The sequence below is a fragment of the Lissotriton helveticus genome, chromosome 4_1, assembly GCF_964261635.1.
Source record: "Lissotriton helveticus chromosome 4_1, aLisHel1.1, whole genome shotgun sequence".
Classification (NCBI taxonomy): Eukaryota; Metazoa; Chordata; class Amphibia; order Caudata; family Salamandridae; genus Lissotriton; species Lissotriton helveticus.
In genome coordinates, this window is record NC_136063.1 from 297336252 (window position 1) to 297624609 (window position 288358).

Sequence of the window (288358 nt, forward strand, 5' to 3'; positions counted from 1 at the left end):
CCCCTGGTGGTGTCATCTGGATCGTAATAGTCGGAAAATGGGTCTATGCATTGTGGCCTGTGCGTGTGTCATCTTTCTGTGCTGTGTAACTTCTGTGCAAAACAACCCGCTAAACTCGCTCAAAAACTGTGAACTGTCCCCCCCATCTCCAACAACTTTAGAAGGTGTCGCCCCTCCCCCGCCCATTACCCACCCACGCCAGCCCAACCCCAACTAGGCCCCGGTCTACCCCCATCCCAGCAGTTCCCCATTGACATCCAACCCCATACCTCAGAACCAAAAACAACAAAAAAATTGAAATGAAACCCTCCTTAGGGAAGTGGAATTCACGCGGGGCGTAGGTAGCCAGCAGAAAAGGAAAAATCAGCTCGTCAAACTATATCATGCGGCTACTCAATACCCCCATCCCCTGAACAAAGATAGGAAGCGTGTAGCCCCAACTCGCACCCAGCCACCCTCATATATCAGTGGCGCTATTTACCCTCCCAGGTGGCCTCACAATCTGCCAACTTAGTCATAACTTAAAGGGCCATGTTTCTCCACTCGAGGAGGCTCCCCAGTGACAGACAAGTGTCACAAGGCAATGCGCTGCTCAACAATGCATCCTGATTATAGCATCAGAGACACCAGGATCGCACCTCAGCAGGTATCATATTACTGAGAAGCCCCTCAATTTGCTCTACAGCCCTCCCCTGCAGCCTGTAGTAAATCTAGGAAGGTCATAGCAAGAAATATCCCCCAAAAGGCAGTCACAGGGCACACCATATTGGCCAGCTCTTAAGGCTCCCCACCCTAACTCCCAACAGTAGTAGTCCGCATTAAATTTCACTGCACTTGGTGCATCACTTTAGTCCTGATCATCAAGGGAGCCTTCCGTTGCTTCCACGCGCAGCTCCCTAACCGGGGATTGTCGTGTTTCTCTGCGCCATTCTTTGAGAGCCTTCTGGAGAGCCCGGGGGTCAGTGAAGATCAGGGATTTCCCTCGTCTGTTGACCCGTAACTTTGCGGAGTACAGCATCACATAGTCCGTGCCCATCTCACAAAGCTGACGTTTCATTGGCACAAACAGTCTCCGCGCTTCCTGCACTTTAGCAGTAAAATCCAGGAAGAGTGAGAGCACCGACCCTTCATAGTGCAGTGGCTGCTTCTCCCTTGCGAGCCTCAGTGCTGTGTCGCGATCCCTATAATTAAGCAGTTTAGCAATTATTGGACGCGGGGGCGCCCCTGGTTTTGGCCTAGGGCCCAGAGATCGATGTGCTCTCTCAATCACAAACATCCCTGAGAAGGCCGTATTGCCGAGGAGTTTCTTTAGTAGATTTTCCACAAACACCTCCATATTCCTGGTCTGTGGTCTCCAGTAGACCCGTAATGCGGAGGTTACATCTCCGGGAACGGGCCTCTAAATCCTCAGTCTTGTCTTGCAATATCTGGATAACTCTGCCCAGTTGTTTGTGCTTCGAGTCCAGGGAAGTTTGCGCCTCCTCCACCTCAGTGAGGTGGCGTTCAGACATGTCTATCCGTTCCGCTTGTTTATCCAACCTCTCCGCCATCCGGTCCATCACCACCGCCCCGTGGACACACGGGGCCCCTGGCGCCAGCCGCGCTGTCGGCAGCCTCAGATGTCACCGCGGCTCAGACTGCTCGCCCCACACCGGGCACTCAGCGCGCCTCGTCCTCCGCTGCACGCCCTGCAGAAGGGCAGGGGCCCCGCAGCAATCGGGCAGCAATCTCTGCCGGTCCCGCCGACCGCCAGGACCACCCCCTACAGGGCGCAGCGGGCCCGTTCCTCGTCTCCGACCGCACCAGTAGACTCCTCCTCTCTGCCGCAGCCGACCTCGCTAGGCCTCGCAGCCCGTTCTCAACAAAACAGGGGGGGCAGGGTCCGAAACCACACTGGCCACAGGCTGTGTCCGTCGAGGGGCTCAAATAAACCAAGCAGGGCTGTCAAGGGCATAACACCACGCAGGATAAATGTCGGATAGCTTCAGAGACGGTGGAGCTCTCGGCTCAAGCAGCCATCTCGGTTGCGAGCTAGCTCTGCCCCCCCGCAGAAAGACTATCTTCTCACTAGAACAGGTATAAGAGCAGATACGACAGGATGAAGGGTGTGAAAGATGCTACCTTCTATAAAGGAGATTGAGTTTGTTTTAACTTGCCCAAAGGGAAAAGGGTGAGTGAAAGTAGATTCTCTTCACGTATGAAAATTGACCACGTAGTTAGAAATGTAGTAAAACTACAAAATGGTCAAGTGTGGGAAATAGACAAGATTGTCATGTGTAATCCCAGTAAGGGGTATTCCCAATTACAGAATAATCCTAGTCCCAATATTGGAAAGCAAAAATGTTCCTGTAACCCTAAAAGGAAATGTTTGGCACCAAAGTGGCATAGGGAAGTCATTATGAATTGAAACCCTAGGGGTGTATGATTTGTTCATACTATCCTAGTGGTCCAGCAAAGGGGGGGGGGGACACTGAATGGAATTTGGGCCCTACACAATACTTTTTTTTGCTGCACCACACACCCACAATATCCAGTCCAGCAGAGAGCTCTTTAAGATGGCACTCGGACATAACTTGACAAAATTAGCAATCGTCCTGGTTCCAAGAGAGGGGCATGGATTGCTGCTCCATCATCTTCTATGTGCAAAAGCGGTTCTGTGAGTTCTAACTAGTGCTAGGTCTAAGAATGTAAACAAGTGCGTTCCCTGCCAGAAATTCAAGATGTTAACATGGCCATACTATCACTTGTAACGAGGGAGGACTTTCTCAGATCAATATATTTGAGAGATGCTTATTTGAATGTACCAATTCACAGGAGCTCCCAAAAGGTACATATGTTTCTGCATGGAAAACAAATCATATTTTCAGGTTTATATATTTATATGCAGGGTTTTATATAGCGCTAGCTTCACCCGGGGGTATCAGAGCGCTTTACATCAACGGCAATAAACAAGAAAACCAACATAGATGTAGAAGAAACAAGTTAAACAAATGTTCATACATAAATAAAAGGAATAATTAAGATAACATATTGAGCAGAGTGCATATAAGATAAACAGGAAACCAACTGAAAGAACCAGAAAAGTTGTACCTAGTATTTTTACAGTATGCCAAGGAGGACTTTGTGGACATAGTAGGGAGAGGCAGGGTATTGTGGGGGGGGGGGGAAGGGTGTCGGGAGGGGGGTGAGAGGGGTAGGCGGGGCTGTCTAAAGAAGGGGGGTGTATTCAGAGAGGAGAACAGGGTTTTAATTGTCCCAAAATGTGGAGAGAAGGTGAATTTTACGGTTACTTTTGAAGCTGTCATAGGAGGGGTTGCATCGAAGGTCTTTGGGGAGGGCGTTCCAGATGGTTGGGGCCTTGCCAGAGAAGGAGCGGATTTCGATTTTTTTTTTTTTTAGAAGGGGGGTATGAGAAGAAGAGTGTTGGTGCTTCTCAGCGTTCTGGCACAGCCCGCTTTTTTGAGTTTAGTTGTGAGGTAGGTTGGAGTGTTCTGACAGAGGGCTTTGTGAGTAATACATGCAATTTTAATAGGAGGATCTGCCTTTGATGGGGAGCCATTTGAGGGTCTTGAGGGCAGGGGAGATGCGCTCAAAGCGTTTACAGTTTGTAGTTAGTCTAGCTGCGAGGTTGAGGACGGATTTGATGGGGGCACCAGAGAGAAGGGCATTTCCGTAGTCAATTTTGGAAAGGACCAGCGATTGGATAATTATTTTGAAATCATCAGCTGGGATAAAAGGTTTGATTTATTTGAGATGCCGGAGTGTGAAAAGTGCACTTTTTGCTGAGTTTTTTACATGGGAGTCGAGTGTGAGTTTATTGGTGATGGTGATGCCGAGTGATTTGACAGATTCGGCGAGGAAAAGAGAGCAGTTTAGGGAATTAAGGTCATCGATACATTTTTTTTTTTTGCAGAGTTTTATATAGCGCAAACTAGAACCGAACCGAATCAGTTATCAGAGCGCTTTACATAGCACCAGTTACGTTACATGAGGACACACTATGTTTGAATGGGGAGAGTAGAGGATGATCTCACTTTTGTTAGGGTTTAATTGAAGATGGTTGTTTTGGAACCAGGTTTGGATCTTGGTTAGTGCAGTGTTAAGGTGCAGGATATCGGTATGGGATTTTATAGTACAGTTGGGTGTCGTCAGCGTACAAGTGATAGCTGATTTCAGCTTGTTTAAGTATAAGGGTAAGGGGTTCCATAAAGAGGTTGAAAAGGGCAGGAGAGAGGATGGATCCTTGAGGGACACCTAGGGAGACAGGAGTGGGTCTAGAGAGGGTGTTTTGAATTTTAATTTGTTGGAAGTAGGATGTGAACCAGTTAAGGACAGTGCCATTAATGCTGAAGCGATCTTAGAGTGCATTGAGTAAGGATGGCTGGTAGACTGTGTCAAAAGCATCGGAGAGGTCGAGGAGGTAGGTAGGTAGGTAGGTCTCACCCTTATCCATGGCTAAGTGGATATCGTCAACTATGTTAAGCATTGCAGTTTCAGTGCTGCAACCTTTGCGGAAGCCAGATTGAAGGGGGTCTAGAAGGTTGAATGGGTCAATGTGTTTGTCCAATTGTTGTTGTGGTGCTGTATTTGAAGCTCTGGTAGCATTTGGGTTTCTGATAAATACAGAGAACTCCAACCACATTCTTTCACAGTACCAACAATTAATCAGAGGCAAGCTCGACACCTCTGTGGGGGAAAGTATTTTTGACGGAGCACAGGAGATATATGAATCTGAGTAATCAAGAATACTGGATGTGACATGAATCATTCAAGAGAACATACTATTACTTAAGCTTACCAGACTCCCCCAACACTTTGACATCACACTGCCTACCTGCGTATTACCGCAACTGTGCTAACCTACACCTCTCAAAGCTAAGAAACAATACAAGATCAATCAACCTAACGCAAGATACCCTGCCTCACACTCCCTGTGTACGGTACATTACACTGCACAACCTAGTTCCAGACGCTAAGGTTAGGAATTTAGGAGTGATTTTTGATAGCAAGTTATCCTTTGGATATCATGTTAACAAGGTGGTCTCTGCGGCGTTCTTCATGCTGAAAAAGATAAAAAAACTTCTGCCGTATTTACCAGCATCAGCAGGAAAAACACTGATTACTACCTTAGTGTTTTCCAAGCTTGATTATGGAAATGCTCTCTTTTTCAACACGCATAAATGCATCCTGAACAAGCTTCAATCTGTCCAAAATATGGCAGCACGGATACTGCTCAACATACCCAGACGCCACTCCACTTCGGCAGCCATACGTCAGCTCCATTGGCTAAGAGTGGAGAGCAGGATCAAATTCAAAGCTTTGTGCATTGCCTATAAGGCCATCCATCAGACTGGACCGAAGTTCCTAAAGGAGGCATTTCAGGTGTACATTCCTAAAAAGAACCTACGATCAGCAGCAAGCTATCAACTGTCTGTACCCCGCACAAGAACGGCAACATGGGGTGACAGACGATTTTTGGTAGCAACTCCAATATTGTGGAACTCACTCCCCTTAGACATTAAAACTGCGCCAACCCTGATTAGCTTCCGCAAGGCTCTGAAGACCTGGCTCTTCAATCAATAATATTATTAATATTAACCATCTGCCAAAAAGAGCCTATAGCCTCTTTCTTATAATATCGTGTCCTGACCTCTGTATCTTGGAGTATCTCATTGCGCCTAGACACCTCAGGGTAGTAGTGCGCATTAAAAATTCCATAAATAAATAAATAAATAAATAGTTCACTTTAGGATCACTGGTCATTAAAGATCAACACTTAATCTTGAATCTCAGTCAGTGCCAACTTTGCGTAGGAATTGGTTAACGTTCTAACAAACAAACATGTATCAAAACATAAAGAAGCTAGGAGGAGACCGTTCTGTAAACCTTGGGCACAAATATGCTTTTTTTATTGAGGCTTTATTGATCTCATACCTTAAAATAACATTAGTAAACAATGCTAACATGAAGCACATCTCACCTAACGTACTAGCCAATTAAGATGCTCTAAGCACAGGCACGTTCTAGCTCAGAATTTAAAACGTTTACTGTTCACACTGGTCTGGTGCTTGCCATTCCGGCACAAATTAGATTGTTCGTGCTACTGTGTGAATTTGCGGCGCTGCACCCTTTCCCCCTAAGGTACAGCAGCGGTCGGGGAATATTCAGTCCATCCTCTCTTCAGTCTCGAGCATTGCACATGGTGCATTCGTCCACTATAACCAATGAAACAGGCTTGCGGCTGTCCACTTAGTCACCTTTGTTCAGCCCAGTTGAGTCTCGTTGAACTGTTTCATATAATAACCGGCAATTTATCAACAGAGAGTTAATGTGCTGTCGCCGCCCCGCTAGGATTCAGCGCCTTCGGCAGCTTCGGTGTCCTCCTCGGGATCCCCCGGCAGCAGGGTGCTGGCGGTCTCGATGAGTTGCTCAATCTGCTCCTCCGTCAGCCGCTCCTCGCTCTCTTCCACCATCAGCTGGATCTCCACCGCGGTGCGCGGCCGGTGGTTGAGCAGCTGCAGTTTCTCGGCCTTGGTGAGCCGGTGCGGCCGCAAGGCCCCCAGGAAGTCTCTCACCACGGCCGGGCTCTGCAGCCGGCAGGTAGTCCCGGACAGATACTTGAGCGTCTCGTACATGACGGTATTGAGGTTCTGCTGCCCAGCCCGGGGCTTGTGTTTGCCGCTCTCCTGGCGCTGCTCTTTCAGGTCCGTCAGCAGCTGGAATACCTCGTAGTTACTCAGCATTGCTGCGTTCGCGTCTTTCACCTCCATGGTTGCTAGAGCTCTGCTTCTGTGCCTTCCGGTTCCTGCCGTTGGTCCTTTTTTGATGCCAACTACCACGACGCAGATACTAGAATATTATCAAATTCGCACAAAAAAGCAAGACCTATGTCCTCTAAAAATACGTCGAAACAAGTCCAACACCACACAACAATAATAGTAGTTAGCAAAAAATGCAAATCCCATTCATTTAAAACACTAGCCATGCCTTTAAACACCTTTACCGAGTAACCGTTGAGAGGCAGCTGATGACCCTACAATATATTTATTGAATGATGAAGTAGGCGTTTGTAGTTTCTTTAATCCGTCATTTCTTTGTTTTATTTAAAAAGTGAATGTCGTCCATTTCATAACGATGTCGACGTCGTTTTGAAGCTGTTCGGATATTTTTTACAACAGCTTTGCCTTATATTTGTGGCAGGATCCGAGCACGCTGCGCAATGGAGATCTTGGGTGGGGAGTTTGAAGACTCTGTATTCATTCAAAGCAGGGACCGGAATGCTACCAAGTCCGAGCCGTACAGCGCCAAACAGTGCGAACCCCAGGTACCACCCGCTAGGGTGTCCATTCGCATGCAGATGAGAAACTCTTAATTTTTAGAGGGGGGCGAGCCACCAAAAACATAATGAGAACTGAGACAGAGCCGAGCCAAGGCACTGGGTTGGTTGTAAGAACGAGTGCATAAGCCAAGTATTAACATTTTGGTACGCACATCTTGCAGGTAACCACGTAAAATATGATAACATAGGACATAATGATCTATCTTTGACTCTTGGAGCATGCATGCCGTTAGAGCTTTGGTAAAAGACACGCAATTGATGGAGGGAATGCAGAACAAATCAAAACATTCACCCCCAGTCAAGAGATCTGGGTTAAATCCATCATTCTTTTGATCACCATCTCACCCCAGTTTAGACCTTGCTATATGCAAATCAGTCTTGACCCTGTGCCTCATAGGAACAGTCCAGCCTGAACTGCCAAGCCCTGTCCTCCCTGGACCAGAAACAAGCATTCTAGGACCAGTTTAGGAGTTTCACGGCCATCAGCCAGAATAGCTTGAATCCAGTGGCACAGTGAGCCTGGGACCCACGTCTGGGCATACCCGGTGCACTTGGGGCGAGAAAGCAAAAGACACACAGTTGATGGACAGAATGGAGAACAAATGAAAACATTCACCCTCAGTCAAGGGATCTGGGTTAAATCTATAATTCTTTTTCTCACCATGCCGCCCCTGTTTAGACCTGGCCATATGCAAATCAGTCCTGACCATGTGCCGCATGGGAACAGTCCAGCCCGAACTGCCAAGCCAGGTCCTCCCTGGACCGGAAACAAGCATCCTGACCGGTTTCGGGGTTTCACCCCTCACTAGCCAGGATAGCTTGAGCTTTGGTGGTAGGTAGAAACCATAGTGTTCAAGGCCCCAAACGACATCAAGATGAGCCACAGCCAGGCATCTGGCTCGAGCCTTCAGTGGCTCGCTCACCTCTGCTAATTGCGCAGACCTTTCTCGCTGAAGAGAGACAGCACATATTTAAGGAAAACATGAATTCGAATTACTTGTTTAAAATCAGTTAAGTTTGTATTTAATAAAGTTGAAATTGGAATGTAATATTAAAGTTAAAAGTCTTTTTTCTTTAAGCCGTGCTACACTGATTTTCAGATTGACATATTGGCGTCCATTGCTTGCATGCTATTAGGCAGGATTTTTTATTTAACCTATATAGCGAAGGCCTCAATCAAACACAATAGTTGCTTGCTTCACAAACAGAAGATGGGCACATATATCTACAAGTTATATGTCACAATGAGCAGGGCCACTGGAATTATGTGATTGTGCGGCTGTGGCAAATTTCACATAATCCGTCATCTGCCACATAATCTGCAGATTTTAACAACACATTTTTTTGTTTGAAACTCAAACGGTTCAGCAGTTACTAAAAATGCAGCAACATGTGTTGCTGCTCCGTGGCAGGCCGTTTGCAAAGATGGGCTGGTTAACTTAGTACTGCTTATTGCCATATTTGAGTGTTAAACTGGTACTAATGAGGTGCAACCAATGTCCAGACAGTGTTACCAAGTTTAAAAATGCCAAATAATGAAGTACAACTGTTACAAAATGTGCTGTATTATGCCACATCATTTAATCAACCTGGACACATAATTTAGCCCTCTGCTGCTGCATAATTCTAGTGGCCCTAGCAATGAGCTACAGTCCCTCTATACTAACAATCTGCTTAATACTTATGGTCGTTCTGTACTAACAATCTGCTAATACTTTGAACATAATATTGTTTATATTGGTATTTCATAACAATAAAGTAGATTAATATCATAATGATTTTCATAAATATAGACATAAACATTGTAGTATCTTTTCTATATCCCCTGTTGAGAGTGGCTTAAAAGCAACAAAACAAAAGAATGAAATCAGATATAACATATCTAACATATTTGATAGTTGATCATCTAAATAGATGCATTATTGTATTCTTCATGTTGGAAAGGAGGTTCAGTCGTTGAATGTAGTGTACAGTAAAACCTCTTTAGTCCCCTTCTGAAGGGCCCTGTATAGTGTTGGTGTTCGTAGCGCTAGTGGGATGGTGTTCCATAGTTTTGGTTCAGCTTCCAGGAAGGACTGGTTAAAGTTTTTTTTTTTTTTAAATTAAGGTACATTAGAAAGCATTTCTTTGTTCTAGAGTTTCAGTTTTGCCCAAGATTTTTTAATTTCTGAGTTGCATGGACATGTTGTGATGGGGGCTGGGGCTATGATACAAGCTGTGCTGTTTTTAGGTCCCACCTACCAGACAGCTTGTGACTGTCTGGTTGCAAAAGACCTATTGTGGGTTTACCAAAACCATGCAGTGGACTTAAAGGTCACCCGTTGCTTACCATTGCTTGGCTTTATTGTTCGTTTCATTTGCTTGTTTCTTATGTGATGGCTTGTCCATTGTGTGTTTGTCCCTCCCCTGGAGCATAGACTCTGCCCCATTTTTTTGGATCGACTGACTTGTATTCTTCCTCTACCCACTTATAGGAAACTACATAATTACTTTGTTCTTTCTGCACTCCATTTTTTTTAAAACAAATTTTATTGGGTTTTATACAATCCGCATTACATAGGCACAGCCTTCATCAATCATCCCAAAAAACCATTCCCCTTAGATGTTGGCAACCTCCGATCCCTAACATGCTCTGCCATACATTCCCTGTGATGTAATATGCGGTCAATGTCAATAGCTATATCCCAATGGTACGTATATCCCCAACTCCCCCCCAACAAGTGGTGCGTCCCCCTCCCCCCCACCGGTGTGTGTTCCGCTATGGTCTGTTTCGTCTTGTGGGTACAGGAGTCACGTCCTCTGTAGTCAGTCAGTGTTCGGGGCCGGCTACTGCTTCTGCAGCCTCCTCCCTGTCGCCCTCCGTCTGATAATCTCTCAATGCTTGCACTAATGTTTCCCACGCCTTCGCTGCCTCTAACGCTCTCTCATTATTTAGTCGTCTAGCCTGCTGGTATCTAAGTGTGCTTTCGCTGCTTGCCCATTTCACAAACTCAGCCCTCCATCTTCTGCCGCTAGGCCCTACCGTCACCTTCCAATGCCTCGTGATTTCCCGCTTTGCTTCTTTCTGCACTCCATGAGTGCATATTTTATCTAGCTCTGTTATTCATGTGCTGCTTTCCTGCCCCAAACACCAAACCTACATGCAATCCTATTGTGGGAAGGGGTAAGGCGCAGGACCTTGAAGGTGCTGGAAATAACAGGAGATTCCACACCGCAGTTGGTGGCCCTGAGAAACTGGGAGGAGCAAACATTGGTCAGATAAACACAATGATTTTCTGTACTGCTGCTCTCTTGGTAGCTCGCCAAGATTTGATCCACAAGTGGAGTAGCGATACACTCCGACAGCCCAGGAATGGGAATCCAATATGGATTGGTGCATGAGAGCTGAATGATTAGTGTGTAAAACCAGAAATTGTCCCAAAAAATTGACCAAGTGTGCGGCCCCTGGAGGGTGACTGCGGAAGCAGACTGGTAATGCAAGACAAGAGCAGCTGATCACTATCGGGGGAGATGTTGGGGGGAGAGACGCAGGAAGGGAAGTGTTAAACTAATTCTGATAGTTTGATAATGTGTTCATGATAATGCAAACATGTGATGTATTGACAATGGGATCATTGTGTCTGAAGTTTTTTGTTTCTAGTTCTGAGGTTATGTGGGATTTGATGTATTAAAATCTACAATAAAAGTATGTATTAAAAAAATACACGCAATCCATGTTTTTCTCGCTTGTGTATGTTTCTCTCTCTCTCTCTCTTGTGTGCTCTCCACACATCTCCTGTACACTCTGTGTTGCTTTCACTCGTGTATGCTGCTCTCTCTCTCTCACACGTGTGCATCTCCCCCATGCTCTATATTCCTCTCCCTTTTTTCTGCCCATCCATCACTTTGATCACTTTTTTGATCACTTTTTTTTTGACACATCTAAATGGCACCTGCTATCTTTGATCAGTCAATTAAAGAAAGCCCCCAAAAAACCCAACATGGTGCCCATAGCATCCTGTAGACATGCACATGCGTTGTGAGGCATGTGCACGACTACAGAATGTTGCAACCACGACTGCATCATTGCACTTCTTTTTTTTGTCTGACTTATATTTTGAGTTTTCAAAACAGCACTGGCAAAGCAAATAAGCAAACAATGCGAGACTTATTGATTTCAACATTTGTCTCCATTGGGAGCCAGTTCAGAGCTATTAGAACTTTATATATATGCTCTTGGGAGAGTATATATCAAGATATGCATTCCAACATATATCTTTCCGTTGGCAAAGAAAACAAATGCTTCCATTGCAATACGTGGAGTTCGACATTCAGTCAATGTAACGGAGTGTGTGTTGATGCACTTTTTGCATCAGAAGTGATGAGCTGAGTAGCACACTGCTGAATAGGTGCCTGCTGTCTCATCTGTCCTCTCTATCCCACTCCATTTACTAAATACTTTGGGCACCTCCCCTCTAAGCCTTTGTCAAGATGGGTCAAACTACCTTTCCTATTGCGTCCCAGCTTCCCTTTCTGTGTCTCATTCGGCATTCCGTACCTCTGCTCCACTCGGCCTGTCTCTTGTGTCATTTCTGTAAGCCCCATTTCTTTCGACAGGCCCATTTCCTCGCCACTTTTGTCTCGCTGGCACTATGCCCCTCCTCATGTCGGGCGTTCACATTAGCCTTCCCTGACCAGACTCTGTACTGCCCAGCATTTCTTCCTCCTCCTGTACTGCTTGCTTTATTTCGCACCTTATTTGAAGTCCTCTGTCTTCTTCTTTTTTTGACGGTTTTAAAAGCCCCACTCTCCTGCATCATCTGTCTCATTCAGCAGTCTCTTAACTCTCAGGCCAACCCATTGCCTCACTTGGCTCTCATTCTGTACCTTACTATAAGGTCCAAACCTTCTTCCTGCTTGTGTCCAGTTAGCCCTCCCTGACCACGCCCTCCTCTATTCTGTTCTCTCTGGAGACATTCACCCTACCCCCAGCACAGTGCTGCTCTCAACCCACCTGCAGATTGCAAATTGAGGAACCTCTACAGGACTTCTCGGTTGTCCTTTTCTTAGAGGGCAACAGAGAAAAAGTGCTATCAGTAGTTCAATCCATCAATCAGGGAATTGTAAGTGCACTACTCACCCATGAGGGTCTCAAGGCGTGGGGTTGGGGGGCCAGGGTGGGGGGACAGCAGTTCCATTCAGTCGAATAGCCTGGTCTTGAGCTCCTTGTTAAGTTAAGCTTGCTGTCTGCCGTGGAAACATGGTTAGAATATTTGCTCCCCTTCTACTCTGATTTTATGATCATAAGCAAACTATGTTGCTTATTAGCCCTTCTAGTTCCGTTAACTGTCAAAAATAGACACTGCTCTGAAAAGAGCCAACCCCTTTGAGTGCAGTATAAAAACAGCTTTTTATATTTAGTATGTTTATTTTATGAAAAGTGTGTCTATATTTATTCTTATTAGTTTCTTTTTCTTATTGGTACTTACCCATATTTATTTGTGAAAATATTTAGTTGAAACTATTTTATTTCAATATTTATTTAACCGATGATAACTGATTAGATTTCAGTCTGCTAAGTAGCTACATTCACCATGAAATATATGCCTTGTAGAGCTAGCACATGTGCCTATCTGCAGCTTGTGCATCTTATGCCCTGAAGAAGAAACTATTTAGTCTTTTTCTTGTTTTAGAAATAAAGACTGTAAAACAGATTGTTTGCCATCTAGATTTGTATGTAAATGTCAGTAAACATGGAAACTGAAAGACCTATTTATACTAAACCCAATGTATTTGATCTTCCTGGCCTGAATTGTTCACCGTTTGATTTCTCTTTTTTTTTTTTTTTACATTTGTTCAGTAAATTATAAGAGTGTAGAGATATGCACAAAAGAGTGTACACAAAAGAGTGTACATATAAGAGTGTACAGATATGCAAATATCCAGGCAAAATCAAATTTTCTCCATCATGTACAGAGTGGCATTACAACGCAGGGCAGGCCTAGCCTTCAGCAAGATTAGTTAAATCATTCAGCTTTAGATTTTTGTCTCTCCCATGATTCTTCAATTTTAACCCACTTACTAACTTCGATTTTAGGGAATAAGTTTCTCTGGTACTTTTCTATAGAAATAGCTTCTTCTACACTTTGCAAAGATACATGCACATTTTTTTAGAGGCTAAATTACAAGGAAAAAATCTATTCCACAATAAATGGAATATATTTTCTTCTATAATTTATCCAGGATAAATAAAAGTGCACATATACCCATGTAAAGTGAAAACCAAGCCATTTCTGTAGAAAATCATCAGCAAAGTTCCTTCATTAAAACCCAAGTTAGTAATTGGGATAATACAAATAATATGAGAAATAAAATAAAAATAGCTAGCAGAAATCCCTCAGTCAGTCATTCATTCAAGGATGCAATATTTCTTAAAAAGGTTTTTAGGTCTTGCCAAGTCAGCGCTTGCTCTGTCTCCACGAGACATGCAGTATTCAGAATATGGGCTTTATGCTCTGTCCATGATTTTAATTGGCCTCTTTGTCTATCTTTTGGAAATACTTAGTTTTCTTTGCTTAATGTGTTTAGTAGTCCATGCTTTTCTGCTATTGTAACCTCCCATGAGCACTGCCCCTGTTACATGTGACCTTACTCTGTACGTTTTATTTGCAGTTTCAAGTGCTCTTTAGTTAATACATTTTTTGTCGCAGGAACGACAGTTAGCACTTCCCGACCCGGACTCATCAGATGCTTCCGAGGACGTCTGTTCCGTGTACTTCCCCCTTCCGCTTGTTTTTATTTGCTCCAGGATGGTTTGTTCAGCAATCGTGTAACTATACATATTCAACCATTGTTTAATTATATTTATTATGGCTTACATTTTTTTTTTTACCATTGGCATGTTTTTGTGCAGTTTACGCCGAGACTCGAACCCAGCTCCCCAGGCCCAAAGTCAACAACTCTGTTTGTTACGCCACATCGCTAAGGGTCTCCTGTCTATCAGGTGCATTAGGCCACGGCCAGTGCCCTGGCAAAGCACCTGCTTCATGGACACCATGCTTGCATTTCTTTTTTACAATCCGTTCGACTGCCGCCGCGCTTTATCTTTAAGTTCCAGTCCACATGTAGATCCTTTCCAAACTCACTGGTCTACCCATGATATATGTCTTTACGTTTAAATAAAATCACTGTGTGCGGCGTGACTGTGTGCTCTTTAAGCTTTAATAAAACCATTGTGTGCAGCATGACTGTTTTCTTCCCCTCTCTTTTCCTTCACTCATTCCCTGGGGGTTCCTAGCTCCTCTTCCTCTCCTGATTACCTACTGTCTAGCTCTTGACTGTCGGGTCACACCACTTAACTTCCAGGTTTGTTCCCCAGCCCGCAAGCGTGAGTCATAACGCTTTCGGCAGTGACTCCCTACATGCCCGATGACCAGCCAAATGTGCCCTCTACTCGAAGATTGGTTTCCTTCAACCTAGTAAGCCCTTCCCCACACAATTGCACTCCTCCTGCTCTCCCCCTTGTAACCTCCTTACATGACTGCACTACTATAGACCTCCCTGGAAAAACTCCCATCTTCCAAGAGCCCTGGCATGAATTCTTCATGCCTCTCAGACTGTAGGCACTGCGCACATCATCATCATCATCAGCGCCCCACAGGACTGCACCCGCACCGGTCAGATTATGGTGCTGCAGCCTTCAGGTACCTTGCTCGCTCTCCCAGGGTCCGTGAGCCCCTGGCATTGGATCTTGGTGCTAGGTACCAGATGGAATAATAGTGCCCGACGCAAATACACATGCACCGGTTGGATTATGGTGCCACTACCATGAAATACCTTGTTCACTCACCAGGGATTTACTTCTCCCCTCACTTGGACCCTGAATTTTTTAACACATTTCTACGGTTCCTTCTCCAGCACTTTGGGTCTCCAGACCTGTGTTTCTCCTACCCCTCTTATCTTTCCTACAGCCTTCCAAGGGCCATTCCTCACTCAATTTCCTTCCTCATTTTCCTTCATTTTCGAAATAAGGATACAGTTGGAATAGGGCAGATTTAGCTCCAATGTCCTCCTTCCACACCCCAAATTGCATATATTGTACAGGACACCAAAGTTCGACAGAGCTCGCTTGAATTGTCCTACTTGCCTTCCTCTCTAAACATGTAAGCTGGCGTCTTGATAGGTGACCCTGGGCTTTCTCCCAGTGATTTTTGCTTGTAATCTTTTCTCCCTGGTTTGAATAGCCTCAATTTATGGCATGACTTTTCCCCCTTGGACAAATATTCAGCACCCCCTACGCGGAAGGTCTTTGGAGACGAAAGGGTTACAGTTCCTGGAGATCTTTTGGTTTGTTTTAATGTCTCATCAGGGATGCAGGGCCCACTAGTATCACTTTTTTCATCTTTTTACCTGCTTACTGCTCCAAGGGACCCCCGAAGCTTGCAGCTTTCAGCCCCCCCCCTTCTAAGAGAAGCAATGTCAGGCAAACAGTCACTGATTTCTGAATAATACGTATAAAAGTGTTATGGTAACCATATTGTTCATGCTTACATTTCACATGGTATACTTAACTTTGCATTACCTATGAGTGTTTGATTTTTCCAGGATGGTGTTAATTTTTTTATCCGGCAGCATTTTACCGTTGTCTCCCCTACTTCATAACTTATTATCCATTTTCTAGCTATCCAGCTCCACAAGGTCATATGAATCGCAATAGCATAATGCAAATATGATCACTCCACTGCAAATAAAAAAAGCAAAACTAAAAAAATTGTAATTTTCAACGCCAAGAGCTCTGACTTTCACAAATGCGAGACTGATTGCTTTGCAAATGCTTGTTCTTCTGTGTTAATAGGACAGTACAATCCAAAATTCGTAGCAGATTATGCTAACAATAGATTTTTTTCCAGAGTATTCTAATTGTAAGACAAGAAAGGTGAGGCTGGGAAGAATCCAGTATACTGCGGAAACTGGAAGCAGGCCCCTTCCCCCTCAATAGGTAGTGGGTGAGCTCAAATTTTTACCGTACAACAATGTATTGATAACTGTTCTGTGTGTGTTGTGTATGTGAGAAAAGGTAATGGAAACTGCACAGCTGCCGCTTGTGCCGCACATGTTGTGTAAGGGGCATTTGTGCTGCTGTTGCCTGTGAAGGAACAGCTTTGTGCATGTGAGAGAAACATGTATTGCTGCAGTGTAGTCGCTTTCTGTGACATCACACGTAACAACAAACATCTCAAATCACATTAAAAAGTACCTTTATATTACGACAGCCAGATGTAATCATTGTATGGTATCACACACAAACTTCCATTTTAGCTTCAAATGGGGTATTCCCAGCACTCCTGTCCGCACCTAATCTCTCTCTTTCTCAGTGTGGTGGAGCTGCCACATATGGAACTGCAGAGCAGTGGGAACCATTTGTTGATACTTCATACCCCAAGTCCACTGTCCATTACGCCCACCAGTAACAGGCATTGGCAAAGACAACAGGATATAACTATGCAAAAGCTTTTGGCTTTGCCAATATGTTTTAGTTATGTTGTGCACCAGCGTGGCTGCTGTTCACTATGGCTAAAAGTTAGTGGGTAACGGTGAGTGGTGTGTAGTGTCGTGGAGGGAGTAGAGTGTCAAAGAGTGAAGTGGCAAAGAGCAGACTGGAGTGTGGCAGAGGGTGTTGTGTAAAATGTTGTGGAGTGGAGTGTTGTAGAGGGGAGTGGCATATAGTGTCAGAGTGGAGAATAGTGTAGAGTGGGGTAGAGCGGGGTGGACTAGTGTGTAGTAGAATAGAGTGGAGTAAAGTGGCATTGAGTGGATAAAGGAAGTTATGTTGAGTGTTGTAGCGTGAAGTAGTGGCATAGAGTGGAGTGGAGTTTATTGGAGTAGAGCATCATAGAGTGGAGTATTGTGGAGTGGAGTGTCGGAGAGCGAAGTGTCATAGAGTGGCCTAGAGTGAAGTGGCATAAAGTAGATTGGTGTAGAGTGCATTGGTTTTGAGTAGAGTGGTGTGAAGTAGTGCACAGTAGAGTGGAGTGGTGCAGCATATAGTGCAATGGCCTAGAATGGAGTGGCGCAGTGTGGAGTGGACAGAGTGAAGTAGATTGCAGTGGCACAGGCTAGATTGTTGTAGAGTAGAGTGAAGTAGCTTGGAGTGGTGCAGGGTAAAGTTGAGTAGTGCAGATGTGTAGAGAGGAGTGGCATCAAGAGCAGTGGCGCGGAGTGCCATAGAATGTAGTGGAGAAGAGTGCATTGGTGTAGAGGTGAGTGGCGCAGAGTAGAGTGCAGCAGCATAGAGTGCAATGGTGCAGATACGAGTGGCATAGAGTTCAAAGGTGGAGAGTGCAGTCTTGCAGAGAAGAGTATCATAGAGTGTAGTGGTGTGTAGTGCATTGGCTCAGAGTGCAGTGGTGTAGAGTGGTGTAGAGAGCAGTGGTGCAGAGTAAAATAGAGTGGCATAGAGGGCAGTGACCTAGAGCACAATGGTGTCAAGAAGCATAGAGTGCAGTGACGTAGAGTGTTGCAGAATAGAGTATAGTGCCGTAGAGTGCAGAGGTGCAGAGTAGTTGGCGTAGAGTGCATTGGTTTTGAATAAAGTGGTGTAGAGTGTATAGGCGTAGAGCGCAGTGGTGCAGAGTAGAGTGGCACAGCATAGATTGCAGTGGCATAGATTGTAGTGGCATGGCGCAGAGTAGAGTATGGTGGCATAGAGTCCAGTGGCATAGAGTCCAGTGGCATAGAATGCAGTGGCATAGAATAAATGGTTACAAGTAGAGTGACGTGGCATTAAGTGGTGTGATGCAGAGTAGAGTGCAGCGGCATAAAGTGGTGTAGAGTGCATTGGTGTAGAGTGGAGTAGTGCAGAGTCATAGATTACAGTTATGCAGAGTAGATGAGAGTGGCATAGAGTGTAGTGGTGTAGAATGCAGTGGCATAGAGTGCAGTGATGCAGAGTATCGGGCCGGAGGGTACAGTGTTGCAGAGTAGCATATCATAGAATGCAGTGGTGTAGAATGCATAGGTTACAGAGAAGTGCCATAGAGTGAAGTGGTGCAGAATAGAGTGACGTAGAGAGCAATGGTGTAGAGTGCAGTGGCGGAGAGTGTTGCAGAGTATAGTATAGTGGCATACAGTGCAATGGTGCAGAGTAGATTGTCAGAGAGTGCAGTGGTTTACAGTGTGTTGGTTTTGAGTAAAGGGGCACACAGTGCATTGGCATAGAGTGCATTGGCGTAGAGTGCTGTGGTGTAGAGTGGTGCAGAGTAGAGTAGAGTGGCACAGGGTAGATAGTAGTGGCGTAGAGTAGATCGTTTCAGAGTAGTGTGAAGTGGCCTAGAGTGCAGTGGCATAGAGTGCAGTAATGCAGAGTAGATTTAAGTAGCTTAGAGTGGATTGGTGTAGAGGGCAGTGACACAGAGTGGAGCAAGGCAGAGTAGAGTGTCATAAAGGGTAGTCACACAGAATGCATGGGAGTAGAGTGCATTGGTGTAGAGTACAGTGGTTATAGGAGAGTGCAGTGATGTAGAGTGGTGAAGAGTAAAGTGCAGTGGCACTGAACGCAGTGGCATTAGGTAGAGTGTTTCAGAGTATAGTGGCGTCGAGAGGAGTGGTGCAGGGTAACGTGGACTGGTGCAGAGTAGATTAGAGTGGCGTAAAGTGGATTGGTACAGAGTAGAGTGCATTGATGTAGAGTGTAGTGGTGCACAGTAGAGTGGAGTGATAAGACTGGAGTGGTGTAGAGTGCACTGGCATAGAGTAGAGTAGAGAGGCATAGAGTAGACTGGTGCAGAGTAGAGTGCAGTGACACAGTGTGGAGTGGTGTAGAGTTGAGTGGCGTAGTATGGAGTGGTGCAGAGTAGAGTGTAGCAGCGTGGAGTCATGCAGAGTAGAGTAGAGTGGAGTGGGGTAAAGTAGAGTATGCATAGTGTGGTAGCACATTGCAGACAACATGTCTTCAATTGAAACAACCATTACATTTGCACAGACATTCAGTTTTACTGATAAAAGTATAACGTACAAACAATAACGTGTGGAAATGCCATCACCTAGTGAACTGATTTGATTTGATCATATTACAATATGGGTTTCCACTGCTCCTCAGAAAAACCAAAAAATGTACCTAATTTCTGCTTTTCTAATTCTGATATATTCTGAAATATCTGCACAGTTCATTTGCAGGCATTTAAAATTTGTTGTGTGCTGAAAAAACCAAATGGGGGGGGCGTGGCCAAGGCGGCAATGCAGTGAGACATGCTCCGGAGGAGCTCCCGCTGCACGCCGCTATTTTAGTCGATTTACGCGGAGCCAGGGCACCTACCTGCCACCCGGGAGGTGTGGAAGACCTGCTGACCTCGGCACTGCGGAGAACGGGGAGCCTGTGACCCCGGAGGGCTCCGGGAGATGCTTAGCGGCGACAGCGCAGCCGACCAGCCGGAGTAGCCGCCATTGTGCGCCCTGTGCCCTGGGGCTTGGACTGCGGCGTAGGTGGCGAGTGGGCGATCCCCCGGACATCAGAGCACTCTCCCGGCGGGAGACTGTACGCGGCGACGACCTGACTGCGGGGTGCGAGGGGACCTGGCCCCTCCTGCACGGCGGTGGCTGCCTGGCCGAGGTTACCTGCGGTCCTGAGCGGAGCCCGCCATTTTCCCCCGCCTGCGGCTTGCACTGCCTTCTGGCTGCCAGTGAGGTCGGGTGAGTCCGCATCTCCTGGTGGGTGTCGAGCCCGGGGTTCCAGTGCCGGTGGGGCGCTTGTGCTGAAGGGGGCCTCTGCCGGAGTCCCCGCGAGGACTTGCTGCTCCCTGCCCCCTGCCCCCTGCCCCGTGGTGCTGGTGCCTGGCGGCGGCTGACGGCTGCGGCCTTGGGGGCACTGGCCGACGGAGCCCTCCGAGTGGCGTGGAGCAGAGCAGCGGCCCTTTACCTCTCTCACAGTGGGCAGTGGAGGCGGCGAGACAGTGCTGGTGGGGCCGTCCAGGCAGCTGCACCAGAGAAGAGACTCCCCCGCGCTGAGAGGTCGACGGACGAGGGACGCAGCGGAACTGTGGTCCGCCATTTTGACCGCCTGGGGCCTAGCGGTGCGGCCTGGTGGCGGCGGTTTGGCGGTCTGTGGGCCCCCGGAGTACCTGCGCGCCGGTTCCCCTGTTGGCCGCTGGGGATTCTGGTGGGCGGCACCGGGGATCGCTGGTTGAAGGGGTGGTGAATGACCCCGCTGCCCCAGCGCCAGTGACCCACGCTAGTGAGGAGTCGACCGCCGGGGTGCGAAGTGAGCGCTGTGCCCCGCCATCTTGAGGTGTGGATCTGAGCGCCGGAGGCCTCCGGTGAGGCCCATCCTTCGACTGGCGAGAAGATCTGTTGTGAGGAGTGGAATGCGGCCTGAGGGGGAATCGGCGGGGGAGCTGCCCGGGGGTTCGAGGAGCTGGGTCTCTGCGAGTGGTGACCTGAGCTGGACTACTCCCCCTGCGGCGGACGATCGATGGCCCACGGGCTCTTCAGCGGCCTGCGATGAGTGCGGCTCCTTGGAGGGCCCACTCGGTGGTGGAGAGGCCGGAACTGGCGGGCACCTGCTGCTGCAGAAGCTGGACTTCTGAGGCGCCACCAGCCTAAGGCGCGAACAGGTACTGTGCCGGCCCCTTCGGGTGGGAAGAGTGGCCCCTGGGAGCTAAGGGGTGGTAGACAATGCAAGCCGCCCTCCTCCATTGACTGTGTGGGGCTCAATACGGCGACCTGGTGGTTGGAACGCGGGCCTCAGGGCTGAGTGAACTCTAGATTGTAGTCTGTGCCTAACCTTACTTTTGCACCACCATGACTCTCTTGGCGGGCGGCAGGACGGTAGGGGGCTGAGGAAGCCCCAGGAGAGGTCCCCTGGGCGTAGCTGTGGGCCCATTGTGAACAGACACGGGAGGGGGCCGGCCTTGACTCGGCTGCCCTTGTGAGGGGTACGGCTGGTGCTCTCTCCTCTGAGGTGGCCACTGACCGGATCTCCTCCTCTGGCCTCATGCCCTCCGGGCTCTGATAGTCCCGCTAGTGTGCCTGTGATGTAGGCTGGGGCTCTGCGGGTGGAGAGGAGGAATTACTGGACTGGTGTGTGGTAGGAGGCGTGGGGGCTGAGCTAGACCCTAGCTTAGACCTAAACACGGCCCTCTCAACCCCGGTTTGGCTTCTACGACACAGCGAGGAGTGCCTGTGACCCTAGACTTCAGGCGGTGGTCCTTCGCAATGACGCGCTCCAACAAAGACAACAAGGCTGAATCGTCAGCGGCCCCCAAGGACAACACTGTTGTAGCGATGTGGGGAAAGACTGGGGCGACTGCAGGCAGGGACGGGTCGTCGCGAGCTCTTGAGGAGTCCCCGCCGGTCACTCAGGCGTTTATGTCCACCTTCATGTCCGAATTGAAAACGGAGATTGGGTCACTGCGGTCTGAAGTGCACACGTGTGTGAAGGAGATGCGGAAGGAGGTCACGGAGCTTGGAGACCGTGTGGACGGGTTGGAGTGGACGATGGATGCGCGCACGGAGGATCAGGAACACCTCTGGCAACGCCTGGCGGCCCTTGAAGAGCAAAACATTGAGCTTCAAGTGAAGCAGGAGGACCTTGAGAACAGGAGCCGCCGCAACAACCTCCGTATCCGGGGAATTCCTCTCGGGGAAGAGGGGGAAGACGCCATGGGATACGTGACGCAGCTCCTCCATGAGATCTGGGTGGACGAGAAGGCTTCTTCACCGGCACTGGATCGGGCGCACCGAGTGTCCGCCCTGCCGGGCAGATCGGGTCTCCTACCAGACATACTAACGCAGGTCCATTTCTTCACCGAGAAAGAGGCAATCTGGAAGGCCGCACGAGATAAACTGGACCTACAATACAGAGGCCACAAAATTCAGATCTTTCAAGACCTGGCGCCCAACACTCTGAAGAGGAGGCGAGCGTTCCGACTAGTGACTGAGAAGTTGCGCAGTATGGGCATTGCGTACCAATGGGGTCACCCGTTCGCTCTGATATTCCAGTGGGAATCCAAGCGGAGAGTCATACGGACCTACACAGAAGCGGCGCAACTCATACGACTGCAGGCGACTCCGCCAGCGAGCCCGTCACCGTCTCATAGGCGGGAGAGGAAGGCCACGGCACCCTCATGGACTACTGTGCGCCGACAGCATCGCCCGCCGTCCGACGGTGAGAAATCGCCCTCACAGGCCAAGCAAGATAGCATTACTCATATCCGGTCCCTTGAAGGGGACAAAGAGGGGCATGGTGGGCGCTCCCCGACACCTTGACTGGCGACATGCTAGCGCTCCACTTTTTCTAGTACTGGGGCTCCACTCCTGGGCCTCGTGCCGTCTCACATTACACCCTGGCTCCTGAGATGCGGGGCGGGGTGCATGTGGGAGCTCCTCGAATACAGGATTTCTAAGACTGTCACAACCCCCCCTCTTCGACTGTCCTTCAGGGAGTTACATCCCAGAGAGCATCCAAACCTGTGGGTGTAGGATGCTCTGTACCAGGGACAGCACAGTGAGGCCCTGTTGGCTGCCATTGTTATTTCTAGCTGAGTGGCCTTTCTGGCTGCTCTTTGCTCTCTCTCCTTTTCTCTATTTTTCCTATATCCTACTATCCTATGCTCTCTCTTCTCTCTCTTTACTGGAGGGTGCGGGGTGGAAACGTCGGTTGTTGGGCTGGGGTGGGGTGCTGCGGATGCATGGCTATTGGGCGCGTGAGATGCGCGGGATGTGTGCTGTGCGATTGTGGCCGGGTGACGCCCAGAATCAGATATGGTGGTGAATGCTCCTAGTCCTTTGAAGGTCCTAACGCTTAATGTAAAGGGCCTTAACTCGCCTAATAAGCGTAAGCAGGTTTGGCACTATCTTTTAAGGCAACACCCTGACAATATTTTTCTTCAAGAAACGCACCTCATGCAGGCTGATACTGCGCGCATGGCTCACCCTAAATATCCCCTTCAGTTTTGGGCTACAGCTGACACCAAGACAGCGGGAGTGGCAATTTTGTGCAGGGCTGGTATCAGGCAGGGGGGCGGCAGGCCCTTCCGGGGTGGCGATGGACGATTTCTTCGTGTGGAGGTGGAAGTTGGGCGCAGTCACATCACGCTGTACAATATCTATGCCCCTAATCAGCCGCAGGACCGTTACCTTCGAGACCTCCTAGGGGGGCAGATACTGCAGACCGGCACATCCCTTATTGTGGGCGGGGACCTCAATTTGGTATGGAATCCCAAGGTAGACAGGAGTGAGAACTCCTCCAGTGGCGCAGGAGCAATGTCCGCGACTCTGCGCAAGCAGCTGACAGACCTTGGGCTGTTTGACGCCTGGCGGTACTTTTCCCCGGATAAGCGAGGGTACTCATACTTATTCGCATGTCCATAGATCCTACTCTCGCATCGACTACCTGTTTGTTACTAGGGATCTCCTCTGCGACACGCTGGAGGTCGACATTTCCGATATCTCCCTCTCTGATCACGCCCATGTTGAGCTATTGCTACAGGATCCGGCGGCGCGCCCTGCCCGGGAACCGAGGTGGTACCTCCCGCCGAGCATTCTGAGGGACGCGGAGGCTGTGGAGGACATTAGGGGAGCCATTGTCGCCTACTTTGAGAACAACGACCTTCCTGAAACACCCTTCCCGGTGGTTTGGGACGCCTTCAAAGCTACCATACGGGGCCATATCACCTCCCTCGCGATTGCGAGGGCGCGTGACGCTCGCGCACTGGAAGATAAACTTGTGGGAGACTTTAGGACGGCGGAAACACAGGATCAGTGCCACTCCACCCGGCACACGAGGCGGAATTTAGCTAATCTTAGGGGCCAGCTCAGGCTGATGCGCACAAATAGGGCTGAGACCTCCCTCCTGGCACTGAAACAGAGGTATTTTGAGGGAGGGGACAAAGTGGGGAAGCTCCTGGCGCCGAGGCTGAGGGCCCGAGCCGCGAAGGAACATATAGCAAATGTCCAACTGCCCAATGGGACCAGGGTGGTGGCGGCGGGGGATAAGTGTCGAGCTTTCCGGGACTACTATACGGCATTGTACACAGAAGAGCAGCCCCCTTTGGAGCTGGTGGAGGAAGTACTGGGGCACTACGGGGGTGCGACACTGCATCCGCAGCATGCTGAGGAACTAGAGGGGCAGATCCTGCTGGAGGCGATAGCTGCGGCGATCCGCGAGCTCCCCTTGGGGAAATCACCAGGGCCTGACGGGCTTCCAATATCCTTCTATCGCATGTATCAGGCACAGCTAGGCCCCTACCTCCTACGCCTGTTTAACTCCTTCACCGACGAGCTGGGTCCGTCCCTTGACATGGGACTGGCAGAAATTGTCCTGATACCGAAACCTGGGAAAGACCCCTCCCTGTGTGCGTCGTACAGGCCGATTGCTCTTCTTAACTCGGATTTTAGGATTTACACCAAGCTGTTAGCGAAGCGCATGGGCCCACACATGCCGAGCTTGATCGATCCTGATCAGGTGGGCTTCATTCACGGGCGTCAGGGAGCGGACAACGTCCGCAGGGTCGCTCACCTGGTAGGGAAGGCTCATCACTAGAAGATCCCTGCCTGCCTTCTCTCGTTGGACGCAGAGAAGGCGTTTGATCGGGTAGACTGGTCCTTCCTCAGAGCGGTGCTGCGCCGGGTGGGGCTCGGTCCGAAGATGATTGCCAGGATCATGGCCCCATATATTGCGCCGCGGGCTAGGATATGGTCAACGGGCAGCTCTCGGAGCTGATCCACATTGGAAGGGGTACCAGGCAAGGCTGTCCGCTCTCGCCCCTTTTATTCGCCCTCGCAGCTGAGCCCCTGGCGGATATGATACGGAGGGACCCTAATATTCACGGTGTTCCTCTAGGCGGTCAAGACAATAAGGCAGCGCTCTTCGCAGACGACCTTATCCTTGCGCTGACACAGCCCCGAGAATCCCTACCGGCAGTGCATGCTGCGCTGTGCCTCTTTGAGAGAGCTTCTGGCTTGAAAATCAATCATAGCAAGTCCTGGGTGCTCAGCCTCACTATCCCGAAATCGGACATCCCCTCTTTAGAGCAATTAGCCCCTTATAGATGGTCGACCCAGCACATCAGGTATCTGGGCCTGACGTTGACCCCCTCGTTGGACGGCTGGATGTCAGCCAACTGGAAAGATCTTCGACGCGCGATCCTGGATGATCTGAGGCGGTGGAGACCGCTTGTACCATCCTGGCTGGGCAGAATCAATGCCATCAAGATGTCCATACTGCCCAAAATCCTGTATCTATTTCAATGTCTGCCTACTCCTATCACGCTACATAGCATCAGAGGCCTTCAGCGAGATCTAACAAACTTCATCTGGGGGAGGGGGAAGAAACCCCGCTTCTCTCAAGCTCTCCTGCTAGCGCCCAGGGACCGGGGAGGATTGGCCTGCCCAAACCTGGTGGAATATTACTGGGCCGCTCAACTTAGGTATGTAGTGGAGTGGGGTGTAACGGAAAGCGTAAAAGGGTGGCTCCATATGGATAGGGCCATGACTGGGCGCACCATATGGGACCTGGCATGGAAACCTAGGGCAGGGCGATCTCCGAGCGCATACCTAGCGGTGCCCACGAAAACAGTGCTGGAGATTTGGGACAGGATAGCAGTCCGTAAGGGCCTTACAACCTTCCCCTCGCCCCATACCCCCATCGAAGGGAACCCAAGTTTCCCCCCGGCAGATCTGTTTGATGGGGGCTCCCTCAAGACTTTTGCGGACTGCAGGGAGGAATTTAGGGTGCCGCTTGCAGCCGGACTGCAATATGCTCAACTGGAACACTGGGTGCTAACAGACGATACCTACCACGCGGCCACACGCGCCTTTACTCCGTTTGAGCAATTAGCTCGCTCCTTTACAGAGACGAAGGGGCTGATCTCCAAAATCTATCGGATCCTGCAGCACCCGCGCACTCCGCCTTCCCTGCCATATCAACAACGCTGGCACTCCCTGTCGGGCGTAGACGTCACCCGGCACAGTGGTCCAGATTGTGGCGTGACATACCCCGGATTTATCGTAGTATTTCACAACAGGAGAATGCCTACAAAATGATGACCCAGTGGTACTACACGCCGCAGCGGCTACATAGAATGTTTCCAAACTCTTCCCCTGTGTGTTGGAGGTGAAGGTCTGCGACTGGGGATTTTCTGCACATATGGTGGACCTGTCCCTTGCTGACCCTCTTTTGGAAGGAGGTCTTGAGTCACATTAGGAGGGTGCTGGGGTTTCCTCTGCCTGAAGCCACTTGTACGATACTACTGGGTATCAAACCTGCAGGATTGAAGGCCCTCATGCGGAGCGACTGGGCGCTGGCGCTTCAAATGCTGGGAGCGGCTCGGCAGCTCATTGCTCTGTACTGGAAGAAGGTAGTAGCCCCGCCCATTGCTGCGTGGTTTGTACGTCTCTGGCATGTCATGACAATTGAGCTTCTCACAGCCCGGCTACAGGCCCGAGATGTGCGCTACAAAGCGGTGTGGCAACCCCTGGTGAAATATCTATGCACCACAGAACAGGCGCGTCACATGCCCCCTAAGCTGCGGGCGCTGCGATTAGTGGAGGATGCTGTAGTTCCTCCTGACCCCGGTAGACTGCTGGCATGAGTTTTGGATATGTGAGGCTTTGAGCATTAGTAGTGACGTCGATGGCCCTGACGACTGACACAGTACCCCTTCATCCCCCTTCTCGGCCCTCACCCCGGGCACCCAGTGGCTCTTTTCTCCCTTCGTCTACACCTTTCCTCTACTCCTACTGTCTTCTCTATCTTGCTGTCCCCTTTTTTGTCGTTCTACTGAAGTTTTGACCATCTTGGTCTTATAGTTCTACCTCTTGGGTTTAATGGTTACAGATGTTCCGAAGTTTGAACTATCTTGTGCAGTGATTTCACAGGCTCTGTTGACTGAATGTGACGCGACCGGCCCTTGTGGGTTGTAGGTAAACCGCTGTGTATATCTTTGAGCTTGAGTACTGGCAACGGTTTTCCATTTTTCATGATGTAACGCGGCCGGCCCTATTGGGTTGTAGGCTTAACGCTGTGTACAACTCACTTCACTGCAACCCCCTGTTATGGGGACGAAATAAAAAGATTTGACAACCAAAAAAAACCCAAATAACACCGTACAGCCTTCTTCTAGCTCACCCCCAGTAGCCAGAATGATTGTCCCATAAATCCTCTCTTTAAAGTCAAAGAAAGAAAAGTAAACACAGCATATGTAACAAGATAAGAACAAGATTGTAATGCCTGTTTACCGAAAGCCAATATTGGTAGAAGAAAACAGTAAATAGGGTATTAGCCACAGAAGGGACAAACTCAAGCTAGACAGCCTAAAACAGATAAAACAAGCTAATAGAAAGCAAACAAGTGTGAGTTACAAACCCCAAAGCCAATGGTAAGCAATGGGTAGAAAGCTTTCTGAATGTCCCCAAGATGTTGGTAGGCCTCGACCTAATAAAAAAAAATGGCCATTGTGTCATCATTATACATTACTCTGTTTTTACAGTTAAAACCATAAAAGTTAAACAAACATCAATAAAAAACACCCACAAATATGAAAAAAAACATATACAATAAGACCATTATGGACCGTAAATACAGAGTTAACAAGCATTGGCATAGCCAATAGGTCTCGCCTTTGGGACCTTATAAGTGCTTAGCCATGCAACAGTTGATGTTGCACCACGGATATTGTGCTGGATAACTAAACACTTTTAAGGTCCCAAAGGCAAGACCTATCAGCTACGCTAATGCTTGTTCTTCTAGTACTGAACAGCCTCAGGCCCACTTCCGTTTTCTTCAAAGGCCTCTGTAAAGTGGCCAAGAGTGTCTGGATACCTTAATGACATGTGGTGGCCATGAAAATGAGGGAAATTCTGCATTTCTCTGGCAGCCTATTTCAGACCAAAATGTAGAAAAACTCAGAAATAAAAAAATTACTTTAGTGGTGTAAAAATGTTTCATAGGCTGCACAGAATAAACACCATGACCTTTAACCCACAGAGGTTGGAAATGACTCGAATACAGTCCAACTAAGACCACATACGACCCCTTCCCAGATTACATTCACAAAGAAAAGCATAGGCATCCTATATTAAAATGGAACTACTGAACAGAGTATGTTAAAATTATGCCTGCCGCCCCCCCCCCCCATTACTCCCCCCCTGCCCCGGAAATAAATTCTGCTGGCTGAGCCCAGAGGGAACCGGGCCTGATTATTCGGTCGTTGTGAGGTGGGGGAAGCAGCATGTCCCTGTAATGGCAAAGTCGACATAAAAACGTTAGACTAGCATGCAACCCAGAGGCAAATAGATAATGTTGGCGAGAAGTGTCAAGCACCAATGGGCCCCAGAGAAGATTACTATGGCTTTCACAAGGAAGGCAGCAGAGATTGAGCAAATTCATTAGACCTGAGAAGTGAGTCGCAAGCTCGAGAATGTTCTCCTGTGGAGAGAAGTGTGACTGAACGTACAACAGTGTACGCATGTAAGCGGCAAAGCGTGGGAAAAGGACAGTCTACACAGCGTGCCCCACCACAGCATAGTCACTCTGAGGCTCTCAAAACCAACAAAGGATAATATTAAATCAGCACAGCTCACCGAGAGAAGTGAATACATCAAAACATCTCTGCAGTCCAGAGTAAACCCCATAGCGAAGCCACATAAAAACAACAAGCTTCTCGGCATTGCTGGTTGGGGGAGTGGGGGGGGGGGGGGTGGGCGGGGGAGCAGCAGGCAGATGCGAGTGGAGCGCGCGCTGGAGAGGGAGGGGGTAATGCCTCCATTCCAGTAATGCCGAGCGGCGGTATTGGTGAGTGGCCGGAGCTGTGTTGAAGATGTGTTAACTAAACTGATGCGGAGAAGAGACAAAAGAAGCAAAAACACGTATTTAAAAAAAAATAAAATAAAATATGATTGATGCACTTTTGGGAAGCGGGGCGGAGCCCCTACGACCTCGGGGAGAAACCGCCGCTGTCTGCTCATTATCTGCCTATATTTTTTTCAGTATTGGAACGATTTGCGTTCATTAAGGTTGGGCTCGAAGCAGTTGCTTGCCGGAAGGGAAAGGTGTGGTCACACCGAAAGCGGAGGGTCATCCGGCTGGGATGGAACATGGAAGCAGAAGTGGACATACTCTAAGTTTGTGGGATCCGGGAGGGCGACTGGGTGGGGGGCGCCTCCGCTAAACCACGTCATAAATGACCACGAGCCTAGCAGCCCTACATCGCCCCTGATAAACTCCTTCACTTTCTGTGGGGGTCACAAGTAACCGTCCGCCCCGCCTACCTTTTCTGAGGGTATTGGAAGAAGATAATAAAGTCCCGCCCTCCACGATGAAAGTTGGGCTTTTCGCTAAGCAAGTCAGCGGGTGTAGTTCTTTTCAAGGTGGGTGACGGGAAATGTAGTTTATTACGGACAATGGCGCCAGTCGTGGTCCTTTTTTCACGGGCATGCCGTTGTTTGATTACTGGCCGTTGCTAGGATCCCCGCCCCTTCCTGCTCCCGCTGCCCGGCCCGGGAGACTCAAACTGCGGTTGAAGGAAGGGGAGGCGGAGGCAAAGAGGAAAGGGTAACGGACAAAAAGAGCTTAGGAGCAGACGCTGAACCAGCTAGTCCCAGGCAAGAGTGGACGGGGCTCTGTAGAAGAAGACCTACAGCGTTAATGGCGACCCGATAGTCTGGCGGCAGAAACGTAATACTGTCAGAGAGTGCATAATCATCACGAGTGTTGCACTTAAATGATGGTCGCTGAGGTCTGGCAACAACTAAACGTGTTTAATCGAAAGGCATACGGCAGATAGCGACCGCATTTAAGCTTCCACCAGAGAGCGCCACCCAGCTATTGAGACAGCACAACAGCGGTAAATCCATCAGACTGCCACCAACAATTCAGACTGCTAGTCAACGGCTACCAATAAACCGTGCAACGAATCGGAAGGTTAACCGCACACTGGAGAGTTTGAAACAGCGCTAAAAGGGCATCTATCAAATCACTGGGGAGTACGTCCCATCAACCGATGCAGCACAAGCAGTAATCTCAACAAGAGAGGCTCTCAGTATAAGGAACCACAGAACGAAAAAAGAAAACAAGTGAGCATGTTACAAAAGCAAACGTTACGTTACATGAGACAATAGTGACAGTTGTGCAAGTATCAAGAGCAACAAAATACAAGAGGTAGCAAACGATATGCAATAGCATATCTGAGGGAACACGGCCTGGGGGAAGCTGGCTGGGGAGGGGGAGGAGAAATGAAAGGAAGGCTGTGTTTGCGGGGAGAGAGAGGGGAGGTGCTGGTGTGGGAGGGGGAGGTGCTGGTGTGGGAGGAGTGCTGCTACGGCAAGGCTGTGTTTGCGGGGAGAGAGAGGGGAGGTGCTGGTGTGGGAGGGGGGAGTTGCTGGTGTGGGAGGAGTGCTGCTAGGGGAGGAGAAGCCCTGGCCGTGAATGCTCGTGCATGTTCACGTGAACTGCAAGAAAACGCCGGGCTGAAACCCCTTAGTTTGAAGAGGATTTTGCCGACATGAATTCGATCCTATCCATTCCTGCGGAATGGGACAGGCTCGACCTAAAAAGGTAGACCCCACTTTCACGGTTAATCACAACTGGACCTAAGCCTGATAACGGCCCTTAGAAAACTAAGCTTGTACAGTACGGAATCACTTGAAAGAAGTTGTAAAAAAATAAAAGCAGGTATTACCCTCTAAAAACATGCTTTTTTAATATTAAGAATAATAAAAGACTTCCTGGGAACCTCGTAAAAACTACAAAACAATAAAAAGTGCATCATCATGTCTTGTAGAGGCTGACCCTCGCAGCCACAGGACATGAGACACTGCCCTCTGTGAGCGCCGTGTGGTTGGGCCAAAAGATAATGAAAGAGATCAAGCCAAAATCTAGTCAGTAAAAAGCGATCATGATTGCTTTTAACCCATAAAAGATGGGGCCATATGTATCATTGAAATTCGCATTCGCAAAGGCCGAAATTCGCAAAATTTCGGCCTTTGCGAATGCGAATTCGTAAAATGATAAGTATGAAGGAAATCCTGATGCAAAATAAGGAATTGCAAAATTTGCGATTCCTTATTTCGCGATTGCATTTAAGGAATCGCAAAATTTGCGATTCCTTAAATGCAATGTAAGAAGGCAAAAAAATTTGCTAAATGGCCTTAAGGAATCGCAAATTACCACCAACTTCTAGTTGGTGGTATGTTGCGAATTCCTTGAAAAATGCAAATTTTTGCATGTTTCAAAGTGCCATGTGACGCACATACATGCCCCTAGGGCATGTATGTGCACCACATGAGCATCTATGCTTATTTCAGGGGTGCAACAGGGTTTCCTTTGGACACCCCTGCACCCTTGAAATTATTCTCAATTTGCAATTAGCAAATTGCGAATCGCACATTGAGAGAAAATTCCCATTCCTTCCTATGGGCCTCCTGGCCCATGGAAATGAATGGGAAAGTATTCCTTAATTGCGAATTCGCAATTTGCGAATTCGCAATGAAGGAATATCAAGAAATCGCTAAACAATTGCATTTTTCTTGATACATACCATTTTGAGATTCTGAAATAGCGATTTCTTAAAAATCGCTATTACAGAATCGCAAAATGGTTCCTTGATACATATGGCCCATGGTTCCGTAGTTGGCATTGTTTTCAGAGCAATGTACCTGTGCACTCTAGGCTTTCTCAACTCAACTTCCTCTCTACCCCAAGTATGCCTTTTAAAGAAACACTCTTTCTGCCAAGTTAAATCCCTCCCACAGATCACTTGCGGATTGTCAAATAGGTCTGCTCTTCCTAAGCTGCGAACACAATCTCTAACATACTTTATCCAACAAATCTGATCAACTTAGTCATCGGAAAGACAATCCCTTAGAATGTCTTTGCTAAGGGCATTATCTTTCTGAATCCAAATCTTCATCCACAAAGCTAAGGGGTGGAAAGTCAATTAGTCTGAAAGAAAGACCATCCCCAATTCTTCGTGCACTAAATTCGACACCAGTCTCACAATTTGCAGTGCCTCCAGCCCAGTATAACCCCATGTCTCGATCTCGTGGATGACCTTCGAGATACATTTGGCTCTAGATCTGCAGTGGAGCCCCAATCGGTTTGCTGCCCAATCTAGAAGCTAAATTAAAACTGCAGCGGTTGCTCTAGCCAGGTCCCCTTTCTTACGACTGATCAAGGGGCGTCAGCTCAGGTTGTCATCAAACACGACTCCCAGATATGAAAAGACATTTGCTTTCGGAATTGACGTGATTCCTACCTTAAAAGTATACGACTTGGCTGTACGAGGTCTGAACTGCATTACAAGCGATTTGCTGTGGTTGACCAACAAGTCCAGGTCCTCCATAAAATCGAACGATCAAACGCTGAGGGTGACAAATGCAAAAAGAACAATTGATGGACAGAATGCAGAACAATATAATTCATTCACCCAGTAAAGAGATCTGGGCCTAAATCCATCATTTTTTTGCTCCCCATGTCATTTCAGTTTGGACCCAGCCATATGCAAATCAGGCTTGACCCTGCACCCAATGGGAACAGTCCAGCCCGAACTGCCAGACCAGGTCCTTCCTGGACTGGAAACAAGCATCCTAGGATCGGTTTCGGGCTTTCAGCCCTCATCAGCCAGGATAGCTTGGTTCCAGTGGCATGGAGAGCACGGGACTCCCGTCTGGGCATACACGTCCCACTCGGGGTGACAAATGCAAAAAGAACAATTGATGGACAAAATGCAGAGCAATGTCATACATTCACCCCAGTGCAGAGATCTGGGCCTAAATCCATAATTTCTTTGCTCACCATGCCATTCCAGTTTGGACCCAGCCATATGCAAAACAGTCCAGCCCGAACTGCCAGACCGCACCCCTCTCCTGATGGGAAACTTGCGGGTAACTTTAAGATCTTTCAAGTAATGGAGAACCGCATTTGAGTCTCTGTGGAGGTCCATTAAAAACAGAACAATGTCCCTGTCAATACCAATGGAAAGCATCATCTGCCAAATCTTCGATCTATTAACACGATCAGATGCTGAGGACAGATCCATAAATGCTAGGTGGATAGAGCCAGTGCGAGTCACGGTATACTTGTTCAGGACCATACATTGATTTAAACATTGGTCCACTATTGTACCTCCGCTAGGATGTTATTTTCATCCACCAAAGTTACAGGCCTGTCTAGGACCATGCGACCACCTTTATCCCAGAATCCAAAAGGGAGATGGGTCTATAGCAATGAGTGCTATCCCCATCACCCTTTTTGTAAACAGGGACAATAGTGAATGAGGCCCGTGAATCCGGGCAGCCAACCTTGACCGCCGCATTTATGATTGCTGTAAGTACTGGCACACATGTGTCCACGTTCATAATGTAAAGGTCTGGCGGGATCCCATCAGGGCCTGGGACCTTGTTTTTGGACAGTCCCATAATGCCTGCTCTTACCTTTTGCGCTGTAAATGTAACCTCTGATTTACCATCCACAATTTCCTTCCCTTCCCTAGTGGTTAGATCAGACTGGAACATGCCCTCGAAAGGGCTTACCCAATCATCCTCTGAAATATGGGCATCCATTAAATTGACAGTGTCACCTGCTAAAAAGGGACTATTAATGATGCTCCAAAACTTGGAACTATTGCCCCAGTTACTGGACTCCACAAGTTCTGAGCAGGCTTCTACCTTCAGGGCAGACTAGCGCTTTGCCAGGAAGGCCTTATAGGCTCTTCGATGACTCTTAACAGCCATGGGATCGCGAGGTATCACTCCCAAAACCTCTTTCAATCTCCTAGAGGCACGGGAGCACTAAGAATCATGCTATCTTGGTCCTGAGTGCAATAAACGCCTGCCCAGACCCCGCAATAGGTTCACTATAGCCCCAGACATATGGCCGAAAGCCTCCATAATAGCCAATGGATTGGCCTCACTATCTAAACAGATAGGAAGCTCCCTATTACACTGGGTTAAAAGGAACTCATGGAGCTGCTCCGGAACAATCTGACCCCACTTTAGTCTCCTCCCCCCTTCCACAGCTTTCAGGGGGACCCCAGATCCTCCTTAATTTTCTTAGCTACCCAAGGCCATCCTGTTGAAACACACACAGGATTAAGATCAGTGTGTGCGCTCACCTTGATGGAAAAGTCCACAATATAAAGATCAAACGATATAGAGACAAAGATAACATCAATAAAGGTCTCACCCTCTCCCAGTACAAGTGGGGACGATATCCGTCTTCGCCGGAGACTGCTTGTTCATGGCAGATGTTAAGTCAAATTCGCGCAGAATGGCATAAAGTGTGGATCCCTGAAGGGTATGTTCCATGTGCAAGCCGGCATGGCGCACACAACCCATATTTCTAACTTGGATAATCAAACAAAAGAAAAAAAAGTGCAGAAGCATCATGGGCAGGGGTTTGAAGAAATTTGGAGGGTATGGGAGGGGGAAGCAACACGGAGGGCACCGGGGAGCAAATGGTCGAGAGTGGGAGCAACGTGGTGCTGGGAGCGGATGGAAGTACATAGGTGAGAAAGCAAACAAGGGTAAGGTCATAAGAGGAGCAGAGGAGAAGCACATTGTCAAGAGAGAGCAGCGTGGAGAGGGAAAGAGACAGCTGGAAGACACATGCGCTCCCATGAGGGACTTAAACAGAAAGAAAAAAAATATTTGCCAGAAAAGGTAGCAGTAGAACGACGCTTAAATGCATCCATGCTCCAGTGGTAGGGCAACACAAGAAGAGGAAGCTAAAAAAATAAGTCAAAAGCAAATTAAAGTGAGCAGGGCAACATCCATAACATCACCACGCTGTATTTTGGTGTGTTGTGGAGGAACAGCAGGAGGAAGGGAGAGGACAGACAGGGTGATTGAGGGTGGAGAAAGGTGCTAGGACACTTTTCCCTAGGTGGGCACAAAGACCACATGAAGACAGCATTCCGTTTAGCAGTTAGCAACTGCAAGCTGGTCATGCACCATTTTATGTAGAAAAAGCAAGCATAAGCTTTTAATGCATTATTTCATCTAGAAAAAGCAACTGAAACCTAGTAATGCACTATTTCATATGGTATCTACAGTAGCCGCGGGCTTGTAATTCACTCTCCCAAGTGGTAACCACATACTTTCCCCTCACTATGACCTAAACCTGCAGTTAAGAAGCACTTTTAAAGTCAGCTTGTAAAACGAACAGGTTCACTGAAGGTCTGCGTGGCTGCCACATGTGAAAGAGGAGCTCCGCAGACAGGCCATGTTTTGATCAGCTTGGCAAAATAAAATGCTCCATATGGAAGTGCCCTCCAATCTTGGTAGACAGAGACCATGTAAGAGAGAGAGACAGTGTAGTGTAGTTCCTATATTCCCAATAGGTTCTGCGCATTGGGAATATAGCAGCAGCAGTGTAGACGTAGGACTGAGGTCGACTAGGTCTCTACTGACTATATTAGACTTAAGTTTTTGCCAGCTAGCTCAGAGGTCACTAGAAACTTTCTCGACTAAACGAGGAGGAGTTTAACCTCCCTGGATAGACAAGAAGGGATTAGCTTCTGACAACCATATAACATGACAACTTTGCTCCCTCAGAATAAGAGTGTATCTCTAGAGTCGTGTGAAAACAATAGACCGCTATTTCACTCAGTCAAGTGTGCATACTTAGTTTCACCAGAGTGCAGAGAAAAGAGAGACGGGTGTTTTCAATAAAAGGATGTTATTTATTGAGCAGTCTTCTTTCTCATACAAGAGAAATGAATTGCCACAATTGCAATACTCATAGTAAAGTAAAGTGTGTACAGTAAAAGGAGGATTAAGAAATAATACTGTAAAAGCATTGATATGGTTTCTTAGCCATAAGATACTTAAAAATAGATACAATATATACATACTTATATACATTGACTAACGTACTCAACTGGTGCTTCTAAATACGCCTACCCCGGTGTACCTGACATAAGCCTAATACGTGGGAAGGAGAAAGTAAGTAGCAGTTTAAGTTAAGTTGGTTTTGCCAAGAATCTGACTCAAGAATTCTCTTTAAGGGTTTAGTCAGCTTTGTACCTGGGTATTAGAAAGCAGGAGGTCTTGTATCTCTCTCTCAGGACTCGATATCCCAGTAACCCGCGAAGGTATCTGGAAACACCGGAGCTGGATTTCTCGGCAGGAGAAAAGACAGCGTCTCTCTCAGTGCATCAAAGAGGAGGAGCAGCGTCCGTGGGCTCTCGCATCAGCTGGGCTCTCGGGCAAGTAGATAGCTGCTCTGCTCCAAAACCACCACCATGTGTTTGCTTAAGGCAACGTTGGTATATTTATACCTGAAAGGTGCCGGGTTTGACGTAAGGTTGGACATAAGACGTCAATGAAGATGTCACGAAGAACTGGTCGTTCTTAGAGTGCTCACAGGAGTTCTAGGACGAAATCAAAACAAAAGCAATGGTTGCTGGAGGTTTGGTTTGTTTACAGAACTCGTTGTACTTGCTAGGAGCCTGGGGAAGTAGCCTTGCTTAATTTGGACAGCATGGGCTATGACTAATTATGGATATGATTCTTATGCCTTTATAAGGATATTATTCATTATAACCACATAAGGGCATAAATCAGGACTATCGAATTTAATGTCCTAGATAGAACTACAACACCCACTCCACGATCTAATGTCCCTCATTACTTAAAAATAAGCAATAGTAAACATATAATGATGCATGTGTTTTCCAACCCACCCCAAAATACATAAAGTTGCATATTGAAATGGTATAAGGTATTACACGAAAATGAGTAATGGTACTGTACGTTTTTAAAGCAGTGGTATCATTCAGTTAAAAAATGCATATATATATCAGCTGAATGAATTGCGAAAATTTACACATGAAATGGCTCTTAATACAGAAAAGAAGGTTGAGACCATTCCATCACATAATAATACAAATTCTGTACATATGCTAGAGGCTGAGGTAATCTATTGTCTCTAGGGTTGCTAAAATAGAAGCTCTGTTCTCTAAGAATAGTTCTACTTTAAGCAGAGTACATGTGCCGGAAAAAGGTAAATATTTTGGAAGTGGAAAAAAATAATAATTTCGCTTCAGGGGAAAAAATAGTTCCAAATATTTTCAGTAGCTTTTGTTTATCAAAGCTGAAGGCCGAATTCAGAGTTCAGGGAACGCTGTGTGCTCGTTGCTTAAAAAGTTATTCTTTCTGTTCAGGGGAGAACATCATTTCAGACAGACTCGCAAAAAATTGGTCTACGGCTTCAGGTGAAAGTTCGACCAAGTTTGAAAATGCCGCAACAGTGCAGTCGTGAGAATGATTGCTATCATCGATGTCAGGATCAGCAATGCTCACAGAAGGTCGTACCTGGGTGATGCTGCTCTCATCTCGTACTTCACTACCCCCTAATCGTAGTGGTGAAGTCTCAACGAATGCCGTCATCAGAATGGGTAGCCGCTGGGGACAACACGATGCATGGGCCGTTACAGGACTTAGCAAAGTATCTGTATCCAATGGTACTGCTGATGGTAGTGTAAGACAGATGTCCAACACGCATTCTTCTCCGCACAGCATACATCTCAACACAGGTAAGATACAGTTCTGCCAGATGGGTCTGAATGAAAGAAACCAGGTCATATTCAGATCTCTTAGCCGGGCTAATCCAAGGACTTTAGTTATGCGGTCCCGATAGCGTATAGCTAGGATAGTTTCTTCCATTGTTGCTGGAGTCTTGTCTGCGACTTGGCTTGCCATATTGGAGCAGAAGGATCAAAAATAAAATGCCTGCTACGAGTCCCAACAGAAGTGGTAGGCCGCCAAAGACAGAATGGACAAAATTAGGAAAAATGCCCAGAACTGTTTCGAAGGGTGTTAACAGTCCCGAAAAAATTGTCTTAAATATATGTGGGATACCACTGGTATCTGACATATTTAGAATTTGGCTTAGCATTTCTACGAAATGCACGGGGCAATTTGTTGATAAAAGGGTATGTATCTCTGCCGTTGTCCTTGCAACTTGCAGATCATACGTTTCTTTTGAAGACGTTAAGGGCACAGTTGTCTGTAACAGAACAGACTTTATTCTGCTTAAAGTATCAATTCGAATAGAAGAGATATTCAAAGAAGGCCAAACTTTTGCCTCCATATCTAGAGTGCTGTTTGGATACAATACTTGCATAAAGCAAGTGACCATGGAACTAACACTCACAAGATAAGCTTTTCCTGGCACCATGCCACAACAGCTGTGGTCCGCTATTAAAATGTAACTCCCGTTAGAAAGTCGTCTAAAGAATGGCTCTATTTGTGTTGCAGGTGTGCCATGCTGGTGACATGAGAGGTTATTTGAAGTCCCCTCACAGGCCCCATGCAGGTTAATACCTTGACACAGAAGTATACCGCTTAGTGATTGTTTACAATTTTTTCCACTAAGAAATACATTCTCTTTCTTTTCACTGTAACGTGTGTGTATAAGGTAATTTCCATGATGACTTAATGTACCCTTTACCCAACCTTTCATACTGGCCCGCTGGTATATACTCTTGGCAGTATTTAATTTGGAAAGTTGTTATCGGAATTGTGATTATTCCGTGTATTATCCATTCAATGACAGGTCTTTCTGACATTGTCAATGGTAATCTCTCAAGTTTTTCAATGCTCAGAATCGTATAGTCTGCTCCTTTTTGTGCCAAACTGATTTGTGTATCAGTAAGGTTAAAGATAGAGAATAATGAAATTGTGTTGATGAAACGCCAGGGCACGTAGCCTGAACGCAGATTTCGCAACGTCCAGCCAAGCTGTACAATAGAACGTAATTGGGACTGACCGTGTTGTAACATTAGTAAGTCCTGCTCTATTATATCAATAGCAGAGGATACAATACTGTCCAGTGAATATGTTCTGGAGGACAGAGTCATTAACCCATTGTCCACAACAGAAAATGATTTTTCCAAATTAATACGATCAATTTCTCGTATTATTCTGCTGTTTTAATTTGCATCACTTTCCAAGCTTCGTTGTAAGTAGCGTATATACCGGCCGCTATGAAACGTTTTTGATACTTTTTGCCTGGTCCCATTATGAAATCACGCAAGTCAGCACGTCTTTAAGTAAAGTCAAGTATTGCTTAATTTCAGCCAGTGTGGATTTCTGTAGCCATTCGAGGCAGAGTTTCCCTACACTGTATGTTGTGACTATCCCTGGATGTTGTCTCTGGGAGTATCTTGGGTCTCGCCTGGTCATTTTTAACCCCTGTGTTTTGTTCAGGAATCTATCTTGACAGTTATTTGTGTCTGTGGGCCAGATCAACCATTTTTTCCAATCAGGATGTGTTCTGTTTTGGTTAAAAATATGGGATATGTCTATCTCAACATCTGTAGTGCTATTACTGTCAGGTGTTGGCTTTGGAATAGACGGTTTATTTAAGTCTTTAATTTTGGCTAGGCCAAGACAGGTTGTCTGTTGAATGGTGTCATTCAAGAATATAATTTGTTCTGGGATCATGCAGGCTCTAAATAATGCTTCTAAACCTTGTACCTGCCAATCTTTGGTACCCCAGATGGTTTTTGTTTCAATGTTGTTTTTCCAAAAATCAAAACCAAATGTGTTCATTTTTTCATAAAATGTTTCCGAATAGATCAATTTAGTATTTGTCATCATTGTTTTCATTCCTGTCTTATTTAACATTTTGAAATAAAACGTTTCTGCATCACTTGTGTTAAATCCTAAGAAGTATGGGAATTTCCCATAAAATGTTTTTGAACTACCTTTCGGTGGAGTTGCACAATGTTCCCATTGATTATAATTAAAAACATTTCTAGGTTGAGCAGATTTATGCAAATAGTGATGTGCAAAGTGGTTGTAGCAATACATTTCTTCATAATTTGATGAACCCTGTAAATAATCATGTTCTGTAAATTTTGCTGACATTACTAAATCTGACATCATATCATTAATGCTTTCAAAGTCCCAATCATCAGAGAATGTACTCGGTTTTACAAAGTCACTTAATGAAACTTTGAACTGGTGTGGATATTTCAAGAGCTCGACCGGGCCATAGATTTCGTAATTCGTTTTGTCCCATGCTACCCCGCCGGGTATTGGATTGGCTGTGACATTCACTGATGACAGTTTTCTTTTCTCGATGTGAGATGACTTCTGTGGCTTTAGGACCAAGTTGATGTTCTGACTTGCTGTGTCCATTGTACTGTATTTTCCCTCAATGAATTTTCCCAAACAAAGAACCATGATGAGCCAAAGCAGGAGGAAAAGTACACCTAGCACAATCCAAAATTCATTCCATGGAGAAATCAGATAGGTTTATTTGAGTTGATGAAAGAGTTCTGTTACTTTGTCTTTAAAACTTTTTGTTTTTGGCTGATCTTCAGGCTCTCTTGGATCTTCAGAAAAGTCATCGAAATTGATGAAGTAGCCAGATGCAGTTCTGTCAATTGTTGGAATTGCTTCCGGATTCTTCCGGAATTTTGTTTCATTAGCATAGTCTGAGGCTACATCGTTGTAGACTGGTGTTTCTTGACGAACTGTTGCAATTTGGGTTTCAAGAGGCACAAGTTCCATGGCATTGTTGCATAGTCCTTTTTTATTCACTGCAGGTTTATCAAATGTGATTAGTCTCTCAGTTTGAACCTCTTGTATTGTAGCAAGTTTTGATACTCTGCTACTTCTTGGGAGTCCACTGGGCCTACTACTTATTATTGGCCACATGATTGTGGTTTTACCAGGTCGATGGATACAACTCGGTTCTCCTTTTTACCAGCAAGGGGCAGTAGTACAACTGATCTTGTTCCGCTGACAGCTAAGACAGGTACTGCTTTTCTGTAAGAAGGCCCAAATTTCTTCTTCACCACGATCTTTTCTCTGACCAGATCCCAAATCTTTGGAATGCAGGCAGGCCTTGCTGGGACAGGTGGTTTATCTTCAGTGGCTGTTGGCTGCTGTTTTAACTTTACGTTGCTCAGGTCTTTTCTTGTTTCATTTAAGTCCTGTAAAATAGCCAAACGATCTTTGATATCAAAGGATTTTTCTTCTACCACTGAAGTCTGACTATCGAGGTCCTGAATATGCATTCTAGGCCCGAACAATAGTTCGTACGGACTGAAACCTTTCAGAGAATTTCTTGGCAGATTATTAAGACTACGTTGGACACTTGTTAAATGTTGGACCCACCCATCACCCGAACCTAATACCCTCGCCGTTATAGTTTGCTTTATGTCCCGTTTTTTGTTTTCCACAATCCCATTTCCCTCAGGATGGAAGGGACAAGAGTACAGCAATGCAATGCCCATGCTGGTCATGGCCTCCTTATAAGCTCGAGAGCTACAAGCAGGACCCTGGTCAGAATGTAGCATGCCAATTGCGTATGTGCCTATAAAGACTCGCAAATCTTTTATAACAGTTCTGGCGTCAGCCGAGCGCTGGGGCCACAACCAAATGAATCTCGTGCAGGAATCCACTGCGACCATGATATATTTATAGTTGCCATCCCTTTGTAAGGGACCACAGTGGTCCAGGTAAACACACGCTAATGGTTTATCTGAGATTAGAAGGGGCGTCTGTGCTGGTCGTTTCACTGTTGATACTTTCATTCTTTGGCATATTTCACATTCTAGAACATAGTTCCTAGTTTGTTTTCTCATGCGCGGCCACCAATATCTCTGTTTTAATAACGATATTGTGGCGGAAACACCAGCCTGTGCAGAAGCCAGCCCTTTGTGTGCCGCTGTAATTAGTCCTAACCTGTGTTCCATGTTTGGAATTGCCCTATCCCCCACTCCAGAGATTCGAGCAAATGGAACATTATTCGCATCAGTTATGTATGAGTACTTTACTGGAAAGCCTTTCGGGAGTGATTTTATATCATATTTTACCGTAGCACTGACAGCTTGCATTATATCGCTGTCTATTTTTGTGTTTGACCGGGTGATAGCTGCTACGGAAGCCGTTTGCACAGCTGCCTTCGCGGCCTCATCAGCCAATGAATTCCCCGCAACGTGAACGCCATCACGCTGATGACTCGGTGTATGTATCACGTGAGTCTTTTGTAGTTCTTTCTGTAAAAGAACTACTTGTTCCCAAAGCGTTTTATGCTTGATTGTAGCACCTGTGTCATCTTTGTAATCGTTTTGAACCCAGTTCTGCAAGTCATTATTGTAAGATTTGACGCAGTAATGCGAATTGCACACTATCAGTGTGGGGAATTCGCGATCGGCATTTTCAAGCGCCATCTTTAAAGATCATATTTCAGCTCGCTGAGTTGAACACTTTCTGAGTGATTCAGTTTTGGTAATTAACGGTCTGAATTTACCCAGGTACCAGCGACCTTTAACAATTGCGCACGCTGCGTTGTAGGATTTTTTCTCTACATCGTAATGTTGTGCAAATCTGTCCATGTAGATTACACATTTATATTGTTTGAGAGGCAGAATTTCGATTGGCAGAGGATATTCTTTTTCATATGTTAAATTTTTTAGTTTTTTCATGTTCGGGTCAAAATAGTATTTCACGTCTTCTGCAGCAAGAGAATTTTCCCATTCGATCCATTTTGGATCTAATGCCACGGTAGTCAAATTGCGTTGGCTTGTTAATGCCTCAAAGGCTGATTCTGCTGTTAAACAGTTATCCTTTTGCCTTGTGCTGGGCTCTTTCTTTTGCTACAGCAGTTTGAACCGCATCTACAATGTTTTCTGTAAGACTGAATGTTTTTTCAGCTTGTGTGTACAAGTGTGATTTGTAAGCTATTGGTACCGTTTCTCCCTCATTAGAGGTCAGGTACGTGAATCCGCATCTTCCTGGGATGACTCTGATTACAAGGTTGCGTGTGTTTTCACGTGTTTGCAATTTTGTTTTAGCTAACATGTCTGTTTGTAATGATCTCAAAATTTTTGTGTGTTTCTGAGTCCAATTGATTGGTTTACAATCAGGTTTTATTAATTCATAGAGAGGTTTAACCCTCTCTGCATAATTAAGAATGTATGTTCTTCCGAAATTCAGGAAACCTAGTATTGATTGTAAGTTCTTCAGCGTTTTTGGTGCTTGGAGTACAGCGCATTTCTCTAAGAAATTGTCTGCTAGGCTTTTGCCTTCACTTGATAATTCATATCCTAAAAACAGGACAGTTAGATGGGCAATTCGTGACTTTTTAAAGTTGAATTTGTAACCCTCTGCTGCAAACCCAAGTATTATGGTGTTCACTCTTTTCAAGTGAGTATCCAAGTCATCATCTGTTAGATAGATGTCATCGACATATGATAACGCTTCATCATCATATATTTGTAGTAACTCTGTTACTCTTGCTGAGAATAATTCTGGGCTATTCTTGAATCCCTGTGGGAGTCGACAGAAATTTTACTGTGACCCCATTATTGAGAAAGCGGTCAAATACCTGCTTTCAGGTGCAATGTTTTGACAAAAGAATTCATTAGAGATGTCTAATGTCCTTTTGTATTTTTTGCGCACGATGATATTCATTAGTGTTGCACTGTGTGAGTTTTGTACTGCAAATGTCTTGCAACATGAGTTATGGTGTCTGTAGTCCAATACTAGACGATATGAATTATCTGGCTTGGAGAAAGGAAACAAAGGATTGTTCATTTGAGAGGTGCATGTTTCAATCACCCCCTGGTATTCAAGTTGATCTAAGATCTCCCTGACTTGCTTTTTAGCTTCTTGCTTAATTGGGTACTGCCTCTGTGCAGTTGGTTGACATTTTAACTGGATTTTGTGAGGAGGAGAGTCCTCATCCCATCCTACATGATTTTTATATAATGCAGGAGCTTGGGCTACTGCCCATTTTCTTGCATATGTATATTTTTTATGAATTGGAATATGATTTGAGAAGGCAGGCATAATCATTTCTTCACCACAAGGGCACTCCCTGACAAACTCTGGTGGCCAGTCTTTCTCAGCTAAAAGGATGTCATAGCCTTTGGAAAGGTTATCCCAAAATAGACCTCTTGCTTTCCTAGTCTTATCTCCCTCTATACGCAGTGTTATTTCGTATATTTTATGAGGTTTGCTAACTCTGGTATCTGCAGTTTCCACTTGAATGTATTCATTCGTGTCCACTGTCTCCAGAAGATTCATCAAGATCTTGCGAGCTATGGTCACTTCTGCTGCGCTGTCTAGCATTGTCTGGGCCCACTGTCCGTTTTTGAGTTGTGTCCTCAGTATCCTCGCCATGTTTAATTATTTTAATACTGGCTACCTTCTTTCTTGGAAATTGTATTTTTTTACTTTGATGAGCAGGTTCTTTGTCTTTAAACTTGACGTGCTCTTCCCTGTGTTCTGACCGCCCTCTTCTTTCCGATTTCTGCGAGGAAGTCTGAAAAGATCGAGAGGGACATGTATCAATATCTTGATATCTATCAGGTTTCTTTAGATTATCCCTATTTCCAAGGTTGTATCTTTTCTCAGAGGGCTCCCTCTGGGGAGACTTGTGTCCTTGGTCCGGAGATCTTTCTCTCCGCCGAGGAGACCTTCCTCTGGACTGGAATCTTTTTTCTTTGGGAGTGGATTGTTTATTTCCATCCCAGCTCTTTTTTGGAGTGTTTAGATAATTTTTAATAAATATCTTTTCAGGATTTTCAGTTAGTTGGGGTTTTACTGGTTTCCCACCCAAACTATCTCTTCCTAGTTCTTCATAGGATTTTTCTATGATTCTGGCAAGTTCAAATGGTTGTTCTGCTATATCTGTTTCTTTCAATTTCTGGAGGTATGTTATGTCCTCCGTCGCCAATTGAACTAATTCTCTATATGCCTTTGTTAATTCTTTTATTTTAACTAAAAGTTCTTCACTTGACATTTTTTCAATGTCGGGATGTGGTGTGTAGCTGGCTAGAACCGGCCACGTTGCTCCTGGTCTACCTAGTGGAACCGAGCCTGGTGATGTGATTGTTATGTTTTAGGGCGCCATTAAACCAGAGCAGGTGCTCTTGCTAATTTAGTGGGATTTCCACCTCCTCGAAAGGGTGTACTCTTCCGGAGGTTCCTCTATTTTGTAATAGTGGAACTCGTGTGTGACAGCGTTTGCTGCTGGAAAGTTTATCCATGAATAGAATACCTCTGTCTGCCGATATTCATGGGCCTCTATCACAAATATGACTATACCACCTCGTGATGTCAGTCCGTTTTCTATAAGTTTAAGAGTTATAGTTTTTCTTATGTTGACCGGAATGAGTATAACATTCGGGTCATTGTCTCGGAGACTTGTGTCATCCGCTAGGAGTTGAGCTGCTATTCTAGCTGCCTCCCTCTCTTCTTCACTTTCTGACATTTTTACTGACAGAAAGGTTTTTGTTGCAGATCAAGTTTCAAGGAAACAAAGATTAGGTGCACAATATTTTGGAACACTGTATCCTTCAACGTTGACTAAACCAAAAACTTTACATAGGAATCTCTTCCTACTAAGTTCCGGCGGATTTTAACCTTTTACCCACTCCAGACGTCTTTTGGAGTATTTACGGGAAAAGGGGTCTGTGTGAAAAAGCACGACTGAGTTACTCTAACGTCTTGCGTTAGATTTATCGCCTTACCAAACGTTGGGCGCCATGTAGTGTAGTTCCTATATTCCCAATAGGCTCTGCGCATTGGAATAATATGTTCAGCAGTGTAGACGTAGGACTGAGGTCGACTAGGTCTCTACTGACTATATTAGACTTAAGTTTTTGCCAGCTAGCTCAGAGGTCACTAGAAACTTTCTCGACTAAACGAGGAGGAGTTTAACCTCCCTGGATAGACAAGAAGGGATTAGCTTCTGACAACCATATAACATGACAACTTTGCTCCCTCAGAATAAGAGTGTATCTCTAGAGTCGTGTGAAAACAATAGACAGCTATTTCACTCAGTCAAGTGTGCATACTTAGTTTCACCAGAGTGCAGAGAAAAGAGAGACGGGCGTTTTCAATAAAAGGTTGTTATTTATTGAGCAGTCTTCTTTCTCATACAAGAGAAATGAATTGCCACAATTGCAATACTCATAGTAAAGTAAAGTGCGTACAGTAAAAGGAGGATTAAGAAATAATACTGTAAAAGCATTGATATGGTTTCTTACCCATAAGATACTTTAAAATAGATAAAATATATACATACTTATATACATTGACTAACGTACTCAACTGGTGCTTCTAAATACGCCTACCGCGGTGTACCTGACCTAAGCCTAATACGTGGGAAGGAGTAAGTAAGTAGCAGTTTAAGTTAAGTTGGTTTTGCCAAGAATCTGACTCAAGAATTCTCTTTAAGGGTTTAGTCCGCTTCGTACCTGGGTATTAGAAAGCAGGAGGTCTTGTATCTCTCTCTCAGGACTCGATATCCCAGTAACCCGCGAAGGTATCTGGAAACACCGGAGCTGGATTTCTCGGCAGGAGAAAAGACAGCGTCTCTCTCAGTGCGTCAAAGAGGAGGGGCAGCGTCCGTGGGCTCTCGCATCAGCTGGGCTCTCGGGCAAGTAGATAGCTGCTCTGCTCCCCCAGGTTGCTGGAGGTTTGGTTTGTTTACAGAACTCGTTGTACTTGCTAGGAGCCTGGGGAAGTAGCCTTGCTTAATTTGGACAGCATGGGCTATGACTAAATATGGATATGATTCTTATGCCTTTATAATGATATTATTCATTATAACCACATAAGGGCATAAATCAGGACTATCGAATTTAGGGTCCTAGATAGAACTACAACAACAGCTGAGTGAGGAGTGGGAGAAGGCAGGAAAGTGACAGGTGCTTAAAAGAAGAAAGGCTCATGAGCAGGGTCTATCTGAGGATGACTGGGTTGGGGGAAGGAGTAGAGTCCCTTCACCTCCTACAAAAACAGGCAAGCCAGAGGCACTGCGTGACTGCCATCAGGGTCAGACTGGTACGCAAAGTAATTGTGGGCATTAAAATATAAGTGGCCCACATTAGTGGTTATATTGGGGAAATCAACAGTAAAACATCGAACCAGCAACTCTGGCAACGCGACGTACACCGGACACGGCTCCTAGGCTCCTGCTCGGACCGGGCAACTGGCAGGTCCTTGTATTTTCCTCAACGAGATTTCGCCCTTACATGGGACACTCTCTACTCGGGACCAGATTGAATTTACATCGCGCGTCTTTGACACTTTTCTCTACAAATGCCTTCTCTACAACCTTTACTGCCCTGAAGAAGCCCGCTCTATGGGCAAAACGCGTTGGCTGTTGTTGATCCTGTGCATACTGAACACATCTGGCAAATAAAAGAAAACTGTCAACACAAGAATATTCTCATCAACTTAATATGCACATTTGATTTGTTTTTTGTATGTTGCCTCTCATCCACAAATTGTTCAGACTGGTACACAAAGTAATCGTGGGCATTAAAATAAAAGTGGCCCACATTAGTGAAGCAGGTTGCTATAAAGTGGTTATATTGGGGAAATCAACAGTAAAAACCGGACCACAACTGCTAAAATACCGGCCCACACATTGATTTGTCAGGCAAGCCCATCAGGCACTGCCTGATTCCCTTATAGGCCAGTCCTACCCTGACTGGCACCAGGTGTAACATTACATAATATTATTGGCTCTCTGTCACCCGTTATCACAAGCATTGGTAAATTCAGGGGATGCAGTCTGTTAAATATACACACTGTGCTCCTGTTTATTAATGTAGCTTGCTGAAAAATAATCGTAAAACGCTTTTTCATGTTCTTACCTGAATTTTCTCTGCATAACAATTACTCAGTGATGTGTGTGCAATACCAACTCCTCTGTGAGCAGCAATAGAGCACCAGACGTCCTATTGAAATCATTATTTTCAAGAACGCCTTTCCATGTAACATTTATTTCAGATTTTACGGTGCTCAGTTTTTTCTTAATGGTATATGCACTGCTGATGAAAAGTGTACTGTTAGCTTTTCAAAATGCATACAAACAATGCACTACAACACAAAGTACTTACGAAATGAGAATCTTGCAGCCGCAACAGTACTGGGGTGAACGCATACTTGTTTGGGTGCGTGAAGTAAACCTTAAATTAAGTGAATAAGAGAGGGATGTGGAACACAGAGGCACGGGATAAAGTAAGTCTAGGGCAGGCAGCAAGACACAGAGGTGAGGCAGGAAAAGAGGGCTGGATGGGGAAATAGAGAGATTCAGGAGAATGTAAGGAGGAGGGGAAGAAAGAGAAGCCAACAGGGCAATGCAAATACCAGGGAAAACGATGTGAGCAGAGGCTAAGCATCAAGTCACACAGAGGCGCGAGGCAGGAAAAAAGGGCTGGGCAGGGAGAGAGCAATTTTTAGTAGAAAGTGAACAGGCGCAAAGAGCAATTGGGAAGAAAGACATTTACAGGCCCAGGTGAGAAAGAAAGTGGGGACGCACAAGAGGCCGAACACAACATAGAAGGTGGCGAAGGTGAAGCGAGAGCAGAACAAAACCATGTGGGACACAGTGGGGCACATCACAATAGGGACACAGCTGGGGGAAAAAATACACTGTTGCGGAGTGCATAAGTCAAAAAGAAAAAAGTAGTGCTGGAAAATGTAGCCGTGGAATGACCCCCGTAATGAGTCCATGCTCCAGGGGAGGGACAAACCCAGACTAGGAGAGAATTCTACTACAGCTGAGCAACAGTAAACAAACAAATCAAAAGTAAGCCAACTAATGGTAGGTAATGGGCCCCTCTAAGCCCACTGTAAGTTAACAATATGTGTTGAATAGGCAGGGCGGGCTCTCTAGTCAAGACCTAAAAAGAAAGCTGTTTTTGCAAAATGCCTGAAGTGCTGTAGTTTTCTACATCTTTGTATTGCAAAAACACTGCTTGCTGCTTCTTGTAAAAGCCAAGTTACCACTAACCTATAAATCCAAATATTGCTGCACTCACCAGTCTCCTTACCAGTAACAGTGCTGAACATGTCCAAGAATGTGCTTGAAACTGATGGCAAAGAGGGGCTAAAGGCAATAGGGATGTGAGAGGAGGCACAAAAAAAGCATTGCTTGATTGTAAACACTCAGCTCGTCTTATCAAATGGAGACTCTGTCACATGTTCTGCAGTCTCTCACGAGTGACTGCTCTTTCATGGTAAACAAAACACAAGACTTCAGTTACTCTGCTATTACATCAATTTCAATTGTATGCAGATCTTTCTTTTACATGGATTTCACAGAACAGTAACATTGTACAGAAACTGAAAAAATACCAAAGAAAGTCTAGCAACAGGTGTATTATTCAAATACTGAAGATATCAGTGGCACAGTACCTTTATCTTACTAGAGCCAAGGGGATCATTGTGATACTGCTACTTTTCTGATGTCCTTGAGACAGTTGTCATGACTGGAGGCACCGAACAGAAACAAAGGTTTATTCAGGATTTGTAAATAACTCTGTGACGGTTGATGAGAGAATTGTTACAATACCACGTACAAGGGAAGGCCGAGGTCCACTATATAGTCTCATGGTACAGTTAAAGAATCCAACTGTAGTTTCACAATCCAAACACATGTAACTCTGACTAGGTAATCAGTGCTGAAAGAGGTCGAAGAATCCCAAGAATACGAGGAAATTCTCGAAAGAATTCCAAGGATGCTAGGAAGTTCTTTAACGTGATACTGTACAAGAAGGTCCAAGGCTTAGAAGATGAACTTATTGTCCAGCTTTAAGATCGTCTCAGCGAGAGAACCAGGAACACATGTGAAAAAAAGCTGAAGCAGATGCTTCCTTTCAGCAACAGGGAGGAAAGCCAGGCACTTGACCACATCCTGGGTATGGCTTTTATGGACTGCAAGGTCCTTGAGTCCTGGAATATATTGTCAAATCCCGGGTTCCTTGAAACCTGCGGTGGATCCTCGAATCCCACTGATGCCTGCCACCTATGTGGGTTATATTCTCAGAGCTTTTCGGGTACCAACAGGATTGGTAGTGCTGCGGATTTGGGGAAAAGGAGGTATAGCAGCTGGGCAGCACAAATGTGGCAGTCTCTATTCTGGGAGGCTTGACTTCTGGCTCACCAGCATGGTTCACATCATGACTGACACAGTCCTGAGCATGGGGTGGAAAGGGTGGCCAATAAAGCTCAGGACTTGAGGTGTATGGGAGTGGGTGGAGCATCTTTTGGCATGCCATTCCACTTGTAGTTTAGACACTTGAATACTAGATTGGCCCAATAAAAGAGGGGGCAAACTAGATCCCTGGGTACCGTAAAGACCCTGGGGAATGTGATCAGATCCTGAGAACAATCTCTATGAATTGAGATCACCAGTCCAGGAAGGAAGAAAACTTCCAGAATTCGATCTTACTGGATAAGATTTCAGTGCCCCCCCCATATCAACAATAACAAAAGTAGCAAATAAATCCAAAGGAACTTGGAGATAAACCCCTTTCACCTATTAGTGTCTTGGTGTTTAAACTCGATCGGAACCCACATAGATAGGAGCTTGCTTAGTGGGAGATGGGTTAGAACCTTTCCGTTTCATATTAGGGCACGAGTTTGCAAGATCAAGTAGGTAAAGAGCATACTATTTCAGAATTGGTTAAATGATGCAGTCTGAAACACAATACAACTATTTCAATCACTAATTGTATAGGCAATCAATAGACTGTTGGGTGGTTTACCAGCTGTCTGACTGACGATCATCCGAACTATCGAGATCGCTGTATGTTTTACCTAAAACGTTAGTTGCTAGAGCAGTGTTTCCAAAACTGTGGGAAAGCAAGGAATAACGATGCCTTTATTTACTGCATTTCAGAGACCGAGGTCAAACATCATGCAATGTCTTCCTACAAATTGCTGCTTATTTTTTCAACATGAGGATTGGTGTTTACAAACTCCTCTCACTTTGCAGTCAGAGAAAGAAAATTAAAGTGATTTATAGTTTAAATCTGTTTAATTACTTTTCAGTAGCACAAACAAGAAGATACCACACAACTAGAAGTGAGAAATCGCTCAAAAATAGTTCCAAACTAAAACACAAAGAGAGGAACAACCAACCCCCTCCCACCTAAACCCTTCCCTTGGGTACTCACTCCAGAAGTCTACGCCTAAGAAAACATAGCGCCCCCCCCTAAGCCTTGGGTCTGCTCCCCGTTCCTCTGTGAGGTGTCAGGCGCTGTCATGCACAGTAAGCGGAGGTACCGAGGGCAGGGCAGTTCGTGGAATTCGGTAGCGAGAAGAGCAATGTATGTGTGCCAAAGCTCCCGGTATAAGTCCATATGGTTAGTCAGTGTAAGCGTTAAGCGCTCCATCCCTAAGATATACCAAAGTCTGTGCAACCATTCAGTGTGGGACGGGAGTTTCTCCGTGCCCCAGTTGGAGAGGATGGTGTTGAGGGCCGCTTCTAGCGCTAGACCAGCCTGTCACCCCTTGCAAGATTCAAGCAGAAATGTGTGGATATTCGGTAAGACCAGGATAACGTATGCCTGAAAGCGCGGTAGCTGCGTGTCAAAGTGGGTGTCAATGTCCAACAGGATTGTGTCCCAGTAGCGTGTACGCTTTGGACAGTCCCACAGGAGATGAAGTAGAGTCCCAGGGGTTCCACAGCCTCTCCAGCAGTCAGTACAACGCAAAAGATTTCCCCGATGAAGTCGTGCAGGGGGAGGTACCAATAGGTAGCTATTTTAGTAGCGGTTTCAGTGCTCGCAGTGTTGTACACCATATGTTTTGCTCTGTATCAAACCTCTTCCCGTTCTCTTTGGGACAATGTCTGCCCCAGTTCAAGCTCCCATCTTTTCTGTCCTGCTGTTTAACCGCTGGTTTGGCCACTGTAGGATAGCGTATAGATTTGTTATAAAGCAGTGGTCATTACTTTTGGCTGCAACTAATTGTTCAAAGGGTGTAAGTGGCCGATGTGGGATGTATGACGTTACAACTCATACTTTTACAACGCATGCCATTACAACAAATTTTTTACAACGCAAAAACTTTTACAACGCAAGTATTTACAACGCATGTTTTTACAACGCAGGTACCTTTACAACGCATACCATTACAACGTAAGTATTGGTAAGTATATATTAATTTTTTTAATTTAAAATAATTGAAAAAATTATAATTTAATTTTATTTAATTGATTTCATTTAAAATTAATTTTATTTTTATCTTATACCCCTGTACCCCAAAAACCCCAAACTGACCCTGAACCCTAAAAATACCCCTGTAACCCAAAAACCCAAAACAGACCCTGAACCCTAAAAATACCCCTGTACCCTAAAAACCAAAAACTGACCCTGAACCCTAAAAATAACCTTTTACCCAAAAACTCAAAACTGACTCTGAACCCTAAAAATACCCCTGTACCCCAAAAACCCCAAAATGACCCTGAACCCTAAAAATACCCCTTTACCCAAAAACCCAAAACTGACCCTGAACCCTAAAAATACCCCTTTACCCAAAAACTGAAAACTGACCCTGAACCCTAAAAATACCCCTTTACCCAAAAACTGAAAACTGACCCTGAACCCTAAAAATACCCTTTACCCAAAAACTGAAAACTGACCCTGAACCCTAAAAATACCCCTATATCCAAAAACTGAAAACTGACCCTGAACCCTAAAAATGCCCCTTTACCCAAAAACTAAAAACTGACCCTCAACCCTAAAAATACCCCTTTACCCCAAAACTGAAAACTGACCCTGAACCCTAAAAATACCCCTTTACCCAAAAACTGAAAACTGACCCTGAACCCTAAAAATGCCCTTTTACTCAAAAACTGAAAACTGACCCTGAACCCTAAAAATACCCCTTTACCCCAAAACTGAAATCTAACCCTGAACCCTAAAAATACCCCTTTACCCAAAAACTGAAAACTGACCCTGAACCCTAAAAATACCCCTTAAAAAAACCCAAACATATAAAATTTAAAATATAATTATATACTTACCAATACTTACGTTGTAATGGTATGCGTTGTAAAGGTACCTGCGTTGTAAAAACATGCGTTGTAAATACATGCGTTGTAATGGTTTTTGCGTTGTAAAAGTTTCGTTGTAATGGTAGTGCGTTGTAAAAGTTGCGTTGTAATGGTTGTTTCCCCCGATGTGCCCCCTTGCGAGTGTTTGGATGGGTAATCCATTGGCAGACATGAAGATAACACATCCTCTTCGGCAGCCCAAAATCCTTCCGGAGCGGCCCAAAAGAGACCGGGCCTGTGGTGCCAAAAAGGTGGCCGATAGATTGGCAGCCTGCCGTTTGCCAGGCCACAAAAGTGGTCTGAATCATCCCTGGGGCCAATTCTGTATTGCCTACAGTGGTCGAAGTGGGGCAAAAAAAGTAGGGGAACTGTGGGCGGAGAATCAAAGGGCGGGAATAACCCAAGGATTGGATCAGTGGGCGGAGCCAGAGGTGTGGTCAGAAAGTGCAAACATCCCAATTTTTAGTATTTGTTTGGCATTTCACTGCCCAGTTTAATCAACCAATGGATACATATGATTATTTAAGGTCATAATGAGTTATTGACATTAAAACACATTCACAAAGTGGGATATTCTTCTAATCGCAGAATGTCCCAAATACGATAAAATGTGGAGTCATGGAGTTTGTCATAAGCACTTCTCCCTATTTCCACAACAGCATTTTAAACATGAATGGCAAAATATCCTAGTTTGCAAATGTTTTCTATATAATTATGGCTCTACCATATTTGCTCATAACGCAAGATCTGCTGCATGATCTGACCATTTAAACTAATAAATTGTTTATAGCTCAAACGTATCAAAAGTTAATAACAAATGTGACTTGATTTGCTGCGGTGTGGATGGCTTATTGCAAAGGTTGACTGATCACCTTTCTCACTGTTGCATTTGTATGTTATACTGGTACTAATAAGACAAAATCTTTCCAGAGGCTGTTAGCATATGTACACATGTCAAAATAATGAAATATCAGAAAATATACTGCATTACGAACAGCCTTTTTTTATGCATAATTTAATCAACACTGCAGCATCATTTTGTCCACCTTTGCTGCATAATTAATTCCAGAGGTCCCACAGCAAGCATCACATGTTAAAAGTCCTTGTGAATGAAGCAGAGAGACTGTGAAGTTTGCGAACTTAGTTTGGTGTGCGTGCAAATCCTGCATTGCCAATCCCTGGTGAGTTGCAGCTACTACTTCTGAAACAAGGCGAATGGAGGTACATATGGGTGTGGCAGACTGGCCTCAAGGGCAGGGCCGGCCTTAGCAGTGGTGGTGCCCTGTGCATTAATGTTTGTTATTGCCCCCCCAATGACCACCTCTGCCATGGATTCCCTCACTACCACCCTTTAACAGTGCCCCTCAAGTCTCCATAACCACACACTCTCTCAGATGCATTTAATTTGATTTACAGCGCCACTCATACCAGTGTAGGTGTCAGAGCACTTTACATAACACACATTACTCAGAGACAATCAATATGTGTGTAAATCACTGTATAAAAAATGTTACATAAGACAAAGGACTACAAGGTGTAGGAGTCACATGACAACCATAGTAGTAGGCGGTATAGTTTGATAGTGATTGGTCTGGAGAAACACAAACTCAGAATTTAATATGTAATACCTATGGTTGGGGGTTCTCTTTAATAATCAGAATTGATTTCTGTGCAAAAGAACACTTTTTGCAACATTAGGATAATCAGAGACTGGGGGGAAAAATAGAACACTCTAATTTATATCTTGCAGATTGTATGCAGCTCTTAGATGAAAGTTATTAGCTCACTGTTCTATGTTATGATTTTAACTTATAAACTGCAAGTAACAAAATAATCTCTCTGACAAAAGCAGTAGCCCACTAACCTATTTACATTATGTGCACTTTGTGATCTGCATGGTACATGTTCATTGCAGCAGGCACATTAATCCTCTGAGCTACCTTTACATGAATCAAAACTTCCACTAGACAAAATTCTCTCTCTCTAGGAAGAACATTAAACACCAGAGTCATCATGACATTTTTATTAGTGCCGAAAATTGATGGAGGCCAGGAGGAGGCAGCAAGCGCTTTTAAAACAAACATTAATATACTTGCAAACAAAATGCCTCCACCCAAAGTCAGCACCCAATGCGGTCACACCTGTTGCACTGCCCAAGAGCTGGCCCTTCTCAAGTGTCCTATGACCACAGTGACAGAGTCACTGTTGTTCTGGCTGTGCTGCTTCATAGGCCTGTCCGCAAGACTGGAGGTGAACTTCAGAATGGATTGTGGTGTACAATTAACCCACACTTGCCACTGCTAGGGTCCAGCTGCTGGTGCTAAGACACCAGGGCTTCTAAGGTCTTGCGAAGCCTTCTAAGGTCTAGCATGGGATTGTGCTCTCAGGAGAGTGGTCTGGTGGACTGGTTATTAAGGCTGAACCTGGTTCCCCAGTTCCAAATTCGGCAGCTCTGGCCATAGTGCCACATCCTCTCCCCCACCGAACACCATACGGACGGCCCCACTGAGGAAAAACTCACACTGCCTTCAACTACAACCCAATTGTTGCCGGCTATAAACACCTGGATGGGGTTCAATTTAAATGACGCACTAGACGAGCAATATGCGGCCTACAAAACAAGCATTTGCAATGCAATAGGTCTCGCATTTACGCGATTTTGAGTTATTGACATTGCAAATGACAATTCCTTTTATTTTTGTTTTTGTTTTTAAAACATAAATAAAAGGCATTGTCATTTACAATGCCAATAGCTTAAACTCGCGTAAATGTGATACCTATTGCATTACAAATGCTTGTCTAAGATACTCTGATCAAGCGTCTACATTTCCAACCACATGTGTAATTTAAGCATGGGAGTCTAAAATTGGAACTATCCTACCTGTCAATGCGTGACACAGGAATAATAACCGAGCCCGGTGTCTCAGAAGCTTAAAAAAATGAATAAATAAACCGAGCCCGGTGTGTCAGAAGCAGGCAATGCGCTCAGTCTTAAAGTTTAAAAAAAATAATAAACGAGCACGGCTCGATGAAGCGGGTGCCGCGCTCAGTGTTAAAGTTTTAAAAAATGAATAAATAAACCGAGCCCGGTGTCTCAGAAGCAGGCAATGCGCTCAGTCTTAAAGTTTAAACAAAAGTTTAAAAAAATGAATAAATAAACTGAGCCCGGTGTCTCAGAAGCTTAAAAAAATGAATAAATAAACCAAGCCCGGTGTCTTAGAAGCAGGCAATGCGCTCAGTCTTCAAGTTTAAACAAGCAACAAGAGCGGCAGGGAAACTGAAAGTACGGCCGGCCACCGGCCAGCCATGAATAATTAGGGGAGGAGAAGCCGCACAGCACACGCTGGTAGAAGCCCTTTGATGTGCTGTGCGGCCGTGAAAAAATGCAATTAGGAGGGAGGGAGGGAGGCTGATGCGCGTGCTTGTTTGTTCATGTGATTCACGTGAACTCAAAGAAAACCGCAGCAAAAAGCCCTTGGTTGACGAGCTTTTTGAGCACTTGAATTCTCGCTCCGCTCAATGCGCTTGCGCACATTGATAGGTCGCGAGACCTAAAAAAGTAACAACATTATGGAAAAAGCAAACACTCCTAGGGAAGGCAAACATTAGAAAACCAGTGAAATGTTAGCAGGAACAACATGGTTACCTTAACGCTTTTACACTCACTATTCAATAATCAGTGAGTGCTTTTGCCTGAAAAGATAAGGACATGACTACAGGGCCCTGAATGGACCCATTTCAATGTCCATTGCTTCTATCCTTACAAAACGTAAGCAGTATGGTAAAAATACCACATTCCTGGACGCAGAGCCACATTTTGCTTTCCAATCCACACATTGCAGTACCTCCAAGATTGGAGCACTAGTTGCAAGCCCAGGGAAAACAAAGACAAGAAAACAAAAATAGCGCTTCACTGGCAAACTCTGTAAAAGTGGTGCTAATGTGTTTGGGTGTGAATAAAATCAATCTTTGCTACCACTCTGTCTTACTTTATTTAGTTATTTTTCATTTTTTTAACCTTTTATTCCTGATGTTGCAATGTCAGAAAAATAAGGCATTTCCAGCAACAATGTTTATCTTTTTTGGATCTGTTTAACAGGGGAGCAAATAAAAGAAAGGAGAGGAAAGAGAGTGAGAACCCCGTCTTGAAGGCACAGTTTTCAGTAAGAGAAGAACGGCTAGACAGAAAGAGAGGGAAGAAGGAAAGAGTGGGGGGTGGGGGAGCGCAGCTGAAGAGGCAGGGCAAAAGTGGACACTGTTTTTTTCTTCTCTGGGCAAGAAGGAAAAGACAGAGTCCTGTTTCTTATCTGCCGCCGTCCTCGGACGCCAGGAACGCCCAGCTTTATTTTTAGGCGATGGCGATTTCTTTGTCCTGGGACTCATTTTCAAAATCAGAAAGTAGGGGAACGGATCATTGGAATTGAAGAAGTAGGGGCACGCCGCGCCCTGCCGATCTCGCCCACTTTGACACTGATTGCCTAGAATTGGGGTCAGCGGGGATGGAAGTGATGTCACGGCCGTTTGTGTAGCCACCCAGTCACAGACATCGAGGATGGCCCTAGTGAAGGGGGAAATTAAGTGAATTATGGGACAGTCTTGCTGAAGTACAGGCAGTGTTTAAGGGAAGGCTGTAGGATGTAATGTTTTGTTAAGCACAAGAAAATGTAAATATCTGTAAATAAACTATACACATTCATTACTTCGGAAAGCACAAATTAAGTAATTCTTTTGTAATTCTGAAGTCTGAGAGAAACAAAGATTTTAAACGGTCAAAACAAATTAAGACACTTTATCTGGTGATGCACAAATGATAAATATTCAACGAAACCTAATTTCCACACATTGTAATTTGTGTGCAATATAGTTTTAGCAGTAAAACTGTATGTCTGTAAAAAGTTATTACCTATTTGAATATAAAATGTGCTGTCTGTAAATGACAGTGTGCTGCTACACAATGCTTTTGTTACATTACAAAAACGCTGTCCTCATGTCCATTAAAGCTAGGTGGGTCGCCAAAGTTTGTTGTTCTAAAAATCTGTTTGTTCTTAAAAGTTTGGGAATCAGTGTGCTAGAGTAATGGTGGACGTTTTTGTAGAAACAGATAACGCATAGTCTGTACCAATGTGGCATATAACAGGCATACATTGAGTATTACAGTTTAAACCAGTTCCCTTCGACAGAATTAATTTGTTTTTCCAATGTGAAAAAGAAATCATCCCATGCTCTTACTCTGATTTCAAGTATTTCCCAAGAGGGGCGAATGTATTGCCCCACACCACGTAGTGATTGTAAGGCAGCAATGTAATTTATGAAAATTTATATACGGATATTATATTTTCATTAAATTAAAGAAAAACGTATCTGAGGCAATGGGTTTTAACTTGAAGCTGAATTCGTTTTTATAAATTCGCGTTATTTGCATTATACCGCCATCTAGTGGGTGCAGTCGGATTAGCAGTCTATTTATTGTACGTTAAACATTTTGGTATCTGCAAAAAGTGAAGTCGAAGTGGCTCGTGGGAAACTACACTGCCTCATACTGTAGATGACGCCATCTTCAGGTTTTATTTTCCGTGCCCCTGTGTATTTAGTGGGATGTTAAGTGTCCGTATAAAGAATACAGTAGGTAGTAATCATATAAACTATTTCTCGTTTTCACCAGGTATCGTAGAGTCATGTATTAATCTAGAATAGCTTCAGGATGTAAAACTATTGTTAAAGGAAAGTGATCTTTTTCTTTTGTAGAATAAATCTTTTCTTGATTCACTCGCATGCTGGGCATCGATTACAAAAACGGGTCTCCTCCTCCTCCGCATGAAGTGGGGTGCTAGCAAACAGATCTTTTAAGATTGCCTGAACTTCTGCTGCTTCTTGCTTAGCATGAAATTCTTTACAGAAATTCTCAGTAACTTTATGAACTAAGGGAATGTTAGCTGCCCTACAAATGTCTGTAACTGGGCATTACCAATTATGGGCATTACCATTGATGGCCAATGCGTGCCCTTGATTTTAGATTTGGTAAGGCAGTGCAAAGCAATTGAATTCAGTTGTGTCTTTGTGTTGCAGTTTAGTCGCAAAAAGTTGTAGTAGTGTTCTGAACCTCCTAGTCGTAAACATCTAACATATGAGAGACATCTAGCATTCAGTCTGTGTAGTTTTGGCTCGCTGGTTTAGAATGGGGATACGCAGAAAGCAATTTTTAACTGAAAAATATATTCTAGTCGCAGGACAAATCTTATGTTTCCCTTCTGTATCTATCAAAATACCCTGTGATACCTTGAAATTTCACACGATTGCAACGAAGATTGCTTATGTAAATGTCAGGAGCCTCAACGGGTGCTTTTGCATGTTTTGAACATGGTGCTGATATCAGTCAGGTGCGCACAGTGTTGAGGTTGCATGTAGGTTGTAGTGATTGCGACGATGGTGGAAACACGTGCTGAAGGCCAGCCAAAAAACCTTTAATAACTTGTATCCAGAAAAGGGTAGGGCTGGTCTTTCTGATTCAGAGTACCCGATGCATTGAAATGGAAGATCAACTTTAGGATGCATCTAGTAGATGTAGCAGATCGACAGTTTGCCTTGTACCAAGTCTGTGAATGTTATTTGTTTCATGAACACACCATGAAACAAAATGCTTCCAGTTAACTGAATAACAACTTCTGGTTTCTTTCGAAATGTGGACCTTTCAAACAGGAATACTCTAAAACCTCAAGAGCCCCCCACCAGGTTTACTGAATATGGGGGTCTAACTTTTTTTTCTAGTTAACGACTGGTGGACTGTTAGGAACATCCTACATGTTTGCCTGACATGTCCTCCAAGTGTAAAAACTATGTCTGTCTGGCACGTGTCTGTGGTAATAAAACAAGTGTCATGTGGTAGTGGCTGCCATTCTTGATGACGTGTGGTATACTTGAGAGTTGAGGCAAATGTCCAATAACCAGTCATTTGTATCCATGTGATCCAGAAAGTGCTTTCCTTGAGGCACAGCCTGGGCTATTTTTGCTTTCTTCTGTTGCAAATAAGTTGAACTCTGTAGATCCCCACCATGAATATATTGTGAATGGCTGTATCTAACTCCCACTTTTCAGTATTGCCCTTTTCCCTGCCAAGTGTATCTACAAGTTTATGCTCTGCTGGCATGCAAGTAAGTGCCACTTATTCTTGATTGCCTGCTGCTAAATTATGTAATGCGGAACAGAAGAATCGATCTTATCATGTTTTGCTTTTTGAATTAAATTATAATTGCCGTATTGTCTCTCTTTTTATCTAAGATAGTGCCAACCCCACCATCTTCAGGTCAAGAACATTCAGTGTGCATTTCTTTGCTGTTATTGGCCTTTGATTGTCATTTCTAACTGTCGACGATTGCACCATCTGGCAAAGAGAATTTGTATTTTGCGATTACCGATTTCTCACTGTTCGATTTGCCACCATTACTACAATATCTGCCTTGGCATATACAAGTGTATTTTGCTGTTACAGGGTTTGGGAGGACTTCTGCAAACTCACTGCAAGCCTAGCAGCACTAGAAGCTCAATATATATCTCTTTGCTGAGCTAACCTGGTTAAAAATGATTCATATTCACGAAGATTGCTGAGGTGGAGATACACGTGTATGGCCCCTTTCAGCATAAACAGTTAATACTCTAGAGGGTCTGTTTACTAATATTTAACACGGTGTTTGCGTTACAAAAGTGACGCAATACGATGCTAAAGCTTTTTTTAAACTAATTGACTTTCCAGTGCTAAACTTGTTTACGCTGGAAAACACAGGAAAGTAGCGGATAGCGCTGCTTTGCATTACTTAGTGCCAAAGGGGCGTACCATGGGTGGTGCACAGGCATTCCCATGCAACCACCCAAGGTTTCTGATGCTAAACCCTATTTACTTAAAAAATTAGGCAGAGATGAGAAAATAGTACCCATTTCAAATAGGCACTGGGAAGGAGAATTGCTCTCATATCTCCTTTCTTTTCCGACTTTGTATGTGTGCTGCACTGTATTACATGCATACAAATCGGGGAAAGGTTTCATGTTAGTCTAAGCATGGTATTTTGTACTGGAATTGTTTCCTTCCAATACAAAACCTATACTAGACTCATGGAGCCAACCTTGCACTGAAGTGCAATGGTTAGCCCGTGGCGCACGACAGCATATTTCTGTCCAGGCCCAAGTGAGAGGGGACGGAGAGTGCCATATTTCTGTAAATATGGTTCTCTCCTGGTCTCTCCTCATGCAGCGCAGCATTGCGGCTGCTGCACAGCGCTGCATGAGAAACTGGTAAATCTACCCGTAGGTGTTGATTTGATACGAAAGGCAGCACAATGAATTGGTAATATCTGCTTCTTATGGATTTGGAAATATGCATTGTAGAGATTGATTGTGCAAAGGAAATCCCCACTGCCTAAGAGTAGGATTACCTCCTTCTTTGTAGATAGATCTGTGATGAACTATCCAGGTTCAATTATGGCCCCTTCCCAATGGCCAATGGAATGTTTAATGCCCATATCTCTGTTGCGTTCGTGAATCTGTATATATTTCAGTTTGGTTCTTCAGCTGTTACAGTATGTTTATTCCACATGAAAAAGTTAAAAAATGTGCTTTATGGTTATAAAAAGTGCAGTACAAATGGAGCACCCGTGCAATTAAAACAGCCTAAGACCAAGGTGCAGTAGAAACAGTGACCTTTCAAGGCACGGATGAGGATACACCACAAGAGGTGTCAGGCCTTCGAAGCTTGTGACCACATTACCTTGTCTCCTCCTAACCGTCTGTTGGCGAAGGACTGAGATGCGGTACAAAATGGGACGTAACCTCAGGCCAGTGGTTCCCTAAGGAAGCGCAAAACTCGCAGGCCAAAACACCCTAACCATGAGGGAAGATCGTCTAGTCCTGTTGAATGAGGTGCAAGCGTTACTGAAGCTGGGGTAGTGGTGATTCAAGAAATGGACAAGGAATACACACCTGCTGTGTTGAATAATCACACAATTTTGATTCAAATCAGTCATGGAAAAGAGTGCATACTTCTGAAGAAACTTAGATCCCTGATACGGAAATCGAGAATAGATAGTGTGCATGGCCGAAATATCCAATCACTGACAAACATATTATATAAGGGTTTCCTCTGCAAGAATATTTGTGTGAAATGAAAAAAGAAATTGATTACATTTTTAGTGGACATACTCCAGTCTAATTAAGTATATTTATGAAGGGCGTTTCCATTTATTTGGCCGGGTAATCTGAAGCAAAATCTGTCCACAAAACAACTGTGCAACTTAGTCACTTTATTTGAAATGTCTCCTCCCCAATACTGAAAAGAACTACACCCAAGTTCCCTTAATAGCCTTCATTGACTACACCGGCTACAACATATATCAAACCGTTTACCGCACCATTGGGGCACTATTCCTATCTAACATCATGAGGGAAGGGCAGCCTTTATATTAATTGTTAAGAGCCCTGTTTCCTTGCAAGGATTACATATTTCTGGGAACTGTACTAGTCCAGCCAGGCTGCCCTACCTCGCTGTTGCTGTTTTCTGGGAAAGTTTGCTGAATTTTAATATAAAAAGAATTATTGATGGACAGAATGCAGAACAATATCATACATTCACCCCAGTACAGAGATCTGGGCCCAAATCCATAATTTCTTTAGCTCACCCTGCCATTCCAATTTGGACCCAGCCATATGCAAATCAGTCTTGACCCTGCGCCCAATAGGAGCAGTCCAGCCCGAACTACCAGGCCAGGTCCTCCATGGACTGAAAACCAGCATCCTAGGACCGGTTTCGGGCTTTCAGCCCACATCAGCCAAGATAGCTTGACTCCAGTGTCATGGAGAGCACGGGACCCACGTCTGGGCATACCCGCCCCATTCAGGGTGACAAATGCAAAAAGAACAATTGATGGACAGAATGCAGAACAATGTCATACATTCACCCCAGTACAGAGCTCTGGGCCTAAATCCTTTGTTTTTTCCTCACCATGCCATTCCAGTTTGGACCCAGCCATATGCAAATCAGTCGACCCTGCACCAAATGGGAACAGTCCAGCCCGAACTGCCAGGCCAGGTCCTCCCTGGATTGGAAACAAACATATTAGGACCGGTTTCGGGATTTTCGGGCTAAACTGTTCCCATTGGGCGCAGGGTCAAGTCTGATTTGCATATGGCTGGGTCCAAACTGGAATGGCATGGTGAGCAAAAAAACGATGGATTTAGGCCCAGATCTCTATTCTAGGGTGAATGAATGACATTGTTCTGCATTCTGTCCATCAATTGTTGTTTAGGTCGAGCTAGAATACGCATGCTTGCATGCGTCTAGCTCGACAACTATAGCCGTCCGTCTCCTGGGAATCTGAGACAGGGGCCGGGCACGAGCGTTGACTTCACCTCGTGGGCGCGCACGCCCAGCCCGGCGCCGTGCACATCCCCTGCCTCAGATTCACAGCAAGACAGGCTCTCGCCCGCGTGCACACACAGCCACACTCACGCATGCGCACACACATACACCCACGCAGGCACACAGACCCACATATAAACACGCACAGCTAACAGACACACAGTCACACATATACATACACACGCGCACACACACAGCTACACCCCCCCTCCCCCTCTTACCTCACCGGGCTTCCCGATGTTCTTCACCCGGGCCCCCTCCTGGGACCCGGGACTTCAGCTGCCGGACTTGGGAAGGCGGGGGCTGCCCGCGCATGCGCGGAATATGTAACTGGGACTCTTCAGAATAAAAGTTAGAAATGCCGTGCATGCGCGGGCAGCCCCGCCCTCCCAGGTCTCCTCATAGCCGGGATACAGACCTAATTTTGTATTTCTTTGCTTTTGACCAATACTATTTCAGACTGAGTGGCACTTAAGAAAATCCTCCTGCTTATTTACGTCAGCAGGCACCCTGCAGCTAGTGAACTATAAACATTCAACTCCGCATAAGAATAAACATAAAGCTGGTGGGTGTGCCTGACATTTCCCCGCCCCCTCTAGAGATCAGTGCGACTGCGACCCCTCGTCTTAATCTCGCTGTCCTACATAATGCAGTCATTGACCATTTTAAGAAGGGTTCGCTCTCCTGTTAAGCAGCTCTGTCGTTCTGCTCTCGTATCTTATCACGGAGTCTCCGGACAGCCTTGCAGGTGCCTGGAACACATGCATGCTCGTAATGTAATTCATTTGGGTTTCGCGCATTTTTAATCTAAGGCATGTCAATATGAATCTCGGCCCCCATTCCAAATATGGCTGCAACCCAGTAAGGAACCCACTTCCAGATATGCAATCACCGTAGGCTTAACTCTTTCAGCCTTTAATCTAGTTGCTTTGAGGTTACTAAGCACTTTGCGCTTTAGTTCATCTCGACCGATCCCTTTAAGCTGTTCTGTGTAAGCAAGGAAATTAGGCATGCCCAGACTTTCACACAATGATTTCACACTCCTCAACCAAAATGTCTTTTGATCATAATCAAGTGCCAAGCGGTCATGAATAATTGATCTAGTATTGAGGCTTCTTTCCTCTTTGGTCCAGACCTTATGCCCCAGAAGTAAGTGTTGCAGTTGGATCAACTCTGCTATAAAACTTATCCCTGCTTCTTGGTGGATAATATAAGAAGGGATGGCCATAGGGACAGGAGGGAATCGCCTCAGAAATCTATTTTCTATCACTTGTGCAGTGATCATCTTTGTCTGACCGCACAGACACACACAAACAACCCCCCACACACACACAACCCCACACACACACACACACAACCCCACACACAACCTCCCCACACACACCCCCCCCACACACAACCCCCCACACGCACAACCCCCCACACACAACCCCACACACACACAACCCCCCACACACACAACCCTTCCACACACAACCCCCCACACACACACAACCACACACACAACCCCACACACACAACCCCACAAACACCCCCACAACCCCACCCCCACAACCCCACACACATACAACCCCCCCCCACACACACACAGCCACACACACACACACGCACAACCACACACAGCCACACACACACACACAACCACAAGCACACACAACCACACTCAGCCACACACAACCCCCAGACGCACACAACCCCCACACACAACCCACCACACACAACCCACACACAATCCCACACACACACAACTCCACACACGACCCCACACACACACGATCCCACACACACGACCCCACACACAACCCCCCACACACAACCCCCCACACACACCACACACACACAACACCACACACACAACCACACACACACACACCACACACACACACCACACATACACACAACCCCCACACTCAACCCCCACACACAACCACACACAACCCCCACACACAACCACCCACACACAACCACCCACACACAACCACCCACCCACACAACCCCCACCCCCACTCACACACCAACCCACACCCCCACACACCCCAACCCTCCCACACACACAACCCCCCCCACACACACAACCCCCCCCACACACAACCCCCCCCACACACACAGCCCCCCCCACACACAACCCCCACACACAGAACCCCCCCACACAGAACCCCTCACACACAAAACCCCCTCACACACACAACCATCTTCCTATCTATCTATCTATGGCCCTCACTCTATCTATCTATCGCCCTCACTCTATCTATCTATGGCCCTCCCTCTATCTGTCTGTCTATCTATCGCCCTCACTCTATTTATCTATCGCCCTCTATCTATCTTTCTATCTATTGCCCTCACTCTATCGCCCTCACTCTATCTGTCTATCGCACTCACTCTATCGCACTCACTATCTATCGCTATCACTCTATCTATCTATCTATCAATCGATCGCCCTCACTCTATCTATCTGTATATCTATCGCCCTCACTCTATCTATCTATCTATCTCTATCTATCGCCCCCCCTCTATCTATCGCCCCCCCTCTATCTATCGCCCCCCTCTATCTATTGCCCTCACTCTATCTATTGCCCTCACTCTATCTATCTATTGCAACACCACAGCATCACTCAGCACCACCACAAAATCACTCAGGGGCACCACAACATCACTTAGGGGCACCTAAACACCACTATGCGCTACCACAGCATCACTGAACGCCACAGCATCTCTCGTCGCCACCACAACATCACTCAGCGCCACCACAGCATCAATCTGTGCAACCATTCAACAACAACTGGTTCAAATATGTTCTCTCAATGTTTCAAGTTTTTTTACAAATGTCTTAAAAAGATGTTAATATTTCACTTTTGTTCTTGGATTTTCGTCACAATAAAATACACTGAACATAATCTTCACAAAAGATATTTACAAAAGTTAAAGCTATTGCCATTATAAATTACAATAACTTTTATTTAAGTATTAATTATTAAAAAAAATTAAAAGCCATTGTTATTTGTAATATCAATACATCTAAGCCACGTAAATACAACACATATTGCATTACAAATGCTATAGGTGTCACATTTGCGAAAGTTAAAACTATTGGGATTGTAAATGACAAAGCTATTAATTTTGCTATTTTCAAAACCAACACATAAATAAAATATTTGTCATTTACAATACCAAGAGCTCAAACTTTCCTAATGCGAGACCTATTGCATTGCAAATGCTTGTTTTGCATTTGTCACCCCGACTGGGACGGGTATGCCCAGACGTGGGTCCCGTGCTCTCCAGGCCACTGGACTCAAGCTATCATGGCAGTAGAGGGGTGAAACCCCAAAACCGGTCCTAGGATGCTTGTTTCTAGTCCAGGGAGGACCTGGCCTGGCCTGTTCCCATTGGGCGCAGGGTCAAGACGGATTTGCGTATGGCTGGGTCCAAACTGGAATGGCATGGTGAGCAAAAAAACAATGGATTTAGGCCCAGATCTCTGAACTGGGGTGAATGTATGCCGTTTCTGCATTCTATCCATCAATTGTTGTTTTTGGTTTGTCACCCAGAGTGGAACGGGTATGCCCAGACGTGGGTCCCTTGCTCTCCATGCTACTGGACTCAAACTATCCTGGCAGAAGAGGGGTGAAACCACGAAACAGGTCCTAGGATGCTTGTTTCCAGTCCAGGGAGGACCTGGCCTGGCAGTTCGGGCTGGACTGTTCCCATTGGGCGAAAGGGCCAAGACTGATTTGCATATGGCTGGGTCCAACCTGGAATGGCATGGTGAGCAAAAAAACAATGGATTTTGGGCCCAGATCACTGTACTGGGGTGAATCTATGACATTGTTCTGCATTCTGTCCATCAATTGTTGTTTTTGAATTTTAATATAGGTTCCATAGTGTGTTGTTGGCCGACGCTGTGTGCCCCTGCATAGTCTTCATGATAGGTGTTTTTGTGATGCAGTATCTTGCTGGTCTATTGTAGCAGGTTTGGGTTGGTGGTGTTATATGATTATAGTCTTCTTGTCAGCCTTCATTATGTGGATTCTTGGCAACCCCGCTTATGGGACCATCTGTCTGGGTTGGGCATACCAAAGTCCTGAGTTGATTAGTTTTAACTTGTTTCACTTATTAAATCAAGCATAACGTTGCCAACACCCCAAAATATGTTACATTTCTGTTTGATTATTAAAAATAAAGAAGGCTGTTAGTATTTGTCCTTCTCTTTCCATTACCAACCCTTACTGTCTCAGTAGCTCTCTTTTAAATCCAGTTCACCTCTTAGCCTTCTCTCCTCCTTCCAGATCTCTACTAGGGATAGGATGGGAAGTGTTACTAGCAAGTGCTGGACCAGTCCTCCTCAGAGGTGTGCCTGGGTTAGGGAATCACTGAAGTCTCTGCTTCTTCCTCGAGCACGCCCACCTGGAAACGTCCAGAAACAACACATGTTAACCTGAAAGTTCACCCTAAAAGCTGTTTGTTCCCAAGGTTTCTGTTGATATGGCACCTTACCAGACAGGTGAAGCCTGTGTGAGTACCCTGGGACCAGAAAGGCGCACAAGAATCCTCTTAACACATAAAGCCTATTGGGCTTGGCTCACCTATAAATGCATTGAAATGTACCAACAGGCTGATGGTACTCGCCTCACTGAAAGTCTCCTCGTATACTTCCTGCACCTCATTCAGTCCTGGATGTGAGCACCTAACTGAAGCTCAAACCCATCAAGATTAAATTTGTTCTTTGCCAAGAACAGCAAGTAATACATAGACCAAACCTGGCTCAAAGTGATGTCAAAGTGATGTCAAAGTCATGTCTTTAAACCACAATTTTCAACCAATTTATCCTGGATACAAACCTCACACTCAAGGGACACATTGGAAAAAAAAATGCAAAGACAACTTGGTAAGCACCCTCTCAACTAAAGGCAAGCCTCGAGAAATCGACTTGCCCACTCTTTATGGCGAGTTCGTTTTTATCAGTGCAGAGCTATATTTAAGGCCTACTCGCCTCTTCTGGCGAGTTGACACCCAGCACGCATTTGTTCACTCACAAAGTTAATGAGCATTAGAATTGCCTTTAAATCTTGTTCTTATCTTGTCACATTTATTCTGTGTTTAGAGACTGAGGTTAAAAGTCAGTTCGCATCTACAATTGCTTTATTTTTTCTGACTGCAAAGTTTGAGTATTTTGTAAAGTGAACCGTCTGACAAACATGCTGTCCAAAAAGTGTAAAAACGAAAGGCTGTAGGCTATCATGTATTTTTCTAACAAACATTTCTAATTTAAATAGCTAAATAATGAACTGTACAAACATTTCAAAATACAATTCAGTAGTTATGAAAGCCCTTGTTTTGTAATTCTGCATGGTGAAAATAAATATTTGAATAGGATGAAAACAAATCATAACACTTTACTTGGTAATTTGCAGATGATAAATATGTTTACTGAAACACAATTTCCTCTGAAACACAATTCCCACAGATTGTTTAAACACTATGAGCCTGATTATGATATAGATCAGAGATGCCTCCAACCGACATCTCTGCAGTTTTCAAATAGACCGACCTCGGGTCGGCTTTCCGAAACCGCAATTGCGATGCGATCGCAAATGGTGCAGTTGCAAACTCCCATTTCCCTATGGGAGCTGTGCGGTGGTCGGAAACCTGCCGCAGCACAAGCTCCCATAGAGAAAGTGGAGTTACTGTAAATCCCTGCACCATATGGCAGGCACCTCATGGTTTACAGGGGGGCACCATAGGTGCTCCCCTGGCCCACAACTGGAGACCGCAGAAGGAGGGGGACCCTGCTTGGAGCCCCCAAAGTCGCTTCCCGGCAGGCTTTCCGTGTCGGAAAGCACGACATGGAAAGCCTGTGGGAAACTGACATCATAATCCCATTGGTGGAAACCCTGTCCGTAAGGGATTATGACGGTTCCAACTGGCTTGAGCCAGTCGGAAGCAAGTCGGATTGACCTCCTGGTTTAGACTCCGACCGCCGTCATTGAAATACGGTGGTCGGACATCAAACCAATGATGTCAGTCGGTAAGCCTCCGACGAGCGGTCGGAGGCTTCCCGACCGACATCCTAATCCAGGCCAATTTTTAGTTTTATACGTAAAACTGCATTTTAGTGGGAAAGCTTGTGGCCATTTTAATGGAAACTAAGAGGCAAGTCAGGGGTCATGTGTACCCTACATGAGGGTTAGATTCTTATTATGCTTAGAGCAAACATTTAGTCTATTAAATCACACCAAATATTTTCTTTATGTACAGCAGGAGTGCTGAACGTACACACATTGGAAGGTGCTCTCATATGTGATAATGAAGAAAAAGGTGACTGCAACACAAAGCATTTTCCTAGGATGACATAATGAGAACAGTTTATGGGTCAAGTACATTACAGTTATGTCGAGTAGATTATCCAACTGCTAGACCTACAGGTCTAGTAACATTTCAATGATTTTTCGAGGCCTGTAAAGTGCAACCGTTCGGCCCAGAAAGCAAATTCCCCTCTCTACACAACTCTCCTCCCCTCTTTTCTCTCTTTCCTCCTTTATTTCTCCCTCTCATCTTCCTTTCTTCCCATCTCTCGCCCCTTTCCTCCACCACTTTTTTCTCATTCCCTCTCACTTCTGTTCTCTTTCTTCCCATTTCTGCTCCTCTCTATTCCTCTGACCTTTTATTCTATTTTGTTTGCTCCTGTCTCTTCGTACCCTCCTTTCTTCCCTGATTCTCTCACACCTATTTCTTTCATCTTTTAATTTTCTCCCAAACTCTCGTGCCTTTCACCCTTACCACCTTTTCTCTCTCCCATGTTTATCTTCCCCTTCTTTCATCTTCTTATTTCTTCTCCTCCACTTTATCTCACATCCTCACTACTCCCCTCACCTCTTTTTTCTAATCTCTTTTCCCCCTTCCCCTCTTTTGGCTCATTTTACCCATTTTACTCTTCTTCTTCTTTTTGTTTTTCTTCGGTCTTCTCCTCCTGCTTTCTTTTGAAAGTGACTGAAGATCTGTGGAGTTTGTTATTCATTAGAAGAAATAATGCCACTGGCTGTGTTAATGTGCTTTTTAATTTATTGACGTAAATAGACTGAAGTGAAGTAAACCCGAGTGATTTATAATTAAGTGCCAGTTTATATTAACCTGTTTAAATACCTTTATTTTGTTTGTTGCCTACAACTCATTTTGCTTGCGTCTTAAAGCCAAGGTAGTCAGCTCAAGCTGACATATTTTTTCAAGTGGTAGATTCTTTCCAACATAAACTCTTGCTTTCGTCGAAACCTGTTGACTGCCTTTGATACCTTTTTAAAACCCTGTTAAAAGGCATTTTGACACAGTGTCACTGCTCTGCCTTTGAAGGATATTAGTGGTATTAGTAGCTGGCCTTCCAGCTATGCTATTATCACTTGTCTATTTTCATGTTTTTACAGATCATAAGTTGAAAGGAAGTGGAAGACTTTTAGACTGCAGTTTAACTCTTCTGTATGTTAATACACCAGTCTTTCAACTGATGTAGAACCATGCACAGAGACAAAGCTGATGAGTTTGTTTACCTTTGTATTTTTCCAGCTCCACGCTTTGACATACCTGATTGTTCTTTCGTTGGGAGCCACATGCCACGGCTCAATTTCTTTACTTGAAGGAATGTGCATCAGACCGCGTCTTTTGTTAATGCTGAGAGACCCCTAACTCGGGAAGTGCTAATTTATTTAATACCCAAGATCACTGTGGTCCCTGGGTCGTGGGTTGACTGGAGCCCCGAAATCTGCGAAGGACTCAACTGGTCTAGAAGGAGGAGGGCAGCCTATGCTGCAAAGCAGACTCGGACTAATAATGAACTAAACAAGCATTGGCATAACCAATAGGTCTCGCCTTTGAGACCTTATAAGTGTTTAGTTATCCAGCACAATATCCTTGGTGCAACAACATCAAGTGTTGCATGACTAAGCACTTATAAGGTCCCAAAGGCGAGACCTATTGGCTATACCAATGCTTGCTTTGAGTGAGTGGCTCGTGCAGGTATGCCACTGTGAGGTAGAGATACTGTGAGTGCTTTTACAGGAGCCCCTGTGACATTGCACCTCTTCAAAATGTATCTTGGGTCTGGTGTAATACTTCTAGCCCCTATTCCAGTCTTCTCGCACCCAATGCATCCTTAAATGTCCCATGTACAGCCGGTATGGACACTCCTATTACCCCTGCCCTCCAGTGACACTTTACCTGTCACAGGTGGTGGTGGTGGTGCTGCTGGACGTGGTGGTGCTGGACGTGGTGGTGGTGGACATGGTGGTGTTGGATGACGTGGTGGTGGTGGACGTGGTAGTGGTGGATGAAGTGGTGGTGGTGGACGTGGTAGTGGTGGACGTGGTGGTGGTGGTGGTGGACGTGGTGGTGATGGACGTGGTGGTGGTGGACGTGGTAGTGGTGGACATGGTGGTGGATGACGTGGTGGACGTGGTAGTGGTGGACGTGGTAGTGGTGGTGGTGGACGTGGTGGTGGTGGATGTGGTGGTGGTGGATGTGGTGGTGTTGCTGGTGGTGGACGTGGTAGTGGACGTGGTGGTGTATGTTGTGGTGGACGGGCTGGTGGTGGTGGAAGTGGTGATGGTGGTGGTGCTGGACGTGGTGGTGGACGCGGTGGTGGTGGATGCGGTGGTGGTGGACGCGGTGGTGGTGGACGCGGTGGTGGTGGCGGAGGTGGTGGTGACGGACGTGGTGATGGACGTGGTGGTGGTGGTGGATGTGATAGTGGTGGAAGTAATGGTGGTGATGGTGGTGGATGTGGTGGTGGATGTGGTGGTGGTGGTGGACGTGGTGGACGTGGTGGTGGTGGACGTGGTGATGGCGGACATAGTGGTGGTGGACGTGGTGGTGGTGGTGGATGTGGTGGTGGTGGTGGACGTGGTGGCATATCTTTTCTTATACCTCCTCTAACCTCCCTCATACCTGAAGTGCAGTTGAAAGGTTGTCATTATTTGCAAATATTTGAATCCCATACTATTAAGCTTTCAATTATTGAATTGTTGCACTTATATCATTTCCTATCCCATATGAATAGCCGAACAGTCATGGCGCCACACCTCAGGGAATGTTTAGTTGAAAAGATGTTGAATTGTAATGTGGTGTATGGGTGAAGAGTTCTGATATTGTGTATTACGACTAGAGTGGTGCTCTTATGCTGTCATCTCTTGATGTGGTGGAGAAAAGGGAGCTGAGGAACAAATCTCTTCAACTTAATTTTATTGTTGGGTCCGGTTGGATGTGATCCCAGGCCATCTGAAGCCTACTCTTACCTTATGTGAAATATGGAGCCTTGTTAAGTGGTTTGTATGAACCTACATCATATCATCTATTTGGGGAAAAAACTGGACTTAAATTCTTTCCTGAATTCCAAGACTTTTTGGATTTTTTTTTCAGGGCTAGTGTAATTTAGTACTTGTATGAAGAATATTTCCCCGATGGGTTTAACCGATCAATAGTCTAGAGCAGATGCTTGTGTTCTGTATGTATCTTTAGAGCCTTTATTGACTGATGCATGGGCCCTTGCCATGGATGGCCCAGTGTACAATGCAGAGTGCTTAAAGGCTGAGCTTTTGGAGCACTCATGTGATGCATTCCCATACATAAATGTTTGGGAACTGTTTTACTGGCACGTTTTTGATCCTTTGCAATCGATCGTTGGAATATAAAGAGCAGGGCCATTTGAAAAATATAGTTAGTACATAGCAAAGGTCATGCTGGCCTGTAGAAATTATGGAAATGTAGATGAGGGATGATGTGTCAAACAGTATGCATGGTGTATAATACATTTCTTGTTAGTAGAGAAAGGCTGAATTCCATGTTTACTCTCAAATTTTAAAATGAACGCTGATTTTGCTGGCAGAGAGTCAAGTTCTTGGGCCAAGATGGTTGTTGGTTGGTAGTTCGAATGAAAATTACATTTAGGGTGCTTACTCTATATTTGATGATTGTCTGCTTTAAGGAAGTGGTCACATTCTGAGCATATAGATTCTTCAGGCTTTGCAACTTTAGGGTGAACTATATTGTTGGCTTAGTTAAGCAAATTCGTTTTGAAGACTTGTTAAGATCGGATAGCAGGATGAAGTAGACGTTGAAAAGGAGCGATGAGATGAACATGGGTGAGATATGTTGAAGTTGGTGCTGGGAGGAGCTGACTTTCAGATGGGCAGAGAGATGACACTGGACCTTCTGTATATGTAGGACACCAGTTGAATGTTTCCTCTGACGTTAAGTTCATCTAGTATCAGTAGTGTGCATAAGTAGTGTATTAAGTGTGGGAAAAGGCCCCACCACTCCAGGTAGGATTCAGGCATGTGGGAAAATGTTTTCTGTATGGGGTGAAAAAAAGAGAATCATGCTCATGTACATCATCCCAGACTTGCCGCCTCTGGATTTGCACATTCTGCAGAAGTGTTAGGGGAAACAGGACTGCACAACAGATACCTTAAGTCTTAAGCTTTCCCGGGCTGTGTCTTGAACTATGATTTGTTTCCTGCAGCTCACCCCAAAATATCTTTTAAAGATGACAGTAGCTCATGCATCAGTGGTCACTGGGAAGGCGTTCGTGTTCAACAACATGGAAACGATAGTAAGGATTGGAAAACTAGAACGATGCATCTCCTTTGAAGTCTTACAAAAAACTAAGACATTAGTTACAAAATTAAACTAGGTGAACCATTTGAAACCTCTTGTAAGTCATCTTTACTAGTTAAGACGTCTAAGCTGTATAAGCCTGGTTGCTCATGGATATCATTTATGCTTGTTACTTTATACAAAATCTACTTGTACATGAATCAGGGCTGTATCATTGATATTTTGTTTTTGAATGTTTTGTTGTTTTGGATTGTGTATTTTTGTTTCTGTAAATTTGAACTATTGAACTTCAAGTGGCTCCTCTAGGAACTCAATCCCACAAAAAGTTAACAGTAATCAGATCATATTATTTATGAAAAATAAGATGATCTGATTTCTTGTTATATTGAGACGAAGATTGTAGTCAACGTGCTTGCTTCAATCGCATATTGTACTGACAGACAACCTAAAGCACAGCTTACGTGCGTGTCAATATTTTCAATTTTTACCACAGTTTTAACCTCCATTTTTATTTTCAGTGGTTCTGCGAAGAAATTTACAGCAAAGACTGCACGGAGATAAAGTTTCGTGGAGATCTGGCATACCGGCAAAAGAACTTCCAGGTACCAAAATATCTTTGCCCTACTAAATATTTTGCCTGTAAAATGGTGGAGGATGTGCACTGCGGGTTAACTGTACCTTTTGGTGAATTATATGCTTGAACACCAACTCTGTGACGTTGCTGTGGTACTAAAGCGATGTGGTATCCACAAGTGGAGGTTGAATAGGCTCTGCACAGAGGTCCTATAGTCCTGTATTCTTCAGCTATTTAAATTATAGCCCTTCCAACAACATTGCTTTTTGAGCACTGATGCTGCTATTTAAACCTCTAAAATTAGTAACCACAAAAGGTTTGCAAATGGCCCTGAATGTTGATACCCAAAGCTTCATTTGCTAGTATAATAACAATAAAAAATTGCATCCCTTTGGGACACGAGTATTTAATGGATATGTTGATATGTAGCAAATGTTCTAGTGAAATATTTAATAAGCGGAGAAATTCAATGCTACACATCAATCAATTTCAGTCTTTGCAAATAGCTTAGAACACGCAAAATTTCACATATTAATGCGCGAAGAGCCCATTTCGCACTACAGCTCAACCAGGCAGGGAATGCCCCTAAAGTCCTATATCAGATTCTCAAATCCTTCACCAACCCAAAGGCATGCAACAATGAGGAGGCTCCCTCTCAAGTACTCTGTGATAAAATAGCAATGCATTTTACACTGAAAATTGATCTGATCAATGTTAAAATCACCTCAGCTGGTAGCTCTCGGCAGGGTCTTGTATCTTATAGCCCACCTACACTCACTAAGGCGCAGCTGTTGGAAAATTACCCCCTTCACTTATGACGACGTGGAATCATTGCTACTTACAGTAAAATCAGGCTCCCCCCGGACATCATCCCAGCTAAAATCTCTACTTTACTTTCCAAACAACTTTCTGCGCCCATCTGTTCGCTCCCCAATCTCTCGATGAGAGAGGGACATCTCCCCACTGAATGGAAGGCGGCACAAGTCATTCCTATCCGCAAGAATATAAAGGCTCCTGCGGATGACTTATCCAATTCCGACTTATTTCTCTACTACCCCTCCTGAGCAAGTTACTGGAAAAACACATTAATAAACACCTGTCTGACCATGTCGAATCTAGTGGAAGCCTTGATCCTTCTCAATCTGGATTTAGGCACGGGCATAGAACTGAGTCAGCCCTGATTGCTGTCACTGACATTAGGCTATCCCTGGACAGCAGACAATCATTATTACTCGTGCTGCTTGACCTCTCTGCTGCATTCAACACGGTCTCCCACCAGATCTTGCTCAGGTAGACTGAAGGAAATTGGACTCCGAAGATTGGCTCTTCAGTGGATGGCGAGCTTTCTCTCCCTCCGCTCCCAGACCATTAACCTAGGTGCTTTTCGTTCAAAGATCATGGATCTGACCAAGGGAGTGCCCCAGGGCCCTTGCCTCGGCTCTACCTTGTTCAACATTTATGTCGCTGCCCTGGAAGACCTACTTAGGACGTTAGGTTTCACACTCATTTCATACGCTGATGATACTCAGCTTTTATTCTCGTTTAATAAATCCATTCCTAAGGCCCAGTCCACCTTCTCTGAAGGTATGATAGCCATATGAAACTGGATGAGGAGCAATTTCCTTCAGCTAAACGCAGGGAAGACCGAGATTATGCTCTTCGGAGATGCACCATTGTTGTGGTCACCAGATTGGTGGCCGGTGGATCTAGGTGACTCCCCTGTACCTAAGACTGTTGTCAAGAACCTTGGCATATGCCTAAACCAGGCACTGACTATAAAAGAACATGTGGCAAACACTGCTGGCTCCTGCTTACATGTGCTTGGACTTTTACGGTGAGTCATTCCTTTTTCCCCTTGTCTACAAGGAAACCTCTGATTCAGGCATTGGTACTATGCCGCCTAGACTACTGCAACGCCCTCCTGGTCTCAGCTAATGAGTCCTCATTGAGCAGACTGCAGGTAGTCCAAAACACTGCGGCGCGCCTTGTCTCGAATGCTCCACCCAGAACGGCCTCCCTTCTCCTCCGACAACAGCTTCACTGGCTCCCCGTACGCTAGCAAATCAAGTTTAAAATTTGCTACATTGTCCACAAGGCCGTGACTGGCAAGGGCCCTATCTATCTTGCAAGGAAATTCAACCACTATACACCTACTAGGTCTCTTCACTCAGCAACTAAATCTCTTCTCCTTGTTCCTCGGATCAAAAAATCGAGGATGGGTAGGAAAGCTTTCTCTCACCCTGCCCCCCTCTATTGGAACCAGCTCCCTACCTACCTGCGGCAATGCCTTGACCACTTTAATTCAGAAGGCTCCTCAAAACTGTATTATTTAACTTTTCCTCTTTCTCGGCCTACTGTTGCACGTCCATAGCGCAGATACCCCTTCAGGGGTGATTCAGGTGCTCTATAAATAAATACATACATAAATAAAATAAATTATTAGAAAATACACCCAATTACACTAAGAGCGTAATCATAATAGAGCTAAAATAGCCAGTATAAATGAACAATTAATTAAACCGGCACCCTTCCAGTATTGCTACCATCCCTGAAAGCAGAGTTAAACATACTGGTAAGGTTTTGTCTTGGATTTGTTTGACTGAGAAGCTATACATTTTTCGCTGACGGTTTAGAGAGAACGTAGATAAGAAATGGGTCAGTAGGTATCAGAGTTTGTGTTACACCCAAAAGGCTTTTTGAAAAAGCAGCCTGAGAAGGAATTGAGCTAGAAGTGTACAGCAGAGGCAAAGTGTTTGAGAGAAAACATTATAACAATATTTGGATTAGCATTCTTATTATTCATTGGTTAAATTACAAAGCTGCAGAGATATGATGGGACACAAAAGAGGGCAGAACTGCGAATGTCAAGGCATCTTGTTTTATTCCTCCAGTTTTGTTCCCCCTTTTCCATATATGCTACCAGACTCACCCTGACAATCGCATTCCAAATGAATTTATGGGGGACAATGGAAGTCAATAAGAAATTCCCCGAAGGTTTACTTGACATAAGGGTGAAAGATTGTATCAAGTAATGAGTCCTCAAATTTCCGAACATTGATCAATTGATCAGTGTAATTGATCAGAAGTATATTAAATGGCTTTCGAGTTTGATAAATTGTTAGTGGAGGGTGAAAGAAAGTGAGGCATTAGGTTGGGTTTACAATAATGGGATATAATAGCCCTCTAACACTCTAAAAGCCTTCGAATTCCAAATGTGTTGCTAAGAAGACCAGAAATCTATCACTTAGAATGGTGCTGAGAATGCACTGAATGTATGCACCTAAAGGATATTGGTAATACTTTTGTGCCCCTACAACATTTCTCGGAGACTGAAACCTCTCATTCCACTCTCTTATATGGTATACACATCTGCCTGAAAGCCTCTTTCCAGAAGGCCACTTCTCCTTGATCTCCTTGAACCTTTCCAACATCGAATAACTGAGAAGTCTCCTTATTTACTTACTTCCCGTTATGCCAACAGGAATGTAGGGCAGCATTGAATTCTTCCACTTCCATCTTTCTTGGGCAAATTTCTGTACTAGCTGTGGTTCAGTGTATTCATTTCTATTTCCACAGTTCACCTCCTCAGGATGTTCTTTGGCCTGCCTTTTTTCCGTTTGCCTTCTGGGGTTTGGTGAAGAGCTGTTCTTGTGATGGAGTCTTCTCCTCTTCCAACTTGGCCCCCCACCCACACCTGCAGACCATGCCAAGAACATTGGAATCATCCTGGACACCAACCTCTCCATGAGCAGACAGATCAACTCTGTCTCCTCGTCATGGTTCCCCATCGTGTGAATGCTACACAAGATTTTCAAGTGGATCCCACTAAACACCAGATGGCTGGAAATCCCTGAGTAACATAACCAGATGCAGGCTGTGCAACTATAGGGCAGTATTGTTGGCACATCTAATATGTGCTGCCCTGCTCTACTCCTACACCGCAGTAAATTGTTAAAACCAATGTTTCTAGGGCATGGTATCAGAAAATACATTGATTCAGTTGCCTTGCTCCAGTCCCGCACAGTGCTCTCAAAGGGATTTAATAGAAGACAATACAGACGCAAACTGTGCGGCCAGAACTGCGTGGAATCCTGTTGGCTTAGAAGAGTGCAAACATTGAGGCTCCTACCCACCTCCCCCTTCCAGAAACAGAACCATGAGGGGCCCATGAAAACTGTAACACATTATGTTGACTCTTTCGCTTACAGTCAATGATCATATAAAGGACCAGGACAATTTTTTATCCACAATTTTAACCCACTCATTTTTTAGGGCAAACGCCATTTCACGAAAGGTTCGAGACCTGTTTTAAATGTTATTTTTGATATAGGATTTGATACATGAATAACAAATGTGTGAGACATGTTTTTGAATATTAACTTTGACACTGTATCACAATTTTGCAATCATTTTAAGTAATTATGCAATAAATTATTTCATTAATTCATACTTGCAGAACGATGAGGTCAGGATAAGTAACGGGCCCCCATCCATTTTGTCTCTAATGCAGTGGCACATGTGGAGATACTTCCAGTTTTGTGATTGCACTAGGCCGTATACCAAACTTCGATCAGGGAATGACTTAAAAGTGGCCCCCATGGGTATCTGTCGATTGTCTGGATGGCACTTTGATTCCACTCCAGCCATTTAACCCAAAGCCCCCCGATTTATAACCCTGCATTGTTCCACACTGGCGCTGAAACATGGAACCATAGGTCTACCTTCAATACCTTCAAGCTCTTTAAAATAGTGAAGGAGCTCAGTATACCATCTAGCATTTCCCAAACACTTACCCCCTCGGTCGAGGCATGTGAACGAATCAGCACTTTTTTCACTGAGAAAATTAAGGAAATGTACTCCACCTTCACTCCCCAACACTCCCATAACAACACAGACAGACCTCCTAATACTGCAATCACAGCAACTGCCGTGACTGGCCCGCAAGACTCGGGTACTACACCCACCCTAGCTGGCTTGAGCCATTCACACCGGACGAGGTTCTAATAGCTATGAAAACAGTTAAATCCAGTTCCCCGTCGGACCCCTGTCCCCATTTTGTGTTTTCTAAAATTGCTCCCACGATCTGTCCCCTGATTACTCAGCTTTTTAATAAATCATTAAGAACCGCTACCTTCCCGGACGTCTGGAAGCATGCCTCCGTGATTCCGCTCTTAAAAAAAAGCTGGATCAGACATTCTGAATCCCGAGAACTACCGCCCTATTTCTCAGCTTCCTTACCTCTCCAAAGTCTTGGAGAAACTGGTCAATGGACAGCTGACGAGATATCTGGAAACAAACCTCCTTCTGGACCCTTCTCAGACGGGTTTCAGAGTCAACAATAGCACGGAAGCAACGTTGCTGGCAGTGTCGGATAGTATCAGATGCACCACTGACCAAGGCGGGGCAGTGGCACTGATACTTCTCGACCTGTCAGCGGCGTTTGACACGGTATCCCATAACTGCTTGTTGAACATCCTTCATAGTAAAGGAGTCCAATCCACTGCTCTAAGTTGGTTGCACTCTTTTCTGAGCAATCGCACCCAGGCAGTACATATGGGACAGGTCCATTCCAAACCTAGCCCCATCGGTTGTGGAGTCCCCCAGGGAGCCTCATTAAGCCCCACCCTTTTCAATGTCTATATGTCATCTTTGGCCGACATTGGAAGGAAGTGGGGCATCGGCATTTGCTCCTATGCGGATGACACGCAACTGATGGTGGCTTTGGACGAGAGACCCGACATTATTAAATCTAAATTACATGACTGTCTCTCGGAAATGGCCCAGTGGATGCATTCACATTACCTGAAGTTAAACGCCGGAAAATCCGAGATCCTGCTGTTTGGTGGCGCCAAACGGGTGTGGGATGATTCGTGGTGGCCACCTCTGCTTGGTATGGCCCCCACCCCTAAACCACACGCAAGGAATTTGGGCGTCATTATGGATGACGTCCTGTCCATGAAAGATCATGTGCGATCCCTCTGCGGCAAAGGCTTCGCCATCCTGAAGCTTCTTGCCAGACTATTTCCCTGGATACCCCTGGACTGTAGACGTTCAGTTACTCAAGCCTTATTGGTTAGTCACCTTGATTATGGCAACGCGCTATTTGTAGGTATGAATGAGTACTTGTTTTCACGCCTACAGGTATTGCAGAACTCAGCGGCTAAACTCATCTGTAATAAGGGCAGTTTTGAATCGGCCTCGGAATGCCTGAAGAAACTGCACTGGTTGCCAATGCGCCAGAGGGCGGTCTTCAAACTGCGCTGCCATGCCCATAGGGTCCTAAATAAGACTGGCCCCACTATTCTTCAAGGGAAGATTGAATTTTACGTCCCCACAAGGAACCTTCGTTCACTCCAGTCTGCCCTGGCCAGGACTAAACGTATTTATAAAGCAAGGACAGGTGGTCGCTCATTCTCCCACCTAGCGGCAAAGAAGTGGAATGAGCTTCCCCCAGACTTAAGACACACCTCCGACTACATCCTGTTCCGGAAAAAATTAAAAACTCACCTTTTCCCAAATTCCTATATGTTCCGCTAGTGTTAGTCCCCAGTAGTTTCTGCCCTGGTATAAGCGCCTTGATATCCCTCGGGATGAGTGCCGCGCTCTACAAATACCGCAAAATAAATAAAATAAATATAGTTTAAGCTGTTTCCATATTTGGTGATGGGAGCTGCTTGCAATAAGTATAATCACTGGCATTCTCTCATTATAGAACTCCAACCCATCGTTCTTTTGCTCACCATGCCACCTTCGTGTGGACCCAGCCATGTACAAATCAGTCTTGACCCTGTTGCTCATGGAAACGGTCCAGCCTGAACTGCAAAATCCAGGTTCTCCCTGAACTGAAACATAAGCAGCCAACGACCAGTTTTGACCTAGTTATGGTCTCATCAGCCAAGTACACATTGGTTCTAGTGAAACAGTGAGCATGGCACCCACAGATGGGCATACCCATGCCACTTAGGGTGGTTAATGAAACACACAAATGGTGATGGGAGGCTACTTTCAATAAGATTAACCACTAGCAATCCAATTGCTCGTGGTAGCACTACAACCCATTGTTCTTTTGCTCACCATGCCACCTCAGTTTGGGCACAGCCATATGCAAATCAGTCCTCATGGAAACAATAGAGCCTGTACTGCCAAGCCAGGTCCTCCCTGAGCTGTACCACAAGCAACCCATGTTTGATTTCACCCTAGTTATGGGTCCATCAAAAGGGTACAGCCCGGTTCGAGTGACACAGTGAGCATGGGACAACCTGATGGGAGCCAGTGACTAAGATTAATTCAAGCATTCGATTCATCACCCTTTTGTTTTTGCGTTTTAATATTTGAAGCTTGTAAGAACTATCGGGTTACTGACTGGCCGGTGGTCAGTCCTGTAATTTTGCCACATCTAAGTAGTGTCATCCTGATGTTTTGATGTATTTCTGAGCTTTGGCCTCACAAGAGCGGTCAGCAGATGGTGATCACTGCCGACATCCACTCCCCTCCTCATTCATCTTGCATTGAGCGTCTCCAGGTGCTGCTCATCACCATGTAGTCAATTTGGTTCCTGTCTCTGCCACTGGGTGAGCCCCAAGCTAGTTTGTGAATATAACAGTGGGGAAAGAGAGTCCCTCTTTGAGTCTTCTAATGGCCCTTCAAAAGACAGTCCTCCTTGTCTGTATTTGGCATCTCCTGTGGTCTACCCTGCACCCTCTCCCGCCCAACACCCATTTTCCTTTGGCTCCTAAGGCAATAATAATGTGTCTACCTCGAGTGCAACCTGAGCGAAGAATGTCTTTTGCCAACTTTTAAAAGGGGGATTGAGGTTTGGGATGCTGTTACATTTGTATTGGGATCGTTGCAGAGGACTACCAAGAGCTGACCAGAGACTGCCTGAGGTCAGAAGGTAACAAAAAGCTAATCTCTCCTGGGTGTAACCAAATTTACCTCCGGATAGGCTCAACAATAGTGGCGCTGCTCACTATTGGAACTTGAATTGTCTTTGTGAAGCATGCAAGCGCAAGTTCTTATAGGGTTATTAAGGTTTCCCCCTACTTTATTGCATGGGTTCCGACAGAGAAGCAGCGTTCTATATGATCTCCATCACTCCGTTATCTGGCATTGCGCTCAGTCTGAACGGGGTGTCCTGTGACACGAGTTTTTGGCGCTTCCTCACTTGTTGTGACATGTATGGGATTTCCGTGAGCCGCTTGGAGCTCAAAGGTTGGGCATGCATTATGTCAAAATTAGACTTCTTCATATACAAGCTCCATGATCTGGAAAGGTGTGGAAACAAACTCTGTCATTATGGTGATCTGTCCTTTGGAGAATGTCTGAGTTTTCCACTCCAAAATGTTGCAAAGTTTTTAACTATGATGTCCGTTCCTGTTTGAACAATATATGTACAGGAAGCTATGTTGCACTGCATTAAATTCCCTGGCACTTCATCGCTGCCTTCATTACTTGCTACTATTTTTGTTTCTGATTTTTGCTTTTAGCGGGTCGGATCATTTTCCTTCTGGATAACCGGGTTTTTTTCTCATTTCATGTTAGGAGAATTTTGAATGGTTTGCTGTTTTTGCCAACACTGTTTTCATCTACAATCAGAAATAACAAAATTGCAAAAGGAGATTTTTGTTCCACTTTGTGAGGTTTTATTCCTACCTTTGTCCATCGAAAAGAGATACTTGACACCTTTCACATATATTATTCTTTGCTGGGTAGCGTACCACTTTCCTTGGGCAATCTAAAAGACAGACTTTCTCACCTTTCTGTCTTTGACAAATATAAGGGAAGTTCAAGCACAGGGAAATAAGTTACAGTGAAAGACTGGGTAGGAATGCAAAACATTCAATAGGATGGGCCTTCCAGTAGGTGGAGGAAGATGTTGAACAGGAGGTACCGAAATGGGAGTAATACCCCAAAAGAAGGGCATGGGGTTTAGAATCATCCAAAAAACAAAAACTAAAAAACAGGAGTAATACGCATGGAGTATTTGGCAGAATACCTACCAAGAACAATCTAAAGTAGAAGTCGCAGACAAAACCAGAGGGTAAAGAAAACAATAGCAGATGTTTTTCATCATAAAAAGCTTTCAGCAGGCTGATTTAGTCAGCCTGGTTATTGTATTAATGGTGAAAATTATGAACAGACTAGATCCATGAAAATGGATATCGAAGCCGGTTTCACCGGGTTTCTTTTTTTATCATTTCATGTGCATCCATTATCAAGAGCTTTTACATGCAACATTTCGGTCCCCCTTTCTTAAAAATAGGGGCCCAGATAGTTCCTATCTTTGGGGATTTGAAAATCATAGTCTTGGGATTCATTAAGCTATGTAGTTCTTTTTTTACTTGATAACTCTCTTGGCTCTTGTTCAAATTTCTGTTGTACAGTGAGATAGACCTGACCTCTCTATCCTATTCTGACAAAGCTAGGATATTGTTCCATTACTCCCACCCCCACACCTATGAACCTATACTCATTGATTGGTAAGATTGAGTCAAATTGTTGAAGTAAATGCACCTACCGTGATACTATGCAGTAATACCAGAATAGTCAACGATGAATTCACATTTCCCACCTAAACCTTATAGTTCTCCTGGAATAGCACCCATTTCTCTCCATTTAAGCACCAAAAGGTGATAATAATAAAAGCAGCAAAGAATTGCCAATCAAAAAGTACGTGGAAGACTTGATTCCATTCTTCAAACTTGATAACACTTGCATTGTATACTGAACATTTAGCTTTTGTGTCCCAAGATTAGTGCCACCTAAAGCAAAACATAAAATTCACCAATTGTACTGTGACCCTGCTATTTCCTTCACTGCTGGAATCAGTTTAAGGCTGTCTTGGGTAGAGGAATACACAGGAACTAAATAAAATGCAACTTAGAATGTTTCGTACTAACATGCAATATGGAGACCATAAAATACTTACTAAAATAAGAAGTATTGGACACAAATCTAAACAGAAGCTTGTGGAGAGATGTGTTAAAAGAGCATCACTTGGTAAATGTATGCATTCTTTAGATGTAGTCTGAAGTCATAATCTTGCCTTTTTCTCAAGTTTCATAGATCAATCAATCAATCAAAGACATTTGTATAGCGCACTACTTACCCGTAGGGTCTCAAGGCGCTTAGGGGGGGGGGGGTGCCGTTACTGCTCGAACAGCCAGGTCTTGAGCTTCTTCCTGAAGGAGAGGTGGTCTTGGGTCAGACGCAGGTCGGTCGGGAGGGAGTTCCAGGTCTTGGCGGCCAGGTAGGAGAAGGACCTTCCTCCTGTTGTCGCTCTACGGATGCGTGGGACGGCGGCGAGGGCGTGGCTGGCTGATCGGAGGTGGCGTTTGGGAGCGTAGAAGTTGATCCGGTTGTTGAGGTAGCTCGGGCCTTGATCGTGTAGGGCTTTGTGTGCGTGGGTGAGGAGACGGAAGGTGATTCTTTTGTTGACGGGGAGCCAGTGCAGGTCTCTCAGGTGCCCGGAGATGTGGCTGCTACGTGGGATGTCGAGGATGAGTCTGGCTGAGGCGTTCTGGATCCGCTGAAGTCTCTTCTGGAGCTTGGCGGTGGTTCCGGCGTAGAGGGCGTTGCCGTAGTCCAGTCGGCTGGTGACGAGGGCCTGGGTGACAGTCTTCCTGGTCTCCATGGGGATCCACCAGAAGATCTTCCGTAGCATGCGCAGGATGTTGAAGCATGCCGAGGAGACGGCGTTGACTTGCCTGGTCATGGAGAGGGAGGAGTCCAGGATGAAGCCCAGGTTGCGTGCGTGGTCCGTTGGTTTGGGTGCGGTGCCCAGGGCGGGGGGCCACCAGGAGTCGTCCCAGGCGGAGGGCGAAGAGCCTAGGATGAGGACCTCCGTCTTGTCTGAGTTCAGTTTCAGGCGGCTGGTCATCATCCACTCGGCTACCTCTTTCATCCCTTCGTGCAGATTGGCTCTGGCGGCGGCGGGGTCGTTGGTCAGGGTGAGGATCAGCTGGGTGTCGTCGGCGTAGGAGATTATGTTGAGGTTGTGTTGGCGTGCGATGGCCGCGAGGGGGCTCATGTAGACGTTGAAGAGGGTGGGGCTCAGCAAGGATCCTTGAGGGACGCCGCAGATGACTTCGGTGGCCTCTGACTTGTACGGTGGTAGGCGGACTCTCTGTGTTCTTCCGTCGAGGAAGGAGATGATCCATTCCAGCGCCTTCTCCTGGATTCCGACGTTGCTGAGGCGCTGTACTAGGGTGCGGTGGCAGACAGTGTCGAATGCCGCGGAGAGGTCTAGGAGGATGAGGGCCGCTGTTTCTCCGTTGTCCATCAGGGCTCGGATGTCATCGGTGGCGGCGATGAGGGCGGTCTCGGTGCTGTGGTTGGCTCGGAAGCCAGACTGTGAGGGGTCGAGGGATCCATTCGTCTCAAGGAAGGCGGCCAGCTGCTTGTTGACGGTCTTCTCGATGACTTTGGCTGGAAACGGGAGGAGCGAGATGGGGCGGTAATTCTTGAGTTCGGTGGGGTCCGCTGTGGGTTTCTTGAGTAGAGCGCTGAGTTCGGCGTGCTTCCAGCTCTCAGGGAAGGTGGCGGTGTCGAAGGATGTGTTGATGATGTCTCGCAGGTGGGGTGCGATGACAGCGTCGGCCTTGTTGAAGACGTGGTGGGGGCAGGGGTCGGTCGGAGATCCTGAGTGGATGGAGTTCATCGTGCGGACGGTGTCTTCGGTGCTGATCGGAGTCCAGGCGCGGAGGGTGGTGGTGGGGGGTGGTGGTTCGGTCGTGGTGTGCGTTGGTTGGTTGTTGAAGCTGTTGTGTATGTCCGCGATCTTGTTGTGGAAGTATGAGGCGAGGGAGTTGCAGAGGTCTTGCGATGGGGTGATGTCGTTGTTTCCTGCGCTGGGGTTGGAAAGCTCTTTTACGATGTTGAAGAGTTCCTTGCAGTTGTGTGCGTTGTTGTCCAGCCGGTCCTTGAATGCAGTTTTCTTGGCGGCGCGGATCAGCTGGTGGTGCTTCCGGGTGGCAAGCTTGAAGGTGGTCCTGTTGTCCGGTGTTGGTTCCCTTCTCCAGACTTTCTCGAGGGCTCTGCAGTTCTTCTTGGAGCTCTTGAGTTCGTCGGTGAACCATGGGGCTTTCTTGCTGCCGGGTCTGCTGGGCGGGGTCCTCAGTGGGGCGAGTTCGTCCGCGCAGTTGCTGATCCACTTCGTGAGGTTGTCTGCGGCCTGGCTGGGGTTTGCTGAGCTGGCAGGAGGGTGCTGCCTCAAGGAGGTGGCGAGCTGGTCGGCTGTGATCTTGTTCCAGCTTCTGCGGGCAACCTGTTGCTGGTGGTGGTGGGTCGTCGTTCTTTTGAAGGTGAAGTGGACACAGCTGTGGTCCGTCCATTGAAGCTCTGTGGCGTGGCTGAAGGCTATGTCTGTGCTGGATGAGAAGACTGCGTCGAGTGTGTGTCCGGCGAGGTGGGTGGGGGTGGACACAAGCTGCTTGAGTCCAAGATTGGCGAGGTTGTCGAGCAGGGTGCTGGTGTTGCGGTCGTTGTTGTTCTCCAGGTGAAAGTTGAGGTCCCCCAGGAGGATGTAGTCAGCGGAGGGGAGGGCATGCGGGCTGACGAAGTCGGCGATGTCCTCGCTGAATTGGGTGCGTGGCCCCGGAGGCCGGTAGATCAGGGTGCCTCTGAGGGTGGTCTTCGGGTCGGTGTGGATCTGGAAATGCAGGTGTTCGGCGGTGGTAAGGGTGTTGTCGGTGCTGGTCGTGATGCGGATGGTGTTCCTGTGGATGATGGCGATGCCTCCTCCCATCTGGTTGGCGGTGCGGTCCCTCCGGATGATCTTGTAGCCCTCTGGGATGGAGATGGCGATGTCGGGTGCTGAAGAGGCGTTCATCCAGGTCTCCGTGAGGAAGGCAACGTCAGGGGCTGTGGTGTCGAGGAGGTTCCAGAGTTCGATGGCGTGTCTGTGGACGGAGCGGGTGTATAGAGAGGCATCGCCAATAAAAAACAGCAAAGGCTTTTCACCATCTGATACTGGCACATAATGAATTAATTCAGTAACATTCCAGAAAACTAGGAACAGTAAATCTACTCCTGTGTCGAGGTCTAACTAACAGTGGTTGGAATTTCTTGGTAACTGAGGAACACTGGTGATATTCACTCAAAGAACCTTGGACCTCTCATTCAGGAACATCTTTTCATCCCTTCTCTAGAATTCAAGCTTCAAAATCCTTCTGGCAACTGATTGAATAGTGGATACCCAGGCTGTTTCTCTTTGTTGCCACAATCTTTAACCTGACATAAACAGCACTAGTTTCCTGTACTGGTCTTAGAGTCCTGTCGAATGTGGATTATTATTTTTATATTCTGGATCCCTAAATTGTTTTTTAAAGGAGTGAGCGTTACAGGAAGAATATGAATCCCAAGTACCAGTAGTCTGTCCTGGAATTGAACTCACTGAATCCATGACATGGTGTCTTGTGAAGTCAGTCCTGGTCATCTGTCCTTTACCCTTTAGATCAGGAGTCACAAATGCAATCTGGCCAATATCCGCGGGTGCATTTGCTTTGAGTTTTTGACATTGGCGTAACATTTGCGTATGAGTGAAATTTAAATCATGATCATTTGGAGAGTAAAAGACAGAACTCAAAAACACTACCGTGAGTCTACTGTTTGAGGCTTCAAGGATTTTGAAATTGTCTTAATCAGTCAGGATTTTACCATTTAAAGCTATGATGTGATACTTATCCCCTTCCAAATGAATGATATGCTCTAAAGAAGCCAAGTTGTTTACATTTTACAGCATTCTAGGTTGGGACACTGTTCTCTTTTTGGTCTTGGATTCCTTTTCTCACTGTTTCCAGAGATCAGAATAAAGCGTCCCTCCTTCTCATTCTTTTTTTTTCAAAACCATCTTTATTGGCATTTCAAACATGGATTGCGGAAACATTCACAGTACTCCAAACACTGGAGAGACCGTAAGCAGATTATCGTGAATCACAGTTGCAGCAATCAACATATGTAAGCGGATGAACCAAATGACATTAACCTCCCGGATCCCCCCTCCAACCCCAAAACATCCCTCCACCCGGTTCCCACCCCCACCCCGTTCACGATGGTCACCAGAATCTAACACAACGTAAGCTGTACTAAGATGGCTATGCACTCTCACTCCCGCCCCGGTACTCATGACAATTGTTCTACGTGTGTATCCTGCTGCGATGGCGGCACCAGCCACAGCCCCCTATACTCTGCCCACCTCTTCCAGATTTTATAATGCTTTCTAGGGCAGCCTCGGGCCTCAAACACGGGGCGTTCCAGTCCCATGCAGTAGTCCATGCCCCGTTTCCAGACCCCAATCGGGGGGGCCCCCGGATCCTTCCAGGCACGGGCCACATCCCGCTTAGCCACTGTAAGGCCCAAGAGTAGGAGATGTCTCTTATAGATGTTGCCACCCACCTGTTCCAGGACATGTAACAGACCCAGCTGCGACGTGCGCGGGAGCTGCCAGCCCAGGACCTCATCCAGACAGTCCCAGACACGCTTCCAATAGCGGGCTATAGCTCCACACGTCCACACGGTATGTAAAAACGTGCCCATTTCCCTACCACACCGCAGGCAGTCAGGAGAAGCAATCAGTCCAGCCAGCCACAGCCTCTCCCTTGTGTAGTAAGCCCTGTGAAGGTATTTGAATTGGATGAAGCGCAGCCGCACAGCGACAGCAGCCTCTCTCGGGGCCGCAAGAGCCTCCCTCCACCCTTCCTCATCTATCTCCCCCACATCTCTCTCCCATTTGGACCGCAGACCATCCAATGAGGACGCACAGTGTGTGACTAGGGATTGGTATATTCATGAGACCTTCTTCTCAGTCAGTTCACCCATGAACAGTTTAGCCTCAATGGGACTGAACTCCGGTAGCGAGTCCAACCCCTCTAATGCAGGGGAAATAGCATGGCGAAACTGCAGGTATTTGAAGAACTGGGTGTTCGGCATTTCAAACTCTTCCCTCAACTCCTGAAAGGACTTAAGGGCCGTGCCCCTCATAACGTGTCCCAACGCCGAGATTCCTATCGAGTCCCAGCCCCGAAAGCCCCTCAGGGTTGACAAGGCCGGCAGGCGGCCATTCTGCCACAGCGGGGTCTCCCCAGTCAGCCTATTCCACCACCCCATGCGATGAAGTGCCCTACGCCAGATCTGAAAGACAGTTTGCGTGACCACCGGAAGCTTCCTCCGTTTCCCAGCTGAGTAGAGAAGTGTGTGCAGGGTGTCGGGTTCCATTAAGTACCGCTCCAGGGCATACGCTGGGTCACTCCGGTCCCCATACCACCATTCATTAAGTATCAATAGATGGGACGCTTGGTAGTAGGAGAGGATGTCCGAAGAAGCCAGACCACCGCAGTATGTAGACAGGAAGCAAGTGCGAAGGGCCACGCGCACAGCCCCCCCAGCCCACAGGAATCGGCCCAGTGCCGAGTTAACTTGGCGAAACCATTGCGGCGAGATAGGGTACGGGTGGTTCTGCAGTTGGTAAAGCAGGCGCGGGAGGGCGACCATCTTAAAGATGGCCGAACGTCCGTAAAGATTCAAGGGCATTCGGGACCACGTCTTCATGTCCGATCGGACTCTGTCCCAAACCGGAACAACATTACGCTCCCACGAGACCCCAGGGATGTCAGTCAGGAACACCCCTAGGTACTTAAGGCCTCCCGTCGCTATTTGTAGAGCCGACGCCCAGGCACCTGGATCTGCCCCACTGCCCAGGGTCCACAAAACTGACTTCCTCACATTGAGATGCAGCCCTGACACCTCACCAAACACCCTCATAATCTCAAGTATTCTGGGACCCGATCTGTCGAGCTCTGTAATGAAAAACAATACGTCGTCCGCGTACAGCGCGATGCGGTCCGACGGCCCAGCTTCCCACTCAAACCCCTTCATCTGTGCATCAATGCGCACCCAAGCCGCGAGGGGTTCCATTGCGAGGGCAAATAGGTAGGGCGAGAGCGGGCAACCTTGTCGGGTGCCCCGCCCGATGGGAAAGGCGTCGGAAGTCGCACCCGCCACCCGCACGGACGCCGTTAGGTCAGTGTAGAGCAGGCGTATATACGAGAGGAAGTGAGGGCCAAGATTCAGGCGCGGTAGAAGCGCCTGTAGATACGTCCAGCTCAGCGAATCGAATGCTCTGTCTGTCAGCCAGTAGGAGCGCCGCCTGGGTGCCAGTAGCCTTCATCATTTCCAGAGCCACTTGAGCCCGCCTGATGTTGTGCCTAGTGGCCCTATGGGGCATGAAACCCGCCTGGTCCGGATGGACCAAAGTGGCAATGAGAGGCAGGAGACGATTGGCCAGCGCCTTCGCCAGGATCTTCGCCTCTATATTCAGAAGAGAAATAGGGCGGTATGACTCGTGTTTATCCGGCGGTCTCCCCGGCTTGCAGAACACCACTATCTCGGCATGTCTCCAATCTGATGGTAGCCGGCCCAGCTCCCTTGCAGCATCCAATGCCTTCTTGAAATGGGGCCCTAACTGAAGGTGGTATTTCCGAAGGAACTCGCACGGGAAGCCGTTCGGCCCAAGGGCCTTCCCGGCATTCAGCTCGCCCAACGCCTTACCCAGTTCCTCTGAGGACAGAGGGAGCTCTAGATCCTCACGCTCCTCGTCGGAGATCCCCCGCGGCGGGAGGTCCGCCAGGAATTTGTCTACATCCGCCGCCAAAAGGGAGTCTCTGGGGGCGTATTGCGCCTCATAGTACTGCGCAAAGCTGGCAGCCATGAGCCCAGGGTCTGTGATAGGGGTCCCGGCCTCATCCATCAACGCCGGAAATGTCTGAGCCTGGAACGCGCCCTGGCACAGCCTGTACAGCATAGAGCTGGATTTATCCCCCCACTGGTAGATTCTACTCTGCGTAGCCAGCCATATATGGCGTGATTCCTCAAGCAATAGAGAAGCAGCATCTTTCTGCGCCTGTAGGAGCCGTCGCGCATCCTCCTCCGCCCCCGTCTCCGTAGACCGCGCTTCCAGGGTACGGACGCGATCCTCCGCCTTCTCCAGGTCCTCCTTCCGAGTCCTACGGGCCCTCGCACACCAGGCTATGTCGACACCCCTCAGCGTTGGCTTCATGGCCTCCCAGAGGGTCACCGCATCCGAGCCCCGTCCCACATTCTCTTCCCAGTAGTGAGCTATGGCTTCACGCATATGGGACTGGTAATCATCTCGTTGCAGATGCCAGGTAGAGAGGCGCCACCGAAACGGCTGTCGCCGCCTGTCAAGGAGAATATCTATCGTGACGGGGGAATGATCTGAGAGCCCCCTGGGCAGAATAGCGGTCGAGGCCACCCTTCCGATCACGGCGCGCGGGACAAACAGATAGTCCAGCCTCGAGAAGGAGCGATGGACCGCCGAAAAGTAAGTGAATTCCCTGCTGTGTGGGTGGTGGCAGCGCCATGCATCCATCCATCCCATACCTTCGACCATATCTCTCAGCTTCGTGGGGGCAGCTACCAGTTGTTCGCCAGCAGGCCTAAAACGATCCGAGGATCCATCCATCACGTCATTCCAATCACCACCTATCACAGACAGGACATCCCTCCTTCTCATTCTCCTTCTTATTTTCCCTTCTTTTTTTTCTTTTTTCTTCTCTCTTATTTGCCTTGTTTAGTTCTAAGAGGATATTACTAATAATTTCTGCATTGCCTCTATACTCCTTTGCCACCCTGTGCAGGGTTCACCTATGATGCCTTCCACAACCTTCCTTTTCCTAATACTGTTGTCGAGTGGTGGCTTTCACTGTGTTTGCTGCTATAATTAAAATTGTATTTCATTCTCTTTATAGAAAGCCCTCCAGGAGTACACGACCTGCATTATGCTGTTGGCCTCGAATAATCTTGCCATGAGAAGAGATGTACAGGAGAGCCAGGCTAGATGTTTGTGTCATCTTGGAAGACATGGGGAAGCACTCGATATTGCCCAGAAATTGGTTAGTTTTCTCCATGCTTCACTTTGCTTAATGTCCATCTCATGAATCAGAATAGATTCATTCTTTATTTCCATACACTGATACTACCAGCATGGGGGTAAACTCTGTAGGATTGGGGGTTCTTTCACTCACTTTACATTCACTGCTCAACCCCATATATTATTGGACATTCTTGAGAGAAATGCTAGATGTTAAGTACATTAATCCAATAGCATAGCATCCTTCCATTAGTACTTCTAGGAAGTCATCAACAAAGTAGCCACAAAATGTAACACTGCATGAAACACAAAACATTGTAAAAACACAAACAGTGAGCCTGTTCCTGTGCTAAGCATAGGATGTGTATGGTGGAGCAGAGTCCGTGAGTGGTGCACTTGAGGGTGGGGCCAACTGATCGAGTAAGTCTAATATGTCCAGGAATGTTTGAAGGGGATTGCTAGCTGAGAGGTGCATAAAAAACTGTGGTATGCTGTGTAAGTGCCATGCTACGGGGGACTTTTGTCCTTACTGACATTGCATTGGAATGCAAGATGCAGATCATCCAAGGCGGCTGTAATGGGGTGTTTCTGGAATCCTCGTATTTCCTCTAGGCGCAATGCCACAGACTCTGTTGCAGCCCAGTTGAGAACCGTGCCTTGCCACTGAGGCTGCCAGCAGCGATGAGGCTTTCCATTTCATTACAATTGCGTGCCTGTCCAACAATAGCGTCAAGTCTATAAAGGAATTGGCTGCTCACCCAGCCTTCTAACACCTATAGAGTCCCAGTATGCAGCTGTTGACTTGACATTTAGATCCTGACCACTTGTGGTACTTGAGCGAATCATGCAGAAGTGCGGCATCTAGGGAAATCTAGCAACGCCACAGGGAAGATTTTGTGGAGTCTAGGCAGTGTCAAGTAGGCTCTGTAGTGGATATTTAGCTGTATGTACTGAAATTGAGCGTTGCGGCAGACCTTACGTGGGTATTTGAGTGTCCATTCACTTTCCTTGGGGGATCAGGGGCTTTCCGATGTCTAGCTCTCACTTCTGTCTTATCTGGTATGGCTTTAGCAATCCAGGAGATGAGTCTCCGCTCAGAACCCATTGGGTACATGACTTGTGAAACTTAGAACTGAGCAATGGACCTGAGCACAACTCAAACATTTGCACCGTAATTTCCCTTTTAGTCTCAATAGCGAGTAGATAATATTCTATATCCTGTCTGCCCTGGTCTGTATGCACTTTCTGCCCACAAAGTGCTTCCCACACTAGGGGAAAAATGCATACAGATACAAGGAACAGAGATGCACCAGATACAAATGAAAGAATAGTGTTAACAAATCAATGTTTCATAATAACAATAATTCTCGAATGGTTCAGTGGTATTCTTAATTTATTAATGCTTCATATAAAAAGTTCATAGAAAACCAGCTAACGCATTTGGTCCAACAAACAATAGACTTCTTCGGGGCAGAAATTCACTGGCATTGGATAATTCCAATCATGTCATAGTTGTAAAGGCAATAGTGTTTCCTACATGTGAGCCTTTTCTGGTGTGGCAACTCTATCAAATATATTATTAGATGTGTAATTTTAAGAGCAAGGTTTTCAAGTCGACCCCCAGGTATGGAGCTCGGATTATCACAATGGCAATAGTATTTCAATAGGGGAATGCCCACCCAATACACAGCACTGCGATGGGTGCTGAGTTGTCAGGAAACGGAAGAAATTCCTCCAAAGTTCGATGTCATCTTTACATCGGAGGGTGATTGCAATAATGAGTTAGTGTATCGATAAATGGATGCATGAGTACAAAGGTCAGTGAAGAGTGCATGTACGAGGACTTATGGAGTGTCTAAAAATAACAATGAACAAAATAAATTTTCATTGATAAGCCAGAAAGAACAATTAGCATAGCGAATGCTTTTTATGTTTTTAAGAGCACTCGTTAAAAGGTAATAATTATTTATGGAAAGAAATTGCAAAGAAATCAAAGCTTAGCAGCATAGTAGTGCTTGTCAAATAAATTGGGTGGAATTGGGCTGGGAATGGTTCATTTTGCAATGTACAAGAAAGCTCCAACTTGGGCTCAATTGTCACAAGTCTAACTATTGCCCCTGTTCACAAATTCCTCTATAACAAAGTTAGCATACTTTACAACTTTCCATATGGTCACAGTGATTATGGATTGGACTAAGTATTCTTCCACATGCTCTTGCATCCCAGTTAGCAGATATTTCAGCTTCCATGATGCATTTTCCAGTCTGCACAGTTTCCAGGTTTCTCTTATTAAACATCTCACCTGAATCTTGTAACTTCTGAAGTTTCCTTATGCCAGTGGCCTTTACCCAGCTAGCATCATTTCCATGTACCAACATGCCCGAGCCCCAGACTCGATCAAAATGCAGACCTAAATTGTGTGAACCTTGTGAGCAGATCTGGAGTCCTCTTTAGTCTTCCTTTATAAGTCGACTGCCACTTTTCCATGATATTTATGGCAATGTAGCTGTTTGCTGTTGTGCACCATTTTTAGGAACACCGTCGGCCAGTGATAACCATCTGACTTGGTATTTCTTTTGTTGGAGCATTGTTTTCATCACATCATAAATTGCTTATAGAGATCAAGCTCATCTGTCTCTTTGGTGAAAGCTTGGTGAAAGAGTCTGGCACTGGTTAAGGCACCTGAGACCGGAGCTCACAGCTTGTGACACCTCTGATATGACAAAGTGAAACAGATATAAGGTTTAAACCTTTTACTGAAGCACTCATCAGTAGACAGTGCGGCAGAAAGGCTTGGGCAAGCGGCTACTGACCAACTTCCACCACATGGGATATAGGTATAAGAGGTTGCTCTTGTGCACAGTGCTAGCATTCCAAGCCTGTCTGTGCAAAACAAACTTCACAACAGGCACATTGATCTCCTAGCTGAACATAGTGGAGGCATCTCCCCACTTGGTCGTCCTCCCGGATCGCACAAACTCAGACCACACCGGTTAATCGTTTTGGAAGAATTGAGGCTGCAGTTTATTAGGCAATTTCCAACTTACAAGAGATTTATTTTCTTTACTCACTGAGCCTGTGCCTTCCTTAACATACTCATGAGCACTGTGCCCTACATTCAGTGTTCCTTACCATACTCATAAACACTGTGCCCTACATTTAGTGCTCTTTAATTGCCTTGGCCCACATGCCAAGGGCAAGCGTATCATGTGCTTCCAGCCCTGTCAGGTGACCTTTTACCTCTGATCTAACCTTTTTACCTTCTACTTTTGGGCAAGTGTCTGCTTCCAGCCCACTAAGTGACCATTCAATTCCAATGTACCTTTTTACTTTCTATTTTCGGGCAAGCGGCTGCTTCCAGCCCTCCGTGTGACCATGCACTTCCGGTGTACCAATTTACCTTCTTGTGCCAAACAAACGTATGCTTCCATTCCTTCCAGCCGGTGGGTGTCCTTTCACTTCTAGCATAACCTTTTAACCTCTACTTCTGGGCAAGCGCTTGCTTTCAACCCAAAAGATAGCCCAAGGGGCATTTTTTTATCATTTAATCGGCCAGTCCTGTACCGGGGCAGGAATTGAAGAATGTGTATAAAATTGTTTAATCCTGACTTTTCAATTTTTCTATTTGTATAAAACAATGTTGTTATTTTGTATTACATATAAACTGTTAAAACAATACAGCATTTTTCTTGCCACAGAAAGACTTTAATGTGTATGTCCTTTTAAAACATTTTTTTTTAATATATAACTGAACTCTCTTTTTTGTTTCTTAACTAGAGATGTGGCTCAACAAATACAGATCATTTGACATCTGTACTAAACTTGCAGATTTCTATTTACCATAGTACGACGAATGTACAAAGGGTCAGCTCTTGCCTACAGCAGCTAATAACTTTGCACCCTTTTAATCCATGGTATTGGAAGATGCTCGCCGAGGCATACATGGACATTCTGCAAGCTACACAGGCATCTTTTAATGCAAAGAGTAACTTTGAGGATAAAGTAGCCCAGACTGAGAACAGCCAAGGTGAGGACATTATGTCAGTTGGATTATGTAATGGCGAAAGGACTGATTCCCAATCTCATAAAGAACACCTCAGTAAGGAATCCTCTGGCTCAAGCACATCCTTCTCGACCTCCTGTTGTAAGAGTGACCAGCAAACAACAGAAGCTACATTCCATCCCTCTTCGAAGAATGGAAGTACTCATCTACCTTTAGAAGCCTGTGCACAGAAGGATGTTAACGAACTGAGGATGAAAGCTTGTGCTTCTTTAATCAGGACAAGGTAATATTATTAAGATTTCATTAAGCAAATAATATCCTTAATGTCATTTTGGCTTGTTAATAATGAAAGTGAGCCCGTACTTACCAGTTGCTTTTAGTTGGTCTTACCAGAAACTTTAATTTTGCGTATTTTATATTTTGCCTGCTTAAAAAAACATTGGAGTAGACTGGAGTGTGTGTTGAGAAGGGTAGAATGGAGTGGGGTGGATTGCAGCAGATAGGAGTGGGGTAGATTGGAGTGGGAGAGTTGGATAGATTAAAATGGAAGATTGGGGTCATCTTTGTTCGCAACAGTATGGACACTTCTAATGCCTAGTATCATGTCTTTAATATTTCCACAGTCAACTTCAACATTAACCTTTTCACCCACCTGTGCCACCTGTGTTTTGGGATTATACTTTGTATTCTTACATTTTTGGCAAAATAACCATGATTACCACACACTTTGCATTAATTACCGACAGTCGAACAGTTCTTGAAAAATGCAACGTGAAATGAACTGCCACATCGATAACAAGCTAACCTACTTCCACTATTCCTTTCACCACTCCTGTCTTTTTTTGATCCCTTAATAGACCCATATATCGAGTATTTTTCCTTTGTCCTTGGTCTTCATTAGCTTCTCTGGCCCATCCGTGACATTTTTTGTTCAATGACTTTTGCTGTTTTCATAGTCTCCTCTAATTTAGGATCACCCAAAATCCACAACTGTTACTGAATCCTTTTTTAATTAGTATTGACTATTAACTGATCTCTAATCATTTCTTACTCTGCAAAAACCAACATTACATGACTTGGCCAGGACCCTCAAAGCAGTGAGAAACTCATCAAAAGATTATCTGTGCTTTAGTATAAAAGTGGTACCCCTATAATGTCACACTACTTCTGTGTTTTACCCTTTCTTTCTAATCTTTGCATGATTTCATCAAACTCATAAGATATGTTTCATCTGCTGGTGCACTGGGAGGTAGTGATCTAAAGACTGCTTGACCACTTGAACCGAGGCAATGTAATAAAATGCATTTTTCTGTCACCATCAATTGCTGTAAACGTGACATTTATTGCTCTTTCCACATCTTCCAAGAAACAGGTGGAGCACTTTTTGATTGGAGGATTTTTTAAGTTGGGTCAATTGGCATGTTGACAGGGAACTACAACTATGCCCTGAAATCGTAATAATTAAATGATGAAAAATATATTAAATTAACAAAGTGTGAATGAGTAATACACACCTGAAATAGGTAAGTGTATCAAATTAAAGAACATTGTAAAAAATAGCATGTAGATATTGAAATAATAATAAAGCACTTAATGTTCACGATATGAATGACCCTTATAAATGTGTAACAATGATGATGATGATGATATTAGTGTGTGTGTGGGTTATAAATAAAATGTGTACATTGATGAAGAAAACTCGAAACTAAGTCGAAAATTAAATCATATATTAATGTACATAAACTACAGAAATGTCTTCAAATGCCAACTATTATGCAAGTGAGCACACCTCTGAAAAATTAATTGGAGGCACAGGGAGAATTTAATAAACAACCTAAAAAGGGTGGAGGGCACAACATGGGTATGGAGCTGGGAGGATGGCTCTCAAGGCTATGAAACACCCAAAAACGTTTAATAAGCCAGCTTGTCGCCATTTGTAATGATAGATCTGAGAAGAAAAGCAATATATTCATTCAGAAAATTATATATAGCTCTATCCTTCCCCTGACATACATCAGTATCCTTCTCCAACTGGCTTACAATCCCCATCACCAACAATCTATCAGATTGCGTGAACTAAACAGACTCGAATAAGAGTTGGGTGTAATTGCTCAAAACAAAACTTAAAGTGAACGGGAAACAACCTTTACATCCCGGATTTTACACCGCGATACATTCACAACGCGGTTGTTAACAACGACTGCGTTGTTACAACGCAGTTCCATTACAACGCAAGTCATTACAACGACTTGTGCTAGATGGCGCTCTAGACTAAGGAATAGTATGATTTACTATTCCAACACCTTCCCTACTGTTGCACACACTGGAGTTGGAATAGTAAATCATACTATTTCTAAGTCCTGCACGCCATCTAGCGCAAGTCATTCTAACGACTTGCACTGTAATGGCAGTGCATTGTGAATGTATTGCGGTGTAAAATCTGTGTTGTAAAGTACTATATTCAAAATGAACACTGTATTTATGTATTTAAAGGAATACATATAAATATTAACAAATAACGTTTCTCTGGTTTCCAGTTGAACTATGGTCTAATATCCACAGCTCCCCAAATTGGATAAAAAGCTTTGTTTTTTAGTAGAAAAAATGTTCTATCCATGTTGCATTTTGGGCCCTTTCCTACTGCGAGCGTTAGGCCCACCAAGAAAAGTGGAGTACCGGGGTTATCAGGAGACGTTTGGGAATGCTAGGGGGTGAGGAAGTGTGTAGTTTTTTTTGCCAAAGGTTGAGGTTTGCAATGGCTTCAGGATCAAAACAAAACATGAGATCCACACAAGTCACACCACCCTGTCTAGTTTTAGAAATGTCAGGGTTTTGTAGGCTTTCCTGTGTGCGGCTGAGCAGCTACCCACATTGCAAAAGAGGGTTGGTTTTGAGTGTAAAAACATGAACTGTCCAAGTTCCGTTTTGGGCCCTTTCTTGTACCTTGTAGTTTCTTTACCTACACAAGTGGCATACCATTTTTCTTGAGAGACTTGTGGGAATGCTGTCTGGTATTAAATTTGTGGATCCCTAAAGATTCCCACCACTCTGGACTCCCCTGTTTGTTCACTGTTCAGAAATGTCTGGGTATGCTAGGTTTCCTTGAGTGGTAGCTGAGCTAAAGCCCAAAATCCCCAGCAACGAACACTCTGAAAAAAATATTCATTTTGCTGGGTGAAATTTTATGTCTCCAGGTCATGTTATGGGGCATTTTGTTTCGCAGGCGCTAGACTGAGCCATTGAAGTGGTATACTTTTGGGAACTCAGAATAGTAGAGCATTTATAATTACCAATCAGATTTCTTAGCATTTGTGGCTTCCAAAAGTAAGCCAGTGTCCAAGAAAGAAGACCTTTTTCAAAATGCCCGCTTGAGGCACATAAACTTATTGGTCACTACAAATTCAGTGATGTACAAATAACTACTGTTTCTAAACTCAGTATCTTGTGTACATTTCAGAAATACATATGTTTTCTCATACTTCTTAATGCTATTCAAGTTTAAGGAATCATGGATAATATACAACAATAACTTGATGTTTTATTGGAACAAACAGAGATCCATAAAGCAAGAGATGGCACCTGGATAATGCCCTTCAGATACTTCAGATCACGTTCCTTGTTTAAAAGTGAGATGCACTCTGAGAGCGTCCAATCAGTCTTTCTTCTCTTTGCTGAGGGCTCACATCAACTACGTGCCATACACCTGCACCATAAGACATAACAGAAATACATTTAGGTTACTAAAATCCAGTTCAGAGGTTTTCTGTCTATTTATGTTGAAAGATTATAGACTGTCTGCATGAACCTAATAAATTGCAGTCATCTTTAATGGATCTGAGAAGCCCAGTAGATTGAGTTAACAAAACATACACCAGAGTATGTCAAATTTGGTTCTTTTTAGACCCACATCGCAGACTGGTTTCCAAATGTTTACGGCTACAAAACCATAACATTTTGGCCAAAATTTGTGGTATTTTTGCATCAAGAGCACAATGAGTCTGTCTCAAAAATACTGTGGCCCAACCAGCAAACCAGCATCGTGCAGCAAGCCCAAGCTGGAAAGAGTGACGTTTGATGCCAGAGAGAGTGCAGAATTCAATTTAAAACTTGTGGTCTCTGGCACCTTTCTGAATGTCTCTTCCCAGCGTCAAATACATTCTATTGGAGGGAGCTGTTAATGTGGCTTCCTCCATCCCCTCATTTTATTGGAAAGTGGGAGGAGGGCGGAGGGGCTATTTAACAGCTTCCTGCAGTTGCATATAGTTCATGTTGCCCAGAGGATGGGGGTGGTGCAGGAGGGGAAAGAGTGGGAAGGAGGCTAGAAATGGTGAGATACTGCAGGCCATTTTCTGGTTTGTCATAACTTCAATTTATAAGCCTTTCAGGCTTCCCTTTTGCATCAACTTTTTTTTATGTTTTTATTGACATTATCAAGAAATAGGCACACTATGCTACCAAGTGGTTGCTATTACATGCTTTATCATAACTGGTCTTACGAATACATAATTTGCGAGGTAGGATTGAAATGACAGTCTGCTTAAGAGACTTGGAGGCTGGGTTTGCTCCGACTTTTTGCAGATGTGTAGAAGTGTCAACACTGGTGTATGAGTCCAAGACATTCACCATAACCACTAGCCACGAAAACGATAACCATTTACATTAATCTGAAGGAGATTTATCTCATTTGGGTATCCTGAATATGTAACCTAATCAGGGAGATTCTCGGGGAAAAGGTGATGGGGAAGGGGTGAGAAAGAATACAAATGCAGACTGGTGCAAGGGCGGAGTGGTGAGTGCACGTAAGTGGTGGTTCGTTTAAGCCTCTTCGAGGCTGGGTCTGCCTCTAGGAAGCCCGTAGTGCCGTCATTCGCTCTGCACAGCAGGAGAGAGAATTAAAACACTGCTTTCCTGCCCACCAGCCTTTTACTGACCCAGTACGACAGCCAAGGGTCATGAAAAGGTTGTTATAAAAATGTTTTTTTACAAGATTTTTGTGGGGAGATTTGTAAAATGTGCAGGATTTTTACAAAGTCCCAATGCTGCGATTTGTTTGCAAATCGCAGAATCATGGAGGGTGTGTCTTTTGTTAACACGTGGCCCTTGACAGAAATCACCCTAGACTTAGTGGCATAAGGACTCTGAGTAAATTCAAAAGACGTTTTAAAGTTGGTAGACAAGTTTAGGTCATCCATAAAGCCTACTATCAGATGCTTTAGACCTTTGGCCATTCTGGCCTATAATTAAGTGTCATCTGCATTGAGAAGTACTGGGATAGTTCTGTTATTTATTCTCTGAGTATTGGGGTCTAAAATCTTCAACAAGACTTCTAAGTGGTTGGCATATAATGCAAACAATAATGAGCCAACATACTTCCGTGGCGTACCCCCTCTAGAACAGGGACTGAGAGCTATCCTTGAGGGCATATCTCACTCTAGGATACATTCCACAGAGAATCTTCTGTAGAAGCTTCACAGTGGGCTCTTTTACTTCCATAGTCTGTAGGATTTCCCACACCTTTAAGTGGTTCACTCTATCAAACACAGTTGTTACGCCCATAAAGGCTAGAGGTAACAAGTCACGTAAAGCATTGGTATATTTAATTGAAAGCAGCTAGAAGTTGAAAGCCACCCTTTTATTGTTCCCATACCCTGGTGAAAGTGGTAATGGCAATCGTGTCCACCCAATTATGAATCCTATTCATCAAAACCCTTCCCAATACCTTAATTGATGAGTTACTAAGTGACATTGGGCAATAGCGTTTATAATTGCACCTTTTACCCTTCTTGAGCACAGGAATAATAATTGAAGCTAACCATGATTAGAGTACATAGTTAAAGGAAAACAAATAATTCAGTGTATTTAATAACAAGGATTTGCAATGCATAGATCTCTCATTACTGAAAGTTTGAGCTACAGGCATTGCATTATTATTTGCAATGCCAATAGCTCAAACTTTCATTAATGCGATACCTATTGCATTGCAAATGTTTGTTCTACTCGGTTTTGTGGAAAGGCCTGATACCCTTGGAGTGAAGTGTTTTCTTTTGTCAAAGGAAGGGTATGTGTCCAGGTTATTGTTGCTCTTATGCAGAGAGATTTTTGTTGTTATTATGGGCCAAGATGTATTCTTTGTGTAGTTTGACCCGTTTTTCATGGGCCATCTTGTGCACAGGCTTCTAGAACCAAACCGGATCATTGACTGGACTCTGTTAGTTTGTTCGCTTGCCCACCTCTATAAGAATCTAGAGTGACGAAAGAAGAAAGCCCAATGTATCCCGCACCCATTTACTAGAGAAACCAATCGCGTATCTTTATAGAGGATGATGGTATGGAGGGTAGGCATGGGGAAGCACTATTTTGCAAGTCATGGAGGAATGTGCAACTTTAAAAGCAAAGAAAAACCAAAGGTGGTGATGGACGGAGCGTTGACAATACAAACACTCACCCCCAGTCAACTGATCTGGGTTTAATCCATCACCGTTCTTTAGCTCACTCCGTCCCCCCAGTTCAGACATGGCCATATGCAAATCAGTCTGACCCTGTGCCTCATGGGAACAGTCCAGCCCGAACTGCCAAGCCATGTCTTCCCTGGACCGGAATCAAGCTTCCCAGGACCGGTTTCTGGCATTACAGCCGTCTTCAGCCGGGCTTGCTTGACTCCAGTGGCAAAGTGAGCAAGGGACTCACGTCTGAGCATACCCTGCCAACTTAGGGTGAACAAACTTTAAAAGCAAAACAGGCAGTGACCTTACTGTGTCATTATGAAGGGCCATTGAACTGTAACGAATAGCTTTACTAGGTTACTAAGAGTAAGAGACATGCACGCCAAAACATTTGGCCTTGGTGTTGGATAATATTCATGCTGGAGTAATCTGTCTATAGTCGATAAAAATGTAAATACTACTAAGGTTTGTTGCTGGTTTAAATAACATGCGAGGATTCTGAATTAGGCAATGAAGGTGAAATTAGTTCAAAGTTTAACATTTTTATTATTTACCAAGTATTTCACCTTATTTTCCAACATATTTATGAGTTTCGGTGGTACTTCTTGTGCAGTTACTACAAATATCATCTTTTTACAGTTGTATTCACCAGTGTGACATAACTTCGATACCTCGTCAGGGATATTAAGCATTATTTAAATGCAATTATAATCACAATAACAGTATTCACTTTTGTAGTTCATTATTTATTTCACCTAGTCTCTAACCCTAGGGACCGAGCTAGGAACAGTTTGCAATGACCAGGCTCTATGGCTCCACAGTGGAACTGGTGAGATAAACAGATGAGAGGCTGCTCCTTTTAAAAGACATCTTTGCTTTCTCGTAAACGGATACAGGTCCTTAAAACAAATGCACAGGCAAACAGAAAAACTCGTGTTGTGTCCCTTCTCGCAGGCTAGTGACGGGCGGGGGACTGGGAGGTCTCGGTTTGTTGATAAAAAAACAGTAATGATCATTGTGGCGCCATGCTACAACATCAAGCCCAGCGCCCATGCATATTAAATTTATTTGCATGATGATGCAAATAACAAGCGAGGAGACGCCAAGCACCGGCGCCTCGTCTCTCTCTACAACCGAATGAGTACATCGTGATGGCAGTAGAGAGTGAGGTGGAGCAGGGGGTGTGGTACCAGACTAGTATCAATTGCAGTGTCCATATCGGCTGTGCAGTCACGTAAAGAAGTCGTTTAAAAGAATCAAGCGCAGCGGGTGACCGTGAAGCAGCAAAGCAAGTGCAAAAGTAAACAAAGGCGCATGGTTGCTTAAAGAGAACGCAACTAATGTAAAAGCCTTCTCAAATATGAAACGCTGCGGCTGTCCGTAAAGGGGGAAGGGGCATCTTTCAAAGATGAAGCACACAGTCCATGATCGGGCGCCGAGCTGTGAGGCAATCAGGCGTGTTGGCGAGAGCCGGACGTATCTGCAACAGCAGCTAGAAGAAAGAAATTTTAGAAACTAGTGCTCAAAAACCGTAAATAAAACATACTAAGTAATAAGGCATGTAACAGGGACAGTTCTTATGGGAGGTTACAACAGGAGAAAAGGAGGTACTAAGGAGGGACTACTAAGAAGCCACCATTTACAAAGTGCAGTAACAGGAGCCAATTAAAAAGATGGGCGGAATGTGGGAGAAGCTTCATGCCCATATCCTGAATACAGCATGTTTAGGTGGCAGACTCTCTAGCCGATTTATGTGTTTTGTTTGTTTGTTTTTTAAACAGATTTTATTGGCATTTTAATTTTTCACCATTGGTCCATGTATACATGCTTAACCATGATTTGAGATAACCATAGTGAGTCCATAACATGGTTAGTACTTATGGTACAGTGGTTCAGATTGTCGTTGTTAGCCGCTTCTCAGCATTAAACATTTCTTAGGAACCCATTCCTGATACTTTTATCTACCCGACTTCTGTTTGAAAACTGCCCCCTCAACTCCCAATTAACTCCCCTCTTCCACCCCCCGCATAGCTGATTCATGTGGTTGTTTGTAATTTAATGGAAAACAATTTGATGGTATACTATTACTGAGAACCCATTTCAACTGAATGGTTTAATGGAAATTTTCAGGATGTGTGGCACTTACTCATAACCTATTCTGAAAGGAGCGCCTCGGTTTCCAATGTTCACAAATCTATTATTCAAGTATTGGTTTTGTGCGAAAAAAGGAGTTCATAGGCAGTCTTTGATGAATTTCAAACTCTGTGGTTTATTTAAAAAACCTTTCAAATTGTTAGATCCATACAATATAGTAACAAATCAATCTGCCAACGTGTTTCGTCCACACTTGGACATCATCTGGGCTCCAAATTATGTATTGATAATCTGCTCCGAATTTCCTGTTCCATCCATCCCATTAATGAGGAAGCTTTCTGACTAGCAGCCCATTCAAATCCAGCCCACCTTCTCTCCTGGCTGGATCAATAAATCCCACCATGACATGAATGACATGAATGGCATTTACCATTTCATTGAAACCAATTAATTAAATGCCCGTTTTTTTTAATTGGCTTTTTTTATATCTTTATTTTTTAAGGCGTATATTAAATGGTTACTGGTCTTATTTTCAGAATTTTTTTGTCAAACTTATTTATTTCAATCCTTTATGTCAGGGGGCATTGTTTCGGATTTATATCTCTTACATTGTCAAACAATTACTTTGGGTGCTTTTAATTCACTGTACGCTCACCACTCCTAAACACCATCCGTCTCTGTACCTAAAAATGTCTCCACATACTTAAAAGCCCTTTCTAACCCCAATCTCCACCCATTACAGAACCCTAAAACACCCTCACCACACTTAAACGCCACCCATATCTGACCTCTAAACTGCAACCATTTCTGAATCTTAAAACCCCTTGCTACTCCTAAAGTCTACACATCTCTTAACCTAAATCCCCCTCACTACCCCTAAACTCCACCCATTCCTGACCCCTAACAAACCCTTTCTGCAATTAAAAATCAAGCTCATTCCTGATCCATTCAAAGCCCCTAACCACCCGTAAACACCACTCATACCTGAACCTAAAAAAAACTAAATCCACCCATGAAAGCCACCCATACATGACCCCACCAACTTCTCACTACCGCTAAACTCCCCAACCATGAACCCTAAAAACCCTTTCTACATATAAACATCAATTATCCCTAAACTCCACCCATTCCTGAACACTAAAATCCCTGCACTATACCACAACTCTAGTCATCACTGAACCTTAAAAGCACTACCCTGCCCTAAACTCAACCCCTCCGTAAACACTAAAGAACCTCAACACCCCTACACGCCACCCATCCTTGAACCCTAAAAGCCCCTCGCCACCCTAAACTCACTCATCTGTAAACCCTAAAATCCCCATCACCTCCCTAACCTTCACCCATGCCTGATCCCCAAACAAAACCCTCGTCCAACCCTAAACTCCATCCATACATGAACACTAAAAACCCTAAAAGTCCCTCATAGCCCCTAAACATCACCCATCCCTGAACCCAAAAACACTTGCTACTCCTAACCTTTTCCCAAGTGTGTAATTTTGGATGTTTCATTTAAAATGATCTTTCCTTTAAAACTTTAATATCATCTTTGCTTAAAATTGGTTTTCCATCATTTGGTATCTCAGTTTTCGTTTTTTCCATAATTCACATTCATTGTCAAAGCTCTAAATAATTTATATGAAGAGAGGATTTCTTTGAGGACAATGTGCTTCATGTCAAGAACCGCCCACATTTGGTGCTCCGATCTGTGAGACTTGCATTTAATTCTAATACTAGATCTGAGACAGAAGCAAAAATAGTTCTTCCATTTCAGGCGTCTAGTTGATCTTGTCAATATTAAAGCTTCAGCTGTGAGTCCTGATCCAAATTAATTACATCTGAATACCTGGTATTTTGAACTTTGCATCCTTCTTAGTTGTTTTGTTATTGAAATCTAATATATTTTTTTTAAATCAAAGGAATTACTTCTCAAAAAGAAAGACCTTTTCAGACAGAACAAATCTTGAACCTCCTGTATTGAAGAAGACCGCTTATATTGAAGACAGAAGGCCTACAATCCTTTCCAGAAGTTTGAGGGAAATGACAGATTTGTGCAAGATTTGCTTTATTTTGGACTATATAGCCAAATCCTTGGATTGAGGTAGTTTATTTATTTATTTAAATTTGTAATGCGCATGGGGGCGGAGCTTGCCGCGCTTGGAAATGGCCGCGCTTTAGGCGAGCTCTCCGAATCAAGCCCCTATCCTTTCAAAATCCTGGGTGCACACATGCCATATATATAACCAACTCGACTGACCTGAACGGGAAGACCTGCGCTACTGCGCTACTCGCCAACATAACAGTTGGTCAAGGCTAGACTACTCGTTACTGACAGATCACGCATCCACCTGGGCCACAGATATTCAACATCTACCCAAGACATTATCACCATGTCCCTGAATGTCCCCACATATATGCCCCCCCCTTTTGTGTGGCGTTTAAATGCCATGGCGTTGCTAGACCCCTTATACAAGGAGACAATACACACTGCCATAGAGGACTTCTTTACCCAAAACGCCAAATCTGTAGACAGTGCAGGTACACTATGGGAGGCCTTCAAGGCAAAGATACGAGGGATCTGCATTAGCACCTCTGCAGGGATACTGAAAGACATACGAATGCAGCTGCAAAACTGCGAGAACAAAATTTGTACACTAGAAGCGGAGTATGACTCTACACATAATGCGGTCCCGCTAGGGACGCTGCGAGAGGAGGTCACACGTTACAACGCACTAGCTGATGATGAAATAAGATACACATCGAGGCGTAATAGGGCACGTAGACTAGGAGAGGGGGGACGCCCTGGACGCGTTCTAGCGCAGAAAATACATACAGAACACAAGCAACATTCGATTACACTGATAGAGGATGAGATGGGACGAACACACTATGACACCCCGGGACACTACCTTTGCACAAACATATGGAAAATTCTACACCACCCAACATACAGCCACAGAGTCTGAAACACTACAGTATATCGAAGACATAGCGCTGGTGTGGCTGGCGGATGCCCACAGAGACTACCTTGCACAGCCCATAACAGAGGAGGAAACACTGGCAGCCATTAAGGCATTACCAAATGGGAAAGCACCGGGACCAGACGGGTTCACCGGTGAATTTTATAAAGCCTATTCGGAGGAGATAATTCCACATCTCCTCGAAATGTACGATGAGGCATATGAAAATGGCACTCTTCCGCAGACATTGAGGGAAGCGCTCATAGTGGCGATTTTGAAACCAGACAAAAGTCCATCACAGCCGGAATCATATCGCCCCCTATCGTTGATAAATACAGACGTTAAGATACTAGCTAAGATTATAGCCTCTAGACTGAGGTTTTATTCCTGACAGATCCACCACACACAACTTGCGTACGATCTTTGCTCTTTTACACCAACTGAACCCAGATCTTCGTGCCGTGGCGGTGTTACTAGACGCTGCCAAGGCCTTTGACTCTGTAGAGTGGCCATACATGTTTACAATTCTGCGACAGATTGGCCTTCCCACGCGACTGTTACCGTGGATCACTCTCCTATACACAAACCCAACAGCACGCATAAAAATTAATGGGCACATCTCAGACCCCGTACCTATCCAACGGGGCACCAGGCAGGGATGCCCGCTCTCCCCTCTCCTTTTTTCGATTGTATTGGAACCTCTGGCCTGTAAAATCCACCAACACTATGCCCATGCTTCCCTTCGATTCCAAATGCGCCCCATTAGCATATCGCTTTATGCAGACGATATGGTCTTATACCTTCGTGACCCTGAAAATAAACTATCCCCACTGCTCCGAGAGTATGTGAAGTTCGGCCGACCCTCTGGCCTCCATATAAACTGGAATAAATCTGCTGTAATCCCCTTAACTGAAAGCACAGAAGCTCCACAACTAGACTTCCCCCGCGTCTGGCAAGATGATCCAATTAAATATTTGGGAATTTGGGTACATAGGGATGCAGAATTAGTAATAAGACAAAACTATGGGACGGCCATTGACCACATTGAAGCACGGATACAGAGATGGATATCACTTCCTCTCTCTCTGGCCGACAGAATCTCCCTACTGAAGATGGTAATTCTACCCAAACTGCTCTATTTATTCATAAACATACCCATCCCTCCCCCCTCATCAGTGTTCGCTAGACTTCGTACAGGCTTCGTAAAGTTAATATGGGTAGGGAAACAAGCTAGAATAAGTCTACACACGCTATTCCTCCCATATAGTACAGGAGGCTTTGCAGTCCCTGATGTATACCTCTACTACCTATGTGCTCAGGCACATTTTGCATATTACTGGTACCACCCGGTGCGGTACTTGCCCCACCTGGCATTTGAGGATGGTGACGCTCGCCCGATACCACGGACCAGCATATTGTCTCATAACCGACCGCACCTTTACTTGAAGGAAATCAACACCGTGCGCACTACCTCTCACGCATGGCAGCGGATTAGCCAGTTGGCTCACAAGACTCCCACATATGCCCCCAGTCTCCCATTACATTACCATCCGGGATTATCAGTTACGCTAGAACAAAAACAATATGGCTTAGCTAGAACAAGTGGGCATCACTACGCTGGGTGACCTGTACCCGAATAATACCTTTCTTGCTCCTGAAGACCTAACGTACATAAACAACCAAACACTATTGTTTCGATTCACTTATCATAGACTGAGAGCTGCTGCCCGGGCATTTTACCCTTCCTTCCCAGAAGAACCCCCTAGGCTACATTCACTAAAAATGCTGCTGACATCGACCACTCATGCACATATCATATCCCGACTATACAAACAGATCCAATCGGAGATTGGAGCAGACACGACAAAAGCGCGTAATAAATGGTCCACCCTGCTAGGCACACCCCTCATGGAGGAAGACTGGATAGCCAGTTGCACACTGATTACACTACTCACCCCCAATGGCAACCTTCATATTATTCACTACAAGTATATTCATCAAATGTACCACACTCCGCTTAAACTGTGTAAATATAATTTGAGAGAAGACGCTAAGTGTAGACGCTGTGGGACAGACCACGCAGACTTTGCACATTTGGCATGGAGCTGTGAGAAGGTGCAGCAATTCTGGACAATAGTCATAGACCATTTAGACAAAATGGTGTCCTGCACACTGCCATGTACTCCCAGACTATGTTTGCTTGGTCTTGATGTGCCGCTGAAAGCAATAAGAAAGAAACTTGTGGCCATAATGTTGTTGCTAGCAAAGCGCAGAGTATCTATGAACTGGGACTGCAACCGAGCCCCGACGCTTCAGGATTGGTTACTAGATGCCATTTACTGTAGGGGCAACTTTATGCTACATGCGGAGGAACTGTCGGCTGCTTCTAAGCCCTCGGACATCTGGGAGCTGCTGTCTGAGTATCTACGTGCACATCCCGACCTGCTTAAGGCCCCTTCTAACCCACTGCTCTCAACGCTGTCATAATGTTCTATCCCATTATGCTGCCATGGTCTATTCATATCTATGTTATACTCGATGTGCATGCTTGATGATCTGCCTGCCTTTTTCTTTTCTTTTTTTTCTTCTTTTTTTATTATATATATATATCAATCAATCAAAGTTTCTTTATTCGACTGACAGGAAAGCAGTCATAAAAGCACACAATACAATAAAATACAGTTCATTCATAGAAGGAAAAATTTATCTTCCAATAGTCTTAAAAGAAAAAAGTAATAAGCGATTATTAAAAAGACATGATACAGTGGTCCTATGTGCATATACTTAATCAAGACGGAATTGTATCTGTATTATAATTCAGTTTGGAGTCATCCTTCCATACTTGATCTATACTTTAAGGCTGTTTTTAAAAACTTGCAGATAAAAAAAGTACTGTCTTCATGCAACATTTGAAGGTATAGAAGTGCGGGCTTAATTTGTGTAAAATTCATCTTTTTAAGCAACGGTTTTAAAAACATATTGCGTGGACTTGAGTAATAAGGACATAGGAATAAAAAGTGAGCCAAGTCTTGCGGAGACTTGTTGTCGCAGCCGCAAGCTGGCAACACTTGACCTCTATGGGCTCCACTTGGTACAGCTAAAAGCAGATGATAGAGATCAAATCGAAATCTGCTCAGCAGGAAGCGTTCGTATCTGGATATATTCCACGATAGATAAGGTTCAGAGAACACACAGGTCTTTGTTAGTGCATGGCTCCTTACGCTGGGCTTTTTGAGCTCAGTTTCTTCCCTGTAGAGTTGTCGCTTCAAGTAAAAGGTGTTTTTTACAAAGTTGACATCTTGCTTGGTGGCATTCTGGGGTGTTAAGTAAAGATCTAATCTGCCCAGCAATTACGAATGTATTTCATCCAGGGTAACTTAAGTTGTCCTTCCCAAGTAAGGGCTTCAGCTAGGATGTTATGAGTTAATGGAATCGCTGTATTGCGCCAACAGCTTAACCAGCAAAGCAGAGGGTTTGCAGCAATTTTGTCAGCTAGGTACGGGGTGCCCAATTCCTCATGTATAGAGAAGTTTGCGGTACTCTTTGGTAAGCTCATGACCTGTTTCAGAAAGTTATTTTCGAGAGCTACTAGGGTATCTACTGGTAAAAACCCCCACAGTTCACTTCCGTAACATGCCACCGCAACACTTTTTGCCTGATAAAGCTTCAACACGGCAGACACTGGAGTGTTACCCAATTTGCGAGCGAAATCCATTATACCAGAGTTGGTCCTCAGTATTTCGCCTTTCTTTTTAATTATGGCAGGGCCCCATTTAAGTTTATGATCAAAGTACACCCAGATACGAGAATGTTTTTGTAAGTGGAATGTTTTCCCCGTTGACTGAGAAGGGGTATTGTTTTTTGGGAGTTAAACCAACCGTCATGACAAAAGATTTGGAATTGTTAATATTTAGGCCACGTAAGGACATGAATTGAAGAAAATAATCCAGTAATTTTTGGAGTCCGAGTGCGGTTCTGGATAAAAGAACAGCGTCGTCCGCATACAGCAGGACCGGTACGCCTGTTTTGCCAATTCGAGGGTAATCCGTGTCTGTTTTTATCAGGTGATCTTCAAGTCCATTAATATATAAGTTAAAAAGAAAAGGTGCTAATATACAGCCCTGCCTGACTCCTCGGTTGATTTTAAAATCTCTCGTTACTTTCATGTCTCTTGTAAAACGCACATTAGCACGGGTGTCGTTGTGTAGATCAGCCAGAAAATTGATCAAATTATTTTCTACGCCCATTTTTTGCAGGACTTCCCATAGTTTGCTCCTATCGACACAGTCAAAAGCAGAGGAAAGGTCCATAAAGGCCATATACAAAGTTCCCTCTCTTGCTTGGGTGTATTTACCACTAATTAAATACAGATTCAGACACTGTGTGGTTGTTGCGTGTCCTGGTCTGAATCCATATTGTGCAGGGGTCATTATGTTGTGTTGATTGGCCCATGCATTCAGCCTCTTTAGTAGAATCCCACCCACTACCTTCGCAACAGAGTTTATCAAGGAGATTGGTCTATAGCAGGCCGCTTTTGTTCTGTCCCCCTTTTTGTAAACAGGGACGATAGTAGAAGCTCCCCAAGATTTAGGAGCCCCTACTTCGACCCCGGCATTGATGACAGATGTAAGAATGGGAGCCCATAAAGTGATGTTAGATTTGAATAGGTCAGGTGGAAGACCGTCAGGGCCCGGGGCTTTGTTACTGGAGAGACCAAGTATCCCTAATTCAATTTCTTTAGTCGAGAATTGTAGCGGGTTGCTTACAGGTAGATGAAATGGTTCTGGAGACTGTGGGGCGTCGCTCTTGAAGATAGCTCCAAAGTGAGTGATCCAGTCATCCTCCGGTATAACTGTACCGAGACTCTCATCATTTGGGTTGTCAAAAAGTGGTTTATTTATTATGCTCCAGAATTTTGAACTGTTGCCCAAAGTAGAGGGGTCGAGCAAAGATTCCCATGTTTTAGTTTTAATTGACTTCTTGCGTGAGGCAAGGGCCTTTTTGTAGTCTGTTCGAAGGGCCTTAATAAGTGCAGAGTCTCTCGGTTTGTTTTTAAGAGCAGCTTTTAATTTGCGGTTTGCAGAGGAACAAGCATGATCAAACCAGCGAGGGTGTTGAGCAAAAGATCCTTTGGTTGTTACCGTCAGTAGTTGCTCTATTCTTTTGGACACAACCGCAAAGGCGGATAAAATAGATTCTGGAGAAGCGGAATTTGAGGCACAGAGCTTAAGTTCATGTTCACAATATAAAGCAACATCCTCATACAAGTTGTCGCTGTTTACCAGGTTCCACTTTAAGCGGCGGTTATTGTTGACCAACTTAAGAGCCCCAGGGTCCTTAATGTTTTTATGGAGCACTGAGGGGCCGCATTGCAATTCAAGGTGCAAAGGATTGTGATCACTATGGATGCTCTCAATAATGTCAAAGTTTAAAACCTGTTGGGCAACACCAGCAGAAAGAAGAATATGATCTATAAAAGACCCTGACTCAGATCCTTTGTAGGTTGGAACTTTGAAGGAGAAAGAGTCGTCTTTCATAGATAGTGCCATGGTCAAGTTCATGGTATCCGTTAGAGTGTTTAGTTTAGTTCCTCGCTGGCAGTGTGTGAAGTGGGGACCTGTTCTGAGTCCGCAGCCCAAGGATCCCAAGATGGTTGAGAGAGGATTACCGCAAATGTGTGTATTAAAGTCACCAAGAAGGATTTTATCCTGTGGTAGTTTTGAACCAAATTCATTTAGGTAACTTTCAAGTCTAACAAGGTTACAATCGTTTGAATTTGCGACAGAATTGTAGAAGTTTATTAGAGTTATAGCTTTCTTGCCCCTTCTGAGAGACAGTACCTGCATGTTCCTGTTATCCAGCTGTGCTTGGTTGATCTGCATTTTAAGAGACAGACTAATGAATATTGCCAATCCCCCCTTTGCTCTGCCGCTGGTGGAGGGAGATGCGGGAACAAAGAAACTTTGGTAGCCCTCAATAAAGATGTTGTTTTCTATTAGCCATGTTTCTTGGAAGCACAGTATGGTGTAATTTTTGACAAAAATTTCCCCCGACGGGTCAATAATTTTTGAGGCCAAACCTGCGAGATTCCAGGACAGTATCTTGATTGTGTTAGGGGCATAGTGTGCTAAGTTTGATGTAGGTGTTATAGCAAATGGAGAGCACAGATCTAGGTTGTCCCTTAACACAGAGTTCGTTCTTGGAGTTACAGGTGATACATGAGATTTACAAGCTGTTGATAAGCAAGAGATACCTGCCTCGTCTACTAGGGAGGACAGAGCATGGCTTGCTTTAGGGCTGACTAAGTATTTTAAGTTCGTTGTGCAAGTGATATTAGGAGAAATGACCACTAGGGGATTAGAAGTTTTAAGTGGAGTCTTCATATTTCCTACCAGGCAGATTGTTTTAGCAGAGAGTGAAACAGGGAACAGGTCAGATGGCAGTCAGTCTACCTCCTCCAGTAGGTCGTAGCTGAGGAAAGCATCGTAATGATTGGCTGTAGGGAACCCGAAGTCATTATATTGTGAGGTTGTGTGGTTAAAGGCCCGGTGGTAACCATGCCCGTGGCGTTCAGCTGTTTCAATTGGTTGATAGTTATGGACTTTGTTTCCCCATAAGTGAGAATATGGATGTTGGTCTAGGCCCATTGGCGCATCTGGGCAGGGTGGGACAAAGGCCAGCCAGGGTTGATTATTCTGCTGTGTCCTGTAAGATCCTTCTTGGGTATAGTGATAATTTGTTTTATTCCTATAGGGATCTGAACGGACTGGGTAGAAGTAGCTAAGTCCCATGGTTCGAATCAAGCTTTTTGTCCCTGTGCTTCTCCATCCTGCGATGAATTTCGCCGGTCCTAGATATTTGAAGGTGACCACAATACAGTCACCCTCTGTAGATTTAAAGCGAGTACCCACCCACTCTACTCTTTTGACATGATGGATGGTGCCTGTTATATTTGGGGGGAGAGGCCTATGTATGGAAAGCCATTGCATTGCTTTGTTCCTCAATTCCTCCCGTGTTTCTTCCCTGTTAGCAGCAAGTTTTGGCACCCCAATCATAACTATTGTATAGGGGTTGGCCTGTGGTGGCAGATTAATATGTGTTAGTGGACATGTTGTAGTAGGTCTGGGGGGCTGTGTTCCAATGTCTTTGAGTTGATTGTTTCCATTGGGAGGGGCCGTACGACTTTTGTCCTCAGATATACCTACGTTGGAGCTAGGTAGGTGACCCTCTGCAGCCCACTCGCTATCATCCTCATCTATTTGAGTATTAGGTGTGTTAAGCATAGGTGTGTTTGGGATCACAGTAGGGGTAGGAGCTAATTGAGAATTTGGTGTGTGAACAGTTAAGGGTAATCTCTGAGGTTGTGCATGGTTTGTCTTTCCTATATTCTTTGATGTGTTGTCTACTTTTTTCACTGTTATTGAGTTTTTTACATTAAGTGTGGATGAAGATGGAACAAAAGTTGTGGGCATGTTAGTTGTTTTAAGCAATCTGAGGATACTAGAGGATATGTCATTTTGCGCTCTCTCAAATTTACTCAGCGCCCTTTCTATATTGTCGATCTGATGGCGAATGGGTTGTAGTATTGTTTTAATTAAGGCTTCGATCTCTCTCATTGTTGGCAAGATTGCACTACTCTGCTTCTCGATATGTCCTGTTTCCTCATTAACTAGAGAGATACCAGTTTTGGGATTGGTATACCCACTTGCATCGTAGACTAGTGGGGAAGTTGATAGGGGCCCACCCCGCTTTGTGACAGGGAGTTTCTCTAGACTATTCTTCTGCCACATGTCTTTGAGCGATCGCTTGGGTTTAACTAATATATGGTGGATTTTCCTTTTAGGAAATATGATTCTGGGCCTTTTTCTCTTGAGTTTTGGAGTGTTGCATTGTTTAGACGGTTGGGTTTCAGTTATAGCAATAGCTAATGGGGCAATCTCCACGGTGTGAACTTTCAGTGCAGAAGCAGGATCTTTTTCTTGCTGAATGTTATTTGCACTACTAGTTAGAATCATAAGGCTGTTATCCAGGGTATTCGCTAATAGGTCAGTGGAAGAAGAATTAGAGGGTTTTTCTTTGATATGCGATCTTGGTAGTTCTGAAAATGATTGCATGAGAAGGGACTCCTGTGATGAAACTGAGTCCTCCATGTTTGGGTCTTCTGCACTAGTATGTGAGGACAGATCTGGGAAACATAGATTAGGCGTCAGAGAGAGCCTCCTCTCGGTATTTTGAATGGCATCCGCCACTACGTTGATAGTTTTTTGGAGCATTTTATCTATAGCGGTTATAGTGGGCAAAGGTGTACTCACTGTTTTTAATCTGCTGGTTGATCGAGTGGCCATCGGGGTTTTGCAGGTTTTAGTCATCCTTGACTTGTGTTAACTACCACTTTCCTCTGAGTGTAGCCTAGGTTTAACTTGTGACTTCCGAAGAGCGAACTTAGGGGGGTGGCCCGACCCGGCCACTTCAGGCCCCTAGAGGGCCACAGAGGGCCCGCCCTTTGCCCGGGCTTCGCCCGCGCGCGTCCCGCGATGCGCGTGCTAGGCCCTGTTTAAGTAGGTGAGGTGTAGGGAAGGGGCGGGGCACTGGGAGGGGGCGCGGCTCACGCGGGAAGAGGGAACAGCTGATGTTACTGACGCTGTCCCTCGCAGTCCCCGGGCCGCGCCTCTCGCCTCCGCTGCGGCCTCGCTTCTCCACACACAGGGTCTCCGTCAGATTTAACACTGGTGGGCTGCTCCTGCAGCAACGATGATTAGGGCTTTGAAGAACGCTGTCAGGTCTTTACGGAAGTCAATCTCTCTGGCGAGCGGCACCCGCGGAGCGGGGGCCGCGAGAGGTTTTAAACGCCTTGTAAGGGGCGGGGCACTGGGAGGGGGCGCGGCTCACGCGGGAAGAGGGAACAGCTGATGTTACTGACGCTGTCCCTCGCAGTCCCCGGGCCGCGCCTCTCGCCTCCGCTGCGGCCTCGCTTCTCCACACACAGGGTCTCCGTCAGATTTAACACTGGTGGGCTGCTCCTGCAGCAACGATGATTAGGGCTTTGAAGAACGCTGTCAGGTCTTTACGGAAGTCAATCTCTCTGGCGTGCTTTGTACTTTGGATCACTTCATGATATTTTGCATCCTGACTATGTAACGATGGTGACTGAGTTTTAGTTTGTAGCTTTTGTCTTCTTTGTCAAAACTGATAAATTAAAAAAAAACTACTTCCTGCCCGGTGCGTGCTTAGTGCACTTTGGCTCATTGCGCACCTTTCTAAAATGTTGTTGTTAGGTAATAAAGGTACACGAACTTCGACAAAAAAAATATATATAATTGTAATGCGCATTATCACCCAGGGGTCTCTAAGCGCTTGCCAGAGGGTGCACACAAACTAGATGGAGGAGCGGCAGGGGGGAATGGGGGGGAACGGTGGGGTTTGGCTGCAAGGACGTACCCCATGCTTCCAGGAAGAGCACGGTTTTAAGCTTCTTTCTGGAGGGTATGAGGTTTGTTTCCTTACGGAGGCTCACTGGCAGGTTGTTCCAGGCCACGGGGATTGCATTAGCCCCCCATAGAGGACAGCTTAAAACGGGGGCAGACCAGCAAGGTAGCCTCAGCTGATCGGAGTGTCCTACTGGGGACATACGGGACTATGTGGTCCTTCAAGTATCTAGGAGCTTGTCCGTACAGAGCTTTGTCTGTAGTGCAGAGCCCCTTGAACTTGATTCTCTGCCTAATTGGGAGCCAGTGGAGATCCCGTAGCAGTGGTGTGGCGTGTGTCCGTCTTGGTTTTTCAAAGATTAGTCTTGCTGCGTCATTCATGACAGTTTGTATTCTGGCCATCAGTTGTTGAGGAAGGCCTGCGTACAAAGAATTGCCATAGTCCAGACGCGACCGGATCATTGCTGAGACCGTCCGTCTGAGTGTGGCCGAGGTAAGGAGTGGAGACAGTTTTCGCAGTTGTCTTAAGAGGCCCACATAAGTACCAACGACTGCTGAGACTTGTTGTGCCATTGAGAGTTAGGCATCGATTTTAATGCCCAGGCTTTTCACTGCCGCCGCCGATTCTGGGGCAGGCCCCAGTTCTTTTGGCCAAAAGAGATTGTTCCAAGGGCTGAAAGCTGTGGTGATCGCCAGCAACTCTGTTTTAACAGGGTTTATCTTTATTGAGTTGGCTGACATCCAATTAACCGCAAATTTTAATATGTCTTGCATTCTTACATATGCCATGGAGGAGTTGTTGATTTGAATAATGATTTGAGTGTCGTCGGCATAATTATAAAGCCGGCACTCCATCTGGTTTAGTGCAGAGATCAAGGGCTGCAGGTAAGCGTTGAAAAGGAGGGGTGAGAGTGCTGAGCCTTGGGGAACTCTGCATGAGAGAGCTGTTGGGTTAGAAACCAAGTTTGCCAGTTGAACTCTCTGGGAACGGTTTTTAAGAAATGAGGTTAGCCATGCATGAGCAGTGCCCTGAATGCCGAGATCCCCCAACAGCGACAGTAATTGGTCATACTTGACCGTATCAAAAGCCGCGGAGAGGTCTAACAGCACCAGGGCACACAGTGTTTTTTTGTCTGCCCTGAGTCTCAGATCATCCAGCACGGAAAGCATGACCAATTCCGTGCTGTGATGGGCCCTGAAACCGGCCTGGTTCGGTTCTAAGAGATGATTATCTTCAAGATGACGAGAGAGATGGGGGAGGACGTGCTGTTCAGGTACCTTAGCTAGGAAAGGCAGCTGCGAGATAGGTCTAAAGTTTTTCAAGATCTTAGTGTCAGCACCAGGCTGATTTAGGAGCGGGATAAGGCGAGTCTCCTTGAAATTAGTGGGGACCCGTCCTGTTTCCAGGGAACGATTGAGAAGGGAGAGCACGTCGTCGTCTATTCCTGGCAGGGCCAGCTTGAAGATCCTAGGAGGGCATGGGTCAGCTGGTGACCCAGATTTCACTTGCCCCATCAGGGCTGCCAAGGACTCTTTAGTGAGTGGTGGCAGGGTGGTTAGAGGGTGTCTAGGGATGGGACTTTTGGGACAGCTGAGGCTCGGGTGTGATGAATTTCCGTCAGGAGATCCGAGATTTTATTAGTTGAAGGATAGGCTCCTCCGAATTGATCAGGAAGCCCAAAATTTCAATTTGGCTTGAAGATAGTAGATTGGATTTCTCTGAATTGAGTACGAAACATAGATTTGGCAGTAACTTAGTCACTATTCTTAAATGCTGGCAAAAGATCACAGGATTCTGGACCATTAACAACGTATAGTCCTAGTAAATTACTAACCTTACCTTGGGCCTTTGGTGGTGTCTGTCCTGAGGACCACCAGGGACCTGTCCAGACACCACCAGCTTCACAAGCTTTGTAAAACACCAATATGGTGAGGAGAACCCCAAGGGAAGATGAGGAAACTGATCGATTTGATTGTCCCATTGAAATTGCAGGAATTCCTAGCAATTGACATGTATTGTGATTTTGAGGTTAGCATCTGGTAAAATAATCATGCTGGCCAATTTTCCTAAAATAGAGAATCCCTAAGATTAATGATTGTTTCCCTTTTGAAATGGTGATATACAATAAAACAACTGAACAGTTGATAACCTGACTCATCTATTTATTATTTTTCTGCCTAGGAAAATGGTACTTAGGAAACCCAATGAATGCAGAATTGTTCATTGTATTGCACTTCTTTTGTAATAGAGTCTTAATTTCTTGAGATAGCAAAGAAGCCACCTGTTAAGAATAACGAATAGGTCGGGGAAGGAAAAGTTTCAAAAGGAGTTTTGTAAAGTTTTATTAAATATATCTCGTGAAGTCTAGAACACCTAGCTTTGGGCCAGTCTTTAAAAGAGATCCTTTCATTGCTCATGGGCAATCACTGTGTTGCCATTACAAAGGAGACCTATCGCCCTCTCCATCCATATCGTAAGAGCATTTGCATCAATGTCAGTAACTTCCAATCCCAATTCCTCCGCTATATGCCTAAATTTGTTGCGAGAGGCGCAATGATGTCTAACTATTTGTCCTGGCAGTCTGACCAAGCCTTATCCACTCCTTTTTTAGGCTCTTTGCCTAATTATGAGACAAAGATTAAGATATTAGGGTTAAGATAATATCACTGAAGAGGCAGTGATATTATTTGGTAGCTCAGAACGCAGTTTGTTTATCTAATGCCAAATGCAATATACTAGATAGGTACAGGCCAACATGACCAGACACTGTCTCTGTATTCTGGATGGATTTAGGATCAAACATTGGATGGCCTTCCGCATGTAAAATAAGGATAGAAATCACCTCCATAAAGTAGTTTACGTTTCTATACTGGAGAACCGCTCCAGAAGGAATCATCATTGACATAGAGGCCTAAAGCATCATCTGTGTCATAATAATTATCGTCATCCGTGTCACTTAAAGCTTGGACTATGATTTATGAATGAGTATTGTGATCAGCATTATTACCCACATGGGTTGGATGCCCGGCAGAAACCGCTCCCTCACATATTTGCATGGAACACTTGCCCGCCACAGTCTCAGACAGAAGAGATATACTTTGTAAATTATCCAGGACATTGAATGACACATTATTCCTTGGTGTGCCTGAATGTGTTTCCAGGAATTCATTTAAACAATTTTTATGCAATTATAGTGGGTCTTTTTACAAGCTTCTGTTTTATCAGAAGTGCTACAGATAAGCACTTCCTGTTTTCTGCAACTGGTTGGGCCAAGCAGACTTTGTTTAGCATACATTGTACAGATGCCTCAGTGCTTTTGCAATATTTTCAATTGATGACCACACTGCCTGCTTAACAAAGGAGTGAATAAAGAGGTTCAAGTGACATCTGAACTCTTGACTTTTTTTGCTTGATACTGTAAAAAGCTTAAGAGCTTTCGAAAGCTATAACTAAATAAAAAATGCGATCCAATCATTAATTTAAACTGCCTCTCAGAATTCCACCAAATTAGGAAATTAAGTTGTAGCTACATATATATACTCAATTCAAATGATGAAAACAACTGGTTGGAAAACGAACGTGTTTAGAGGAAAAGGAGCAAAACATTAAAATAAGGGTTAGCCTGGAAATAACTGTGGCACTGCCTATGAGCGTGGGCCTTACCAGGGACGGGAGGTCATGCCCCTGCGGCAGGACGCTAGCTTCCGTCTTTCTGCAGGAAGAGGAGTAGAGATTTGGAAGCGCGCGGCCTGGGCGAGGAGGGGCAAGGATCAAAGCAAACCAGCAGGACGACGCTAATGTGGAACAAAAGCAAATCAGATGTCCGTTCAGTAGCGATGTCATGCCTGTGCACCTCGGGAGTGGCACAAAATGGCGCCCGCTCGGAAGACCAGACCTGACACAGGCTGCCTACAAAGGAAGGACAGCAAATTATGCACACGAACGCGCTTGAAGGAAAGAACCGGATTATGTGCAACGGATAAAAATAATAAGGCCAGAAAAGCAGAAAGGGGCATGAATATTCATCAATAAAATACTAAGCAAGCAATACTTATCTTGACATTGAGCAGAAAGAAAAGAGGGTTGCTTGCTCACAGTTAAGGATATTGTTAGACTTGGAGCGTGGCCTATCTACTGTTTGTTCCAGTGTGGCTTTTTTTTTTTTTTTTGCTAGGCTCCATGGAAACTAATGTGCATTTTCTTGGCTGCTATGGTAATTTACGATAGAAAAGGAACAGAGTAATATGAGCTTCCATTATTATTGTTCTAAAGTTCTGTATCTTTACCTAAAAAGTGACTTGTATAGTAACTCTGCCTTTGAATGACGTATGGGAAGTTTTTAGACTCAAGTTTGTCAGCATTTTTCCCCTATAATTGGTGAAATTTAAGTTCTTGATTAGATATTTCCTTTACATATGTGCCAAACCGCCTCACCAAAGCCCTTGTGGGTAATAGACGCCCTCAGTTCATTCAGCACGCGTACCTGTGTGGGATGGCCTTACAGATTGCTAATGGGAGTCAAAGTGACATAATTATAGTGCACGGAAAATTCACACCTACTTGTTTGTGGGAGGATGAGAAAGCTCCTTTGTTGTAAGTGACCGTGAGAATGAAGGTATGATAAGAAGGTTAGAGTTAACATAAGGGATGGGAAAACAATGCTGTGGTGCTCTGCGAACGAAGTTAACACAGGACATGACATCACTGAGTCTGATGCTGACCTTCTGAGGTACATGATGGTAGAATGTACCTCTAAGAACAGAACAGTTCTTAGTGCTTCAGATGCTTGTGCTGGTGTTTGTTAGGTTGCAGTGGTGTTTGGTTTGCATTCTTCTCTGGTTACTCTGGATAATTTGAACACTGCACATATCTGTACTCAGTATCACCGAACTCCCACTCTTCTAACAGCTTAAATAGGAAATCACGGGTATAATATTTCCTTCTGCACTGAGCCTGCTTTTCATATTGGTATTTTTGGATTAAGTGCACAAGTGATAGTTCATATCCAAGGTGCATTGAACAAGTGTGACCTCACGGCTAACACAAGTCGACTCGCGGTGCTCACTCACATTAACCTGTGTTGCAGTCGAAACGGATTCACATAAATGACTGTATATGGCTTTGAGTTTAATTGGATGCCCACCCTAAAGAAACATCTGTGTGGTTGAAGCATTGCCAACTTCTGAACATTCGAGCTTTTAATTCGTTACACGTTTCCCTCTTTGTTTCTTAACACATTACATGTGTTTGTTTTGTATGCAGGCGAGTCTTAATTTCTGAGAAAGGCTTTGCCCTGGAATACGTACTATGTGCCGTTCCGCTATTCTTATTCTTTTTTTCCAGCTTAAGTACTTGTCCAAAGTGGGGTAGATATTTTTTTTATTTCAGTATTTATAGAGCGTGGATCTAGCCAACTAGGGCAGTGGGGCGCTTTACATAGTGTACATGCTGAGATTTGACCGAGGTTGAAGCAATATGGATACACTACTACACCAGACCTGCCAACTTTAACAAGGTTTTCACCAGGTGAGAGAGCAGGGGAGGGCAGCCTATTGTGAGGGGGTGGAGCACCATACTGGGCACGGACTGAGACCCACTGCCACCTCTAAAACACAAACAAGCTGAGATGACAACATTGTTGCTGGTCAGTAGTTGTGCATCCGCATCGCCACTTCACATGAGCTGGAAATCCACTCTTTGAAGAGGTTTTGTTCTCACCTGGTGTTGCACCGCGTGATGAGGGTGCTTCACCAGGAGACTGCTATGCAATTGTGGTCCTCTCAGTGGTGGAAGCGTCCTGTTTCATAAGCAATGTGGGATATCGGAGTCTCAAGCCAGCACGAGTCCATGTATGCAGACAGATCAGGTGGAGGGGGTGATGTTGGGAGGAGGAGAGATGATTGTAGAAGAGGAGGGTCCTGAAGCTCAGGAGTGGAGGAGGCAGAATCCCCAGCCAGTGTGTCTACAGACTGGGGACGAAAGTAAAGCATATGGTTGTGTTATAGTTATAATTAAACTGTGTTGATATGTTTCCATATCTGTCTTTACCTTTTATTTTTTTCATGTATTTCTCTTCTAGCAAACGCGGTTATCCCCCAGAATATGAAACTCTCTTCCTTATGACTTAAAATTCACAAACACCAAGACTTTTGTAATGAATAAATAAATACTCTCCTGTTGCCTTTGGATAAATAGACCGCTAATTGATTCTGTCTATTGCTTTTGTTTAGTGCAGTGTATCAGCTGTACCTTATTAAACATGGCTTAAAGCATTATTGCTGGATGTTCTTTTTTTAGGCTGCGGCCTAGTGGTGCTTTAGTGCCACTGAGCATTTTTTAGGTCGAACCTAGACACTGCATGCGCAGTCTGGAAGACATGCTTTATTCACTCTGTGGGCTTTGACCATGCCACCAGCTTCTTCAACTTTGGACTGGCTTTTGTCAGTGTCCTTTAAAAAACGTTGCGTCTAATTTGATAATAGTTCCTTTCTGCAACTCGTTGACTCCCCTGGAATATTTCCCCAGGATTTGTAGGCTTCAGCTTTTTGATTTTACAATCTGTTCCAGAACTTCTTATATACATTCTGAACAGCTCTTCACATATGTGATCGTGTTTACATGCTTGCCTTTTTTAAATTATGCACAGCACCCATGTGCGGCACAGCAGTGTGCTACTTGCATTTTTATTTTCAACGCGGCCCCATGTGCAAAGCCGCCGACACTGCCACAACTAACCCCCCTACATTTCAGGAGCAGAGCCCCGCCTCCAGCACCACAAGCTCTGTGCATGGCTCACTAATGGCAGGAGCCGCAGCTCCCATCTCCGGTTCATCTGGATGCCACTCACTGTGCCGAAATTCTCTAGAACCACAGAAGCACATCTACGCTACTTGCCCGGCCCTCCCAGGTCGCTGCTTGAACAACTCCCTTCGCATCACTGCTTGCCCACCTCCTCCAGCATTGCTTCTATCTGAAAGAGACTATTAGTTATAGATTCCCTACCGTAGAATTACCCCTAGGCGTCAGACTGGATCTGGAGAAACATTTGTTAGCAGTACCCATGTGCGTCGGTAGGTGGCGTCTGTCGACTCTGCGTCCAGCGTCATGGTCGCCGGGATGACGTTGTGGTGTCTACTTAGACACCACCCCTACGCGCTGACGTCCGTTCTTTCTTTTGCCACGCCAGCCTGCACAGATCCAGAGAGAGCTTGCCCCTTAGTCGCTTTTTGACAAACCTTTTACTGAAATTTTGTCGACGTCTTTTGAGTCTTCCGACTCCTGGTACACGAGGGATGTTCAGCCATTGACCCGGTTTCAAGCCTTGTGGCTCCTGTCACAAGTTGATGTCGGTCACTGATCCGCACCTCATGTGTCTTTGGTGTCTGGAGCACGACCACGACATGAAGTCGTGCTCCGACTGCTGGCCATGAGCCCAAAGTATTTGCGGGAGCAGTCCCGAAAGCTTCTGGCGTTCCGGCATGCTGCTTGAGGTGCCGGTCGAGGGGAAGGTAGCGGGACAGGTTGCAGAGTTATCACCATCCCTCATCGAAGTCTTCCCACTCCTCGGGTAAGGCGAAGCACAAGAAGAAGGCGAACAAGCACCATTGCTTTTTGCCTTCTCCCCGTCAGTCGGCCGATGAAACACGGGACCCGTAACTGCGTCGCTCTCCGGCTTCTTCCTCGGAGCCAGTTTTGACGGCTCCATGCTTCCCTCCTTTTCTCAGAGCCGGCGCGTCCCCTGCCCAGCTTCGTCAGTTTTACGAAGCGCTGCACAGCATCTTCGGGTAGCCCGACTCTGCAGGTGTGCCTTCGAGCCCCACGGAGTTGGCTGGAGGCCCTGTGTCTTCGATGCATGCGGCTCCGGCACCACAGGGTCCCGTGAGGATCCGGATCGGTGCCGGCCGACCTCATGGTACCTTTCCTGGTGCCGATTCCAGTGACGATGCCCCCGACGTCGGTTGTGAAGATGTTTTCTTCTGCCAGCTTAGGACTGCGGTCTGTGAACACCGCTTGTCTTCAGGGCTGTTACACACACACGGTGTGGGAGACGGTTGCACAAGTGCTGCCACAGTGCCCGGAGGAGGACCGGGCCGTGCTCACACGCGCAGTGGCTGAGGGTTGAGACGCCTCAAAGTACACCATCCAGTGTGGGCTGTATACCGCCGACTCACTGGGTAGAGCGGTTTGCACGTCGGTAGCCCTGAGGCGCTACGCCTAGCTGAGTACCTCTGGCTTCTATGGGGATGTCCAATCTACCCTTTTGGACATGCCCTTTGATGGCCGTTGCCTGTTTGGTGACAAGGCGAACAATGCGCTTGAGCGTTTCAAGAACTCTAGGGCTACGGCCAGATCCTTGGGCCTCGCAGCAACTTCTCGCCCCATGCTGTATGCCTTTTGCCCCTTTCGTGGCTACGGAAGGGGTGCCCCACCACATTCAACCCAGAGCCACAGGGCAGCGTAAGCTGCCCAGTCTCTGCGTGGCCGGGGATGTGGGACCCAGCATCGTGGATCTAGGGACCAGTGGGTGGGCCAGTCCACCAAAACCCCCTTCAGCAGCCTCCAAACCTTCCTAGTCCGACCTTCAGGGCCACCAGTTGCTAGTGGGCGGCAGAATTCACCATCACCTCCCCCACTGGCACAACATCACATGGGACCGGTGGGTTTTGCAAATAGTCCGAAGGAGCTACTCCCTCCCTGTGACGAGGAGGACCCGGACTCGGGCCCTCCTGGTTTACCTTTACCTGTGTCCCCTCTTTTTACACAGAATACCAGCACCTGGAAGACGGCTGATGACTCATTCAACCCCGCCATGGACCCAGAGGAACCGTGTTACTTTAATTGGGCGGAGCTGGACCCTGGTCCCGCCCATCAGCCGGAGGTAAAACAATGCCCAGAACACACGCAGGTGTGTGTTACACCCGGAGGGAGTGGAGAGTGGTGGCATGAGGAAGGAGCGGACTGGCGAACGGAGGACGGAGAATCGAGAGAGCAGAGCGTGGACCATCGGGAGGAAGAGGCAGGAGAACAGCGGAGGAGGACGGGAGAGGAGAGCGTAGACCCTCGGCAGGAGGTGGCAGGAGAGGAACAGCGGAGGACGGAGACCAGAAAGGAGAAGGACCGAGACCTACAGACCCGCGGAGCAGAAGGGAGAAGGAACAGCGACGACTGCGACAAGCCGGGAGGCCAACGAGAAGGCGCATCGCCCAGCCACACTTCCCACGAAGTGTGGCTCGAGCAGGTACGGTCAGGGTTCACGGGGTGGGCGGGACGTAAGTGGGGAAAACCACTGTGAGACGGAACACCCGACCCTCGGTGCACCCAAAACCCTACCCTGCACTTTATCGGCACCTTAATCTTTTGAGAGCACGTGTGGTCCCTCACTCCCCTACCCTAAACAGCTATCATATCCTGTGCCTAATATTGGTGTCTTTCCTTCTGGGCGGCGTACCTGACGGGAGTCGAGACGGCAGAAGCAAGACCTACAACTCCCAGGAGGCACCGGGAGCCTCGGTGGTTTGGAGCTGCAAAAGAAATGGCAGAAGACGCCGAAAACCCACTACCCTTTTACAGAGTGCCGGTCCAGAAGAGACGTCACTATAAAACAATAAAACCATCACTACCCAGAACCCCGTTGTCAGTGAGTTTATTCGACAACCCGCTCGAACGCCCACACTCCCCTTCAAGACTGCCCCACACTCCATGCCACCTAAATTCCATTGCATGTCGGAGGATCATTTGGCCCTTCTCTGTCAGGAAGTTACAGCTCTCTTGGCCAAGGGAGCTATCGAACGCGTCCCTGTGCCAGAAGTAGGTCGTGGTTGCTACTCCAACTACTACCTGGTACCCAAGAAGGACAAAGGCCTGCGTCCTATCTTGTACCTCAGGGATGTCAACCACTTCCTCCAGAAGGAGAACTCAGGATATTAACCTTGGGTCAGGTCTTGTCTGCTCTCGACTCTAGAGACTGGATGGTAGCGTTGGACTTGCAGGACGCTTACTTTCACATCCCTGTCTTGCCTGCCCACCAGCGTTACCTATGGTTCGTGGTAGGCCCCTTCGGGTGTTCACGAAAGTGATGGCGGTGGTCGCAGCTCAGGTGCGCAGATCAGGAGTTCCAGTCTTTCCCTATCTCGATGCCTGGCTATAAAAGGCGGGCTCGCCCCAAGCTGTCGTCTCCCACCTCCAGACTACGGCAGACCTCCTGCATTCGCTGGGGTTCACAGTCAACGTGCCAAAGTCACTCCTGATTTTCTTTCAGAAGCTCCCTTTCATCGGAGCAGTTCTAGACACAGTGCTGTTTCGAGTCTATATTCCCGAGCTGCGAGTCCGGGATATTCGGTCTATGATACCGATGTTTCAGCCTCCATCCCGGATTTTGGTGAGAATGAGCCTGAGGCTGCTGGGCCTCATGACCTCCTGCATCCTGCTGGTGGATCATGCCAGATGGCATATGTAGGCTCTGCAGTGGGACCTTAAGTTCCAGTGGGCGCAGCATTAGGGGAATCTCTCTAATGTCATCCAGATCTCGGAGGGGTCTGCAAGTCAGTTGCAGTGGTGGCTCACGAATCAGGATTGGGTCAAAGGCAGATCCCACTCCCTTCCCCAACCAGAGTTCACAGTAGTGACGGATTCATCCCTTCTGGGATTGGCCGGCCACATGGAAGAGGCGAAGATCAGAGGTCTCTGGTCTCCGACGGAGTCCGGACTCCACATCCTTCTGAAGCTCCGGGCAATTTGTCTTGCACTGAAAGCTTTCCTTCCTTCTGTCAAAGGAAGAGTAGTGAAGGTGTTCACGGACAACACCACCCCCATGTGGTACTGCAAGAAACTGGGCGGGGTGGGGTCGTGGACCCTATGTCAATAGGCTCTTTGCCTTTGGACATGGCTGGCACATCAGGGCATGACCTTGGTGGTTCAACACCTGGCAGGTTCCCTGAACGCCAGGGCGGACGAACTCAGGCGCTGGCGCATGATGGATCACAAATGGCGTCTTCACTCGGAGGTGGTGCAAGGTCTCTTTAGGCAGTGGGGAAGAGCCTTGGTTACATCATATATTCGCCAGCAAAGAGAACGCGCAATGTCAGCAGTTCTGCGTGTTGGAGTTTCCAAGGTGGCACTCGCTTGGTAACACCTTTCGTCGCAAGTGGAATTGCGCCCTCCTGTACACCTTTCCGCCTGTACCACTTCTGGCCAGAGTGCTGGGTGTGCTGGGCCCAAGTCATTCTGTGGCTCTGGACTGGTCACGAAGAGTCTTGCACCCCGAGCTCCTGAGCATGGTCATCGATTCTCCGATCCGACTGCCTCTTCAGGAGGATCTTCTGTCACAGCAGCAGGGGACGGTACACCACCGGAACCTGTCCAGCCTCCACCTCCTTGCATGAAGATTGAGGGACAACAGTTGACCGCTTTTGACCTTCCTCCCAAAGTCTGTAATGTCATCTTGGCAGCCCGGCGTTCCTCCACTAAAACGTCTGTAGACGGAACAAATTTGTGGCATGGTGCGCAGCTAAGGCTGTGGATCCCCTTTCTGCCCCTCTTTCAAAGGTTCTGCTCTTTATTCTTTCTTTGGCCCAGCAGGGCTCCGTTCTGGGCACTCTTAAAGGCTATCTTTCGGCCATTTCCACCTTGCTTCGCCTTCCTGATCAGACATCTCTTTTCAAGTCCCCTATTGTAAACAGATTTCTGAAGGGCATTACTCATCTCCTTCCTCCTACTCCCTTGCGTAATGCCCCAGTGGGACTTGAAGCTTATCCTTACTTATCTTATGTGTGCTCCCTTTGAGCCACTACATAATTGTCCTCTATGTCCTCTATGTCTTCTTACTTTAAAGACTGCTTTCCTGCTTGCCATCTCACCTCTGCTCGCATAGTGAGTGAGCTTCAGGCTCTGTCTTCTAAACCTCCCTTTCTTGCTGTCCATCCTGACAAAGTGGTCCTTCGTATTAGGCCCGCTTTTCTGCCCAAAGTGGTTACCTCTTTCCACATAGGTCAGACCATCACCTTGCTCATCTTCTTCCCGCCTCCGCACCCTTCCAAAGAGGAGGAGGGACTCCACTGTTTGGACCCAAAACGTGCGCCGTTCTTCTACCTTAACCGCACTAAAGATTTTCGGGTGAATGGTCAACTCTTCGTGGGTTATGTGGGCGCCAAGAAAGGTCGGGCAGTGCACAAACGTTCCATCTCTTGATGGGTTGTCCTATGCATTAAGATCTGCTATCCTTTAGCTAAAAAGGTACCTCCAGTAAAATTATTCGGCCATCTACCAGGGCGACAGCAGCCACTACTGCTTTGGGACGTGGAGTTCTGCCCGGTCAGCTGTTCTGTTCTCCAGGACTTCCTGGTGTGTTCTTGATTCAGGGTTGGTATTGCTGTGGTATCTATCCTAAGGTAAGGAATCTATAACTAATAGTCTGTTTTAGATGAACAAGTTACTTACCTTCGGTAACAATGTATCTGTGAGAGACATATATTAGTTATAGATTCCTTACCGCTCCACCTATCCTCCCCGTTCTGCGAACTGACTTCTAGGGATAGGGATTCCCCTTGTGCGCCAGTGGTCAGTGTCTTGCATGGCTCTGCGCTTCTGGCGTGGAAAGTCGTGTCAACTGATGTCAGCGTGCAGGGGCTACGTCTAAGTAGACACCACAACGTCATCCTGGCGACCACGACGCAGACGACGGATGCGGAGTCGACCGACGTGCAGAGGTAGTGCTAAGAAAAAATTTCTTCGGATGCAGTATGACACCTGGGGGTAATTCTAAGGTAAGGAATCTATAACTAATATATGTCTCTTACAGATACTTTACCAAAGGTAAGTAACTTGTTCTTTAATGCACCTTGACCACATCGCTTGTTGCCATATCCCTCTCGCGCTCTTGAGCCAGGAGGCAGCATCAGTGATTTCATGCAGGGAGTCTAGGGCCTTTTGGGGCATTTTCTCTCGCCTCCTGGCGGAATCCTTTAGGGCAGACTGCTCATGCCTCCATGTGTTTTTAAGTTGATCTGGCTTATCATTGAGCAAAAACATCCATGACAGGGAGGACAGCAAATCACTTCACTCCCTTACTTTTCCTGATGTTCTTAAAATGCTCCCTTCGGGACGCGGGGCACATGATTTATTTAATTACAATGTCTTTGTGCGGCTCCCCTCGCCCTAGCTTAACATGTAGCACGACCTCCGAGGGGAGGAAACAGGGGGCTATTAACTTGTGCTTGTTGCCTGGAATATTCAAGCAGGCCAATTGTTTGAATACCACATGCGTAATCACACTCCCCACTCACATTCTTGTTTCTCCCGCCCCCCAATCACCCTCCTCCTGCTGTTCCTTGCCTCCCACCACCGTGCTCTTTTCCTTCCCCCTCCTGCTGCCGGTTCTGTTCCCAAATAGCCTCATATCGTTTCTTACTGTCCTCCCAACTCGCTAGAAAAACATCGCAATGCTTTTACATCTATTTTGTAGCTTTATATAGTGGCAATTCGATCAGAACGTATTGGACCACTTTACGTGATCATCAGTTACTTGCACATGGTTCCTCCCTCTCACCCCTGCTTGAGGTGAGTTTATAGCAGACTGATTTCAATCCTCGCACTCCTGTCATTGTTTTTAATTCTCCTCACCCTCCAGGCCCAGACTGACCGTTGCGGGCACGGGGCAATCCCCCGGTGCGCCGTACGGGTGGGGGGCCGTTTTTGTGACAGGGGCGTTTTTGCAGTTTTGCTGCAAAAACGGCCCTGTAACAAAATCGGCTGAGAAACGGCCCAGGCAAAGAGCGCGGTCGCACCCCCAAACTCCCCAGGGGGTGGGGGGGCCGGACGAGCACTTTGCCAGGGCCGGTGGTTTTGGTTTCCAGTCTGGCCCTGTCACCCTCCCATTGTTTACAATTCTTAATCCACCCTCCCACCGTTATTTTAAGTTCTCGCACCTACCATGCCATTGTTTTCAATTCTCCCTCTCCAGTGGGAGAGCCAGCTTCACCCCAATAGCTATAGCACGAGCCGAGCCTGGAAAGCATCGCTGTGTAACACACTACTTTATTAAAATTAATAGTGCAGCTACAAATCTTCTCCAGTAGTTGAGTTTTACACCTCTGGCAGTTAACATCTATCCAGCACTCACTGGCAAACAAAACCGGCTCAACGGGACACAGTACTGCTCCTCCAACAGAAATAACACCATAGAAGGGTATTCAAAATTTGAACAGATGTCAAGACATGGGTAAATAACCGGGCTCCATCTCCTTTCACAAATACAAGTAAGTATTGTTCTTAAAAGGCCACAAACAGGCGGGGAGGAATCTGTAGCTGTTAGTCACCTGAGAAGGGACTTTGGTATTTAAAAAAAAATAAATATATATGCTTTTCAGGCACGTTCATGTATCATTTTTGTGATATAACAGACAGTGCACACAACGGTTAAAACAGACTCTTGCTGCCCGACTATTGCCTTTCGTGGCGCTGTCAGAATACATCTCATCATCCCAAGGGCTCTCACTAAAGTATCATTCAGTTGCCATTTACATTGGGTGTCAATGTTGGCAGCTTTCAATACACATTAATTTAATACTCCAATAATGTTTCATGGAAGTATGCAGACTGTCAGACTGGTTTGCCTCCCTGTTCCCAGGGGACAAGCTGCATTCAGCGAGATCGTGCCATTGTCTAGTCCTAAGCTCTCATCTTTTGCTAATAAATCTACCTGTAATTCATAATGGTAGAAGTTTGCCAAGTAACAGGATAACTTTCACACAAATAGGACTGTTGCCATGGTGACCACTGAAAGCTTTTAAATTAAGTATGTTTTTTGATAACATAACATGAACACATTGGCAGAGCCAACAGCTCTAGCTAAACACTTACAAGGTTCCAAAGGAGAGACCGATTGCATTGCAAATGCTTTTTTTTTATGTAAGTTGCTTGAATGGCACATGTTGTTGGTACTTAAATACCTTATACCTGAGCGCTAAGGTTAGATGGACTAAACATTAGGGTAAAAAACACTATGATACAGTGCATCGTAGTGGTTTTATTCTGGTGGGAGGGGGGGACTAAGGGGTAAGTAGCAGTGAGGGAGAAAGCCAGATTCTTCATTCCAGTCACAAACAAAAGTGGGGTACTGTCTCAGGCGAGACCTAAAAATTGTTGCCTGTGCAACTTTTCGACCTGTCACTTCCTGAGACAACTATAGAGTGTGTTGAAGTACCAGCTTTTCTGTCCTCCGTTTCAATCTCACATTGATCTGAAAGGGATTTTGTTACACTTCGAAATTTTACCCAAAAAGATCATGTGCTGAAGGTATTATTGTCCTGAGAATCCAGTCCTTTACTTTTGTGTCTGCACACTACCCTTGGGATATGTATTGACCTCTTTAGGGGGCCTCCATCGCGAGGTCTTTCAGACTTTTTTTATTTGTAGCATTAAAATAGTTGTTTTAGGTGGATGGAGATATTTGGGATAAAAGGGAAATCTAGTTCTTAATGTTGATCTACTAGCTTCATAACTTAGGTCTTTGCTCCGTTGAAGGTCTGTGTTTTTGAACACAGACGTTGACTTCATTTAAAACATATTTTAAAATAATCTATATCTCACATGAGTGGCATTACCACGCTGTAACCATTCGTTCAATAGTGACTAGAAGAAGGATAAAATGTTATGAATGGGACTCAGGAGTAAGAACAAGTCTCCATACTCGTTCTTGTACTGCTGGTGCTTTAGCATCTGCTTCTCCAGTGGACCCATCTGCAGCCCTACCTCTTTGTTGGCATTTCGTTGATTGCGTTCCAAAAAAGGACAAAGGAACTGATCTGAGTGGAAGTAGACTAGCAAGTAGGGAAATGTGGTACTCTTGTCCCTCCCACCTACCAGATGTACTTGTGTACAGGCGCTTCCAATTTACGACTCGTACACAGCAAGAAGTTGTGTATAAATCCTGCTTAAAGTCGAGAGCACGGACCCTTACCATTCCTTTGGGCCGTTCCTGTGACAGGTTGTCACGTGGTCCAAGTCTTTTGGGTAAGTCAAAATCCCCCCCAAAAACGACAAGAAGTCCAGGCAGGCTATATTCCAGTCTCACCACTCTACTCTTTTTTGTTTTCTTTTCATGAAATTAACTTCATTCTATTGTCCTGTATCTTTCTGAAATATTTCAAAAAAAGTTTTGATTACACCTGGAATGTCAGTCTCCCCTCCTCTTTGTGCACACAATTTTGTACCCCTACTTTCTCTTTCCATGCGGTTTGTGATGTGGTGATCTGGTTTCCAGAATGGTTTTATATTATTCTAAACTTTTAAGTAGCTGCCCTCTTCTTATGGGGATCTTCTGACTGAGTCTCTCTGTTTGGTAGGTTTTCACGGAGTGATTCTCATATCTTTTGGCCTTGATTGATCGGGGAGTAGCGTAAAGTACACCTCATGACAGTTGTAACAATATATCATATCTTGTATCCGACTTTTAACATTAGGGCGTCTTCTCTCTACATTTTGCAACTATTCTTTTGACTAGCAGTAGTGATATTGCTGTGTATTTCCTTTTCTTTATGGTTTCCGTTCCTACAGTATATCCATTGTTATATCAGTTGTGTGTGTGCCAGGATCTCAATCACAGCTGCCTCTGATTCCAAAAGGGCATCGCAGTTCACTGGCTTGGGACAGATAATATAGTTAACTTTGCTATCGGAGTGGTTCTCTATTGTCCATACATATTCCAAAGGCAGGAGAGTATATGGTTCCCAAAGTTAAGGTTTAGTCTATGGTATCAAAATTCACCTATCGGCAGTACAGAGTCCTTTAGGGAGATGAATTGGTTTTCATGAAACATATATTACCCAACTTAACTTTTTTATTTTTGCCAATGGTTAGACCTCCTTAGGCTCCATAGTAGGGGGGATTGCTGTGTTATTGTTCAGTGGCATATACAGTGTATAGTGCCTCCAGTACCATACTTTTATGTAGCATGTCCCATGTCTTATCCATGTAGTTTCCTGTATTAATATATTTTGTGTCACTATTGTTCAGGTAAGTTAGTATGTACGGAACTGTGACTTTACAGCTATGTCCGTTTTAACGTGTGGTGCCAAGTGCATTCGGGTGAAACCAGTAATGGACAATCTGTACCTGCACTCTTAGATAATATAATTCGAAATACATCTGGAATTTCAAGCCCACCCTCAGCACATGGTTTCGTCCATTTTATTCTGGGTTGTCCAACTCCCCACCTTCACGCTATACTCCTCTACTTAGTGTAGTTTGCAAAGTTACAAAGAATAGGTGTGAAGATTAACAAGCATTTACAATGCAATGGTCTCGACATTATTAAAGGTAGAGCTATTGGCATTGCTCATGACATTGTTTTCATTTTTTTTTAAAAACATAAATAAATGGTATTGTCATTTACAATGGCAATAGGTGAGCATTAGAGAGTAGTAGAGAGTATTCGCGGACACAGAGCCACACACACACACACACACACACACACACACAGACAGAGCAGCGCACACACACACAGACAGAGCAGCGCACACACACACAGACAGAGCCGCGCACACACACACAGACAGAGCCGCGCACACACACACAGACAGAGCCGCGCACACACACACACAGAGCCGCACACACACACACAGAGCCGCGCACACACACACAGAGCCACGCACACACACACAGACAGAGCCACACAGACACAGACAGAGCCACGCACACACACACACACACCGACAGCCACACACACACAGACAGAGCCACGCACGCACACACACACACAGACAGAGCCACACACACACACACACACAGACAGAGCCACGCCCACACACACACAGACAGAGCCACGCCCACACACACACAAACAGAGCCACGCAAACACACAGGCAGAGCCACACACACACACACAGACAGAGCCACGCACACACACAGACAGAGCCACGGACACACACAGACAGAGCCATGCACACACACAGACAGCGCCACGCACACACAGACAAAGCCACGCACACAGAGGCACAGAAAAACCGGGATGACAAGCAAGGAACAGAGGCACAGATAAACCGGGGGAACGGAGGCAGAGAAAAACCGGGATGACAAGCAGGGAACAGAGGCACAGAAAAACCGGGATGACAAGCAGGGAAGAGAGGCACAGAAAAACCGGGGGAACAGAGGCACAGAAAATCTGGGATTACAAGCAGGGAACAGAGGCACAGAAAAACCGGGATGACAAGCAGGGAACAGAGGCACAGAAAAACTGGGATGACGAGCAGGGAACAGAGGCACAGAAAAACCGGGGGAACAGTGGCACAGAAAATCCGTGATGACAAGCAGGGAACAGAGGCACAGAAAAACCGGGATGACAAGCAGGGAACGGAGGCACAGAAAAACCGGGGGAACAGAGGCACAGAAAAACCGGGATGACAAGCAGTGAACAGAGGCATAGAAAAACTGGGATGACAAGCAGGGAACAGAGGAAAACCGGGGGAACAGAGGCACAGAAAAACCGGGGGAACAGAGGCACAGAAAAACCGGGGGAACAGAGGCACAGAAAAACTGGGATATTTCAGGGGGAAGACATTGAATGTTCTCAGTCTGCCAATGGAGTGGAGTCGCATATGCCACTACAGTGCAAGCTTTAGACTCTATACACAACAAAAACTGCTCTAGCTTTTGACCAGGGTTGCCTGCCTGGTAATCTGTGATGCCATCTTCAGTTCCCGGCTTGCACCACAAGCTCTGCGAAGCCCATTTAACTAAAAGTGATTTCATCTTATAAATAGGGAGTGCAACTTTCCACTGTGGACAAAGTTGCAAAGTTGGACCTCAGGATGCTACAGCACCTCCACAGAGTCAAAACTAGGCAGGGCTGAGATTTCCCTAACAATCTGCGGATTCCTTTAATAAATCCCAACCGCTCCCCCAACGTCCACAATCCAACTGGCCCCCTCAACCACTGACGGCAGCAGATTCCTCCCCATAGGGATCACATTTGTTTCTTATGTAGCACTTCTCTGTAGCCTGATACATCCATTAATATTTTATATCGACCAACCTCCATTTCAGCTCAAGCAGCTCCTGCTTATCTGAAGGAGCTACGACTGTCTACCGAGGTCCCTCTGCACAAACAGCAGTATTTACAGCTGTAAGTGATTAACACATATTAGCATTAATAAATACCAGTAGCGTGCACTGAAACTAAACAAGGAGTGAAAAACGCAAATCGGCCACAGGCGCTTGCCACTGAATATTATAGTGACATCCGGGAATAAAAATGCAAATCCGCTACTTTATAGAAGGCGGTTTTGCAATATGTGTTAACGACAGCACAACAGCTGCTCCCAGAAGTTTCGCCAGTGGCGCATTTCTCAGCCAACGATGATAAACGACGCTCTGCGCGCTCGGATCAATATTTTACAGGCGGAAAAGTAAAACTGCAAATCTCACAGTGTGGCGCGAGGCTGAGTGAAGAGGGCCCACAGCGAAGCGTGCGAGACATGCCACGGGTGCACATCAAACATAATACGGATACAGCAGCAGCACCGAGGAGAAGCGCCCCCCTACCTGTGCCAAGACATCGCCGGGTCTGCGGAGCGCCCGCGAGGCGCCGATCAGGGCGATCCTGGACTGCGGCAGGCTCCGACGAGGGGAGGGGGAGGGAGGAAGGGGGAGACACCAGATGGAAAGAGAAGAGGTGGGAAGAGAAGGGGCAGGAGGAGGACACCAGCGGAGGGATCGTGAAGAGAAGCGCCCGCCATTTGCATTTAAGCCCCGTCCTTTTCAGACTGGGGGTGTGTTTTTTCATGATGACGTCACAGCGAGAAAGAAACGAAAAAATACGCCCCCGAATCTGGAAAAGACGGGGCTTAAAGGGAGTGACGACCCTCTCCTCCAATGGCTGCTCAGCATTTACGAGGCCAGTCAATGGAGAAGAGGGGCGGGTTAATGCCCCGTACTAAGAAACATTAAATCTTCGGACTGAACTGCGCAAGCGCAGCCTACGGTCCTCGACCTAAAAAGGGATATTATGAAAAAAACTAACAAATTCAGGAGAACCGCCGTTTTTGTCAGGTTAATTCTACCTCCCATTGTAGGATAATCCTCCAGTCTATCTGTCCGATAAGTTTTGGCATAGCTACTCCATACTTTTCCCTCAATATTATCCTTGGATCCTGGTGAATTTTATTTTCCAGATATTTCAGTTCCCAGTTGCCAGGCCAGTAAAATCTCTAGCTGACATTTCGAGTTTCTGCCTTGACGGGGAAAAGAAGTTAATGTTGAGCCCTGAAATCCCTCCAAACCACAGAAACACTCTAGTGGTGAAACGTTGAATAAGGGATCTCTAACAAATAGCAAAACGTCACGCGCATATAATGATACGAGCAGACAGCGAGAAGTGAAGTCCAGTTCCCACTGTGAGTAGTGCTGTTGGAGCCTGCACACCAGAGGCTTAATTCCAGTCTCAAATAGAAGTGTGGATACTGGGCATCAATGTCTAGTGCTGCAAGCAATTTTCAGTGAATGAGTGTTAGAACATGGGGTGTATTTTATCGTTATTTCCAATAGATGGGGTGTATTATATGGTGTAACAGTGCAACCTCACTGTGTAATACAATCACCAACCCCTTTAGGACCAGGATGTTTCGTTTGCCAAACCCTTAGCCCAACTGGGTAACTGTGGCTCTGAGCAGTCTGGCTTACTCAGAGGATCAAGTGTAAAGCATTTAAACAGCAGCAAAAGAATTAAAGAAGAAATACACAAGACACTCAGGAAATCCGACACCAATTTATAAAAAATAGACTGTATTTTAATTTTTTTTTAGAAAAAGATCCACCGGAGGTTTCCAGAGATACCGCAAGCTACAGTAAATATGTACTTTGTACTTAACCCTGAATAAGCATTTTCAAATTCAACGAATCTGACACTTAAACTTTTTCAAGAAACACTTAGGTAAACATCAATGTAGTTACTTTGAGTTAATTTAGGCGACCAACTCGGTAAGGGAGACAGTGAGGGGGACCAGGTAAGTCCTCAGAAGCAGTTAATTTTGAAAGAAGAAACAGTCTTCAGTTAGCTCCAGGCACTTTTATCTCCTTGCCATTGACTCCTATGGAAATGGTGCTGATACAAGGGATACAGTATGCGTAAGATGCTCAAGGATACTGTGGATGTGATGCAGTCAGTACGGGTCTTCTTGAGGCTACTCCTCAGTCCACAACTTGAGGTGGTCCTTGCCACGGGGGAGGGGCGCTGGGGTGGATTTCGATGCCCCTCGAATTCCTCTCAAGCCTGTTGAAGTCCAATCAACACTGGGCTATCAATTGCCCACTCTACCGGTCACAAGCAAATACTTCCCTGGGCAGTAACTCATCTTCTGGGCAACCAAGCTGCACTGCAGTGACTCTCCTGGGTATAGAAGACTCGGGAGCAACTTTGAGTATTGGTTCTTGGCCCTTGGTGTTCCACGGCGATGAGGAGCAGGGATGTGAAGATCTATGCTACCAACTCGCCCCAGCAGGTTTCTCCAGTTATTGTGGCCTTGCACTGCAGGAGGTCAGCCAACTGATCCTTGGAGTCTTTTGCTATGTCTGGGCTCAGGGACGAATTCTCCACTAGCAGGAAACGGCGAGCACAGTCCCCGTTCCTTTGCTAGCCACCATGTTCAACAGGTGCAGTCCATGCTGGTGCAGCCTGTCTTCGCCGGTCCTTTGTGCTGCAGGGCAGTGTTCCTTCAATCATCTTTTCTTATCTGAGTTCTGGGTGCCAGAGGTGCCCTTTTATTACCCTCAAAACGCCGTCCGAGAAGGTTGGAGTCAGTACCCAATGGGCTACTAGGTTCCCTCCCTCCTGATGACCACTTCCTGCGAAGTGTGGCATCTGGCTATCCCAGAATTCTCCATTCTGCTCACTTCCAGTATGGCAGAACCCTTTCTTGGCATGTGGAGCTCCGTAGCACAACCCAGAAGTGTGGCTACCAAGGGGCCAACACGTCCCTGAAAAACTGGTTTAGTACTGGTTTAATCCCCCCCCCGACCCAAGGGAGGCGCTCGCTTTTGCCAAACGCCTGGACAAAGAATCCAGAAACTCCCCCTCTGGGTCCTCACATGAAGCCACCAACCATCTGAGTGACAATGACTGACTGGCCTAGCCGGACGCAATTGTGTTTCCTTTGTAACTTGGTATCGACCACGGCCCCCATGCCCGCCCAGGTTTTCTCCTTGTATATTTTCCCTTCTGCTGTCTGTGGGTGCCTCCATTATTGTGAATTGTATAATGCATATTTGTGCTTTTGTGCCGCTCTCCGGGGTTGCCTTTACGTCACTTTCTATCCTCGCCACAGCTGAACGTTATTATTGCCTTTCTTTAGGTTTGCTGGGTAGGTGGGACGCACTGTCTATATTTTATTCTTTTCAGGAGGCTGCTGTTAGTTTTTAGCTTGGCCACCCTGCCTTATCGCAGGGGTGTTCGCCGAGCCCTGCCATGCCCTAACTGGGATGATTCCCACTCCTTTGGCTTTGTTCCCCTGTCCAGGTTTTGGGTTCCCTGGGTGGGGGGTATTCTCAGCCTGATTGGGGGGTTGGAGTGGGTGGTGGGGGGTGGGACGCAGGGGGTTCCTTTGATTGTTCTGCTCTTTGCGGACCTAGGTCTGCTATCGGGGTGGGGGGGTGGGTGGGTGTTTGTGTTCTCCACACGAAGTGGTGGTTTCGTTGTATCGACGATTTATTGATGCTCTGTGTCATTGCACGCTCCAACGCTAATGCTGTGTCATGTCTGAGCTTCTGCATCCCTGTGCTCTGCGACAAATGGGCTGCTCTTTTGAACCTGTTTGGCGATGTATACTCCTTTACAGGCACTGTGCTATGTCTAAAACTCTGTCTTATTGACTCTGTTGCTAGGAGCTTCACTTTGGTCCCGGTGGTCGCCCTCTACTGCTGCTGCATGCCCCTCTTCCTTTGTCAGCTGCTTCACGATGGCGCGTTTTTAGTGCCACCACTCCTCTTGCTCCTTGGTACTCGAGCACGATTTCCTTGGATTGGATTAGGCCCCCTTGGGCTGCGGCCTGTCATACTTGCCCCATTGGGTTCCCCAACTTTCCTGCCGGGTTTGGATGTGGGACGCGGTTGGTTTCCCTGCAGAGTCCCCCGCGCTGTGCTGCCTTTGATTTCCCCTTAGATGGCTAATCTAACGTGCTGGACTTGGAATTTCTGTGGCCTAAATGACTATCGCAAAGCCCGCCTGACCCATGGCCATTTACAGCGCCACTGCGTGGATATTTGTTTATTACAATAAACTCACTTGCTCCCCAGCTCGGTTTCCAGGCTCCATGCGCGCTACTGGGGTGTAGCCCATTCCTCTACCTATTCCTCCTATGCCAGGGCGTCTCAATTCTGCTGCTTCGAGGTCTCCCATGGCAGACCTCCCATACCTTAATTGATCCAGAGGGTAGATACGTGATTTTACACGGCCTCCTGTTTGCACAGCCGGTCACCATCGCCGCGGTATATGGCCCAAACTCTGACGACCCTGGCTGTTTCCACCACGTATGGCATCTGATCTCCTCCTGCGGTCCCGCTGCTGTGCTCTGGGGTGGGGATTTTAACGTACCCTTCTCCGCAACGCTGGACCGTTCGGGCGCCTACCGGTCCCACCCGCGGGACGCCAGTGCTCTGTCCTCTATCCTGGCTGACAATTCGCTTTTCGATATCTGGCGTCACCTTCGCCCGGAGGCCCGGGTGGGGACTTGTGTAACTGGTGCGAGGGGCTTCTGGTCGAGAATTGACCTCTGGATCGCTTCGCCAGACGTCCTGTCATGGACTGTCGATGCCACTCATATGGCCCGTACCCTTTCTGATCATGCGCCGGTTCGGCTGATCATTCAACCCCCCTATTCTCACCGTCGGGCTTTCTCCTGGCGTCTTTCTCCTAATGCCCTCAGGGATTCTGTATTCTGCGATGAAATCCCGTCCGCAATCACTAACTATTTCGAGATTAACGCGGGTTCTGTGTACTCTGCCTCTACCCTCTGGGAGAGCTTTAAAGCATATATTCGGGGGAAGTGCATCTCTAAGCAATCGGGCGTTCTTCGGTCTATTCGATCTGCGCTTGCCAGGCTGGAGGAAGAGATTCGTGATCTTGATGCTGCTCTGCTGAGGAATCCTAGTCCGGACGCGTTGGCGCTCCTGCGCCAGAAACACACAGAATTTTCGGACGGAGCTGGCCGCGAGCTGTCCTTTCTGGGCAGAGAGGGCCGAGCCCGCCGCTTCGGGGAGGGGGATTGCCCGGGGCATACCCTTGCTAATTTACTGCGCCCTCCGTGGGCTGCTTCTTACATCACCGCCCTCAGTGACAGGGGTCCAGATCGAACTACGTCCTCGGGGGAGATTAGAGCCTGGTTCTTCGCATTCTACTCCAGTCTCTACTCCGCCGGTTCTCCCCCCCCCCCCCCTCGGCGGAGTTTGAGCAATATTTTGAGTCTATTGCCCTGGTCTGGCTGGCGGATTATCATCGGTAATTCCTTGACGAGCCTTTTTCGAAGGAAGAGATACTGGCGGCAATCAATGGCCTCCCGAGTGACAAGGCACCGGGCCTTGACGGCCTGCCCGCCTCCTTTTATAAAACGTTTGCCGCCCTTCTTCTTCCGCATCTAGCCACCATGTACAACGAATCCTTCGAGACTGGCACGCTCCCGCCGTCCCTTCGCGAGGCCTCGCTGACCCTCCTTCTCAAGCCTGATAAGCCTGCGGATCGGTGTGACTCCTACCGCCCCTTCTCCCTTATTAATATAGATAACAAGATATTCGCTAAATGAATTGCCTCTCACCTATTACAATTAATGCCCACCATTGCACTCCCGGATCAATCTGGCTTCATCCCTGGTAGGGCTACCTCCCACAATCTCTGAACCATTTTCTCCGTATTACATCAAATTAACCCTGAGCTCCCAGCTGTAGCCGCACTGCTAGACGCCACTAAGGCGTTTGACACCCTGGAGTGGCTCTTCCTATTCTATGTCCTGTCTCGAATGGGCTTTAGTGCCCATTGTTTGCTGAACATTTGACTCCTATACACTGATCCCACGGCCCAGCTTCATATAAACGGACTGGTGTTTGATCCTATTGCCATATCCCGTGGAACCAGGCAGGAGTGTCCACTATCGCCCATGCTTTTCGCTATTGCTACGGAACCCCTAGCTGCTCGGTTGCGACAGCACCACACCCGCAGGGGTATTGGTTTTTCATCCCGCTCCCTCTTTGTATCTATGTATGCGGATGACGTCACTCATTATGTTTGTCACCCCCAGGACAACCTCAGCCCCCTGGTGCGGGAAGTTATCCGGTTCGGTGGGCTCTCTGGTGTCCAGATTAACTGGAATAAGTCTGTGCTCTTTCCCTTGACCGATGCCACACACCCATTCGCTCCTGATTTTCCCTTTAAGTGGGCATCTGGTCCCACGCGTTACCTGGGGATTTGGTTGAGCAGGGACCCGGACGAGCTCTGGCGATCTAATTTCGGCCGCGCGGTGGATTGGTTCGAGTCTAGGATCCCTCAGTGGTGCCGACTGCCGCTATCCCTGGCCGGTCGTGTTGCTATAGCCAAGATGGTGGTCCTCCCCAAATTTCTTTATTTATTTTCTAATATACCTATCCCCCTCACATCTTATTTCTTCCGTCGACTCCGCTCGCTGGTGGCGTCGTTGGTCTGGGCCGGGCGGCAACCCCGGATTGCTTACGACTTTCTAATACTTCCTATGTCGGCGGGAGGGCTGGGCGCCCCGGATTTTAAACTGTACGCTCTCTGTGGTCAAGCAAGCTTTCTTCATTTTTGGCTGCATCCCACCCCTTACAAGCCCCATGGCGCGGTGGAATCGGATGTTGCCTCCCCCTGGCCCCTGTCCACGGCCCCATTTGCTCCTGCGGTCCGGCCCCGGGCGGAGGTGAACACTGTGGAGACGCAGCGCTGGGCATGGTCACATCTGGGCCGCCTTGCAGGTCTTTCTCTTCTGTCCGCCAATGCCGTACCCATTGTTGACCACCCGGATTTTCCGCCCCTGCAGTCCTCTAGTATGTCTCGACATGCGGCGTCAAGGGGCCTTAAGACCTTTGTGGATCTGTACCCGGACGATTCCTTCTACTCCCTCCCGGAGTCTCCGTCCCTGATGGACACTCTCCTTTTCTATCAACTGCGTGCCACCTGTCGGAAACTGCACCCGACTTTTCCACACCCTCCGCCAACCTTCTCGGCATTGGATTACGTGTACACCTCGGCGTCCCCATGCAAACTTGTCACCAGATTACTTTGGTGGCTTCTCCCATCTCCTCGACTCGGGCGCGCGACGCTTGGAGCACGGATCTCGGCGTGGAGATTTCAGACGCCGATTGGCTTTATTGTTGCAGCCAAACTACCAAACTTTCCCTGAACTATCGGCTTCGCTTGATTCACTTCAAGTTTTTACATAGGTTTTATCGCACTCCGGTGCATCTTCACCATTTGGGGCTTTGCCCAGAGGATTCCTGCAGGCGTTGCTCGGCGCCAGCCGCAGACTTTGCTCATCTGTCCTGCCTCTGGCCTAGGGTGCAGGGGTTCTGGATAGAGGTCTTTTCTATTATCTCTGAAATTACCGGTGCAGACGTACGTCCAGACCCCTCTCTTTGTCTTCTTGGTTCTGTGAAGCCTTGTACCGATGCCTCCCGCCGGCTTGTCGCTATGCTCCTGGTGCTGGCGAGGCGCAGGATAGCTATGTGCTGGGGCCGTCGTCCCGCTCCTGTGGTTGCGGCCTGGCTGGAGGATGCCTCCCGATGTCAAACGCTTCTCTCGGAGTTTTGGAACCTGATGCCTGCCAGATCGCGGCCAGTTGATATTTGTGGCCCTCTGGTTGCCTATCTTCTTTCCCGCGCCCCTTCTGGCAGAGCTGCCTCCCCTGCGCTCCCCGCCGGCTCTAGGTCCGCGGCGGCCGCTGTTGTGGACGACGCCTGATCGTCTTCTCAAGTTCCGCCCTTTGGATGCGCTGCCAGCTGGTCCCTCCCGGTGTTGCCTCTCCCGCGCTCCCCGCCGGGCTCGAGTCCACGGCGGTCGCTGCTGTGGCGGATGCCTGATCATCTTACCAAAGCCCACGCTATGTATACGCTGCTTGTAGACCCCACCCGGGGTTGCCTCTGCCGCATTCCCCGCCGGCCCCTGGCCCGTGGCGGCCGCTAGTGTTGGGTTCCGACCCCCGACAGTCGTAGCCTTGACTCTCCCGGCGTCTGTCTTTGGGGTTCCAGCCCTTCTTGCTATCAGCCCGGGTGCTTTTCTTGTCAGGGAGCGCAGCTCTGTCACGCCAATGTTTCAAGAATTGACTGCTGTTTATTCGCTATCTACTGAAATGGACATATCTGAAAGAGACACGTTAGTGATAGATTCCTTACCTTAGAATATCCCCAGGCGTCAGACTGGATCTGGAAATTTTTGCGTAGCAATACCCCTGGCCGCCGGCAGGCGTCGTCCGCGGCTCCGCGTCCGTCGTCGGCGTCGTTAGCGCCGGAATGACGTCATCGGAGTACTTCGACGCCGCCCTCGCGCGCAAACGTCAGTTCTTCTTTTTTCCGCGCCAGCTAGCGCAGATCCGGAGAAGCTCTACCCCTTAGTCATTTTTTGACTAAACTTTTTGATCTTTTTGATCATTTTTCTACTCGAGTCTTCGACTCCTACGGTGCCGGTAGGGATGCCCTGGTTCAAACCCTGCTCCAAGTGCAGTCGAGAGTTGTCGGTTACCGACCCCCATCGCCGGCGTCTTCAATGTCTAGGCCTCGACCACGACGACCGCACCTGCTCCGACTGCCGGGCCCTGACGTCTAAGCCTAGGCGGGTGCGGTCCCGCAAGTGACTGGAGCTCCTGCAGTCGGCCCCGCGCCGTTCCAGGTCCCGGTCCCACAGGAGGTCGATGGACCGGTCGCGGGGTCGGAGCCCTCGTAGCTCTGAGAGTCGGCATCGGTCTTCAGGATCCAGGTCCTCCGGTAAGAGGCATGAGAAGTCGGAGAGACGTCATCGTTCTTCCAACCCACCCCGACGCTCGCGCGACGCGGCCGGGGGTTCGGGTGACACCACCCACGCGGCTCCGACGGAGTCGCGGGCCTCGCCACCTGCCCCACACCTTCCGGTCCCTGGGCACGGTGCGACGCAAGAGGAGGTCGAGCAGTACCTCATGGCCATGAGGTCCCTCCCTCCTCCGCCGGGTCCCGTGGCGCCTACGGGCCCAACGGTCCTGGCTGGAGGGCCTAGCGGGTCGGGTGCTTCGGCTCCAACGCCGTCGGGTGCTTCGGCCCCGGCGCCGCCGGCGACTTCGGTCCCAGCGCCGCAGGCCCCCACTGGATCCGGTTCCGGATCCGGGTCGTCGCCGGTCGACCTCACGACCTCACCGGCGCCGGCCCTGTGGATGTCGCCTCCGGTGCCGCCTACTGACGCCGTCCCCGATCCTACCCTCGATTCGGTTCCGGCACCAGAGCGGCGCCGCTGGGCGCCGCTCTCGACGTCGTATGGAGATTTCTATTTTCACGAACCGGCCCCATCTGTTGACCTTGAAATGCAGGAGATGGGTGACGAGGGTGATTGGGAGGGTTCTGTGGACCCTCTGGCACAGGAGTGTCAGTCTCAACAGGACTGGACATATGAGATTTGGGAGGCCAGTGGAATTGACACTTCGCCAGACACTGGATTTGTCTCCCCTCCCACCGTGGCTGCGGAGGAGGGGGCTGCCTACAGTGTAGTGTTGACGTGGGCGGACGCTCCCCGTCGCGGCCGTGAGGACTAACCTCCTCACTGAGGTCCTTAAACCGCAAGCATGCTCCAATGAGCCTCTGCTGCCGTTTAATGAGGCCTTGTGTGACGTTCTTGTGGGCAGTTGGTCCAAGCCCACCACAGGTCAGCCTGTGGATAGGAACGTGGCCAGACGTTACCGCCCGGCCCCGGGCGACCCTTGCTTTTTGTCCACCCATCCCACCCCGAGAGCCTGGTCATCCAGGCCTCCACTTCCCAGACCGCATTCCCGACGGCTCCACCCGATCGGGAATCCAAGAGGTACGAACAATTCGGAAAGAAAGTGTTCTCGTCCCTGAGCTTGGGACTGCGGTCAGTCAATACCGCATGCCTCTTGGCCCGCTACACCCACACCCTGTGGGACACGGTCGCGGACGTGCTGCCACAATGTCCGGAGGCGACCCGGGCTAAATCCCCCAAGCCTTGCGGAATGTCGAGATGCAGCACGCTATTCCATCCGGTGTGGGCTGGATACCACGGACTCACTGGGCAGAGCGATGGCAACGATGGTGGCGGTTCGACGCCACGCCTGGTTGAGGTCCGCCAACTTTTCGGCCGATGTCCAGGCCACACTCCTGGACATGCCGTTTGATGGCCGTCGCCTATTTGGCAACAAGGCAGACCATGCGCTTGAGCGTTTTAAGGACTCCAGGGCTATGGCCAAGTCCTTGGGCCTCTCGGCCCCACGCCAGCAGACGGGTGCCTTTCGCTCCTTTCGTGGCCAAGGAAGGGGCGCTCCCACACGTGCTGCCAGCCACGCACCGCAGACTGCTACACAGCGCGGTGGCGGCCGTGGAAACCGCCTTGGCGGCGGTCGGGGACAGCGCCGAGGCCAGTCCACACCTTCCCCTGCAGCATCCGCCTCAAAGCCCTCCTAGTCCGTGCTTTCAGGCCCATGTGATGCCAGTGGGGGGCAGGGTTCGCCATCACCTCTTCCACTGGCGCACTGTCATGTCGGACAGGTGGGTGCTGCAAATCGTCCGAAGGGGCTACTCCCTCCCCTTCGAGACGACCCCTCCAGCCATGCCACCGCAATTCCACCGTGTCTCGGGGGGGTCACTTGCAACTTCTGCAAGAGGAAGTTACGGCCCTCTTGGCCGAGGGGGCCATCGAGCGCGTTCCTGGGCCAGAAGTAGGGTGTGGTTGTTACTCCCACTACTTTCTGGTACCCAAGAAGGGCAAAGGGGGCCTACGTCCTATCTTGGACCTACGGAACGTCAACGGCTTCCTCCGGAAGGAGAAGTTCAAGATGCTGACTTTGGCTCAGGTCTCTTAGCTGCCCTGGACCCCGGAGACTGGATGGTAGCGTTGGACTTGCAGGATGTTTATTTTCACATCCCCGTCCTGCCGGCCCACCGGCGTTACCTGCGGTTCACGGTAGGCCACGAGCACTTTCAGTTTACCGTGCTCCCCTTTGGCCTTACCAGCGCCCCACGGGTGTTCACGAAAGTGATGGCGGTGGTCGCAGCTCATCAGCGCAGGTTAGGGGTTTCAGTCTTCCCCTACCTCGACGACTGGTTATTGAAGGCAGGCTCGCCCCAGACAGTCGTCAGCCACCTCCAGACTACAGCCGATCTCCTGCACCTGCTGGGGTTCTCTATCAATGTGCCGAAGTTTCACCTGTGTCCCTCGCAGAAGCTCCTCTTCATCGGAGCGGTTCTAGACTCGGCGCAGTTTCGGGTTTATCCTCCCGAACAGCGAGTTCGGGATATTCAGGCTCTGATTCCGATCTTTCAGCCTTTATCCCGTGTCTCGGTCAGGTTGACGCTGCGGCTTCTGGGGCTGATGGCCTCCTGCATCCTTCTGGTGCATCACGCCTGGTGGCGGATGCGGGCTCTGCAGTGGGACCTGAAGTTTCAGTGGGCCCAGCATCAGGGCAACTTGTCCGACCATGTCTTGATCTCAGAGGGCACTGCAAGACAGTTGCAGTGGTGGCTCACGGACCGCGATTGGGTCAGTGGCAGATCCCTCTCCCTACCCCAACCGGAGCACGTAGTTGTGACGGACGCCTCCCTCTAAGGCTGGGTGGGCCAAATGGAAGAGGCGGAGATCCGAGGCCTCTGGTCTCCAGCGGAGTCCCAGCTCCACATCAACCTTCTGGAGCTGCGTGCGATCCGACTTGCACTGAAGGCATTCCTCCCCTCTGTCCGGGGGAGTGTAGTGCAGGTGTTCACGGACAACACCACCGCCATGTGGTACTGCAACAAACAAGGCGGGGTGGGGTCGTGGACCCTATGCCAGGAGGCTCTGCGTCTCTGGCAGTGGCTGGAACATCAGGGCGTGACCCTGGTGGTTCAACACCTGACAGGTTCTCTGAATGCCAGGGCAGACGAACTCAGCCGTCGGTACATGATGGATCACGAATGGCGTCTGAACTCGGACGTGGCGCAAGGTCTCTTTCAGCAGTGGGGAGAGCCTTGGTTAGATCTATTCGCCACAGAAGAGAACGCGCAATGTCATCAGTTCTGCGCGTTGGAATTTCCAAGGCGGCACTCGCTCGGAGACGCTTTTCGTCGCGAGTGGAGTTGCGGTCTATTGTACGCCTTTCCGCCTATACCACTTCTGCCCAGAGTGCTGAAGATCAGGCGCGACCGGGCCCAGGTTATCCTTGTGGCTCCGGAATGGGCACGAAGATATTGGTATCCAGAGCTACTCAGCATGTCTGTCTATCCCCCGATTAATCTGCCTCTTCAGGAGGACCTTCTGTCACAGCAGCTGGGGACGGTCCTCCACCCGAACCTGCCCAGTCTCCACCTACAAGCTTGGAGATTGAGCGGCGACAGTTGAGGCCATTTGACTTGCCTCCTGTAGTCTGTAATGTCATTCTGGCAGCCAGGCGTCCCTCCACAAAGTCGGTATATGCCTGCAGGTGGAACAGATTTGTGGCATGGTGCACAGCAAAGGCTGTGGATCCACTCTCTGCCCCCCTTTCTGAGGTTCTCCTCTTCCTTCCTTCTCTTGCCCAGCAGGGCTCTGCTCTGGGCACTATCAAGGGCTACCTTTCTGCCCTTTCCGCCTTCTTAAGGCTACCTGATCAGCCATCTTTGTTCAAGTCCCCAATTGTAAATAGGTTTTTGAAGGGCATCACACACGTTTCCTCCTGTTCCTTTCGTGATGCCCCAGTGGGACTTGAACCTTGTACTTACTTACCTAATGTGTGCTCCCTTTGAGCCGCTCCATAACTGTCCTCTCCGTCTTCTTACTTTGAAGACTGCTTTCCTGGTTGCCATCACCTCTGCCAGGAGAGTGAGTGAGCTCCAGGCTCTTTCTTCCACACCTCCTTTCCTCTCTGTCCATCCGGACAAGGTTGTGTTGCGGACGAAACCCTCTTTCCTGCCCAAGGTTGTCACGGCCTTCCACATCGGGCAGTACATCACCTTGCCCACCTTCTTTCCGCCTCCGCATCCTTCGAAAGAGGAAGAGAGGCTCCACCGTCTGGACCCAAAACGTGCGCTCTCTTACCATCTGGATTGCACACGCCAGTTCCGGGTGGATGACCAACTCTTTGTTGGTTACGTGGGTGCTAAGAAGGGACGGGCGGTGCACAAGCGGACCATCTCTCAGTGGATCATCTTGTGCATCCAGGCGTGTTACTCCTTGGCTAAGAAGGAAAACCCTGTTGGGCTGAGGGCTCATTCCACTCGGGCCACGGTGACTACGACTGCCCTGGGCCGAGGAGTGCCCTTGCAGGACATTTGTCAGGCAGCAACGTGGGCCTCGCTGCACACGTTTGCGAGACACTACTGCCTGAACAGCCAAGTGGGGAGGGATGGCTTCTTTGGCCGTTCGGTCCTCCAGGACTTTCTGGTGTGATTATTGGTTTGCAGACCCACCACCGGGGTTGGTATTGCTGGGGTATCTATTCTAAGGTAAGGAATCTATCACTAACGTGTCTCTTTCAGATGCACAAGTTACTACTTGTGTAACGATATATCTGTAAGAGACTTTAGTTAGTGATAGATTCCTTACCGACCCACCCATCCTCCCCGTTCTGCGAAGCGATATCTAGGGTTAAGGTCATCCCCTTTTAGGGCCCTAGTTTCATGGCACCAGTGTTGGTTCTATCATGGCTCTGCGTATCTGGCGCGGAAAAGCTGTGTATCAGAACTGACGTCAGCGCGCAAGGGCGGCGTCTAAGTACTCCGACGTCATTCCGGCGCTAACGACACCGACGACAGACGCGGAGCCGCGGACGACGCCTGCCGGCGCGCAGGGGTATTGCTACGCAAAAATTTCCGGATCCAGTCTGACGCCTGGGGATATTCTAAGGTATGGAATCTATCACTAACTAATGTCTCTTACAGATATATCGTTACACAAGTAGTAACTTGTGCGTTTCTTTTAATCTGTGATTTGCCGCCCTCCATTGGACTGAAGCATTAGCATGTTCCCAGAGTAACACTTTAAACGTATGTGGCTCAGGGGTTAGAGGCAGCAGACCCGGAAGCTGAGATCGGTCCTGGACCAGGGTTCAATTCCCCGCCTCGGCGGGTCTTGGGCTAAAAATTCCACGGACTCGATAATTCTCGCCCCGGTGCCTCCTCGACTCACGGGTTCACACTCTGCGACTCTGGGCAATAGCTTGCTTAATTTCCACAACGGCCCCTCGCGGCGGGATGCCTGACTTTCACCTTGTGGATACCCTGCTATCTCACAGGGGAATACCAGGAAGGGTTCCCTAAGCAAGCGCCGGGACACCCACTGCGGGTAGCTGTGCGCTATATAAGCTCAACTACATTTACATTTACATTTACATTTACATGATGTACTGATATGGAGCTTTCTCTTGTACTGAGTTGTTGTACTGTATCTTCATAAGAAAATGATAAATTAAAAATAAAAAAATAAAAAAAAGTCCTGGTTTCCCCTCTCTTTCCAGAGTACCAGCCTGTCTACCTAAACAATGGAGCAGCCACTCTCCCAAGTGTTCACCATATGCCATTCAGAAGAGGCTTCTCCTTCGAAGCTCGCCTTTAAGGCTAATACCGTGTAGCTTCCTGCCAGGTAGAGCTAACACCTCTCTTCCACACAGGCTTTTATTGTCTCCTCTCCTGTGAGTCATTTACACGTCTCCCCAGGAGGGCAGACAGAAGTCTCGGGTGCAGACCCCATGTGCAGTCGCGGATGTGCCTCCTGAACTTGCTTGGGGTTCAGCTCTGACTCTGGGGCTGACTCTATGCCCGGCACCAGGATCCATGTCCTTTCCTGTCACTTCGATGCTGGAGGACGCCTATCCTATTGTCCAGTCTGACTTCTAAATAAATCCGTCTCAACGGCCTACCGAAACCACATCCCAGCACAGTTCCAATGTGCTTCTGAGTCTGATAAAACAGTGCCTTTACCTAGGAGCTGCCCTTCAGTGCTCCAACAATTTTTCAGAATAGACTCTAACAAGCACTTACCGTCTGTTGAGATGAAAACCAATGTCCTCACTGAAGTCTTGCAACCTGGGCAGACCTCATCCGAGGCCTTGCTGCCCTGACTGATTAAGCCCTGTTCATACCTGCCTGTGAACAGACCAGTAGCACAACGCAACAGACCTGCTTCAGTGGACCCTGCTTTCCTAAAAATCTTAAATCAGCACCCTTCTCCTGAGAGCCTGGTAGTTCATGCATTGACTAGAAGGATCAATCCCAATATTCGACCCATCCTCAACCCTTTGCCCCTGACAGAGAGGAGAAAAGAATCTAGGAATTAGACAAAATAATATTCTCATCAGTTAGCCTCTCCTTTTGGTCAGGCAACGCCTGTTATTCTCTGGGTTTATGCTCCCATGCATTATGGTACATAGTCGTGAAGTTGTCTTGTCTGCAGTACTAGAAGTTGCGCCTATTTGGGAAGAAGGCTGATTCCACTCTAGAGAGCTTTAAAGAAGGTACAGCCACAACGTGATCCCTCGGTCTTTCCACACCGGCAAGGTACCATCCCCAACAGCTCTAGCAGTTTTACCCCTTTTGAGGCATCGCCAGGTACTTCCCACACAGACAGTGCAAAGGCAGACCAACACAACTTATGCTGAATACTTGAATTGGTTATGTCGACAGCCTCAAGGCTTGATTGATTCATTGGAAGTAGTTATGTCACATGCCATTTGACTGATCAGTTTATTTTGAAATGTTGTGGCAAAAGTTGTATGCCCGACATATTTATTATGAAAATGATATATTAAATCCAATAAACCTTTAAGCGTGGATCGTTATTACACAGTGTAAAACCCATAGACGGGTATAATACAAAGGAGAATGAAATACCTGCATAAAACCTTATCTCTGATTTCCTTATTGCAATTAAATTAAGATTACAATATCTTTTTGCAACAACTTACTAACTGCTTTTTGATGTTTATAATTTTACATTACATGTTCTGCTTTTATTCGTTATGTCTGCAATCATTCAAAAATGAAAGAACAATACATCAAGGATTGAAGCTCTTTGTGAGAAGAGGGACGATATTACTATTTATTGTAATGAATTAAGTATCCTCTGCCGTTAAAAAGATATTTCAAGCTCCATCGAGCCAATGACCCTATAAAGAGACTCTCCCTTCTGCCTCTTCCTCTGTATTGTTATGGCACTTTTCAGTCACTTGCAATATCCTTATAAATTACAGCAGGGGATAATTTATCACATAGTTTTGTTAAATGGAAGCTCAAGATTAATTTAGTAGTAGGTAAGGGTTTTTATATTGTTTATCTCCTCTGACAAACCCTGGGGGTAGACGATTTGCACTCTGAAAATCATTGTTAGGCTTTTGTATTTTGTTTTGCCAATTGTAATTTTGCATACAACTGTAATTTAATAATTATATAACTGATAGCTGCTTTTTGGGAAAGGTAATTCTCAATACTGTAGCCTGAATTTGTTATGGCGAGAAGAAAACAATAAAATCATTAGGCCAGATTGGTTCATTGGGGAAAGTTCTGCAGGATCACATAAGTCTGATTTGTTTGTTATGGAAAGTTATGACAAACACAGTGGCCTGACTTATTTATTGCGAAAAACATTTATTATTAGCTATAGGCCTTTAAGGATGAATTGGTAGTACGCTGTGGTGTATACTGCAGAAAGGTGGTTTGTTACATGGAATCACATATATGACTCTAATAGGTAATAGTGTTAGTTACTCCCCATTCACAATCCTTAGGAATGGTAGATTTGAACTCTAATAATCCTAGTTTGGTCCTCTTCGGAGGGATTTGATTATTGTGCGAAATTTAACTTTGTACATATTTGGAAATGTATATTATATTTTATATTGGTAACATTTCCAACACCAATGGGTTGCTTATGACAAGAATGAGAGCTAACATCTCAACAGAAACCTAAGAGTTTTCTCTTGCTAATTGCATATATGTGTTTGTCTGTTGAGCCCAGTTTGTGTTTTTTATGGGGATCTATATTTGTGTGTGTATGTCTGGGCTTACCATGACAGACTGACAGTTGATGGGTTACCTCAGTAAAGACCTGGATATCTGATCATACAATGGCAGTGGTTGTCATGTGATGGCGATATCTGAATATGTGAAGACAGTGTCCAACACATAATGAGGGTAGACTGGCATGGTAGCATGTGATGGTGGCAACCAGGCTCCTGATTAAAATGAATGAGGTGGTACTAGGGCAAATGATGACATTGAATGGCAAATGGTGTGGAACCTGGGAATTTACTGGCAATGAAAGTCATATATTTGTTTACTAAAATGAAAGAATTGTAGCTGGGGTCATTAGTGTGTTTAAAAAACATGATTGTTATCAAATGCTGGTATGTAGGGGAAAATATGCATATTTTAGGAACATGACAAGCTGAGATTGCAAATAACACGAATGCATTTGCTAAAAAAATTAATGCATTTGTGTACAAAATAAGCATATTTACTGAACTCATGTTGACAATTTACGATAAGTATTATTTTAGAAAGCTACAAGTTGATGACGAGGATCAGTGTGTTTATTTACTAAAATAAGTAAAGAATGGTATGCTGTTATAAATGTAAGGAATTTACTGAAAATGAGAACATTGCGTTTGGGGACAAAGTTAATGTTTTTCTGGAACGAGGAAAAATTCAATCTGTCAGGTCATGACAAGCTAATGTTTTGGCCACCCTCAATTATTTTCCAAAATATTTCCGGTTCATAGTTGAGTGATAACTAATGCTCATTTTGGAAAACCTGTTTCTAATGTTATATCATAATTTATTGCCCTTAAAGCTTCTTTTCTCGATGCTTCCATGGCAGTTCCATGGCTCTTGCAGAGGGAGACATTTCATGGTCGAGCTCGATATAGCTGTATTTGAAGGTGTTTTCTTGTGTTTGGACAAGAAAGATAGTTGGCTGGATAAAAGGAGAAATACGTCTGTGCCGTGAGCCGTAATACTGCTCTCTGCTGGATACGAGTGTTAGATCTTATCTAACCATTTTGCCCCCTCTTTGTAGGTTCATAGTCATGTTACTATTAATCTCTGCAGCATGTGAAATGGAAAAAAAAATGTAAGGTACAAATGAAGAGAAATGCTTTATATTATTTAAAAGTAACTGCATATCATTGAACTGACTGTACAATTTGGGTCAAATTTCTTCCATTTTTTGGGGGGGGGGGGCTAAACCATGCACCTTGTGCCATGGCCTTGCTCACTCGACAGACTATGAAAAATACCAACATTTTCACTTGCGTCTCTGCACAACTGCCTGTAAAGCAATGACATTTTTATCCAATTTGCTTAGAAGTGGGTTCCATAATGCACTATTCTAGCCGTTTCTTTGAAATACTGTTTTTAATTTGGCCCATAGATCTCAACAAACATTTCCTCTGAGGGTCCAGCTGTCACTTGGCACTCATTTTACCAGGAATTTAATTTGATGAATAACGATTTGTTTTCAGTTTAGTTCGTACAAATTGAATGTTGAAGGACACATATCATATTTCACAAGTGCAGAGCTATGGATCCTCCATTCATTAACAAATTTAGAGTATCTCAACTCTAAGGCATTTGCTGTGTTGTGTACTAAGCTATACAAACCTTTGCTCGATAAACACCAAGGGTAGACAATGGTTCTGATTATCCTGATGTGGACGCCTTAAATCTGCAATAAAATCACTGTAAGAAACACCCATCCTTGCACTCTACACTATCACAACAGCAGTAGGTATAATTTGACTAGCTTGTTGAACTAATACTAAAACTCCTTGATAGTGTCTGCCCGTCCTACCTTTGAAATGAAAGTCTGCATCCCACTATTAACCATGAAGTACCGTAAATGGGTACTATGTATCTAAAATAAAAAGTAATTGCCCAAACCAAAGCTTGATTCATTGCCTTGGATGCTCAAGGCCCCAAAAGCTCATCTCTTCATTCCGACACCCTGTTGGGTAGAGTGACCAACTCTGTGCTACAAGGCAAGAAATAATAGAAAAAATAACACCTAAAAGTCTTCACCACAAGTGTAAGACACAGTACCTTCCCCAGAAGCATCCCCTACAGCCAGTGTGACAGCCATTTACAAGAATAGGTACCTTTCAGAAACCTTAAATACTCTCCAGGAATTTATTTCACTCCTCAGGCAATAAAACAGACTAGAACTCTACAGAACACTTCAAGCTTGCAGAGTATCTAACAATGTTCTTATTCCTCCCCCGCCCCCCCACCACCACAGGTAGATTTATTTAGAAGTTTTCTATAGCGCTAACAAGACCCGAAGGTAGCAGAGCGCTTTACAGTAAAAGGAAAGGCATGGTGAGCAAAAAGATACGTAACAAATAAAGGCAGTCCTCAAAGACAATGTTGGGGGAGGAGAAGTTCGTAACAGTAGGCCTTTTGGTAGACGGATACAGAGATAACACATAGTTCAGAGGGAGATCCTAGTTATCTAGGACCCAGGGAACGGGCGAGGAACAAGGATTTGAGTTGGATCTTGAAGTCCGGATAGGAAGGTAGAGTTCTGATATGAGGGGGGATAGAGTTCCATATTTTGAGGGCATTTCCAGTGAAGGAGCAGTCCGCAGTTTTCTTCTTTCTGGTTTTTGGTGGGATGAGCAACAGGGAGTTGGAGCTTCTCAAATATCTGCTTTGGCCTGCTTTTGTGAGCTTGTTAGCCAAGTGTTAGACGGGGACCCTGAGGGTCGGCCGGATACCGAGGAAGAGATCCCCGAGGGGGACCGTCTCCGGCGATCGTACAGACAAGTACCCTCCCTCCCCACAAGCAGGCACCACACCAAGTCGAGTTCAAGGCTTTATATAAGGTTCTTAAGGCAAGGATATCAGCGATACAGGATAACTTGGACCCGGGGGTCCTCTCACTTCTAGTCTCTGTAGGGAAAGGGGGTAGCGGGACAGTCTTGGTACCGGATCGGTACAGGTTGTGGTAAAAGGCGAGCTCACAATCCTCGAGCTGGAGGGTCTGTGGATCGGGCCGCGGCAGCGCCAGCAGGCCAAGGTGATAGTCTCATAAAGCAGAGGGCCGCGGCGGCGCCAGCAGGCCAAGACGATGGTTTCACGAGGCAGAAGGCCGCGGCAGCGCCAGCAGGCCAAGACGATGGTTTCACGAGGCAGAGGGCCGCGGCAGCGCCAGCAGGCCAAGACGATGGTTTCACGAGGCAGAGGGCCGCGGCAGCGCCAGCAGGCCAAGACGATGGTTTCACGAGGCAGAGGGCCGCGGCAGCGCCAGCAGGCCAAGACGATGGTTTCACGAGGCAGAGGGCCGCGGCAGCGCCAGCAGGCCAAGACGATGGTTTCACGAGGCAGAGGGCCGCGGCAGCGCCAGCAGGCCAAGTCACGGATGAGTTCTTCTCGGGTCTCTCGACTCCAGGATACAACTGCCTTCCTGGTCTGGCCCTGCCCCAGTTATAGGTCTGGTCCCCTTTGATGTCCGGACCCTCGCGCCTGGGGGCCGGGAGGTCCGGGATGAGGGAGTCCAGACACCCAGCAGGGGGGTGGAGCCAGCGCCCAGGCGGCCTGGGGTGATCGACACCTGGCGGAGGAGAGCCGTTGACGATTCCTTCTCCCATTGACTCGCCAAGTGATCACTCTGCCTCCTGGGAGGATGGTGGGGCCTCGATGTCGGGACCGGCCGGGCCTGGGATTAGGGTCGAGTTGAGGCCACGCGGCCTCGTGCTGCAGTGCCCCAAGATGGCGGCCGGGTCGATGTCGTGGGGTAGATGGTGACCCGGGCCAGCTGGGTCCGGAGCTGGTGTCTTGTAGTGGAGGGATTGCAGGGTACTTCGGGTGGTCGTTTGTGGACTCTGGCTGGGGATGCAGGGAGAGCCAGGGTCCTGGTCCCATTGCGGGGAGGGGGGACAGCTCGAACATGCGGCCTGTCCAACATGCGTCCCCCCCAGCTGAAGGCGGGGAGAGTCAGCCATCTTCCTGGGGACTCTCCTCGCTGAGGCGGAAAAAGCGTGACAGGCCGTCGGCGTTGGCGTGGTCCTGGCCTGGACGATGTTCCACCGTGAAGTCCATCCCCTGCAGGGAGATGGACCAGCGCAACAGCTTCGGGTTCTCCCCCCGCATTTGCATCAGCCATTGCAGGGGTCGGTGGTCTGTTTGCACCCGGAAGTGGGTGCCGAAGAGGTATGGCCGGAGCTTCTTGAGTGCCCAGACTACGGCGAAGGCCTCCCTCTCAATGGTGCTCCAGCGCTGTTCTCGGGGCAAGAGGCGTCTGCTGATGAAGACCACCGGATGGTCGACCCCTTCGGTGTTGAGTTGGGAGAGGACGGCCCCCACACCATGATCGGAGGCGTCCGTCTGCACAATGAATTCCCGGCTGTAGTCGGGAGCCTGGAGCACGGGGGCTGTGCACATGGCAGTCTTTAGCTTCTCGAAGGCTGATTGGCAGTCCGGGGTCCAGTTGACGGTTTTGGGGCTCTTTTTGGAGGTGAGCTCTGTGAGGGGCCCCACGATGCTGCCATAGTCCTTCACGAACCGCCGGTAGTATCCGGTGAGCCCCAGGAAGGCCCGGACCTCCGTTTGGCTCGTAGGGGGTTGCCAGGCCTGGATGGCAGCAATTTTGAGTTGGAGAGGGGCCACCAGCCCGCTTCCCACTTGGTGTCCCAGGTAGGTCACGGACCCTTGGCCAACTTGGCACTTGCTGGCCTTGATGGTGAGCCCGGCTTGCTGGAGGGCGTGTAGAACCTCCCGCAGGTGGCGGAGGTGGTCGGTCCACTGGTGGCTGTACACAGCAATGTCGTCCAGGTAGGCGGCGCTGAAGTCTTCCAGGCCCGCCAGCACCTGGTTTACCAGCCGTTGGAACGTTGCCGGGGCGTTTTTCATGCCGAAGGGCATGACTTTAAAGTGGTAGTGCCCGTCTGGGGTAGAGAAGGCGGATCGTTCTTGGGCCCTAGGGGTGAGGCCGATCTGCCAGTAGCCCGCTGTTAGGTCGAAGATGCTCAGGTAGCGGGCGGCCCCCATCCGGTCAATTAGCTCGTCTGCCCGGGGGATGGGATGAGCGTCGGTCCGGGTAACTGCATTCAGCCCTCGATAGTCCACGCAGAACCGGAGCTCAGGGGCAACGCCCGGGGCAGCTGCCTTGGGAACCAGGACGACTGGGCTCGCCCAGGGACTGTCTGAGGGTTCGATCACTCCTAGGGTCAGCATCTTGGACACCTCGGTCTGGATGCAGGCTCGTACCCGGTCTGGTACGCGGTATGCTCGGTGTCGAATAGGAGGGCTGTCCCCGGTGTCCACATCGTGGAGGCACCAGGGGGTGACTCCGGGGGTGAGGGAGAACAGGGAGGCGAACTGCCTCAGGAGCGTTTGGCAGTCTTGGCGTTGCTCCGGGGACAGGGCCTCGGAGAGCTGGACCCCTTCCACTGAGCCATCCTGCTCGAGGGCCCTCAGTAAGTCCGGAAGGGGTTCGGAGTCTTCTTCTGTCCCAGTATCGGTAGCCATCAGGAGGCTGAGTTCGGATCGCACAAAATGGGGTTTGAGCCTGTTGGCATGGAGGACCCGTAGGGGGTTCCGGGCAGTCTCCATGTCGATTAAATAGGTGACGGGCCCCTTGCGTTCGATTACCTTGAAGGGCCCGGACCATCTGTCTTGGAGGGCACAGGGCTCAACCGGGGACATCACCCAGACCTGTTGTCCAGGTTCGAACTCAATGGAGGACGTGTGCTGATCGTACCACCTCTTCATGTCCTCCTGACTGGCCTCGAGGTTGGCTTTGGCGGTGTCTCGGAACCGCCGGGTCTGGTTGCGGAGAGCCAGGAGATACCGGTAGATGTCCGGGGGAGTTTTCTGGGGAGGCTGCTCCCAACCTTCCTTGACTAGGCTGAGGGGGCCCCGGACGGGGTGCCCGTACAGTAGTTCAAAGGGGCTGAAGCCGAGGGACTTCTGCGGGACATCCCGATAGGCAAACAGGAGGCATGGAAGCAGTACGTCCCACTGGCGTCGAAGGGGTTCTTCTAGACCCATAATCATCCCCTTGAGGGTGCGGTTGAATCTCTCGACCAGTCCGTTTCCTTGCGGGTGATAGGGGGTCGTGAATTTGTAGGTGACCCCGCATTGCTGCCAGAGGGACTTCATATATCTGGAGATAAAGTTCGTGCCCCTGTCACTGACGACCTCCCGGGGAAACCCCACCCGGGAGAAGATCCCCATCAGGGCCCGGCCCACCACGGGGGCCGTCACAGTCCGAAGAGGGATGGCCTCGGGATAGCGGGTGGCGTGGTCTACGAGGACCAGGATGAACCGGTGTCCTTGGGCTGTTCGAGGGTCGAGGGGCCCCACAATGTCTATTCCCACTCGTTCAAACGGGGTGGTGACGACAGGAAAGGGTTGTAATGGTGCTTTGATTTTTCGGCCACTTTTTCCGCTGGCCTGGCAGGTGGGGCAGGCCTTGCAGTGGTTGGTGACATCCTTCCGCATGTGGGGCCAGAAAAAATGGGTCACCAGGCGGTCGTAGGTTTTATCCTGCCCCAGGTGTCCGGCAAGGGGGACATCGTGGGCTAGGTTCAGGAGGAAGTCTCGGAAGCGAAGGGGCACCACCAGCACCCGACTGGCCCCTAGTTCTGCAATTTTCTGCTCGCTGTAGAGCAGGTCTTGGTCCCAGTAGATCCAGTGGGCCCCCGAGGTATCCCCGGTGCTCTGGGCCAGGGCTTGCTGCCGGAGTCCTTCGAGAGAAGGACAGGTTTTTTGCTCGGCCCGGAATTGTTCCTGCGTGGGGCCTCCCTCCTGCCGCCATTGTGCCAGGTCAGGGACGTCCCGAAGCTGGTCGGGTCCTTCTTCGGTTTGGGTCAAGGGAATGGCTTCTGGGGCGGCCTCCTCTGGGAGGAGCGCGGGAGGAGGTTCTGGCCACTCGGGCTCTTCTGGGCTGGGGACCGCGCGGGCGGTCATGGACCGGGTCGTGACGCAGACCCATTCGGGGAGGCCAAGCATCCCCAGGTGCTCCCTCCGTTCGACAGCTGCCCAGGGAGAGCTTTCAAGGTCGTTTCCTAGGAGGCAGTCCACGGGGGCATCATCGCGGACAGTTACTTTTAACATCCCTGTTACTCCCCCCCACTCGAAGGGGACGCAGGCCATGTGGCATAGGCTTTCGGAGTTGTCGGCTGATCGAACAGGGCAAAGAATGTTCGGCAAGATTTGGTCTGGAGTGACGAGGTGGCGTCGGACCGCCGTTACACTGGCCCCGGTGTCGCGGAGGGCTTCCGCCCGGCGACCATTGATGTTAACCCATTGACCGTACTTCTGTGTGTTGGCGGGAAGGGGGGCCCGCGGAATCATGTCTCTCTCCCCTAAGCAGACCAGTGCCATGGCGGCGGGTGCCCATTCCGAGGGATCGGTCTCGTACTCCTCTTGGTCTTCCGGGATTATTTCTTCCCCTAGGGCCGCCGCTGCAACCTGGCGGGGAGTCGTGTTCGGATTCTTTGGGCAGTTGGGATCACTGGCGTAGTGGCCGGGTCGCTGGCACCTGTGGCACGTAATGTTGGCCCGGAAACCGGCCCGGACGGCAGGGCTTCCCCGGCCAACCGGGGTCGAGGGGTTTCTGGGGGGTGACGAGGGGCCGGGGTCTCTCCCCCGACCCTGACTTCCTCCTCCCCCTCGGGGGCGATACGACCTGGATACTTCGCTGGGTGCGCTCCGGCCAACTCGGGTGCTTTCCCACCGGTCGGCTTCGGCGGCGAGTTGTCGAGGGTCGGTTAGCTTGCTGTCCAGGAGGTGTTGCCGGAGCTCCACGAAGCAGTTGTTCGACAGGTGTTCCCATACGATAAGGTCAAAGAGTTGTTCGTAGGTGGTTACTTTGTTGCCCTTGATCCACCCCTCGAAGGCTCGGCTAAAAAAGTTCACGTACTCCACCCAAGTTGTACCCGGAATCCGTTTGCAGTCGCGGAACCGTTGGCGGTACATCTCAGGTGTGAGCCCGTATCGAGTGAGGAGGGCGGCCTTCATGTGGTCGTAGGAGGTCATTAGCTGGTCCGGGAGTTGCAGCAGGGCGTCCCGCCCTTCGTTGACAAACCTCCCCCATAATCCGGCTCCCCAATCGCTTCGGGGAATCCGGTGGGAGGTCATTGCCACCTCATAGGCTTTAAACCACTGCTGGATATCATCGTTCTTGTGGTATTCCCGGATGACATCTTTGGGGATGTGAACCTTGGGCTCGGTCGAGGCAGACGGGGTCGGTCGTTCGGGGAGCCCGAGGTCTTTATTCTGTTTCTGAATCTCCAGTGCTTTGAGATTGCGCTCATGTTCGTACTCTAGTCTCTTTTCCTCTAGCTCCCTCTGTCTTTGCTTGTCTTCCCGCTCTTCCCTGAGCCGTAAGTGTTCCAGGGTTATTTTTTGTTCTGCCAGCTTGAGTTCCCCATCCAAGCGAAGTCGGGCAAGTTCTAATTCGTGGAGTCTGGTTTTTTCTCTTTCTCGGATCTCTTCCAGGGAGAGATCCGCTCTTTCTTTAGTTGGTGCGGGGCTCGTTTCGGTTGTTTGTGTTCGGGGTACGGCCGTACCCGTTTCTGCCCAAGCTTCTAGGGCTCGTTTGAAGTCTTCCTTTGTGCTAAGACCTGTGGTTGGAAGTCCAAGTTCTATGCAATATTGCTTCAGTTCCCGGTGGTTGTAGTCTTCCAATTTTTCCATCTGAAATTTTTCCGTTGTTCCGCTCTCTATTGACATGGTTGTTGTGTGTGGTGGGGCGAGTGACTTTCTGTACGATTATGCGTAGGTTCGGATCCCGTCGCTGGCCACCAATGTTAGACGGGGACCCTGAGGGTCGGCCGGATACCGAGGAAGAGATCCCCGAGGGGGACCGTCTCTGGCGATCGTACAGACAAGTACCCTCCCTCCCCACAAGCAGGCACCACACCAAGTCGAGTTCAAGGCTTTATATAAGGTTCTTAAGGCAAGGATATCAGCGATACAGGATAACTTGGACCCGGGGGTCCTCTCACTTCTAGTCTCTGTAGGGAAAGGGGGTAGCGGGACAGTCTTGGTACCGGATCGGTACAGGTTGTGGTAAAAGGCGAGCTCACAATCCTCGAGCTGGAGGGTCTGTGGATCGGGCCGCGGCAGCGCCAGCAGGCCAAGGTGATAGTCTCATAAAGCAGAGGGCCGCGGCGGCGCCAGCAGGCCAAGACGATGGTTTCACGAGGCAGAAGGCCGCGGCAGCGCCAGCAGGCCAAGACGATGGTTTCACGAGGCAGAGGGCCGCGGCAGCGCCAGCAGGCCAAGACGATGGTTTCACGAGGCAGAGGGCCGCGGCAGCGCCAGCAGGCCAAGACGATGGTTTCACGAGGCAGAGGGCCGCGGCAGCGCCAGCAGGCCAAGACGATGGTTTCACGAGGCAGAGGGCCGCGGCAGCGCCAGCAGGCCAAGACGATGGTTTCACGAGGCAGAGGGCCGCGGCAGCGCCAGCAGGCCAAGTCACGGATGAGTTCTTCTCGGGTCTCTCGACTCCAGGATACAACTGCCTTCCTGGTCTGGCCCTGCCCCAGTTATAGGTCTGGTCCCCTTTGATGTCCGGACCCTCGCGCCTGGGGGCCGGGAGGTCCGGGATGAGGGAGTCCAGACACCCAGCAGGGGGGTGGAGCCAGCGCCCAGGCGGCCTGGGGTGATCGACCCCTGGCGGAGGAGAGCCGTTGACGATTCCTTCTCCCATTGACTCGCCAAGTGATCACTCTGCCTCCTGGGAGGATGGTGGGGCCTCGATGTCGGGACCGGCCGGGCCTGGGATTAGGGTCGAGTTGAGGCCACGCGGCCTCGTGCTGCAGTGCCCCAAGATGGCGGCCGGGTCGATGTCGTGGGGTAGATGGTGACCCGGGCCAGCTGGGTCCGGAGCTGGTGTCTTGTAGTGGAGGGATTGCAGGGTACTTCGGGTGGTCGTTTGTGGACTCTGGCTGGGGATGCAGGGAGAGCCAGGGTCCTGGTCCCATTGCGGGGAGGGGGGACAGCTCGAACATGCGGCCTGTCCAACACCAAGTATTCTGGTTTACCGGTGTGGAGGGCCTTGTGTGTTAGGCAGGCCGTTCTGAAGGAGCTATGCATTTCCACCGGGAGCCATTCAAGTTCTTTGAGTGCTGGGGAGATGTGGTCAAATTTTTTGCATCCTGTGATCATTCTTGCTGCCGCATGTAGTGTTGTTTTTAATGGAGCCAAGTGTGATTTGGGTATACCTGTAAGGATTGAGTTCCCATAGTCCAGTCTAGATAGAACTAGAGATTGGGTGGCTAGTTTAAGGTCTTTGTTTGGAATAAAAGGTTTTATTTTGTTCAGCAGTCTGAGGTTGAAGAAAGCACTTTTTGCCGAGTTCTTAATGTGGTTTGTCAAGGTTAATTTGGGGTCAAGGGTGAAACCCAGAGATTTGACGGACTCAGTTGGCGTGAGAGAACCTTTAAGAGCATCGATCGACTTCAGCCATTCAGTGATTTGAGGATTGTCTTCTTTGTTTGAGATGAGAAGAGTTTCGGTCTTGTCGGGATTGAGTTTCAGATGGTTTTTTGTCAGCCAGTCTTGAACATCTTTTAAGACAGCATTTAGTCTGTGGATGTCATTAAGCGAAGAGGTTTCCAGGTAGATCTGCGTGTCATCCGCGTAAAGGTGGAAGAGGATATTGGCATTCCTGAGTAGTTTGGCGAGCGGTTCCATATAGATGTTGAAGAGCTGAGGTGAAAGTACTGAGCCTTGGGGGACACCCTTGTTGACTTGCTGCGTTTCGGAGGTGAAGTTCTTCAGTTTTATTATTTGCGAACGGTTGTGGAGAAAGGAAGAAAACCAATCAAGAACAACTTCGCCGAGGCCAGCTCTTGCTTGCAGAGTTTTGATGAGGAGCTTATGGTCTACCGTGTCGAAAGCTGCGGATAGATCAAGGAGTATGAGAAGGCAGCACTTGTCAGCGTCAAGAGACCCGTGAATGTCATCTATGATGTTCAGCATCGCGGTTTCTGTGCTGCGGCCTTGTCTGAAGCCAGATTGGAGGGGATCGAGGAGATTGATGTTATCCAGATGATGAGTCAGTTGCAGAAGAACACAGCGTTCCAGTGTTTTGGCGAGTAGAGGGAGGTTAGATATCGGTCTGAAATTGTTCAAGTCTGCAGAGTCAAGACCGGGTTTTTTCAGCAAAGGAGTGACTTGTCCCATTTTTAGGCAGTCAGGGACCACTCTGCTTTGTAGGGAGCTGTTTATGATTTTGCCCCAGATGGGAGCTAAAGTGAGCTTCATGTTTTTGACTAGTGAGGGAGGAATGGGGTCTGAGATGTGAGCTGATGGTTTGGATGTGGAGATCAGCGAGATTATCTCAGTTTCCTGCACGTGGCGAAAGCTTAGCCACGGGGCGGGGGGGGGGGCCAGAGAGAGGGGTCTGAGGGATGGCCGCGTTACTGATGTCTAGAGATAGTTCAATTTTTAGGACCTTGTCGTTGAAGAAGCTGGCGAAGTTATCGCAAAGTTCTTTGGACGCTTGCAAGGGTGAGGGTAGAGGCTTGGATGTTTGATGTCTGATTATGTTGAAGAGCTCCTTAGGTCTGTTTTTGGAGTTGGCTAGAGCCTCTCGGAAGAAGCTGGATTTCTTGCTTTTGATATTGTTGTTATACTTCTTGCGGGCTGTTTTTAGTTGTAGGCGAAGGGTGGTTGTTGGGTTGTTTCTCCACTTTCTTTCTTTGGCTCTCAATGATCTTTCTGCGTTGAGGTCCGTATTGAACCATGTTCTAGATGGGGTGGCGCGGCTTCTTTTGAGCTTTGGAGGAGCTAGATTATCGAGAATGGAGACTAGCTCAGAGTTGTAGTGGTCAATGAGTTCGTTGGTTGAAAGATGTGGGGAGTTGTCTAGAAGAAGTGAACTTAGCTGCCCTTCTAGAATGTCTAGGGGGACTTGGGAGAGGTTTCTTGACCATTTGGGTGGGTCTTGGGGAGGTTTAAGCGGGATGATGGGGTCGTTAATGTGAAATAGGATCATATGGTGATCTGACCAGTCAACAGGGAGTATGTGGTTGATCGTGATTGAATTCTTTTGTGCAAGGATGGCGTCCAGCGTGGCTCCTTTGTAATGTGTCTCCTCGGTGCAATGTTGAGTGAGGTTGTTGTCGGTGAGGAGGTTGGATAGTGATCTAATTAGAGGGTTATGGGATTCATTCCATCGGAGATTCAGGTCACCAAGAATTATGTTTTTGGAATCGTCGAGAGCGTCTTGCGCGATCAGGTTGGATAGTTGGTCTCCAAACTCATTGTTTCTGCCCGGGGGGTGATAAAGAAGATGGCAGAGTAGAGAGTCATTGTCTTTGGTTTTGATGGAAGCGGATAGGCATTCAAATGAGTTGTATTCAAAGGGGGAGATTTCAGTGATGTTCCAGCTGTCCTTGTGGATGATAGCAACTCCACCTCCTCGTTGTTCTATCCTGTCTTTGGAGATGAGGGAGAATCCCGGTGGAACCAGCATGTCTAGGCAGGGGGGAGATGACTTATTAAGCCAGGTCTCAGTGAGGAACGCAACGTCTGTCGTGTGTGAGGATGGCTTCAGCTATGTCCGTTGCATGTAATGAGGCCGATCTGCAGTTCATTAGGAGGCAGTTGGTGATTCTCTCCTGAGTGCTGGTGGTTTTGTCTTTAATTTCTCTGGGTATGGCGGTGAGGACTGGTAATCTTTGTCGTTTGAGGGTGGGTTGATCTTTCCGGAAACCAGTGATTACTTGGATTTTAGATTTAGGTGAGACTGAGATGGGAGAGTCGTAGGTCGTGGCTAGTAATGCTGCTTCACTATCTGACATGGGAGCTTCTGATCTGAGTGGTCTGGTGGTCAGGTGTTTTGAGCCTGCTAGGGAGTGAGATGGGTTAGTTGTCGGAGGCTTGGTCCGTGAGGTTCTGGGGAGTTCAGTTTTTTTGGGACTGGGAGCCAGGACCTTGGGATAGGGTTCAATCGGGTGAGTGTTGAGGGCTTCTGTGGGTCCCTGGGTGATGATGGCATTGGCGAGGAGGGGCGTTAGGGGAGGGGTATTGGAAGGTTTGGGGGTATTACATTGAGTACTGAGGGGTACTATGGGACCCTGGGTGATGTTGGGGTTGGCGAGGAGGGGTGTTCGGGTGGGGTGTTTGACGGGAGTACAGGCAAAACCGAGGTTGAGGAGTGTTTCTATAAGGCCTTGGGTGATGGAGTCGACCTGTTTTTCCAAGGCTGAGAGCCGTCTGGTTATGGAATCAATGGGGGTGTTGTGGGCATCTGCAGTGGGGCCGGGCGTGTTGTGGTTAGGGAGAGTGGGTTGAGAGGTAGGGATCGGGGTAGAGGGAGGGGGTGGTGTGGGAAGAGGGCTGGGTGGGAGATTGGACATGGGAGGGAAGGGGAGAGGGTCGGGAGGAGGATGATGGGGTGGGGGATGTTTGAGAGTAGAGGGGACATTAGAGGGGAGGCTCGTTGGCTGTGGACTGCCTGTTGACCGGGGGGTGAATGTCCTCGGGGGTGGGCAGTAACTGTGGGGGGTGGGGAGGTAAGGGGGGGGGCGGAGGGGGTGAGAGTTGCGTTTCCTGTTGGTGGTGGATGGATGGGCGAGGGGGGTGGGATGAGACGGGGGGGGAGCCCAACGGGCTTTGTGTGGATCGGGGTGGGTCGTGTCGCGATCATCTCTGACTGTAGAGGGAGAGGATGGTGAGGGTGTTGATGCGAGATGGGTAGGAGGGGCTGACTTGAGAGAGGGAAATAAGGAGTCAAAAGCTAAAGATAGATGGATGTTCATCAGATATTGTCTAGGTGGCAGCAAACGAACTAGAGATTGGCTGACAGAGATCACTCAGAAGGCCATAGAGGGCAGGGTCTGCCCACTGTATGACCCTAGACTTTTCTCCTACACTGCCCTGTAAATTGAGTAACTCGGGACACTCCGCTCTAAGCATTCTACAAGGAAACCGACCTCGAAAAAAGTTAATATGCAAAACTCTGCCTCGGTCATTTGGGGAATCCTTGACAAAAGCAGAAAGGGCAGCCAAGTAAGTGTTGGCGTGCTGCCAAAAGGGATGTGACAGAAAAAGCAGGATTTCAACAGGAACGACCTGAACAGGCAATGCACACGTGTCACGTATTTATACTTGCAGTGTAATCCGTTTACCTGCTTTCATATCATTTTCTCCCTTGGTATAATAATAAGGCATATTTGTATTGTCTTGTATCACAGTCAGCAGATGCAGAAATAAGGACATGAAAAATGAAAAGATTCAAACAGAAGCTTTGTGGTCTTGCCAAAAGGGATCAGGCAAGCTGGTGTAACCTTATCTCGTGAACTTAATTTGGTTGAGCTCCATCTGTGACCACACAAAATAAATAGTTTTGCCTTCCTCATAAAAGGAAGGGACTATTGTCCTTTTCTGAAATTCGGTCCCCCGCTGGTACTAGGTTGGGGCTGTGACAGTCATGGCCCTTCTAACTGCTTCTTCTAGATCACAGCATAAGGCTTCACAATCCAAGAGAGATCCAGCCCATCCAATTCTGGATGTGCAATGGATTTGCCTATTGAACTTATTCCCCACATCCAACTCCTTGGTAGACTCAAAGAAAAGAATCAGCAGGCCTCCCATATGGGTGAATGTCAGAGTACTTGTCAGTGTGGTGGCATACCTACTGGGAACCATGGGTACTTTCTGTATTTGGTGCGAGCTATCGGCTACAGATTCCGCCCGGCCTCATCCTCTTGCTGCCATTTGTTCTCCATTGAGCTGTTGATAGACATCCAAATGAATCTAGGTATGGCAGCCATCAGGCTTGTCCATTGAATGAAAGTGAATACTGGGCTTTTCTTCTACTTTTTTGTGGTATAGAAACATTTAGGTATTTATTTATTTATTTATTTATTTATTTATTTGAAGGGTTTTATATCTGCACTCTTCTAGGCCTTTGACTGTCTGACTTAGTCCTGCCTAAAGGCGCATTCATAATCAAATCCCTGGTCCAGATTCTTGTCATTCTTCAGTCTGGAGATGCTTGCATGTCCTAGCCCTAATTACGCTTACTTCCACATTGCTGCCTGGTCTCCTGACAAGAAGCTCTTGATGGGGGAATAGGCCTTTCCATATAGGGTGCCGTCATTCAGCCTGAATTTAACACGTAGGTGTCTACCTTCACCTAGTTCATTGGCTGGTGAGGACATCATTCCCTCAGGCCTCCCTTGTGTTTGAGCTTTGCTTATCAGTGATCGTTGAGATGTTCCCCTAGCTTCTCATGAATCTGGCAAGAGACCCTGCTTCTTTGGAGTTCTTATGGACTCAGGGGAGTGTGGTGATGAGAGCTGCAGTTTACTCCTTTTGAGTATCGAAAAGTGTGGTCTGTTCCAAAGACCGATATATGCCTCTTATCTCTTAGAGAGGCTTCCTTGTGGACTATCCAGAGGATGGTTCAACTTAATTGCCTCTTGTGAATGGCCGATAATTGTACTTTGGTTGCATATTAAGGCTGTATAGCTGGTTCTAGCCTCCCTGTGAATAGCGTAGATTTATTTGGGATGTGGGAACAGATTTCAAATGTTACTTGTTCACAAGGAATGCATCTTGACACCCCAGTATTATGCTCAATGACCCTCATACCTCTACCAACATAGACACAGAAAAAGTTGATCCAGCACCTCCAAAGGGTCCACTGGGAGACAAAGAAAAACAATAACCCTGCAGAGAGTATCCTTCAATGAACGCAGGAGTATATTGTTTGAATCAGTTAGAAGTATACAGGAAGCAGTTGAGGTGGGCAATTGTAGGTTGGGGCAAAGACGGGAGTTGACGGAGGTAGTACCCCAGTGTCTCTAGACACCTTTGGAAGCACACTGGATTATTGATGAGGGGTGCACGGTGGTTAGTCCAAGAAACGTTAGATCTGTTGACACGTCTACGGGTCATCGACAGGCTTCCTAGAGGATGGTCCGGCTTTGTTGCCTCCTGGGGATAGCAGGTAATTTATAGGTAGGTTGCGTGTTAAGACTACATAGGTGGTTCTAGCCTCCCTGTGGAGAGTGTAGATGGATTTGGGATGCAGGAACGGATCTCAAATATTACTTGCCCACAAGGCATGTATGTGGACATCAGTATTATGTTCAAGGACCCTCATGCCCCTACCAACACAGATTATTTAGAATACTGTGTTGGTGCTACCATGGACAGTGTTTGAACTGTGGTCTCTTCAAGATGGAGTTCTGCACTTGGATGTCCTTAAAATAAAGGCAATATTCTTAGCGTTGTAATTTTTCCTCTCTACTTTAGATTAGAAGCGTGTGCTGCTATGTTTTACATAAACTATCTGGGTGGACGGGTTTGCCACAGTTGGGAGTTGGTGGTTGAGACCTTGCAATGGCCTTTATCACAAAGTGTTACCCATTCACCTACTTGCGTGAATTCACAGTACACAGACAGACTGCATGTGTGGGCTTGTTTACTCCCTATACCACTGAGGAGCCTATTTCTAAATAACCTGCATATTGAATATTACTTAGGCATGTTGTAATGTAGCCTGTATGTAGGGTCCAATGGGGATTTCGTCCTTAGCAAACCAGATATGGACGAATTTACAATAATATTTAACAAAAAAGGAATACCTGGTTTATGTATTTCACCGCTATTTATTTTGTGCGGAGAAGGAACAACGACCATAAGGTTCATATTTTCAGTGCGTGCAATTTACATTTTTTTCATAACACTAAAAAGTCGGCCTTTCCAGTATATCTGCCACATAGGGCATCTATTAATTCCTATGCTCCAGAATTAGGGTATGGCAGATATACTGGAAAGGCCGACTTTTTAGGTTACAACGAGCCCCAGTGCCCTGATGATAATCCCGTGATTCTACGCAGGGATTAGAAACGCGTCTGCCTTTCCAGTATATTTGCCACATAGGGCATCTATTAATTCCTATGCTCCAGAATTTTTGGTGTACAATGGTTTATGCACCCGGCAGGGGTTAAGAAAAATTGCCCATGTGGTTTAAAGTAGCTCCGTGATAATTGCCTAATGTTGGGTCAATGGAGTTCTTTTGTTTATGAAAATGTCTTGCTGATGTAATTTTTGGAATAATTTTTGGAATATTGTATATTGTTTGTTTAAAATTGTCACATTGTATAAAATTGTTACATTGTATCATCAATTTATTTCACCTGACCAAAGCATTTTACTGGTGGATGTGAGTTGTATTGTGTATCTCAGACACGAAATTAATGTTTACTCTCAGTAAGTGTTATGAAAAAAATGTAAATTGCACACTGAACATATGAACCTTATGGTCGTTGTTTCTTCTCCGCACAAAATAAATAGCGGTGAAATACATAAACCAGGTATTCCTTTTTTAGGTCTCGGCTAAAGACGCGCGGAAGCGCGTCTCCGCAGAGATCTTTTGTTAGGGAGTGTGCTTCCCAGGAGACAGTTTGGGGCGCGCGCATCCCTGGAGCCGATTTGAAACGGGAACGCGCGCTGTGGCCAGGCGCTGTCTCCTGGGAAGCTCAAGCACCACACACGCATGCGCATACACACACACAAGCGCCCATGCACGCACATACATACATACATACATACAGAGACTCCCCCCCTGACACATACGCACACACACAAGTGCACCGAGGCCCCCCCCTCCCCCGCCGTCACCGTCGCCTCCGCCGTCGCACACACACACGCAGACATACAGGCATTCTCTCCCCCCCCCCGCCCCGCTCACCGGTCAAAGGCCCTCCGGACACGCAGACATACAGGCATTCTCTCCCCCCCCCCCGCCCCGCTCCGCTCCGCTCACCGGTCAAAGGCCCTCCGGACTTGTGCAGCCTCCGACCGCGGGGCTCTCCCTCGGTGCTCCTCCAGGCAGTCCGTGGGCGCGGGCTTCACAAAACGGAAGTCCCGCCCCACGATAGGTTTCGTTTTGTCAGTCCCGCCCCACGATAGGTTTCGCATGCAGCTCGTCTGTCTGCTGGGCCGGTGTCGGCTCGGTTTGTATCCTCGTACTAAACACATTTTTTATCATAAATGTTTTACTTACTGCAAAAGGGAAAGCTTGTTTGTTAATAGTGCACCCGTCAGCATTATGGAGCTAAACACATATTTTATCACATATTTTTACTTGCTGAAAAGGAGAATGTGTTTTGCAGTGTATTTATCAGACTCACGTCACGCCGCTTGCTGCGGGTCGGGGGCGCACCGGCTTTTGTTTTCCCAATCACGACCAAACTGGCAGTAATATTACTTTTTTTTTTAAATGGTAAAACAGTTGATTTTAAAAGTTTGTCGAGCGCAGCCATGGCCATTGCAGAGAGTGGAGTGCCGTGCTGGTTTAATGGACCGACAAGCAACACGCAATGCGGCTTTAAACATATATAATAACCACGGGCATATTGGTATCAGAGATTATATTTAGTTAGACTAAAGGGACAGGTGTATATGTAAGCAAATGTATTATTGTTTAAAAATAGAATTAACAAAGGCATCGTGCTCCAAAATGAAGAAACTTATGCAATTTTTTTTTAAAGCACCAGTGCAAACCTCCCGCACTCTGTTGACTTTATAACACCAGTAACCCGATCTTGTTCCAATTCCAAGAAACCTTTTGTGTTCCTGAAATATGGAAGGTGAAACCATGTGTAGAACATACATAGCCAATGGGAAATTTTAATGAACAGTAATTAATAATAAATCACAGCCGATCCTTAGCCTTTCAAATAATAAATAATCGACGAATACATTGATTTTCTTTCCACATAATCACATCTTTTGTAAAGAACACGTATTTCTCCACTTCTACTTGTTATGAAGTGCAGAGAATAGAGTGAGCGATGACTTATTCCACTTATGACAAATACCATCTTCTCCAATTCAACAGTTATGTGTTTTAACCACTCAGTCTACTTTTTTTTATCTGCAATGCCATGGATATCTGCAATCTTGATTGAAGAGATCGGCGACTTCTTAACTTTGGCAAAGGAGTTTTTGTAAACTAAATGGCAAACCCCCAGCTGTTCTCATCGCGCTGCGAAAAAACTGCTTATTATGAAAAAGTGAATCACACAGCCATCGACACACAAGAATCCCGTTTGCACTTCCTGGTGCACTAAATTCCACTCAAGACTCAAGTGAGTGCAGAGTAGTGAGTAGTGAGTGCAGAGTAGTGAGTAGTGAGTGCAGAGTAGTGAGTAGTGAGTGCAGAGTAGTGAGTGTAGAGTAGTGAGTGTAGAGTAGTGAGTGCAGAGTAGTGAGTGCAGAGTAGTGAGTGCAGAGTAGTGAGTGCAGAGTAGTGAGTGCAGAGTAGTGAGTGCAGAGTAGTGAGTGCAGAGTAGTGAGTGCAGAGTAGTGAGTGCAGAGTAGTGAGTGCAGAGTAGTGAGTGCAGAGTAGTGAGTGCAGAGTAGTGAGTAGTGAGTGCAGAGTAGTGAGTAGTGAGTGCAGAGTAGTGAGTGCAGAGTAGTGAGTGCAGAGTAGTGAGTGCAGAGTAGTGAGTGCAGAGTAGTGAGTGCAGAGTAGTGAGTGCAGAGTAGTGAGTGCACAGTAGTGAGTAGTGAGTGCAGAGTAGTGAGTGCAGAGTAGTGAGTAGTGAGTGCAGAGTAGTGAGTGCAGAGTAGTGAGTAGTGAGTGCAGAGTAGTGAGTAGTGAGTGCAGAGTAGTGAGTAGTGAGTGCAGAGTAGTGAGTAGTGAGTGCAGAGTAGTGAGTGCAGAGTAGTGAGTGCAGAGTAGTGAGTGCAGAGTAGTGAGTGCAGTGTAGTGAGTGCAGTGTAGTGAGTAGTGAGTGCAGAGTAGTGAGTAGTGAGTGCACAGTAGTGAGTGCACAGTAGTGAGTAGTGAGTGCACAGTAGTGAGTAGTGAGTGCACAGTAGTGAGTAGTGAGTGCACAGTAGTGAGTGCAGAGTAGTGAGTAGTGAGTGCACAGTAGTGAGTAGTGAGTGCAGAGTAGTGAGTAGTGAGTGCAGAGTAGTGAGTAGTGAGTGCAGAGTAGTGAGTAGTGAGTGCAGAGTAGTGAGTGCAGAGTAGTGAGTAGTGAGTGCAGAGTAGTGAGTGCAGAGTAGTGAGTGCAGAGTAGTGAGTGCAGAGTAGTGAGTGCAGAGTAGTGAGTGCAGAGTAGTGAGTGCAGAGTAGTGAGTGCAGAGTAGTGAGTGCAGAGTAGTGAGTGCAGAGTAGTGAGTAGTGAGTGCAGAGTAGTGAGTGCAGAGCAGTGAGTGCAGAGCAGTGAGTGCAGAGCAGTGAGTGCAGAGCAGTGAGTGCAGAGCAGTGAGTGCAGAGCAGTGAGTGCAGAGCAGTGAGTGCAGAGTAGTGAGTGCAGAGTGGTGTGTGCTGTTGAGTGCAGAGTGCTGTGTATTGGCAATGTAAATGACAATGCCATTTATTTATGATTTAAAGAAAAAAAAAGAAATGTCATGAGCAATGCCAATAGCTCTACCTTTAATGATGCCGAGACCATTGCATTGCAAATGCTTGTTGTTAAATAGTAATGTAGCCTGTAGGCATGTTGTAATGTAGCCTCTCTCAAAGAGACCCAGTCACTTCTGGGACTTGAGCTTGAGGAGGAAAATCACTAACATCAGACAGACCACAGAGAAAGGACGCAGATGAGGGCGAGAGATATGGAGATGCATCACGTAAAGACACAGACACTCAATCCAATACCTTATTGAACTTTTCAGACCTTTCAAACTCATTAACTTGTTAAAGTCTTTACAGTCTTTGAGGTGTACATGCCAAATCATTTCTTTCGTATAGTGTGTTGCACTTACATTCTTTTTAACAATTTTATAAATATCCACAGAATGTACATAGATGTCTCATAAGGTGCAAATGCTTATTCAAATATGCCATAATGATCAATTTGTGTGGAGACACTTATATTAGGAAATTATGTCTTAATATGCTTTAGTTTTTAGGTCACTCACCAAATGTATATATAGAGATACCACATCAAGTGCAAGTGCATAGATGTGAACAACCACTCTCAATTGGCCTGTGCTGCACGAAAAATGTTTAACAAAAAAAGTGTTGATGCATAGAGGAGTTTAGCTTAAGCCAACCGCATCATTTTAGCATCCTAATATGTACACATGCTGCCAGGGTTGGTATCTCATTGGCTGCCTGCAGTTTATTCCACATCCATTTATCCACATAAAGGCACAGCAATGTTATAAAGTGCAAATGCCAAATACAAATCTATGTCACTTGACTCCAAATCCCAATTAAATATAGTATATTTGGTCATACTAAATATAGCTATATAAAGTGCAAGTGCAAATGTGCATTCCTTATTCATATGGCTACGTGAGACCCCTCATGGTCCTATGGAACCCATTGTGCGTCTGTTGTTCCTAATACGGCCATACAGATAAATTGCAATTGCAGAATAGGGATTTCATCTCAATAAAATGACACTGTTGAAGGCTACTCCAAAAACAAGACAAGTTAGTCTTTACTGCACTCTTGACTTTGAATATGTGGGAAAACTATTAAAAAGGACAATCTTGGAAACACAGAGCTGAGCTGCTTGCTTCCTTCCCGTGCTGTCAGTGGAGGTATGGACATTGCGTGGTTGATGTGAAGCTTCAATTGCAAAATATATATATTCTTTGAAAAAAACAAAGTTTAAAGCAATGTTGTGGATGAATTTGCCAATTACATCATTAACCTTTTGATCTAAAAACAAAACACAGAAATTCACCAGTTACATTTTACAGCACTAACTAGAACTTGTTCCGCTGCCATGCACTGCTTGCGACTTCACGTATGATATCACTCATGACATGTTCTACAACTTCTATTATGACTCCACTGATGACATCTCGGGGGGAGGAGGGCACGCGGCCCCCATTCCTTGGCCGATTTTGGGCCCAGGGACCCCATCCCCCGGGGCCCTCACTTATATTGTCATTGGGGGTTGCCGGGGGACCACCATGGCCCCTGCCAGCTCCCCGTATACAGCAAGAGCCGGCATTACTCCTGCCCGCAAGAAGCAGCTACTAATGCTGATCCCTGTGGGCAGAAGCAATATATTCATCTATTTCCCTACCTGCTTTAGTGTGGGCAGGTAAATAGATCAGAAGTCCGCTCCCAGGAGGCGGGAGTGGATTTGGTGTTTAGTTCCGCTTGGCTGGAGTTTTGAAAATGCTCGAGTCAAGCGAGAGCAAACATAGGTTTCCTTGCCCATGCCGCTGCGGGAAGGGAAACCACTATGTCCTCGGGATCAGTGTGGCCTCTCCAGGACATAGTCTCTGAGCCAGCCTGGGGCCATTAATGGCTCAGGGAAGGACAACCATATTCCCCTCTCCGTGTAAGGAATCAGCCAGGGTGAGCTCCCTGGGGCCTTTAGATGCTCAAGGATGTGGCTGCGTGGCCCCTTCTCCCCATTTTAGAAAACTTAGGTCCTGGGAGGGGTGAACTTCCTTGGGCCTCCTATGGCTCAGGGAGGGCATGGCGTGCATCACCATCCCCATAAATAAAATGTTCGGCCCGGGTCGTGGGCTCCTCTGGGCCTTTGGAGTCGCGTGGAGGGGGGCTTGTGTCCACCCTCTCCATAAACATTGTTTTTGGCCCGGAGTGTGGGCTCCCTGGGGCATCTGCAGGCTGAAGGAGGGGGGCCATGCAGCCCTCTTCCCTTTTCGAACGCAGCCCTTGGAGCTTATAATAAATAAATGCAGCCTGGCTGCCATTTTTTCCCCCAATCCTGCGAGTATCTCATGGGTTTGCAGCATTTTGTGTCATTTTTTTGGGTCCCCCATAGGGCCTAGGAGAAAAGGGTATCCCGTATTCCTACCCTGCCTCCATATATCTTTATTATTATTTTTATAACTTCAGAGCAGGGGAGTAGGTCCTTAAATCCTGTAACGACTGGCAGCAGCATTTTTCTCATTTTGCTGGCAGCCAGTCAGAACGCTTGTTTTTGCAGAAGCAAGATGGACCATAGGGAAATAAAGCTCCTTGGGCCAATAAGATCACTTTATTTTTAAATGTGCGCTCCCGTGAGCCAAAATGTACAAATTTTTTTTTACCCTAGTTTTCTCAAAAACAGCTGAACAAATTTACACCAAATCACAATCTGTGGACCAAGATCTGGCTTCCTGATAAATTTGGTGTAATTCTGTTTAGCAGTTTTTGCTGTAGCCTGTCTTAAAGAAGTCTGTGGAAAAATGCATGGTGATTTTGTGTTTTTAGACCCACCCTTTTTTTTTTGGCCCCCGCTTGATGGATCTCTTTGAAACTTTCCAAGAAGAAGCTGAAGTGGATGAACTTTTATGAATTTTTGGGAGTTTTGTGAAGATTCCTCAAATGGGCCAAAGTTATTAGCAAACCAAAAAACACTCTTTCTATGTAAAAGCAGACCTAACTATAACTACCTAGTGGCAACCCCCACTAGGTAATAACATTATTTTATACTTAACATGTTTATAGGTCACTGGCTAGTTTTCATATAAGTTATTTGATTAGTTGCTTATTGGTCTCTGTTTATTTTATTTATCAATCACAATATGGAAATATAATCATTACAATTGTATTTATAAGTGCTTCACTATTGAAATATTGAGAACAATATTTAAATAATATATATTATAAAAATACACAAATTAATAAGCTTTACGTACAGCAACAACTGAAAGTCTGGATTTCTAACACTCCAAATGCACATACATGCACATATGGAACTTTATGCAATACAATTTTATATCTCTGTTATTTTCCTAATACATGTATACCTTTTCTATGTAGTTATGTATCCATATAGTTATTACTTCTACTGTAGAAAGAAAGAAAAAAAAGCCCTCCACCTCCCTCCAATGCACTACTCTGTCTCATCCTATACATCTCTCTAATTATCTTCTACCTCCACTCTGACTCATCTCAACCTCATTGTCCTACAAAGATCTCCCTAAGAGCCCTTCTTGACTGTAACCTCCTCTATCCCTCCTTGACTACCCCAACCTCATTCTACTAATGTGGTCTTCCATATAACCCTTTCTAGATGTATCCCTTCTCTATCTCTTTGTGACTCAACCCAAACCTCATTTTACTAGTATGATCTCCAAAATAACACTTCTAGACTCATTTCTCCGGTATCCCTCCTTTGACTCATCCACTACCTAATTCTACTACTATGACCTCCTTCGTTTCCTCTTTATCCTATTCAATCAAACTATCTCACATGTCCACCACACAAATTAACAACGTATATTTCCCTATACTAATCCACCTCTAATCCTTTGGGTTCCAGAGTATCATGCTACTCACCAAAAAGCGATTTAACGCTTCATCAGGGGTAGAAAGTGCTATATAAATACAATTACAATAACAAATATATTCCCGTGCCTGAAAAAACATTTGAGGGGCAAATCCGCTTTGTTTTGTTGGTTTGTAGATTTGACTTTCATAAACAATTGTGTGAATAGTTTTCACAGTCTTTGTGAGACACGTTTTTTTTCTCTTTTTTACCTGCAAGGATATGGTGGCCACATTTAGGTAGCGGTTTGTTTTCTTTTTTGCAGTATTAGTTTACAATAAAAAATGTACGCAAACAAACAGAAACATTGCACAAGTGTGCCAAGTTTCAGACATATAGGCTTCCCCAGGGCAATTGTAATGACCATTGTAAATTATATAGGTATGATTTGAAGTATGTTGCCATGTAAATCTAAGAAAGAAAAAAATTTAGTTGAATTTGCATACCAACTTATCCAAATAAAACATTTTTTTCCCCTGAATAAAAGAGGTTGCCTGTCCCACCGCCTCCTCTTCATGTAGTATATTTTTGAATGTTTAGAAGAAGCTTTAACAGCAGTGCTTTCTTGAATAAGTCAGTTTCTCACAGCTTTTTCTCTTTCAGGCTTCTCCTCCAGCTGGTGCAACCTCAACAGGCCTCTTTCATTCTGGAGAAAAACCTGAAGGAACAATCGGCCATTGAAGAGAAGTTAAAAGGCTTCGGGTTGAATGAAGCCTCTTTGATCCTGACTGCTGAGGTATGTGTGCAGCTGGCGTTTTCCAAATACACATTCATTGAACTCTACATCTCGTTTCGAAAGCGAGTGTGGCCGTGTTTTTTCACCCTCTCAGTTCCTAACACTTTGCCCAGCTCTGGCTTAGGGAAGGTGAAAAGCTTCTGATGAATTCGGTCTGAACTCAGGTGCGGCCCCTCTAGCTCTGTTTACACTTATCCTTCTCTCCCATAACCCCAGTATAGATTACTTCCCAGACTGTCACATTCTCTGTTCTCTTGGGTCTCACCTATGCTTATACCCTCCAAAGTTCTCTCATTAACCCCTCCAAGACGCTCACCCCCTCCCACCTTTTGGCACTGTTGAGTCTCTCTCTCTCAACTTCCCTTTTACTCCAGCTCCTTTGAACGTCAAATCTTCATCAGTCCTGAGTCTTATGACTCTGCTTGCAACATAAATAAGCCTGTGGCGGCTCCTCCGCTTGAGCGGAGGAGCATCACTCCACAGGCCAGAGCTAAAAAATGAAATTGTAATAAAGTGTATTTATTACCATTTTATTTTTCAGCAATTGCCCCGTCCTGAACTGAGTGACAGGACGTGGCGGGCCAGTGCTGCCATGCCTGTTGCAGCAGAAGGGAGCTGTGCGCTTTAAAATGCACATGTCTCCTTGGCTGGCCATCTTGCAACGGCCAGCCAGACATGCACATTTTAAAGTTCTCTAACATAGCTGCCAGGTTGGAGAAAGGGCAGGCCTCCAGTGCTCTGAGGAGCACCAAGAGAACCTTCTCTAGCCAAACCTGGCGCTGCTCTCATGTTGTGAGAGCATCGCCAGGATTGGTTAGTGCAGTTTCCTGGTCTCACTGGAAGAGAGACGACCGGTACAGGAGGACGTCGCGTCGTGCCTTAAGGAAAGTGTTTTATTTATTTTTTCGCCCGCCTCACCACCCTCGGTACATAGCAGCCACCACTGACGTAAGCCACTCCAGTGCCAGTTTAAAGCTTTGTATTCCACTGGCACTACCCTTTTTTTACGTGTCACTTTGCTAATTATGACAGCCTGTGCTCAATAACACATTCTGCTTGATATTTCGCAGCTTCCAATACAGTTTACCTCCCCACACTACTTTAAGCAACCTTGGCATCTCCAGCATTGCAGTCAACCAGGTTGCCTTCTACTTGCCTCATAGGTAGTTCTTTGTTTCCCATTGATAACGTATCTTTTCATCTGCTCCGCTATCTGTTGGTCTTCTCAGTGCTTAGTTCTGTTTCCATCCTCTACCATTTGTGAACTTTATCCCTGGTTGACATAATATCCGCTTTTCATTTCTCTTTGCTAATGCTCAATTCTGTCATTCTTTCCCATCTTTCCTTTTACCTCAGATTTTTCTTTCTGGCTGCGGAACAGCAAGGCAACATTAACCCCTTCCACGCGGGGCTAATTCCCCCGTGGTGCGGGGGGAAGGAGGGCCGCGCGCGGTACTCCTGACTAGCCCAGCTCCTCATGCTGCACAGCAGAACTGAACTCATGACTAGCTGAGCTCGTCATGACTCCGCCCACTCCTGTGGAACGCCCGCACAGGAGGAGAATTAACCCAGCGTGGGCGTTCAGCGGCAGTTATGACGAGCTCAGCACATCATGAGCACAGCTCCACTGTGCCTCATGACGAGCTGAGCTCGTCATAAGCGCCGAAGGGGTTAAATGGTTTTCTGGTCACTAATGCTAAACATGGTGATACCAGCTGCACCCCACATCATCATGCATCCTTTCTGTGGGCAATTAATTGCCATCCTGAATTCAAGTATACAATAAGCCTTTGCAATGCAATAGGTGTTGCATTAGTGAAAGCTTGAGCTATTTGCGTTGCAAATGAAGTTTGTTCTTTTTTTTAAAAATATCACAGCAATAGCACAAGTAATAAACAAAAATCCATGAAGAAAGGAAAGGGTGCGATACCACAGGCTGTTACAAAGTGTTTCTGTGACGTTGTAAAGGGACCTCTATTAGCCACATTAGGTACTGCAGCCTTAATGCAATTATAAACAGAACAAAATGCAGCTGAACATACGTTTCCATTTCCATGTTTCATATTTTAATTGGGGGCAGGTGGATGCGAAGCAAGTGGAAATGGAAGGCACAGACTTAAGTTTCCCATCTGTTACCACTAAATGGAAGTGGTGCCTGGTTTTGGAATCAGGAGATAAGGCCGACAGAATTTAGGAATTCATACTGGAGACAAAGATTGAGAAGCAACAAATTAGACAAGCAGGAAGCGTGGACACAGTAGTAGCAAAATATTCGACACTCTCCATGCATCATGGCACCTAATAAAATCCAGATATAAAAGCAAGTATCTCTCAAGCCACAGAAACAGCGGACCTTTTAAAACCTTCTAGATCACCAGTAGAAGTGATGCTGTACTTTGTGGTTTTAAGACATGTTACAAGAGGTATGTTCGAAGGGATAAAAGCAATTATAATTATTACCAAGTTTTGCTCTGATGGATGGCAATGGCAATTTCTAGTGAAACACGTGCTACTCTTTTGCACTTTTTCCAGTTACTCATCACACATTTACGTAAACCTCCAGGATGGAATTTTTCTTTAAATATTAAAGAGCTGTGTTTAGGCTTTAAGAGTGTCACGTTCTACAAAACAGTACAAATAAATGCCAATGCAAGAACAGACACAGATTAAATTCATAAATATTTGCCTTGTTAAGACATTATGTGCCTGCCTCCAGGAAGCTGTATTGCATTTTCTGAGTGGAACATTGCCAACACTTTATTTTGCAGTGTAAGCAACAAAATGGTAACTAGAACACAAATAATGGCCGGTGAATAACTAAAGGATGAGTAATCGCTTAGGCAACGGTAACTGGTGTTCCGATGAAGAATAAAGAACAAGCATTGTTGTGAGGGTGCAGTACCACAGGCTGTCATTAGGTGTCCCTTGAGACCTCTTTTGGCTACATATGGTACTGCACCCTGCAACATGGCTAGAGAAAGGAGATGGCGCAGCAGTGAGAGCTGCTGACTGGTGAACTGGGGATCAGTGTTCAAGTGTGGTGTCGGCTCAATATCCTGTGATAATGGGCTGATTGTTTAATTTCCCCAGAGACCATGGCTTGGTGCGCTACATAAATAAAAGCAACAAATGCAATATAACTTAAGAATAAGATTTTAATGCAGCGATCTCAGAGGCGTGCAGGGGGTGGAGGTGGGGGTAGGGGTAGATGGCAAAGAGATATTAAATAAGGGCACTGCACTGCAAAGTATGCCTAAAGTAATGAAAACAAAAAAAAAAGCAAAACAGAGGTGGCCTTGAGGGGTGGTGGGGACCTGCGAGCAGTGTTGTGGGAGGGGGAGGTACAGGGAGATTAAGGGACATGAAGGGACCGAAGCAGTGTTGTGGGAGGGGCGAGGGCAAGGCATAAAAGGATGGCAAGCAAATTATCGACCAGTTTCATTGCACAAGTAAACAGAGCAGTTAACGAGCAAAGAGGCAGGCTTACTAAAAAAAGAGTTCTCTCTAAGTATATATAACCTGAACAGTAAGAACACATGTAAGAGGGGCAGTCCTCATGGGAAGATACACACATTTCAAAAGGAGGGCCTACTAAGTGTATTCACCAATGAAAAGCCAGTATTTCCAAAGGACAGCAAAAGGAACCAATGAAAAAGAGGGGCATTTTTTCAAGCCCATATCCCAGATACTGCATATATAGCGCAAGAGCTGCCTAGGCGGGATCAAAAAAGTACGTGAGTAGGATGCTTGAATTAAACTCAGCCACTGTTAATTGCTAGGGCTGCATCCACATGGTTTTTTTTGCCCAGCATGCCACCTCTGTTTGGACCTTGCCATATACAAAATCGTCTTGACCCAGCTCCATTAGGAACAGTTCATCCCAAACTGCCGAGCCAAGTACTCCCTGACACTGAACACATGCAACCGAAGACTGGTTTCACTCTAGCTGGGACTATTCAGTCGGGTGCAGTTTGATTTCAGTAGCAAAGTGAGCATGGGACCCATTTTTATGCATACCCATAACACTTGTGGCATCGTACTGAAATAAACAAAAAAAAAAGCACTGGGTGGGTATCTTTAAGTAATCTCAACCACTGGTTATTGCTCTGTATGCATCCCAGTTCAGAGTTTTTTGCACCATGCCACCTCTGATTAGACCTAACAATATGCATATCAGCCTCGATCCTGCTGTAGGAAAGCCCTGCCTGAACTGCCAGGTTAGGTCCTGTTAAATAACAGGAAAGGTCTATCCAGTCCAGATAAATGGGGTCCCTTGTCTCCATCATGTCTGGGACATGTAGGCAGATTTTGCATATGTATGTGGTTCACGGATCAACTGGTGATTGACTGGGTTTATTTGATTCTGTGTGCATACTACCAAAAATAGCAGTAATTTTATTTGAGCTGGGTATGTCAATCTCAAATATACCAGAAGGTACATGTTCCTTTTCTGTACCTCCTATTGGAAATCTGTGTGCCTGTTGGGTGAATTAGGTCTCCAGCCCGTTTCCTTTGTCTAGGGAAGGTTCCTCTTTGTCTAGAGTAGATTTCCCTGGTTCTGGATTGCTTGTGTTCCGGTTCAGGGAGGACGCTGCTTGGCAGTTTGGGCTGGACTGTTCCAATTGGAGAAGGATCAAGACTGATTTGAATATAGCTGGGTCTAAACTGAGGTGAAATGGTGTGCAAAATAATGATGGATTGGGATGCAGCCCAGAATAATTACCAGTGACTGAGATTAATTCAAGAATTCAATCCATATCTTTTTGTATACTTTTTTGGGTGATATTTGATCATCTCACATGGCAATGGGGCCAGATTCCCAGCTGAGTCTAAGCCTGACATACATAACACATGTGAACAACCGATGAACAGTCACAGCTGGTCTGACTTTGGACACTGGGCTCAGACATCCACACAGTGTGAACAGCAAAAAAGATAGGATGGCTGCAGAACTGGAGGCTTCCAGAAATGTTCGAATGCGACACCTCATGTGGTTGGCTTTGCGTTCCCTCTTCCACCACCAGAGAAGTTGAAGTACTGGACCCTACAGCCAATACTGGGTTTGTTACTCATTGTCAGGACACTGAGTAAGCCTGTGCTCTCCAATGCCGCAGCAGAGAAGACATCGGGCAACTGAGGGACCTCCGTGTAGTTGTCCTTCTACCTCTAGAAAGGGCCAGAGTCCAGGCAGCCTGCAGACTCTCCTTGATACCATGATCTGTGGAAAGAGGGCCTACCTGCACGAAGCTTCACTACATATGCTTGAATGTGCCAATATGATTCATGGCAAAGTATGCACAAGGACCCGTTGACTGGAAGGCCTTTTGGGAACATCTTGCTGGACGAGTGCTTAGAAGTTGTAAGGTCATCGCAGCCCAGCTGTCTGGAAGGAGCTGCGACCCAAAGAAGAGCATCACGATTGTTGAGGAGCTTTTACAAAGCCTGTCTGCTACCCAAGGGTAGGTCGGCACTGATGTTGGCTCATCTTGTACCTGTATGGTTGAAATCGTTGAAGTCTAACTCTAAATCATCAGGTCCTTTTTGGTCCTGGTTGAATTAGTGACTCCTATATGTGCCCCTGTTCCAGTGGGTCCCCCCACTCCTGGACAAAACTCATCTGTGACCTGTAGTCCCCACAGACCCCCATATTGGATGTCAGGGGCACTACCTTGCGTGAGGGGAGTTTATCTCTCATTGAGTCTGTGCTAATGTGGGTGCCCGTTTGATGTCCTTTACAGTGTTTTTTTGTGTACCTGCAAAATAAAAAAAAATATAAAAAAAGATATTCAGACCCCAGAAAGAAACATGGATTTGATTAGCCGTGGCTGGGTAGTCTATCTAGTCATATCCAAACCTAGAACTATCATCTGGGCACTTATCTGTTGGCTGAACCTCAAAATCTTTCGACTTGTGGCTGTGCACTTTACCTGCCTGTGGTGACCGAACAGTGGTGTCTTTATGACATTACCAATAGAACTCCGTAGAGCAGCAGAGAATTTGCTGGGTGTGTTCTAGTTGTTTGGACGAAGGGCTTTAGGTAACCAGATTTGGGGGGATGCCACATTTTAATCTGACCCATACACTTTTTTCGGGGTAACAGCTGACATTACAATTTTTGTCCCTTGGTGGTACCCACATTTGGCCCAAGAGAAGAGTGTGGTCTAGAGTCCTTTCATTTGTACCCCTTGCCCACTTTTTCAAATTGTTTTGAGGTAGGTTAGCTCTCTGAAACCCAAGGACCCGAACCAACCAAATGTTCCTTGAGCAGTCCAGAAACAAGATCTATGGGATAACATTGATCATGTGACCAACATTATCAGAAACGTTGTGTTTGCGCTGATAAATTAGGGACTTGAAAGCCCCAGAAGGTGTCATCTTCCGTGTTTTACTATCGTGTTTTCAACTGGACTACTCACTTTTTGATTAAATTGTCCTTTTCTTTTTCTAAAGTAAAACACTGACCACACATTGCAAATATTGAGTTATAATCACTGTGTCATTCTACGTCTCATTTTCCAACCTCCTCCGCCTCTTGGAATAAGCCCTGAGCGTGTGTCCTTGCTACTCTGCAGAGCCAAGTTCCCAAAAGGATTAACTTGTGTATCCCATTGGTGCCCCTGGGACACTGGTGGTAAACAACATTACGCACACGGAGTCCTACCCTGTAGCCACTTACCTGCAACCACTGACTGCCCCAGGACCCAGCAAAATGCCCCTCACAGAGCAGCAACTACATGTGCCCCGGGTGTACTCCAGTGATGCTTTACTTCAAGTCGGATATTGGCTCCTCTGACTACTGCATTTTCATACTGGGCAGTGGGTTTGATTTGGAAATATTGAATGGCAAGGCACATCTCTTATGAGCACTAAAGGGTCATTTTGATCATACACGGACATAGTCTGCGCAGAACTGCGCGTGCATGCAGCCTGTCACATTTCTTGGAGCAGTGGATTATTTTCCTTGCAGATCGTGTTTGTGAAATATACTCCAATAAATCCTTGCTCCAGCAGCAGAAGTGTGCCAGTCTGTAAGGAACCCATATGTAGGAATCTGAACTTTATTGAACTACGAATTAAAGTTCTGAATGGAAAACCTCCACAGAAGAGTGTCCTCAAAACAAATCCACTGAACAGGTACAAATAAAACCTAAATGACTCTGTGCCCGCAATCTCACCCTGAGCTGTCACTATGATGAATGGGCTGTCACCAGCAGAAACCTGCTGTGGGAAAGGGCTGTGCTCGCTGTATTTGATTGCTCGTCAAGTTTAAGTTACAGAGGTGACTACAAAGGAATCCATTGTGCCCTCGTGCTAAGACTAGATGGCCATTCTGATCCGTATGTACAAAAGTTGTCATGTTTTTGTGTTTACATGTGTGGTTGCCATGGAAAGCATTCTTTTCAACCCTTGCTCCATCCTGTTTGCCCCGCAGGCGACGAACGTGAAAAATAGTTGTCATTTGTTTTTTCTTCTGCATTCCAGATTATGGGAGAAGATCTTGCGCAAGAAAAGCTGAAAGAAGAGAGTCAGGCCGAGGGGAAAGTGGGTGTTACCGCCGCACTCGCATCTTTTGTTGCGACCTCCGAGTCCGAATTCGAAGGCAGATGGTTCCAGAAGGCGAAGAACATTCGGGAAGACGTTGCACCTTGTTTGAAATGAGACTTACAACTGTGACCGGTGCGGTGCCTCAGGTGTTTCAGGCTGGAACAGCATCTTTGTTTTTGTTTGTTCAGCCACAGGTAGGGTCCTGTGACGTCAAGGAGCACCTGCATCTTGTAAAAGAGTCGGTAGTGCGGCCTCCGTGACCTTTTCCATTGAGAGGTCGTGAGCAGACATTGCGTTCTGCACTCCACCCCTTCCCGCCTTACATTTGGCGCAAAGAGCACGTAGTGTGGCCAACACGACACCCCACTCCCTGATACGCTGTAATGGCGGCACAAGGTAGTCTGTCCCCATGTCATTTATTGGAAGGAGTATGTTGTGTGGCCCACCTGCTTTCGCTCCTTTTTTAGAGGCATAGTAAAGCGTTGTGTCTGCGTGTCCATTTTACTACGTTTATATTCACGATAATAAAGTATGTTTCAACCACACGTGTCTCGCTCTCCCATGTACTGTCATTCCGATGTTTAAACAATTTTGTGACTTTTTGAGCATATCAAGATAACAACCTAAAGAAAGTTGTCAAGGAACTAGAGGAGTCCTCATTTCTCTCTGGTTTGCGCGGTTTTGCTTATTGACAAATTGAATTTCAGCTGGTAAATTGTTGACAATAATGGTTAGAAACTAGAGTGTAAATACTTTCATGTCGAGCTCCAACAAAACGCTTGCAAATTGTCATTAAAGAAACTGCAACTGATGAATAGTATTGCTTTCATCATGAAAAGCTTCATTGCATTTGCAAACACCTATTATCTCAACTGTGGCGTGGAGTCTCAGAGCATTTCTATAAAGAGAACGTTCTTCTAAATAAAACATTTTAAAGGTAACATTAAATTAACTATATTTAGTTTTCTTTCTAAAACAATTGCTAAGAATGTGAAAATAAACTCTCTCCACCAAGAACGGCTAAACCCTCCTCAATTCCTTTTTTTCAGCTTTTTTTTAAAAATAATTTGTTTTCTTTAAGAAAACTGAGACGGATAGATGCAATCCAAAGAGGCGTTTATAGTTGTTGTAGGCCTTGCCAAACATCTCGGGAGAACACCATACTTTCTTAATAGCATTTTAATTAGATTACTGCCATTGCATACATCCGCCAACAATTTCTTCTTTACGTTGGCTGTAGTGTTTACCAAACCCACAATGAGGAGGGAAAAATGGAACAAAAGTAAGCCTCCACTTTAAATGCTTTTCTAGCCGTATGATATATTGAGCTCGCCAAAAGGGGTTTCTTATTCCTTTATTCCGAAAAATAGAGCCATAACTTTTAAAAATAATCTTGGCCATGCTGAGCCCATCCCACCACTTGTATCAAAACAATAGCACAAGTACGGACTATTTTCACACTACTTGTCTTTCCAGTCCTGTCCAATTGCACTGCAGTATTGGCAGCTCTTCTAACAAGCATTGGCTAAGCCAAAAAATGTTGCCTTGGTGATCTATTGGCTTTGTCAATGCATTTTCCAATGCTCTATTGCATTGCATGACTTTGCCGCTGTTTGCTGTAGGCGCATGCATAGAACGGCATGGGTGACATTTTCTGTTTGTCAATCTAATATACTATTTAAGGTAGTATATAAGATATTGGTAAATTATAATATAATATCAATAAATATAGACAATGCGGAAGCTTCCATCTACCGCATTGCCTGCATCAACGATACATCGACCATATTTTCAACACCCTTTTTTTGAATTAGATAATATGTTTTGTTATAATGGCTAAGGATATATGTGACCTAATATTTTCTTTTTCTGTCTATATTTATTGATATTGTACTGTTTTCAATATTCTCTTATATTTATATTAAAAAAATGATGAAATGACTAAAAAGATAAAGAAAAACGTGAATATATACCCCCAAAAAATGAGTTATAATTATCATTAAAAGTATGAATATATTTTTATAACCAAATGATAGCGTTGGCCTATTTTGTGAAATTTAACATGTGGTTACTACTGTTGACTGTTTTTTTTACCTAGAATAAGTTGGCACATACAACTGATGCTTGCTATAAATTCTTTACCTACTAAGAAATTGGGTTGTTAGCTGAGGTGGTGTGAACCCTTCCCAAGCAACAGAAAGACAAACATCCAATCATTAGAACTGGGGTTATGCAGTTTCAAAGGTTTTGGTAAGTACAGCGCCTAAAAACCACAGAGCGCCACTCGTGGACATCTGGTCATGCTAGAGTGAAGGAAAGTCAGAAGTTCAGGATGACCGTAATGGAGCGCGCGCCCGATACAGGGACCAGGTTTGTGTTAAAAAGGTTATCTTTTCAAAGTCCGGTGCGAGGTGTCTAGTTTGTGGTGGAGCAGGCTCGGCATCGTGGACGGTTTTTTGGTGAAGCTTCGCGATTGTGGTCACCTTTGGCTGTCGATACTCTAGCTCGAAGTGCAGATCTCGCATTGCTGGTTATCTCTAACAGTCACTGTAGCGCGAAGAGTCGGGTCCACTAGAGCTTTGCGTTGGCGGTCATCGCTGGCGGCAACATCTCAATGCCAACAAGCCCATTTGCGGTCACAAAGAGCCCAAAACTTCAGGATTTCTACTTTTTCAGAGGAGTGCACTCTGATGCAGGCCTATGACCTGGGGCTCACTCCAGCAGTGGCCAGCAGTGCTCAGGCAGGTCCAGTTGCATCAGGGCTGCTGGGCAGTTGCAGGGAGGTCCGTGGAGCTTTTTGTGATCCTATAGCTCAGAACAGGAGGTCAGCCAGCTAACACTTGGAATCATTCTGTCTGGGATCAAAGGAGCAGGTGCAGTCATCCTTGTCAGAGTAGGGCAAGTCTCAAACAGCAAGGCAGTCATCTGGCAGCAAGACAGTCCGTCTTCTGTAGTATTTGCATGTCCAGGAATGTACTGACGATTTAGTCCGAGGTCAAATATTTATATCTGGTGTCAGCTTTGAAGTGAGAAAAACTTCTAGACCCCTACCCTCCCATATCTGCTTCTGGAATTTCCTTTCTTAGCCTGCCCTGGCTCGGAGAGGTCTGGTGAGACATTAGACTAGTGTGAAGTCCTTTGTGAGTGTGCTTAGAGATTCCCTTTGAATTGAAAGTGTGGTAGGTGACAGCTCCGTCCCTCCCATCCTTTCAAGATGGCCTATCATGACAACACTTAGCCCCCTTGTATTACTGTCTGGGAGGGATACACAAAGGCCAACTGCCAATTACACCTAGTCATGTGACACAGGATACTGGCTGCAGGCACCTAATGGTCAGGACAAGAAAATTAAATGTTCTAAAAGTGTAATTTTTAGAATTGTGACTTAAAATTCAACTTTACTATTAAAGAGGGGTTTACATTATAATTCATTTGATACCGAACATGACATTTCTACCTGCTTCTGAACAAAAGTTATTACTTATTAAATGTATTGAGGTATCTCAATGCTATCTTATGAGAGTGGTGGGCCTTGTAGTAGTAAAAACGCTTTGAAAAGTTTTCCAGTTCCACGACATGTAAAACTTAAAAGTACATGTTTATTTTTTTAACTACAGTGCACCCTGCCGTATGGGTTGTTAAGGCCCTACCCTAGGAGTGACTTATATGTATTAAAAAAGAAGGTTTAGGCCTAGAAATAGATCTATTTTGCCAGGTCAAAATGGCAGTTTAAAACTGCAAACAGGCTGCATGGCAGGTCTGAGACATGTTTAAAAATACTGCTTAAGTGGGTGTACAATAAATCCTGCAAGCCCACTAGCAGCATTTAATCTAAAGGCTATTGGTACATATATTAGCACCTTGCTAGGGACTTGCAAGTAAATTAAATGTGCCAATTGGGTGTAAGCCAATTTTTCTATGTTTAGAGGAGTGAGAGCACAATCACGTAAGCACTGGTTAGCATTAAGAAAACAGAAGGATGAAGGCAAAAGGATTAGGGGGGTGACATTGAAGAGAAGGCCATGTCTAACAGTTCCCCATGCTCCTCTGAAAACAAGTTCCACTCAGCGCCAAGACAACCCCAGGGTATTTGCGCCCTCTATAAATCGCCAAAAATAAAGTAAATAAATACGGTTGTGTAAAAGACCACCAGAGCCAACACTCCAAGCGCAAGCTGAGCCTGTCCAGGTAGACTGACAGTCTCTTCCCTGGTGCTACCAGGCCACGGAAAATACATGCAAAATGGGTTCCTTTTGACCAGGAATGCCCTTGATAGATAGCCTGCTTACCCCTTTAGTATGCTGGCATTAATTGGTCCATAATCTTCCAGATGTATAACACAATATTTTATTACTTGAACAAATAAGGTGGAGAAACCTTAGATTGAAAATAAAATCATCTGCATTGGCTGTTTCCATGGAGTATGTAAAAAAAAGAAGCCTGTCTCCTACGTCTCCAGATTATAGATGCAGGTGCTTAGAGTTGAGCTTTAGAAGAAAGTCACAAATGGTTGCTCAACAACAAAAATGTAAATCTCATCTTCCAGCATTTTCATCAGATGTATTTGCACACACTGGCTAGAGGAAATGTGGACTCTTTGCTTCTAGGTTGTACTAAACTGGGTTAAGGGAAATGTCCCTCTTATCAGTTGACTAAAGATGTTTCTCCACACTTTTGTTTCCCCGTGCTACTGATAACGAATGTCTACTTCCAGCTGAAGCATTCCGGGACCAGGTTGATCTTGATCATGTCGGAATGGTCTCAACAAGGGTGGGGTCCTGACCTTCTACACCACTGAAAGAGGATACACATGAAGTTGGCATGCAGGCTGCATTATCTGTCCAATCTGCAAATCTGAATCTCTACCACAGCCTTAAATGGTTTTGATAGGCAGCCTGTGTCTTGAATGCCACTAATATTGAGTTTTAACATTTCTGGCAAACTGAATAAATATCATGTTCGAGGCATGTGAGCTTTAGATCACATGCTTTGCATACTCCTGCCAGCTAGTGTTGGGTCCGGATGTTTGCAAGCTGTTTTTCTTCAAAGAAGTCTTTCCAGACGCGAGGTAGGTGACACCTCCTTTCAGTGATGGTGCGCATGGGCATAGACTCCATTGTTAGATTGTTTTTTTACGCCAACTGGTTCGGACGTGTATTGCTGCTCTCCACTTCTAGACTGTTTCTTCGGGTTCCCCTCAGTGCGCAATCCACTCTACCCACGTCTGTATTGTTTCAAACACCTATCCCACTTCTCCACGTATTGTATCCGTCTAGGAAAAACCTCTATTTTGATTGAAGATCTTTGGGAAAACCGTCTGGCCTAACCGAGTCGGTCCACCTCGCAGTAGATGGAATGGACTCCATTCAAATTCTGTCCTCGGTGCCACGCGAAGTAGCCGCGCCCCGACTAACACGAAGTGTGCAACTTGTGGTTGTCTCCGAAGCACAACGAAGAAGACTGTGAAGCATGCCAATCTTTCCGATCGAAGAAAATGCTCTGTGTTAGTCGGGCTCGACGTCGTGAGATGCAGAGTCGAAACGTCGAATACACGCTGGACATCTTCGGTGAAGAATCCGAGCAGGAATTCAACACACAAGGGGCCGAGAAGGAACAAGAGGAACTTGATTCCATCCCAGAATCGGACTGCGAATCAGAAGAGTTGCCACAAGGTCAACGTACTGTGAGTACTGAACGCCCCTTAACCCAAAATCCAATTCAGCCGAAACAAAAGGCTTCGGTCCCATCCCCGCTTTTGGGCCACCGTCCGCACCGACAAGATGTTTCCGATGCCCCGCCCTCAGGCTCAGCACCGAAACACATTTAAGCTTTCCGGCTCGGATTGAGTCGGCAAAGACTGGTACTGAGACGAAACTGTCAGGCTTGAAGCCGAAATCCTTGAACCAAAGTCAAAGCCTCCTTCGGCATCAAAACCTTCAACACCGAAAAGCGATTCCACTCCGGCACTGAAATCCTCGGCACCGATTACCAATACCCAAATCAGACACAAAACAGAAGGAACTCCACATAAATCCTAATACAAGAAATGTTCCTACTAAGCCACCTCAAAAGCGCAAACCTGAGTTAGAAGAAGAACCTTTCTTCATTCCTTTCAAGAAAAAGAATGTGGGTACTAACCTTCCTCCACCTCCTCTTTAACCACATTCCCCTACACCAACCCCTCCACCTTTGGGTCATTAGTAATTACACCAACTAACTCTCCACCACCTGATGATGATGTGGATGGGGGCGGACAATATTCTACTGATAGATCCCTAGAAGGATTATCACACAGATTCTCCTACAGATAACGACCCAGATCTTTACCCTACAAAGCCTACCCCTCCTGACAACAATGAAGGACATATAGAATTACTTTAGAGAGCTGCAGAATATCACATGGTGCAGTTACACAAGGAATCCTTGGAGGAAGATTTCCTATTTGAAACCCTCAGTACTCCACATAGGGCTACTCACACTCTGCCTTTGCTGAAAGGTATGATGAGACATGCCGATGACATCTTCAGAGATCTGCAGTCTCCCTCTAATCGGGGCTCCTTTCGTTGCTCCTTTTACGGTGAGGGGTTCAAAAGGATGTCCTCCGACAATACTGCCACCTCTTACAAGGGCAACAATCAATCTTCCTCTACAAGGGGCTTCTTTAGAGGAGGATATAGATGTAACAATAACAAAGGTCGAGGCAGGGGTTCCGTACCACGTAATTCCCCCTCCCCCAATAAGCAGTGACTTGCCTACATTTCCACACGATCATTTAACACCTGTCGGGGGACGTCTTCTACAATTCCTCCCCATTTGGCAATCTATCACCACAGACAAATGGATGTTAGGAATTATCCAACATGGTTATTGCCTGGAGCTAACCAACAATCCTCCAAACATACCACCACCTTCTCACAAAATGTCAACAGAATATTTACAGCTACTTCAGTAAGAAGTACAGTCTCTCCTCCCCAAAGGAGCTATAGAATCTGTGCCGTTGTCACTTCAAGGGACAGATGTGTACTCCCTGTACTTTCTCATCCACAAAAAGGACAGCTCCTTAAGACCTATTCTGGATCTCAGAGAACTAAATCTCGATGTACTGTCAGAGCATTTCCACGTGGTAACACTTCAACAAGTGTTCCAGCTTCTACAGCAGGGTGATTTTATGACTACTCTAGACTTAAAATTATTTCCATATTCCAATTCATCCCGCTCATCGCAAATACCTCAGATTCATCATAGCAGGTCACCATCACCAATTCAAAGTGCTTCCGTTTGGAGTCACCACTGCTCCCAGGGTATTTACCAAATGCCTGGCAGTAGTCACAGCACATCTGAGAAGACAACACATCCATGTCTTGCCAAATCTGAACGACTGGCTCATCAAAGTCAGTACTTTACCAAATGTGTCTCCAACACACTCAAACCACTATTCACCTACTTCACCAACTAGGGTTTACAGTGAATGCGTTGAAGTCTCATCTACAGCCTTCCAACACGCAAACGTATCTTGGAGTCACAATAGATGCTCACAAAGCTTTAGCCTCTCACAATACAGCCAGAATTCAGTGTTCAGTCCCTACCCACTCAATTTCAGCCCAACCAATCGTTGCCAGCAAGAGTCATGATGGCGACTTGCATTACAATTGTTCCCCACGCAAGACTTCACATGTCTTGCGTGGTCAGTGGAACCAGTCGCAGGGTTGATTATCCCATCTAGTGTTGGTTGAGGGCCGCACACATCGCTCTCTGCAGTGGTGGAACCTTTAAAATGTATCCAGAGGATGGCCCTTTTTTGACCCTGCTCCACAGACAGTATTAACAGCAGATGCATTGCTCACTGGTTGGGGCGCTCACCTACAAAGTCACACAATCCAAGGATTATGGACTCTAAAGTACAGGAGCCTTCATATCAATCAACTGGCAGTGTTTCTAGCGCTCAAAGCCTTTCAAACTCACCTAATAGGCAAAACTGTCCTAGTCCGCACAGACAACATGACAGCTATGTATTACATACCAAAATAGGGGCGGGCATACTCTTTCCAGCTGTCACGCCTAGCACAAACCATTTGGAAGTGGGTCATACATCACAACATTTATCACCAAGCAGAACACCTTCCAGGAGTAAGCAATAAAATTGCAGACCTTCCCAGCAGATAGAGGCAGCAAATTCACGAGTGGGAACTTAATCCTTAGGTCCTTCTTCCCTACTTTTAGGAATAGGGGTTTCCTCAATAGACCTGTTCGCCACAGATCAAAATGCAAAATGCCCAAGCTTCGCCTCCAGGTTCTCACACCCGCTGTTCAAAGGCAATGGCCTGGTCAGGGATATGTGCCTACGCTTTTCCGCCTCTCCCACTCATTCCGCTGGTATTTCAGAAGCTCAGACAATCATCCCTCAAACCCATTCTCATAACTACCACATGGGCACGTCAACCTTGGTTCACCACTCTGTTAGAGCTCTCAGTAGTTCCACACCAAAAGCTCCATCTCAGCTCCAGTCTCCTCACTCAGAGCCATGGAGAAATCAGGCATCCAATTCCCAAGGAACTTAACCTGGCAATTCGGCTCCTGAAGTCCTAGAGTTTGGTTATTTACAATTACCACCAGACTATATGAACAGCCTAAAGAAGGCCAAGAGACCTACTACTAGGGCGTGTTATGCAGCAAAGTGGAAATGTTTTGTTACATACTGTAACAATAACAATATCAACCGCTTGATTCTTCAGTACAAAACATCATATGTTATCTTTTACACTTGCAGCATTCTGGATTAGTTTATGCATCCATTAGAGTGCATTTAGCAGCAGTAGTTGAATACTTACAAAACAGACAACACGTATCTCTATTCAGAGTGCCAGTGATTAAAGCCTTTATGGAAGGACTAAAAAGAGCAATACCACCAAGAGTTCCACCTGCACCAGTATGGAACTTGAACATAGTCCTTACAAGTCTAATGGGTCCACCTTTTGAACCGATGCACAGGTGTCCATTACAATTCCTCTCATGGAAGGTTGTTTTTTCTTATTGCAATCACTTCCCTAAGGAGAGTTGGCGGACTCCAGGCACTAACTCTCCAAGAGCCTTTCTTTCAACTTCACAAAGAAAAGGTGGTTCTTCGAACCAACCCCAAATTTCTACCTAAAGTGGTTTCTGCTTTTCACATCAATCAATCTGTTGGGCTACCTGTATTTTTTCCTCAATCTGCGTCTGTAGCAGAACGAGCTCTGCACACACTACATGTTATAAGAGCTCTACTATATTATGTAGAAAGAACAAAAGATTTTCGTAAAACAAAACCGCTTTTTGTTGTTTTTTTGCCACTACACAAAGGCAATCCCATCTCTCAATCAGGCATTACAAGATGGATCGTGAAATGTATCCGAGCATTGTTATGTGAAAGCAAAAAGAACCTTCACATTACCCCCTAGAGCACATTCCACATGCTACATTCTACACAGCGCACATTCACAAAAACTATTGTGTAGATGTGTTAGAGAGGCAACAAGCTAATATAGGCCAGACAGTACTTAAACACTTTTTCAAACAATTGCACCAGCTACAGGTTAGCCACTGCTTTAGGAGAATACTGCTGTATAGCATATGCAAAGCATGTGATCTACAGCTCACATGCCTCGAACAGAAAATGTTACTTACCCAGTAAGCATCTGTTCTTGGCATGTAGAGCTGTAGATTGACATGCGTCCACCCTCCTCCCTGGGTACCTATACCTGTTGCAGTTTATTTCTTATCTTATATACATATGCATAGACATCTCTATTCTACCTTTACTAACTCCATTCTTACCCTCTGCGGGAAAACCATCTAACAATGGAGTCAACGCCCATGCCGATGCCCATGCGCACTATCACCTAAAGAAGGAGTCCCCTACCTTGTGACTAGAAAGACTTCTTCGAGGAAAAACAACTTGCAGACATCCAGACCCAACACTAGATGACAGGAGTATGCAAAGCATGTGAATCTACAGCTCTACATGCCAAGTACAAATGCTTACTGGATAAGTAAAATTTTCCATTTGAAACCTGGGATGTTATTTAGTAATTTTAAGTGGAACATATATATTCTGTTACTTGGAGAAATGCTTTAATCTATACAGAAGCCCAGGAAATACAATTATTCTGTATTTGGTAATCCTAGTTTACATGTGCTATCCAATTGCACATGGTTGCCACAATAACTTAGAGAAGGAGTTATCAACAGATTAATAATGGATTTCTTACAAGAAATGATTTTTTCCCTGATCAGGAGACCCTTCCTTCCGTGCGAGTTAAATATATCCCTAAAATATTATGACTTCCCTTCAAACCCAAGGATGTCTCTACTATCCAGGACATTTACTGATAGCTATCACTTCATCTTGTATGTTTTCTGAGAACTGGGCTTTGTTACTGTGAACCATACATCATTTTCAGAGAAGGGTGGTGGACCTAAGGACACATGTTTCTCACAAGATGCTGTTACAATTCCATGTAAATCAAGCCTTCCCCCTACACACTTTAGGGCAATTACCTGACCCAGCAACTTTCAGTTAACCGAGCCCTACATTATGTACACAAGCATTGGCATAGCCAATAGGTCTCGCCTTTGGGACCTTATAAGTGTTTAGCCATGCAACACTTGATGTTGTTGCACCAAGGATATTGTGATGGATAACTAAACACTTATAAGGTCCCAAAGGCGAGACCTATGGCTATACCAATGCTTGTTTAATAAACTAGTGCATGCAGTGAGTAGTCTCGGTTCAAGTGACTCAAACAAATTGGAAACACACTCCTAAAAACAAAGACCTATAAAAACGAAAGCTCAGGACTAGAGATATTTCCATTTCTGATATTGGAGAAAAGTGCGTTACAACTGTAAATGTGCCATATATTTACCAGAAAGAGCTGGGTAAACATCACCCCACCCATTTGTGGTGGTGCTGCCATTATCCTCCTGGACCTTAGTGCAGCATTTGACACCGTCAACCATGCCATCCTGATGCTCAGACCCTGGAGTCAGGGAGTGTCAGGAGATGCAGCCATGTGGCTATAATCCTTCTTAAAAGACAGATCTTTTCAGGTCTTCGAAGGAGAAGTGGTGTCTAAACGTATGGCTCTCAGTTGTGGGGTGCCTCAAGGATCCTCCCTGAGTCTCACCCTGTTAGACGGGGACCCTGAGGGTCGGCCGGATACTGGGGGAGAGATCCCCGAGTGGGACCGTCTCCGGCGATCGTACAGACAAGTTACCTCCCGCCCCACAAACAGGCACCACACCAAGTCGAGTTCAATGCTTTATGTAAGGTTCTTAAGGCAAGGATATCAGCGATACAGGATATCTCGGACCCGGGGGTCCTCTCACTTCTAGTCTCGGTAGGGAAAAGGGGGTAGCGGGACAGTCTTGGTACCGGATCGGTACAGGTGGTGTTAAGAGGCGAGCTCACAATCCTCGAGCTGGAGGGTCTGTGGATCGGGCCGCGGCGGCGCCAGCAGGCCAAGATGATAGTCTCACAAAGCAGAGGGCCGCGGCAGCGCCAGCAGGCCACGACGATGGTTTCACGAGGCAGAGGGCCGCGGCAGCGCCAGCAGGCCAAGACGATGGTTTCACGAGGCAGAGGGCCGCGGCAGCGCCAGCAGGCCAAGACGATGGTTTCACGAGGCAGAGGGCCGCGGCAGCGCCAGCAGGCCAAGACGATGGTTTCACGAGGCAGAGGGCCGCGGCAGCGCCAGCAGGCCAAGACGATGGTTTCACGAGGCAGAGGGCCGCGGCAGCGCCAGCAGGCCAAGACGAAGGTTTCACGAGGCAGAGGGCCGCGGCAGCGCCAGCAGGCCAGTTACGGATGAGTTCTTCTTGGGTCTCTCGACTCCAGGATACAACTGCCTTCCTGTCCTGGGGCTGCCTCAGTTATAGGCCTGGCGCCCTTTGATGTCCGGACCCTCGCTCTTGGAGGTCGGGGGGTCTGGGATGAGGGAGCCCAGACACCCAGCAGGGGGGTGGAGCCAGCGCCCGAGGAGGCTGGGGGTGCTCGGCACCTGGCGGGGGAGAGCCATCGACACTTCGTACTCCCATTGACCTGCCAAGTGGGCCGTTCACCTCCTGGGTGGAGGGTGGTGCCGGGATGTCGGGGCCTGGCCAGGCCCAGGGTTGGGGTTGGGCTGAGGCCGCACGGCCGCGTGGTGCCGTGTCCAAGATGGCGGCTGGGCCGGGCAATGGTGCTGACGGTGGCCCGGGCCCTGTCCTGCGGGGAGGGAGCGAGCCCTTCATGTGGCCTGTCCAACATGCGTCCCCCCCAGCTGAAGGCGGGGAGAGTCACCCATCTTCTTGGGGACTTTCCTCGTCGAGGCGGAAAAAGCGGGACAGGCCATCCGCGTTGGCGTGGTCTTGGCCGGGTCGATGTTCCACAGTGAAGTCCATCCCCTGCAGGGAGATGGACCAACGTAGCAGCTTCGGGTTCTCCCCCCGCATTTGCATCAGCCATTGCAGGGGTCGGTGGTCTGTTTGCACCCGGAAGTGGGTGCCGAAGAGGTAGGGCCGGAGCTTCTTGAGTGCCCAGACTACGGCGAAGGCCTCTCTCTCAATGGTGCTCCAGCGCTGTTCTCGGGGCAAGAGGCGTCGGCTGATGAAGACCACCGGATGGTCGACCCCTTCGGCGTTGAGCTGGGAGAGGACGGCCCCCACACCGTGATCGGAGGCGTCCGTCTGCACAATGAATTCCCGGCTGTAGTCGGGAGCCTGGAGCACGGGGGCCGTGCACATGGCGGTCTTTAGCTTTTCGAAGGCCGATTGGCAGGCCGGGGTCCAGTTGACGGTTTTGGGGCTCTTTTTGGAGGTGAGCTCTGTGAGGGGCCCCACGATGCTGCCATAGTCCTTCACGAACCGCCGGTAGTATCCGGTGAGCCCCAGGAAGGCTCGGACCTCCGTTTGGATCGTAGGGGGTTGCCAGGCCTGGATGGCAGCGATCTTGAGTTGGAGAGGGGCCACCAGCCCGCTTCCCACTTGGTGTCCTAGGTAGGTCACGGACCCTTGGCCAACCTGGCACTTGCTGGCTTTGATGGTGAGCCCGGCTTGCTGGAGGGCGTGGAGAACCTCCCGCAGGTGGCGGAGGTGGTCGGTCCACTGGTGGCTGTACACAGCAATGTCGTCCAGGTAGGCGGCGCTGAAGTCTTCCAGGCCCGCCAGTACCTGGTTTACCAGCCGTTGGAACGTTGCCGGGGCGTTTTTCATGCCGAAGGGCATGACTTTAAAGTGGTAGTGCCCGTCAGGGGTAGAGAAGGCGGATCGTTCTTGGGCCCTAGGGGTGAGGCCGATCTGCCAGTAGCCCGCTGTTAGGTCGAAGATGCTCAGGTAGCGGGCGGCCCCCATCCGGTCAACTAGCTCGTCTGCCCGGGGGATGGGATGAGCGTCGGTCCGGGTAACTGCATTCAGCCCCCGATAGTCCACGCAGAACCGGAGCTCCGGGGCAACGCCCGGGGCAGCTGCCTTGGGAACCAGGACGACTGGGCTCGCCCAGGGACTGTCTGAGGGTTCGATCACTCCTAGGGTCAGCATCTTGGACACCTCGGTCTGGATGCAGGCTCGTACCCGGTCTGGTACGCGGTACGCTCGGTGTCGAATAGGAGGGCTGTCCCCGGTGTCCACATCGTGGAGGCACCAGGGGGTGACTCCGGGGGTGAGGGAGAACAGGGAGGCGAACTGCCTCAGGAGCGTTTGGCAGTCTTGGCGTTGCTCCGGGGACAGGGCCTCGGAGAGCTGGACCCCTTCCACTGAGCCATCCTGCTCGAGGGCCCTCAGTAAGTCCGGAAGGGGTTCGGAGTCTTCTTCTGTCCCAGTATCGGTAGCCATCAGGAGGCTGAGTTCGGATCGCACAAAATGGGGTTTGAGCCTGTTGGCATGGAGGACCCGTAGGGGGTTCCGGGCAGTCTCCATGTCGATTAAATAGGTGACGGGCCCCTTGCGTTCGATTACCTTGAAGGGCCCGGACCATCTGTCTTGGAGTGCACAGGGCTCAACCGGGGACATCACCCAGACCTGTTGTCCAGGTTCGAACTCAATGGAGGACGTGTGCTGATCGTACCACCTCTTCATGTCCTCCTGACTGGCCTCGAGGTTGGCTTTGGCGGCGTCTCGGAACCGCCGGGTCTGGTTGCGGAGAGCCAGGAGATACCTGTAGATGTCCGGGGGAGTTTTCTGGGGAGGCTGCTCCCAACCTTCCTTGACTAGGCTGTGGGGGCCCCGGACGGGGTGCCCGTACAGGAGTTCAAATGGGCTGAAGCCGAGGGACTTCTGCGGGACCTCCCGATAGGCAAACAGGAGGCATGGAAGTAGTACGTCCCACTGGCGTCGAAGGGGTTCTTCTAGACCCCTAATCATCCCCTTGAGGGTGCGGTTGAATCTCTCGACCAGTCCGTTTCCTTGCGGGTGATAGGGGGTCGTGAACTTGTAGGTGACCCCGCATTGCTGCCAGAGGGACTTCATATATCTGGAGATAAAGTTCGTGCCCCTGTCACTGACGACCTCCCGGGGGAACCCCACCCGGGAGAAGATCCCCATCAGGGCCCGGCCCACCACGGGGGCCGTCACAGTCCGAAGAGGGATGGCCTCGGGATAGCGGGTGGCGTGGTCTACAAGGACCAGGATGAACCGATGTCCTTGGGCTGTTCGCGGGTCGAGGGGCCCCACAATGTCTATTCCCACTCGTTCAAACGGGGTGGTGACGACAGGAAAGGGTTGTAACGGTGCTTTGATTTTTCGGCCACTTTTTCCGCTGGCCTGGCAGGTGGGGCAGGCCTTGCAGTGGTTGGTGACATCCTTCCGCATGTGGGGCCAGAAAAAGTGGGTCACCAGGCGGTCGTAGGTTTTATCCTGCCCCAGGTGTCCGGCAAGGGGGACATCGTGGGCTAAGTTCAGGAGGAAGTCTCGGAAGCGAAGGGGCACCACCAGCACCCGACCGGCCCCTAATTTTGCAACTTTCTGCTCGCTGTAGAGCAGGTCTTGGTCCCAGTAGATCCAGTGGGTCCCTGAGGTATCCCCGGTGCTCTGGACCAGGGCTTGCTGCCGGAGTCCTTCGAGAGAGGGACAAGTTTTCTGTTCGGCCCGGAATTGTTCCTGCGTGGGGCCTCCCTCCTGCCGCCAGTGTGCCAGGTCAGGGACGTCCCGAAGCTGGTCGGATCCTTCTTCGGTTTGGGTCAATGGACTGGCTTCTGGGGCGGCCTCCTCTGGGATGAGCGCGGGAGGAGGTTCTGGCCACTCGGGCTCTTCCGGGCTGGGGACCGCGCGGGCGGTCATGGACCGGGTCGTGACGCAGACCCATTCGGGGAGGCCAAGCATCCCCAGGTGCTCCCTCCGCTCGACAGCTGCCCAGGGAGAGCTTTCAAGATCGTTTCCTAGGAGGCAGTCCACGGGGGCATCATCGCGGACAGTTACTTTTAACATCCCTGTTACTCCCCCCCACTCGAAGGGGACGCAGGCCATGTGGCATAGGCTTTCAGAGTTGTCGGCTGATCGGACAGGGCAAAGAATGTTCGGCAAGATTTGGTCTGGAGTGACGAGGTGGCGTCGGACCGCCGTTACACTGGCCCCGGTGTCGCGGAGGGCTTCCGCCCGGCGGCCATTAATGTTGACCCATTGACCGTACTTCTGTGTGTTGGCGGGAAGGGGGGCCCGCGGAATCATGTCTCTCTCCCCTAAGCAGACCAGTGCCATGGCGGCGGGTGCCCATTCAGAGGGATCGGCCTCGTACTCTTCTTGGTCCTCCGGGATTAGTTCTTCCCCTAGGGCCGCCGCTGCAACTTGGCGGGGGGTAGTGTTCGGATTCTTTGGGCAGTTGGGATCACTGGCGTAGTGGCCGGGTCGCTGGCACCTGTGGCACGTAATGTTGGCCCGGAAACCGGCCCGGACGGCAGGGCTTCCTCGGCCAACCGGGGTCGAGGGGTTTCTGGGGGGTGACGAGGGGCCGGGGTCTCTCCCCCGACCCTGACTTCCTCCTCCCCCTCGGGGGCGATACGATCTGGATAATTCGCTGGGTGCGTTCCGGCCAACTCGGGTGCTTTCCCACCGGTCGGCTTCGACGGCGAGTTGTCGAGGGTCGGTTAGCTTACTGTCCAGGAGGTGTTGCCGGAGCTCCACGAAGCAGTTGTTCGACAGGTGTTCCCATACGATAAGGTCAAAGAGTTGTTCGTAGGTGGTTACCTTGTTGCCCTTGATCCACCCCTCGAAGGCTCGGCTAAAAAAGTTCACGTACTCCACCCAAGTTGTACCCGGAATCCGTTTGCAGTCGCGGAACCGTTGGCGGTACATCTCAGGTGTGAGCCCGTATCGAGTGAGGAGGGCGGCCTTCATGTGGTCGTAGGAGGTCATCAGCTGGTCCGGGAGTTGCAGCAGGGCGTCCCGCCCTTCGTTGACAAACCTCCCCCATAATCCGGCTCCCCAATCGCTTCGGGGAATCCGGTGGGAGGTCATTGCCACCTCATAGGCTTTAAACCACTGCTGTATATCATCGTTCTTGTGGTATTCCCGGATGACATCTTTGGGGATGTGAACCTTGGGCTCGGTCGAGGCAGACGGGGTCGGTCGTTCGGGGAGCCCGAGGTCTTTATCCTGTTTCTGGATCTCCAGTGCTTTGAGATTGCGCTCATGTTCGTACTCTAGTTTCTTTTCCTCTAGCTCCCTCTGTTTTTGCTTGTCTTCTCGCTCTTCCCTGAGCCGTAAGTGTTCCAGGGTTATTTTTTGTTCTGCCAGCTTGAGTTCTCCATCCAAGCGAAGTCGGGCTAGTTCTAATTCGTGGAGTCTGGTTTTTTCTCTTTCTCGGATCTCTTCCAGGGAGAGACCCGCTCTTCCTTTAGTTGGTGCGGGGCTCGTTTCGGTTGTTTGTGTTCGGGGTACGGCCGTACCCGTTTCCGCCCAGGCTTCTAGGGCTCGTTTGAAGTCTTCCTTCGTACTCAGACCCGTGGTTGGGAGACCAAGTTCCATGCAATATTGCTTCAGTTCTCGGTGGTTGTAGTCTTCCAATTTTTCCATCTGGAATTTCTCCGTTGTTCCGCTCTCTGTTGTCATGATGGTCGTGTGTCGTGGGTCGGGTGACTTTCTGTACGATTATGCGTAGGTTCGGATCCCGTCGCTGGCCACCAATGTTAGACGGGGACCCTGAGGGTCGGCCGGATACTGGGGGAGAGATCCCCGAGTGGGACCGTCTCCGGCGATCGTACAGACAAGTTACCTCCCGCCCCACAAACAGGCACCACACCAAGTCGAGTTCAATGCTTTATGTAAGGTTCTTAAGGCAAGGATATCAGCGATACAGGATATCTCGGACCCGGGGGTCCTCTCACTTCTAGTCTCGGTAGGGAAAAGGGGGTAGCGGGACAGTCTTGGTACCGGATCGGTACAGGTGGTGTTAAGAGGCGAGCTCACAATCCTCGAGCTGGAGGGTCTGTGGATCGGGCCGCGGCGGCGCCAGCAGGCCAAGATGATAGTCTCACAAAGCAGAGGGCCGCGGCAGCGCCAGCAGGCCACGACGATGGTTTCACGAGGCAGAGGGCCGCGGCAGCGCCAGCAGGCCAAGACGATGGTTTCACGAGGCAGAGGGCCGCGGCAGCGCCAGCAGGCCAAGACGATGGTTTCACGAGGCAGAGGGCCGCGGCAGCGCCAGCAGGCCAAGACGATGGTTTCACGAGGCAGAGGGCCGCGGCAGCGCCAGCAGGCCAAGACGATGGTTTCACGAGGCAGAGGGCCGCGGCAGCGCCAGCAGGCCAAGACGAAGGTTTCACGAGGCAGAGGGCCGCGGCAGCGCCAGCAGGCCAGTTACGGATGAGTTCTTCTTGGGTCTCTCGACTCCAGGATACAACTGCCTTCCTGTCCTGGGGCTGCCTCAGTTATAGGCCTGGCGCCCTTTGATGTCCGGACCCTCGCTCTTGGAGGTCGGGGGGTCTGGGATGAGGGAGCCCAGACACCCAGCAGGGGGGTGGAGCCAGCGCCCGAGGAGGCTGGGGGTGCTCGGCACCTGGCGGGGGAGAGCCATCGACACTTCGTACTCCCATTGACCTGCCAAGTGGGCCGTTCACCTCCTGGGTGGAGGGTGGTGCCGGGATGTCGGGGCCTGGCCAGGCCCAGGGTTGGGGTTGGGCTGAGGCCGCACGGCCGCGTGGTGCCGTGTCCAAGATGGCGGCTGGGCCGGGCAATGGTGCTGACGGTGGCCCGGGCCCTGTCCTGCGGGGAGGGAGCGAGCCCTTCATGTGGCCTGTCCAACACACCCTATTCAATGTATGTATGAGGCCGTTGGCCGACATAGTACAACCATTTGGCATAAATAATTGTCACGTATGCCGATGACACACAACTTGTTGTGGCCTTAAATCGTCCTGAAAATTCATCCGCAAGTTTAGGCCTGTGTCTAGAGAAAGTTGCACAATGGATGAAGCTCTCCTGTTTAAAATTGAACGGAGATAAGACCAAATTCATGCTCCTAGGCAACTCCCCTATCCCTAGCACAGGGCCACTATGGCCAAAATGGTTTGGCCCCACACCACCGGAGAAAAATCAGATCAAAAGTCTGGGTATGTGGCTGGGACCGCTCACTGACTTTTGGATAGCAGACTGCCAAATTGTCAGCAACATGATATGGCATCATGAGGATGCTTCGTAGAGTACTCCCCCCTCCCCCCCCCCTTCTCCCGTTCTCGGCAATAAGGATAATTATCCAGGCTCTCATTTTTTCACGAATGGACTATGGAAATGCACTATACCTGGGAGCCCCGAAAGCCACGATAAACAGACTCCAGATCACCCAGAATTGTGCAGCTCGTCTGCGTCTGAGTTTCTCGCATAGGCAATCAGCCAAACCCGCACTGAAGATTTTACACTGGCTGCCTATATCAAAAAGGATCAAATTCAAGGCACTTTGTATTGCCCATAAGTTCAACCATTCTTCTTTAAACATCAGCTTATAAAGTCTAAAAAGATTTACATTTTAGTCTAAAAGGCATACTTCTCAAATTTGCGTATACACATATTAATTAGTTCAACCAAGCAAAAGCTGCTAATATAGTAGGCTGGTCTGCACTCAGGAGAGCTACTTACAGGTAGCGGAAGAGCTTCCATTCGTTAACAGTCTCTTGTTGGAAAAGCCTGATGTGCATTACACCGATGTGGGTCAGCCTCTTTTTGAAACACACAAAGGATAGGTTCATTCTTGCTTTGCCAATAAGTTTGTTTTCTAATTACATTTGTTTCCAAAAAAAAAAAATATGTTTGGTGGTGCTGGCATTACATTGTCATGAAATCAAGAATATAAGTTTTGAGAACAGTCATTTCTCTTATTAAGAGTGCTATGAAGTCCCTCAGTTGGGCGGAATATTCAACATTTTATAATTCATTTAAGCTACCTATGAACTATGTTTAAACGTAAGTAAATATTTTGTCGATTATGAACCAAATGAATCATGAAAGTAATAACACCCATTTTAAAATATGTTAGAACTTTATACATGGAATAAATTCAAGTTGAACTGTCTGTTAAGGTATGGCAATAAAAGATCTTGCTCAATTCGTGCTTTTTAGATTTCAGTTGACAAGGAGTGCTTGAAATTAAAGCTTACAAATTACTTTGCTTTGTTTGAACTTGCGTTTTAAGGCATTCCAACTTCCTGTCACATACCAATTAATTTAGTATTGTTGCTATACAAATGACTGGGTGGTGCAAAATACATTATGATCCTGATCGAATTTTCTTTGAACAGAGGTTCTTTTGTTTACTTTCTCAAAATTTCACTTTCCAGGAATAATACAACTAGAATCGTGCGTGTAGTATGTTGATATATTGAAAGACTGTCTAAAAAAATTGTAACATGACAGAATTATAACTACATTATTATATTCTTGCAACTATTGCTGTTAACCTCCTCAGTGCTGTACACAAGCCATCATTTATCAGGCACTTCCCTACAGCCTCGCTTTCGTTACCCGGCAATTGATATTATTGCTTTCTACATTGACATTAGTAGCCTACTGTAACTCTTTACCCTATTGTAGGATTGACAGCAATCTAATCTACCCTCACCTTTTATTTGATAAATGTCAGTTACTGACGATTACTTTTTACCTGGCAATCCCTCACTTCAAAAGCAGATTCTACGATGCATGTTTTACCAAGCCTTAGCTAACATTTCCTAAACCTGCAATCACAATTTGAGCCCTACTCAATAACTATATCCCTTCTTATTGTCCCTCACTTTTTAGGTCTCGGCAACGAGAACTATTGTCGTCGAGTAAGCTCACAAGGGAACACAGAGCGGTGCACGAGCCGACCAGGGTCTGTGGACGCGCACACTCAAAGGCAGGCAGGCAGGCACAGCCAGACACACAGACAGACAGACAGACAGACAGACAGACAGACAGACAGACAGACAGACAGACAGACAGACAGACAGACAGACAGACACACGCACGCACACACACCCACGCACACACACACACACACACACACACACCCTCTCTGCCCACTCCCTCTCTGCCTCCCCCCCTCTACCCCCACTCACCGGGCTCTTTCCTTCAGACTCGGTGTCTTCTCCGGCGATCTTCAGCTGATGTGCACGCCCACGCTGTGTCTCGTGCGCGCCCACCATGCTCTTTCGCGCCCGTTGATCCTCAGCTTGTGATTACTACTCCTTCTAACCTGGATTCTAAATTACTATTTCTTGGTTCTCTAACTCCACTTTGTTGATTCGTAACAAACTGATATTCAGCACATTTCACAGTCTCGCTTTTGCTTCTCATGAATACAATAAGATTATTTTAAGCAAATGTCTACCCTTCTTTTGGTTCTGTGCCTATTATGCTTCGGACTATAGAGTTTTAGAAAGTGTGGTGGAAGATTCCATGATATCAGCGGCGCTCACAGTGCAGAGTGGGTGTGCAGAGTGCAGGGTAGTGAGTGCAGGGTAGTGAGTGCAGAGTAGTGAGTGCAGAGTAGTGAGTGTGCAGAGTAGTGAGTGTGCAGAGTAGTGAGTGTGCAGAGTAGTGAGTGTGCAGAGTAGTGAGTGTGCAGAGTAGTGAGTGTGCAGAGTAGTGAGTGTGCAGAGTAGTGAGTGTGCAGAGTAGTGAGTGTGCAGAGTTGTGAGTGTGCAGAGTAGTGAGTGCAGAGTAGTGAGTAGTGAGTGCAGAGTAGTGAGTAGTGAGTGCAGAGTAGTGAGTAGTGAGTGCAGAGTAGTGAGTAGTGAGTGCAGAGTAGTGAGTGCAGAGTGCAGAGTAGTGAGTGCAGAGTAGTGAGTAGTGAGTAGTGAGTGCAGAGTAGTGAGTGCAGAGTAGTGAGTGCAGAGTAGTGAGTGCAGAGTAGTGAGTAGTGAGTGCAGAGTAGTGAGTGCAGAGTAGTGAGTAGTGAGTAGTGAGTGCAGAGTAGTGAGTAGTGAGTGCAGAGTAGTGAGTAGTGAGTGCAGAGTAGCGAGTAGTGAGTGCAGAGTAGCGAGTAGTGAGTGCAGAGTGCAGAGTAGTGAGTAGTGAGTAGTGAGTGCAGAGTAGTGAGTGCAGAATAGTGAGTGCAGAGTAGTGAGTAGTGAGTGCAGAGTAGTGAGTAGTGAGTGCAGAGTAGTGAGTAGTGAGTGCAGAGTAGTGAGTGCAGAGTAGTGAGTAGTAAGTAGTGAGTAGTGAGTGCAGAGTAGTGAGTGCAGAGTAGTGAGTGCAGAGTAGTGAGTAGTAAGTAGTGAGTAGTGAGTGCAGAGTAGTGAGTGCAGAGTAGTGAGTGCAGAGTAGTGAGTGCAGAGTAGTGAGTAGTGAGTGCAGAGTAGTGAGTGCAGAGTAGTGAGTAGTGAGTGCAGAGTAGTGAGTGCAGAGTAGTGAGTAGTGAGTGCAGAGTAGTGAGTGCAGAGTAGTGAGTGCAGAGTAGTGAGTAGTGAGTGCAGAGTAGTGAGTGCAGAGTAGTGAGTGCAGAGTAGTGAGTGTGCAGAGTAGTGAGTGTGCAGAGTAGTGAGTGTGCAGAGTAGTGAGTGTGCAGAGTAGTGAGTGTGCAGAGTAGTGAGTGTGCAGAGTAGTGAGTGTGCAGAGTAGTGAGTGTGCAGAGTAGTGAGTGTGCAGAGTAGTGAGTGTGCAGAGTTGTGAGTGTGCAGAGTTGTGAGTGTGCAGAGTTGTGAGTAGTGAGTGCAGAGTAGCGAGTAGTGAGTGCAGAGTAGCGAGTAGTGAGAGCAGAGTAGTGAGTGCAGAGTAGTGAGTGGTGAGTGCAGAGTAGTGAGTAGTGAGTGCAGAGTAGTGAGTGCAGAGTGAATGCAGAGTAGTGAGTGCAGAGTAGTGAGTGCAGAGTAGTGAGTGCAGAGTAGTGAGTAGTGAGTGCAGAGTGCAGAGTAGTGAGTGCAGAGTAGTGAGTAGTGAGTGCAGAGTAGTGAGTAGTGAGTGCAGAGTAGTGAGTGCAGAGTAGTGAGTGCAGAGTAGTGAGTGCAGAGTAGTGAGTGCAGAGTAGTGAGTGCAGAGTAGTGAGTAGTGAGTGCAGAGTAGTGAGTGCAGAGTAGTGAGTGCAGAGTAGTGAGTGCAGAGTAGTGAGTGCAGAGTAGTGAGTAGTGAGTAGTGAGTGCAGAGTGCAGAGTAGTGAGTGCAGAGTAGTGAGTGCAGAGTAGTGAGTGCAGAGTAGTGAGTGCAGAGTCGTGAGTAGTGAGTGCAGAGTAGTGAATAGTGAGTGCAGAGTAGTGAGTAGTGAGTGCAGAGTAGTGAGTAGTGAGTGCAGAGTAGTGAGTGCAGAGTAGTGAGTAGTGAGTGCAGAGTAGTGAGTGCAGAGTAGTGAGTGCAGAGTAGTGAGTGCAGAGTGCAGAGTAGTGAGTGCAGAGTAGTGAGTAGTGAGTGCAGAGTAGTGAGTAGTGAGTAGTGAGTAGTGAGTAGTGAGTAGTGAGTGCAAAGTAGTGAGTAGTGAGTGCAGAGTAGTGAGTAGTGAGTGCAGAGTAGTGAGTGCAGAGTAGTGAGTAGTGAGTAGTGAGTGCAGACTAGTGAGTAGTGAGTAGTGAGTGCAGAGTAGTGAGCAGTGAGTGCAGAGTAGTGAGTGCAGAGTAGTGAGTAGTGAGTGCAGAGTAGTGAGTGCAGAGTAGTGAGTAGTGAGTGCAGAGTAGTGAGTGCAGAGTAGTGAGTGCAGAGTAGTGAGTAGTGAGTAGTGAGTAGTGAGTGCAGAGTGCAGAGTAGTGAGTGCAGAGTGCAGAGTAGTGAGTGCAGAGTGCAGAGTAGTGAGTGCAGAGTAGTGAGTGCAGAGTAGTGAGTGCAGAGTAGTGAGTGCAGAGTAGTGAGTAGTGAGTAGTGAGTAGTGAGTGCAGAGTAGTGAGTGCAGAGTAGTGAGTGCAGAGTGCAGAGTAGTGAGTGCAGAGTAGTGAGTGCAGAGTAGTGAGTAGTGAGTGCAGAGTAGTGAGTAGTGAGTAGTGAGTGCAGAGTAGTGAGTGCAGAGTAGTGAGTGCAGAGTAGTGAGTGCAGAGTAGTGAGTAGTGAGTGCAGAGTAGTGAGTGCAGAGTGCAGAGTAGTGAGTGCAGAGTAGTGAGTGCAGAGTAGTGAGTAGTGAGTAGTGAGTAGTGAGTGCAGAGTAGTGAGTAGTGAGTGCAGAGTAGTGAGTAGTGAGTGCAGAGTAGTGAGTAGTGAGTGCAGAGTAGTGAGTAGTGAGTGCAGAGTAGTGAGTGCAGAGTAGTGAGTGCAGAGTGCAGAGTAGTGAGTAGTGAGTGCAGAGTAGTGAGTAGTGAGTAGTGAGTAGTGAGTAGTGAGTGCAGAGTAGTGAGTAGTGAGTGCAGAGTAGTGAGTAGTGAGTGCAGAGTAGTGAGTGCAGAGTAGTGAGTAGTGAGTAGTGAGTAGTGAGTGCAGAGTAGTGAGTAGTGAGTGCAGAGTAGTGAGTAGTGAGTGCAGAGTAGTGAGTAGTGAGTAGTGAGTGCAGAGTGCAGAGTAGTGAGTAGTGAGTAGTGAGTGCAGAGTAGTGAGTAGTGAGTAGTGAGTAGTGAGTGCAGAGTAGTTAGTAGTGAGTGCAGAGTAGTGAGTGCAGAGTAGTGAGTAGTGAGTGCAGAGTGCAGAGTAGTGAGTGCAGAGTGCAGAGTAGTGAGTGCAGAGTAGTGAGTAGTAAGTGCAGAGTAGTGAGTAGTGAGTGCAGAGTAGTGAGTGCAGAGTAGTGAGTGCAGAGTAGTGAGTAGTGAGTAGTGAGTGCAGAGTAGTGAGTAGTGAGTAGTGAGTGCAGAGTAGTGAGTAGTGAGTGCAGAGTAGTGAGTAGTGAGTGCAGAGTAGTGAGTAGTGAGTAGTGAGTAGTGAGTGCAGAGTAGTGAGTAGTGAGTAGTGAGTGCAGAGTAGTGAGTAGTGAGTAGTGAGTAGTGAGTAGTGAGTGCAGAGTAGTGAGTAGTGAGTGCAGAGTAGTGAGTAGTGAGTGCAGAGTAGTGAGTAGTGAGTAGTGAGTGCAGAGTGCAGAGTGCAGAGTAGTGAGTGCAGAGTGCAGAGTAGTGAGTGCAGAGTAGTGAGTAGTAAGTGCAGAGTAGTGAGTAGTGAGTGCAGAGTAGTGAGTGCAGAGTAGTGAGTGCAGAGTAGTGAGTGCAGAGTGCAGAGTAGTGAGTGCAGAGTGCAGAGTAGTGAGTGCAGAGTAGTGAGTAGTGAGTAGTGAGTGCAGAGTAGTGAGTAGTGAGTAGTGAGTGCAGAGTAGTGAGTGCAGAGTAGTGAGTGCAGAGTAGTGAGTAGTGAGTGCAGAGTAGTGAGTGCAGAGTAGTGAGTAGTGAGTGCAGAGTGCAGAGTAGTGAGTGCAGAGTAGTGAGTGCAGAGTGCAGAGTAGTGAGTGCAGAGTAGTGAGTGCAGAGTAGTGAGTGCAGAGTAGTGAGTGCAGAGTAGTGAGTAGTGAGTAGTGAGTAGTGAGTAGTGAGTGCAGAGTGCAGAGTAGTGAGTGCAGAGTAGTGAGTGCAGAGTAGTGAGTGCAGAGTAGTGAGTGCAGAGTAGTGAGTGCAGAGTGCAGAGTAGTGAGTGCAGAGTGCAGAGTAGTGAGTGCAGAGTAGTGAGTGCAGAGTAGTGAGTGCAGAGTGCAGAGTAGTGAGTGCAGAGTGCAGAGTAGTGAGTGCAGAGTAGTGAGTGCAGAGTAGTGAGTAGTGAGTAGTGAGTGCAAAGTAGTGAGTAGTGAGTAGTGAGTGCAAAGTAGTGAGTAGTGAGTGCAAAGTAGTGAGTGCAGAGTGCAGAGTAGTGAGTGCAGAGTGCAGAGTAGTGAGTGCAGAGTAGTGAGTAGTGAGTAGTGAGTGCAGAGTAGTGAGTAGTGAGTGCAGAGTAGTGAGTAGTGAGTGCAGAGTAGTGAGTAGTGAGTGCAGAGTAGTGAGTGCAGAGTAGTGAGTAGTGAGTGCAGAGTAGTGAGTGCAGAGTAGTGAGTGCAGAGTGCAGAGTAGTGAGTGCAGAGTGCAGAGTAGTGAGTAGTGAGTGCAGAGTAGTGAGTGCAGAGTAGTGAGTAGTGAGTGCAGAGTAGTGAGTGCAGAGTAGTGAGTAGTGAGTGCAGAGTAGTGAGTGCAGAGTAGAGTAGTGAGTGCAGAGTAGTGAGTAGTGAGTGCAGAGTAGTGAGTGCAGAGTAGTGAGTAGTGAGTGCAGAGTAGTGAGTAGTGAGTAGTGAGTAGTGAGTGCAGAGTAGTGAGTAGTGAGTGCAGAGTAGTGAGTGCAGAGTAGTGAGTGCAGAGTAGTGAGTAGTGAGTGCAGAGTAGTGAGTGCAGAGTAGTGAGTAGTGAGTGCAGAGTAGTGAGTGCAGAGTAGTGAGTAGTGAGTGCAGAGTAGTGAGTAGTGAGTAGTGAGTAGTGAGTGCAGAGTAGTGAGTGCAGAGTAGTGAGTGCAGAGTAGTGAGTAGTGAGTGCAGAGTAGTGAGTAGTGAGTGCAGAGTAGTGAGTGCAGAGTAGTGAGTAGTGAGTGCAGAGTAGTGAGTGCAGAGTAGTGAGTAGTGAGTGCAGAGTAGTGAGTAGTGAGTGCAGAGTAGTGAGTAGTGAGTGCAGAGTAGTGAGTGCAGAGTAGTGAGTAGTGAGTGCAAAGTAGTGAGTAGTGAGTAGTGAGTGCAAAGTAGTGAGTAGTGAGTGCAAAGTAGTGAGTGCAGAGTAGTGAGTGCAGAGTAGTGAGTGCAGAGTAGTGAGTGCAGAGTAGTGAGTAGTGAGTAGTGAGTGCAGAGTGCAGAGTAGTGAGTGCAGAGTAGTGAGTGCAGAGTAGTGAGTGCAGAGTAGTGAGTGCAGAGTAGTGAGTGCAGAGTAGTGAGTAGTGAGTGCAGAGTGCAGAGTAGTGAGTGCAGAGTAGTGAGTGCAGAGTAGTGAGTGCAGAGTAGTGAGTAGTGAGTAGTGAGTGCAGAGTAGTGAGTAGTGAGTGCAGAGTAGTGAGTAGTGAGTGCAGAGTAGTGAGTAGTGAGTGCAGAGTAGTGAGTGCAGAGTAGTGAGTGCAGAGTGCAGAGTAGTGAGTAGTGAGTGCAGAGTAGTGAGTAGTGAGTGCAGAGTAGTGAGTAGTGAGTGCAGAGTAGTGAGTACAGAGTAGTGAGTAGTGAGTGCAGAGTAGTGAGTGCAGAGTAGTGAGTAGTGAGTGCAGAGTAGTGAGTAGTGAGTGCAGAGTAGTGAGTAGTGAGTGCAGAGTAGTGAGTAGTGAGTGCAGAGTGCAGAGTAGTGAGTGCAGAGTGCAGAGTAGTGAGTGCAGAGTAGTGAGTGCAGAGTAGTGAGTGCAGAGTAGTGAGTGCAGAGTAATGAGTAGTGAGTAGTGAGTAGTGAGTAGTGAGTGCAGAGTAGTGAGTAGTGAGTGCAGAGTAGTGAGTAGTGAGTGCAGAGTAGTGAGTAGTGAGTGCAGAGTAGTGAGTGCAGAGTAGTGAGTGCAGAGTGCAGAGTAGTGAGTAGTGAGTGCAGAGTGCAGAGTAGTGAGTAGTGAGTGCAGAGTAGTGAGTAGTGAGTGCAGAGTAGTGAGTAGTGAGTAGTGAGTGCAGAGTAGTGAGTAGTGAGTAGTGAGTGCAGAGTAGTGAGTGCAGAGTAGTGAGTAGTGAGTGCAGAGTAGTGAGTAGTGAGTGCAGAGTAGTGAGTAGTGAGTGCAGAGTAGTGAGTAGTGAGTGCAGAGTAGTGAGTAGTGAGTAGTGAGTGCAGAGTAGTGAGTAGTGAGTGCAGAGTAGTGAGTGCAGAGTAGTGAGTGCAGAGTAGTGAGTAGTGAGTAGTGAGTGCAGAGTGCAGAGTAGTGAGTGCAGAGTAGTGAGTGCAGAGTAGTGAGTAGTAAGTGCAGAGTAGTGAGTAGTGAGTGCAGAGTAGTGAGTGCAGAGTGCAGAGTAGTGAGTGCAGAGTAGTGAGTAGTGAGTGCAGAGTAGTGAGTGCAGAGTGCAGAGTAGTGAGTAGTGAGTGCAGAGTAGTGAGTAGTGAGTAGTGAGTAGTGAGTGCAGAGTAGTGAGTAGTGAGTGCAGAGTAGTGAGTAGTGAGTGCAGAGTAGTGAGTAGTGAGTAGTGAGTGCAGAGTGCAGAGTGCAGAGTAGTGAGTGCAGAGTGCAGAGTAGTGAGTGCAGAGTGCAGAGTAGTGAGTGCAGAGTGCAGAGTAGTGAGTAGTAAGTGCAGAGTAGTGAGTGCAGAGTGCAGAGTAGTGAGTAGTGAGTGCAGAGTAGTGAGTGCAGAGTGCAGAGTAGTGAGTAGTGAGTGCAGAGTAGTGAGTAGTGAGTGCAGAGTAGTGAGTGCAGAGTAGTGAGTAGTGAGTGCAGAGTAGTGAGTAGTGAGTGCAGAGTAGTGAGTGCAGAGTGCAGAGTAGTGAGTAGTGAGTGCAGAGTAGTGAGTAGTGAGTGCAGAGTAGTGAGTAGTGAGTGCAGAGTAGTGAGTAGTGAGTGCAGAGTAGTGAGTAGTGAGTGCAGAGTAGTGAGTAGTGAGTAGTGAGTGCAGAGTGCAGAGTAGTGAGTGCAGAGTGCAGAGTAGTGAGTGCAGAGTGCAGAGTAGTGAGTGCAGAGTGCAGAGTAGTGAGTGCAGAGTGCAGAGTAGTGAGTAGTAAGTGCAGAGTAGTGAGTAGTGAGTGCAGAGTAGTGAGTGCAGAGTGCAGAGTAGTGAGTAGTGAGTGCAGAGTAGTGAGTGCAGAGTAGTGAGTAGTGAGTGCAGAGTAGTGAGTAGTGAGTGCAGAGTAGTGAGTAGTGAGTGCAGAGTAGTGAGTGCAGAGTAGTGAGTAGTGAGTAGTGAGTGCAGAGTAGTGAGTAGTGAGTGCAGAGTAGTGAGTAGTGAGTGCAGAGTAGTGAGTAGTGAGTGCAGAGTAGTGAGTGCAGAGTAGTGAGTAGTGAGTAGTGAGTGCAGAGTAGTGAGTAGTGAGTAGTGAGTGCAGAGTAGTGAGTAGTGAGTGCAGAGTAGTGAGTAGTGAGTGCAGAGTAGTGAGTGCAGAGTGCAGAGTAGTGAGTAGTGAGTAGTGAGTAGTGAGTGCAGAGTAGTGAGTAGTGAGTGCAGAGTAGTGAGTGCAGAGTAGTGAGTAGTGAGTGCAGAGTAGTGAGTAGTGAGTGCAGAGTGCAGAGTAGTGAGTGCAGAGTGCAGAGTAGTGAGTGCAGAGTAGTGAGTAGTGAGTGCAGAGTAGTGAGTAGTGAGTAGTGAGTGCAGAGTAGTGAGTGCAGAGTAGTGAGTAGTGAGTGCAGAGTAGTGAGTGCAGAGTAGTGAGTGCAGAGTAGTGAGTGCAGAGTAGTGAGTGCAGAGTGCAGAGTAGTGAGTGCAGAGTGCAGAGTAGTGAGTGCAGAGTGCAGAGTAGTGAGTGCAGAGTAGTGAGTGCAGAGTAGTGAGTGCAGAGTAGTGAGTGCAGAGTAGTGAGTGCAGAGTAGTGAGTGCAGAGTAGTGAGTGCAGAGTAGTGAGTAGTGAGTAGTGAGTAGTGAGTGCAGAGTGCAGAGTGCAGAGTAGTGAGTGCAGAGTAGTGAGTGCAGAGTAGTGAGTGCAGAGTAGTGAGTGCTGAGTAGTGAGTGCAGAGTAGTGAGTGCAGAGTAGTGAGTGCAGAGTGCAGAGTAGTGAGTGCAGAGTGCAGAGTAGTGAGTGCAGAGTGCAGAGTAGTGAGTGCAGAGTAGTGAGTAGTGAGTAGTGAGTGCAAAGTAGTGAGTAGTGAGTGCAGAGTAGTGAGTAGTGAGTAGTGAGTGCAGAGTAGTGAGTGCAGAGTAGTGAGTAGTGAGTGCAGAGTAGTGAGTAGTAAGTGCAGAGTAGTGAGTGCAGAGTAGTGAGTAGTGAGTGCAGAGTAGTGAGTGCAGAGTAGTGAGTAGTGAGTGCAGAGTAGTGAGTGCAGAGTGCAGAGTAGTGAGTGCAGAGTAGTGACTGCAGAGTAGTGACTGCAGAGTAGTGACTGCAGAGTAGTGAGTGCAGAGTAGTGAGTGCAGAGTAGTGAGTGCAGAGTAGTGAGTGCAGAGTTGTGAGTGCAGAGTAGTGAGTGCAGAGTAGTGAGTGCAGAGTGCAGAGTAGTGAGTGCAGAGTAGTGAGTGCAGAGTAGTGAGTGCAGAGTAGTGAGTGCAGAGTAGTGAGTGCAGAGTAGTGAGTGCAGAGTAGTGAGTGCAGAGTAGTGAGTGCAGAGTGCAGAGTAGTGAGTGCAGAGTGCAGAGTAGTGAGTGCAGAGTGCAGAGTAGTGAGTGCAGAGTAGTGAGTAGTGAGTGCAGAGTAGTGAGTAGTGAGTGCAAAGTAGTGAGTAGTGAGTGCAGAGTAGTGAGTGCAGAGTAGTGAGTGCAGAGTAGTGAGTAGTGAGTGCAGAGTAGTGAGTAGTAAGTGCAGAGTAGTGAGTGCAGAGTAGTGAGTAGTGAGTGCAGAGTAGTGAGTGCAGAGTAGTGAGTAGTGAGTGCAGAGTAGTGAGTGCAGAGTGCAGAGTAGTGAGTGCAGAGTAGTGAGTGCAGAGTAGTGAGTGCAGAGTAGTGAGTGCAGAGTAGTGAGTGCAGAGTAGTGAGTGCAGAGTAGTGAGTGCAGAGTAGTGAGTGCAGAGTAGTGAGTGCAGAGTAGTGAGTAGTGAGTGCAGAGTGCAGAGTAGTGAGTGCAGAGTAGTGAGTGCAGAGTAGTGAGTGCAGAGTAGTGAGTGCAGAGTAGTGAGTGCAGAGTAGTGAGTGCAGAGTAGTGAGTAGTGAGTGCAGAGTGCAGAGTAGTGAGTGCAGAGTGCAGAGTAGTGAGTGCAGAGTAGTGAGTGCAGAGTAGTGAGTGCAGAGTAGTGAGTAGTGAGTAGTGAGTGCAGAGTAGTGAGTAGTGAGTAGTGAGTGCAGAGTAGTGAGTGCAGAGTAGTGAGTAGTGAGTGCAGAGTAGTGAGTGCAGAGTAGTGAGTGCAGAGTAGTGAGTAGTGAGTGCAGAGTAGTGAGTAGTGAGTGCAGAGTAGTGAGTAGTGAGTGCAGAGTAGTGAGTAGTGAGTAGTGAGTAGTGAGTGCAGAGTAGTGAGTGCAGAGTAGTGAGTAGTGAGTAGTGAGTGCAGAGTAGTGAGTGCAGAGTAGTGAGTAGTGAGTAGTGAGTGCAGAGTAGTGAGTAGTGAGTGCAGAGTAGTGAGTAGTGAGTGCAGAGTAGTGAGTAGTGAGTGCAGAGTAGTGAGTGCAGAGTGCAGAGTAGTGAGTGCAGAGTAGTGAGTGCAGAGTAGTGAGTGCAGAGTAGTGAGTAGTGAGTGCAGAGTAGTGAGTAGTAAGTGCAGAGTAGTGAGTGCAGAGTAGTGAGTAGTGAGTGCAGAGTAGTGAGTGCAGAGTAGTGAGTAGTGAGTGCAGAGTAGTGAGTGCAGAGTGCAGAGTAGTGAGTGCAGAGTAGTGAGTAGTGAGTGCAGAGTAGTGAGTGCAGAGTAGTGAGTAGTGAGTGCAGAGTAGTGAGTAGTGAGTGCAGAGTAGTGAGTGCAGAGTAGTGAGTAGTGAGTAGTGAGTGCAGAGTAGTGAGTAGTGAGTGCAGAGTAGTGAGTAGTGAGTAGTGAGTGCAGAGTAGTGAGTAGTGAGTGCAGAGTAGTGAGTAGTGAGTGCAGAGTAGTGAGTAGTGAGTGCAGAGTAGTGAGTAGTGAGTGCAGAGTAGTGAGTGCAGAGTAGTGAGTAGTGAGTGCAGAGTAGTGAGTAGTGAGTAGTGAGTAGTGAGTGCAGAGTAGTGAGTAGTGAGTGCAGAGTAGTGAGTAGTGAGTGCAGAGTAGTGAGTAGTGAGTGCAGAGTAGTGAGTGCAGAGTAGTGAGTAGTGAGTGCAGAGTAGTGAGTAGTGAGTAGTGAGTGCAGAGTAGTGAGTGCAGAGTGCAGAGTAGTGAGTGCAGAGTAGTGAGTAGTGAGTGCAGAGTAGTGAGTGCAGAGTGCAGAGTAGTGAGTGCAGAGTGCAGAGTAGTGAGTAGTGAGTGCAGAGTAGAGAGTGCAGAGTGCAGAGTAGTGAGTGCAGAGTAGTGAGTAGTGAGTGCAGAGTAGTGAGTGCAGAGTGCAGAGTAGTGAGTGCAGAGTGCAGAGTAGTGAGTAGTGAGTGCAGAGTAGAGAGTGCAGAGTGCAGAGTAGTGAGTAGTGAGTAGTGAGTAGTGAGTGCAGAGTAGTGAGTGCAGAGTAGTGAGTGCAGAGTAGTGAGTAGTGAGTGCAGAGTAGTGAGTAGTGAGTAGTGAGTAGTGAGTGCAGAGTGCAGAGTGCAGAGTAGTGAGTGCAGAGTAGTGAGTGCAGAGTAGTGAGTAGTGAGTAGTGAGTAGTGAGTAGTGAGTGCAGAGTAGTGAGTAGTGAGTAGTGAGTGCAGAGTAGTGAGTGCAGAGTAGTGAGTGCAGAGTAGTGAGTAGTGAGTGCAGAGTAGTGAGTAGTGAGTAGTGAGTAGTGAGTAGTGAGTAGTGAGTAGTGAGTAGTGAGTGCAGAGAGCAGAGTGCAGAGTAGTGAGTGCAGAGTAGTGAGTGCAGAGTAGTGAGTAGTAAGTGCAGAGTAGTGAGTGCAGAGTGCAGAGTAGTGAGTAGTGAGTGCAGAGTAGTGAGTAGTGAGTGCAGAGTAGTGAGTGCAGAGTGCAGAGTAGTGAGTAGTGAGTGCAGAGTAGTGAGTAGTGAGTAGTGAGTAGTGAGTGCAGAGTAGTGAGTGCAGAGTAGTGAGTAGTGAGTGCAGAGTAGTGAGTAGTGAGTGCAGAGTAGTGAGTGCAGAGTAGTGAGTAGTGAGTGCAGAGTAGTGAGTAGTGAGTGCAGAGTAGTGAGTGCAGAGTGCAGAGTAGTGAGTAGTGAGTGCAGAGTAGTGAGTAGTGAGTAGTGAGTAGTGAGTGCAGAGTAGTGAGTGCAGAGTAGTGAGTAGTGAGTGCAGAGTAGTGAGTGCAGAGTGCAGAGTGCAGAGTGCAGAGTAGTGAGTGCAGAGTGCAGAGTAGTGAGTGCAGAGTAGTGAGTAGTAAGTGCAGAGTAGTGAGTAGTGAGTAGTGAGTGCAGAGTAGTGAGTAGTGAGTGCAGAGTAGTGAGTAGTGAGTGCAGAGTAGTGAGTGCAGAGTAGTGAGTGCAGAGTGCAGAGTAGTGAGTAGTGAGTGCAGAGTAGTGAGTAGTGAGTAGTGAGTGCAGAGTAGTGAGTAGTGAGTGCAGAGTAGTGAGTGCAGAGTAGTGAGTAGTGAGTGCAGAGTAGTGAGTAGTGAGTGCAGAGTAGTGAGTAGTGAGTGCAGAGTAGTGAGTAGTGAGTAGTGAGTAGTGAGTGCCGAGTAGTGAGTAGTGAGTGCAGAGTAGTGAGTAGTGAGTAGTGAGTGCAGAGTGCAGAGTGCAGAGTAGTGAGTGCAGAGTGCAGAGTAGTGAGTGCAGAGTGCAGAGTAGTGAGTAGTAAGTGCAGAGTAGTGAGTAGTGAGTGCAGAGTAGTGAGTGCAGAGTAGTGAGTAGTGAGTGCAGAGTAGTGAGTGCAGAGTGCAGAGTAGTGAGTAGTGAGTGCAGAGTAGTGAGTAGTGAGTGCAGAGTAGTGAGTAGTGAGTAGTGAGTAGTGAGTAGTGAGTGCAGAGTAGTGAGTGCAGAGTAGTGAGTAGTGAGTGCAGAGTAGTGAGTAGTGAGTAGTGAGTGCAGAGTAGTGAGTAGTGAGTAGTGAGTAGTGAGTGCAGAGTAGTGAGTAGTGAGTGCAGAGTAGTGAGTGCAGAGTAGTGAGTAGTGAGTGCAGAGTAGTGAGTAGTGAGTAGTGAGTGCAGAGTAGTGAGTGCAGAGTGCAGAGTAGTGAGTGCAGAGTAGTGAGTAGTGAGTGCAGAGTAGTGAGTGCAGAGTAGTGAGTGCAGAGTGCAGAGTAGTGAGTGCAGAGTGCAGAGTAGTGAGTAGTGAGTGCAGAGTAGTGAGTGCAGAGTGCAGAGTAGTGAGTGCAGAGTGCAGAGTAGTGAGTAGTGAGTGCAGAGTAGTGAGTAGTGAATGCAGAGTGCAGAGTAGTGAGTAGTGAGTGCAGAGTAGTGAGTAGTGAATGCAGAGTAGTGAGTGCAGAGTAGTGAGTAGTGAGTAGTGAGTGCAGAGTAGTGAGTGCAGAGTAGTGAGTGCAGAGTGGTGAGTAGTGAGTGCAGAGTAGTGAGTAGTGAGTGCAGAGTAGTGAGTAGTGAGTGCAGAGTAGTGAGTAGTGAGTGCAGAGTAGTGAGTGCAGAGTGCAGAGTAGTGAGTGCAGAGTAGTGAGTGCAGAGTAGTGAGTGCAGAGTAGTGAGTGCAGAGTAGTGAGTGCAGAGTAGTGAGTGCAGAGTGCAGAGTAGTGAGTGCAGAGTAGTGAGTGCAGAGTAGTGAGTAGTGAGTGCAGAGTAGTGAGTGCAGAGTAGTGAGTAGTGAGTGCAGAGTAGTGAGTAGTGAGTGCAGAGTAGTGAGTGCAGAGTAGTGAGTAGTGAGTGCAGAGTAGTGAGTGCAGAGTGCAGAGTAGTGAGTAGTGAGTGCAGAGTAGTGAGTGCAGAGTAGTGAGTGCAGAGTATTGAGTGCAGAGTAGTGAGTGCAGAGTAGTTAATGCAGAGTAGTGAGTGCAGAGTAGTGAGTGCAGAGTAGTGAGTAGTGAGTGCAGAGTAGTGAGTGCAGAGTAGTGAGTAGTGAGTGCAGAGTAGTGAGTGCAGAGTAGTGAGTAGTGAGTAGTGAGTGCAGAGTGCAGAGTAGTGAGTGCAGAGTAGTGAGTGCAGAGTAGTGAGTGCAGAGTAGTGAGTGCAGAGTGGTGAGTAGTGAGTGCAGAGTAGTGAGTGCAGAGTAGGGAGTAGTGAGTAGTGAGTAGTGAGTGCAGAGTAGTGAGTAGTGAGTGCAGAGTAGCGAGTAGTGAGTGCAGAGTAGTGAGTAGTGAGTGCAAAGTAGTGAGTAGTGAGTGCAGAGTGCAGAGTAGTGAGTAGTGAGTGCAAAGTAGTGAGTAGTGAGTGCAGAGTAGTGAGTGCAGAATAGTGAGTAGTGAGTGCAGAGTAGTGAGTAGTGAGTGCAGAGTAGTGAGTAGTGAGTGCAGAGTAGTGAGTGCAGAGTAGTGAGTAGTGAGTAGTGAGTGCAGAGTAGTGAGTGCAGAGTAGGGAGTAGTGAGTAGTGAGTAGTGAGTGCAGAGTAGTGAGTAGTGAGTGCAGAGTAGCGAGTAGTGAGTGCAGAGTGCAGAGTACTGAGTAGTGAGTGCAGAGTAGTGAGTGCAGAATAGTGAGTAGTGAGTGCAGAGTAGTGAGTAGTGAGTGCAGAGTAGTGAGTAGTGAGTAGTGAGTGTAGAGTAGTGAGTAGTAAGTAGTGAGTAGTGAGTGCAGAGTAGTGAGTTGTGAGTAGTGAGTAGTGAGTAGTGAGTGCAGAGTAGTGAGTGCAGAGTAGTGAGTGCAGAGTAGTGAGTGCAGAGTAGTGAGTGCAGAGTGGTGAGTGCAGAGTAGTGAGTGCAGAGTAGTGAGTGCAGAGTGGTGAGTGCAGAGTGGTGAGTGCAGAGTGGTGAGTGCAGAGTGGTGAGTGCAGAGTGGTGAGTGCAGAGGGGTGAGTGCAGAGTGGTGAGTGCAGAGAATGCAGAGGGGTGAGTGCAGAGGGGTGAGTGCAGAGTGGTGAGTGCAGAGTGGTGAGTGGTGAGTGCAGAGTGGTGAGTGCAGAGTGGTGAGTGCAGAGTGGTGAGTGCAGAGAATGTAGAGGGGTGAGTGCAGAGGGGTGAGTGCAGAGGGGTGAGTGCAGAGGGGTGAGTGCAGAGGGGTGAGTGCAGAATGCAGAGTGAGCGTGCAGAGCAGTGAGTGCAGGTGCAGAGTGAGTGTGCAGAGCAGTGAGTGCAGGTGCAGAGTGAGTGTGCAGAGCAGTGAGTGCAGGTGCAGAGCGGTGTGTGCTGTTGAGTGGTGTGTGCTGTTGAGTGGTGTGGGCTGTGTATTGACAATGTAAATGACAATGCCATTTATTTATGATTTAAAGAAAAAAAAAGAAATGTCATGAGCAATGCCAATAGCTCTACCTTTGATGATGCCGAGACCATTGCATTGTAAATGCTTGTTAAAATGTTACAAACTGTTCAATTGCATATTTTAGGAGGCACTGAAACAACTGAGATCTGCTGATAGGGCACCCTTGCTTCCTAATTTACAACCTTCTTTTACCAGTTGGGTTCCAACACTAAAATCTAGCTTTGCTCTTCAATCCCCCCTAATCTTCAACATGTGTTTAGTGTCTACACTGAGTGTGTTTTATTTCAGGGTGCCCTTGCCTGTCAAACCTTGCTTCTCTCTTCCTTGGTGCGGTTTCTCGCCTATGTTAATTCATTTTAACTTGCATGTGAAAAGCAAGTAGATATGAAAAATGCAAGGATCAGAGCTGTATTGTGAAAGAAGATGGCATACACACTATTAATATTATATTATTTCTGTTCTCATTTTCCTTTTATGTTCTTGACTAATCACCTACCACTTGCTTGTAACTCATCACTCTCTTGTATCTTTATTCATCTTCATCTTACCTCCATTTTTTATCATGTCGGGCACACTATTCTACTACTGTGCTTATCTCTGTGTTTCCACATCTGTCTTCTAAATTGTGTTACTGCTTTTATGTAGTGCAAAGCTCTGAGTCTTCATTTCCGATTTTTATAGCGCAAATATTTCTTGAAAATATTAAAGTAACAGAACATTTAGCAATAAATCTCAGTAGATGTAAAGAACAGGAGGGCTTGAACGCCTCAAATTCACTCTGACTTTAAAGTGCAGGAAGCATCCTTAGTCTGTTTAGGCCATCATCCCATTTATTCTAGTCATCCAGCCTTCTTCGTGGTCACTTATAGCCTCTGAAGTTAGGGTCTCTTATGCCCATCAAACACCTCACCTACCAGTAGGAAGCCTTACGTACCATTGATGCCATAGCTGGTTACATGTTGGACAACAGAATATGGGGAAAGCAGGCCTGAAAAGATTAGGTTGGAGTACAAGCACAGATAACGGAGCGAAAAGAGAGAAAACAAGGGTAGGATCCAAAAGGTGGGGAGGGCAGAAAAAGGTAAGGCTAATTGTTTTAAAAAGGTTGGACATATGGTTACGTCCCTAGGTGCATATCACAGTTACTCTAAACCTTTGTGGTGTAGAATCCCCTCAGCACCAAGATAGTGTTCTTTTTATTGCATTAACAGGCCTAGAAAAATATACTCGCCCACTCGCAATTGGGAGTAAAACTTTATCAGGGTGAGCTACTTCTAGCACCTACTAGTTCCATTTGGGGAGTAAACTTAGTCTGGAAAGGAACAGGTGTTCTGTTCATTCAGAAAGCCAATGAGCAATAAAGATGCTATTAAATCTTGTTTTTATCTTGACACATTTGCTGTCTGTTCAAGGAAAGAGGTCAAATGTCAGTTTGTCCTTTAACTAACTGCTGCTTGGAAAATTAGGTTAATTTTTCTCTTACTAGAGTTAGAGGTTTTTGTCAAGTGAGCTGTCTGAAGATGTCACTCTTGTTGTTTGCGATGGCCAATTACACTTATGGGCAGGGGCTTGTCATCCTGCTAGCAGCCTTCACTCATTCAACTTCAGATCTTCTGGCTCCCTTTGTCATAGAGTCCGGTGGCAGTGCCTTTTACCGCTGTGGCTCTCCAAGGCCCTCCCTCCTTTAACCGGCCTCCAGAATCGCCTTGGTGCGTCAATCTCTCTCGCTCATCAGGTTTGACATTGTCAACCGCTGTAGCAATGTCACTCATTTCCACTGGTATCACTGCATTCGTGCCAGCGGACCAGGTCCAGCAGGTCCCTGTATCACCACCGGGAGGTCCTCATCTATCAGTTCTTCATGGACACACGACCTGCTCATGTGCCATTTCTGCCACTCCTTACCTCTTTTCCCTGTTTGAAGCATTTTAATGTTCTACTGTTCTTAGTCCTTTGATGCTCTCTATCTGAATCATTTCTTTCTTCTGTGACACTGTATCCCATTCCTTGCTTTAAGTCTAAGATCTTTCTTTTCTCCTTCTTTTACTTTGACTCATACACTCGTTGCTGGAGGCCTCTCTCTTCTATTCATCCTTGAATGTGCAGACAGTACTCTTGCCTTATCTGATTGAAAACAAATCCTTGTCTTCCTGACGTTGCTCCTTGACTGCTATCTTACTTTCTTAATTCTCATATCCTTCTTTTGTCCTCTTCTTTATTATGCAACTAATCCAAAAGCCAATATAAAATGTAAAGGATTGTCTGATACATGAATGTTGCACATGTATGCCCATGTGGCTGGAGCTGATTGAGGTCCTGATATGCCCCACAGCACCAGCATATTCTAAATGCACCTGTAGGGCAATGCATTCTGGTAGACCAGCTGTTCCAGTGCATGGGAGACCCACACAACAGCGTAAGAGACCAAGAATTTTTCAGGTGTTTTCTCACTGTTCTAAGTAAAAGCTGGGAGAAGGTAGAACAGGGCGCCCCCTCAATAACCATGTATTTTGAGCTCCAACTGCGATAACACTTTGCCTGCCGCCATCTTTCAACTGTGTTGCAAAACAGTGCCTGAATAACAAGATATTAAAACTGCATCCAGCATCATCCATAAAAAAAATGATTTAAAAAAAAATAAATAACCCTCACCCACTAACTTAGTCTATGATATGCTTTATCATCGGGTTCCCGCCTAGGGTGCTGAGTGCATCCTAGGTTTGCTTTGACGCCTCATTACAGAAGAGCGGAATTTTTCTTCTTTTGTGTGTCAATTTGTGAAAAGGGTGAGTTAAAACTGTCTCCAGGAAACCCCACCTAGCAAGCAGAAATTTCAGAATGGGTACCTGTGGCAGGATTAAAAGCAACACGTGGATGTGAAGGAGATAAAAATGGTCTTGCACATCAAGAAATTAGTCTACATGTTACATCCATATGTATTTGATTAAAAAGGCTTTTTTCTGGACCAACCGTGATATGCCACAAAAAAGAGGCCTCAGAGGTGTATGTGCACACGCGCTAAGGTGTGCAAAAGGAAACCAAATTGTTTTGCGTTTTGGGGTGAAACTGTAACTTACGGTTTTAACCCAACACAACGTACTATTGTCGCTATGGAATTTAGTCACATGGATCCTGGTGGCGGTCAGTGCCTATAGTCACCCTTTCATCAAGGTCAGCCGCCTGTGTGGGTAATCTATTGTGTCCCTCCTCGAGCTCGTATTTGTTGTTTATTATGATTGTCGAGGGGAGATGGATGAGCACGTGTTTTCCTTGCTCGCTCTATTAGTTTAAAAACATTATTTATTTATTCATTATTTTGGTAGAGTGAACCTAACCACGTGGTCAGCAGAGCACTTCACATACAAGCAAGCAAGTGATGTACAGAATTTTGTGGACTTCACCGGTAGTGGTATAAAAGTGGAAGCCGCAAGAAAAAGGAGGCACTCAAACTTACCAAAACTGCAATATTTCGGAGTTCTCCAGATAAAATATTTCAGGTTCTTGAAGCAGTGAAGGATTCGCCGTTTGCAGTCTTTCATTTTAGGTAGGCAGAGCTTATTCCGGGTATTTGCTTCTTGAGGAACTTTTTCGCCATTGAGGTGTCTGGCACGTTTGAAACTGTAATGTATAGTTATGTGGCATCTGCATGTTGAAAGGTGAGAATGCCATTTTCTGTCCACATCAGAGCCAGTGGCTTCATGTATCCTTTTAATCGATAGCGAGATAGGGTGATGGTTTTAAGCATAGAGGCGATATGCATTTTTAGGGTAGAGTGGTAGACCTTAAGGAATATTGTTTCACATTATCCTTTAAAATGGAAAGGATTGCAAAAATATCTAATGACCTATATATTTTTTACAGGCCTAATTTGGAGTGGTGAGGGATCAAAATGTCTGTAGATGTAATTGAACATGTACAGCATGACGTGCAAAAATGTAAATTTTTATACCTAGACATATTACATTTAATTCAATTCCATGCACAATGAGGGTAAAGTGCTTCCTGCTTTTTGTGCCTTCAGCAGAGCTATCCAAGCATCTTCCATAACTTGGCTTGCATGGCTGGAATGTTTGAGCGTACATGAGTCGGGGAAGTGAGTCGGATTTCGTGAGAGCAAAAACCTCTAACATCACTTCGCTGTAGAATTTGACTTCCTTACAGGTAATGTTTCTGTTCCAAAACAGTTGGTTTCGCTATGGCGTTCACTCTTGAGTAATTCGAACTTGACCCAGAGGACCCTCAAAAAATGTTTCCAAATGTTTGAAAAGATTTGCAATGAGGAATACAAGTGAGATAAATAGGGGTGGTAGGGACAGCAGGTGAGATGGCCATGCAAATGCCTTGAATGCATGGACACTGATTAGGGTCAGGGTCTTCTGCTTTTGGTTTGGGTTTTGATGCCCCTGGAATGTCCTTTCTTTCATATGTCTTAAAAGCCATTAAAGCAGTGGGAGAACAGAAAGTAAACAAGGCTAGTACAACAGCATTTGCTTTGTGTTCCTCCCACTCTACCCATCATCTTTTCGTTAAGTAGCAATTAGGCTCTTGAAGGGCTAAGGATGGGGCGGACGGACAACCCAATGAAGTACTCTTGTCAAGGGGTGCATGATGTCTCATCCTCATCCCTTGGTATTTCAGTGAATCAACGCCCACGCTTGGAATGTCCATAAAGTCAGACTTTTGCAGGGCCATTCACTGTCTGGAAACACAAGTAAATCTACTTCCAAAAGGTAAGATTTAATGTGTTTCCATGGTGGTAACAATTAAGAAACATACACATATTTACTTGGGGTTTAAGGGAAAGGGTACAATTAATGAATAGTCCTCAGGTGTTAAGCATAGGGTAGCAGATTTACACAATTAAATGTATAATTTGCGTAGATCTCCATCCACAAAATCCTACCTTGAATCCTACCCATCCAGTCTAGCACTAATCTGGTTTGGCTTTCAGACCTTACCTTGGCACGGGATGCAGAAAAATTGAGGTGAGGTGAGGGAAGCCCATTTCTCTGGCACAAGGATTAGGCTTTTTGAGTCAAGCCTGAAAGTTCAACCTCTAAAACTAGAATAGTCTGTTTGAGTAAAATATGAACTACTTTATGTTTGAAATGTAATGTAACATTTAGTTGCAATAAAGATTCAAGCTAAGTATTTTCGAAATTGTTTCCATTTCGCCAACAGTAAATGTATTTTTTTACAGCCACTGCCCATATTGTAGGGTATACACTCCCTGTAACCCTTTAGTTAACCCCAACCTTTACACACTGATTTTATATACTCTATCGCACAACACCCAACACCAGCTAACGTTTTCATCTCACCTCGCCCTAATGCCAGCCAACTCAAATGATAATCCTCCACCCCATCCTTTAAATAAAAAAATTAAAAATCCAAACATTTGGTTCGAGCTTTAGACCCAACACAGCTTTTGACATTGTGCGTTATACACCGTCTGTCACAAGGTGTGTAGTATTTTCTTCAAAGTGAGCCTTTCTGTTATGATGGCAGGAGAGAAGCGGAGACGTTCAAGGCGGTACATCAACATACAGGAGGGCAGTCTGAGTGTGCAGAGAGTTTTCACCCCTCGATGCAAATCTATCTCCCGCCAAATGGACAATTGATCGACAGATGTCATTCGATGCCAGCAATGTACCAGATCATGTAGGAGCTCAATTATGGAAAACACGCCTTAACCCCAGAGGCCGCATCATTGAACAGCCAACTATTCATTCCTCAAAAGATTTATCGACCCACTTTCAGATGAGTTTATCAACAAGGAAACAGGCTGTGCTCCTATGTGAAATGTTTACTAAGTTTCTAATGCAGAAAGTTTGTTTCTTGAGGTTGATAGACTTTATACCTTTGCCTACCCAGTGCCCTCCCTACACTTATTTCCTGCACCCCTTAAGCCTTTGGGCAATCTTGGTTTTTACAATTTGTTGCAGTAGGTGGTGCTTGGATTCAGCAGAACTCTATTAAGTTGATTTCTCCCACAGTTCTAAAGTCACTATGAATTCTGTCACTCAGCAGCCCCCCCCCCCCGAAATTTGGCTCTAGTTGCCCGCCTGCTCGTGGTTGCTTGGTGGGCACATAGATTTGCTGGGCAGGCTGTCTGAGTGTTCTCGTCACCAAAGGAACAACTTTCTTAGCTCTGTGGTCAGGGTATTTATTAGACGATTCAACGGATAAAAGAAAAAACTGTGCCCGCCTTTTTACTTGGCTTGGCGTATACAAGTATTGTGCGGCAAACAGAATAGATTTATCACAACAACATGCGTTTGACAGACTAATTGGCCGGATTATAATTACCAATCTTCTTTGCAGTTTCCAAGCTTCAACGTTTTCCTTGAAATCATTACTTAGCCGCTGCCGCTCTAAGAAAAATGCTTTATAGTTTAATGCAAATGGCATATTTGAAAAATGATTGCCTTTAGGAGGTTCCAATCATGAGCTTTACACTCGGAGGGGTCTCTTTTAAGAACACAAATTCTTTTTAACTAACTTTAATTCCTGTCATATAGCAATTCGCTTGAGCATTAAGCCCAAAAAAGCCACAGGATTCGAGAATATTAATCCTAAATTAACTTGCACTCAGCTTTGATTATTACTGGCATTAAACCCAGTCCCATGATGCCATTTCACCCTGCCTAAAAGACAGGCCAGTACAGTGGGGTGGATGGACTTGTTAAGTGCCACTGATGTGCTTTGCATTTTTCGGAAACCCACAGCAGCATCACCTCATGTTTCATACTCCTCACCTCAGCAACCTGCGGTTACTTCAGGCACATGGTTCTGTCGTTCAAGGCAGCAGACGCTCACAGACCTCGTCCAGCACCAACTTGACCAAAAGCATAAGGAGGGATGTTAGTAGGGCACACATTTCAGCCTCTAGACGTTTTATTCAAGAATGGAAGAGGTGATCAGTAACTAGCCACAACCTGCTGTTTCCTGCAAAACAAGATCACAATTGAAACAAATGCATTGCTGGTAAAAGAGAACACAGTGACAGAGATTAATAAGGATGTAGAAGACATAACAAGATACAGGATGAAGAAGAAAGTAATGCAAGTGGAGGTGGCCCGTCATGGAAAGAGTAATAGGAGAAGATGCATGGCACAATTCAAATGTGCCACAGCATTGGAAGTGAGTATTGCATCAGTCAGGTGCCTTGCAACGTGTCTTGTAAAATGTAACATCACATAAACAAATGACACAAGTTTCTGTTTGAGCCTGGTAAATACATTTGCTGTGCAAAGGAAGGACAAGGTTCCCACTGTACACGCACTTTGAAGTCACGGCATCTGCATTGTATGTCTACATGGAGCATGTTAGTACTAGCATGTTTAAGTTTCCTTTTTGCACGTGTTGCGAATGGCAATACATGGAAAGAACACTACCGTGCTTAGTTGGTGGTTACATTCTCGCAGGACTAGAAAAGGCAGAGACCATCCAGTGGTACATACTGAATTATTATATGGACCATGAGCAAAGACGTTAAGGGCCCCATTAGGATGGCGGGCGGACTTTGTCCGCCCGCCATACCGTCGTACAAAGGAACGGTCCGCCATAAGGGTGGGGGTCCCATGGCTGCCATTAGGATGCGCCCGCCACAATGGCAGGCGCATCCTGCATTCCTAACATTGTGGCGGGCTGTGCACTCAGCAACACCCGCCACAATGCCAGGAAGGCATGTTGTGCACTTCCATGCACAACATGGCAGGCACCGCGCGGTTCCTGCCATGTTGTGCAGGAACTGCTGGGGGGTACCATAGGTACCCCCCATGTGCACCCCCAGAGTCCCTGGGGGCCCGCAACGGGCCCCCGCATTCTATTCCCGCATTCCTTCCGTGGCAGCATTGCCCCCCCAGAAAGGCATCTTTCCGCACCCATGGTAATATGGCTGGCGGTGTCTAACAGACACCGCCACCATATTAAACCCTTTTCCGCCCGGTCAGCTCGTTGATCAGGCAGAAAAGCGGCGGACGGTCTTTCCGTCCGCCACGGTCCCCCCGCCATAGTAATATGGCAGGTGGGAAATAGGTGGAGGGCGGGGAAGGATCTTGGGTGGATCACCACCGCCATGCAGGCGGTGGCAATCCACTCGAGATCCTAATGGGCCTCTTAGTGTTTAGGTGTTGTTACCATCAGAGGATCACATTATAGATCAGAGGTCTTCAAACTTTTTGATGCCGAGACCCTCTTGTAAAACCGTTTTAGGCGTAAGGACCCCCTTCCAACAAAAGTTTCTAGAAACTGGTAATCCTCATCAACAACTATAAACAACCATAAATGCGCCTGTTAGACCTCATCACATCCATTCATCCATCATTCATCCACACTTTCACACATCCATCCATCCATCATCCATCCACTCTTTCATCCTTCCATCCATACATCCATCTTTTACCCACCCACCCTTCCATCCATCCATCCACCCATCATTCATCCACCCACCTTTTCACACATCCATCCATCATTCATCCATGCAACCTTTTATCCATCCATCCATCCTTTCATCCTTCCATCCATTCATCCATCCACCCTTTCATCCATACATCCATCCTTCATCCTCCCACCTTTTCACACATCCATCCATGCATCATACATCCATGCAACCTTTTATCCATCCATACATCCATCCTTCATCCGTCCACCCTTTCATCCTTCCATCCATACATCCATCCTTCATCCATCCACCCTTTCATCCTTCCATACATACATACATCCATCCTTCATCCATCCACCCTTTCATCCATCCACCCATTATTCATCTACCCACCTTTTCACACATCCATCCATCATTCATCCATGCATTCTTTTATCCATACATCCATCCTTCATCCATCTACCCTTTCATCCTTCCATCCATACATACATCCTTCATCCATCCATCCTTCATCCACCCAGCATTCATCCACCCACCTTTTTTGTGCCTCTCTCATGGGGGGGGGGGTCAGTATCTCTCTGCGTCTTCTTTCTTCCTCCTCTCTCATGGGAAGGCATCTCTGTGCCTCCCTGCTGGGGGCGGGGGGGGCAGACAGGCTGTAACAACATCTCTCACCGTGAAGAACAGGCTCTCAGGCACATTTCACCCCCACAGGTGCAGGTATGAGGGCTCGTGGGACTTGAACCAATGATTTATGGGACATGTCGAAGGGGGGGGAGAGAGGACCTTTCACGTGCTTTACTGGCAGGACCCTCAGCTCCAGGCGCGCAACGTCCATTGAACTCAAAGGGCTACAGCCTCCTCCCCCCCGCCACCCCACCCCGCACCCCCTTATGTATGTGAACCCAGCTGAAACAGCTTCAAGGACACACACAAAGCCACACCGAGTACTTCACAGGTCTTTATAAGACCATTTACTTGTTAATGAGGCATTGATGTTTTTCACCCCTTGGTGTGAATTAGGCCTCCGCCGTGAGCACCCTCAATCAGCCTGACGCCACTAAGGCAAACCACGCGTTTCAAGGAACTGTACGCTCTGACAGAATCTGCGACCCCCTTCCCAGGACTCCAGGACTCCCCTGGGGGTCGCACCCCACAGATTGAAGACCTCTGTTATAGATCGATGAGGCGGAGGAGGATGCTATATAGGTGCTGATGTCCACAAAGGCACCGTAAAAGTAATTGGTTTACAACATAATGGCATACTACAATATCAGAGAAATTTCCTTAACATCTCCTGACCACAATAGACTTATTCCGGTTACCATAGAAATGATGAGTGGCAATATTGATCTACCAGCTTATGAGGCTCAGTGTAGTCTCGAAGTTATGGAAATACCCAGCATTACATACATTTAACAATAATTATTGTAGTGGAAATAGGTCGTTCATTTTCTGGATTGTCTAAATAGCAATTGGGCCTTTCTAACATTGGCGTATCTACTGCATCCTTTGATGATACCCAAGGGCCAGGATCATAGGATGATGTCAGCCAAGGCTGGTGCTAATGGTCACAGCCAGGTATTTTTAAAATGTAAAAGGAGTATTGATTCACACTAGTATTTTATTAGGGAGACTACTCATGAGGCAAGAGAAGATGAATGTAGGTAATGAGGCGTCGTCTCTTGCCTCATGAAACCCATGAGTCAATCTGCACTCTTAAAAAAACTATTGAATATATAGATGACAACCTCTTCTTGGAATAATAACCAGAAATTAGCAAAATAGTGGAGAAGAATCTGATCTGAATTAAAGATCTGACCTCTCAGTAAAGTTGCCAGGTTGGTAGTGTAGTGTACATACTCCAAACCAAACTTGGTGGTTACATGAAATTCTGAAGAGAGGGAAGAGAAAAGAAACCGCTATGACTGCCTCCTAGTAATTTTAAGGCCACTGGACTGTTTCAGACTTGTACAATTCAATTAGGAGCGGAGCGTCTCTTGGGGTGCCGCCATCTTGAGGTCAGGCAGCACGTGAAGACATCAGCGTTAGGAAGTAGCATTGTGAGTGGTCTCTGAGCCGGTTCACAAAGTCCGCAGCTTAGTTGAGCGTGTGAGATACACATCGCACATTGCAGGTAATCGTACGCTGACTTACTTGGTCATTTTTGTTTGATGATCAATGCGCTATTGCCTGTTCTTGTTTGGGACCGGCGGCTATTTTGTGAGCCGGTTCTTCCCAGGCACTCTCTTCCACAATGTTGATGCAATTAGCTTTTCCTCAAGTAGTTTAGGATTGATGAGGCACTATTCCTGTTCCTCCATACTTCCGATCGCAGGAACGGTGTCTTGCGCTGCAATCATGATGCTTATTGACCATCATTTCTTGGATAAACGTCCACAACTGCAGGAGCAGCCAGTTCAAGCTGCCATTCACCATGCCGTCCAAGCCAAAAATTATAGGCCAATACCATTAATTAACCTAGATGCAAACATTTACGCTAAAATACTAAGTAAAAGATTGGAACCCCCTACTGCCACATCTGATTAGCCACTCGCTGGTGGGCTTCATGAAAAACAGACTTTCTAACTGCAACACATGTCTTGTGTGTCACATCTTTGAAAGAGCAAAATGTTCAGGGTCATATACTGTGGCAATAACTTTGGATGCCAAGAAAGCATTTGATAGTCTCTTGGACTTTCTTACGCGAAGTTCTCCTCAAATTCAACCTGGTGAAAACATTCACAAGAATAGTCATGGCGCTTTATAGTGGCCCTTCTGCCAAGGTTCATGCAGGCGGATTACTATCCTCAGCTCTAAACTTAGATAGGGGAACCAGACACGGATGTCTGCTCGCTCCCGCCTCCTTTTCATCTCATCACTGGAACTCCTCAATTCATAATATCCAGAATACTAGATGGATCTCTGGAATCACCTTTGACAACACCTCTGTCAAGCTGCCGGCTTACACCTACGACATCTTGATCACCAATGAGAATGCCAAAGACTCAATTCCGGCATTACTTGAAATGAGTGATAATTATGCTCCGGTGTCTGGGTACAAACTAAATAAAGATAAGTCTGAAGTCAAAGGCCTAAATTATCTATGCACCAGCAGCATTACATCAGACTCTGGCGTGACATGGCAACCTCTTTTTATAAAATATTTTGCCATTGAGTTTGGGTCGAACCTGGTGGACACTCTTCATCAGAATGAAAAGGTGACCTTTAAGAAAATAGAAAACTTTTCTTGACAGCTGGCATCACAAATGCCTTTCAAGGTGGGGCCGCATAGAAACGACTAAAATGATGGTGCCTTCAATAGTTAATTACCTCATATGTATGCTGCCATTTTTCCTCTCTGAAGGCTTCCATCAAAAGCTTGACAAATTATTAAAAAATGTTTTATGCCAAAATAAAAGACCAAGCATCTCTATTAAGACACTAAGCCTTCCTACGAGTTTTGGCGGGGTCAATCTAGCTAATTTCAGAAACTACCAAACCACATTTCTGGCTAAACAGCAGGGTGCTGCATGGCTATATCAAGACCTGGCTTACAGTCCCACATGGCTTTCTGTATAAAGAGATCTCCTTGGGGACTTGCACCACATAACTTTACTTCTACTAAACGTATCCTTTCTTTCCCAGTTAAGTACATCTTTAATAACACAAAGAGGGCCCTCCTAAAAAAAGGCAGCCTCCTTGAGACCTCAATGGCTCACTCTCATATGACCTCACCTTGGAACAACCCTAAAATCAAAATTCATAGCTCCCCAATATATTTGCAGTCCTGAGCACCTAAGGCTATACACTAGGTTCATATAAGTCCCCCCTCCTTCAGGGAACTGCAACAGCAATACAATCTGTCAGATATCGACTTTTACAATTTTTTTAAACTCAAATCCAGCCTCTCAAAGTTGTACGGCTGCAATGCAGACCCGTCGCTCCCTACAATCATCTCCTCATTCAACAAACTCGTACACGAAGCACCGAAGATATACCACCTCCTACAACCAAAATCCACATGCTTAATATCTAACACTTCAAATAAGGGGAATGCAAATGAGAACATCTCACCAGACGCCTGGCGTCTAATCTGGAAATTAGTATTGTCACACAAAATCACCCCAGCTCTATCCCAAACAAAATACTGGCTTCTCAGCGGGACATTTTGGACTCCCTCGCACCTACATAAATTGTCGCTGAGTGAGAGCCCAACATGCTGGAATTGTAACGGTGACCTCCCACACCTCTTATACTATTGTGAATCCATCTCCCTTTTTTGGAAACAAGTATTTGATTTCATTTGTTCCCTACTGGGAATTCAGCTAAAGTTTGACTTCACTACACTTTTTGAAGGATTCCTAGATCCACAACTCAGTTCATCCAATGATAGGCCACTTGTGTATATTTTGCTGACTGCAGCCTGTAAATCCGTCCTAACTAATTGGAAAAATACTGCAGCTACTACTTTCAAGTCATAGATAAATTGGATACTTTATCAACAATATTTCTCATCAAAATTTTCCCTGGAAGCCTCAATCTAGACCTGTTTGGAAATCATTAGACGTCTATTTCACCCATACAAAGCCCGCGTGAACTACGTACTGTAGTAATACTCGGTGACATAACACGTCATTGTCAGAACTTTAAAAGCTCTCTTCCACCGATTTGCATCCTCTCCAGTTAGATATTACATTATTCTAGCCCTAAAATTGTCTTGCCTTCTATTTCAGCTCCTTTCTCTAATCTCACTTGAGTTGGCTGAGTCGACATGATATGTCATATTATATCTAGATATGACCTGTTACTAAGGAACGGTTCTGCATCAAGACCATATTTTGTCTAATTGGGTGTTTATTTATTTTATATTATTTTATTCTCTTTTCATCATGTTATTTTCTTTTCATAATTTTCCATAAGATGCAATGTGAATTATTACAAAAGCATAGTACACTTTACCTGTTGAATCCGCATGCGCTCTGTACAACTGTACCATGAAACCTTCTGTTTGTCTCTCTTTTATCATAAAAGTTTACAGTCTTTGAAATAAAAAAAAATCAATTATGTCTTCGTGAAAATATGATTCAAAGAACTGTCAAACTGCCCCAACAATTGGAACCGTTATTGAAGACATTGAGGATTTTTGAGTTGCTTACAGATTTTAAGTAACCTTGCAGAACAATTGTCAGCTACTTTGACCAGTTTTGTATGGCAGGTTTTCTTACTACAGCATTGTATAGTTTCATAAGTTGTCGCTGGACCTGGCTTTCTTACTGCGTTGTACAGCTTTGGCTTTCTTGCTGCAGTGTATAGTGGTGGCTTTCCTACACAGGGCTGTGGCTGTCTTACTACAGTGACTAGCTTTCATAAGCTGTCACGGGGATCTGACGTTCTTATTGCAGTGTGTAGCATTCATAAGCTGTCAAAGGGCCGTGGCTTTCTTACTACAGTGTATAGCTTTCATAAGCTGTAAAAGGACTGTGGCTTTCTTATTGTGGTGTATAGCTTTCATAAGCTTTCATGGGACTGTGGCTTTCTTACCGTAGTGTATGGCTTTCATAAGCTGTTAAAGGACTGTGGCTTTCTTACTTCAGTGTATAGCTTTCATACGCTGTCATAGGCTGTGGCTTTCTTACTGCGGTATACAGCGCTCATAAGTTACAAAAAGACTGTGGCTTTCCTACTGTGGTGTATAGCTTTCATAAGCTGCCACAGGGCTGTGGCTTTCTTTCTGCAATGCTTTCATAAGCTGCGGTGTATAGCGTTGGCTTTCTTACTGCGATGTACAGCTGTGGCTTTCTTACTGCTGTGTACAGAGGTGGCTTTCTTGCTGCAGTATACAGTGGTGGCTTTCTTACTGCGGTGTATAGCGGTGTCTTTCTTACTGCAGCATATAGCTTTCATTAGCTGTCACAGGGCTGTTGCACATACTGATTAAGCCTTCTTTGCTCTGACTTTCTAATACTGTGGCTTTCTTACTGCGGTGTATACCTTTCCTAAACTGTCAAGGGGCTGTAGCTTTATTACAGCATTGTATAGCTTCATAAGTTGTCGCTAGGCCTGGCTTTCTTACTGCGGTGTACAGCTGTGGCTTTCTTGCTGCAGTGTATAGTGGTGGCTTTCATACTGTGATGTACAGCGGTGGCTTTCTTACTGCTGTGTATAGTGGTGGCTTTCTTGCTGCAGTGTATAGTGGTGGCTTCTTGCTGCAGTGTATAGTGGTGGCTTTCATACTGCGATGTACAGCGGTGGCTTTCTTACTGCTGTGTACAGTGGTGGCTTTCTTACTGCTGTGTACAGTGGTGGCTTTCTTGCTGCAGTGTATAGCGGTGGCTTTCTTACTGCGGTGTATAGCGTTGGCTTTCTTACTGCAGCATATAGCTTTCATTAGCTGTCACAGGGCTGTTGCACATACTGATTAAACCTTCTTTGCTCTGACTTTCTAAGACTGTGGCTTTCTTACTGTGTTGTATACCTTTCATAAACTGTCAAGGGGCTGTAGCTTTCTTACAGCATTGTATAGCTTCAGAAGTTGTCGCTAGGCCTGGCTTTCTTACTGCGGTGTACACCTGTGGCTTTCTTGCTGCAGTGTATAGTGGTGGCTTTCCTACTGCAGTGTACAGCTGTGGCTTTCTTACTGTGGTGTACAGCTGTGGCTTTCTAACTGTGGTGTGCAGCTGTGGCTTTCTTACTGTGGTGTACCGCTGTGGCTTTCTTACTGTGGTGTACAGCTGTGGTTTTCTTACTGCGGTGTACAGCAGTGGCTTTCTTACTGCGGTGGCTTTCTTACTGCTGTGTCCAGTGGTGGCTTTCTTGCTGCAGTGTATAGCGGTGGCTTTCTTACTATGTTTTACAGCTGTGGCTTTCTTACTGTGGTGTACAGCTGTGGCTTTCTTGCTGCAGTGTATAGTGGTGGCATTCTTACTGCAGTGTACAGCTGTGGCTTTCTTGCTGCAGTGTATAGTGGTGGCTTTCTTACTGCGGTGTACAGCTGTGGCTTTCTTACTGTGGTGTACAGCGGTGGCTTTCTTACTGCAGCGTACAGCGGTATATTTCATACTGCGATGTACAGCGGTGGCTTTCATACTGCGATGTACAGCGGTGGCTTTCTTACTGCTGTGTACAGTGGAGGCTTTCTTGCTGCAGTGTATAGTGGTGTCGTTCTTGCTGCGGTGTATAGCGTTAGCTTTCTTACTGCAGTGTATAGTGTTGGCTTTCTTACTGCAGCATATAGCTTTCATTAGCTGTCACAGGGCTGTTGCACATACTGATTAAACCTTCTTTGCTCTGATTTTCTAAGACTGTGGCTTTCTTACTGTGTTGTATACCTTTCATAAACTGTCAAGGGGCTGTAGCTTTCTTACAGCATTGTATAGCTTCAGAAGTTGTCGCTAGGCCTGGCTTTCTTACTGCGGTGTACAGCTGTGGCTTTCTTGCTGCAGTGTATAGTGGTGGCTTTCCTACTGCAGTGTACAGCTGTGGCTTTCTTACTGTGGTGTACAGCTGTGGCTTTCTAACTGTGGTGTACCGCTGTGGCTTTCTTACTGTGGTGTACAGCTGTGGTTTTCTTACTGCGGTGTACAGCAGTGGCTTTCTTACTGCGGTGGCTTTCTTACTGCTGTGTCCAGTGGTGGCTTTCTTGCTGCAGTGTATAGTGGTGGCTTTCTTACTATGTTTTACAGCTGTGGCTTTCTTACTGTGGTGTACAGCTGTGGCTTTCTTGCTGCAGTGTATAGTGGTGGCATTCTTACTGCAGTGTACAGCTGTGGCTTTCTTACTGTGGTGTACAGCGGTGGCTTTCTTACTGCAGCGTACAGCGGTGGCTTTCATACTGCGATGTACAGCGGTGGCTTTCATACTGCGATCTACAGGGGTGGCTTTCTTACTGCTGTGTACAGTGGAGGCTTTCTTGCTGCAGTGTATAGTGGTGGCGTTCTTGCTGCGGTGTATAGCGGTAGCTTTCTTACTGCAGTGTATAGTGTTGGCTTTCTTACTGCAGCATATAGCTTTCATTAGCTGTCACAGGGCTGTTGCACATACTGATTAAACCTTCTTTGCTCTGACTTTCAACTTTTAACTAAGACCCTCCTGCACACTGTTCTATTTGTTTGAAGTGGGAGCTGCAAATTCAGCACAGTAGAGTTTTGCCAAAGCAACCTACTACAAGTTAGTATAGACGATATCCGCAGACTTACCTCAGCAAATTGTGATTTCCTATTATATTTACGTGAGGACTGATTTTGTTCTATCATGGATTAAATTAGCCATAATTAAGCAATCTGTAAAACCTTTGCTACATCTAGGTACTCATGGACTGCTACAATGGTTGGTATCTTAGGAAGCTACCCTCCATAAACACTGCTCTGGCGCTAGAGGAATGAAGGATTTAGAAAGCAGGGGACCCCTGTATACTAATGATTCACTTGCTATACAAAGGGAAACAAATTATTTTGAGAACAGTCTATAGCCAAGTGAAGAAACTGAGGTTACAAACCAATAGATATAAAAAACATTGATAACATGTGTAGTGATGTGGCCCAACAGTAAAGAGACTAACCACCCAATTGATAAATCAAAAATTCATTTTATTATTTGTAAATGTTGTCTATATTTAATTTGACACTTTCTTATCTTTTTTCTTTTTTTCTTTTGATTCTTTATAAAGCTAATTTACAATTCATGTACAAAGTTTATAATTAAAATCACAAAACCAATAAACAGAAGGCGATAGACATGACAGATGATGGAGGCAGTGCGGTAGGGTGAGTAACTACGCGCGTTTCGGCTTGGCAGCCTTCCTCAGGTGACCGTCTATTGCAAAAGAAGGAGTTATCCAGACCATACAGCAAAAGAAGAGAATATGTAAAAACAGCCACTCATCGAAAGCTAACTGTCCTGATGATAAATCTAATTGAGCATGATGGATGGTGCCACAACGTCAAAAAGTGATAATGGTGATTCCTCACGATTAGTCCTGTTGTTACAGCGTATATGTAACCATATCCAATTATATGGGTACGAAACTTGGTGAGATGGGTTACGATTGAATGGTGTTCGGTTCCTAACAGTGGAAGTGTTCTGATCCAGATGTAGCGGCGTACTGTTGACCGAGAGCCGGGGATGGGATAATATGTCACAATTGATGTATTCCTAGATGTAAAAAGCGGTTGCACCCAGACTTCTACTAAACACCGGTATTTTCGCGGTGTTGTCAGGACAGTTAGCTTTCAATGAGTGGTGGTTTTTACATATTCTCTTCTTTTGCTGTATGGTCTGGATAACTCCTTCTTTTGCAATAGACGGTCACCTGGGGAAGGCTGCCAAGCCAAGCCGAAACGCGCGTAGTTACTCACCCTACCGCACTGCCCCCATCATCTGTCATGTCTATCGCCTTCTGTTTATTGGTTTTGTGATTTTAATTATAAACTTTGTACATGAATTGTAAATTAGCTTTATAAAGAATCAAAAGAAAAAAAGATAAAAAGATAAGAAAGTGTCAAATTAAATATACACAACATTTACAAATAATAAAATGAATTTTTGATTTATCAATTGGGTGGTTAGTCTTTGTACTCTTGGGCCACATCACTACACATGTTATCAATGTTTTTTATATCTATTGGTTTGTAACCTCAGTTTCTTCGCTTGGCTATAGACTGTTCTCAAAATAGCTAGAGGAATGAACCCCTTTCACTGGGTGTCCATGAGGGAGCCCCTAGGGTCTATCACCTAAGAGGTGTGAGATCTTAAAAAAGTGAAAGCCTTTTTTAAGAACAGTAAAGTTAAGACTTTCCAGTAGTGTTAAAATCGTGTTTAGTCTTTCTTCAGTCTAAAGAAATCTTGAGGACTATAGTGCATAAAATCAAGGACACATATTGTTAGATCTTTTTATTTCTTCACACAGATTTTATTGACGTTTATTGCATCAACAAAAACAGACTACAATCTTATCTGCATCATTAATACCTTGCAATACATCACAGTTGTCCTCAGTAATTCAGAGTTCAAATGTCCCAAACTCCCCACCCTCCCCTCCATAAGCTGTGCACCACAATGATACAGACCGATGTTGAGAACATATAAGCATTTCCAAATTCTAATTGCAGCTACAATCACATTCAAGGGGGAGCATCAGTGGGTGATCCCCCTGGTGTCATCAATGATGACGAATGGTCAGGATCCTTCAGGCAATCTACTAGAGCTTCCCATGCCCGTATCCATTGAGCCTAGGTCCCATCTAGCTTCTCGCAGCAATACCTCCTCCTCATATTCAGCCCTATTTGCAAGCTCCCTGCACCAAATCATTCTTCTGGGACCCCCACGAATCTTCCAGTGTCTAGTGATTTCCCATTTCACCAATATGTAAGCCAAGTCTTGGAATTTACTGGTGACCTTAGTCCTAAAAGTATGTGGTAACCAGTGCAGGAGACAATGTCCAGGAGAGCACTGAACTGCCCTCGATATGACATACGCTACCACTCTTTTTACCTCCTCTCAGTAATTAGTTAGAGAAGGACAAGTCCACATCATGTGCATGAGTTCAGCTCCCACCTCCCCACATCTCAGACAGGATGCCCTGGACAGATTAAAATATCTAAGAATGGGCCCTGTTGTCAAATATGCCCTATGTAGGACAAACAAATTGATTAACTTAAACATTTCTTGATACCTTTGGTATTTTCTGTAAAATTGTCTCCCAGTCTCCGTCTGGTATGGGAATCACCAACTCCCCCACCCTCCAATTGATTCTCAAGGGGTTGAAGTATATCTTCCCGTATTGATCCATATATAGGCAATCAACTTCTTTAACGGTGCCCAATGATGTTGAAATACACTAACAGGATTTATGAAAACGTGGTTCCAACCAGCCCAATCTCCAGTGTTTGTGGATCGGTGTTGTTACGACCCTATGAAGCAGGAAGTGGCCCTGTATTAAGTCAAACTCTGTATGGAAATCATTAAGTGGGAGTAGCTCCCCCTTCTAAATAAATCCCCCATTATCGTTGTCCCAGCTACAGACCAATCCCTCAGCTTTTCCCAGTTGCCTCCATGAGCTAACATCTTCAGCATGGTTATGGGTATGTCTGGGGAATACCTGTTGCATCCTGACTCAAAAATGTAATTCCTTGGGCGCCCAATGTGGTGGAATGTTATTAAAAAAACGGAATCTAGCTCATAGTCTCAGGAGAGTCATCCTTGGGAGCTATTAGCTTTTTCAATTAAACAGCCTCCCTTTCATCTTTCAGTTAAGCTGTTGTTTTATGATGTTGAGACAGATCTCTTTGGCTATAGAGCACTGGCTCCCTTGCCCTGTGTTTTCCCTGTGTGCAGTCGCTGTGTATTTGAAGACTTCTGTTTTCCAGGCTAGTATCTCTGTTTGCTAGCTCTCATATCAAGTTGGTAACTGAACCAACACGGAGAGCTATTGGTCTTCGTCATTTCTGAAGATTTTATAGAGTTGCCATAGAATTCATCCCTAAGGCACTGGTGTGCTATGCGTGATCCTTCCGTTTAATACATCCCACCAGGGAAGCCTCTCTACTTCCAGCATCAGCTGTTCTCTCTGACCACAGGGCCTCCTTTGAAGAGACCTGGGCGAAAGCGTGCACTTCACTGTTGGGGTTCACAAATGGATCCACATGGTGCTCATGAGCTCCACAGGATAACACTTGGCCATAGTTAAGATTAATATTGTTGGAAGTATCTATATTGTTGAACATTCTGCTGAATACCATAGGAAAGTGTTGTGCATTATGAACCTTGACACATAGGGATAGGCCTTTTTGTGCAGATCTCCATCCCGAATGATCAGTTCTCCACTACTTCACTATTACTGGTGTAACGTAAATTCAGGGGGCCTCCTGCAAGATACCCTGGAGCTTGGAGTCCCCAGCACTGCGGGGGCCTGCGTTATGCCCCTGGTCACTCTTTATTTTATTCACAAGGAAAGCTACTTGGGGGGACAGATCCTTTTCAATTGCCACTGCCAAACTCTGGAATGCCCTTCCTAATCATCTCAAGAGCATTCCTACATTATTACTTTTTCGAAAACAATTAAAAACTTGGCTATTTACTCAATAGACCAAGCTAATCACACATAAACCCTGCCACATTATGATCTTCTGTCCAGCGCCAAGACACCCTCGGGTATTCGTGCGCTCAATAAGTTTTATAAAATAAATAAATAAATATTGCTTAGTTGTGGGTGAATTTAAAGTAGGTTTTGTTTTTCAAAGTAAAACACTGAGTTTCAGTGTTACTGACTGATGTTACTAAGTCTTTTAATTTCTGAGTGTCTTCTTTTGACTGTTCTGCCGTACAATTCTGTGCTAAAGGGGTGTACGGCTGCATTGGTACAATAGGAGGGAGACCCCAGTACCCCTTGACAGCCCTGTACCCTCAACTCCCTCGCAAGTTGTCACACATGGGCTTTCTGAATTACACAACTTTTCTTGACACAAACTGACAACCTAAGGAGCCTAAAACCTAGATGAGGCGTGTAGCCTAGGCTGACTGTCCCCCTGTGCCTGTGACACAGGTCATGGAGCAAGCCATTCAGGGCTTCCAGCAACCAGCCTTTTCTAACTCGTCACTAATTTTGGAAATTGTAAAACATCGTTTTTTGATGGTATTCAAGGCTATTGGGTCAAGGCTCATGTAAAAGAGAGAGTTTGCACCGTAACCAGCCTGCTTAATCATAGTCGTCTGTGGTCTCAACATGTTCCATGGGGCTTAATCCTCTTCTTCGACACCCAGACAAAATTGCTAAAGGCAGTAAATATTTAGACCAATAGGATAAACGTCTTGTGAATTATGACTAAATGTAGTTTGTAACTGTGGCAGGGGTTACATCCCCCTTAAAGGATACTCTCCGTAGATCATGGTGATGGCTAGGAAATGCCTGATGGCTTAGAGTTTGGTAGGGAACTTCTGAAGTCCACCAGTGATGCTATGGCTATCGCAGAGAGTGTCATGGCTCATCAGGAAACATGCTTGCCTGAAGTCATGCAAGCCGGCACAGGTGGAAGGTACAGGACAAGGTCACTCAGTGCCCGTATGAGTATTTTCTGAAACCACAATTAATGCTCTTAAAGCTTTTTGTTTTCAATGATCTTCCAGCAAGATGAGCCAGCCCATGTTTTTGGGTGTCATAGGGAAGGTACAATATTTGAATCAAGGTCTACATTTTTGCTATGTGTTCTTTATCATGGGCAATACGATTTGCGATCTGTGTATGCAATTCTGGATTTGTTTACATTGAACTCCTTTCTGTGGAACAAGATGGTGACATTGATAAAAGTCCTCTCCTCCCTTCAAGCTGGTATCGTCAAGGTACATAGATATTTGTTTATTTCACAATTAAGAAATGCTGTAGCAATATGATAAGCTAGTCTTGGATTCAGCCTTCCTTGAGAATCCTTTCCATGGTTATCATATAGTACTGTAACTGCACTTCATATTCCTTATGAGGGACCACACTACATTAGTAGATGGATAGTACTCTACACCATGACAATTGCTTGGCTGGAAAAGTGTTGACTTGCAGTCTGGCCTACGTGGTAAGCATTTTAGCGTCATGCTTGATTGACTTGATTGATGCTCTTACCCTGGCAAAGGAAGCTCATTTAAGTGGGTCTCTATACAGTTGCCCCTATAAGCGACTGAGAAAAACCCTTCAGTGTACACAGGATGCACATAGTCATGATATATGCTCTATATCAGATATCCTCACAAACATTTCCTAAGAGGCCAAGACTTATTTGGGTTTGACCAAGGGCCGCATTGATTATTAAGTAAAATAAGGCTGAAAATATCATAAATAAGGTACTTCTTCTGAAAACGTCCTAAAGCGAAAAAAAGCGTTTGAAGGCAAGTTCTTTTTCCAAGAAGTGCTTGAGGCTTGTTAGTCATATAATGCATCGTGTAAGCACCAACAGCTTGTTCCAAGAAGCACAAGCTTGAAGCGAATTCCAGTGAGGGGTTCTAGGAACACTCTGTGGAAAACACTGGTTAATGATTTATAAGAAAATTGAGCATTTTATTTGTTTAATCTATTTTATTTTGAGAGTTTTATATAGTGCTAGCTAGACTAAAGGGTATCAGAGCGCTTTACAAGAAGTGAGAACAGGTTCCAAACAGCGATAAGAGGGTTCTTAAGGGTCGACATACTATAATCAGAGGAAGTAAAACAATACATCAGCATAGGTACATTCAGAGAGTATAGGATAATACAGTGATATAGATCAGTGGCGTTAGCGAAGTATTTAGCTGCTGAGTGGTGGAGCGATTGTGATGAGTGATCCTGTCTGTGTGGTGGCAGCATAGGTACGGCAAATCAGGTTGGCAGCGGTCTGTTCAGCAGTAGAGATTTGAGATTCCATTTGAAATAAGTTAAAAGTTGATCTTGCCTACCACTTTCATGCATAGTGCATACGTTTCAAAGACTACCACAAAGGGGAGCTTAGGAATTCACCCCAAGAGATTTGATTTTTTTTTAAAAATACAGCAAAATGTATTTTAAAGTAGAAATCGCCACCAAGTTGGTCAAAAGATCTTAGATTCCAGTATCACTTAACTTTTTGAGGTCAACTAAGAAACTTTTTTTAAATTAACTCTGGTAGCTCTCACCTAATCTGGAAGGACTATAATTTTATATAAACTGTGCTGGCATGACCCTGTTGTTTTCACTTTATACAATTCATTAAATGCTAACAAAACACTTATTCACAACTCCAAAGTACACATTTCAGCCAAACATCTTTGCTAATACCTCTTTTCTTAAGCTCCTCCACTGACACCATGGTGGCAGCCTGAGCCCTATGCATAAGGCCCCAGCTTAACAATCACTCCCTCCAACAGGAGTATGTGTAAGAGAATCCCAGCCTAGACTCTAGTGTCAGAGATCTTTCAGGAGCCCTCTCTAAGGGATCACAAGATGCGCAGGATCCATATATAAGGAATGCAGCATGCACATTTACGGAATTGAACCAGCCCATTGAGCAGGTGTCCTCTCTCCTTGATGTCCATGCCCTGGTTATAGAAGAATACTATGTTGTAAGTAATAAGCACAGACACCCAGGTTAGGAAGGGAAGGGGCAGGCTTTGGGAAGCACTCCCATTCCCTGGGCAATAATTGTGCTGTCTGTCCTGGCCCAGAGAAGGGATAAGCTTCAAATTACATCTGCCCCTGAAACCCATACAGCAGCTTACTGCATATGGAGCTCTGATCACAGATCCAATCACTGAAGCACCGACCGTGACATGATCACCTGCAAACAAACAGCAACACCTTGCGTCTCTGCTAAATCTGCATCCAAGACATGAAGCAAAAGCAGCCTCACCACTACTCTGCACACCAGGAGCAGTAATGAGAGGCTGCACTTAGAACCTACTGTTAGTGAGCACAGTATCTTCGATCATGTTCCAATTTCAGCATCCAAGCCCATGGTCTATATATGTATGTATCTTCAGCAGCACACTCCATTTCCCTTTGTGTCTTTTCCAACTTCCAACGAGTGCCCATCACTTATCTGCACTGGAAGTAACATCTCTGGATTTTCCATCATCCACCTGCACAGGAAGTGACATCACTGATTTATCCCCTCATCCATCAGCACAGGAAGTGACATTTCTGTTTTCCCTTTTAACCTGTCTCTGAAACAAGAAGCAAAGCAAGAGGACTTAATTTACTATCGTCTATCTGCAAACAAAGTGACATCACTGGACTTACCATAATTCATCTGCATAGGAAGTGACTCCCACCCACTGCACCCTGCTCTCCTCCCAGGACCTACTAATTGGTGGTTGCAAGACTGGTGTGCCAAGGACAAACTAATCTACAACAATCTGCACCTAGACTGTGCCCAGCACCGGCAACCCTGGTCTGCCCCCTAACCATCTCTATTCTGCTGCTCTCCTCTGCAATTCTCAACCCCTTCTGCCGCTTGCCACACTGCTTACCCACCACAAAACATGGAAGAAGCATTCACATACACCATCTGCACGTTCTCATGCACTCTCCCACATTCTACACCCACCACACCCACGCTAACAGCTCCCAGCACCCCATTCATTCACACACGCAAACAGGCCAGATGCTCAGGCTCACACAGGTCAAACTCCACCCACACAACACACCACACTCTCATGTAAGTTCCTTAACACCCACTCGCTCACCAAACACATCATGAAAAAATGGGACGTACTGCGCTGCCATGTTTCGGACATGCTCTTCCTCACAGAAACATGGCTCAGCCCAGCCTGTGCACCAGACATCACTACAGCCATCTCCTATGCCTAGAAAATCGCCGATCAAAACTGTCAGCATAAGCCCAGAGGAGTTGCTATCATATTCAAAAATACCACCAGCTGCACAACCTTCACTCCTACCAGCTCAATAGAACACCTAACATTCAAGATATGCATCACAGCCAACTTCTTCTTGGGCTGAACCCTCATATACAGACCACCAGGATCCCATACTAATTTCCCTGGGAATATCACGGACCAAGTCATCATCAATCCCAGCACCTTTATCCTCTTTGGAGACCTTAACTTTCACCTGGAAGACCACACCAACTCAAAAAGCAAGCTAGCAACTTGCGGAAAGCCACCAAGAACCGCATCAGATGGATCACAGGCATGTACCGACACCCTAGCCTGCCCCAAGCGCAACCTAATGTCAAGAACCTGACCACAGGCCAGCTTATATACAGGAGGAACTCAAGCTGACGAAATGCCATTTCAAGCAACTGAAGCACAAATGGAGAACAAGACAAGATATCACGGATAAAGACATCTTGAAATAAGCCCTAAGATGCTACCACCAGCTGATATGGAATACCAACTGCACAGCTCTTGCAGATTGCATTGATGCAGGCACTAACAGTAGCAAGGAAATCATCAAAGATTTCTCCCTGCCTCCAGCAACATTACCCCTTCACACAACCTTTTCAACAAGTTCTTGGAATTCCTCTGTAACAAAATCACCTCCTTACACAGCAACTTTGACCCTCAACTAAACCACATCACTGTTGCAACTCAAATGGCCGAAAGCGAACCCTGACCTTGTGGCCCACCATCCCCACCATCAGAATTGCTTCTACCAGGAAGGACATTCACTCAGGGGCCTCATCTGACCCTTGTCACCACCACAACTACACCAAAGGACTCCTACCCATCAGCGAAGCACTAACACCTATTCTCAACGCCTCCATCAACTCAGCCACGCTCTCAGACACCTGGAAACATGCCACTGTCACACGACTGCTCAAGAAGCCATCCGCTGACCCAGCCATGGTTTCCTACTACCATACCCAGCAAAAGTCTTAGATAAACTAATCAACTGATGCCTCACTGACCACCTGAGCAACCACCAGCTCCTCAATGCTATTTAGTCCAGATGCAAGGCCAACCATTGCACAGATGCAGCACACATTGCTGCCACAGATGACATCTGCATGATCCTTAACAGAGCAGTCCTCATTCTCATGGTCCTGTGGTATGTTAATGTATTTTGATGAAACTTGTTATTGTATTTATATGAACATGTATATTTTCCTCTTTCCTTCTATTCAACTATCTATGGTATAGAATGTTAGTAAGTCAGTGTCCTCATACTATGTTCTTGCTTGGATTTGGAATGTTGAACATTCTTTCTGTGTCAGTTGATGCTGCATCTCTGGGCCCATTACTCCTGCGTACATCTTCTCCAAGAAGAATAAATATATTTGAACATTTCTACCTTGATGATTATTCTTCATCACAGGACCTCTATGCAGCATTTGACATGGTCTCACGTTGCATCCTCCTCAAGCATTTACACGAGATTGTCATCCTAGGACATGCTCTCTGTTGGATCTGCTCCTTCTTAACAGATAAAACACAAGTTGTTAGGCTGGCCCTTTACACCTCACCAGGGGACTCCAAATGGTGGCTGACCAAACTCGGATCAGGATCCACACCAGCAACCATGCCAGGAACCTCGGAATAATCATCAATAGCAAACTGGACATGACTGCACAAGTCAATGCAGTCACTGCATCCTGCTTTCACACCCTGAAGATGGTGAGGAAGATCCTCAAATGGCTCCCAAGCAACACTAGAAAAACTGTCACTCAAACCCTCGTCACCAGTAAGTTGGAATATGGGAAAACTCTCTACACCAGCATCACCAAGCAACTAACTAGAAGACGACAAACCGTCCAGAACTCCGCATCCAGACTCATCCTCAACCTTCCACACAGAACTCATATCACACCACACCTCAGAGAGGACCACTGGCATCTACTACGCAAATACGCTTGTTTCAGTCTCCTCATACACATTCAAGGAAATACAATACTTAGGCCCTACCTACCTGAACAGTTGCATCTCCTCCCAACAACCACGCAGACACCTGCACTCTGCAGACTCACACACATCCCAGGCACACACAGAACCAGTTCAGAAGGACGGGCATTCACTTACATCGCTCCCAAAGTGTGGAACGGCCTCCAACTCCACAACAGAGCCTCCTCTCTTCATAAATTCCACAAGAAGCTACAGATCTGGCTTTCCAATTAATCAATCTACCATAGGCATGATTAGGCACAAGCACCTGCTGAATTACAGAATACTTTCATTGGTGATGGTGCACATTACACATACACATAACAGGGTGTCTGGTACCTGTAAGTACATAAGATGCAGCACCGAGGCACCAAATACTGCACAGTGCCATTGGTCCTGTAATTTGACACCAGCAAACAGGTCAATACAACACCCTTCTGGCTGTTCACAGCAATATCCAGCGTTCTTGGAACGTGGACTTTGGTGACAATATCCAGGAATTTTCCCTATGCACAATTCCAATAATTGCACCAGCAGTCAAGCAGCATATAGGGTTCCTTGAATTTGACAGCAGGACACTGCACCCAGTACCTTAAACTTTGCACATAGATGCTAAAACAGCTTCTGGGTCATGATCTAACTTCAGGTCACAGCAGCCCTTGTGTACTGTATGGTGCCAACCACACCCCTACCGCATTCACCTCCACCTCAGGTGCTATGATTACTGGTGGACTGTGAAGAGCATGTTCTTGTTTACATAGAATCATGTTCAACTGCTGGTGAGCTGTGCCTTGTCATAGCTTTCAAGGGAAACAAAGAAGGCTTGGGTCTATGCACTATCTGGCCTAGACCACTGAAACTAAGACAACAAAAAAGCAATTGGCCAAATAGGTTATTTGTCGACAAAGTTTAGTCCCACTTACCAAATTAATCTAAGTGGACACACTCGTGATTTAGTATTTTTACTTATTTTTTCATTTTTTTAGAAATTCATTCATATATGGCTGGAGAAAGGAACAATCAAGTAGCAAAAGATTGTTCACATCAAGTTTACACTTTTCAAACATAAAATGTACAATCACCGTGAATGAGACATATTTACAAATATACAATTGGTACAAACAAGAACAGTAAAAAACGAGAAATGCCTATACTCATTAAATGTTCAAGGCACCAGTCCTAGTATACAACCTACAAGCAAGCAGGAGACTTTTTAGATGTAATTACTAGCCTGCTCGCTTGCCTATACTGGAAATAGACAATTACTAGGGTCAAAAAATCAGGTTCGATTAATCTATAATAAAGCCCCTGATATGCCCTTCCTGAAACTTCTTCCAGTATTGTGCCAACGCGTTTCGAACCCACACGATATTCAGGGGTTCTCCTCAGGACCTGGACTGGAAACTTGTCCTGTACTGAACTGTGGCGTGTTTTGAGCGACAATGTTCTCTTTCTTGTCAGGGAGACTGTAACTCTCAAGGCGGGATTTTTCGGTCTTCAAGCTTGTTTTGGTGTCTCCTCGCAGAGGTCACTCGCGTATAAATCAGCGTCGTCTCTCTCCTGAGCCTGCCGATCGGATGTTCATTCTCCGACCCCGTCTCTCGCACTGCTTCAATTTCGGCGTCTGTAAATATGTCTCATTCACGGTGATTGTACATTTTATGTTTGAAAAGTGTAAACTTGATGTGAACAATCTTTTGCTACTTGATTGTTCCTTTCTCCAGCCATATATGAATGAATTTCTAAAAAAATGAAAAAATAAGTACAAATACTAAATCACGAGTGTGTCCACTTAGATTAATTTGGTAAGTGGGACTAAACTTTGTCGTCAAATAACCTATTTGGCCAATTGCTTTTTTGTTGTCTTTGTCATAGCTTTCAAGCAGTCCTATATCATATGCAACAGCTTCATATGGACCTGGCTTTTTAGCAAACATCTCTTTGCAGGAAGTTGAGATCAAACTTACAATGTTAAAAGTGGAAATAACAGATACCAAAAAGCAAATGATGCAAAGGGGCTAGTTGGTCCCTATGCCTCCTATTTTCTTTGAGGATAGCCTTCAACCTGCCAACACTGTTGTATGTGCATACATTTTCCATTCTGTGTGAGCGAACCTCAAATGGTGCTTGACTGGAAAAGATTTCCAATCACCTTTCAGCTCAGGCTACTCTAGCATGCAGAGAATATGGTCTTGATTTTCTGTCCAGAAGGCAAATCTAGTTAGGAGACATGGCTTTGCTCTGGTCTCGTACGCTGATGACTCTCAACTTATTATCTCCATCACTAATCAGCCAGAGACCACAGCAGCCAGGTTCCATGCTTGTCTCTCCGAGATTATGGCCTGGATGTGTCAGAGTTATCTGAAAATTAACACAGATAAGACAGAGGTGATGGAGTTTGGGCCAGGCCAGCCCCTGTGGAAACGGTCCTGGTGGCCGTCGGAGGCCGGAGAGTGCCCACACCCAGTGGAGAAGGTCAGAAATTTAGGGATTATCTTTGATAATAAATTAAACTGTGGTGCTCAGGTGAATAGCCTTATTTCTTTATGGTTTTTCCTCCTAATAATTTTCCCTTTTATACCCCAAGAGCTTCAAAAACAGTAATGGTAGCTCTTTTTTTGTCAAAACTGGACTATTCTAATGCACTGTTTTTAGGAACTGACAAATTCCAATTGCAAAAATTGCGTTCCCTACAAAATGCAGCAGCCAAACTTCTTCTGGGGTTACATAGAGGACAGCCAACCTCAGCTGGAATCAGATGACTTCACTGGCTGCCCATTAAACAGCGTATAGAATGTAAAACTTTAACTCTGGTACATAAGGCAATTAATGGGGGCAGTGCAGATGACCTTCAAATACTTTTCACACCATATGTTCCTTCACGCGTTCCTAGATCGGCTAGTCAAGGTCTCATTGAAACCACGAAGATAAGACGGGCTAGATGGGGGGGGCCGAGCTATAACACACTGTGCGGCCAAGCTTTGGAACAAACTGCTTCTGTCTATGAGGCTTCAACCGAATCTCCAGCTCTTCAGGACGAGTCTGAAAACACGGCTCTTTACAGCCACATAGGCTATGTCAAATAACATATCCTCTGCCCTCACACCCCTGCGCCAAGACGTTTCGGCATTCGAGCGCTATATGAGCATTAAACATAAACATAGTCCATTGGACAGCCCTGCAGGAAGGAGCCAGGTCAAGAGGGATGAAGTGGAAAGTTCAATTCTATGTGTTTTCTAAGTCCACACTGTACATGTGTGACTCAGTTACATTCACAAGTGGATGATTTCTATCTGCTGTCAGACTACACCATAGAAGTCTATGCCCCCCTATGAGATTAAGCATAGAGGAAAATTGCAGATTCATTCCTGCCCTCCTCCTCTACGGACAGTGCGTATTTAAAGCAAAGTGGGAGACTTTAATTCACGCTCCAGCATCACAGTAGAGCAGTTGGACCCAAAGATGGCACTGTTGCTATGGGGCTCCTTAATGTATGTGATTTCTTAAGACAACCATGACATATGTTTAGAAAAAATATATTTTTTATGGTATTGCAATCCAACAATACAAACAAAAAAGAAATACAAAATACAAAATAATCATCAGGAAGAGCGTGCGATAAGCAGTATACAGGAATGTGGAAAGACCAGTAATACCAGAGCCAATATAGCAGATGAGTGGTGTGAGCCGCCACACTATACTCTAGTTCGTCCGTCCAGTCACTCATGCATCCTCAAGCACACACAGACATACGTGTACACACGGGACCAGGCCTGCCATGATATCCAGGAATCCTCAAAGATGGCCCTCCTGGTATGGTGCCATGACCAATGGTTCAGCAGTGGGCAAGGGGACACACGAAAGTGGCTCATCTACAGTAAGCCGTCCCCCTTGGTCTGCTCGGGAAAAGGCCATCAATATGCTGTACACAACAAAAGGTACAAAGTTCCCCGGGAGATAGACAAGTAAGTGTGTGGGTTTAGAGGAGGAGAGCAAAGGCAGGGAACAGGGTGTTCCCTTGTTGGAACTAGAAGGCCTCACACACCCAGTGAGCTAGATGTCATGCTTCATCATTGGCCTCCTGCTCCTCGTCAGCCTGGCGCTGCAATGTCTGACGGGCGCCTAATAGGCGCTCTTTGTTGAAGTTCTTTTATTCCAGCCAATGGTTGAGTGCGTGTGAGGGGTCAAGTGAAGGTGTAGTCGTGAGGGAGTGGTGGTTAAAAAAGGTGGGTCAGTTCACAAGGACCTTTATTCACGTGGCTGACTCCCTTGATTAAAAGAGTGGGAGGGGAGATAAGGACTGTAAGGGGCGTAGCGGACTACCTCAAACCCTCTGATTAGGTCGACATGTTTCTTGCCCAACTGGCAATTCTTCAGGACCTCAGGTGCTCAGTACTACACTGTGATGGAAAACAACAAAGAAAAATAAAGGTAAAAAATACAACCTCGCTGGGTCAGTAAGGGGGCAGGCCAGGAGGTCCTGCTCTAGTATGGTGACCCTAGGGGTGTCCCTAGTGGGCCCCGCAGTCTGTTACCGTGGGGCAGCACGATAAGGTACGGTACCTCTAGTGCGTGCAGCCAGAGTTCGCAAACATACCCACACACGTGGCGCTCCAAAGGTAGCGCGGAACAGCTGTCTCAAACAGGCAAAATTGGCACCTTCCTCACTCCCCTGGCCTTCTTCCTGTGAATCGCCTCTCTTTAACATTCCGCCCACCACATCAGATCCAAACCCCATCTATATATGCCTGGGTCCCGAGATAACAGCTCATAGGCAATTGTCTGCGAACAAGAATCAAAGCCAGAAATCGAGCTGTAGCCTTCCGAGCTGTGGAAACCTCGTGGAGGCCAAGTAGACACAACTGGGGGCTAAGCACAAATTCCAGATTGGTGGCTCTATAGACCACCTTGAGAACCAAAGCCGAATACTGTGACGAGAGGAACCACACCATATTGAAAAAGCCACCATCCTCTGCAAAACATCGAGGGCACTTAGACATCACAGCTAAGAACATAGCATGTATGTGCCAGGGGATGAATTAAGCTTGAGTTAAATAGTAAAATTGGATACGTTTGAAGCGGGTGTTCCAGGACACCCTAGGGGTGCACTCCAGAACCCTCCTCCAGGCCTGCTCGGTCAAAGATGTCCCAAGGTCCGCCTCCAAGCATGAATGGAGGTCTGTTTGGTCTGGCTGCACCTCCACAGAAGAGCACGATAGAGCTGCATGACCGCCTTTGTCCGTCGCGTAATTAGAAAAAGAAGGCAGAGGCAGTCATGCTCCGGTGGTTTCCCAGGATCCAGAACCCCACCATTCATGTAGCCTGCAAAACATGGAGCAGTAAGTGCCCCGCACAAAGGTTATAAGTCTCCCGTAGCACCAAAAAGGGACACAGTTTGCTACCCTTGAAAAGATCACCCAGTACCATGACCCCGGCTGTCTTCCACCTATGGAGACCTGTCCAGCCCAACCCCCGTTGCTCCCAACGTCAAGCAACCAGGAGCAGAAGCTCACGCATATATGGCGTCTCTGGATGCATTGTCTAATCAAAAGCCCTGGCCCAGACATAGCGTGCTGTTCTGATCAGCACATTTGAAGTTTGCACACCAGAAGAAGGAGCAGGTTTTAGCAAAACACTGGTCAATAACTCCTTGGATGGAGAGCCACCCTCTTGGGTTCCCACACTATCCCAAATACAGGACCGCCATCGAGCCACCCATTCTCATTGTGCTGTAACATAATACAGTAAAAGAACAAAGGTCCTTAGCAATTTACAAGAATAGGCCGACATTATACCATTTGTGGGCGTGTATTCCTTCTTCAATCCCCTAAAAACACCCCCCCCCCTTTTTCCTTATAAATATTGTCTAAATTGTCACTACTTTCGCCTTATGTCACAAGTATCACGTTGGTTATCCGCACTCTTTCACCCTACTGTTCAAATCCGAGTAGTGAGTGTATTTAAAACCACACATTCGTTGTTTAAATTCTGATGTCAAAGTGCTCTTAGTGATTCTTAATGGTCACTTTTTCCTTTTTCCTCCTGTTTTTTCCTAACAGGCCTTAATTGTATACACCAGGCAAATGTTATGTTTTAGCCCTGAGGATGATCCCGTACAATTTTGAGCAAGCGATCGAAACGTCGACTTTCTCTAGTAGTTTCACAATTGACCATTGTGTATAATTTGTTGTGATTTCTACTTTGGCTATACTTGCGTAAACCTTTGACAGATTGATTCACAAGTGGCCAATACGCTCAGTCTTTGCCTGTAACCTCGTAATTGTTGTATGTCCTTTTCCTTTTCCCCCTCACAGTATGGTACAGGACTGTGCCCTACTACAACTGTTGTTGTTCAGATATCCTTGACTCTATCTTGTGAATATTTAAACATTAAAAATCCATGTCCGGCTGGACATTGGAATTATATAGTAGCCTATTGTGGTCTATATGGTATTCTTCACCTATTCTTGTAAATTGCTAAGGATCTTTGTTCTTTTAAAGTATAATTGATACCCATGGTCCTCAGCCATTATTTCGGGTCCCCTTGTTTATATGTAAAGTAACAGAATACAGTGTCAGATCAAAGGCTGCTAAGCCACCCTCCATCACTGGAAGGCGCAACTTCCACACACTCCACAAAGTGCCCCAGTATAATAACAAGATACTTTTGAGTTTTCAAAAAAACTTCCAGGCCAGCTCTAATGGGAGGGCCGTGAACAAATAAAGGAGACGGGCAGGACTACCATCTTGGATACAGAAACTTGGCCACTCACCGAAAGTGGCAATGTTGTCCTGAAGGCCACCAACCATCTCAAACCAGCTGGACTGGGGGTGTAGTCACTGTCAAATAACAGTTCCGGTGAACCCCCAGGTATCGTATTGTGTGGTGCTCCCACCGCAATGCCGGGTTCCATCGGAATGGGCCCGCACTCCACTACATCCCCCCGCAGAGGATAAACGTAGGACTTGCTCCAGTTGACCCCCAGACTCAAATAACGGGCAACATCTGATAGTGCTGACACCCTCCCCCAAGTCAACATCCTCTCCTCTCAGATACAACGACATATCATCTGCATATAGAAAGAGATACGTACATTCAGAAGTGAGGTGCTGTCCACAATAGTGTTGGGCCAAGCGGACGGTTTGAGCAAAAGGTTCCATGGCCACAGCGAATAATAGCGAGATAGGGGACAACCCTGGCGGGTGCTCTGTTGCACTGAAAAAGCCTCCGATATCAGAGAGCCAGTGCGAATCTTAGCAAACGGGTGAGTGTAGAGGAGCTTCATCCACTTAACAAAGGATAGGTCACATTCTATGCCAAACATGGTAGCATATAAAAACTCCCAACGAGCTGAGTCAAATGCCTTTTAACCCCTTCGACGCTGATGACGAGCTGGGCTCGTCATGAGGTAGCCTCCTGCTACGCTGATGACGAGCCCAGCTCGTCACGTAACATGCGAATCCATAAAAGTCAGCGTGCGGGCGGAATATCGCCCGCACGCATGCGGTTAATGTCCACCAAAAGGGTCAAAGCCCTTACCGGTAAGCGCTCCCCTTGGTACAAGGCCAGGAGCAGGTGACAAACGTTAGGCATGGTACTTTGTGTGGGGATAAAGCCCATCTGGTCAGGGTGAACCAGGCAACACATATGAGGGAGCAAGCGGGTGGCCAACACCTTGTTCAGGATCTTGTAGGCAGTGCTGTGCATTGAAAGTGGGTGGTAGGAGTCAAGGGAGAGATGGTCCTTATCTTTCTTTGGAAGCGAGACAATAGCAGCTTCGCTTAAGGAAGTAGACCCCGCTGGTGAGAGTCATTAAAGAGAGCCACAAGTTTAGGGACAAGGTCCAAAGCATAAGCAGCATAGAATTCTATAGGTGGACCATCTAGCCCAGACACCTCCCCCATCGCCATGTCTTTCATTGCACCCCGTACCTCCTGCTCAGTAATATACGCCCCCAACTGATCTGCCACCTTGGAGCTGAGGGAAACTGATGAGGAGTCCGCAATGTAACTCAGCATATCCATTTCACTACACACGGTATCTGCAGAGTACAAAACACTATAGTGGCAAAGAACCACTGCATTAATCCCATCCTGAGTAAAGACATCCTGCCCGAAGTGTCCCGCGCCTGGAAAATGGTGTGCCTGGAGACGCCACGACACAGCTTCCTATCCGATTTCCCTGTCGGCGTGGGTCCTGGCCACATACTTCCTATGGTCAACCTGCTGCAGGCGCTTGACCAACTCAAACAATTTCTTCCTTTCCTCTAGTACTCACCATGACTTGTTTTTAGCCAACAGTACTTTACCACCTGCGATTTCTTTGGCCAATACTAACAATCGTAAAAGCTAAATTTCAAATTCCAGAATAAATCCATTGCCTAAAATGGAAGCACAAAGAGTGCAAGCAAAAATAATAAAATTGTGAAAGAAGTCATGCTCATCAGAAATGCATGTGTGTCTTTGGAAAGCAACTATAAAATAACATATTAAGCCAGTGCTAACAAACACAACACATATAGTTTGCATTCTAAATATATACCTTTAGTACAAACACTAAGCTACCTAGTGGCACTATTAGGCCATCCATATTTAATTGTATGCACTACTTGATCTCACGAGATAGCCATAATGTTACATCTAATCCCTCTTTGTGTAAACATCCGCGATATGCCAGTGTCCCGTTTAGCTGGTTGATGACATTAGCGCCCAGCAACAGACAGCTAAAGCCTTCTGTGGCCAAACAGTAAAACTGAAGATGGGAACAAAATATGTAAAATGCTTGAGAACCATGGCCTGTCTGATTTTAAAGTACATAAAAAGAGAAAATAAAGCTATGGCTTCTTGTTACGCCTCTCCTGGGGAGGCATATCTTTTTGGCGCATTCCAAGGTTTACAAAGTCTTGTAAATCTGGGAATGTGGCAAAAACCATGGAAGTTGCATGGGAATACCCACACAACGCAGATGGAATGCCTACCCAGGGCAGAGTAACACAACGCAGCGATTTGCACTGCGGTGTGTTATTCCATAATTTTGGAGCCGCTCAAAGCCACGCAATGTGGCTTTATGTGGCTTAAGATTTGTGCCACTCTTGCACAAGGTTGCATAGTGCAAGAGTGGCGCAAACTGGGTCATGAATGTGGCCTTCCTTTTCAGTGCTACTGTACTTTGATGTAAGGCATCCTAAGGCATCCTAAGCAACACCTGTATTTGTATTGCTATTACTTTGCTGCTCTTTTGATCATTCATACATAATTAGCAGAGAATTTGAATATGAAATGTAGCCCTTCAACCATGTAGGATCTCACCCCTCCGCCAGTTTGATGATCTATAAAATGATAATTGATATGGAAACCAACAAGGATGAGCAAGGTTATTTCACCCAAGAAAGTTACATGTGTATCATGCAATAGACTTCATCATATGCCTGTAGTCCACCTTCCAAGACACTACAATTCAAAGTCTATGGGCATCAGTGGACATGGGTCTATGCATAAATATGTTGAATCTTGTAGCAATATTCCCAAACCAAAACGTCTTTCTCCTCTCATTTGGAGGTGAGTGTGATTCTGAGTTTTACTCACAGGTTAAGTATAATAGTGTAGTGTAAAAATACTCTGAGGTGCTACAGTAACTTATTCAAATTATCATATAGTGACATTGTTACCTACTATCCCCATGCTACCCATTTTGTGAGAACAGTATTGTTCATAGAGCCAAATATCAGTGTCATAACATAAGCCCCCTAAGCACCCACGATGCGGGGGGCTAGAACCCCAGGGGGCCCCCACAGCATAAGTGCTAAGTGGTGGGCCAGTTAGAGGGGCCCTCCGTGCACTTTATTCATGTTTCATTAAGCACCACTGCCAAATTCCTTTGTCTTTTCCCCGTGCCCTAATCCTTTTCTGTCTGTATTTGTTGAACTACGCTAAAGAGAGTGCTGTTGGTACTAAGGTCTGTGAATCTACCAGAGGATGTTTAAATAAGGAAGTAGAATGGTTTATATGCTCCTATTGGCCCATGTATGGGGTATTGACCCTCTTTTGGCCCAGCTCACCTCTCAGCAGCATTCAACATCGTATCCCCAGATCCTTATCAAGAGACATCACTACATCGGAATCCAAGGAAATGCCCTCACATGGATCACCTCTTTCCTCGCCGGACGAACCCAGAGAATCCGCCTGCCTCTCTATACCTCCAGAAACAAAAGCATCATCTACGGCGTACCTCATAGCTCACTCCTGAGCCCCACCCTCACCAGCACCTACATAACCCCGTGGCCGACATTGTCAGAACCCATTAGCTAAACATCATTATCTACGCCAACGACACCCAGCTCATACACTTGCCACTCAGCTCATACTCTTGCTATCAGAAGAGCCCTCCACCACGAGGGTCAAGTTCCACAGGTGCATGATGAGCATCACAGATTGATTGAAAGACAACTGCCCGAAACTCAACACAGATAAAACAGAAGTACTGGTCTTCGGGAACAACAACTCTCTGTGGAACGACTACTGGTGGCCTTCCAAACTAAGTCCCACACCCACGCTAACAGACCATGCCCACAACCTCGGCGTCATCTTGAACAGCAAACTCTTCACATGCTCTGCAAGATCGTCAAATGACTCCCACTGAACATCAGACGAACTGTCACACAAGCCCTAGTCACTAACCTGCTGGACTACCACACTCTACTCAGGAATCAACTCGCACCTCCTGAAGAGACTTCAGACCATAAAAAATTCTGCGGCCAGGCTCATCCTCAACCTCCCCAAACAGTCTCACATCGCCCCCCACTCCACCTACCCCCACCTCAGGAAACTCTATTGGCTCCCCATTCAGAAGAGATACAACTTCAAGATATTGATCCACACATACGGAGCCCTACACAACAAAGGACATACATCAACCATCACCTGAATTACCACCAACCCACCAGACAACTTCACCCCCCCCATCCGTCAAAGCTGCAGCAGAGGTTGTTACTTCTCCTAACTTGCAGTCAAGTTCTAAAACGACTTGCCTCTCCACCTCTTGACCTCACCCTTGCTACTGGAATTCAAGAAGGGACTCTAGACCTGGCTGTTCGACTGAGCCTCCGCAGCAAGATACTCAGTGCCTGGATACCCACACAAGTGAGTAGCCGCATTTTACAAGTCACAATTGATAACTACTTCATTTCTATAGCACCATTAATATTAGTTTAATGACTGACAGATATGTTTGAATTGCCACTGTGCATAAGTTGAAAGTATTATTGAGGATGTGGATGGGTGGTGATGTCTTAGGACCATCTATGCAGGGTGTTCTGTTAAGATGAATATGTCTATGCTGAAGAGAATCCAAAGAAGAAAACAGAGAGCAGGATGGGTAAGCATTTCGCCCATTCTGAGCTGCTGGAGGATTTTTCCATGATGTGGTTTATGTCCTCACCACTCGTTTGACTTTGGAGGAGGAGGAATAAGTGAGCATGCATTCAAGGTCACCATAATAGTCTCTTGGATTTGTCCTGGCAGTGCCTAATTATCAGTGGGTTCTTGACACTAATCCTGGTAGCAAGCATGCTGTAATTATAGATGGGTCATTTAATAGGAGTCTCCGCAATAGATTCTTTAGTCATTCCCATACAAGAGTTCTATGGGACACTTCTCACTGTAAAGCAACAGCCTATTGGAATGCCTTTTGAGACCCTCATTAGTAAAGTGTTATGCCAGAATACATTGCCTAGTGTAAGAAATACCCCCGGGAACAAGGTGGTGGTCCATAGTCCCACTGCCCTGATCCTGTGTGTGGAGATATCACTCTGGTCCAGAATCAGTGGGAGGCTCACCATAAAAATGTATGGGTTTTGAAACCCAAGACTGGTCTTGGGTGGCTTGAGTGGGCCTTATCTCCCTCATAACAATCCCACTCCCAGTGTCTGAATTTCTGAGGTAGAATGAGATGTATTTCTTACTGCCACAGTCCAGGTGGAGACTCCAGATTATGTTCTCTTGGGACTGGAGAAATTCGCACTTGTTAACCTTGTTAACCTTCACTGATTGTGACACCTTTTATCTCACTTATAGAGGCATGGAAGTATCAGGCAATATATTCTCTCTAAATGCAATCATGAGATAATGATGATTTGGATGAAATGAGGAGCGTGTGTAACTGGATGTCTGTCCCTGGTCATGTGCTTGACTCCAATGTTTGCCCTGCTAGGAAGCAGCCAGAATAGAACCTCCTAAATTAATGTGTGTCATTTTTGTGGTGACCCGCAGGGAACAGGGTTTCAAATTGTTTGCAAACTATGTCACATTAGCTCTACATTTTTGCATGTTGTTCCTGGAAGCAAACTGTGTGTGCTTTGCGTGCAACTGAACATGGAAGGGGTAGCTGGCTGCCCCCTTATGTAACATACAACTGACACTTGCACTACCTACTTGCAGAGGCTTTAAATCCATCTTGAAGGCTGTAATGATCCTGTATCAAGTCAAGTCAAGTCAAATAAGTCTTTATTTCGACTACAAGTCATAAAAGACAACACAGTAAAAACCATAAAAAAAGCTCGACATTTCATACTTATTACATCCATTATTCGTATTGAGCAGAGAAGATTCATTAGTTAATCCATCCATTGATACCATGTACAGGGTGTCCCAAACATAACAATTTAAAATAATAAATATTTGTGGATATAAAAAATTTAAAAAAGTATTACCAATTTTATGATTCAACATTTTTGTTTTTAGGGCCAGATTAAAACAATGCAGTCTACAATAATTTCAGTTTATCCCTGCGTATTGACCACATCCATTTAAAAAATTTTGCAAGTGCAATCACCATGCTATCCGTACAGTCTGTTTTTACAATCCTTAGCGCTTCGGTGCCACTTTGGATGCCTTTCTGTATGCAAATTAGTCTAATCCATTTAAGGCGGGGGGCTTTATATGCTGGGCATATAAACAGAACATGGGCTAAACTTTCAGATTGGGCAACACAAAAAGGACACAAATACTGATCTTTGTTAGTTGACCATTTGCTTGTAAATGTATTGATAGGAAGAGTTCCCACCCTATATTGATGGAAAAGTTTCCTATCGGCAGGGATGGTAATGAGGTCCCAATATCGTTCGTAGGCAGGAGTATGTTTTTGTTCCAGAAAAGCCCTAGTAAATGATGGATCAGTGTGTTTCTGAAACTCCCTTTGAGCTATCATTCCCCAATACATCTCTTTTAGGGTCTTTCGTGAGGGAAAAATATTTTCAGATGGATTTTCCCATAATTCCATCATTCCTAAGGCTTTATATAGCAACTTGACCTGTCTAAACCATGGTATTTTACCCCCAGTATCCATATTTCTGGTTTCCAGTAGCGCTAGAGCATAGTGAGAAAGTTCAGGCATAACCCATAGCCTCCTCCAGTATGCTACTGATCTAAAGCTAGCTATGTCCTGAATTTTCTGACATCCCAGATCCATATACAAAGGTATCAGTGGTGTTGATGGTGGAAGCCTTGTTAGACACCGCAAAAATTTATTTTGTGCGTGTGTCAGCGCTGAGACATCAGAAGTCCCCCACAGTTCAGCCCCATATAACATTGATGCCCTAACTTTCGTCTCATATATTTTTAGGGCTGGGGCTATTGGTTGTGTAACTGAGGATCTTACTTCTCTCAAGAGGACGCCTGCCAGCTGTGCATGTTTTGTGGTTAGGTAAGTCATGTGTGGCTTCCACTCCAGCCGAGATCCCAGTGTAATACCCAAATAGCTGAAACAATCGGTCTGTTCTAAGAGCTCTCCGTTCATAAAGACTGTGCCCCTCACCTTCTTGTGTCTATGCATTGCCATAAATTTAGTTTTAGACACATTGATAATTAATCCATGGTCATTGCAGAAAGCCTCAAAACAACCAATTGCTTTTTGAAGCCCTTCTTGCGTTTTGGAGATTAGAAGGGTGTCGTCCGCAAACATTAACAGGGGTTTTGGGACGTCATTTTGTTTAGGTGCATCTGTATGTACCTCCCTATAATATTCGGTAACCCTATTTATATATAACGTAAACAATGTTGGTGCCAGAACGCACCCTTGTCTAACTCCTCTTTCCGTTACAAACTTATCGGTAACCTGGCCCAGGTCTCCCCACCTAACCTGAGCATAATTATTTTCATGAAATTTGATCAGGAAGGCAAGGAGTTCGTGTGGCATACCTTGCTCGTGAAGCACACGCCACAGCCTAGTGCGCGGCACGAGATCGAAAGCCGATTTCAAATCGACAAAGGCAGCGTAGAGAGTGCCCCCTCCAAAGCCTGCTTGTAGCGCGGACATGACCCCGGAGTCATCTATCCAGTGCTGAATCCTAAGGAGCACGAGCCTGGCCACCACCTTCTGGATACATGCAATTAGGCTGATTGGCCTATAATTTGCAGGATCGGCACGGTCCCCTTTTTTAAAAATAGGAATTATTTCCGCTCCCCTCCAGACATATGGTATGGGGGAGCCCCTGGAAATGGCATTAGCCAGCAGCTCTAAATACGGCACCCATACCTCTTTGCTATGAAGAAAAAGGTCTGCTGGAATCATGTCCGGACCCGGGGTTCTTCCTCTGGGAATTGTATTTAAAGCATGTTCGATGTCTCTCCGGCTAAACACTAACGGAGTAATAGCTGCATAGTTTATAATGTGGTCCAGACTTTCTGCACATACCCGTACGGGGTGTGCAAACTGCAATTTAAAGTGTGATACCCAGCGTTCAGGTGGGACAGAGTTTTCTGGCTGGGGCCTATGACACCCCTTGCCCCATTTCACTAAATTCCAAAAGCCTGTCATGTTTCTAGACTTACTTGCTTCGTAAAGCTCTTCCCAGTATTTGTTGTCCCAGGTTTTTTTTGCTTCCTGCTGGGTCATTTTATAATGACACCTAGCATCACGTATTAGGTGCCTGTCCATTGATCGCACAGCTAGTGCTAGAGATTTGTAAGCGATTTTGCAGCTTTTGCCATACCAGGATTCTGGCTTCTTTCTACTTTTACGGAGTGGATCCTTTCTTTCCTTAATGAAAAATTTACTAAGATTTAAAAAAAGGGTTGTATGAATTGGAACCACCCTGGTCATAATATCGTCATTTGATGTGCAGCCCTGAAGCTCAGTGGTTGCACTTAATACCAGTGCATCCATTTCTGTGATGCATTGGGATTTTTCTAAGCATTCAGCCCATTTGAGTCTTCTTATGTCGTTCGCAAGAACAATATATTTGGTTATATCCCTGGCGACTTCTACCTTGTCCTTAAAATGCTGTAGCTCTAGACTAAGAGGATTATGGTCACTCTCAGTTCTTTTTATGATGGTCATATCCCTAATTGCTGACCAGAATTCCAGGTTAACTAAAATATAGTCTATCCTGCTTGAGCTGCTACCATTATCAAATGTGGGACTTCCGTCCTTGTCCCCTTTGGTTCTTCCATTCGCTGCTCTGAGTCCATGCTCAAGGCTTAGGATCTTAAGTTGGAGAGCTGCTTGGGTCCACCTCTTTATGGGGGGTATATTTAGTTGGGGAATTTGCCAGCTACCATCTTCTGCCTCTGTAAGATCGATGCCAAATTGGTTCAGGGGCTCGAAGGAGCAGTTGAAATCACCACCGATCAGTACATTTGCTTTCCCCCTATATGTTTTTATATAATGTCCCAATTGACTAACTGTCTCAGAGGGCTTTCCTCCCGGTTTGCCCCTTGCATAGACATTAAAAACTATTAAATCTCCAAAGACAAGGGAGTGTAACTTTACAATTAGGATATCATTGGAGTTAGAATCCAATTGCACTGTCATCCTGCTTAACCCAAATGGTCAGGCCCCCCATTGGCCTTCCTCTATTCGTGTGGGTTGCGGGTAGCGAGAAATTTAGATAACCCAGCCGATACTGGGATTCCGTTACCCAAGTTTCCTGCATGATGATTACAGTGTAACTATCAATAAAATGTAACCAATCCTTGGAAACCATCTTGTTCCTGAGACCAGCTAAGTTCCAGGACACTAAAAACTGACCAGACTGGTCATTACTTTGTTCTCTTTGAGCCTGGTCATACTGTACTTGTGCATCCCTCCCAAGGATAGTAATTCGAGAGGGGTCAGTGGACCTAGTACTCTGTAAGCTATCATTTAGTCTTGTAGCAGCTACTTCTATTGTGCCTATAGTCCTCCTATTATGTTTATGGGATGTTGAACCATATTTTATATTACCTTTCACTAGTGCCCCCCTGCTGACTACCTGAGGGTATTTTCTAGTCGTATCTTGTGGTCCCACTATAGCTTCTTCCAAAGCCGTTACTTTTTGGACTCTTTGTGTGCTAGAGGATTCAATAATTTGTGGTTTCACATGGGTAACACCCTCAGCGGAGGCTGAAGATGAACAGGTTAATTTTTCCCAGATGTAACTGACTACCTTGTTTCCCCCCAGGGGCTGATGTAGCATCGGTTGTGATGTAATATCTATGGGAATCCCATGGTCTATACCTTCTGGGCTAATGGCGTATGATCGGCCCCCCATGCCCCGCGTAGACTGTAATCTTCAGTCGCAGTCATCCATACCAGTAAACACATCAAACCTGTTTGCTGTCTCCAGGGGTGTAAAGGGTTTTAAATGGTCCATTCTCCTGTTAGTATTTGTATTAAATCTAGGGGGTACGATATTCCACCCAAAGGGATCAGCAACATGTGCTGGGTATTGTGCATGTAGCAATTGCCTAGTGTTGTACGGTGTTGAAAAATTTGTATAGGTATGTGTTTGTCCACTTATGTAAGTTGGAGGGAACACTAGGGATCTGGGATAGAAATATGTCAAAGCACGAGGGATGATGCAGGTATTGCCATTTCCTGTGGGCCAATTTAGTATGTAATTCACTGCACAGGGATCTCTAAAATTAACTACAACTACATCTCCCTCAATGTCTTTGCTTCTACCACCCAGCCATGGGAGTCTCCGTACGTGCACTATTTCGCCATTGGTTTTATTTGTCATTGGTCTATATATACTGAGCCAATGCATGATTTTATTTTTCAGCTGGGCGAACCCTTCCCTCTTGTTGTCTTGCCAGACAACATGGGGACCCCCGTCAAATCAACCACGAAGGGCACAGCTTCAGGGGGAAGTTCAACTAGTGAACCTTTGTTCGCTGGTGCCCTTGCGTGTCTAGTGCTTCCCCACTCTTCCCGTGGTTTCCCTGTAGGTACCTTTTCCAATCCCCTCATAGGTTCGCTGACAGGAATTACAACTAGTTTGTTTGCCTGCTTTGGGGGAAATGACCCTTGTTGGTTAGGATTTACTGATTTGGGGGGTTGTGATATAACTTTAGTGGGTTGGAATGGAACTTTGGAGCAATGATGGTGGGTAGTGTAGCCAGGGTTGCGAGTGGCACCGCCGCACTCACCAGGGCCTTAGTTGGACCATCCTTACTGCTAATACCGGACTCGATGTCCTCGAGTCGTTTCTCCACCCTCTTTAACCTCTCAATGATGGGTAGGATGAAAGACCTGATAAGGTGTTCCATGCTATCCAGTGAGACGGTAGAGGGTGCTGGTTTCAGCAGGGATTCAGCATGACTAGCAGTAGATATACTGGTACTAGCATCCTTTACAATGTGTGGAGATATAGTGGGGACTGCCAAATTTGGCAAGTTGACTGGTCAGTTCTGATGACAGGTTTAGAAAGTTTGCCAAAGTCAGAATGACTAATCTTGGGTTTTTGCAGTCCCCCCCCTTACGTCTTTTTTTACTTGGTGGTGGTCCAAGGGCCTTAAGCGCCACTGGTTTCCTCGTCTTACTTCTAACAGATTTACCACGAGTGGGGATCGGGGTAATCGGGCTGACAGTTATACTGATGGAACTGGGGAGGAGAGTGTGACTCAAAGGCTGTCCAGTGGAGACACAAGGTGTAGGTGTGCAGTCGCGTAACAAAATTGGGAAGCTCTCTAGTGATATAAGATCTTCATTGCCACTGGGACCACCTCCACTGATGGAAAGGGCATGAAGCGTGAGATCTGTTGGAGCCCTGTTTTTCAGATTTTCGACCGAGTGACGGCGCTCCGCCCTTCGCTCTTCTAGTGTTGCTTCCTTATCTAGGTCGATAGAAACCTTTGTAAAATAATTGTCAAGAGTGCCGTTTAACGACCCCCCGGCTTTTCTGAAATGGCTTTGTCGGAACTCAAGGCCATAACAGACATTGCTATCGAAAAGTACAAATGCTAGGAAAAACACAATGAAAGGGTAAAAAAGAACAATGAAAGGGAATAAGCCCTGCCCGGCCTCACTCGGCCTCTGTGGGCCCGCCTTTTGCCCCCGGGCTTAGTCCGGCTGCGTCCCGAGAAGCGGTATGCACCACCCTGTTTGTAGAACGTGTGGGTCAGTGGGCGGGGCGCGCTCCAAACGCCGGACAGGTGTGCTTGCCCAGACAGCGCAGGGACTCGTGGGAGTTGGAGTCCCCGCCGCGCTTGTAGCCGCCGCACAGCACTTCCAGACAGACCAGCAGTTCTTTCACAGTCCTCCCCTCCTCTCGTGCGGCTAGATGCGCTATACTCACAACAGGAGCACGCAGCGGCACCCGCGATGTGGAATCTAACTGGGGGGCACTACCAACCAGAATATAAGATCCTTAATTATTGCCCGGCGGTGTCGCCTCTTGAACCCACAAAGAAGTTAAACTATTGAAGAGGCAGGCGCTGGAGACTGGAAGGCAGGAAACAAGGTTTTTATTCGCTCCGGAGGAGAACACAGCGAAAACGGACAGAAGGTATCGTTCTGAGGTGCTCTAACTGCATCCCCGAGGCCTGGCCTCTTATACACAAGTTTATCTCTTTATTACATGTAACACATTCTCGTTGATACTTTGATGTACGGAAAGACATCCTCAGAATCCTCCCTTCCCAGCCCGTTCCCACGCAAGGTTACAGTGGAAGTCCCCGCCCCGTTCACAACAGGTGATGATCATCGCACAGCTGGGTATTCCGCCGATTCACGGAGTGTGCGGGTTTCGATCGGATCTCGTGGGATGGGGGGCTTTGATCATCTCGGGGGTCCTTTGAGGAGGGAAGCTTTCTATTGTATGGGGAGGGGCAAGGGGTTGGTATCGGCAGAGCTAGGTGTCGGCCTGGGAACGGGGAAGACAATCGGGCACTCGGGGAAAAGGGGTTTTCGTCAAAGGGCCGGAGATCATGAAAGGGAGGCAGGGAGGTGTCGCGTTGGGAACAGGATGAGGGCCTGGGAGAGAGCAGCGCCGAAGAGGGGTTTATGACTCAAGGCAGGTGCAAGCAGGGGGTTGCCAGTGAAGCTAGGAGGGAGAGAGAGGCGCGCTGGCTCTCGGCGAGAGCAGGGAAGCCATGGTGTTCAAAATGGCGGCTGTTTTACGCGCACAAAAGGTTTAAGGAGAGCAAGAGGGCGCCGATAATGTTGACGGTTTTCAGCCTAACTTTCAACAGTCCTCCCTTTTCAACATATCTAGCCAACTTGCTTACTCAATGTCAATTTTCATCAAATTCCTAACTTCGGTATCATACAATGCTCTCATATGTTCGCTTCCAATGTCCACAGTTTTGGGAAAAATACAACTCGCACATAAAGAACACATAGGTGGCAAACATTGAATTCCTAAGCATAGGCCACATATTACAACTACTGGAATCAGGATAATGGTGAGTAGTCTCCAGCCCCAGCTTTTGACGGTGTCCCAGAACCAACCACCAAGCGACTATTCTTCTTGCTCTTGGTGAACTTCCGAAGAGAGTCTGTGAAGATGTTCGATGGCTTTGTACACTGAGGGTGAGTTGTCCGGTATGTATGTACAACAGCTGGCCCCAATAATGCGACATGCTCCTCCACGGTCCGCCAGAACCACATCTAGAACGAGGCGGTTCTGCAGAGCCACCAAACGGACCGCTTGGAGCTCGGCAGTGTTGTTGGCAAAGATGCCCGCTGTGATGTTCATGGTTGTCTCGACTGCCTGAGTCAAATGTCGGATGGCACGGCTGTTTGCCATCGGGCCCCAGAGGGGGACGAGTCCTTTCATAGCATCGAGGAACTGTGCCCCTGTTGAGTCGGCTTGCTCAACGTCTTTGGCTCGTTTTTGTCTGTGGTGATTCGCTGGGGCCACATAAGTTGGAGGAAGGACGAAGGAGATGTAGCAAGTGCCCCCCCAGCCTTTGGGGAGCCAGGTGTAGGCCTTCGTGCCGCAGATGAAATACATGTTTGGGGATGACACAAAGGAAGGTGGATCCGTGGAGTCCAAAGTTCTGGTAAAGCGGCAAGCGCTGCGACCCACCAGCTGTGTCCCAAGTCCTTCTACACACATGTGGCCTGTGACGTTGATGACCGTCAGGGCCACAGTCAGAGTGGCAGCCGTTCGTTTCCGCAGATAGGAGAAGGTGGGTCTGGTTGGATTGTTGAACACCTGCATTTCGATTCGTTCTTTGGCCGGGATGTCCATTTGGATCGAGTCGCTGGGGGTCAGCGGGCAGAAGTGTGTCTTTGTCTTGTTTCGCCCGGCCCCATGAGAAGAATGTGCTGCAGTTCTGCTGGAGGTGGCATTGTCCGTATAGCTCTCTTGCAGGAGGATCAGCCAGGCAAGACAGGAGCCGTGGACGGAGAAGGGTGAAGGGATGAATGGTATTGAATGTCCAGTGGCATGGGGTAACAACCCACAGATCCAGCAGTTGGTGGCGTTGGTGGCAAGATTGTGCTGGTGAAGTAGCTGCACGAAGGAGTTGTTCCAAAACTCCTTTCGCCTCTCTCTTAGTTGGGGAGAGAGCGAAATTAGATAATGTTCCTTCATGGTGGTAGGCTGAGCAGTGGTTAGGAATGTTTCGTGAGCAGGTGCGTGTTCTTCCATAATCCAGAGCGTAGTCATGAGGAGAAAACAGAGGAGGATTACGATGAAGAGTGCAATTGTCTTTGAGCTATGGAGTCTGTCTGTTCTCGGATTTCTGTAGTGGGTATTTCCTGTTGTCTCAGTCGGCTTCTTGTTTGGCGCTTCCATCATCTTCTTATCTGGCGCTTCCATCATCTTCGTCTTCAAGGTGCTCGGTAGTGGGCAGGACCACAGACTTAGTTTTAGCTTCTCTCCAGGTAACCCTTGGTAGTTTGGGTCACCGTTCTGAGATTCTTTAACCTAGTTCGTGGCCTACTTAGCCGAAGCTCCCTCCTTTCGACGCAGGAAATACCCTTCTCGAGATGGCACAGTGGGGTCAGGATGTCTTGAAAGTTCAAGTGTCTCAGTATCAGGGTAGCAGTTCAACGATGGTCGGTCCTGGTTCAGGAGCTCTTCTTGGGTGTTGACGGTGTCTGTCGTGGCCAGGGCTGGAGAGACCTTTTTGCAGTGATGAGCGTGCAGCCAGTGTTTCTTCCCCTCCACTCGAAGTGCGGTCCGAGTGGTGATCAGCACTTGCCAGGGGCCCGTCCACCGGGGTTCCAAACTCTTTGATCGCTGAAAATTTCGGATCAGCACGAAGTCCCCCGGCTGGATGGCGTGGCCCGGACCCCTGGAAGCATCGGGGATGGCCTGCTGCACCTGCTGATGAAGGACAGACAAAGTTTCAGTCAATTTGTACAGATAATCAGACATTAGGACATCCGGAACGTCATGAATGGAAGTTGGTTTCGGGGCAGACCAGACGCTCATGGGTCGGCCGAAGACAACTTCATAAGGGGTTAAGTGATGTCGGGTGGGGGTGGAGCGCATCGATAGCAATGCCAGTGGGAGGGCGTCTGGCCATTTCAGGCCCGTCGTAGCCACTATTTTGGCCAGTTTAAGCTTTAGTGTGGCATTGTGTCGTTCGACAAGCCCAGCAGATTGGGGGTGGAAGACTGCGTGGAATTTCTGTTTAATACCCAGCCCATTTAGGATGAGCTGGATAACGTTGGCTACAAAGTGGGGGCCATTATCACTCCATAAAACACGACAGAGGCCATAACGGGGGAAAAACTCCTTTAACAGGACCTTTGCAGTGGCCATAGCGGTGTTGTCACGGGTTGGATATGCTTCCACCCATTTGCTAAATGCGCACACCACGACAAGTACATATTTCAGGCCTTGGCATCTGTCTAGCTGGATGTAGTCCATCTGCAGGACTTCAAATGGGTGGTTTGGGACCCCAAATCCCCCCCGGGGTACTACAGTTCCCTTCCCGGGGTTGTGTTGCAGGCATATTAAGCATTGTTGGACCAGGCGTTTGGCGGAATCTGGGATCTTGTCGTTGTGCCAAACCCTGGAGACAAGTTCGATCATGGGGGCTGATCCTATGTGGGCAGGGGAGTGTGCCATGGTTAATATGGGAATCAAGTATGAATCAGGTAGCAGCCATCTGTTCGCATCTTTTGTCCGCCAGCAGCCTTCATCGTCTTTCAATCCCACCCGTGCCCATTCAGTCAATTCGTGTTGTGTGCTAGCCGTTTGTATGTCTCTAATTGTGTCCTTGGCGTCAGTCCAGTTTTCTGCTTGTGACCTGGTCACGTACATATGTGTTGTCGTTCTATTTTCAGCTGTCGTTCGGGCGGTGATGTCGGCTAGTGCATTTCCCTGTCCAATAATGTCTGTCACTTTCTTGTGTGCCTGGCATTTGATAACGGCAAGTTTGTTGGGGAGGAGGACAGCTTCGATTAAGGCGGAGACTAAATCCCCGTGCAAAATGGGTGTGCCGTGTGAGGTCAAGTATCCTCTCTCCCTCCAGAGGAGCCCAAAATGGTGAACCACCCCGAAGGCATACTGGCTGTCAGTGTAAATGTTCGTTGTGGTTCCTGTTGCCAGGATGCAGGCTCGCGTCAAAGCAATCAGTTCCGCTGCCTGGGCAGATCGCTGGGTGATGCGGGCTGTTTCTACTACAGTTCGAGCCGTGGTGACTGCATAGGCAGCGGAAGTGGTACCATCGGAGAGTTTGATGCAAGAACCGTCCACCCACAACTCCCCGTCGGGGTCAGGGAAAGCTGTGTCTCTGAGATCGACCCTACTCCTGGTCTGTTCGTCCGTAAGAGTCACGCACATTGGGATCGTTCTCTGGCAAGGGTAACAGAGTTGCTGGGTTCAGTGTGGTGCATCTTTTCAGGGTGATATGGGGGGCAAGCAAGGTTAGTTCGTATCCAGTCAGTCGTGCACTCGTCAGATGTTGCGTCTTGGTTTGGTTCAGGGGGGTGTCGACTGCATGGGGTACCAGTACCGTGAGGGAATTCGAGAGTACAATCCCCTCACTCTGTCGGATAGAGACTGCAGCAGCAGCTACAGCTCGAAGGCAGGCAGGCAAGGCTCTGGCGACAGGGTCAAGAGTGGCAGAGAAGTAAGCACACGGTCGTTGCTTAGGACCGATGGCCTGGGTCAGGACAGATAAAGCGCACCCCTCCCTTTCGTGAGTGTAAAGGGAGAAGGGCTTTCTGTAATCAGGGGTACCCAGGACAGGGGCTGAGCAAAGGGCATCTCGTAGTTCCGTGAAGGAAGTTTGGCACTCAGGAGTCCAAGGGAGTGGGAAAGGGACGTCTTTGTTTAGGAGAGAGAGCAGTGGTTTTACAACGAGGCTGAAGTTTGGCAACCATTGTCGGCAGAAGGAGGTGAGGCCTAATAGGGAGCGAACCTGCTTCTGGGTTTTAGGGACAGGGGTGTCTAGAATGGTTTGGATTCGATCAGGGGTGAGTTTCCTTCCATCTTTGGACAGAAGGTGGCCCAGGTAAGTGACCTGGGGTAGGCAGAATTGCAACTTCTTCTTGGAGACCTTGTGGCCATTTTCCGCAAGGAAGTGCAAGAGTTGAATGGTGGCGGTAACCGCTAGAGGGGTGGTGTCGGCTGCCAAAAGGATGTCATCGACATATTGTACCAACACCACCCCGTCGGGTAACCGGACTTGGTCTAGTTGCCTTTTGAGGGCCTGGCTGTAGATGCTAGGGCTCTCCGTGTAGCCTTGAGGGGCTCGGCAAAACCTATATGAGCGGGATTTTAGGGTAAAGCCGAAGAGATATCGGCTGTCTGGGTGGATGGGGATGGAGAAGAATGCGTTCTTGAGGTCGATGACGGAAAAGGTGGTGGCGGTGGATGGAATCAAGGTCAGGATGGTGGTGATGTCTGAGACCACAGGGTACTGGGGTACCACCACTTTGTTGATCTCTCGGAGGTCGATGATGAAACGGTATGCTTTCTCATCTCCCTCTCCCTGCTTCTTGATAATGGGCAAGATAGGGCTGTTGCAAACGTTGCTAACCACTTCCTCTACCACTCCTGCGTCTATCAGTGACTGGATAATCATTACCAATGCCTTCTCGCCCTCTGGCGATATCCGATATTGTGGGAGTTTTGGGAGTGTTGCGTCTGGTCGGACAGTAATGTGCACTGGGTCAATTAACATACGCCCTACGTCCGAATCCGCTTTGGCCCACAGATACGGAGGTAGAGTGTCAAGCAGGGACGCGTCAACGTCGGTGATGGAAAACATGTGTCGGGGGGAACAATGTCTAAGCAGAACGGGGTTGTCGTAAAGAAACACTCGAACTCCATCTTGAGAACACCTAATCGTCGCTCGGAAGTGTTTCAGTAAGTCAAGTCCCATAATGGCGTCAGGGCTATTGGAGGAAAGCAAGAACGTGGTGTCGGTGGTGTTGTTTTCTACGTCAAAGAGAATCGGGGCAGACAAAGGGTTAGTGGAGGGCGTTCCATCGAAACCTGTCGATGTTATGAGTGAGCCAGACAAGGGTGCCCTTGGAATCAGTCGTTTAGATAACGCACTACGTGTTGCGCCAGTGTCTACCAGAAATGGAGACTTGGTACCCAGGACCTTAGCAGTGACATAAGGGCCCTGCTGGTCAACATAGAGCTCGACTGGATCCCTCCCTCGCCCTTGGCTGTCCTATGCAAAGGTGTGAGTGTCGTCATAGTCAGATTGTTGATATTGGTTCTGTCTGGGTCGATCGAACGTATTTGGTCTGCTTGATCTGTCGTTCGTTGCGTCATTTGGGGGCCCTCGTGGTGGTCCCTTAGGTCTCGGTCCGTTTGCTACATCCCTGGGGTCTCTGTTTCTGATCATTTCCAGAAGAACTGGGCACTGGGATTTCCAATGGCCAGTCCCTTTGCAGAAAGCGCACTGGTCTTCTCTAAGGTCTGTGCGTCCACTGTAGGGAGTCAGAGTGCGGTCCTGGGGAAATGTAGTCTTAGGGACGTTTGTCTGGTAGTTTCCCCGGTATTGGTCTCGTCCTATAGTCACCCCTTGCAGTTTGGCAATCATCACCCTCTCTTTTAAGTCTTTCTTCTTTTTCTCTGTCGCCCTATCGTTTTCATTTTTCTGATGCTCATAATATTGGGCCATTTGGAGAATCGCTGTAGGTTTGGAGGCTGCCCAACTACTCTCGCTGGCTTGTAGTTTCTGGGAGATTTCCAATGATAGGCCCTTAACATAATTCTGGACAAACAGATGGTGTCCGGTTGCAGTGGTCATGTCCTGGCCGCTGTAATCGGAGAACACCGTTTCAAACCGGGAGAAGTATTCCGATACATCCTCCTGGGGTTTTTGGCGACAGGCTGTTACTATCGACCAGTCCACTTTCTTTTCTGGGATTTGGGTTTTTAATTTCTCTACGATTTTATCTGGGAGGTCTAGAATGGATTTCAACGGCTTTTGTCCTGGTCCCCGTTGTTTGTCCAAGTCATCGAGTTGTGACCAGGTATGTCCGAACAGCTCAAGGTGGTCGACTTTCCGGATTTGCTTCCACACATCAGCTGGTAGACATAACCCGAAGAACAAGTCGATGTCAGCCAGGGTCATGATCGTTGAACCCAGGGCTGTACCCAATTCAGTATAGAAGGCAGTGGGGTTTTTACGTAGGTCGGGTAGAGATTTCCGGAATGTCAGTATCTCTTGCCGGTCCCATGGCTGGTAGACCCAGTTGTATACTACCCTTCCCTTTGCATCTTGGTTGTTTGCATCATCGTGAGTCCCTGTACCTCGAGGGGGAACCCAGTAAGGGGCAGCCTCTCGTATTGGCATCATGGTGTTAGATTGCTCGGTTGGTGGTTCGGTCACTACGGGGGCTGCGGATTTAGCTCCTGGCTTTCGTTCAGTGAGGTGGCGGAAAACCTCAAGCGTACGCGTAAGGAGGTCCGACACATCACACTCGCCCTCATCCCCGATATCGACCTTCCGGTACAGAGTCCTTAGGCTCTCGGGACCTTTGTCTCGATATCGGTCCTCGTATGCATTCAAGACATGATAACACAGTCGTACGGTAAAATGTCGTCTGTGACTCCCTATATACGAGCTGAACATATCTGTGATGTACTCTTCATCATCCTTCCTTTCTACCAGTGTCCTTGCTATTTTGTCGATCCCCGCTCGCTCATCTTTGTCTAGCCTGTTTGTTCTTGCAAGGCCAGCCCCTCGAGTCTCATGGTCGTCTAACGTCGTTGTTGATGCGGGTTTTAATACAAGGGGTTCGGCCGGCACAGAGGCCATTGGGGCCGACGCTGTGGCGGTACCTTTGTTTGTACCTGGGGGTGGCGCGTGCTGCGCCAAGGGTTGAGAGGGGGCATATGGAGGGGGCATGTAGATGATAGGAGGACCTAACAGCAGGTCCTCATTGGCTTGTCGTTTCGAGGGTAAATCAGGGTAGAGCATGGAGGGGGTTCTAACCGGACACTGGCTTGGCGTTTCCCTTTCTAGTTTCTGTTTAGCTTTCTCTCTTTCCTCTATCTCCTTTTTTAGTTTCTGAGCAGCTAGGTGGGCTGCTTTTTGCAGCTCTTTTTCCAACCTACTCTCAGTTTTCTTTTTACGCTGTTCAGTTTCTTTTCGCCACATGCCGAAGCTATCAAGCATAGTAGGTGTTGTCTTGTTTTTACCCAGGGCAGTTTCTAGCGTTTTTATTTTATCGTCATCGAAGGATCCTATCAGGGGCCATTGACTTTCTTGACCCTTTTTTGTATATTTATGCCATAGTTTACTATAGGCAATAGCGGTCAATCCATGCTTCATGAACATGTCCTTATTAGGGGTGCCTTCCAGTGGGGCTGGATGGTCCATCTCTAATAAGCGGTCCGGGCTAAACAGGCTACTAATCAGTGGGGAGAAGACAGACATGACGGCTCGTAACGAGGGACTAAAAAGTCAGCACTGCCTATCTTATCACTAGGTGCAAAGACTGGACAGAATATTTCTATTCTACGTTGTTTGCAGGCAGTGAATACCTCATGGATACAATAACAAAAGACCAATAAATAACAATGGGGAGAATGAGCAGGTCCGCAAAGATTGGCGTTACCTACCCTTTTCACTATCTGCAAAGAGGGTGGTCTCTTCCCTGTTTGCAGACAGGGAATCTCCAGGAAACAATAGTTTTTCGAACAACAGTTCAGTTTCAAGAGATTATTGAGTGGGAGAGAAAAAATAAGCACGGCTACTGCCCTACCTATCCTCCACTGTTTGCAAAGAGAGAGCCCGTTGTTTCTCCGTTTGCAGGCAGTGAATCCCTCATAGATCAAGATAACAAAAGACCGATAAATAACAATGGGGAGAATGAGTAGGTCCGCAAAGATCTGCGTTACCTACCTTTTTCACTATCTGCAAAAAGGGTGGTCTCTTCCCTGTTTGCAGACAGGGAATCTCCAGGAAACAATAGTTTGTGAACAACAGTTCAGTTTCAAGTGATTATTGAGTGGGGGAGAAAATAAGCACGGCTGCTGCCCTACCTATCCTCCACTGCTTGCAAAGAGAGAGACCGTTGCTTCTCCGTTTGCAGACAGTGAATCTCCAAATAAACAAAAAGAGCAATACTAGTATTTTTAAACAAACAGGCAATCAAACAATTATTTCGCGACTTGTCGTGGTTACACGACCTTACCCGGACCGCATGGACAGTTTCCTGTCTTCCGAATCCAGCGCCCGATCGTCCTCTCTTCTCCGTTATCCTCGCGGCACTCCTGATGGTTCCCAGTCAGGACCGTAGATCACTCGAGAGAGGTCTGTTCGGAACCAGTGAAGTTCGGATGATCGGCTGTCAGACGAGGGTCTATCGGACAGACGCGTTCCCGATCGTTGCAGTCGTTCACTTTGTCGTCAGGACCTCTCCCACTGGATCCATGGGTCGCTGATGGGCCCCACGCTTGGGACGCCAATTGTGGAATCTAACTGGGGGGCACTACCAACCAGAATATAAGATCCTTAATTATTGCCCGGCGGTGTCGCCTCTTGAACCCACAAAGAAGTTAAACTATTGAAGAGGCAGGCGCTGGAGACTGGAAGGCAGGAAACAAGGTTTTTATTCGCTCCGGAGGAGAACACAGCGAAAACGGACAGAAGGTATCGTTCTGAGGTGCTCTAACTGCATCCCCGAGGCCTGGCCTCTTATACACAAGTTTATCTCTTTATTACATGTAACACATTCTCGTTGATACTTTGATGTACGGAAAGACATCCTCAGAATCCTCCCTTCCCAGCCCGTTCCCACGCAAGGTTACAGTGGAAGTCCCCGCCCCGTTCACAACAGGTGATGATCATCGCACAGCTGGGTATTCCGCCGATTCACGGAGTGTGCGGGTTTCGATCGGATCTCGTGGGATGGGGGGCTTTGATCATCTCGGGGGTCCTTTGAGGAGGGAAGCTTTCTATTGTATGGGGAGGGGCAAGGGGTTGGTATCGGCAGAGCTAGGTGTCGGCCTGGGAACGGGGAAGACAATCGGGCACTCGGGGAAAAGGGGTTTTCGTCAAAGGGCCGGAGATCATGAAAGGGAGGCAGGGAGGTGTCGCGTTGGGAACAGGATGAGGGCCTGGGAGAGAGCAGCGCCGAAGAGGGGTTTATGACTCAAGGCAGGTGCAAGCAGGGGGTTGCCAGTGAAGCTAGGAGGGAGAGAGAGGCGCGCTGGCTCTCGGCGAGAGCAGGGAAGCCATGGTGTTCAAAATGGCGGCTGTTTTACGCGCACAAAAGGTTTAAGGAGAGCAAGAGGGCGCCGATAATGTTGACGGTTTTCAGCCTAACTTTCAACAGCGAAGCGGGTGCAGCAAGGAATAGCGCTAGGCGATGAAAAGGTCAGTGGTTCCTCGTGGACTCAGAGTTCTCAATCAATGTTCCAGTAGGCAAGCATTCCAGGGGGAGTTAAATCCGTGTGGGTCAGTGGGGGGGGGCGCGCTCCAAACGCCGGACAGGTGTGCTTGCCCAGACAGCGCAGGGACTCGTGGGAGTTGGAGTCCCCGCCGCGCTTGTAGCCGCCGCACAGCACTCCCAGACGGACCAGCAGTTCTTTCACAGTCCTCCCCTCCTCTCGTGCGGCTAGATGCGCTATACTCACAACAGGAGCACGCAGCGGCAAGGAGTAGCGCTAGGCGATGAAAAGGTCAGTGGTTCCTCGTGGGCTCAGAGTTCTCAATCAATGTTCCAGTAGGCAAGCATTCCAGGGGGAGTTAAATCCGTGTGGGTCAGTGGGCGGGGCGCGCTCCAAACGCCGGACAGGTGTGCTTGCCCAGACAGCGCAGGGACTCGTGGGAGTTGGAGTCCCCGCCGCGCTTGTAGCCGCCGCACAGCACTCCCAGAGAGACGAGCAGTTCTTTCACAGTCCTCCCCTCCTCTCGTGCGGCTAGATGCGCTATACTCACAACAGGAGCACGCAGCGGCACCCGCGAAGCGGGTGCGGCAAGGAGTAGCGCTAGGCGATGAAAAGGTCAGTGGTTCCTCGTGGACTCAGAGTTCTCAATCAATGATCCTGTATCTTCTCTAACAGCAATATTCTTGGAACCAATTCACAGCCATTGGGTGTGGACATCCATCTTCGATCTATGTGGTGTTTACACAGTGCACTATTTTTGTGAACATGTCAACTAGTGCACGAAAACAAGCATAACCCACACATTTGAGGCTGAGCACCATTTGATAACAGAGCAGCAACCCTAGTTCAGGCTCTCACTTATTCCCAGAGGCACATAATAGGGACCGAAAGTGCATCGATATGAGCCGACTGGTGCCAGGCCAAACATCAGTTGCTATGAGAGTATACTGTATGTGCTAGATATTACAATTGCTGCCCCAATGCCACTTTCAGATGTATGCATGGACATCATCAGTGTAGACTGATGCAAACAACCCAGAGCATCAACTGCAACGCTGGCACCTCATGACCATAGATCAAGTCTTTGCCTGGGTTCAGTGCTGGGAGCGTGGACGATTGACAAACCCTCCTCCTACCTATGCGTACAGGTCTATGATGGCAATTTTGAGAATCTGAGACCCATCATGGGGTATACTGATCACGATGTAGAATTAGTTGAATGTCTACAGTAGAGAACCGGAAAGATCGAATTAATTATTGCAAAGATTTATCATAAACATGAAACAGTATTAGAGAGCATAAGTATCCCTGAGAGACCTGACATTGCACCACAGAACTGGTAGACACGTAGGACGGCAAAATCAAAGATGGATGGGGACCAGTGTGCCACCGTTTCCAAAATCTCCACCTCCCTAAGTCTGGCAATAAGAATACCATGATTAACAGTGTCAAGCACAGAGGATAAGTCTAACAATGTAACTCCAACTGCATCCCATTCATCAAGAGGCTTTCCATGGTCACCGACTGCTGTGGCAAGGAGTCTCCATGCCTTTCCCTGGTCAGAAGCCCTCCTGCTAGGAGTCCAGAACGTTGGGGTCCTCTGGGCAGGGTGCAAGCTGCCTGACAACAGACTTCTGCAGGACAGAAAATGAAGAATGGTGGTGGGATGATCATTCTGGAGCAGATGTTGAACTTTAGACTCAATCAGATGCAATGTCCTTTGCAATCTGTTGGTCTCACAGTAAAAACACTCACAAGAGGAACACCACACCAGTTTTGTATAAGAATAAGAATTTCTTTATCTAAAAATTATGCGAGAACCAAAAGCAGGTAAGTCCAGCTCCAGGCAAGATCAATAATAAAAAGGATTCCAGTTTCCAAGCAAGATCAATAATCAATAAGAATGAATCCAGTTCCCAGGCCTGATCAATAATAAAATGGATTCCAGTTTCCAAGCAAGATCAATAACCAATAAGAATGAATCCAGTTCCCAGGCCTGATCAAATCACCAAAAGCTCATGTGTGCCAAGGGCTCCTGCTGGTAATGTCTTTCTCACAGTGTCCTTGGATGGCAAAAGTTCACTTGAGGTAGGTTCTTATGGTCAAAATTCACTGGGGGAAGGTTCTTAGGCCAAAGTTCCCTTGTAGCGTAATAAGTCGGCCTCTCATAGAAATGATGCTCCCAGCGTAGGAAGTGCGGCTGCCCAGGCGCTGCTGGTAATGCTAAAAAATGCCCCCGTGTCAATTACCAAGTAATTATGCCCCCGTAGGCCGGTCAGTGAAGGACGGTTCCCAGCCAAGCACAAAGCTCACACTCCAGATACCCGGCCAACCCGCACCCCGCCCCCTCGCAGCAGCCTGGTTGCACTGAGGCGTTACCTGGGGTGGTGGTTGCGGGCGCGGGCGCGAGGCTCCTCTGCCCCTGCGGCCTCGGGCTCAGCAGGCGCTGCACGGGTGGGGGTCACGGCCACACCGCGCTCCTTTAGCACAGCGCTTAACAGTGCCTCCAAGTCCGGGGCAACGACGGAGCCTCCTGCCACACAGCGCTTCGCTTCTCAGTGCTACACATCGTGCCCCGGTCCCTGTGGCGGTGACCTCAGGGCCAGTTTCAGTCGGCTTGCACCAGGAGCAGAGGCAATCACAGAGCCCTCGAGAGGATCACGGGGCAAGCAGTGCTGAGGGTAGGCACAGCGTTGCAGGGCAAATCTTGAGAGTGTTGTTGCTGTTCCAAAGGGCAGTCTTTAAAACGCTGTGGTCCAAGGACAGGTAGTTTCCTTTAGCTTAAAAAGGGTGCAGTCCCAAAAAGGCAATCTTTAAAAGGTTGAAGACTCTTTAAAATGTGGTTCAAAGAAAAGTAGTTCCTTTGGGATGTTGTGGAGACACTCTGGTGGTGATGTTGCAGTCTCCCATGCAGGGCAGGATCAGCAGACAGTAGGGCAGCTCAGCAGGTTGTGGGGCAGCAGTTCTTTGGAGCAGTCAGCCTCCTTCCCAGTGGCAATCCTCTTGCGCAGCAGTCCTCACTCCAGCAGGGATTCTTCCAGGTCCAGCAGTGTAACAAGAATGTGAGGCCAGGACCCTACCTTATATATTCTGATGGATAGGCTTTATTTCGATATATAAAAATATCATAGAAGCATGTACAACAATTGTAAAACACAACAATTAAAACAATCATTTCCTAATTACACAGAAGGGGAAGAAAGAGAATAAAATGTTAAGAAACAGTTAAAACAAGAATTAAATTGACAAAGACAGCCTTCTTGCACGAATCAACCATGACCACTTTAAAAATTTTGAGACACCACAAACAACCAAAGCGGATGTATCGGACAATAGGATGCGTAAGGCCACTGTGTGCTGGCGGGTGCCTAAGAGTCTACATAAGGCCAGCGCCTCCTAGGAGCCCAGTAATCCGGACATTCGAAAAGAATGTGGGCTACTGACTCTACTCGAGTGGGACAACGCGCACAAAAGGTGGAAAACTGGTAGGAGGATCTCCATCGGGCAACTAGTTCACCTACAGGTAGGGTTCCCACCCTGAACTTGAAATACAGAGCCCGGTCAAGAGGGATAGAAATCATATCTAGATAAGGTTCATAAGCCTCCACATCTTTAATCCTCACAAAGGCTGCAGTGGAATTACAGTGACGCGGGTCTGAAAGTAATTTAGAAGAGACCCATTTCCAATACAGTTTCTTTATCGTGGCTTTGGGCGGGGCAGTTCTCGATGCCCACGCATCGCCAAAACCTATCTCCATTAGTAGCCATTTTACATCCCTCAATCATTTAATCCTGGACCACCCTTCCATGGCCATGACCTCTGATAGCGCCTCTGCGTAAGAGGCTAATTCGGGTACCCGCCATAACCGAGCCCAAAGAAGCAAGGGGCGCAGTTGAGCTTGATCTTTGATCGATCTGCAGCCTAGGTCTAATAGCACGGGTACTGTAGGTGTACTCAACGGGAGAGCCATCAGATCTTTAAAAAATTTGCTCTCTGATTTTGCTAAAGCATCCAGGTTGCATGTGCCCCACACCTCCGCCCTATACAAGGCAGCACTGACCCCTCTGGCTTTGTATATCTCCACAACTGGGGCAATAGGTTTGCTTGTGGAGGAGCGTTGCTCCTTAAGTAATACACCGCCCACCCTTTTATGGCTAAGGAGCATTTTTTGGATATGTGGGTTCCAGCTCAGTGAATCGTTAAGGCGGATACCCAGATAATCAAACTCGGATACCCTCTCCAATGGGACAGAATTGAAAACCGGGGGACGCCCAGATTTTTTAGGCGGATTCATGATCAAATACTTGGTTTTGTCAGTATCGATTACCAATCCCCTTAATGAGCAGAACTCCTGAAAGCTATTCAGGAGGCTCTGAAGGCCCATGGGGGTCTTTGAGATGAGGTGGGTATCATCTGCAAAGAGCAGTGTTGGGATCCGTTTGCCCACCAGGGAGGGAGCATCCGAGGGATTTCTTAACAAGTGCTCGACCACTCCGTTCACGTAAAGAGAGAACAGAGTGGGAGCAAGCACACATCCCTAACGGACGCCCCTTCCCACAGGGATCCTATCAGTTTTTTCACCATTCATGCCCCATCGCACCTGTGCATTATATATTCTACAGTCCAGGGGCTAGAAAGTGGTGGAAGTCTCTGGAAGGGTCTGGGGGCAGGGGCTTCTGGAAGAGTCCAGGGAGTTCTGGTATGTTCCCTGCCTTCCCTGACCTAGCTGTCAAAGTGACGAGAGACAGGCCGTTAAGGCTACAGTGGACAGCCCATCACAGCTCATCCCAGGGAAGAAGGTGTGAATCACCACTCCCACCTCCCAACCCAGGCAGGCTATCAGTATGCAGAGGGGAGGGGGGAGTCTGCAGAGCCTAATCTAAGTGTAGGCAGGAAAAGGTCCCCTTTATAAAAGTGGGATCCCTAGCGTAGTAATGCCCAAACCCTATATATCATTGGAAAGGGTTCCCCGCCCCGAGTCCAACAAGACCAAACATGACAGACTTATTAGGTCCCTGTCAGAAGTTATCCCATAAGGGGAGGTTCCCAATGTTAGCCTATGGAGGATTAAGCATTACTGCGTTAGCAGTGGCTTGTGGCAGATATGCCAGCCTCACAAGGTTTTAGGGAAGAGCACCTGCACCTCAGCACTGTTTAGCAGTGGTGAGGCGCCCAGAGTCCTAAGTCCAACAAAAGGTAAGGTAAAAATGAGAGGCAAAAGGGCAAAAAGGTAGGGGAAGACCACCCTAAGGCTGACAGGTCCAACAGTTGGGAAACGTTATGGGCTGCTTAATCTTGAAGGCACGTACTGGTGCTATTTTCACCGTTTTGCTATTTTTAAGTCATTATTTTTGCTTGCAACTTCTATAGTGTGGGAGATTAGAGTTACTAATGGAATTAAACCAATCTGTGCGTGTAGTAACCAGATACGGGCTACCAAGGGTAAATAGCTGTGCTGAGATAGTTCCAGATTTTCATTGCTGATTTTGCAATCGCAAATTTGATCTTCCCACCCACTATGAGCAGTTCTGTGAGTACGTGACTGCAGAGGTGCAAGCTTGATTCCGGTGCAGCGCGTGCAGGTCCTAGCCTGTAGCGTGAACAGTCAATCATTATTTCCTTAAGGCAAAATGTAAAATACATGTTAGGAGAAGCCACCCTGGTTTTCCCATGAGTATGTTCAACAGTGGCCAAACTGATGAACAGTTTTTATAATTTTGTAAGTAAAATCTGAAATTTTACCAGTGAGAAGGGGGTACCAGAAAAAAACATTTTATCTAGGCAAGATAGTCTGATGTTTAAATGCTCCCTGGATTTGCTCGCATAATTAATACCCGATTGATCCTAAAGCAACCCTCTCTCAGAGTGACACACATGCATCTACTTCACACTTCTCTCACCCTCTGTGACCCTTTTCCTGATCTCTTGGCTCCCTGCCTTTCTCGGTGGTAGAACTTCTACCTCTAACACGTGGACCCTTGCAAGCCTATAACATATGAATGCCTTCAGGGATTTGAAAACATTAAAGTGGAGCACTCATAAAATATGACATCCTTACCATGGGCTCACAGAATATTCTTAAAACTTGGTGAAACGGCAGAATTAAAAAATAAAATTTCCTGGCTTCATTTCTAAAAACAGTAATAGTTTTTCATACAAAGCTTGTATGTATGAAGGTACTTTTGTGGGGCTTGAAGAAGCCGTTTTACCGGGCCGGCACGTTTTTTTTCTCTACAGTATAGTCGACGGTATGCAGTTGATTGGAGGTGCGTGTACCACGTTTGTTCTGTGTAATTTGTCAGCAGAGATAGGTTTTGCCGATTGTGGGACAACCAAAGTGAACCCCCAAATTTAGTGGAGGTGACTACTGCCCCCTTTACCCTGGTTATGAAGATGCTCTGAATCCCTCAAAGGCCTCCTTGAATTGCATCCAGGGTTTACCTTCTAGCAACCGACTCATTCCTCCTGGCAGTGACTGAAACCACTAGGATATTGGTATCAGTGAAGATTTAATTTAATAAATGAGTTTGAAACAAATGTTGACTTTGTCTCCACCAACTGCATGATTATAAAATAATGTATGTAAGTGGTTATACACTGTGTTGTCGCTGTGCTATTAGCCGTGCACTTTGGTGGATTCTCTGTTCATTGTTTGCAGAGATTTCATCATTTCTTCGTGAGTTATCAAACTTGCTTCAGTCATTTGGGATTTTAGACGACCTTTATGTCACATTATGAAGTACTTTGTGGATAACCTGATGGACTGCTTAAGTATATTTATACATACATACCTCAGCGTTCTCGTGTGTTATGTTCAAATCACTTATTGTGGTTTGCAGGTGTCATTGACTGTATCTGCACATATATTAAACTGAATGCATGCTTGGCTCTTACAGAGAGAACTGTGGTGTGCATGAGTGCACAAGGAGGTGGTCTGCTTGAAGGCAGTCCTTGGCTGGGTAGACATGACAGAGTTACAGGCCCTTACCCTCAGGACACAACTTTCCAAAAACTTACACTATCTTTAGGTACCACTCCTTGTCTTATACAATTTAGAAAGGAGTTTAGAATCCTTCTGTTCATGTGGGGCTCCCTCATTGCACATTACTAGCAGGATATATTCTCTGGTCTTCCAAGGGGTCTTGGGGAAATAATGGGACCCTCTCCACGTGTGTTATTGCTGGCTTTTGTAGAGGACTTTGGGTGAGTCTGAGGGGATTGTACTCCTTACTGGAATCGAAATTGTGCTTTCCAAAAGACACACTGCCAAACACTGAAATTCTTCCACAACTCCGTCTATGGCCAGTTACCAGGCAACATTGGACAGATGCACAAAACAAGAAAAAACAATATTTATGCCCAGGGGTTGTCTTCAGAAACACAAGAACGTGTGGGGTAAGCAATTGCCATATCATGGTCTCGGCTGACGATTCCCTGAGTTTCTCTAGATTGTGCCTTATTGTGGATACTTCGCATTACGATGGCGGTGTGTTTACTGTGTTGCCATTGACAATCAATGCACTGTGGTTATAAAAAATATTCCTGTTCCAAAGACATTTTGTTTGAAACTAAGAATAATATGTATGCAATTTATTAGGACAGAACGTGCTCTAATTATTGCGTGTCATCACAGTTTAATATCCCTAAACCTCGGATGGATCCAGGTGCTCTTGAAATATCACTAGATGCAGCCTTTAAAACCACAGTAAAATGTCATTGAAGGGAAAGCTGTGCTCTGGTGATTAGAGATCTCATTCTAAGCCTGGCCCGTGGCACACTGCAAACTCTGTTTTTGGAAGTGTCTGAAAATATATGTGTCAGCTTGGCATGTGGGGGAAATGTTTGAGGTAGGGAAGTCTTAGGGCTCCATAGACATTGTTTCCTACTTCTAAACTGAGCTTGGGTGTGCAAAAATGCAACTGCAGTGTACTTCCCAAATCCTGATACACAACTCAGTGTCCTTGAGCCCTTAAATCCGCACATGGAGTTTACTAGCAGTCTGCTGATTTTTTTTGCTGTAGTAAGTGCAGGGTTAGGGACAGAAACTTGAATGTTCCAGGGGATCGCAGTCAGTTATGGGAAGGCTGCTTAAAATGTTGTTATTTTGTGGGCTCACTATGCACACACAGACACGTCCAAAAAAGGTTGGAGTCGGTGTGTAAATCAGGAAGAAAAGTTCTCCAAAGATACTCCTGTTTGATGAGGAAAATATTATCCTAGCCCTCCTTTACTACTCGCCACTATCTAGAAAGCAATTCTGCAATAGTTTGCCACCCCACCTTTCTCCACAACATAAACATATCAATACATTTTCTTACACAATAGGTACAAACGAGGCAAAAGAGATTTGAAAGGGAAATGTACTTGTTCCTGTTACTATAGAACATAGAATCTACGAAGAGCATTTTTCTGAAATAGACTTCGGAACAGGAGATTCTCTCTTGAGGTCAGAGGGGGTGGTGGGGGTTAATGGCTGAGAGCATGTTTTCTGGCTCCTCACAATGCCTTGACATTAAAGCTGTCACACAGGCTATGATTTTCAAAGAATCATCAGCTCTCCCATCTATCAGTGTCAAGCTTACAGTAATGCAAGTGAGGCAGTGTGGGTGTTAGATTACAGTAGCTTGAAGAAATCCACAGAGGGATTTTTACAACTCTCTAGAGAGTTTTTTTTACCTGCGGGCAAAATAACCCTAGCTACGAGTGTTGCGCAAATTCTACATGTGAGGCTTACAGGCAGCATACTGTTGTTGAGATGTGTGCAGTGGTGTCGACGCCTGTGGTGCTGCACGTTCCACTAATGGGTGGACATAAAGTAAGATCCCTACTATTCCAAGCCCCAACTACTGCTGGCGATGACAGTGTGCCCGAATTCAAGGGGTCCTCAAAAGACAAAACAGAGGGTTGTAGACAACGCACAGCCCTAAAACCAAGAAGCGGATTACAAATAGGGAGCAGACCTGGTTTATGCCAGTGTGCACAACACCCACACTTGATGCTTCCAGTGCTGACCGGCACCATACACCAGATTACTAAACAAGCATTGAAAATGCAATAGGTCTCGCAATAGAAGAGTTTTACCTTTTTCGTTTTGCAAATGGATGAGTGGCGTTGCGTGGATGAGTGGCGTTGCGTGGATGAGTGGCGTTGCGTGGATGAGTGGCGTTGCGTGGATGAGTGGCGTTGCGTGGATGAGTGGCGTGTGTGAGTGGCATTGCGTGTGTGAGTGGCGTTGCGTGTGTGAGTGGCGTTGCATGTGTGAGTGGCGTTGCGTGTGTGAGTGGCGTTGCGTGTGTGAGTGGCGTTGCGTCGGGCACTGCAAGGAATCACCACGATTCCTTGCAAGTTGGTTAAAGACTGTTTAAGCCCCCATAGTCTCGCAAGCTCGATGAAAATGCAATAGGTCTTGCATTAGGAAAGTTTGACTTTTTTTAATGTATGTGTTGGTTTTGAAAATAGCAAAATTAATACCTTTGTCAGGTGGATGTGGTGGTGGATGCGATGGTGGTGGATGTGGTGGTGGATGTCATGGTGGATGTGATGCTGGATGCGGTGGATGTGGCGGTGGATGTCATGGTGGATGTGATGGTGGATGTCAGGGTGGATGTGATGGTGGATGTGATGGTGGATGTGATGGTGGATGTGATGGTGGATGTGGTGGTGGTGAATGCGGTGGTGGATGTAGTGGTGGTGGATGTAGTGGTGGTGGATGTAGTGGTGGTGGATGCGGTGGTGGATGTAGTGGTGGTGGATGTAGTGGTGGTGGATGTAGTGGTGGTGGATGTGGTGGTGGTGGATGTGGTGGTGGTGGATGTAGTGGTGGTGGATGTGGTGGTGGATGTCATGGTGGATGCGGTGGATGTGGCGGTGGATGTGATGGTGGATGTGATGGTGGATGTGGTGGTGGTGAATGCGGTGGTGGATGTAGTGGTGGTGGATGTAGTGGTGGTGGATGTAGTGGTGGTGGATGTAGTGGTGGTGGATGTAGTGGTGGTGGATGTGGTGGTGGTGGATGATGTGGTGGTGGATGTGGTGGTGGATGTGGTGGTGGATGTGGTGGTGGATGTGGTGGTGGATGTAGTGGTGGTGGATGTAGTGGTGGTGGATGTAGTGGTGGTGGATGTAGTGGTGGTGGATGTGGTGGTGGTGGATGTGGTGGTGGTGGATGTGGTGGTGGTGGATGTAGTGGTGGTGGATGTGGTGGTGGATGTGGTGGTGGATGTGGTGGTGGATGTGGCGGTGGATGTGGCGGTGGATGTGGCGGTGGATGTGGCGGTGGATGTGGCGGTGGATGTGGCGGTGGATGTGGCGGTGGATGTGGCGGTGGATGTGGCGGTGGTGGATGTGGCAGTGGATGTGGTGGATGTGGCAGTGGATGTGGTGGATGTGGCAGTGGATGTGGTGGATGTGGCAGTGGATGTGGTGGATGTGGCAGTGGATGTGGTGGATGTGGATGTGGTGGTGGTGGAGGATGTGGTGGTGGTGGAGGATGTGGTGGTGGATGTGGTGGGTGTGGTGGATGTGGTGGTGGATGTGGTGTTGGTGGGTGTGGTGGTGGGTGTGGTGGGTGTGGTGGATGTGGTGGTGGGTGTGGTGGTGGATGTGGTGGTGGATGCGGTGGTGGATGCGGTGGATGTGGTGGTGGTGGATGTGGTGGTGGTGGTGGTGGATGTGGTGGTGGTGGATGCGGTGGATGTGGTGGTGGTGGATGTGGTGGTGGTGGATGTGGTGGTGGATGTGGTGGTGGTGGATGTGGTGGTGGTGAATGTGGTGGTGGTGGTGAATGTGGCGGTGGAGGCGGTGGATGTGGTGGATGTGGTGGTGGTGGATGCGGTGGTGGTGGATGTGGTGGTGGATGTGGTGGTGGATGTGGTGGTGGATGTGGTGGTGGATGTGGTGGTGGTGGGTGTGGTGGTGGGTGTGGTGGGTGTGGTGGGTGTGGTGGTGGGTGTGGTGGGTGTGGTGGGTGTGGTGGTGGGTGTGGTGGTGGATGTGGTGGTGGATGCGGTGGTGGATGCGGTGGTGGATGCGGTGGATGTGGTGGTGGTGGATGTGGTGGTGGTGGATGTGTTGGTGGATGTGTTGGTGGATGTGGTGGTGGATGCGGTGGATGTGGTGGATGTGGCGGTAAATGTGGTGGTGGTGGATGTGTCGGTGGATGTGGATGTGGTGGTGGTGGATGTGGTGGATGCGGTGGATGCGGTGGTGGTGGATGTGGTGGTGATGGTGGATGTGGTGGTGGATGTGGTGGTGGATGTGGTGGTGGTGGATGTGGTGGTGGTGGATGTGGATGTGGTGGATGTGGATGTGGTGGTGGATGTGGATGTGGTGGTGGTG

General features: G+C 46.8%; 2 protein-coding genes across 2 annotated transcripts; one reads left to right on the forward strand and one right to left on the reverse strand.

Annotated features, from left to right (window-relative positions):
- Positions 1 to 5900: 5900 nt before the first annotated feature.
- LOC144827133 (DNA-directed RNA polymerase III subunit RPC9-like) lies at positions 5901 to 6827 on the reverse strand. The gene has a single exon (XM_078685556.1). It carries the CDS (start codon positions 6768 to 6770, stop codon positions 6348 to 6350), a length of 423 nt encoding a protein of 140 aa, XP_078541682.1. The 5' UTR covers positions 6771 to 6827; the 3' UTR covers positions 5901 to 6347.
- A 373-nt stretch (positions 6828 to 7200) lies between these two features.
- Positions 7201 to 186696, forward strand: C4_1H8orf76 (chromosome 4_1 C8orf76 homolog). The gene is made up of 6 exons (XM_078686821.1): positions 7201 to 7324; positions 74649 to 74732; positions 92470 to 92613; positions 96369 to 96877; positions 178474 to 178606; positions 186089 to 186696. Exons 1-6 carry the CDS (start codon positions 7220 to 7222, stop codon positions 186263 to 186265), a joined length of 1152 nt encoding a protein of 383 aa, XP_078542947.1. The 5' UTR covers positions 7201 to 7219; the 3' UTR covers positions 186266 to 186696.
- Positions 186697 to 288358: the final 101662 nt, after the last annotated feature.

Coding starts and splice junctions, on each gene's coding strand:
- LOC144827133 (XM_078685556.1), bottom strand. CDS start 6,770: ATGGAGGTGAAAGACGCGAACGCAGCAATGCTGAGTAACTACGAGGTA.
- C4_1H8orf76 (XM_078686821.1), top strand. CDS start 7,220: ATGGAGATCTTGGGTGGGGAGTTTGAAGACTCTGTATTCATTCAAAGC. Junction 7,325..74,648: donor CCAAACAGTGCGAACCCCAG/GTACCACCCGCT, acceptor TTTTATTTTCAG/TGGTTCTGCGAAGAAATTTA. Junction 96,878..178,473: donor GCTTCTTTAATCAGGACAAG/GTAATATTATTA, acceptor TTTCTCTTTCAG/GCTTCTCCTCCAGCTGGTGC.